Here is a 249,270-nt window from a genome sequence, read left to right as displayed (position 1 = left end):
GCCTAACGCGCCGTTATTGGCGATTTGTTGTTTTGTTTTTGTGTTTGTAACAGCCACTCAGCTTCAGCAGCACATCCATGTGTTACGCACGCACTCATTTTGCGCTCACTGCGCTCTCAGCAGTCAGTTAAGAGAGTTTCGCTAAGTAATCATGTAGGTAATTAAATACATTCTAAGCACCCATTTGTTTGTCGATTTCTTCGTTTCTTGCATTTTTCGCATTTTTTGCATTGTTGCTTTGTGTGCTTGCGCGGGGAACACAAATACTAGTACAAGTACCGTTATAAATACATTAAACATGTATATATGTATATATCAATGTGTGTGTATCTCTATATGTTTGTAGGCGTCTATGTATTTATGTGACACGTAGGTAATTGTAATTGTAATAATCATGCATAGTGTTGCCAGCTTGTCTAACACACGCTATTTTGTATTATTATTTTATTATTTTTTGCAATTTGCTTTTGTATTTGTTTTTCGCTTATTACGTTTTGCGTTTTGCTTTTGAACATTTAAGAGAAACATGAAACTAGTTTGTAAGTATGTTTATGCGAGTAAATCATAGTTGATAGTGAATGTTTTGTTAAATCGCATGCGTTGCTTTTGTTACATAAGTTTTCTACTACAAATTTGTTCAAATTGTTTTTATAAATATTTTTTTATTTTTATTTTTGTTTTTACGTTAATTTTCTCTCTTATTTTTAATGTAAATTTTTTCATATAATTTATTTTTTTTTTGTTTCTGCGCGCAAAATTGCTGGTTTCATAAATATGCACGCCACTGTAGCGCAGCGCACATTTTACGGCTCTTCCAATTTTGCGCTCTCTCATTACGCGCTCTCAGCGCTTAGCTCTTACACATACGAGTACATAAACTCAAATCATAAACTCGATTCGCTCTTATCTCTAATGATCTCAAATTTTTGCTGTGGTGTTTTTTTACATTTAATACGGTATATATGTATATGTATATATATATTTATGCGTAAAAATTTACTAAGTATATATATATGAAAAATCAGTGATTTTTATTCGGAAAATGGTTGCTTACACGTTTATATATATATATATATATATATAGATGTATGTATATTTTTTAATTTCTTTTAATTTTTCAAAAAAATTGCTGGTATCTAACCAAGCTAACGGTATAGTTTTTGTATGCTTTTTTACCGCATCACTACCACATTTACTGTTATATAATGTTATATTTGCTTAATTTTTCGATTTGCTGATTTTTTCTTATAAACTTTGCTTTTGCTAATATTAAACACTTACTTGTCTAGTATCTTAAAAATTTTGGAAGCTGATTTCATTTTTGGATTTACGACGACAATTTCGTGTATTTTCATGCATTCTATAACATTTCAAAATTTTTCGATTTTCACTAGTTTCTTTGCGGCTTTTTCGCTTTACTTTTTACGTTTTTTTTCCACTATATAAATTCTGAAATTCTGCTACGCTTTATGGGTTGCTAAGTACTGTTCGTAAAATAGTAGTAGGTTAGTAGTATTTTATGTCATTTGTTTGCATTTATTTTTAACTATTTTTTCGGCTTTTCGCTTTGACAGTTTCAGTACGAGTGTGAATTTTTGCTAAGTGGGATTTTTTGGTGTCGTTTTCAGTACAGTTATTTTATGTTTTATTTTATGGTACGGTATATTTTACGGGATTTTGAAATGCTTTAGTACTTAGTTTTCATATACAAACATGTATGTATGTGCTTGGTTTGCTGGCGCTTGGCTTGCACACGCTTTGGCCGCACACAGTGTACACATAAATATTGGCGCCACTGTGTTTTGAATAAATGCATTTTTCGTGGCCTGGCGCCCCTTTCTGCCTGCTAGTTTGCAGTTTAACATCAATAACTTTTACTTTTTGCTTATGTTATGTGTTTTTGCATGTTAAAATATGAATTTTTACTTAAAATCTTTTATGTTTATTAAAGTTTTTCTATGCTTATTTTAAAAAATTTGCGCTAACTGCTTCAGATCGCCTGACGCTTGTGTGTTCAATGTTAGTGGTTGCACATTGTGGTTAGTAGAAGGTGGTGTGGGTCTAGGGCGCTTGCGCTGAATGTGTGGTGTGTGTCTTGGCTAAGGTAAAATTTTTTAAAATGCTATACAAAAGCAAGCGGTTGACAGCTAACATCATCCTACTGCTTGCTTAGTCCACAAAAAGTTGTATAAATCGAAGCTCTATTGCAAAATAGCATTTTAGCGCTCCCCTAAGGGTTTGCAACTAGGCTAACTAATTATAAGAAGGAGAGAAAGAAAGAGAGCGAGAGCGCGCACGCGTAACCCATTCAACTAGCAAAGTCTTGCAGCTTTCCTGTTTATCCTTCACTCTTCTACACAGTTTCTCTACTAACACATTGTTTTTTTTTTTTCAATTTTTCCTGCTCTTCAACGCAGTTGGCCAGAAGCTCCTTTGATTTCGTTGTTTGCTTGTTTTTATTTTTAAGTAAATGCGCTTTTTTATATATACTAAGTTAGCCAACTGTTTTTTGAAGCAGCTCAAACGTTGTTTACTAGTTGAAAAACCACACTGAAACCTTTCGCGTTGACTAATACTTTTCAATTTGGTAAAGGAAGGGAATGCCATCTATTTTAAGAATTTATTTTCTATAATCTTCGCACTGACACTATTTTTCCTCCCATTTTCACACAGTATCCCTCCTTACCACTTGACTTCACTAGATAAGCTCTTACGCTCTTATGCAGCTCATTTCCTCTAACTCTATTCTCTGCCCTTCCCTACTCTTCTCATGTCTTAGCTTATCTTCTGCACTCTTCTTTTTTTCTCATCTCTTCTTTTCTTCTCTTCTCCTCTCTTCCCTTCTCTTCTCTCCTTTTCTCATCTCTCCTTTACTTCTCTTCTCTTCTCTTCTCTCCTATTCTCTTCTCTTCTCTTCTTTTCTCTTCTCATAACTTCTCTTCTCTTTCACCCCACATACATGTCATTGTATTCTAGCTCACCACTTATCTACTAATTGTCTCTGCTCTAACTATTCCTTTAATATCGCATATCGCCATTTTTATATTTTCAATCCCCATCACCTCTTTCAAATTTTGCAACGCTCACCTTCTTTAGTTATTATTTCTCAAATCTCATCTTTCCGTTACTGTTTTTGGCTTCTCCACAAATTTGTAGGAAACTAAAGCTTATTGCCATTATTTTTTCAACAATCTCTGCATTTTCTTTTAATACATTTGTTTCACCAATAATCTCTGTCCTGCCAGTTTCACTCCTGCCATTCCTTCAACACTTACGTTCATATAGCAAACACCCTTAAACTAACTTGTCTCAAATACGATCTCAATTTCTGCCAACTTACAGAAACTCTGTCTTCCTTATTAACCTTTCCTCAACCATCTACTCTCTAAGCTTTAACTTGTCTCTTTACATATCCTTATTTTTTTGCTATTTTACAACCGCTTTTTCGCTAAATTATTTCTCTCTCTCAACTTCTACGCTATTTTTCATTCCCCTCCACCTTTGTCTCATCAGTTACACTCCTCATTTCCTCTTTATCTGCCTCACACTCTCTCGCTCTCTCAACTACCTTAGCCAATACACCTACCCGCTCACATTTATTCGCTATCCTGGACACACACCTTATTTTATTGGTTATTTTTGCGTGTGCGTTTGTTTACAGTTATGCATAACAGTTATTTATATTTTTTCATGCTACTGATTGGTTAAACACACGTTATATGTATATGTATCTGACATGGGAAAAACATTTTATATAAGCTGACACTCAATACACTCACGCATATAGCGGTTCTCGTCTAGTCTACATATGTTTCTGCTTGTCTACAGTGGCGCATATTGAGTTTTAACAATAGTGATTTAGTAAATGATTAGTTTGAGTTTACGATTTCTCTTCTCTCGCAGCAATAATGAGCACATCAAATTTTTATGACATTTATACGAATGTGTGTAATAAGTTTTGAATAATTTTTAATCGGTATGCGATCCAAGTCCGATGCTATGATTAACATTTTTTAGTTGCTTATGTGCATGAGGGTGATTTTTATTATTATTTTTACGCGCTTTCGCTTATTTTTATTTGTAAACAATTAAATATCAATCATATTGACCGTTATATATAGTATGTATTGTTGTTTTTATTGTTGATATACACGCAAAAATATGATCGATCTCGATTCGTTACTGTCTCAACATTGATTACATAAAATACATGCATGTAAATGTGTGATAATTTTCGATATAATATATACTATGTAGATGAATGTATGATTAGTGAGCTTTTTAAAAACACATTTTCGATTAGCACCTACATGAGCGCATTGCCTACACATTACACAAGCGTGATATAAAGCTAAGTATGCGTGTACTTGTTGATATATATTTGTGGCTATCGTTTTTTCGGCAGAATTGGGGTGAGCGGTTGAGTGGCATGCGCCGATCGGCTGTTGTGTAATAAGCTGACCGAGACGTACGCCGTTTCATCGCTAGTCGAGTAACACACCATATTTTTTCTTATAAAATGTCTCTCCATCACTCGTACTCTCTCTTGGTATATGCTACGCTCACCTATTCATATCAGCTTGCTCACTTTCTTCAACATATGAACTCTCCTTCTACACTTGCTAACCATTTTTTGCACTTCAATATAAAAATACCCTACCTGACATTTTCTCCTCTCAACTGTGCGCTCTGCCTGCTCACCTACAACAGCCGCAGCACACTCTATACCAACTCACCTTTGTTGTTAATTGTTTCTGCTTTTAAACTCTTTTTTTGATGGTTTGTATGTTGTTGCGCCATTGCCACTTTTCAGTTAAAATTACTGTAATGCGCTGTTGCCACTTTTCAGTTAATACTGTATAATGCGCTGTTGTCACATTTCAGGCATTGCTGCTATACACTCATGCTTCGCTATTAGCGCGCCTGCACTTATAAAATTTGGCTTATTGTATGCATTTGCATTTAAATACTCGTATTATGTACTGTGTTTCCATGTACTAGTACTTTTCGTTTTGCTTATGCATGGATTTGTGCTACTAAATGCCTCAACCTCCGAAAATATTGCCATTAGTTGTTGATTTTCGTTTTTAATTTTTTGCTATCTTAATATTTTGTTATTGCAATCGCCCGCCTGCTTTCAACCGCATTTTTACAACTCACTCTACTTTCACTGTACTGCGCTTCTCTTCCGCACTCTTTCCGGCTCGATACTCTAACATTCTTTCCCTACGATTCTCTCTTCTAGCTATTTTTTTTTATAAAAAATGTCATATTCTAAATACGTTTTAGCCAATTTTCTGTTTTTATTTTAAATGCCTTTCACATTTCACGCCCCTTTAATTAGAAATGCACGTTTTAACTTTTCAGTTCTTTGCTTAACAGCTTCACACCATACTCAGCGGTTAGCTACCTACAATTCGGTATGCTCTCTTAATCTTGCTGTTACCTCGTCACTCTTACTAACCGCTGGTTTTGACTTTACTTTGCTTGCTCTTTATAAGATCTCCGCGTACTCTTCTTACTTTTACTTTTCTTTCTCGCTTCTACTTCTTAAAATGTCCTTTCTTTCTCTACTCTTCATTTATAAGCGTACTCTCACTCCAATAACAGCTTTCAGCGCTCTTTTCATTTTTTTGTGAATTTTGTTCATATTTTTTTTATTAAATTTCACTATATAAGTACTTTTTAAAAAAACTTTTTATAATATTCAAAGTTGGTGTTTTAGTTTTGACTTCCTTACGGCTTCGTCCTAATACTTCACGTTATGATTTTATTTTCATATTTCACTTAATAATGCTAATTCATAATTTATACTCACTTATTGGAACGAATAATTTAAATTAATTTTAGCTCTTAGTTTTTCTTTGGTGCTCTTAGAAGTTCTTTCATATTTGATATAACATTGATTTGTTTAATAATAATTTCTAATATAAAATTTTTTATGCTCATTTTTTGTAACTTTTTTCATACACATTTCTACTACTTAATTTTCATTAGTAAGCGTGAAGTGACAACTAAAAGAATCTATAGTTTACGAAAACATTCATACATATTATTTTTTCTTTGACTATTTATTTATATTAATTTTAATATTTTATTTTAATAAAAATTTGCTGGTTATTTTTTTAAAACATTGATCGCATTTGATTAACTATAAATAGTTGTGATTCATATTTAGTGTAGAGTGAGAGAAGTAAAGTGTGTAAATAATGAAAGCTCTCAAACAGCACTAAACCCAAAAGATGATCTCTAAGCTAAAACACGCAGCCTCACATTAGGGCGAGAGAGAGAGAGAGAGAGAGAAGCGCCAATGAAAGCGCGAACGAAAGCGCGCCAAAAAACGCGACAGATCTCAACAAAAAGCGACAAATGGGCGGAAACACGAAAGCTTTTGCCAGTAACAGCAACACTTTGGTGCATTCTGCATTTGCTAACGTAACAGCTGATCGTTTTTGTAGAGTTCTGCGTACAGTTTTGTTCAGCTGCTGGGTGTGAAACTTTACTGAATCATTACACAAAATATATTCTCCAGCTTTCCTGATTTTACTGCCCGGATTTCGCCAATATTGTTTTGCTCTTACCTGTTTCAGTACACTTCGCACTCAAATCACTCGCACTCGCTTGAAAATGTTTTATTCACGCCACAACAATTGCTGCGTGCACTTCAGGTGCAATTTGCTTCACTATCACCGCCTTGCTATTACTAGCTTTTACATGCCACTGCACCAGCTTTCCAAACTCTCAATCAGCACTCTCAGCGTCTATATTGTGCAGCTGTTATATTTATTTAAGCAAAGCTCTGCTCTCATTGCTTTTTATCACGATCAAACTGCTGCGCTTTCTGTTTATTTCTGTTGCATTCTAACGCCTCATGTTCCTCTCTTTTACTTTCACTACAACTTCTTTCTTCTTCTCTCCTTTGCACTTTAACTCCTGCCAACACTGTAGCTCTCTCTCGTTCTCTCGCTCTTTTCGCTCACCACTTCTGCTTTTCTTCTCCTCTCTCTTTCTATCTTTTTCCTTCTACCACCTTGCGTTCTGTTTCTCTCACTCTCGCTTTCGTTCTGCCTCTCACTCTCGCCACACTCTTGCTGCTTCCCTCCTCTATCCGCTATGCTAATCGCTCACACTCCACAATTGCTATAGCCAATCAGTGTTGCGCACGTGGCGCGTGGTTGCCATCTAGATGTAATTTGCACTCGGTTTTAAAATTTCAAATAATTCACACATTTATTTAGTTAATTTCATGGCAATATCAATTAATAAATTTATAATAATAATAATAATTAATTTAATAATAGCAAATAGCTTGTTTTTTTTTGTATTTTATTTTATTTATGTATTGTATGTATATTTTTATTTGTTTGGTTTTTTGTTTTTGTTTTGATACTGTTATTATATAAATATTTTATGCTGTAAAATATGCGTATCGGTTGCTTTACTTTGTGTGTGTGTATGTCTGTTTATTATGTTTTATTTTATTTTTTCGCTCATTATTTATGTTTCATGCAATAATTAATATATGAATTTATAATAATTAGATTTTTAAGTATTTTTTCTCAGCATTTTTTTGTTTTTGTTTTGAAACTACGAAATTAATAAATTAATTAATTACGAAAATTCATAAATTTATATATATATATATATGTGTGTTTATGTATATATATAATATGATAGACAAATACAAATACAAATACAATTTAATTAAGTACAATTAAGTAATTAGTTTAAAAAGTGGGTTTACAAGTGTGACTAAGTATTTTGTTTAAATAAATTTTGCTTAAATATTTTCCACATAATAATTTTAAGTTATTTAATTATAATAGTTAATAATAAGTAATAAATATATATTTATATATATGCATAAGTAGTTATACGATGAGTTTGAGAATTATTTGTTGCTTTATTTTTATTTTCATATTATTTTTATGTCCCTTTCTTTAGGTTTTGAGAATTTCCATTTTTCTTTTGAATATTTTCAGGGTTGATTTTTGTGTTAAACTATTTGTGCCAGTGTTGATTGGGTGTTGCCATGCAAAGCTTTTGCTTCATACCAATTAACAGCGTCGCTGTGCTCTTTCATTGCTCACGCTGGTTTATTTTCTGCGCTCTTTTAACCCTTTTGGCCGCTCACTATTTATGGCGAAGCTTTTGCACTTGCTGCTGCTGTTATCTCGCGCTCACGCTCAACTACTTTCGGCTCGCTTGAACACACAAAAAAATATTGCTAGAAAGCATTGCGTTGTGCAGACAATTTCACGCTTTCCCTACTCCCTTTTGCCATATGCCGTTCTCTGCTCCGTTTTTCGTATTTTTCTCTTACATTTTTTGCTAACAAATTTTCGAATTTCAATAAATACTACAAAACTAAATTTAATTTTGCACAACTTATAATTTTTACTAATTTTCTTCAATGAAAAATATTTTTGTTTTTGTTTTTTTTAATTTTTTGTGTGACTAGTGGTAAATCTCAATTTCATTTTCAACACTTTTTGTATAGTTAATATTTTTCAACTGTCTCTCCTGCACACATAACTACAGCTTCATATATAATATGTGTATATAATTTATGTAAATTTTTTATATATTTTTTTTTGCATGTTTTTAACTTTTTTGCTGTCGTTTAGTTGAACTGCGGTGTTTACTGGTTGTTGCTTACACTTCATGCTTATACATCCTGCTTTCCTTTCGCTAATTTCACGGTCTCAACTTCAGCTCTTTTTCTCACATATTTTTGCGCTCACGTAAGCGCGCGCGTCAACAAAAGCTTTGCTTGCGCTTACGCTCTATTTCTCTTTCATCAACACTTTGCTTGCGCTTGCGCTCCCGTTCTCTTTCACTACCGCCGTTTTGCCTTCTCTTTCATTTTCCTTCACATTCTTGCTGTTTTTCTTATAGTTGCTGTTGTTTTGCTTCTTCTTCTTAACACCACTCAAGCTCACTTAAGCGGTTTTGGTTTTATTTGTCTTAAAGCTAACTTGCAACACCCTGTTGCCGAGTGTATAACCGTTGAGTGATTGTATTGCCACAACCGCTTCGTCGTAATTCGTCATGGTCACGAAGCCGAAACCCTTGCATTTGCTCGTCTGTAAATCACGTATAACCTTGACCGATTGGACGGCACCGAATGGGCCGAACAGCTGCCACAAGACATTCTCCTCCGTTTCGGGTGCGAGGTTGTAAACGAATATGCACCAGCCGGAGCCGGTCATTGCATTGCCGGGCAAAATGGAATTGGCCAAGAGATCACCAGCCAATGGTGAGTATCTAAATCCGAAAAAAAAATTGTGAGAAAGAGAGAGAGAGGGAGAGTACAAGATCAGTATAATATATTGAGAGTTAGCTAGTTTATGTTCAGAACAAATGAGCGCGCGTGTTTTAAATACATTACGCAGTGAGCGCTTTTGAGTTTTTCACTTTATAGACTACGAGAAAAATACATAAATAATTTGTTTTTATTTTTTTTTTTAGTTTTTCTTATGCTGAGTTCGTTGAGAGAAAGTTGATACTCTGCGTAAATAAAGATTAATATAAATATTTTGGTATAAAACAACTGAATATGAGATTAAGAATGAGTGAAAACATGAGTGGTAAGCTTTGGAGTGTTCAACCTTCTAAATTAGAAAAGAGAGCAACTATAATAGAATATGAACAAATTGGTCATAAGGTAATAAAAGGAGATATAAGAAAATAAAAAGTAAAGAAGGTAATAAAAATAATTACATTTGGCATATTTAATTAATATTTAGCATTTCAGTGAGCAGAAAATTCAAATGAGTATTAGTGAGCAAACTAATAATAAATCTAAGAGCTTTTAGGTGAACTTGGAAAACATGTGGTGGGAGCGCAAAAAGGCGACGGTAGCGCAAATTATATGGAGTTGATAAAGCGTAGATAGAGAGTCAGTCAAGAGACATATTTATTAAGAGAGAAGCAGCCAGCAAAGTAGATTGCTGCACTCATTTGAAGCTCACTAGTGCTTGGAGAGCAATTCGTTAGTTCAATATATGACAGATAGAGCGACTTAAAAGCACTACTGAAAATATAGTTCGCGCGCTCAAATTTTTAATATTAATCTTTAACTTTTCACTGATAAAAATCTATTTTCAATTATGAAGGATTTGTTCAGAGCCATTCGTAAGTGCTCGATTTCAGCGCTTTTACGCTCTATTCTTTCTTTTCTCTATCTCTATTTTATCTCTTCGTTTTTCTTTTCTATTTTTGTAATCGAAAAGCCGAAAATTGAAATTTTTGTGTAATGAAAAGCCGAGTAGAATTTTGCTCAAGCTTGAATTTATATTTAAAACGGCACTCTCTTGAGATTTTCGTAGAGAAAAATGGGTTTAAGAGTTATTCCTGAGTATTTAGCAGAAAAAATATGTAATTTTTTGAATTTTTACAAGAATTGCTACTTTTATTAATTTCTCATTTTCTATTAATATTTCTTTATCCCTCTCTCTCTCTCTCTTTATACAGTATTTGCTCTTAACTGGATAGTTTTCTCACATAATACGTTTCTTTGACAGGTTTTCCAATAATTGAAATTAGATTTTTGTATACATTTTTTTAAATTAAAATAAATAATTTAAATAAAAAAAATAGTTTTTAATAAAAAAAAAATTAACAAATAATATAAAAAATAAATAAATAATATAAAAACTAGATAAATATAATATAAATAGCTGAGCATCGTCGTGCGCTGTTTCCAAAAAGTTGACGCTCTCTTATAGATTGTTCTCTTTAAACATAAAAATACTCTCTTTAATTGATTTTTTAGATATACTATATACTATGCAACCCTGCCGAGCGGTTCTATTATTTAAAATAAATGAAATATTTAAACATTTTTTAAATAAATTACAATTTCTTAAATCACACAAATCTTTTCATGCCTTTCTTTTAATAATTTATTATAAATTAAATGCAATTAGTGAGTGTAAACAGTTAAAACAACAAGTACATACAGCAACAGTGTTAAAAATTGTCGAAAAAAGAGATATAACACTTTTATTTTTAAAAAATATTTTTGAATTAAAATTAAAAAAAAAATTATAACGTTTTTCTTAATTCATAAATATTATTTAAACATTTTAATTCAAAAATATTTTTTAAAAATAAAAAAATATTAAAAACATAATTTTTTAAAATAAAAAAATAATAAAAACATAATTTTATTAACTTAATTAATTTCTGTTTAAATACAAAAACAAAAAACCAAATTTAGAAAAAAAAAAAACAAAAAATAAAATTAATACAAAAAAAAGTGTAAATATGCTATTATACAAGATGAAAATGTGTTTTTAAGAAGAAAATTTTGTAAAGTCCTACGTTTTCAAAATACTTTGTATGAGAGCGAAATGCAAAACTTTAACTAAAAAAAACCACCCAGAAACCGAAAAGAACACACATTTAGTATAATACAGTGTAATTATTGAAAGGCAGGAACGCAAAATTTAAGGTTATAGAGCGGTGACAGTCGAAAGCCAAGGGGAAAAGTTAATTACTAGTACAATTATAGCAAATTAAATTCAATTTCTCAGAGCTAATGATACACTGACAAAAATTTAAGGGCAAAATTTACTGCATTAACATTGAAAGCAAGCACATCTGCAAAATGTTTTGGTAGTTCTTTGATGTCAAATTTACTGTTTTATTCAGATTAGAGTTACCTCTTAAGAAAAAAATCTGTCAAAGCTTTAATTTTAAATAATATGTTTAATACAATTTTCGTCATATTTACTTTTTTTTTAGATAAGAGTTACCATATCAGAAAAAATATGTAAAAGCTTTAATTTTTTTTTTTAAATTAGAGTTACCATATCAAAAAATATGTAAAAGCTTTAATTTTTTCAAACTTTTTGAATATTTACTTTTTTAAATTAAAGTTACCATAACAGAAAAAAATGTAAAAGCTTTAATTTTTTTTAAATTAGAGTTACCATATCCGAAAAAATATGTAAAAGCCTTAATTTTTTTAAACTTTTTTAATATTTACTTTTTTAAATTAAAGTTACCATATCAGAAAAAAATGTAAAAGCTTTAATTTTTTTTAAATTAGAGTTACCATATCAGAAAAAATATGTAAAAGCCTTAATTTTTTTAAACTTTTTTAATATTTACTTTTTTTAAATCAGAGTTAACATATCAGAAAAAAAAATATGTAAAAGCTTTAATTTTTTTTTAAATTAGAGTTACCATATCAGAAAAAATATGTAAAAGCTTAAATTTTTTTAAACTTTTTTAATATTTACTTTTTTTAAATCAGAGTTAACATATCAGAAAAAAAAATATGTAAAAGCTTTAATTTTTTTTAACTTTTTTAATATTTACTTTTTTAAATTAAAGTTACCATATCAGAAAAAATATGTAAAAGCTTTACTTTTTTTTAATTAGAGTTACCATATCAGAAAAAATATGTAAAAGCTTTAATTTTTTTAAACTTTTTTAATATTTACTTTTTTTAAATTAGAGTTACCATATCAGAAAAAATATGTAAAAGCTTAAATTTTTTTAAAACATTTTTTAAAAAATTTTTCGTCACATTTACTTTGTTTTTAGATTAAAGTTACCACAATAAGTCTTCAAATTTAAAACTTTTTAGTGTGTCAAATAAAATTGGAAATTGAAAACCTTTTAGTGTGTCAAATAACATAGAAAAATTAAAAATAAAAATTAAACTGCCTTTGAAATTTTAAATTTAACTTTCTATTTTCATAATTTTTATAAAAAAAAAAATATTTTTTTTTCACACAAATCTCGTTTTTGTTTTTACTTTTCTACACACAGTTGCAATTTGTTGAAACAAAGGTTCATAAAAATATAAATATTTTAATAATAACAAAAATTATTCACCTTTGTAAACCCTTGTTAATGGCTAACATCGGGCTTTTTCCAATGCTAAAAACGAAATCGGTAGTTTTTCGGTCAATATTATTATTTTTTTTCCACAAAATTAGAAGAAAAAGAAAAACATAAAGAAGGAAAAATTAAATGAGTACGGTTTTAGTAAAAACAATAGTAGCGAAAAAAAGTTGCGGTTAGTATGACTGCTGAGATCGTTTCAATTTCGTAAAGGTCGCAAACTTTTCTTTTTTTGTTTGAAAAAAAAATTATTAAATAATTCTAATTTCTGATTTTTTTTTTTAATTGAAAAATGTGTTTGGAAGTACTTTTTGTATGGTTTTGTTCACATTTCCAGAAATAATATACAGCTAGACTCTGTGAGGAAAATACGGAATCAAAAACTATATGAAAAAATAAACAATAGTGAGCTTGATATTTGAAGCTATTCTTTATTTAAAATAATATATGTTTGAGTGAAATTAAAATTTGAAGTACCAAATTAGAAGTTTCGATTTAACCGGTTATTTGAGGTTATAAAAAGGGCTTTAAAGTTGCAAAAAACGCTTTGGTGCTTGACTTGGCTAAACTAGCGCTTTACTAAGAAAGTAATTTAAATGAAATAAATTGGCGCTTATCGCTATTTTCCATAGAAAAAATTGCGCTGCTAACTCATAGCAGTAATTTTTTCACACTTTGTAGCTTTTACTACGCTCAGCTGCACTTAAAAGCTCGCGCACGCGCAACTAACTGGTACGCGCACCTTGTCATACTATGTATTTACGCTTGCACAAAGTTTTTCACATTGTCTACAATAAATTTCGAACTTTCCTAAGCTTTCGCTTGTTGACACTTACCTTATACGTCCAGCCGATGGCAGTGCGCCAGCGAGACGACGCGTTGCGGCAGCCGCTTGTGGTGTCAGATAAGCGGCCAATGGTGGTGGGAGTTGAGCTTTGGCGCTATTGCTGGGATTATTGGCAAATTTAACAGTTATTGGTTCGGTGTAACCTTTGGGCGTTTTACCATTTAATTCCTGTATAGCGCGCTCGGCTTCGTTGCGTTGGTCGAAACGTATAAAACCGACACCTTTCGATAGACCTATGCAAGGCAAAACGGAATTTTAATTATGTTTTACTGTGAAAAAAATACAGCAGAGTTGGCAGAGAGCGTTTAAAGTGACAGCAACGGTAGGTGTCTAAGTTAAAACAGCGCATGGTTGATGACTGCACTGTCTTGAGCGCCATAAAATGGTGTGTGTATCAACTTAAGTATATAAAAGCTCTCACAGTGCTCTGCTGTCTAACTTACTTGTGTATATTAAAGGCTTTACTCACCAGAAATATTATCACAGAGTATACGAGATGTAATTATCTTGCCATATGATGCGAATAGTGCCTCCAAGTCTGGTTGTGATAGATTTTTGGGAAGACCCGATACATACAAATTAGCACCCTTTATTGATTCCGAACTTGGACGGGCGTATGATACTTTAATCACTTTATTCTGCAAACGCAAGCCATTCAATGTATTGACGGCCTTCTCAGCATCCTCGGCGCGTACATAGTTAACAAAACCGTAGCCCAAGCTTTGGCCGACTGCAGCGGAGAGAGAGAGAGAGATAGTGAGAGACGTTAAAAGGATTGAAATATAATTCTATAGGCTTGAGCTTATCAAATGTTGCCGAATTAAAGCGGTAGCTTACCTTGCTGCAATGCCGGATTGAGTGCGGTCAACGAAGCTGGCAACACTGTAAAAATTATTAAATAACAAATTTAAATTAATATTTTTACGCTACAAATTACGAACTAGTTAATTTTTAGAAGAAAAGTTAATAAATCTTTTCGAAGTTTGACAAAAGTAGCTAATTTTTTTTTACTTAAGTTTAACAAAAGTAACATTGAATTAAGTACATAAATAATATATCCTCTACTGTACTCAAATAAAATTTACTTAAGTACTCAAGCAAAGCTTAAATTTCGATTAAATTAAGGAAAGAAAAAAGAAAACTCAATTAAGTACTTAAGTTTTGTTTACGAAACGTTTAAGTTTCACTTAAGTACTTGATTGTAATTGTTTTTTTTTTTGTTGAAGGTAATGAAAGAAAACTTACTTAAGTGCGTAAGTTTTGGCTAAGTAAAACTTAAGTTTCACTGGACTATTTTATTTTAATTTTTAAAGCTTAAGTTTCGTTTAAATTAAGGAACGAAAAAAGTAAACTTATTTAAGTACTTAAGTTTTCGTTAAGTACGGCTTAAGTTTCACGTAAGTCCTTAATTTTATAATATATGTTTTTTTTTTGCTGAAATTAATGAAAGAAAACTCAAATTGAACTTACTTGAGTGCTTAAGTTTTGGTTAAATAAAGCTTAAGTTTCACTTGAGTATTTAATTGTATTTGTTTTTTTTTCTGCTGAAGCTAATGAAGGAAAACTTAAATTAAACTTACTTAAGTGCTTAAGTTTTTGTTAAGTAAAAGTTTAAGTTTCACATAAGTATTTATTTGGTTTTTTTTTTTTGAAGCTAATGAAAAAAAATTTAAACTGAACTTACTTGAGTGCTTAAGTTTTGGTTAAATAAAGCTTAAGTTTCCCTGAATTAGTTTAAATTTGAACTATAAATGAATGAACAAAAAACTAGAAATTTGTAACTCAAGCACCCAAGTTACGTTAATACTAAATAGCTAAGTATTACTTAAGTTGCGCTTGAATATATGAAATCTAGATAAACTTAGCTTAAGCACAATTTGTGTGTTACGCGGATTTTACGCCGGTTTCTACATTTGCTGCCGCTAGTGATTACACAACTTGTGTTAAAGCTTCACTTAAGCGCAACTTAAGTGCTTTTACTTACAGAATAATTAGTGTGAAAAAAGTTGCATATTTACCCAAATTACCTGAGGCTTTGTCGCGCACAAGCTTGCAACTCTCCAATTCGCCAATGCTCGAGAAGAGCGAACGCATCTCCTCTTGCGTCATTGTCTGTGGCAAATAGTTCACAATCAAGTTGGTGCGCGACTCATCCGAGCTGCCATCGACGGAGCCATTGGCGCTGCCATTCTTCACGATATCCATGGCGTTGGTCATTTTCTTGCCGGTGCTTGCTTGTGGCGTTTGCTTTTTATTAACGGCTGTTGTTGTTGCTGCTGCTGCTGCTGTTGTTGCGGCGCTTGCTTGCTTTTGGGGCGTAATTTTGAAGTTCGCTCTCAACGGTTGTGTGCGCTCGAACGCGTGCTCTCTCTCTCTCTTACTCGTTTAACTTCCTTGCTGTTAGCGCACGATCTATGATCTGCCTACACACGCACTTTCTCGCTTTCGAACTATGCACTTGCGTTCGCCTGGCTATCTAACTGTACTGTTTGCTTAGCGCTTTGTTGCTTTATTTGTATGAATGATTTGTTGTTGCTTAGTAATTAGTCTCACTGCTTGTTTAAATGTCGCTTAAATTTAATTTAATTTAATTTAAATATTTCTTTTATAAGAGCTTTGATTGCGCTTTGCACAAGTCCCGTTGGAAATTAAGTATGTAAGTAAGTAAGTAAGTATGTAAGTTAGTTTAAGTAAGCTTTCGCTAAAAATTATCTTTACACAAATTGCAAATAGTTTTAGCTTTGCTTATTTATTTACTTTTTTGCTTGTTTTTTTTTTTTTTTGTTTTTGACTAGAAGACTTTACACTGTGTTGTTGGCGTGGAGCTTTCGCTTGTGGCCACTTTGAGCTTTCGTGCGTTTTTGGTAGCTTTCGCTCTGCGTTGCTGCTTGGTGTATGGGTTTTAGATCAACTACGATCGTTTTACGCGCGTTTCTTTGTATGTGTGTTTATGAGTTTCTTTCGCTAAAATTTTTCTTTTTAGTAAAATTGATTTTTCAATGATTTTTTCTTTTTGGTTTTTCTTTAGTTAGTTGTTGTTGTTTAAGTTAAAAGAGTAAATTTTGCTAATGATTCTTTATGTTCGTTAAGTGTGTATCTCTGCTTCTCAAAGGATTGTTCGTGTATTGATTCGCCTTTGTAAGTATATATATATATATATATATTATAATATTTGCTTTTTTATTATTTGTTTTTGTTTTTTATAAAATTGCAAAAATGCAAAAAGACAGCAATATTTATATTTTTATATAATTTATATTCTCCGCTCACTAAGATTTTATTTAAAAATTTGCTTTTATGTTGTATTAAGTTCTCGCTTTACTCTCTCTTTTTCTCTCTTAACTGCTGCTGCTGCTGCTGTTGGTGCTGTTGCTCTCTTGATCTGCTGGTGCTTTATGGAACATTGGTATTTGTATGTCACGTTTTTATATTTATATATAGATATATATATATATATTGTTGTTGTTATAAACTGTTGGTTTTATATTCTCTTTTGTATAAATTTAATATGATTATTCGTTAGCTCCTTTTTATGGATATTTGTTTTGCTCTGCTACTATTCTCTTTAGTTTAGTATAGTTGGTTTTATTTGGTGGTGTAGATTTGCAAGATTCTCTTGGATCTCGATTTACTTCGCCGCTCTCTTGATTTTGCTAACTCACAGAGTTTCTACTCCCTTTTTGACAACTGCACGATTGCGCTCACGTTGAAATAATCAATCTGTAAAGAGAATAGAATAAAATTAGCTGCGAACTAAATATTTTTTTCTGTTTTAAGCAAGAAGTGGCACCCTACAGTATTAGTAATTGCCTTAGCAATGGTAATTATTATTGTAATGGTATTTGTAATTGCCTTAGCAATGGTAATTATTATTGTAATGGTGTTTGTAATAGCCTTAGTAATGGTATTTGTTTATAATGGTAATTACATTATTGGTATTAACCATAATTTTAGTAATGATAATTATAATGTGCAGTAATATTGGTTTGAGTATTTGTATTTAAGTAGTAATTCTACCCTTATAAGGACAAAAGAAGAGAGTATATACATTTAATTTAGGCAGAAGGTGGCAATAACTAAATACCGCATCGAAGCTATTAATAATTGTCTCAGTAATGGTAATCATTATTGTAATGATATTGGTAATCATTTTGGTAATGATAATTAAACGTGTTGTGATATTGGTAAAACTATTTGCGCTCCTTTTAATAATTGCCTAAGTAATGGTAATTATAATAGTAATAAAATATTTGCGCTCCTTTTAATAATTGCCTAAGTAATGGTAATTATAATGTATGTGAACTTTAGCACTTCTGAAAGATTTACACAGTAATGGTAATGTAATGAAAATAATAACGGTACTTATAATAATAAAATATAATTTTTGCAAATCTTCTTTAATGTTGAAGTCAAAAAAGGTATGCAATAAAAGTGTTGCTTATAGTAATGGTAATGTAATGAAAAGTAATAAATGAGCATTTTTCTCATAGTAATGGTAATGTAATGAAAAGTTTAGCAGTAATTATAACAAAAAATTATCGTAAATTCGTTAAATATTCGAATACTATCAAATATTTGCAATAACATCGGAAATAATAATATTTGAAGTAATTCTATTGGGTTTTACAAAGTAATTTAAAAAGTAATGGTATGTAATTGTTAATTGCAGTAAGAGTATTGTTAAATATTTATTTCGAATCTAGAAAATTACTGCAATGTTGTATTATTATGCAAAAAGTAAACAAAAAATATGTTACTTAAGGTAATGGTATTGTAATGGAAACTCTAGCGGTAATTATAACAATAACTTACTGCAAAATCGTAAAATTTTCAAACACAACGTAATAGTTTTGTTTAAAAAAAGTAAATTTAGGTCATTTTAATGATATTTTCAAGTAATTCAAAAAGTAATCATACTTCTAGTGAGAGTACCGTAAAATAGTTGTCTCAAATAAATTAATTTCTTGCGATTTTGTATTACCACAAGTCCAATGTAGGCCCCTAACACCAACCTCCGCTAATCTACCTACCCACAAACACACATGTAAGTACACATGTGTAATTACTGTTTTTAATATAATTAACAATTGATCAAATTGTTTGCCAACATTGAAGTGGAAATAAACGTTCCATCATGACTTTCAAGAAGTGCTCAATCAGAAAATATATGCACTTGGACAAGTATACACATACACCAACACACCGTAAGTACACAGGCATAAGCATATTTAATCAACAACAACAGCATCGGCAAGTGTAATGCAATACGGGCTATCAGGGCGCAAAGCAGACTGCGTAGAGCCCAGTGGGAGATCCCGCGGCAAAAGATGTAATTAAATGAGTGGAGGAGCGAACGGTGGTGGGGGGTATGCACTGACATATGCGTTTGGGCGATATTAGTGCCCACATGGGTATTAATCAACTTTTTATGCTTCATATATGTGTGTATGTGTGCAGCAAGTTGTTCGGGTTAAATAACAACCCTTAAAAATCACCGACTGCGCGACCGCGTAGAAACCCTCTTTTATTTATTTATCATTTTTTTGCTGTTGTTTTTTTGTTTTCGATTTTTTTTGTTTTTGTTTTAAGCATATGCGGATTATGACTTTAGCGCCAGCGCTGGCACACAATGCCAACAGTGTGCGCTTTTGTCTCTTTTGTTTTTGTTTTTTTTGTGTGTTTTGTTTTTGTGCCACAAATGCAGTTAGTTGCAAGTCTTCCCATTGTTTGTGGTTGTTGGCGATATATTTTTTTCTTTCCGTGTATTTTGTGACTCTGGCAGCGCAGTATATTTGTGCAATTGTCGGGAAGTAATTCACTAATTCACAGATAGATTTCATTTCATTTGCTTTGTTGGCATTTTTTCCGGTTTAACTGTTTTTCTTTTGTTCCTCGGCTTTTGAAACACAAGTGCTTGGAAAACAGGCGGTTTTTAATTAAATTTGTTGCATTTTTAGCACAGCAGGGAAGGATATTATGTAGAGAGAGTTAATTGATTCTGATAGAAGTCAAAAATTTTATTCGAATTTTTCGTAGAATGCATTTATTTTGCCAAGCAGCATTTACATATAGACTTAAATGCGCCCATTAAATTTTCCAAAAACAATTTTTGCTACAAATTAAACACATAAATATCACACCATTTGTGCAGAATTTAAAAAAAAAAATTTGTTAAGCACTTAAGTTTTTGTTAAGTATTTGCTTAAGTTTTTTTTTTTGAATTTTGATGGCTTAGTTCTAATTTATTGTGAAGCATGATTTACGCAGAATTTTAAAATTTTTTGTTAAGCACTTAATTTTTTGTTAAGTATTGAATTAAGTTTAAGTTAAAAAGTAAAGTAAAAGGAATTAAAAAAAATGTGTTAAGTATTTAATTACATTTCTTCGAATTTTGATGGTTAATTCCAACTTTTTGTTAAGCACTTATATAAGTTTTTGATAAGTATTAGATAAGTGTAAAATAAAAAACTACGAAAAACATAATTTTTTAGTTTTGTGAAGTATTCCTTCAAGTTTTCCTCGATTCTTTTGATGCTTAGTTTTCAATAATTTACAAGCTCTTAAGTGTTTTTTCATGAAAGAATGATTAATTGCTAACAAATAGTAAGAATTCGGGCTAGTTTTTTTTTAAATTAAAGTAAAATTAAAATTTACTATCAATAGCCTCATGTAATTGGCTCCATTTTAATCAATTTTTTATTAAGTGCTTAAGTTTTGCTTAAGTTTAACTTAAGTTTTTATTAAGTATTACATATTTTTTCATCAAATTTGATTTTTTCGTAGAGCTGGTGTATTTTAAAAGACTTTCAGCGTATTATTTCGTTAAGTTTTACTCAAGTTTCTGCATTTTAAAATTGCAAAATACTAGCTTTTCAAACCTTTTAAGTTCTAAAATAGATTTTTTAATATTTTTCAACAAAATACTAATAATTTTATGTAATAATAAATAATTTCGTCTTCACTTCGCCTCAACTACTTGCCACAAGGCCTTACACAGCTGCTCCTTTTCCGATTCGAATAATTTCCTTTGTTTTTCATTATAATTTTCCACTTCAGCTGATTTACGTTCATATTTTCAACATAGTTTACAACATATCATGCATATACACACGCACACATACAGCCATATCCGATTTCTAATCAGAATTGCTGTGTGGCATGCAACTAGCCTGCCAAACCCGCTTGCTTAGCTGCTGCGTTGTTGGACTGCTCGTTAACAGCGCCTAGAGCAGCACTGTTGTCCTTTATGCAGGATGAACCTAACTGCTTTGGTGTAAGCGTGTGTATGAGCGAAGGGTTGCATGCAACATGAGTTCAAATGCACACACACATACACGTACACATACAAATCCAGTGATATATGATACAATAGCGTGCTATGCTTTGTTGCTAAGCTAAGTTTTGTCTATTCTCTGACTGCCCCTTCGCGCTGTTGTTGTTGCTATTGTTTTTGCCATCGAAATAGTCAAAATACCTGGCTAGAGTCCTTGCACATTTGATTGCTCGCTTTACACGACAACTTTGACTCGCTCACACTCGCATATGCAGCGCCTTTGGTCGTTGCATTTATGCCTCCTCCCTCTCGCTCCATCTCCCTCTCACACTCATTGCAACGCTCGTATTGCATTTGCTATGCTACAACAATCCTACCACAGCAACAACGACAGCTGTGACTTCATAGACAAAACTTCACACACACACACGTACACATATGTATGTACATGCGCTCACGCTAGCAGTTGAACAAAAATGCATAACTGCAGTTGAGCTGTGTCTAGGCGCGGAGTTCAATGACCTCACCACATCTACTTTGTCCGTGTTTTGATGCAGTGACTTTCGCGGCTGCCGGCACAACGACCAAACAAACAAACAAACGAGCGCACACACATACATACATACAAGTGTATATATAGATATGTATATTTGATCGTTATCCTGATTGAGATATCCTTGCATGCACATTATTGCCGTTGCTTAGAGAAATTAAATAAATTTCTTGCGCCGCAGACTGACAGACCTTTGCATACATACATATGTATATATTTACATATTTATGTTCCTTTGTAGTATATGCTTAAAGATGCTTAAAGATGTGTAAATATAGTTTCTATTTGTTTGGTTATGTAATCGGTTGTAATCGTAAGAAATACGAGCAGAATAGCGATTATAAATCATAGATATGTATTTACAAGCTTATAAATATACATATATATATATATACATATTTATTTATATAGTGTCAACTTTTAAAAATTAGTAGAACATATACAGCGCCTGCGGATAGACTTCAAAATCACTTTTTTGACCATAAAGTAGGTTTCTTCTAGCAAATTTAAAAAAAAAAATCAGAATTTTTAAAATTTTGTTGATTCAGCTATTTAGAAATTATTATATATTGAAAGTACATAAACAATTTTTCATTTATTTTAAAATTTTTAATTTCTTTTAAATTTTTTTATGAGAAAAAATAGTTTAAAAAATATGAAAAAATACAAAAACACTACAGTTAATAATTAGTTTACAATTTTAGGGTTATTTTCCGTTAAAAGATATTGCATTAATTTTTTTTTTTAATATTTTTCAATTTAAAATTTTTAAAAATTGTTTTAAATGAAAAAATATTTTTTATTAATATTTATACTTTAAAGAAATTTTGATGATTTATTACCAGAAGTAATATTTAAATTTTTGTTTTCATATTTTTCATTTCAAAAAATTTTCAAAATTTGTTTAAAGGAAATTTTATTTTTTATTAATATTAAAACTTTAAGGAAAATTTGATGATTTTGATTTTTTTATTTTTTTTTTATTTCAGAAACTTTTTTTTTAATTTTTTTCATTTAAAAATTTTTTTCAAATTTTTTTAAATGAAAAAATATTTTAAATTAATATTTAAACTTTAAACAAATTTTTATAGCATATTACCAGATAAATATCATTTCATTCAAATACTCGTACTCTCAAACAGTTTTGCGCGCTGGAAGCAGTATAGCTCCTGCGGATAGGCTTCATAAGCTTCATAAATGTTTTAATTTAACAAAAGCAAGTCGCCGTACCCATATATGAGCTAAAAACTAATTGCTGAGCTGATTTATAACTTGCCAAAGCATGACTTAATGTGCATACAGTATGTATAATAAGTGTGCGTACGAACAACCAACACTATGTACATAGCAATAAATTCAATTTTAATGTTAATGACTTTGTATTTAGCAGACAGTTTAGCAGGGAGACAGAAGGTTGCTTGCGAAGAATGGAAAAATTCATATGTATGCATATATGAAGATAGATAATGACAATAATATCCCTTCACCTCTATGCCCTCCAGCACCCACTCACACCCTAATTTATTTATTTAAATGAGTTTATGAAAAAAACTCGCATTATTTGCAGCTGCTTATGTCATTATCTACTAACAGCAGAGCAACCTTAAATTATGGCACAAAGAAAAAACACATTTCATAACTGTAACAACTTCTGCTTTGTCCGATTTCTATCGCATGCGATTTTCATGCAGATAAATCAGCCGAAAACGAGGGTTGCTTTTGTTGTTTATAATAGTTTTTTAAGCTAATTACCACAAAAAAAGCATAAGCGAATAGCACTGAGTACTATATAGAGCTGATAAGAGTTGATTTTTTCTTTTTCATTTTTTAAAATGTCACTATGTGACTAGCAAAAGGAAGTAGAACGAAAGTCTGGCTCTAAAAAAAAATTATCTCGTTTTGATAAATTTGCGAGGGTGCGAGAGTGAAGCTGCTTATCGCATTTTATGCGCGTGATTTGTTGATTTAAGGGCTGTTCAGCTGCGAGCTTACAAGCAATCAAGCAGACAGACAGACATACATACGTACAACATATTTCATATAAACAGCGTGTGTCGGTGGCACTTGATACATCGAGCCAAGTGTGGTTATCGTGTGCAATTAAAACTTTCATACCCCCAGTTCACCTTAGTCCTCTCTAAGAACCATTTATTTGTAGTGCTTTTGCCAATGTTTCGTCGCCGCTGGCAGTGTTTTGAGTGTGCTATGAATTCGTATGCCAAAACAGCAGCTTTGAAAACAAATCTTTAATAAACATAAATGAAAAAAGTAGTTTGAAAACATCTGGTGATCGGTTTTCACTACAAATCTATCAAAAGCTTTGATAAGCTTAAAGCTTATTTTTTTATTTAAGAGCAAATCTTAATAAAAACACAACTTTTTCCAAATTTCAAAAGGAAAAAATTAATTAATCTTAAATACTAAAAAAAATTTTATTTTTTTAAATTTTCAAACAAAAAATTTTTTATTAAAAACTAATTTAAATTTAAAAAAATTAAATTTTAATTAATTCTCTTTTCTACTTTTAATTTTTTTAAAATTAATTTAATTTTTTTAATTAATTTTTAATTTTTTAATTAATTTTTTTTTTAATTTTTTTAATTAATTTTTTTTTTTTAATTTTAAAATTAAATTTGAAATTAAACAAAAAATTTTATTTAAAAAAAAATAAAAATTTTATTTTCAAACAAAATTAAAAACTAATTTAAAAAATTAATTTTTCTTTTTCAATTTATTTTAAAATTTAATTTTTAAATTTTCAAAAACAAAAATAATTTTTAATTTTATTTATATTTTTTAAATATATTTTTAATTAATTTTAATTTTTTTTAATAAATTTTTAATTTTTCCAAATTTTCGAAAAAAATATAATTTTTTAATAGTAGTAGTAATATGTAATTTTAAAAATAATATATCTTTATTACTACCGTTTCCGAATCACCTTTTTGAAAAATTATTTTAATTTATTTGTAAAAAAATATATTCTCAATTGAACTCAATTTTAGAACAGAGGGTTTCACTTTGAAAAAAGGTGTAAAAGATTTAGAATCTAAATTTAAAATTTAGAATCTAAATCTTTTTTAGACTCAAACAGTTTCAAGAAATAAGAAATTTGCTAAGCTTCTATAAGAACAATATATAATTTTTACAAAAGTTTCGTATAATTCCTTATAAATGCAATATTTTGAAGCAAATAACTTTTAATATTAAAACAGCAAAGGTTATCTTTTCATACTGAATGATCAGTGAAAAGGACCATATAAAACTAAAAGCACTTTTGTCAGTAAAATTTTTATTAGGCTTAAATTTTAAACACAAAATTTAAAAAGTTTTTCTTGTTTTGATTGTCTAGTCCCTAAGATTGCAAACTGTTTCTTTCACTCTCAAGTATTGCTTCGACGTGAGATCACATACAAAGGAGCAGAATTAAAAAAATATAAAAACAAAATTTAGCTTAAAATTGGCAGCATAGCCTAAAACAACATCAAGTTCCTCACAAAAGACAGAAAAATTGCACATAAACCAAAAGCGCTCACAGAAAAAACCGCACAAAGGTGTTGCATAAAAATGAGGTCAAACACAACACGCGGTCTAAAGTGTCAATTACAAAGCCCACCGCCCCACATGCACAACGCCAAGCCAGCATTTTCTATGGCACAGCAAAGTGACGCCACATTTAAGACTTTTTGCTTTGCTCTTTACACATTTTCCTTGTTTCTTTTTGCGCGACTGCTGTCTCCTGCGCTGACTTCATTTTATTTTTACTGCAATTATGTGGCCGCCTTTGGGCTGTTTTGCTAAAAATGTAGCACCTTGTTGCAATTTCAACTCAGTCCAACACGCGTTTACCCCTTTTCTGATATCTGCTAGCGTTAAGTCAACAAATATGCTGTTCTGCATTTTGTTTTCTTTTTCGTTAATATTTTTATGTGTCACTTCAGCTTTTGTGTTTGATTTTTCACACTTCTTTGGAGCGCACATCCTTTCTTTGTCGCTATTAACTGACTTCTTTTAGCCTTTCAATTTTTTTATCTCGAATTTCTTTTACTGCGCTTTATTCATTTTGCATTCTGCCGTTAGATCCCCTTGTTGTGCTTATCTTCCCTGCGACGTGTCATCATCTTTTGTGTTGTTTGTTTACACCCGTCGCTTGCCATGTTTACGTTCGCGTTACACACACGGCGTTTACTTCGCTGTTGTTGTTGGCGTCAACTCTACTGCCATGCACTTCATTTGTTCGCCGCTTTGCTTCTTGGTATTGCCGCAATTCTATTCACTTATTAATTGTGACTTTCTCGCATATGTTCTCAAGGATCGTTTCATCCTCCTGACATACCATTGGTGCAAGAATTATGTGTTTTCCACAGAACTTCTTGTTTTTCACCTTTTCCTTACACGCGCGCTGCCTTTATGTGCCTAACGTATTTTTCATTTCTTTTATTTATTCCTTTTCGCATATCCTTCGGAGTTTTCCCCTCACTATTGTTTTGCTTCCCCGCTTGCGTTCATTGACCTCACACACTGCCCGAGTGTTTTATGCTGCCGCAGCAAGTCTGCAACTTTGTTGCGCATTCTGCCGTCGTCTCTTCGCTAGCATTGCAACTGTGTCGTCGTCTGGTGGGATAGCAGTGGCTCTTCGGAATATGCTCTGTCAAGGTGGTGGTTTTACAGTGGCATGCTTACAGACACTTGAACGTGGTACCAGCTGTTTCAGCGACTTTAATATGAGCTAATGATTCGCTAATCGACGCGTGCATTGTTTAACGAAATGGAAGACCTTTGAAGGAAGCAAAGTTATGTGGTTTTAAAAGTTCTAAGATTCTTGTCTTAATTGAAAAATTAAGAAATTTTGAGAGTATGTTTTACTAGTGCCATTCGCCTCAAATTACAACAGTAGTGTACTTAAGACTCCTCTAAGGCTTACGGAACACTCTAAAGGCAGTTATTGTTTGAGTTTTCAATAAATATTTGTTATATAATTATATAAAAGAAACGCTTAGAAATAGGCAACGATTTAAGGGTTTTTGCATAGAACCAGTATATAATACATACAGTTGCACATAAATTTTTAAATTAAAGCACCTTCAGCTTTTTATATTAAATGGCGCCTTAGGCTAGGCTTTAATCTAGCACTTTTCGCATAGAAAATCAGTTCAAGACAGTAAGTAGTTGAGAAAATTAAACTATCGGAAGGTTCAAAAACTTCACAAGAAAATTGGCACAAAAAATTGTGAAAAGCAAGCACTTATAGCTTTTAAGCAAGATTTTTCCGCAAGAAAACCAGCGCTGTTGCCAAGATAATAAGCCTCTTTATACACAGTACAGATAAGAAACCGGCACGCCACCAAAAACGTCAATAAAGTCAACTAATACGCATTCAACCTAACCTCAAAATTACTAAACTCATATTTTCCGCGTTTGCTAACATTTTCCTTAAATGTTTTATTGATATTTTAATTTTACGAAATTTTTCTTCGACTAATATGCCAAAGTAAGCATATTTTTAATGCTTTCTGCACATTTGCAATAAACACAAATTTTTATATTTTCAGCTCACGTGTGAACGGGGCATTATATCCTATGTGAATGCCATAAAAATACACATCAACCAACTGATACATTTCTACTACCTTTTTCCAAGCACATTTGCTTTGCTTTGCCAAGATTTTTCCACACATACATTCACATGCAATGCCAGTACGTCCTTAGTGCAGGATATTTATAGCTTTTCAAATGGCTATAATGCAGCCTTATAACAACAAACACACACACATGCTGAGTGGATACAATGTAAAAATATTTCATCACATGTATTTATACACAGTGAGCGATCAATAATACTGAATAATTAAATGGCAGACAAAAAAGTATATACAAAAGCAGAAAATTACGCTAAAGGAAGTGAGGTTATTTATAGAAAGGCTGTGCATAAGCAGAGATCTGCAGAAAATTTAAGGTGCTGAGAAAAAATTTAAATTCTTAAGAATAATGTATATCTTCTTCTTCTTTACGATCTTAGAAACCTCTTACGATGTTATAGCCGAGTTTTATATTTAAAGATTTGGAAGTTTAAAAGTCAGTTGTTGTAACAAAATATTGAAAAAGTATTGAGCTTGGTTGGAGACAGGTTTAAAAAAGTTAAAAAAAATGAAAAAATAATGAAGGATTTTCTGTTTTAAAGATCAGCTTTAGAAGATCATCTATAAAGTAAGAAATCAAACTAGATAGATAGATAGATAGATATGTTATTTGAGGTAATGCACCGCGACCTAGGGTCTATTGTGCCCTCTCCTATATCACATGACCTTCCAGAGCCCCAGTAGCCTGAACAGTTCCAGGAGTTTGCCGTGCGCTAGTGAGGTGATGTGATCCCTGCTGATATAAACGGAATCCAGGGCCTTAAGCCTTTTTCCACAGACTGCTGTGCAATCCAGGATTAGGTTTGCTGGTGTTTCCTGTTCCAGGTCGCAAAACCGGCAGTTAGCACAGGAGACCATGCTCATGTTGGACAGGTGTTTCCTGAGCTTACAGTGCCCTGTGTAGATTGCGACGAGGAGACGGAATTTTTCACGGGGGAAGTGAATTAGTTCCTTAAATCAAGACTAAAATTAATTTGAAAAATATTTGAAATCGAGTTGAGAAAACTTTGAAACTAAGATAATAAGGATTTCATATCTTCTTGAAAAAGTTATTGCGAATTAAAATTGTTGTTAATGTTTGGGGAAAAGTCAAAATTATAGGACGTTGCTTTGAAAATGGTATGAGAACGTTTGGTACTCAATTGACAAAGCCTTGAGAAACAGTTTAAGAAAGTTATTGAGAACAAGAATAGCTATTTTTCGAAAAAATATTGCAGCTTATTGCTAAATTTTGATATTAACGTTGTTGAAAAGTCGAAAGATATGGTATATATGGTTTGAAAATAGTTTGAGAACCTCTGAGACTCATTGAGAAAAGAAAGTTATTGAGAACAAGAATAGCTATTTTTCGAAAAAATATTGCAGCTTATTGCTAATTGTTGATAGTAATGTAGGTAAAAAGTCGAAAAAATATAGTAAATATGGTTGGTAAATAGTTTCAGAGCCACTGCGGCTCAATTGAAAAAAACCTTGAGAAATCATTAAGAGAGTTATTAAGCCCGAGACTTAATAGAGCAAGATTTCACATTGAGTGAGACGTCAGTTTGACGTATTTTTGCTGAAAAGACATTACGTAACAAGGAAAAAAAGAAATCTATAATAAAAAATAAACATTATTCGGCTGGAGACGACTTTAAAGAGACTTGAGACTCATTTTAAAAACTGTTGAGTATGCAAATTGTGTTTTGACACACCTTCTATAACGATTTATATGTAGAACAAATGCGCCTAAAACTATGCTCATACAAAATCAAGTTTGTTTTTTACAGCAAGTAGTAAACGCAAAACAAGTAGCAAACAGAAGAATAAAGAATTTTCCAGAAATTTATAGGCGTGCCTGCCTTTCTCAGCGCTACAACGCCACCGCCAACGCACGCAAACAATGAAATATGACAACATTATCACAAAGTAGTTGCTGCCATGACAAGTCGCTCTTTTTGCACGTAATTCAAAAAGCAAAAATTTAATACAAAAACAAAAATAAAGCGAGCATGCCGAGCATGACAAAGCAGGCTGAAGGCACGCGGCCGGCCAACGCCTGACAGGCTGCTTTAATATTTAATAGTAATTTGCGAGTTGTTGCTGTTGTTGTAAAGCGGTGACAGCGTTTATTTGCACATTTTATTGTAATTTATTCTTGCTGCCGGCGTTGTTTTTGCACTTTGATTTTCTGCCATTTTTATAGCGCCGCAAAAAGTAGCCAACATGTTGTCATAATTTATTGTTGTTTTTGTGAAAAGCACTTTTTTTTGCTGGGTTTTGGCAACTACTAACGGTAAAACTTTTTCGACTGCCTCTCCCTGCTATATATGCTATATTTTTATTCTACTTTTTGTGCACATTTCTTTCTATTGCTGCCTTGAATGCTAACGTTTTCTGCACACACACACACAAACACACAAATACAAGTAGATATACACACACAAGCTCGCGCAAAAAATTTGTATTTTTCCTAGGCAACAAAAAGCATTTCCATTTCTGTTTTTGTTCTCGTCATTGTTGTTGTTGCTGCTGTTTGCTTTGCTTTTTCCCCGGCAGACAGATAGTTTCCTTGTCGCCGCGAGCGCAAACAGGCTGAAAGCAACCCGCACCCACCACTACCCAGCAGCCCACACCACGCCGCAAGTCTAAGCTTCAAATTCACCACCCACTCCCCCAACCGCCGGCACATTATGCCACAACTAAATATGTGTATACTCGCTACTGCGGCCTTCCCCCCCACTCCCGCCGCCTTGTCGACGCTTTTGCTATTTCTATTTTCGGGGTTGAATTTTATTCGCCCGCAGCTTTCCACTTTGCTGTCTGTTGTTATGGTTCATATTGATTATATTTTCACCAGCAGCAGTGTGGGCGGGCGGCCACCGTTGGCGAGCTGGTGTGAGTTGAGTGGCTCGCCATCCAACTATACATGTGTGCGCTTCTGTGTATGTGTATGGAAACCGGTCTACGTGTTTTCGGCGTTGCGCTAGTTGGTGGCTCTTCCAGTAAGCTATAGTCCGTAAGTGTGTGTGTGGGTGTGCTATCGTACTTGTTTGTGGCGAAATTGTTGTTATTACTCGTTGAATAGTGTATAAGTATTGCAAGCATGGAAATGGGTGGCTTTGCATATCACACAAATAAATGTGTGAGTGTCTGTGTTTGTGTGGTTTGGTGTACTGATTTTGTTGGCGTTGCTTTGCGGCTGCTTGGGCGTATAGTTGAAGGTATATGGCGAATATAAAAAATTAGAAATGCGAAAATAACAGGAAAGTGGATGAAAGCCAAAAGATAGGCTCAAATAACTATTTGCAGAACTTTTTTTATATTACAAATAATTTAAAAAAAATCCAAAATATTCAAATATCTAAAATAAAAGCAAATTTTCGGTAAAAATTTATAATTTTTTAATTGTAATATATATAAAAAATATCAAGAAGTTTACAAATTTAAAAATATTTTTAAAAATTTCAAAATTTTTTTCAAAAATTTGAAAAAATTGAAAACATTGAAAGTATATAAAAAATATCAAGAAATTTAAAAATTTTAAAATATTAAAAAAAAATTAAATAGTTTTTCAAAAATTTCACAATACAATACTTTAAAAAATTTCAAAATATTATAAAAATATATGAAAAAATATCGGGAAGTTTAAAATATTTAAAGCATTTAAAAAATTTCAATACTTTTTCCAAAAAATTTCAATCTTTTTTTTTTCAAAATTTTCACAATGCAATAATTTAATAAATTTCTAAATATTTAAAAAAATTTCAATACTTTTTCCAAAAAATTTCAATCTTTTTTCAAAAATTTCACAATACAATAGTTTAAAAAATTTAAAAATGTTAAAAAATATATAAAAAAAAAATATCAAGAAGTTTAAAACTTTTAAAAATATTAAAAAAAAATGTCAATACTTTTATCAAAAAATTAAAGAGTTTGAAAAAAATTCAAAATATTAAAAAAAAAAATTTTAATTTTTTATTTATTTAAAAATTTCAAAATATAGAAACACAAATCAAAATAGTTTTCAAAAAAATTCAATATATTAAAATATAATTTTAAAAACTGTTGATTTAGTTCAAAATTTCAAAATTTTAAAAATGTTTTTTTTTTTTGTTTAACCACGTTCACATTGCATTTTAATGGATTTTGAGTAATTAATTCAGTTTATATTCCGCCACATCATTCCAACCAGTATTAGAACCTCAACCGACTTTACACCTACACCAGCACGGCTAACTCTATCGCTTGTCGGCTATAAACCGCATGTGTTATTACTCACATTTATGTCTGTGCTCCACGACGCCTACAAATATGCAATCGCTTTGAGTGTTGGACAAAGATTAATTGCATTTTAAATAGAGAGTGTCTGAAGGCTTTTTTACAGCTATTGCATAGCACTAATGGGTGGCAATACAGGCGGGGGGTCTGGCGCCTTAATTGCGATGACTTTAAAGGGTGTGTTGTGGTTAATAGTGGTTTGAAGTATGATTTTTTAAAATAAGATATGCCTTTTTTAAGAAAGAAAATAATCTAAATTTTTAAGCAATTAATTTTAATTTTTTAATTAAAGTATTATATTTAGAAATATTTTTTTTTAAATAAAAATTTCAAATTTATTTTTTGTAATTTTTGAAATTTCTATTTTATTTAAATTTTAATATTTTGAACAACTTTTTAATAAAAAAAGAAAAATTTTAAAATTTTCAAATACATTTTTTTCAATTTTCAAATAAATTTTTTTTTAAATTTTGAAATAAAATTTTTTTGAAATTTTCAAATAAAATTTTTTTAAATGTTCAATTTTCTTTTTTTTAATTTCCAAATAAATTTTTTAAATTTTTTTTTCCTAAGTATTTAATTTTTTGCTTTAGTTTTTATATGTAGACTTAATTTTCAATTAATTTTATCAATTAAAAATCAAAATATAATCAATTAAATATCAAAAATATGACCATTTTCTATTTTAATTTTTTTTTGAAAATTTTTTAATTAAATTTTTCAGCTTCGATATGTTTTTTCTCAGTTGTTCTGGGTTCATACGCATTCATATTCAAACCAAAACACTCAAGCAAGGCTATTGTAAATTTTTCAAATATTTTTCTTTTTTTAGAATAACCGGTTAAGGTAGCCAAGCGTGGCACAATGCTTTCACACACGCCCAAAATGTCAGCCACAGATTTATGTATATCCTTTCTGGTGCGTAAAACTTTGCAATTAACCCAAATGTATTCGCAGGACACTGGGCGCTGGGCGCTTCACTTGCAATGCGTGCAGTATACTTAGTACTTTACGTGTATGTGTGTGTGTGTGCGGGTGTTAAAGGTGTGGGTGTGCCATTTTGTTATACTAGACAAAAATTTTCAGACACATATACATATATAGGTACTTACAATGTTGAAAACCGAGCTTTGTACACAAACTATTCGAAACTATTCGAAAAAACTAAGAAAAGTTTCAAATAACACAAAATATTGAAAGTTTCTTTTTTGTTCAGATATTATATTATATTTGAAATATATATATATGAGAATATATTGTTTTTTTTTGTTTTGCAGGTGCAGGAGTCAAAAAATCATAAATGAATGTTCTCGAAAAACGAACCAACGAACTAACGAACGAACGAACGAAAGCAACGAACGAACACGCACGACTGACAACAACGATGATCCTTATGGTTTGCCGATTACTGACGATATGCCACAAGCTGGCGCAAGGATCTAGTCGCCAACGTCCTGAACGCCTAGACAAGCGTCCAATTTGCAAAGCAGCAGAGAAATTAGCATAGCAAGTGCTGAGCGACCGGTCATGCGTGAGCGCCAGTGCTGTGAGAGTCGCCGCTATACGCTAGTCGCACTACTCGCACTAATGACTCTGCTAGGCAGGTGAGCTAACAGCCAGCAATCAACCCCTGTGACGCACTCAAGCAATAAAGGAGCTGCCAAGCGAGAGAGAGAACCGCTGCCTGGGTGAGCATGCAAGTCATGTCAGGCATAACAGCAGTGCTTTTATTCTCTTCCTCAACATAACAGCGCAGCAACAGTAGATGAGTGGCGCTACATGCCAATTGGCGAGTAAAAGTGTCTTTACAGCAGCAAGTAGCTCTCCCTGCCAGTAACACGCGCTTGCGTCAGTTTTGATAAGCGCAAATCTAGTTGGAAAAAAGGACACGTCGATATGCAGATGACACTATTTGGAGAATAAAGGCAGTGAAGGTGTACGGAAAGTGTTGCGAGTTGAATAGAGCGCTGTAGAGCAGAGAATGGTATATACATATGTATGTATATGTACTGGGAAAACTTACATAGAAGCTATGTAAGTGAGTATGTAGCTGCAAAAGGGTTCAATAATTGGTTAGCAGGAAATGTTTAGGAAACTGATTTGATGCAAAGGATACTAAAATTTAATAGTGAATATAAAAAATTTTAATTTTATCAGTCTTTTTGAATGGTGGGAGGAATCTCATGAAGATATCTTGTCAAATAAAAAAAAAGGTTTTTATCAAGAACTTTATTTGGATTAGACTGTTTAGCCACCAGTTATATGCTACAGTGGTTCGATAATAATGATTCCGAAAAACGAACAGCTTCTTGGCGTAAAAAGGACTTGTGCAAAACTTCATAACGATATCTGCTAAACTGAAGGACTAGTTCGTGGATATACAAAAGGTCACAAGGCAGACGAATTTGCCTAAATCAACTTAGCTCGTCTCGCTGATCAATTATATACTAATAATTTATAGAGTGTTGCAAACTTCGTGGCAAACCCAATATACTCTGTTCAGCGTATAAAAAATTATAGTTCAAAATTTTCGATCAGCCTAAAGTCCCCAAAAGTAAACTGTTAACTGCGAGCGCCTGTGAACGAACAGACTCTGTCGCTCTTTGACTAACATGCGCTCTCAGAACACACTGTATCTATCTCTCTATATGTAAATATCTTTAACTCTCCACGCCGTTATGTATTCTCCTATAAAGAGTATATATTATTCAAGCGGCGCACCCAAAACTAACCCTCAATTAGATGCCGTGCCAGTGAGCGTCTGAAACGGAGCTTGTATGCCATTACATGGGATTACAAGGACTCAACGACAGCTAGCGGTGACTGCAAAGCGTGCCTGGATGTAACTATATAGTATGTAGAGACACACAAATGGCTACTTATGTGTGTATAGAGTATGGCTGTGAGCTTCGGTTGCAGGCAGCAACCGGCAAAGCCAACTTAAACCGGCTGCAGAGCACAGCAGGAGCGGCGAGGAAGACAGTAACGCAAAGGGATATAAAATACATTAGGATTGATGTAACAAAGTGGGCAAACCGGATGCGGAACCAGCAAAACCAAAGGCGTAAGGGGTGGAGGACAACTGGAGCTTATAGACTACACGGCAGCAGAGTGATAGAAAGGATGATATGAAGAAAACGGACAGTGTAGAGTAAGGGAGTTGCAGCTTAGTGAGAGCAGCAAGGCAGAGCGCAGTAAGCGTGTACGCGAGGTGTATGGCGAGTTTTAGAGGCAGTAGCTGCAAAGAAGCGCAGCGAACTGGGGTCTCGTGTGGTCAGCAAAAGCTGCAAGCAGGTAAAGCAGCGCAGCCGGCTTAGCTGATGGACCGCAGCAGCGGACGAGCAGCGAACGCACTGGCCGAACTTTAAACGACAACAATGGAGCAAAGTGCCAGCGAAAGCACGCTGCGGTCGGCAGTTCAGAGCGAAGATTAATTGTAGCTGCTATGATTGTTGTTGCACATTGCTGTATGCTGTTGTGCGACTGCTGCTGCCACTGACAAGCACTGGGCTTCTTCGGTGGCTGCGCTCGACTGCATTTTATGCTTCATGAGCCAGCTGCGCTTGGCTGACTGTCACTGGCACAACCGAATACGCTTGAATAATTTCGTCCAATGGATTCTCAAGTGTTTGCCACAAATGCTGGTAATGCGTATGCCGTGCAACAACAGCCACAACAACAATGTATATACCGAAATGCAGAAAAAAACTTTGGATACCAACACAATACCGCCAGCAAGGATATCTCAGCGCTTTGTAATTACAAACAGCCTACTGCCCCAAACCTCCCTCTACCCTTTACACTTTCTAAATTTCTCCTCAACCGTCATCTTTGTATGGCTTTAGAGCCATAGCTACCACACTACCGGCAATGCGCACATCAAAGGTGTCCAGCATTCGCGGAATTGCAACCTTATTTCCTTTATCCATCAAGCATACGGACCCACAAGGCTGGAAGGCAAAATTTTTATCCCCCTTTCTTCGCACTATTTTCGTTATTAGTGCCTTGGGTGCCTTTATTGAGGTAAAAAATGCAAAACTGCAACAAAAATAGCAGCAACAACCACGAGGCGAGAAGTTTTCGTTTAAAAATAAATGAGCGCTGAAAATATTGATTCATTGTGTAGCGAAAAAGTGATGTATGATTGAAGTCATGTGGTGTTGGTGGAGGTACAAAGTTCACCGTGCGCCGAAAAACGAAGGGAGCGGCAAAGTTTCGACATAATTTTATTAATAGTTGCGAATATTTCCGAGTAAGCGCATATAGAAGCACTTTAAAAGGCAAAAGTCATTAACTTTTGGTCTACTTTTGGGCGCAGTTGAGGGGATTTTGCATCATCATTGCAATTGGTTGTAGGTTTTATGGTTTTTGTATTGAATATGTTCAAAGTAAATTGAAACAGAATATAAAGAAGTTTCCCATACAACAACTTGATTTAGATAGCTCAATTTGTATAACAGCTATACGCTATAGTGGTCTGATTTGAACAATTTGTTCGAAGATTGTCCCATTACCTTAGACAATAATTTTAGCCAAATTTGATGAAGATCACTTGTCAAACTAAAAGGCTTTCCATATGAGAACTTGATTTTAATCGGTCAACTTATTGGGTAGTCAAAAAGTCTTTTCGTATTTTGTCAATTGATGTCGTTGCAGTCGTATACCTCCAGTGCTACCAATCACATATAGTGTTGGAACGGTGAGATTTTAGGCTTCATTTAACCAAAATTAAATTCGAAGAAGAAAAAAAGTGTTGTTAGAGCTGTTCATTAATGAGTGAAAATAAAAAAAATGATTTCAATTTTGATTAGAAATACGAAAAGATTATTTCGACTATCCAATATAACGAATTATAATGACAAAACTCAAATCATCACATTTTTTATGGCACTACTCTTCTTTTACTCTCTCCCTACTTGAATTTCAAATATTTTACGATTTTCTCTTCGCGCTTTGAAACGTCAAACGCTGACACATTAATGCATATGATTTTTTATCAGCGAAATTGAATAAATTTCACGCCACGGCTTACCGGCGCGATGGAATTGCATAAATGTTTGCAAAATATTTGTCGGTGTTGCATATGACAACTGATTACAAATGACAGTGACAGCATGTGGGCAGATGTGACAGCTTCATTAGCATTTAATGTCAAACAGGAAGCCAGTTGCGAGACACCAAGAGAGAAAGAGAGCGAGAAAGAGAGAGGAAAGGCAAGCAGTTAAGCCGCGAATTTTAATGGGATTAACCTTTCGGCAGCGCCATCAACCGTCTCGAAATAATATCAAAGTAATATGTAAGCTTTGGAAAATATCAGATTACCTGCTGCACGTTTGGGCGATTAAATGAAGATGCGGAAAACATGTCTGGGAAAACTCGTTTCTCAGCCTAATTATATGCTAGAACAACCCTTTGCTGCGCCAGCTTGGCTGGGCTAGTCGATTTTCTTCAATTCTTCAGCGCGTTCTTTTTTGTTTGTTGTCATGAAAATGCCGCCATATGTCTTCATTAGTGCGGCAGCGCAACATTTTCACTGTCACGCATGACAAATGTCAAAATAATTTTTTTATGAAAACTTTTGATTGTTTGAAAAAACTGGATTTATTTCGCATTGGGGAGCAGTAAAAATGGAAATTAGGGAAAGCAAATGTTCGCTCGTATTCTTGGTCGCTTCGAAACTAGTTTCGCTGGCGGTGAAATGCACTGGGTCGCTGTAGCTGCAGTTGAGCCGATCATAACACGACTAGCTTTCAACACGGTAAACAATGGGCATGTTGCACAACTACTGGCTTAGAGAAATGGCTTTATAATTGAATGTGGAAAATCTATTTAATTCTGAAAGCTCTGAAGATCGCATAAGCGTAAGCTAAACCAAGCGTTAGAGCGCGAAAGATGATGCGTCATTCTCTTTACATACCTGTATCGCTTTGATATTTTACGAAGAGAGATTGTAATATGAAGTTCAGGTGAGTTGAAACTTAGGACGGTAACCTGGTTAACCTGCTTTAGAGGTTAGGAAAGCCTATGCATCTCTAGTAATATTTAGTAGCTGACCCCATGAAAGAACTCTATCGGAAGTGAAACGTCTTTAGCGCTTTATTAACAATCCGAAAGATTTTTGCAAGGTTCATAGTTAGCTTAATATGTGCTAACGGCGTAGATGACGCGTGTTCTTCATCAAAAGTAAGTCGCCTTGAGAAAGCTTCTGTCTTTAATATATGATTGCCATCCTCAAAGAGAGAATATAAATGTTAGAAAATATTCCATAAACACCTTAATATAAGAAGGATCGTCTATTTTCGGTGCTTTATCATTTGTTAGTACTTTGTAGATAGCTTGCTTACAAAACAACCCTGACAATAGCGACACACCCCTCTTTTTCAGACACTATGTGCATAAGGTATTTACTCACAAATATTTGGCGATGTGACAAGTAAGCATACGTGAAAGTAGGGATGTATAATGTTTGGCTTTATAAGTAGTTTGCTAAATAAATATGTATGCGTTTTTGTTTTTGTACTCTATAGTGACAGACGTTGAATGATCTATTTGATACCGAACATGACAATTTTTTTACTGCTAAAGTTGCTTATAAACATTAGCATATATTAGATAGAATTCGGGATACCGAAAACGTATTTTAATATAAGTTACCTTAGAAAGCGTTGAAAACAAAAATACGAGATTTTTCCAGTCCCGAAATTTCGGAATTAATTTAAAATTTACGCCGAAATATTTTTCTACAGACAAATATGCAGAAAAAGTATTGAAAAATGTTATAGTGAAAATTTTTAGTACCGAAATTTCGGGACTTTTGCAAATAACTACCGATTTACTTCAAAAATTCTATTAAAAAATAAGTTTTAATGTAAGTTAGAAAGTGTTGAAAACAAGAATGCGAGAAATTGTTCGGTCCCGAAATTTCGGGATTAATTTAAAATGTACGACGAAATATTTTTTATAGTCAAATATGCCGAAAAAGTATTGAACATTGATTCAAGGAGAATTTTGAGTACCGAAATTTCGGGACTTTTGTAAATAATTCCCGATTAACTTCAAAAATTCTATTAATAAATTTTAATATTTTAATTTAAGTTGCATTAGAAAGTGTTGAGAACAAAAATGTGAGAAATTTTCCAGTCCCGTAATTTCGGGATTAATTTAAAATGTACGACGAAATATTTTTTATAGTCAAATATGCCGAAAAAGTATTGGAAATGGTTTCAACGAAAATGTTTAATACCGAAAATTCGGGACTTTTGCAAATAACTTTCGATTTACTATAAAAATTTAAAAATTTTTAACGTAAGTTGCCTTAGAAAATGTTGAGAAAAAAATGCGACAAATTTTCCATTTCCAAATTAATAAATTTTAATGTGAGTTGTATAAGAAATGTTGACAACACAAACACAAAAAAAATTCCAGTCCCGTAATTTCGGGATTGATTTGAAATTTCCCGCTGAAAATTTTTCTAAAAAAAATTAATAATAAAAATTATGAACATCTATTTAATCAAAATTTTCAGTACCGAAATTTCGGTACTTTTTCAAATAAATCCCGACTTTTCAGCACAGTTGTATGTTGTACACAAAATTTAACTGTTTTATACTCAGTGTTATAACATGTTTGCGTTCATTTTAATCGGCTTGCAGAAAACGTCGTTGTTGTTGCAGTGTGAGAACAAAACGAGCAAAATTGAAATACAACAACAAGCAATGACAGGCGGTTGCCTACACTTAGGCGCTTAAGTTACTAAATTACCTTGCATGGCCCGCCATTACAATCGTTCACTAATCCTATCTATTCTGTACTCTTCTGTGCACTTTCCACTGCCTGCACTTCGCGAAAATGCAACACAACAATAACAATAGCAACAACATAGCTGCAACGTGCCATATTTACAGCGAAATTTATGACCGTAACGACTTATTGACAACGACTTATGCTTAGTTCTTTTATATGTCGGCTTACCTATGCACTGTTGCTGTTATAGGCGTTGTTGTTGGTGATTTTTGCGCGGCGGCAGAGTTCATTGAACCCGCTGGCGCGGATATGGCGGTATTTTTGTGTGATTTTTTTTTTGGTTTTTTGATTTTCCGCAAAAGACACTTGGCTCACATATGACGGTTTGTATATATATAAATGTGTGTGTACGTGTGGCATGCAACAAAATGCAGTTAATTAAGTGCGCAACCGGCAAAGCGAAAACAAATGATAAACAAAGCATTTTTTTTTAACGTTTTGTGACTTCTGCCCTAAAATGCCCGAATGCAGTGTGAAATAAAATGACATTTGACAGTCGCTAGGCGGTTGAATATATGTATATGTGTGTGTGTCTGACTTGCATGCATTCGTTATGTGGCAAAAACAAAAGGCAATACAACAACATGGCAGTGACATGGTGTGTGTGTGCCGCAGGCAGGCGTACCGGTAACAAAAACAATCACAGCCACCACAACAACAACAGCAAAGGAAAATTCGCACAATAGACAGTTTAGTCGCGTGTCGCCTCCTTTTTGTTGTTGCCGCTGCAGCATTCAAGTCTCAATGGTCTGTTTTCATCATATGCTTTTATATGCTTTTTTAACATTTTTTTAAATCTTTTTCACTATTATTATTTTTTTTTTTTGCTACGGAGTAACAGCAGATGACAACATGTGATTTTTGCCCTAAATTTTAGGAAACGTCAAACTTCTTTTCATATTTTTCTCTAACTAAAAATTTTAATTTTTTTTTTATTTTTTTACCAGCATTCAAAATGTTCTATTTTTTCATACCCGTGACTACTAAAACCCTCAGCGCTGTCATTCTTCGAAGCCGCAAGCATTTTGTCACACCCCTTATCGTTTGACGTGCCTTTGTTGTTGGAAAGTGGCGAAAAAAATATCGCCGAAGGGTTATTTGAAAAATGGGCACTCATTAATTGCAGCAGCAAGAGACCACGCCCGAACAAATGTAGGTAAGCTTTCCAAGAATACGGAAAAAAGAAACCGAAAATTAGGGCAATACAAACAAACAATCAAAAATTGAGTACACATGCCCATAAATTGTTACTTTTATGAAAATAAACGAATGTCTTTCAGAAAAAAGTCACAACCGCAAGTCAGCTGGGTTCCGCCTCCTTCAAAGACCTTGAAGTGCTTACGTCCCATGGCCTGTCGAACTACCCGAATATATACCATCCATCATTAATAATTCTCCTCTTGTTCTCTCATGGAACCGTGATTTTGTCCCTTCATTAAACCCGTCAAAACTAGTCTTCTTGTATACCCAGTTTGGCTCTTACATTCATTCATAACACTATAACTTGGCTTGAGTAATTTCCATACGATATCATATCACTCCAGTGACTGGTGACTGTTTGCGAATCCGTTCCTTATCAATCACCTCAGCTAAGCCATTTCTTGATCCATTTACCATATCTAACGGCTGTTATGTTCCATACGCAACCATGCAAACAGAAGTTCTAATTCCATATTTACTCTTTCGATCACTTAATTATCCACCCCTGCCGTATTCGTTCTCAATCTTCGCAGTATTCTACGTACATCACACATATCTCTCTTACATTTTATACCAACCAGGTGAGAGTATCTGTGTACAACGTGTGTTTTGTCTGTCACTTTTTATACTTTTCAACTGAGAGCGTCTGATTTTAGTGTGAGGCTTGTCGTCCTTGATTATGTTAGTAGTTTTTAACGTTGGTCCACCGTGATCGTTAGCTTTCTTACTGTCATACTTTCACTTCACAATCGGTTTACAGAGTTATTCCTTTCATCTTTTATAACAATACCTTTTCTTTCACTCTTTCTTCCGTTCTCCTTGTCTTTATTTCTTCCATCTCTAATGAGATCCTTCTTCCTTTCCCATTCCGTTCATCCTTTGTCATCAGTATTTTAGTTCCTTCATTCCACTGTTTCCACTAATAGAGATAAACCCAAAAAACTCACATACTCATACCATAATTCGTAATACTGATGCAGATCTCATGAAGCAATGGACTTAATTTGGTAATTTTTTGATAGATTCCGCGAAACGGAAGATAATTGACCGTCGCAACTCGGCTTCCTTCTTATAAATTCCAAAAATCAAAAAGGCTCTGATAAAATATTGGAATAACTAAGATATCTTTCGCTTTAGATTCACGATACCCACTTAATTTTAAAGAAATACTGCCGAGTTGCCACTTTTTGACTGTTTCGGTTATGCAGACCCGACTGTCGTGAGAACGTCAGAGTTTACAGATCGAGTAGTTAGTTAAGATTCAGCTTTTTAAAGGAAGCTTGAGGAGACGGCAGACGGAAATCCGTAGCTTCTTCCATTGCTTGGCTCTCCGTCGTACCTGATGAAACAGAAGCCAGAGTTCAGAACTTTGAATTCACAAACTTGGAGGAATTAGAGCGAGTTTTGTCTGACTGACTTTAAACTGAATCAGCTGAAAGAGACCTAAAGAATATATAGAGTTCTATCGTAACTTCAGGTTCTGAGCAATTCGCAAAGTGGTGCCAATTGAAGATTCCAAGCGAGGCCAGGTCCTTCTCCACCTGGTCTTTCCAACAGAGTGGAGATCAACCCCTTCCTGATTAAGAGAATTATTACGGTAAATATATTTAAGCCTTAGTACGTGGACAAACTACTTCACGCGTATAATATTTGGGGTTTCGAAACAAAAACAACTAAAAACGTAGTAATAATGCTGATTAATTACGCGAGGGCTGCAAATAACTCTCAGACGCACCCACTGCGGGGCGATGAGAAGAAGACGAATGCAAAGCAAAGGGCAAATTTCATATCAAAATATGTAATAAACGCAATCGAACACGTATTATAGCTACGTTAGTTACGTATGTATTGCACGCACACGCAACCGAAGAATTTTCGTCCACCTCTTGCTTATCTGTTTAAAGCGATCGCAATGACACCTTTCTTTCGACGCACACACGCGTGTTTGTCATTTGTCTTATCCTTAGCATGTGTTGTCCAGTGCGCTAACTGATTATGTTTACATTGACGTGTAAGAGTATAGGGGGTGTGTGCCCATGCAATGCCTCAAATATTGTTGTCGTAAATGCGACGGTAAATGAGCCGCACGCGTAAGTAATCGAGATAAGCGCCGAAGGTTCGGAAAATGCAGAAACATACTATTATGGTTTATGGTGTGTGTGTGATTGTTGTAGCAGTTGGTGGCCGATCAGAAAGGAAAAGTAGAGGTCAATGAACAGTAGAGTGCGTTTTAAAGTGTCGCTTAGTCAAAACCGACAGTGCTTATGTAATTTGAAACCAAAAAAGTGCCGACGAAACGAATTTGAAACTCGAAAGACGTGGCCAGATGGCCTACAAAGGTGCTGTCTCTACAAAAACAGACCGCATTATGACATGCTACTTTATATTTTCTAAATTGTGCGTTATAATCCCACTCGAATCTCCAACTGTAGGCTGCAAAGCTTCCATGCAGGACGCAAAAAATGGGACGGAACTCATCAGCAGTGTATCCGAAAGTAAATTCTGTGGAAAGAATTTCGCTGCGGAGAATTCAAGCAATCCACACCCTTACTCATCTTAGCAGCTTGGCACTCCTGCACTAACGGAGTACCGGATCTAAAGCCAAAGATTATATTTTTTATATTAAAGACAGTTCGAACGACTAGCGGATGATCTCTTGAAACGAACTCAGAAGCTCTGCTGTTCAGTATTACTTTGAAGGCAGACATCATCTCACTCAGTAGTCAGTTTCCAGACTTCAAAATTGTTGAAGCTGGAGCTACGAATTTATATCCACCCAACTACTTCAACTCGTAAAGAGTTCAAATTTTCTTATAAGCAACTCTCAAGGCTTTCAGTTGCCTAATCACACCCTCTAACTTAGTATCTTGCTTTACAGAACAGATCCTTATACTCGCCTCATCTATCCTCATAAGCATATGCGGTAGGTCCTACGGTAGTCCAAGGATACCGAAAACCGGAATACACTTTTGAGTGCTGTATTTATGCATTTTCTAAGATTTATTCGAGATTCCTACATGACCTTCGTAGCTTTGGAAGCTGCGAAATAATCAACGAGGATCCAGGCTTATATTCCTTTTAGCTACATAGATAGTTGAATGAAGTAGAGTCCACTCTGCTCTTTCCACAACTTCTCCCATCACATCTCGCTTCCATTCCGGGCACTTACTTGCACATCGCTACCACCACAGCAGCTGTGCGCAATCACTAACCTCATTTGCGCCTGGAAATATGTGTCGAATTGGCAAATTTCGAATGCGGACACATGTACGCCCACCTATTCCACGACTCTAGACATCTAGCTCGTACGCAATAGAGTGCGGTACAACGGACACGCGGCCAAGCTGCAAAACTACGTGTTCCCAATTCGCACAAACATTTTTCTGCAGCAACGGCACAGCGCTCCCATTAAGGCATATGTCGCGGAGAAAGGGAAAAAACTCGCTGAACTAGTTTGCCGCAGAAAGATGGTAATTTGACTAGCACTGCATGAACTAGTTGATTGCTCTCCCAGCGGATTTAGAGCATGTGTCACATATATTAATATTAATTATTGGTACACCCTTCACTGGGGCCGACTAAGTTGGATTAAGCATGAATAGCACAGTTTTTGCATGACTGAGGAGCATAAGCTTAGAACTAGTAAAATTCATATACAAAGGATCGACTTCGGGATCCATTTATTAGCCGATCGAGGGAGAATTGGTCGTAGATGCTTCTTCCTGTGAGAGTTCTAGCTTTATTACTTCTCATCTTTTAACTAAAATGAGAATGCGTCACTTGCTGAATAAGAAGATTGACTTCAGATGGAAACCAAAGCAAATAATCTTACTTAACGCAAACAGTGAAACATAGCGTCTTCAACAGAAGCGGTATAACATCGATAGAATAAAGTAAGAAGCCCAAAAAACGATATGGAAACTCAACTAAGTAGAGCGACAAAGGACAAAGTAAGAGAAGCTCTGAAACCGACCAATAAAGCTCAAAATTTGTGGAAAGGGTAGCTGATACCGTCCCCTGGCTCTTATCCGTCTGTAGCACAACAATTTTTATATGATCCAAACTTCACTTCATGATCAACACTTCACGCTGGCTAAGTCATGTTGTCCGAATGGAGGAAAACACTCCAGCTCTGGAAGTATTCGAAGCAGTACCCGCCGGGGGGAGCAGAGGAAGTTGTGGACCTCCACTCCGTTGGAGGGACAAGGTGGAGAAGGACCTGGCTTCGCTTGGAATCTCCATTTGGCGCCACCTTGCGAAAAGAAGAAACGACTGGCGCGCTGTTGTTAACTCGGCTATAACCGCGTAAGTGTTTTCTATGACAGTAAACAAAGAGAATCTTTATGAAGTTACTTAACCTTATAAGGCATTTCGCATTCGACTAGTTCTTCCTAACTCTCTGCATCGTATATATTATCTTATTCTTTGTGTTCCCCACTTTCTTCACTTTGTTGATTTGGATTTCTCCTCCTTCTTTTTATGCGTGGCACGTATTTTTTGCTCAGTCGAAGTTTCGTCAGCCTCTTTTTAGTGCGTGCCACTTTTTCATGGAAAATTGTTCAACCCCCCTGGTGCCGCGAGTCTTTGTGTGCAGAAGAAAAAGCGCATGTTAATCAAGTTGTGGTGCCGCTGCTGTTTTCCGAACGCTTACCGCTTAGTTTTCATCTTGCGTTCCGCACGTACTCTGGATTCCTTTTTTGCCTGCTTTTGCCTGCATCTGATGAGATTTCAACTTTTTTGGTTTCGGTTTTTGTGCTGATGCTGTATTAACTGGAAAGCTGCTCATGTTCTTCCTTAGACCGGCATGTGTGTAGCTGTCAACCCCGCGAGTCTTCAACCACAGTTGGTTACCTTGTTATCCTAGCACACACTTCACGTTTCGCTGCCTAGAAATAATATGTGCCACATATAGCGGTATAAAGTTACGCATAAAAAATGGGAAATGCTTGTATAGCTAACAAGATGGCCGCATTTCCAAAACAGCTGACTCGTCTATTTCATTTTCCTTGATTTACTGCAGCTCTTCATGCCCATTCATTAATCTAGCCACGCGTTAATGCGTGCCATAATTTTGTTTTTTTTTTGTTCACCTCCCCCCTCTGCAGTAATCATTCATGCGCTCTAACCTTCTCCGGATTCACAGCTTTGTTCAGTTCCAACAGCTTTCATTCATGCACTGGCTTCAGGCTTTCATTATTTGCGCGTTGCCTGGGTTCGCCTGCAACCACCACCAAACTTTTGCCACCTTCAGCCCTCGCGGCCGAACAGCTCGAACTTGTCGCTCGCTTTGTTACCTCTGCAAGCAGTTTCGTGAAAAGTGCGTGCGACACACTCACGTAGCTCGTTCTAAACGAACGACACCCCAGCCCTCCTCAGCTTTCGTGTCCATACGTGGTACCTTGGTGTCTGCTGACGGTTTTCCGTGACAAGCTGTGCCACAAGCGCGGCAAAAAGAAAAACAGCAACCACACGTTTGCATTTGAATAAGTTTTCTTTGTTCAACGTTTTCTTCACCTTCGTACCACCCTCCTTTGTTCGTCATCGAGCCACAATCTTCTGTGCCTTCACACAATTCCATTTTCTTTAATTTGTGCATGATTAAATGAGAAAAGTTTTTGGGAAATCACTAAGCAAAGCATTGGCGCTAATGAGAGCTGATCTTACAGTGCAAAATGTCTTGTATACTCAGTGACGCAATTATATTTATCTAAATTTGTGCTTCTAACTAACTTCGACGTTGACTTTCGAACTTTATTAAGTGCCAAGCAAACCGCTTTTGCAACTTTCCAACAACTTAACATTGGAAAATTTGAAGAATTTCAGGCAGAGACATCAAGTGTCGAAAGCAAACAAAACTCGTAACAATGGTTGACATTGTGGAATAGATGTGAAGAACTGCGAACAAGAGAGAAAAGGAAGGAATGTTAAAATAAGAGAGAGAGGAATTTTCTGCGCTTCTTCATCCATACATCGGTGGATCGTTCAAAGCTAAGAACAAAAAACTTCGGCAGTCAGGTCCTTTTGCACTGGCGTACTCTTCTTAGACTCATGGGCACTCTTGCTTTCGATGTCAACCTCGGTCTCGAATCGAAGGAGCTTTTCACTGGAGCGTCGTCTTCTATCCCTACGACATGGCCTAACCAACGTTTAGCTTTATCCAGGTCGCCGCAGAGCTCATTCTTTTTGGTACTCATGGTTCCCTCAGACGGTTCCTAAGATCTTGCAAAAAACAGTTCTCTCAAATAATCCAATTGCTTTTTCATCTCGGAGAGAGAGAGAGAGAAATTAAAAAGTCGTATACTCAGTGCTGGAGCTCCAAGACAATAAGAAAGACAGTTAAAGATATTTTTGCATTATCGACCTTCGAAGGAACACTATAAAGGGATCAGCTAGAGTTCACGGTTTTAATGCAACAAAAAACATACACTTGATCAGTTTCCGAACTGTATCAGAGTAATAGATTATGCGACTAAAGTAATCACCGACAAGCTTAAGACTCTAAAGTTCCGATTTCGAGGTCGATGCAAGTTTTTATATGGCGGTGGGCTTAACCCAGTTCACCAAACTTCTTAGATCTTTTGACTTCAATCGAATCGAGTCAGCGTTAAAACAGCAACAAAAATACAGTCATCGGGTCATTATTTATGATCTTTAGCACCCGAAATCAAGTGCTATATCAACACATCTTGTGAAACTCGGCGGAAGGGTTCCAAAAAAAACTAGACTACTCGAACGCTAAAAGGCAATACATGAGAACCATGATCTTTTATAGAACGCATGAACTGTAAACAAGTTAAAGAACTGGTAACCAGCAAGACCAGTTAAAATTCCCAACCCACTTGAGTCCTGTGAGACCCGTAGAGTTTTCAAAACTGAATTTTGCTACAATCTCGAGCTACAGATCGGCAAAACCAAAGGAAAATATGTCAATAAAAAGTATTTGTCAGCATTTGTTCCTGTGGCTATATTTCTTGAAACAAAATAAGTCTGGAAAGATTCAGCATAAACATGGTTGTCTTAAAAATCAGAATCCGGACGTAATCTTATATTTTTTTTTTAGTTCTGAAAAGTCTCTGAAACCTAGAGCCCCAGAAAATTATCTAAACATCCAGCCTTCAGAAGAGCTAACCTAACCTGTGCCCCAGAAGTATAACGCTGTAACAAAGAGGGAACAAAATCAAATAATCCCAAAATAAATAGACAAAGTAAACAAAAATCTGACAGCACACTAATGATTCTAATTGGATGCGAAATTGTGAAAATGTAACTTTGCAACTAACTCGAAGCACTCCTAAGCAAGTAAGAGTTTAATGAACGCTAAAAGCGCAATTAAAACGCCATTAGAATGCCACAGCTGTCATTTGTGCAACAAACGACTCGTTGACACACATATTGCACACACAGTTAACGGTGCAGGGCACTGGCAATAGCAACATACACATGTTTAAATAAGTTTTTTTTTAAGTGTGGCTTGCTAGCGCTGCAATGCGCACACTAATGAGCGTGCTGCCAGTGCCAAAGGCTTTTTTGGTAATACAAATTATTAAAAAGTAACAAAAAAAAAGTTCGAATAAATGAAATAACAAAGGGCTGAAGAGAATTGGAAAGTGGAGAGTGAAGAGTGAATAATGATTATGCAGATAACAACAGCATATAACATGCATAAATTAAGCGCTAGCGCGTTGATTTAAGTGCACATCATAGCATACATCTAGGCGTTAACATTAAGTATGCGAGTATTTGCATTTAAATAGGTATGGCACAATATTCGAATGCTTGTTTTAGGTAAATTAACAGTGCTTGCTCTGCGATACATTGGGAAAACGCTGATTAATGCTCTACCAAATGTTACGAGTTACGAGCCAGAAAGGGCAAAAATATACATTTGTGGAGTATATACATATATACATATATATTTTTTTTTATATGCTAATATCATTCATTTTACATATATGTATATATATATATACTCGCTCATGCAATTAAATTTCTGAGTAGTTCTATTTACACGCATCCACCACCCTTGGCTGTCAAACTAAAGCTTCCATTAGAAAATGCTGACAAATGCATTCCAAGACCCACCACGCCTACCACAGATGCTTTATTTGAATTTTGATTTTTACAACGGATAAAGAATTTGTCTCAATTTCTGTATTTCTAACCAAATTTTGTGCACGGAACCATTGCGAACGTTTCAATTTCATCAAAAACACAAGCCCACGAGTGGTACAGAGCCTTCAAAGACGGTCGAGTTATCGTTGAAAACATGCCTCATTCTGGACGACCATCGACCTCTTCAGCTGATGAAAATATTAAAAAAAAGTCAATCAATGGTGATTGATAACGGCAAGGGAGTATCTCTCGCGAGTCAGTTCGAACGAGTTTGGTTGATATTTTGGGTATGAAATGCATTCTTACTCGACTCCTGTCGATAAAGCTGAGTTTTTGTCAAAAAAGTACCGTAAACAGGTCTCTTTGGACAAGCTTGATCGTGCCAATCCCGATCTCACATTCATGGAGAACATTATAACTGTCGATGAGACATGGGTTTATGATTTTCTCATGCAAATAAGTCAACAATCCTTGGAAAGGAACTCATTTTCATTGGATCGAATAGATAGAACAAAATCGCTGGAGGAGCTGACGGCCATCCATAACACTTTAGCACTGGGGATCGCAGTAACAAAAGGTAGCGTAGACTAAAAAAAGTGGGCGTGGCTCTGCGCACCAATTGGAAATGGAAGTATGAGGAAAATTGTTCAAAGCCAAGAAAAACTGTTCAAGCCCCAAAGTAAATATTTGGACCCCCAGTACCAATAGTCGACTTTTTACGGCAAATATCGGTCAATGTGTGAGATATATGTCCATATAATTGAAATTCAGAGATAACCTTCTCCTGACAATGGTATGTCTTTGAGTCAAAAAATTTTCTGCATATCCTTGGAAATTTATACAATATATTATTTTTCCATAATTTCAATTTTTTTTAATTAACATAAATTTTTTTAATTTACATTAATTTAATTAATTTTAATTTAATTAACATAATTTTTTTTAATTTACATTAATTTAATTAATTTTAATTTAATTTATATTAAATTTTTTTAATTTATGTAGGTATATTTTTTGTAATTTTTATTATTTTTTTTAAATTTATGTAAATTTTTTGGATTTAATTTTATATGTTTTTAATCGACAAAAATAATTTTTAAAATTTCTGTTTATAATTTTTTTTTTCAAATATATTTTTTTTTTTTATTTATTCTGAAAATTAATTAAAATTTAATTAAGCATTTATTTTTGCACAAATTATATATATTCACAATTTTCCATTGTTTCATTATTGATTAGTTATTTCCCCCTTTTTTCGCACACAAAACATTCAACATTGTCAAGTTTTTCAGCGTTAGAGCGATTCCTCTGAGCTTCCTGTGTGCAGCAATGCACATCCTGCAGCCATTTATGTCGCATCCTTTTTTGCTTAAGAATTTTCCGTGCAGCATAAGCTGAAGCCGCTTGTTTATGCTATTTATGTGTGTTTAACTTTAGTCTCTTTTGAGTGTGTTTACGTGAGTGTATGTGTGTTTACGTGAGTATATGTATGTGTGTGGCGTGCTTGCACTTTAGCCTGCATTCCGGAAAATTATCGCTGTCACCTGATTTTTTGCTCCGTTTTTATATTTTCCCGGTTTATAACTACTCCACAACAACAACAACAACAAGGCATGTAGTAGATAAACATTTGTTGCATAGTTGTTGCTGTTGTATGTGTATCTGTGCGCTAATGTTTACACGCCCTCATGTACCCCAATGAACTCGGTTCCTGCGAAATCCCGCTTGTTTATTTACCTCCTGTAGGATATTGAACTTTTCCCAACACACACACACATACACTTGAAAGCATAAATACATGTATATATACATACTACATATGTATGTATATATAAATATTTAATGCGCTATGCTCAACTGCGCTCCAACATTAAAGCTTTTCAGTGCAACAAGGCCCCAGCCCGGCTCTGCCGAAACCGGTTTAGCAAGCTGCACTGCATTCGAGGAAATAAGGTTGCACGCTTTGCCATCATTATTCAATATACCGTTATTTATCTTTGCAACTTTGCGACCGGCACGCACTCCCGCGCGCTCATTCTCTCTGTCGTTGTGCTCATTTGCCTCACATTCCGCCCTCGCTTGCCACTGTGTATACCGGCCGGTCGAGCGGGGTTTGCTTTGGCGTCTCTCGTAAATTGCAATTTCATGCGAGTTTTGTTGCTTTCACAGCTCCCAAGCGCTCATTTGGGGTTGGGGCGTTGCTCCAAACAGTTAGAACAGATACACAATGTCATAAATGCAAAAACAACAAGCAAGGAAATCTCATAATAATAAGCAGTAGAGCGTTCTTCCTGTTCCGCAACGGTTAGATTGCGCAATATTGTAATTAGAGAGTAATTCTATGTTGTTTTTGTAGTTTTCGCTCACTCTCTCGTTGTGGTGGTTGCGAAAAGCATATGCTTTAGTTAAGTCGTGAAACGCAGAGAGCAGGATTCCCTGAAGTAATAAGCTGTATAAAGCTGTGGTAGGAGAGCAAGAGCAAAAAATGAGAGCAAGAGCAAAACTGAGAGCAACAGCAAACACGTAATCTGCACAAATTTCGAGAGGAACAGCAATTTGACTTCTGCTGCGCATTAAAGTGCGAGGAGTTGAGTATAGCAACAGAGAGGATACCATAAAACGTTGTATGTGTAAGCAGCACCACTGCAGGGTTGAATAAGTTACGGTAAAAAGCACAAAACAACAACGGAGAAAGAAATTATTTTGAGAAAGCTTGATTGAAAGTTGATCTCAACATCGGACCATGGAAATATGTATTTTGCGATATATACATAGATACATTTTCCAGTTAGAGTGTAAAATTTAGGGAAAATCTAACACAGAATTGCTTTACGCGCTCTTTCTCCCTCTCATCGCAAAATAAAAGCAATCTCATAACAGCTAGAGTAGCAAGTATAGAGTCTAGCATGTATATACACCTCTTTTTCTCGCAAATCTTGCTATAACTATCTCATTTATCAAGCGACTTTTTGAATTTTTATTTCAATGAAAACTATTTTTCTCACTGGCAGTATTTTACTCACCCACCCAGCTATATTAACGCTCATTTTTAAGTTGGCCTGATTTCTGTCATTTCCTTTAGGGAGCAAAAGTCTTTAATTAGAGCCGGGATGCTGAATAATGTATAAAATGAAAAGTTTTTGCTCTCCGAACTTTAAATTGAGGTTAAGAGTTAGAAGCTAGTAAATTTGTAAGTTAGTTTTTACAGGCTTATACTTTTTTAAGTTTTTGTGAAAGCTTTATCAACATAAAAGGAATAAAGAACTGAATTACAATGGTAATAATACCAGATAATGTTAGAAAATGGAACTTCAGTTATAAAAAATACTTTATACTAATAGTATATTACTTCGGAAGCGAGAAAGTTATCGCTAAGCCTTAATACAATAGTTATTTAGAGAAAATTATATAAATATGCCAAAAGATATAAATTATTAGCATACAAAGACCGCATTTTTCCGTTTAGCGCCGCAATCAGTATAAACCTCTTCGATTTATACTCATGACCGCTTCGGTAAAATAGCTTTAGTACGCACTGTAGTTGTCGTAGTTGACAGCTTCTGTAGCAATTAGTTTTGCTGCTCAATTCTGTGCTCTCTCATAAGTTTGAAATCAATCTCACGTTATTTACTGAAGCTTTGAGTTTGCTGAGCTGGGCAGCGACTTTTTTCCTAGCAGAATTTTTGAAAAAAAGCAGCACAGCGGCACACCCAAAAGTTGTCACAGATATTTTGCTTGGGAATATATACTTATATGTACCTAGTATAGTATGTTAGTATGAAAAATACATGAAATGGAGCTTGCGGTATGAATGTATACCGGGTAGGTAAGTGATTATGTATAGAAAGCGCTGTAAAGAATACTATTTATCTTTTAAACCTTTAAATAATAAATTATGCCAGAAATTATTGGAATATTATTCAAAACTAATTAAGTTAATAATTTGAAGTAAATAATTTATCGAATTTTCAGATTTTTTAAAATCGAAAGTTTTGAATTTACATCTGTACATTTGACAGAACAGCCGATATCGGACTGCAACATATGTATACCTGCCATACAAACTGACCGATCTAACACAAGTCCTCGTATGGAAAACTTCTTCATTTGACAAGATATTTTCACAAGATTGGGTATGGATTATTGTCGAAGCCAACGGTGTAATCTGCAAAGAAATTGTTTAGATCGGAGCACTATATCATATAGCTGTCATACAAACTGATGAATCGAACTCAAGTCCCTCGTATGGAAAACTCTCTAATTTGGCAAGGTATCTTTACAAAATTTGGTGTGGATTATTATCTAAGCCAGCGCTAAAATCTCTGAAGAAATTGTTCCGATCGAACTACTATATCATATAGCTGTCATACGAACTGACCGGTCAAACACAAGTCCTTATATGGAAAACTTTTTTATTTGACAAGGTATCTTTACAAAATTTGGTGTGGATTATTATCTAAGCCAGCGCTAAAATCTCTGAAGAAATTATTCAGATCGGACGACGATAGCATATAGCTGTCGTACGAACTGACCGGTCAAACGTTAGTCTTTGTATGAAAAACTTTTTTATTTGACAAGGTATCTTTACAAAATTTGTCATGAATTTTTCACTAAGGCATCGTTACAATCTGCAAAGAAATTGCTCAGATCGGTCTACTATAGCATATAGCTCCCATATGACTACCATTTTATGCTATAAAAGCCTGTGGAGAGTATTATAGCTTCGGTGCAGCCGCAGTTAACGTTTTTATTTGCTAAATATTTATTTTTTGATATTTGTTTGCTATTGTTTTTGTTAATAACATTTATCATTATTTATGAGTTAAAATTTTTATAATATTTTACTTAATTTTATTAGACATTTCTATTTAAAAATATTTTTTATTATACTTTTTTTATGTTTTATTTTATTTTTTATTATTTTTGTTTATTGTATTTTTTTATTTTTATTTGTTTATTTTTTATTATTTTTGTTTATTGTATTTTTTTATTTTTATTTGTTTTTATTTAATTTAATTTTATTTTTTAATTTTTATTTAAAATTTTTTGTTTTTATTTTTTTCATTTTATTTTCTTATTTTTATTTATTTTTATTTTTTTTTTTAATTTTAATTTTAATTTTAATTTTAATTTTTTAAAATTTTTTATCTTATTTATTATTATTTTTTTAATTAAACTTTCAAATTTAAACTTCTATTTTAAATGTATATATTTGAACTGTTCAAAAACATTAAACAAATAATTTGAAAAATATTTGAAATTTTAAAATTAGACACTTGTGATTTTATAATTTTTATTTGAAATTTAAATTTAATTTAATAAAATAATATTTTTTTGAATATTATAAATTTTTTTATTTTAATTTTTTTTTGTTATTTGAGTGCCTTTAATTTTTGATCACAGCTTTTCAGTATTTTTCGCAGCTTTAAGCCGCCTACAGAAAAAATTTTCATTTCACTTTTTACTTATTAACCTCCAAAAGTCCACACTTCACTCGCATTAAAGCACAATACCGAGCACTCCCGCCCTTAACAACTTAACAATAAAACAACAACAACAAATACACAAAAATATACACAAAAAATATACAAGCCACCCACACTTGCCACACCAACACAAGCACACACACACACACGGCTGTGCATTCTCCAAAACTTAATTAATGCAGCACAAGTGCACTTAAAAGCCTCGCTGACAGCCCATTTTTGCAATAACTCTTTGAAAAGCCAGCGAGAAAAAAGCAAACATTTCGAGATAGAAATAAAAATGATGCATTCAAGCCGAAAATGGGGGTTGTCCAAAAATGTCCGTTGCAATTTGTTGTTCCCGTTTTTGTTTGTCAATGTAAAAAGTTGAAATTCTTGTTTTTTTTGTTTGTTTTTTGGAAAAATATGCTGCAAAAAAATTCAAAAAATTTCGAGTGCTTTTATGCGCGCATTTCGAGCATTTCAGGTTTTCTATTTTTCGGACAAATGTTAATTGAAATGGACGACTGGTCAGTGGTGGAGCCGCACCACAACAAACACTGACGGCGGTTTGAGGCCGCAGTGGCATGAGGCACCCTGTTGTTTTTGTTTGGCTGTTGCAGCGCTCGAGTGCCGACTGCCGCTGCAGAGCACCCAACCGCCCACTCGACGTTCGTTGGACAAACAGATTGCATTTTAATCAAGCCACTGTATGTGTGTGCGCAAGGATTAAGTGCGGAGTAGGAGGAGGAGGGAGAACAGAGCGCAGAAAAACACGAAATGGGCCTGTCAGCGGCACCGGTCGCAAATAACACGGTAAAAGCCGCTTGTAAAGGCGCGGTGGAGCTTATGCAAACATAGCTACAATAAAACGATTATTATCCTACAAGTTTGGGGGGGTGTAAGTGTATATGCTGTGGGGAGTTATATATAGTAAAATTTTTTTGAACGGTCACTTCACGCTTGTTGTCTGATTTCATGTATTTTTGTAGTGTCACAAGCGTGGAGTTGTTTTATTGTTGTTGTTTTTATCTGAAAAGTTGTTTGAGAAAAACATTTGAAGAGCCTAAGTTCACATTTTCCATTAACCGATTCATCTTCAGTATGTAAGTTTCCATTGTAAAAGACTAAATATATAACCGATGAACAAGTTACCCAACTAGCTCTCAATTGTTCCCAAAGAGACAAATGCGACAGTGTTACAAAACGTTCTCTGAACGCTGAGGCATAGTACCACCAGTGGCTGAGGTCCTAGGAAGTTAAGGTGTCGTTGAACTTCATGTAATATATTGAAGAATCAGGACCCTGAAATTACATTTGGTCCATATATTCACGCATTAAGACACTAATTTTGCATTTTGTCTTCTTTCACAGTTTTATATCTTTATCGTGAGATATACATACATAGTTAGAACCCGAATGATTCCATTTCTTTTCTTTCGAATTACAAACTTAAAACCAATTTAAATGAATCTCTAACGTTCCCACGATAGACAAATCTACGGATTAGATAAGTAGTCAGATCCCAGAACAAATTTTTCCAACAGATCTCTCTTCAAAACATATTAGTTTATTTATCTCCTCCTTTCAAACAAGTCTTCCGCTCAACTCTTTCCTCACATTACTTTGTTCATTGCGGCCTTTCAGTTTTTATTTCTTTCAATTTTTTATTTGTATTTTTTAACTTGTTTACTGCTCGTGTTATACAGTTATTTTCGCGCAGAAATTATACGACTTTCTGCTGCTTTGTCTCTGTTACTTTTGTTGTAGAGAATTGGCTGTTGATTGTTTTTTACTGTTATTTGTATTTCCACCGTTATTTGTATTTATGTCGTTGTTTTTACTTCACTCTTTCTGTTTTTCAACTGTAATTTCTTGTTTTATGTGTCTTCATCTATACTAATGAATGTTGTTAATAATTCACAAATTGTTTTCGGTCGCTTGAGCATTGAAGTATTTTATTTGTTGTTCTCATACGCTTTGACCCTTTGATGAGGACACTTTCAGCATATGGAAGTGAGTGTTTTGTGACCGCTTATTTGATTTATAGACCACAAAAGGATATGAAATTAATTGGGAGCTATTTCAAGGCGTTTGTATTTTAAAAATTGTTTTGGGGGGCTCACATGGAAGGGGTACTATATCGTTGTCTAAGGTATGGGTTCTATAGAGGTTAAACTGAAGTTCATGAAGTGTGGTTCTCTGCGAATAAAATTCATTTTTTTATTACTTTTACCTGAGAGGATTGAAACGACACTTATAAATCTTTTACTCTGTCAGACTATTGCGAAAATTTTAAATGTAGCCTAATCTCTACTTCCAATAACATAACCTCCTAAAACCACAAAAATTCTAATTTCAATCAAGTTGTGAGTACACATTCGCTCTAACTCTAAGTCAACATCAATTACAACTCCGTTATGTGACTACCATTTCGTTACATTCATTTTAATTTCATGTTTACAATTTTCCTAGACTTGCCGTCACTCCCAAAGAGCACACATAACGAGTCGAGGAAACTAAAATGGCTGCTTTAATTTATTGTTGTAGGCCATTAAGAGTTAATGGAGCAATAGGAAAATATTTAGTTTTGTCAGAAGTTTGCCATTCACACATACATATATACAATGAGAGAGAGAAAGAAGTACATTGTTACATTTATTTGCCAACTCAGCAGTTAAGAAACCATTTGAAAGACAGAAGAACTACGAAAGAAAATAATAAATTGTTTAAAAGCAGAAGGGTAGTCCAAAGCAATTGTTGTTTTATGTGTCCTTAGATAAACTTTTCGAAGACACTGTATGAGAGCTACAGAAAAGTGTATATACCGAATAGATTTATGCGAAAATAAAAAGAGAGTGACGCAACTCAATTGGCCATAAAAAAATGTTCTATTTTTAGTAAAAAGTTACAAGGAAATATAGCTAAATGTCATATTTAATATATTAAAATTTTCTTTACCAGAAAATATTTCGAGAAGAATTCGAAGAAATGTTAACTCATAAGATGATAATATGAGCTTTTTGAAGCTTTTTTAAAAGCACAAATTTTTTAAAAGCTTTAGAAAATCTTTATCTCAGTCTATTTTCAGAAACAATTTTACTCGCAGCATTGCAATGGAATTATATATTACTTCTACCACAATGAAAGAGCTTTTATGCACAGCTTTTGGCGTTGTTTTAGATTAAATCAAAAACTATAGCTCAAACTACAAACGAAGATAAAAAATTATGTGAAATTTGATACCGATTGCACAAAAATAGCAAAAACGCTTTTAAGAGCTTTTGTAAAAAAATGCTTTAAAAGCTCAGCTTAAAATTAAACATGGTAAATTAAAAAAAAAAAACTTCATATTCACTGTAATTTTTACTTTCAAGTAAGTCTCAAAAGAGTTAGACATATCGCTCGACTTTTGAGGTTATAATGTAGAATTTTTTAAAGACTTCAGTGTAAGAAACTTCTATAGTAGAAAGCAACTAACTAGTTGCTTAAAAAGAAATCACAAATCGCATATTTGAAATCTTTGCAGTGAGCTTTAAGCTTTCTAAGTGTTTTAAGCTGTTTTCGATCTTTCAGCTATTTAAGGCGCAAATATAATATTAATGTAGTCGCAGAAGCTTTGTTTGAGAGCTTTTAAAAATTTTAGAAACTTTTGAGAGCTTTTTTGGTATCTTTTCATTTAAATTTCGAGACTTTTGACTGAGATACAAGTCATATTAATTTTTAATAAGCTAATTAAAAAATATGTATAAGAAGTTAGCTAAAGTAAGAAAAGCTCTTAAAGACTTTATAATGTATTTTAGTCACTAAAATAATGAGATTGATGCTTAAGGTATTTAAGGTGCATTTATAATCAAATGTAGTCGCAGAAGCTTTGTTTGAGAGCTTTTAAAAATGTTGCAAGCTTTGGAGAGCTTTTTTGCTAACCCTTAATTTAAACTTCGAGATTTTTAACCTATATATACAAGTAATATAGACCAAATCAATCAAAAATATTTATATGGAGTTAGTTAAAGTAAGGAAAGCTTTAAAAAGCTTTTAAAGGCTTTATAATGTATTTTAGTCACTAAAATAATAATATTTTTCATTGCTAAGATCTAAGGTATCATGTTGTAAAATGTTGCGGAAAAATTTGTTCATTATAGCTTTTAAAAAATGTTGAAGCTTTTGAGAGCTTTTAAGAGGTTTTGATATTTTTTGTTTTCATTTATTATTTATTCGTTCATATTAAAAATCAAATTATGTATAGCGAAATCGGGTTCTTTCAAAGGTTTCGGAAGCTTTCGAGAGCTTTTTTGATAAGTTTTAAATTTAGCTTTTAACTTCCACTTAATTCAAAGATAATGAAAATCAAATATATAACAAAATCAGAATTTAAAAATTACTGGGTGAGAAAATATACATACATACATACGAACCCGAAGCTACCACCGAAGTTTGCTTACCCATATTTTTGCTTAATAACTTAATGATATTGTTTGCGAAAGTTCAAAGCGCAGTCATAATTACAATGATAATTATGGAAATATAAAATTAAAGAAGGAAATCATTGAAAACTTTTTCAATCAACTTTGACACCCACGCGCGCGCCGAAATAAAGTTAATTGCGGTAAAACAAATAAAGTTTGGGAAACTCAAAAAATTTCTTAAATAAACTAATAAACAACCCTTTCGAAGAGCCACTCAAGACCTAATGGCCACCGAATTTGTGGCAAAATAAAACAACAAAAAGTGGTCATTAAGCGACGAGCAGCAACTTTTCGGGGCTGCATTGCAGCTTCTTCACTTTCGGGCCTATACTCAATGGCAAATCAAATTAAGTTTCGCATACAAAGCAGGCAAAATTGCGTAAAATTGAATTGTGTACACACACACACAAACAAATATATGTATATATATGTGTATATGAATACATAAGTACAGTAATAATAGATACTAAAGTGTGGGTGTGGTTGTGGTCGGATGCAGAAGCAGGCCAACAACCAAATGGAGTACTACGATGAGCAACTAACAACCGTTAAGGGCTGTTGCTGCTGCAGCTGTGAGCACACAGTACACGCTGCAGCGCTCTCCGGCGCTCTTCTTGCAATTTGCGCTCCAATAGCTTTTTATTGTTGCTACTGATTCGATTTGAATTGTTCGTTATGAATTTTCCTTGAGCATGCAAGCCGCTTGCCTGACTTGCTTGGAACTGGCGCTTCTTCAGTGGAAAGGGCCGATTCATTTGTTTGGCTTTGTTTTTGCATGCTGGTCGTGCACCCGAATTTTCCCGAATTTCCGGCTAAAGCGCACGCGTCATATTGATTTTTCCACGAATACAACAAATTTTACAATAACAACGTACATGAATTTCGACAATTTATTTGCCGAAAAATATATATAGGTTGATTGCGAGCTCGCGCTGGAGCTGAAGCCGGCAGCTGTAAGTTTTGTTGCCGGTTTTCGCAAGCTACGTTGCAGTAACCGACTCGAATGAGGAAGCAAGGTGGGAGGCAGGTATGGGAAAAACTTTTTAAACAGCAGTAAAATGCAATGCGGAAAGCACATTAGTTGGGGTAAACATTGCGTCGACTGCGCAGCTTCCGTCCCTGGTCTGCCAGATGTTCTCGCGCTGCAGGAAAAACTTAGAAGCTTCGTACGTGACAGTGCGCTTCACTTACTGCAGCTACTATTCACAGATACATACAAACACAGCATGGGTGGGGCGCTTACAAAGCCGCATATATTATCCTTACTGTCATTGCGGACCGGTAGTACCGATTCGCACACCAGCTGGTCGGTTACATGCCACACGTGGCGAGGCTACAAGGTGCACAGATGATTTTTGAGTGTCGTACACTAGGAAAGTTGTGCCAATAGAGTCCAGAAATTTATATAACTGGACAAAAAATGAACCTGATAGGTTGGAAACTTAGCTAATTTTCTGTAACGAGAGAAAAGTCGTTATTAGTTCCGTATTGTGAAGAGCCAAAGTTACTGAAGTAAAAACTGAGAAAATATAGCACAGATAACAGGTCTCTTAGGTTTTGAGAAAAGTCCAGAAATTTGTATAACTAGACAGAAAACGAACCTGAGTAGGTTTGAAGCTTAGCTAACTTTCTGTCATGAGAGAAAAGTGGACATTAGTTCAGTATAAAGAGCCAAATTTACTGCAGTAAAAATTTAGCACAGCATGGACAAATCTACTGGACTCAAGACTCTTAAAAAAATATCAAGAATTAAAAAATGCTCAAGCAGAGACAAGACGGCGAAAAATGTCATGCGAGAAACTGAGGTAAAAGTTAGTAATTTTATATTTTTGGCATACAAATTCAAAATACCTTATAACAACAAAAAACAATTGTTCATAAAAAATCGCATGACACTTTCAACTAATATCTCGCATGATATTTTAATAAAAATTTATGTTCTATATTTTTCATTATTTTACGATTAAAAAGATACGTGATTATTAAATTCAAAACAAAAAAATTTAAATATGTCATGCTACATTTTTTTGGTTAAATTTTTTTGCCTATATTTTGCAAAAATTTTTAAGTTTTCAAGAAATAAATCATTGCTATTAAATTTAAAACAAAAAAAGTAGATATATTATGCTACATTTTTTTAAATTTAAATAAATTTATCAAAATTTCAACACATATGTGCATTAAAGTTCCTCCACAATACAATATTATAATAAGTGTTTTTCTTCAACCAGTCTTACATACCATAGCTATGCTTATTATACATCTATTAGCATAAAAAAGTGATCCTAATTGGCCAAAAAGTCGCACGCATCGCCCAACGCTTTATTAGCGTCACACCGAAACGACATTTTCCCATTTTCTCACTAAGCTTCGCTTATTACTTTTATTTCCTACGTTTATTTCAGCAACGCCTTATTTTCATTTCCATTTGTATTTCAGCTGCCGGACGTTTTTTTCGCACGCGCACTCTCATATGTACATATGTACATACACAAGCAGCATAGAAATTATGCTGCTAAAAAGGAGCTTCTAAAAGGAGAAGAAGCAAATAAGAAGAAAAATCACACTTCGGCCTAATGCTCAGCGTAAAATCACGTAATTTGCTTTAAGTGCAGTCCCAGAAATTTATGCGCAATCAGGATGTGCAGGCTTAGTGCGGCAAATACTTAGTGCGAGCACTTAAAACGAATGACCAATAAAGAGGCGGACACATATGTATGTGTGAGTATGGTATGTATGAATACACTATATATTAAAAAATCATAAAAATGTTATGTTTAAATTCTATTTGAATTAATCCTTATCTTAAAATTTTTTCAAAACTTTAAATTTAAATCGAAAAAAAAAAATTCAAAAACAAGTGATTTAAAAACTTCTTGATATACTTTATAAATTTTAATTTTTGAAAATTTGAAAAAATCTGCAAAGAGTGTTAAAAAAAAAATAAAATTTAAAAAAATTTAAAAAAAATTAAAAAAAAATTAAAAAAAAATTAAAAAAAAATTTTAAAAAAATTTAAAAAAAATTAAAAACAAAAATTTAAAAAAAATAAAATTTAAAAAAATTAAATAAAACTAACTTTTTAAACAAAAAATTTTTGAATAAATATTTTTTGAATAAAATTTTTTTTATAATTTAAATTTACTTTTGCAGTCGAAATATGATCCAAAAATTTGTATTTAATTTATTTCTCTTTTAATTTGAATTCCAAATTTTTTTTATAAAATAATTTTTAATTAACAAAATTATTATTTATTTAACTTTACTTTCGCAGTCAAAATATGATCCAAAATATTTTATAGAAGAATAAGTTACTTTTCTCATAATTTGAATGCCAAACATATTTTTATAAAATAATTTTTAATTTAAAAAAAATTTAAAAAAATGTATAATTTATTTAACTTCACTTTCGCAGTCAAAATATGTTCCAAAAAAATATATTTAATTAATTTTTCTTTTAATTTGAATTTGAATAAAATTTTAATAGCTCGGAACTCATATAAGAAAAAGGACTTATTAGCATTTAATAATTCATGATTTTCTTAATTTTAGTTCTTATTTGGATTTGCAAAACTTTTCATAAAAAATTTACCCATAAAAGTAAAAAAAATTAAAATTTTTATTCTAAAATTTCTTCAAAATTAAAAAAAATCGAAAATAGAAAATTTTCAATTATTAATTATTTATTAAAATTTAATTAAAAAATTAAATAATTTTATTTCGCAAAAATCTTAAGATTTTCAAAAAAAATTTCGAATATTGAAAAAATATATTAAAAACTTGAAAAAAAATTATTTTATTCAAAAAAAATCGGAAATTGAAAATTTGGAAGTTATGTAACTTTAATTTCACACTTTGTTAAAAAATATTTAATTTAAGTTTAAGAGATATTTAGTTTTTTTTTTATTCCATATGGGTTAAAAATTTTTCAATAATTTAATATTTAAATTTAAAAAAATTAAAAAAAAAAATTTAAATAAAAAATTTATAAAAATCAAAAAAAAATTTCAAAAATAAAAAAATCAAAAAAAAATTTTAATTATTCATTTTATTTAATTTTAATTAAATTTATTTTAATTTATTTATTTATAAATTTATTTTTTTTTTTAATTTGATTTATTTGAAATTTTATTTTTAATCGTTCGCAGTTGTTTTAAATATGTATATTAAATAGAATAAATTAAAAAAATAGAAATATGAGACGAAAATTTTCAGAATTTAAGAGATTTTGGATTTTTTTGTATTCTTTATAAATTGAAAAAGATAATTTTTTCATAATTTATCTGACATTTTTTTTAATAAACTTTTTAATACTATAAATAATACTACTTTTTAATAATTTTCTGAGTTTTAAAAAATTTTAGAATTTGCTTTAAGTTAGTTTTTAATTAAAGTTAGTACAAAAAAAGTATTTTCAAAAAAAAAAGTTATAAAAAATAGTATTTTCCAGCGCCTAGAGCAACTCTCTTCGTGTCCTTCGGCCTACATTATTGATCAAAAGGCTTGCAATCACATCAATCAGCAAGTTGCTTAGGGCATGACAGCCCTTGTCACCTGCTACCAATCACCAGCAAACACATATGCACATTTGGCTCAACACAAAAAGAACTTTTACGAACCTAGCTAAGCATACAAATACTCCAACAACGAAATGTAAGAGCAAATTTGCAAAACAATCTGCCTCTGAGGCAATACAAACAGCATTTGCATATGCCAAATAAGCAGCTTTGCACACATATGTATTTACAACAGTTACATATGTATACATGTGTACATATGATCCTTGTGTCATAAATTTATGCGTGTATGTATGTATATTCTAAGCACTCAAGCAAATTATTAAAGGCAGCAAACAATAAACAAATAAATCAGCGTAAATAAATAGAAACTTACACATTTGCCAATACAGTCATATTTGCATATGCATATGTTTGCCTGTTTGTGTGTGCCAGGAACTCCTTGCGGCGCTTGTATTGACAGACAATATGGCGTTGCAAATATTAATAGATATATACATAATATCAATAGTAGTTCGACATTAAAGGTTACCCAGTAAGTGGTTGGAGTTGTGGTGGCAGACTGACTTTTTAACCAGTGGTTAACTACAAAACTACTTCGCTCAATTGTTAAGAAAATTTAATTTTGGGTTATTTACTATATATTTAAGATGGATTTTAAGTTTTTTAATTTAACCACTGGCTCGCTCGCTTTCGTTCTGGAAATTTCGATGTGAAAGCTACACCTCGCTCTGGTCGATCTATCGTTGAAAAAGTCGATGAAATTATAGAAAAGATTGACCAGGACCGTCACATAAGTAGGCATGACATCGCTAAGGAACTTAACATTCATCATTAAACGGTTTTAAATCATTTAAAAAAGGGCTGACTACAAAAAGAAGCTCGATGTTTGGGTACCACATGAATTGTCTGTGAAAAATTTAATGGACCGAATTAACATTTGTGATTCTTTGCTGAAACGAAATGAAATCGAATAATTTCTGAAGCGAATGATAACAGGAGTGGATCAAATACGACAATAATGTGCAAAAAAGATCATGGTCCAAGCGTGGTGAAGCTCAACAAATGGTCGCAAAGCCAGTATTGACGCCTCGAAAGGTTATGCTGAGTGTTTGGTGGGATTGGAAAGGAATCATCCACTATGAGCTGCTCCAGCCTGATCGAACGATTGATTCTACATTTTACTGTCAACAACTGATGAGATTGAAGCAAGCAATCGAAAAAAAACGGCCAGAACTGATCAACAGAAAGGGCTCGACTTCCATCAGGACAACGCTAGACCACACACAACTTTGATGATTCAGCAAAAACTGGGAGTGATTGACTGGGAAGTTTTGATGCATTCACCATATAGCTTCAGCCTTGCACCATCGGACTACTATTTGTTTCGGTCAATGCAACACTCTCTTAATGGAGTAAAGTTGGCTTCAAGAGAAGCCTGTGAAAATTACTTCTCGTAGTTTTTCACTGAGTTTTACAAAGTTTTACACTGATGAAATAATGTCTCTAGCGAAAAAGTGGCAAAAAGTAGTCGACCAAAATGGTATATATGTGGTTCATTAAAGTTCACTATAAATATAAAAAAATAAGTTGAAGTTTGATTAGAAATACGAAAAGACTTTTTCGACTACCCAATTTTATGTTTTTTTAGGAAATCTCAACAAAGTATGGGAGGCAGTTTGATTTAATAACTTTAGGCTCAAGACTGATATGACTTAGCAGGACTAATTTACTTACGAATGCTTCGAAAATTCAGCAAAATATGACTTCAGGCGAAATATTATAAAGGAGTATGTCAAGAATTTGGTAATGATACCTTGAGAATTAGACAAAAATGCCTTCTATTTACCACTTGGGTAAGATTATTTGAATAACGTAGATTTATATATTCACTATGACAATATAAATTTGCATACACACACATACACTGACATAATATTTACATAAACATGAGCATAATCATATTTATAGCGAAAACTTTTCGAGCACAAAATTAGAAAATTAGACCTCGCAGTTGGGTGGAAGGAACAAAAGTGCAAAAAATTTGTCTGCCAGAGCGTTGCCATATGCTATAGTAGGTTTATGGTTGTATTATCTAATATTGTCTACACAAACACACACACACACTTGCTGCTATAAAAGTTGTCTTATTTGCATAAACTCTGTATTTTCGTGTAGTTAAATCTGCGCTTGTATTGTTTGTACTGTTTGATATCTGATATTTTACATGGAAATTGTATGCTATATACATATGTGTGTGTGTGTGCACATGCATGTGCGTGGCTTTGTATTTGTCTATTTGCGTTGCTTTGTTTTGTTGCTGTCAAAAACTTTGATTTACAAACTTAATAGCGCAGACAATGTAAGCGTTAGCTGACACACTAACACAACTACATACATATATACATACATTCATGTATACGTATGCCACACACACATTTATACACGCACACTTGTATACAATGTGGAAAAAGCAATTCATTTACAGTGGCTTTAGGTTGACATATCCGGCAATAAAGTAGATGGAATTTGGCAGGCAGATAAAAGTTGAAGCGAAGTTGCTTAGTTAACCGTAATTGGCTTTGTATATATACATATATACACAGGTATATACATTTTATAAATCTATTTTATATTTAAATCGATTTACAGATTTGTAAAGTGCGATAAAAGTCCAGGCAGGAAGTGGAAAGTACTATACAGTGCAGAAAAAAGTGTAAAAATTAAAAAAAAATACAAAAGTACAGGTATTTTTAATAATTTCGATTCATTTTTTTATAAAATACTTTGAAAGATTGCTTAAAAATTTATTTTACCTGCCAAATTTCATGTGTTCATTTGTTTTTGATCAACCAAGAAGCGAATTATATTAAAAGTAGTTATTTGTCAGCTGTCATTTGTCACTTTACCGTTGTCATAAGTCTAAGAAAAAATTGTGAGGTCACCTCAAACATAAAACTGAACAGAAAATACTTTAAATTATTGAATTCGATATGTTTTTAGTCAGTCAACGAGCGTACTATATAATAAACAGAATTTGTCAACTGTCAACTGTCACTTTACCGTTGTCACTTGCCCTCTCATATTTCTAAGATTGCTAAAACTTAAAATTCAATATAATTTATTTTAATTTTAACTGTTTTTGGTCAACCAGCGAGCAAATTATATTATAAGCGTTTATTTCTCAACTGTCATTTGTCACTTTTCCGTTCTCACTTCGCTGTCATATTTTTAAGGTCATGTGTAATATGCAAAATCAATAAAATATACTTGAAATAATTTAATTTTATCTTTTTTAAGTCTATCAATGAGAGAATTATATAATAAACATCTATTTGTCAACTGTCATTTGTCACTTTTTTGTTGTCACTTGGCTTGTCATATTTTCAAGGTCACGTCAAAATCAACATGACATTCTTGAAGTCATTTAATTTTAGTTGTTTGGGGTTAACCAAGGAGCAAATTATATTATATATATATATTTCTCAACTGTCATTTGTCACTCTTCAGTTGTCACTTGCCCTTCTAATTTCTGAATTTCATATAAAAAAATCAACACATTATATTTGAAAATATTTATTTCTATCTTTTATGGTCTACCAACGACAGAATTATATATTAAACATTTATTTGTCAACTGTCATTTGTCACTTTTCCATTATCACTTGTTCTGTCTTATTTCTTAAGTCATATCAAATATAAAAATCAACACACTATACTTTAAATCATTTAATTCAATCTTTTTTTCCTCTATCAACGAGAGAATGATATATAAACATTTATTTGTCAATTGTCATCTGTCACTTTTCCTTTGTCATTTGCCCTGTCCTAATTTTAAGAATATGTTACACGTAAAAATCAACACAATATACTTAAAATCATTTAGTTATTAATCAGCTGGGATCCCTGAACTGGGTGTGTTAATTAAATACAAAGATTTGCCGTTTATAGCTGTCATTTGTCATGTCATACTTCAATGATGCTCTAAAATATTAAAGTCTACAAAATTTCTATACAATTTTTTGAAGTTATTTATTGAACACCCATTGAAGCTAGTATTATATTTATAATTTCTTGTCATTTGTCATGTCATAACTCGGCTGTCACTTATTTTAGAGAAAAGTCCATAGAAGTTTTTGCACATTATTCCTTTAACCCATTTGTTTTACATATAATAATTGAATATTATTTATTAATATAAATTTCTGTCGTATATTGCATGTCACTTGTCATGTCATGTCAAAGCTGTCAGTTATTGTACCGAAAAGTCAATGGATATTTTCTGACAAAATTTAGTTTTTATCTAAATTTTTATTTAATAGAAACTTCTCTTTTCAACTTTTTCGGTTGACTGTTCACGCTAAACTATTTTAGACATCTGTCTAAACTGTTAAGTAATACATTGGCTGTCAGTTACTTTACAGAAGTATTTATTTAAATTTTTAGACTTATCTCTTTTAACTATTTTGTGTTTAGATTTTTTCATTTTGTAGAAGTTTCTATCTTTATTTTCGGAAAAAATTTGTCTCTAACTATTTTAGTCACATGTCATGTCATAAGCCAGCTGTCAGCTACTATTTAGTAAAGTCAATTAAATAATTTGTATAGCATTCATTGAGCTCATGCCACCAAATGCTGGCCGAATTTTATCTTTATGCCTGTAATAACATTTTTTTTTTAATTTTTGTCGTTTAAAAAAGTTATTTGCTGTAAATGTGTAGCTGTCAAAGGCTTGTTATTTGTCACGTTTGTTGTGCACTGTTATGATCATATTGCTATTATTTTTAACTGTCAATAAGTATATAAAATATTATTGTGCGTCATAAACGACTTGCTATTTATTTTTTTACCTAAATTGCTGTAATTAAAAAAAAATTATTTTAATTTTAGTGCATGTTGTCATTTGTCATTTATGCTATCAAGTGTTTGGTGCTTATATTCTTAATACATTTATCTATAAAAAAGTTTTTAAAAGTCTATAAACTCATATAACTCCTTGCTACTTGTAGCTTTGCTTGTCGGCTGTCAAGTGTCATGCGTCATTTGCTTGTCAAAACAGCTGTACTACCGCTTTTTTATCCAAGCACTTCACTAATGGAACTAGCGACTGCGATCAAGTTGGATATCAGTTACCTTAGGGACAAAAAAAAGCTCCAATTGCTCCCTGACTCGCTTTAAAAACATTTAACCACGGCGCGTTTAAAAGCTGCCGCCGTATATTTTTCAGCGAATTCCACACCTAGGCGCTGAGTAATTCTCCCATTAAATGTGGCAATTTGGTGCACATAAAGGAAGTGACGAAAAAAGCTTGTAAATAAAATAAAAATGTTCAAAATTGGCGAGAATTTTCCGAGTAAAAGGAATTTCAATGAGGGGGGCACAGATTTAATAACAATGTAAGTGGGAAGCGCACTTAAAGGAGGAAGCATTAAGAGCGCGCCACAGCAGCAGCAGCCACTCATTGAAGGCGAGTAAGAATATGCGCTGCTAAGGGCAAGCAGGGGTGTTGCTTCGAGTGGGCGTTGAGGGTATAAGTCAGCACTGATAGCGGTTGATTGAGTGAGTTACCGCGCCTGTATGCGGCTAAGTTTGAGTGCTGCGCATTAAGTACACACACATAGCGCGGGCACTGAAGTGCGGCCTCTAAGATTTGTGGTGTTTTTGTGACAGCGTGCTTCAGGAGGCGGCACGAAACTTTTCTATTTATTTGTACGAAGCGCGAAACTGGAGACTGTGCGCGCACAAAGTGTGTGAGTAAATTGAAAAAAAGCAAGACTAAGCAAGGCAAAGCGCCGCGCCGCGCGACAGCATAAATAAAACATGAGCGGCGCGCGCGGTAGACAACGCGCGGTAGCCATTGGAGCCGCGCACAAAGCGCATTGTAAATGTGAAACTTTGAAATTCAATTTCTCGACTTAATTTTATTTGCTTTGCTTGCACGAGTGTACGTCAGGCGTGGCGTGGGCGACAGTTGATTCTCGCATACACGCACATGGAACTATTTTGCACCCTTTCTCGTGAAAAAATTTTCACTTTACTTTGGGCGCTTGGCTATTTGAGTTTGTAGTTGCTGTTGTCGTAACGGTAAAGGACATTCTCGAGATGCGCAAAAACAAAAATTTACTGCCAGCAGAAAAATATTTTGTTGGCATGCGTCCGACAGGCGCTTAACGGGCGCTGAAGTGACGATGGCAGGCGAGTTGGCAACGCCGTGCGGAAGCTGCTTGTTGGCAGCGTTTCCTAGCTACGCATGTGGGAATTAAAAAAGTTATTACTACAACAAAAGCAACATGTTTTTCACTTACACACTCCCCCGTTTGGGCAACAATGCACAGGTGTATTGAATTTTTTGCCCGAAGAATAACAAAATTTTGGTTGCTTTGCAGCAGCGCAGAGGCTCAAGCAACGAGCGGAAAGCTGCAGCTCGACAGCAAACACGATTGCAATCCATTTTTATGATTATTTGCCTTTGTTGTTGTAGCTGCTTTGTCACAAGAGGCAAATAAAGTGAGTGTGTGTATGTGGCGTCGCTAGGGCTTACTACGCTATGTTTTGCTTGCTATTGCATGCTTAAATAACTTGCCGCTGTGCGATCTGTGTGTGTTGGTGAGCATACTCGTGCTTTTAACAAGATAAAGCACTAAAATAAATTGTTATTTTTCAGACGAAATTCGATTAGAAATGCAATGTGGGAGTTTGATCTTGCAGGTGACTAGAATTTAAGCTAAAAAAATTTCATAATATTTTTTAAGATTTTTTATGAAAAAAAAGTAAATATAGTTTTCTGAAACTTATAAATTTTATGAAGATTTGTTATTATTTGTTAGCTTTCTCAAGCTTTCTCAAATTTTATAAATTTTTCAAAAATTTGTTATGAAAATATGTATAGCTTCCTGAAGCCTGTTTTCTATAAATTTGATTTTCGATAGTTTGAACTTTAAGCTGTTTTTTTTTAGAAAAATTAACAAAAAAAAATTTTTTAATTTTAGTTTTATTTTTTCAGAAATCATTTTTTATTTTATTTTATTTTATTTTTATTTTAATTATTTTTTATTTTTTGAAAATAATAATAATAATTAACCTTTTTCTTATTTTTTTTTTATATTAAATTCTTACCCAACTATTGATATCAAAAATAAGCGCCTGTTGGTATGCTATATATAACACAAGTATACCAAAAGACTTCTAAAAACACAGTGCAACCTTTTTCGTAGCTCTTTAAATTAGATAATCATAAAAAACAAGTTTAATTTGATTCAAAATTTTGCAATATTCAAAAAAATAAAGTAAAAAACAGCAAGTTGAAACCAATAATACCTCTTCTTCATATTAAATTATTGTACTTTCCCATAAACTTGTAATTTTATTAAGCTATTTAAGCATTAAATTGCAAATATACAAAATATTACACATATTTTCATCAGAAAACTGAAGTTGTTAGCAATTAAATATGTTGCCCCTGTAGTTATGCTTAGATTTTTGGAAAAACTCAATTTTTTATATTTTTTAGCTGACTTTTGAACTAATAATTTAACTTAGTATAGAATTTTATAAATAGCAGCATCGTTACAAATCAAGATTAAATTAAATTTTTTTTTTGCAAAAATTAAAAATTTTTTACAAAATTTTAATATTAGATTTTCAAGCATTAAACTACACTGGTATATGCAGATATGTATACTATATATATACCAAATAACACACATATGCAATAAAATAGCAACTTTGCTATCAATAACATATACCGCGCCTGTGGATATGCTTCATTTTTATGAAAAACTATTTTTTTTTTATATTTCTCACTTGTTTATGGACCTGATAGTTTAACTTAAGTGTTTCAGTATACATTTTCATAAATATAAGTAACAAAATTGCAAAAATAAATTTTGAAAATATTTCCGAAAACTTGAAATTTTTTTTAAAAATTTTAATTTTTTATTTTTTTCATATTTCATTGCCGTAATCAGTTTTATAGCTAGATATTAAGACGAATTTTCCATATTTGTATGTTGAAAGTCATTAAAATCAAAGTTACTGCTTTTTGAGCGCAAAGTAACCGCATTTTTATGATTATTTTTTATTATTTTAGCAAAGTTTTTATCTTTATCGCGTAAAATATGTATAGTAAATTTATTACACATTGCAAGCAATAAAAATTTTCTGTCATATTGCGAAAACACGCAAAGGTACTGTCATAAAATCAGAAGCGCGCCTGGTGGTAGGCTACCTTACAACGTAAAATTTCGCCATACAAGAGATTTGAATGGTTTTGGTGGTTTGAAAAGTTTCAGTAGCAAATATCAAGCTTTTACGTAGAATATTTAGTGTGGTTGCGAGCTCATTAGACAATAAAAAAAGAAAATGATTGTCAATAGTTAAATGAATTTAAAAAAAATTTGAATAACTATCTATAAATATCAAGTTTTAGCATTAATTTCTTATAAAAAAAATTATTTTTAATACATTTTTGAGTTAAAGTCGATTAAAGCGAACAAGCGCCTGTGGATAGGCTTTAAAGTTTGTAATTATCGCTAAATATGCTTTTAAAAGCAGAGCAAGTTTAGCGAAATGCATTGGAATGCATTATTTTATATATACACTATATTCATAAAGGTAAATGGCAGCTTTTTATTTAAATAAATTCAAATTTAAAAATTTTTGAAAAGTCAGTTAATTTTTTTTTCTTTTAAATTTGGTGATATGCATACCCATAACTTATATATTGAAGGCTACAAAAGTTGTTGAACTTGTTTTATTTACTCTAACACTTTTTTCTACACTTAAAGTGAAGTGTACGCCTGCGGATATGCTAAATTTTCAACTATTTCGTCAAATTAAATAAATTCAACTATTTCAACGTGCTGTACAGCAGCCACAAACAACAAGCAACCATACAAAAATTGATTAAAATCAAGTTGAGCAAATATAGTGCATACACACACATATGTACATACAAAAGCAATACATACGGTATATACATATATACTGCTGAGCATGTGTGCACAGTTGTTTACATTAGAGCGTTTGCACTTTGAACTTTTCAAACCAAACCGAAATTAAATTACAAATTGCAAGTGGAAGTGCGACTTTTTTTTACACATTTTAAACACGCATACATGTAACTGTAGTTATATATGTAGCGCTTGTGTTCGTATATACATATGTATGTGCAGCGCAACCCGCATGCTAACCGACCATTGCGGCTTGGTCAAGTAGAGATACAGTCAGAAGCACACATTTAGTGAATCAAAGGACATATATATGAACACATACACACACATACGTGTTCATACACACGCTCGGCAAAGCAGAAAGCTAACCACACCTACAACAAAGTAACTGCAGCACAATATTTCACATGCAGCACGCAGCCACAAGGCTTCGCTGTGCACTGCGCTGCCACCACTATACCACCACTCGCCTCCACTGTGCCCCTCTTGGGCTGCTAACTGTTCTCGCTTCACTGCAGCATTCTCGTTATTCCCGGCTATTGCATTTCCGCCCAGCGCTCAGCCGCTTCAACCCTCTTTCCACTGTTCCATTTTGAAATCTGCTTCCACTTCTGCACCATTTCCAATTTTCAGCTGCTCTATCCAACGCTGCGCGTTCGTTGCTGCCCTCTGCATCGCCTGGCCCTTTCGCCTGCTTTCCTTCCCAGTTAGCCTTGCCAATCGATTTTCAACTTCCGCTCGTTTTTCCAGTTTGGCAAAATGGCGTTTCCGTATTTTCAGCTTCCCGCCCCGCACTCAGCAGCTGGCATCTTCCCTGACCCATCGCAGTTTATTGACGACAGTGTTTCGTTGTTCTAGCTGGCACTGGCAACCTCCACTTCATCCAGCTACATTTTGTATTTTCCATTTATTATTGCATTTTTATCTTATTACATGCATGTTATTGCTGTTATTGTTGTTTTCAACTTTTTTATTTCATATTTCGCTTTTGTTGCCCGTATATCTGTGATCTCTGACTGACCATTATTGCATTGCCGGTACAACAACAATAGCAATGTACATTTTATATTTATAGAGAGGAGTGAATAAGAGCTACCCAGTAGGAAAAATTACACAAAAAATCTTAACTCACGTCTATCTCTCAGTTTTTGAGTTATCAGTCTGAAATTTTGAAAACGTACTTTTCTAGCACTGATATTGGATTACTATAACATATAGTTGCCATACAAACTGAAAAATCAAAGTCAAGTTCTTGTATCGAAAACTTTTTTAACTGACGAGATATCTTCACAAAATTTTACGTGGATTATTTTCCAAGGCCTCCCTAAAATCTGAGAATATATTGTTCAGATCGGGTTACTATAGCATTTGGCTGCCATACAAACTGACCAATCAAAATCATGCTTTTGTATGGAAAACTTTTTCAACTGACAAGATGTCATGACGAAATGTGGCATGGCTTATTATACAAGGCATCCCTAAAATCTGAGAATATATTGTTCAGATCGGATTACTATAGCATATAGCTGTCATACAAACTGACCGATCAAAATCAAATTCCTGTATGGAAAATCTTTTCAACTGACAAGATATTGTGACGAATTTTTGCATAGATTATTATCCAAGGCATCCCTATAATCTGTGAATATATCGTTCAGATCGGATTACTATAGCGTTTAGCTGTCATACAAACTGACCAATCAAAATCAAGTTCCTGTATGGAAAACCTTTTCAACTGACAAGATATCTTGACAAAATTTGGCATAGATTATTATCCAAGGCATCCCTACAATCTGAGAATAAATTGTTCAGATCGGATTACTACAGCATATAGCTGCCATACAAACTGACCTATAAAATTCAAGCTCTTGTATGGAGAACTTTTTTAATTGACGTGATATCTTCACAAAATCTCACATAAATTATTGCCCATTGCAACTCTACAATCTTCGGAAGCATTATTCAGATTGGACTACTCTAACATATAGCTGCCATACAAACTGACCAATCTAGTTCTCATTTTTAGCCTTGCCGCCACCGGCTTTGCCACTTCCACTCCGTTTTGTGTCCACATTGGCCGCTGTCACTGCCTCACATTACACTTTAGCTCATGCTCTCCGGCATCTTGTGTGCAAATCAATTATAATTATTTTACCTACAAACACTACAGAAGAGCTCTAACATATACACACACACATGCACGAAAAGCGTTTCTCTGGGTAAGCAATCAGCTAGGCAACCAACCCATGCAACTCAGGCAACGGCCAGCCGCACATCCTGTTTGACAAACAACAGCGCTACTTACTTAGCACATGCACATACTATACAGAACTGTTTGTATGTGTGTAATTTTGCATGAGAGCAAATGAAAAGCGCTCTTATATCGCTTTGGTATAAATAAATGCATGTATAAGTGTGTATGCGTTTGCTTGTGTGCTATCGAAGCCCGCTTATGTCATTTAATGCATTTCCATTGTCCTTTCATGCACGAATTCGTCACTGCTGCCCCGCGTTGCGCGCGTCCAACGCCACAGCAGTGTTGACATATGCAAATTATACACTTTCACCACACGGCGGTGGCAGCGGCAACGGCGACGGCAGGCGCGCTGCAGACGTTTGCGGACGTGGGTAATCATATTATATAATTGTTGTTGTTGTAATCATATTATATTAACGTTGTTGTTGTTGCTCTTGTTCTACAGCTTGCTTGGTTGCTGTAGCAGTGGCTCTGCCTTGTGCAAGTTTGCTTTGCGCTGCCGCGCCTCATTTTACCTTCGTGGCAGCGTCCGTCCGCCGCTGGCAGCGTGTTAATTGCATTTTTATGTCATTATCTTTTTTTAATTAATTATATATCCTTTGCTGGTTTGCGCCGCCTGCTGGTCAATGCTTTTAAGTAATCAACTTCTTTCATAGTGTTCGCGTTTGCTAAGAATCTTAGTCTGCTTTCGGGCGTTTCCACTGCACTTTGTGTGTGTTTGCCTTACCTTCAATCAATAAATTTGCACATTTTTTGCTTGCATACATTTAAGTGAGCAATAAGTCCTCGACTGCTCGCCTAATGTGTAGCCACACACTCCCCTATAGACACACAAACACACACACTCACACTCAGCAGCGCATTTTGCATCTTCTGTCTTTTCATACTTTCCGTTTTGCGCTTTTTTCGTACGCTTTTGATGCTTGCTAGCTCTTTTGAACTGCTTGAGAACTTGAGCGCTCGAGAGGTGTAAATATTTTGCCTTTTCAAGCATGCGACAACAACAACAAAGGAAATCAACAAACACAGCCGCGTTTGCAGCGCTGGAAACAGGCCAATTTCTTTTTAGCCTCGCACGAATTTACCGTCTTTATTGCCATTGCTTGGCTACAATTACACCCACAGCATTGCCAGCAGCGTTAGCTATTGTTAAGCGCCTAAAATTATATTAGGTTCTTTCACTTTGCATTTATACGCTCTTCCATGTTGTTTTCGTTACATGTTGCATGTGCAGAAGTCAAGCAGGCAGGCAAGTAGTCAAGGCTCGTTTGCCCTCACAGACCAACACGCACACATCCGCACCCGCAGCTATTCATAAACACACACGCGTGTGTATAACTGAAAAGGCCAAGAAAGAAATGGTTTGTGCTCACACCGTGGCAAAAAGCCGGCGACGCCTTAAACAACCGGAAATGTTCGGAATACAAGCTTATAAATGCTTTTGCTTAACGGAATGCATTTACAGTTATACATACACGCGTAGGTGAAGCTTTCAGAGGGGCCTTCGTTTGAGATTGTTATATATTTGTTTCTTTATAAATATAGACACATACACATCTTCTGTTCTGTATTGTCTAGTTTGTGCAAAATTGTACTTTTTGTTGAAAATTTATTGAATATTAAGTAAAGTGAGGTCAGATGAACTCAAAAATACATTAAATAACATCATTCAAATATAAACTTTACTTATAAAAATTTAAGTCAATGCACTTCGATAAAGTTCGAGGTTAGGTTAGACTATATGAAAACCTTTACTTAACAACCTTAGACATCTCTTCTCTAAATATTTAATTTTGGAACCTAACAGTTAGCAACATATGTAATAGCTGGCGTTATGAAACATATACTTCGAATATTCATTTACAAAAGCTCCCAGGAAAATAACCTACAATGCCGTAAAGTTTCAGTAGAAAATGTTCAAGTTTCAGAAGAGTCAGTTATGCCTTTATTCCATAGTTATTCCGAAAATTATTAGAAAGGCTGGATAATTCATAAAGATAATTTTAAAATGAAATTTGGCAACATAGCACAGCGCATACTAGCCCTTTTTAAAAAGAACGATGCTGAGATAACACATAACAAAAATATTATTCTTCGAACAATTGCATACAGTTGCACCAAAGTAACGAAGACTTGTTTCTCTAACTGCACTGACATAAAATGATCATACGACCTTGTAGAAAGAAGTTTGGCAACAAAGCCTATTAGAAGCTATACTTTTATTCTTTCAACAGTTAACTTACTGTCGTACGTTTATGCGAATGTACAAAAAGAAAAGTTCCGAAAAAATATTTCACTCCCCCAACTCTTATATCTTCCTTTCCCTCTTCCTATTTGATTAAGTAATCAAGTCTTTTTCGTTCTAGTATTTTCTACAAACTTCTTCAGCACCTTCTAATTTACTGCAATTTTCAGTAACTATGCGCGTTTTTTCTTACTGACAAACGCCCGCTACAAACGACGTTGCATTTGCGTGGGCGTTTAAAATATTCCGCCAACAAATGCGTTTGACAGCTGCAGCTTTGGCCAGCACATTTGTTACGTTAATTTATACGCTTAGGAAATGAAATTCCAACTCAATTTTTCTTGTTGCGGGCATGCAGTGGCGCTAAGCTCATGTTCCTTAGTATATAATGCAAAAATGAAATGCTGTTAATAGCAAAATTATGCGCATAAGATTTGTAGAAGATTGTGAGCAAATAGGAGAGAAAGATATTAGCAGTTTTCTTACGAAACGTATGTAGATGGATAAGGGGGAGGATTAAGTTGTGTTTGGATAAAAGAAAACAAATATCAAAGTTGAACACCAGATGACACTGAGGTCTTTTAAATATTAGATATAAAGGAGTATGTCTTATGTGATTTATACAGGAAAATATAGCAGAAACAATAAAGAATATATTTAATATCTGTTAATAAAAAGTATGACTAATTTGCACTTACCCCAATATTTTTTTCACGTCGATTGCTGCACTTTTGCTGCTTTGCTTCAGTTGTTTTGTTGTGTTGCTATTTATTAGTAAATAAGTTCATTTATTTGTATAGTTGGTATATAAAATCACTTTACAGGCTGTTCAGTTGCAATTTTGCTCACCACTCTCTCTCTCTCCCTACGTTGCCAATTTTCACACAACAAACTCGCTTGCTTTAATTAGCTTACTCCTCGGCTCCTCTCAAAAGTTTCTATACACACTGTTGCCGTTTTTGTATAGCGTGCTTGCACACCACTTGCTATGTTGCCAATTTTCACTGTAAGTTTATTTTCCGTGTTTGCATGCAATTTTCATTTAGGTTTTTAGTAAGCTTAAAGCATATATTTTAAAAATATTATTTTCGTCTATTTACGTACTTGTTGCAGTCAATTACTTGTTGGCGTAAATTTGACGTAATTTTTGAAAAAGTTTAAAATATTTTAAATCATTAAAAATGTTCACTCATACGCTGAAATCACTTCTTGCTATTTAATGTGCGATAATCACTTGTCGCATTGGCGGTTTGCGTTACACGACGACTTCTTTTTGTAAATATTATTCGTTTAAAAAGTTTAAATTTGGCCTTTTTAAGCTGCTAATGTTAACCGATTTATTTGCGCGCACTCACACACAGTAATAACGTGGCTGTATTCGTCGTCTTTTGTAGTCGTTGGAAGTACGCTTGTTTTCGAAAAGTTTTCACTTTCGTCTAAAATCTTGTTTACAACACTTTTGGTGTTTAAAATATGGTTTCTTTTTTTAATTTTCTAGTATTCGTTTATATATTTTAGTCTTTTTTCTAGTATAACTGTTATTACATATATATATGTATATATAAAATCAGTTCCGTTTTTATGCCATTAAAATCTTAGACATCCATACAATGATTTTCCCTTTTGTTTTTGTAATATTTTTTGTATTTTTTATAGAAAACTTGTACACCTATTTGACTTACGAGACATTCAACGCTTTCGTTGCGTACTTTTCGTGGAATAAATTCTTTAATGTTCAAATATGCTATGTACTGTAGTATATTTTTAGGCGCTATGAAAAGTACAAACATACACAAACACCGAAAAAATCGTTACAAATTTTTATTATTTATTATTAATTACTTTCTGGTATTTTAATATTTACGTAATAATACTGCAAACACTGTACGTGGTCAGTTCGTGTATAGCTTGCGCTTGAAATGCAACGCTGCGCCTGCACCGACTATTTACGGGCGGCACGCAAGCTTGCTTGCTTTTGGTAGTAGAAATAGTAGTAGAGTAGTAGTAGTAGTAGTAGTAGTGATAGTAGTATATTTGCTATGTAAATGTTTTTATTTTTAAATTATTTTAATTTTTTTTGTTGTTGTTCTTATTGTTACTGTTTTAATGATACCGTACTAAATTGCTTTTCTATTGCGTTGATAATGACTGCCGTTATAATTTCACTCTTATTTTATGGGCGCAAATCACTCTATAGCTTTTAAGCTTGGCAGCTTTTTATTGAGCTTTCGCTGGTGCGCTTTGTCTTTTGGCGAACAAATAATATATATTTTTTTAATTTTCGCTTCGCTTTTTCTATAAATTTAAATCACTTTGAATTCACAACTAGGAAACGCGGTCGCTATTTTGTTGTAACCTTTATAAACTCTCGCCTTTGTGCACTCTCTCTTTTCGCTCTTGCTCGCGTATGTATTCGGAATGCTCACTTTTAATGTCAGTGCTTTTTATTCGCTTGACGCTTGGCTGTTACGAGAAATCATATAAGAACAACCGAAGATGTTTGACTTCTAGGAAAATATCGTAAAATATTTTGAAATGTTTAATTATCGATATATATGAAAATGTATCGATTGGTAATGCCTTTTTAAAAGTATTTGTGCAAAAATGTTCACGAATTGTTCATTTGCTTTATGATTGTTTTGATATTCGTAGATATATCACTTGCGCTTAATGATTGCTTTTTTCTCTTTCGTTTGCTCTTTAGCTTTTTGCTGTTGATAGCTCAGTGGATCGTATACTCAAGCAGCTGAAAGAGAGCGAGAGAGTTACAAAGTGTGTGTGTGAGCTTTTGAAATAAGTAGAATAATGAATGAAATATTGACGAAGACGAAAAGCTATATTTAAATGTATTAAATAATAAAAATATAGAATGAAAATATATTCGAAATCAAAAAAAATATATAACAAATATTTAAAAAATATAAAATAGTGGAAGTCAGATTACAAATATAGAGAGAATAACTTCAAGAGTAGAGTTTATAATTGTATAATGTAATATACGTCGAAAGGAAGAAAAAGGTAAACGACTAAAGAGCATACTGACAAAAAACTTAAGGGCCGTTTTTTCAATGTCTGCCATGCGTCACTTAAGTTCTGGTTAACTTGGCCAAGACTCCTTTTAACGGTAGAGAACCTTTTCTGGTTACTTGGCCAAGACTTCCTTCGTTAGAGAACCGTTTTTGAAACCAGAGCTTAACTGACAAATGGTTGCTAATCAGATATTGAGAAAACGGCCCTGAGTTCCATTAAAATTGCAAAACTGATTCTCTAATGAAGTTTTTTCAATAAAGCAAAAATTCGTCTAAGGAAAGAAAAATTTTCGTCTTTCGTTGTTTTGTCCCCTAAAATGCAAAATAATGTAACAGCAATTTTCATAACTTTACAAGAGAAGGAAAAACGATATAATAGAAGACACCCATATTGAAACAAATTTTGAGTTTCGGTTATAGAATGGTTATGATAAATGGTTATATATTGGTTATATCTTATAGCAAAAGCTTAAAATGTGATGCATACATACATATATATAATATGATGTAGTGGATCGTAAGTAATAAAAACTCAGTTTCGATTTTGTAGGCGATATTTTATGAAACGACCACAAAAACTCTTCACAATCATTTTTTGTTGAGGGAAATAAATCTTATAAAATGGAAAAGAAAACGAAGGGAGAAATAAGATAAAATAATTTATAATTAACACGATATGCTTTCGAAAGCTTTTAGAGACGATTTTGAACAAAATACTATAAAATCTGCACTAAAAAGTGTATGTGAATCAAAAAACGTATTTAAAATTACGCACTTACCTATATATACATCAACAAAAAATACAATTTTCAGCTGTTTTCAAGATATTTTTCGAAAGCATGATTTTTTTGAGAAAAAAATACATTTTATAATATGAAAAGAATGAATCTAATAATATGAAGAAATTGTAAGAAAAATTTGTAAAGGCGAAAAATAATAATAAAAAATAAAAAAAAAATAGTGCCTTCATCGAACGGAAAGAATGTTTTACTTCGGATATTGATAAAATGGTGAACATTACTAACTGCACTGGAGAGAATTAGAAAATGTCACACAATCGACGGAGAAGCGAGCATCGAAGTAAAAATTATTCATAGAAAGATTTTTTTTACAAAAAAACGAAAATTCGATCAAAACATAATTTAGAAAGCATATCAACGAAAGGACGAATTGACAGCTTAAGCTAAATTTATAAAAAAAAAATATTAAAAAAAAATTACAAAAATCCAAAAATTTGTTAAAAATTATTTAAAAAAAAATATTCATAGAAAGGACGAATGTATATAAGAAACAATAATTTTATACGAAAAGTCCTTAAAAACTTAAAATCAATATGATATTTAAAAATAAAAAAAAATAAAAAAAAAATATTATATTAAAAAATATGGTATTTTAAAGAACAAAAGATGCTAAAACTCATTATGATTAAAATAATAACAAAATAATTTTCAAAAATATTAAAAAAAAATTAAAAAAACTCGAAAACACGTATAAGTAAATTTTATTTTTACGTTAAAAACCTAAAAATGCTAAAATTCGATAAAGAAGTTAAAAAAAATTTAATTATACAAAAAAAAATTTAAAAAAATTTAAAAAAAATTTAAAAAAATTTAAAAAAATAATTTTTTAAAAATTTAAAAGAAAAAATTAAAAAAAAAAATTTAAAGAAAAATAAAAAAAAATGTTTAAAAAAATTTAGAAAAAAAAAGCATTAAAAGAAAATTAATTTAAAAAAGGGAAGAACCATTTTTATTTTTTTTTTTTAATTTAATTTTTTTTTTTCATTTTTTTACATAAAAATTTTTTTTAACTTAAAAAAAAAAATAAAAAGATGTAAAACATTAAACTATGCAAAATATTAAAAAAAATATATTTAAAAAATATAAAAAAATATTAATAGAAAGAATTTTGATATTCGATATTTTTTTACGATAAATCTGAGAATGCTAAAATTAAATGAGATGATCAAAAAAAATATTAGAAAAAAAAGACGATAGATTGATCAACGGAAATAAAAACTTAAAACTCTATTGCCTTCCAATATAGTATTTAAAAAGGAAAACATTTTTATAAATTATTCATTGATATTCATTGAAGGCACATATTAACGCACAGAAGACAGAAATCTAACATCAAAATAATTTCTGTTAAAAACAAATAAAAGTTTGAACTATTTTTCAATGGGATAGTAACTTCATTCTGCATACACACACAAGTATATATATAATTTGTTGTATACATAGTGCCACACCCCACACCACAAAGTCACATGCAAGCCGCTAGCACTTACCCTGTTTAAAGCCGTTGTTGGCAAAAGTGTAAGCTGAACAGCTGTTCGACGATGAAATCTTCCCGCTGGAATCCTCAGATGGCTTTACGCGAATTACGCTTTATTGATGCTTCAATACTGACGCTGTGTTGCTGTTGTTGTTTTGAAAAATTTCGGCGTTTCAGCCGAGATATGCATGCAATGGTGGAAGGCCAACTGAGATGCCGTTAAAGCGCAACAAATTTTTCCAAAAAACTTTGAAAAGTTGCCAAATTAAGTTTGGAGCTTTTGTTTGTAATGACTCAAAACTTGAAGAATTGTGAAGATTGCATGAATGATTTTGACAACTTGGAAGTGTGGCTGCTGCGACGCTGAAACGTAATGTTGCTTCAAACTAACGATTGTTGTTGGTTTGCTTACTGTTTTGCACACACCCGCCTGATCCTGATCGTGGTATGCCGTTCAGCCACCGGCTATTGGATTTTGAATTTTTTTGGAATACTTGAAATTTTTGCGCAAAATGAAAATCTTGCCGACAATAGAAGAATTGCTTATACGATTCACTTGGCTGCACCGGCTGCTGCGCTTGCTGCTGCTGCTGCTGTCGTTTCAGTAACCTTTGCTGGCTGTTGTTTACCGTTATTCTTGTTTGTTTGTTTGTTGTTGTTGTTCTACGAAACAAGGAGAAATCATATAGCGACGCAAATTATAAATTATATGAGTAGAATAATACAAAACGCGCTTAAAAAAGAGCCGCGTTTGCTTTTGGATACGTCGAAGACCGCACTCGTACTCGTACTGAAGGAGCTGTTTGTGCCAACGGCTAGCTGCCACAACATGTCATTTGTTGAGGAACCGAAAATTTCGAATTCGCAATCGTAGGCGAAGACGAAGGCTGCTCAGCGACGAGCGCCAGCAAGCCCGACGAGTGTTGTAACGAATCGCGACGAATTGCAAAGCAAGCGGCAGCGCAGCCTAATGCAGTCGGCGGTGTCGGCATCAGCCGATTGTTGTTGCAGTAGTCTTTTGCCAGGTTCCAGGCAACTGTTTTGCGTGTTTATGGGTGTGTGTGTGTGTGTGGCGCGCCGTAAAGTATGCAATTCTGCTTGCTGCACAAAGCGGACTGCAAATGGTCGACGCCGCTAGAAATTAGGCGAAAGCACGCAAAAGCTCAGGAGCTTTTTCCTGCAGCCAGGCAGCCAGCAGCCGGCCAGGTAGCTTGTCAGCGCAACAATAGCAGCAGTGCAGGAGCCATATGCATTGTCGGGTCACTGGTGCAGCAGTCGGGACTGGCTCAGACCGGGAAAGCCGGCCGGGTTGCAAGTAGCAGCGTTGCGGTGAGGGTGGTGGCAGAGCAGTGTGGCGGTAAATGCAGAACATTTTCGTAAATAGAAAACAATAGTATGTATGCATGCATTTGTAGATAGGAATTTATAGCTGCAAGCGTACATAAATACAGAGTATGTAATACGATTGTATGAGTAGTTACAAAAAAAAATTGAAGAGAATTCGTTTGTGGCAAAAAAGTAAAGTTTGTATTGCAAATTGGTCCTTAAAAAACTATGTCTTCAAGTTTACATATACATTTTATATGATTCTAATGTTTTTCCACAAACAAGCATTGCGTCAATCACAATATATTCGAGTAATTCGAGATTTAGAACAATAATTTGTGTGAAGCAGTTATATGTTTTGAAATCGAGGAATATTTTTCAGAATACAATCGAATTTAAAAGCAATATGAGCATTCAATCATAGCATCAATCATTTATATGATAACAAAAAATCAAAAAAGTTTCCCCACATTGAGCTAAAAACTTAAAATATAGCATTAGAAATGATTTGCTTGCATTTATTAATAGAATATGGGTCTTCAATCAAAACATCAATCATTTATATGATTACACAAAATCAAAAAAGTCTTTCAAATTGCACTAAGAGCTTAAACAATAGCATTAGAACTGATTTGCTTGCATTTATTAATAGAGTATGGGTCTTCAATCAAAACATCAATCATTCATATGATTACAAAAAATCAAAAAAGTCTTTCAAATTGCGCTAAGAGCTTAAACTATTGATTGGAACTTTTGTTTTTGGTTAATTATTAGCTTTTTAACAATCAATCATGGCAACAAGCACTACCTTATAGTTAATAAACATTGTGGACCAGTACTTTTAACAAATCAAATATTTATATTTATATGCAGTTGGATTTTTATTTTCAAAAACAAAAAACATTCAATCTTGATTGAAAAGCGCTATCAAGCATGGCAGCAATCAGTCAGCCAATTTTGCATATTCAAGCAACAAGCTTTGAATACTTTTGTAAAAAAAAGTAACGTTTATACAAAGATTTTAACTTCAATCAAGGCTTCAATCATTGTTTTACACAACTTACAATTTAAGCATAACGATGTAACGTTATTTGACATAACAGCAATGAATTTTGCGTATTCAAGCAACAAGCATTGAATAATTTTTTAATGAAAAATAGCGTTTATACAAAAAGTTCAGCTTCAAGCATGGCTTCAATCATTATTTTACACATCTTATAATTCAAGCATAACGATGTAACGTTATTTGACGCAACTGAACTAGACTCACAAACAGTAAAAACTAAAAATACATTTCAACAAAGGCTCAATCATTGCTTTAATAGTCTGTTGTTCAACAGCAATCATTATTTTTAGTTAGTTTGGTGATTTTTTTTTTGTTTAATATTCAAGGTATATAACTTTTTAGTTATTAAAAAATTCGCATACGTCAATCAATCAAAGCGCTCAATCAGCTCAATCTGCTTTTCAAATAAAATCCAATCGATTGCCTTAATTATTTTTAAAATCAGCTGTCAAGCATAACGAATTCAAACGTTTAATAAAACGTTTCCAATGCCTGCATAAAATTATTTCACACACTCCACCCTACCACTACTAACGGTACACTCTGGATATGCATCCCTTAAAAGCACACTCGCGCTCACTCCCTCCATTGGAGCTCACCTACTTTTCTAGCCCATTATACACTTCAAGCTTTTGCAATAAATCACATTTTCAAATCAACTACGACGACAAGCATTACAGCATCAACTCGACTACATATCTAATCTATAGTACCGTTTGCTCTCCTTTGCGTCTGCTTTTGATGCTCATCCTTTCCATTTAGCCTATTTATGTTGGAGGATTTTTCTACATTTTACACGCTTATCTATAAATCCGAGAACTTTGGACGGCCACAGTAAATATTGCTTAATATCTAAATCCTCCACATCATTAACAAAATCCACGCGTCGTCAGCGCCTTCGTTGAGGAGCGAGTTAAAGAGCGGGCGGGTGGGTAGGCGCCGGATACGGAGCAATGCAGCGGCATCCCAATCGCATTATATAACGGTATATTTATATATATTTACAGCTATATTAAGTACAATCCTGTTCCATTTATTACGTGTACCTAGAAAACGTAATTTTATTTCGAGAGAAAAAAAGTCCTGCAAAGTGCAGCATGCACCTATATTATCGATTTTGCATTTGAGGAGTACGCAGTATTGAGAGAGAGAGAGAGAGAGAGAGAGAGAAAATACCACAGAGTGAAAATAGGAGAGAGCAAATAAAACGATATGAAAAGTAACTGCATTGCCGGTGCGTGTATTGCTGAGCTTGAAAACAGAGCGAGGAAGTTATTGGATACATTTAGTAGTAATGTAATTAGGGATGCCAAAAGTCGGAAAAGATATATGTATATTAGGTATAAAAACTATATAGTACTAAGAGCGCTGATTTTTGGTATATGTTTAGGTTCTTGAATGTAGAAAAGTAGCCCATGTACTATTTAATATCCACACCAAAGAGTCTACAACTTCTCGGTTAGACTGTAGCCCAACATTTAGTTCGCTTACCACCACTACCCTGGACACTAGCTTTGAATCCTAGAACCAAGCTTTACATCACGACTCAGTTGGAGAAATCTAATAGCTCGCAGTGAACTGGTCTGAAACCCTGTTCGATGACGAAAAAATTCTTACAAGGCTCTTTCAAGACCCTCTGATATTATAGATGAAAAAAAATTGAAAATTAATTTGGATTGGATTTGAAAAAGGCTTGGTAGACATCGAACACAACACGAATCTTGCGAGGCTGAGAGAAACTAGGTTGAAGTATACTGGGGTTCAGGTATGCTGCGGTCGGAAAGTAGAAGTTTCGATTGTAAAAAAAAATCTCGCACTGGCTACAACGTCCCGATTTTGAGAATCGAACTAATGTAACACAAGCGAGAGAGGCAACAACTTTGAAGAAGGCTTGCAGGATATTGAACTTGCTTGGAACGCTACTTCAGACGCGTAAGAGTTTAGACAGAGGGATACCAAGTGGAAGGATGCGGAATGGAATCTGGGTTTTACAGTCGGAAAATAATAGTTTCGATTATACCGAATGCCAACCAACGATATATTAGCATAGCAAGGAAAGAATCAACCATCAGCTTTCGTAATCAAAGTTCTCCGAAGCTTTTCACGAGGCATTTTGTTGACCTGTTCATCACTTTCAATCAGCTAATCAGTCATCATTTAGAAATCTGGATATTGTTTGTCTAAACTTTAGCATGATTTAAAGATACTGAAGAGACAAGTTAGGGTCTTATCCGCATTTTCCGTAGAATCAACATCTTCAGCAATATTTTTTTAAAAGGAAGCCGGTAATGTACCAATTCACGCCCAGTTGGCAACTCTGACTGTAGGTGACCCAGCAAGCAAGCACTCAGAGCCAAAGCGAGCGAAGTCGCACACGAGAGCGCAATCACAGCGCGACGAGAGTACACGCGCCAACGCCTACAACTACCGTTAAGCACACTTACACACGAACTTTGCACTACCGTTGATTGCAACAAAACAGCAGCAACAGCTATTTGAAGTAAATAATGAAGACCTGGCATTTGCCAACCGAGCGCCCTCCCAAAGCCCCCCTCACATCACATAGTGCATACATAGTTGCCATAGTGGCAACAACAAATGAAAAGAGAGCTTCGGAAAAATGCCGTGTGAGCGCAAAGGCACGCACATACGTATAGCCGGCGTAAAATGAATAACAAATGCAACAACAACAAAAGAAACATACAGTGTAAACCGTTAAGGCAAACGGAAATCTACGGGAAAAATATGGAGCAAATGCGTCAACAAGCAATTGGTAAGTGTACTCGTATATAATGAAGTTGAAAATGGGCGGTTTTCGGTTTGCAGCAAACTCACACACACACACACATACATACAAGTGCGGTTGGAAAACTATGTCTCTGGCTCTGTAATTGTTCAATGCGCTTATGGGCGATTCTGGGTTCGTTTTATAAAGGATAAGCCGCTTGAGCGCTTGCAATCTGTGGCTCTGTGTGTGTGTGTATTTGCTGGGAGCCCACAAAATATGATTTAACTGTGCCAATTGCTAAATCGGCTAGAAATGTAAATCGCATGTACAAATTTTTGATTTAAAGAAAGTGCACGAAGAGGGTTGAAAATAATGGATTTCAAGGAACAAAATAGATTTAATGGTCTTTAAGACTTTGCTATCGATGGCACACAATCTATATGTATGTTTATAAAGTGAGGTTAGGCTCGCTTAAGCTTCTAAAAAAATTGAAGATGCACATAATGGGTCCTATAACGTCGGAGAACACCAGTGTCAAGGCTGAATTAGAACAGAGTTCTAAAGTCTTTATATCGTTAGCTTATAAATTGAAGTTCAAGACGACGACTTCCATACTTTTGAACCTCTATAGAAAGGGAGAATACCTCTAACCGCAGCGATAAGTGACTAAGATAAGAGATAAGTAAGTTGAAAACGTTCCATATTTAAGACAATCTAGGTCACAAATACACTTCTCCAACCTACTGAATGGCAGTGAAGGCATAACATCAGGAGATGGCGAACCCGATTCCCCAATCGATGACGATGGAGCCGACGTTCCATTGCCCGACTATGAAGAAGTTCAAATAGCAATTACCGTCTGAAGAACAACAAAGCAGCGGGGGCGTTTGAATTGGCGGCCGAGCTATTCGAACACGGTAGCGAAGAACTGATAAAGCGCATGCATCAGCGTCTTTGTAAAATATGGTCCGACGAAAGCATGCCCGACGTTTGGAATTCAAGTGCGCTTTAGCGAATCCACAAAAAGGGAGACCCCACAATTTGCGTCAACTACCGTGGGATAAGCCTCTTCAACATCGCACATAAGGGTCTATCGAGCGTACTGTAAAATGTTAAAGCCCACCCAACAAACTGATAAGATCTTATCAGTGTGACTTTAGACCTGGAAAATCAACAACCGACCAGATCAGCATGCGCAAAATTTTGGAAAAGACCTGTGAAAAGAGAATCGACACTCACCACCTATTCGTCGATTTCAAAGCTGCTTTCGACAGCACGTAAAGTAGCTACATTTGTGCCGCTATGTCTGAATTTGGTATTCCTGCAAAACTGATACTATGGCGTTAAGAACCACCAAAAGCTCCGTTAGGTTTGGACAGGACCTCTCCGAGCTGTTCGATACCAAACGAGATTTCAGTCCAGGCGACTTCTTCAATCTACTCTTGCGGAAGATGGTCGACATTGACATGGCTACGCAGGTTAGGTCATGTCGTCCGAATGGACGAAAACATTCCAGCTCTGAAAGTATTCGATGCAGTACCGGGGAAGCAGAGGAAGAGCAAGGCCTCCACTCCGTTGGAACACCAGGTGGAGAAGGAACTGGCGCCACATTGCGAAAGAAGGTCACAAATAGTTGGAATTGATACTTTACTAAGAGGTCAAGGTAAAATTTATAAACGATTTTCGGTACTAGGACCTCCATTGAAATTATGAACACAAGAAAAATCCTAACTCAGAAACCTACCGAGAATAAATGGGACGAAACTTGTGAATTTGTTGGCATTATGCATTCAAGACAGCTTGAGAGATATCTTAACCGAACGTGAGGAACTTTGATCAAAGCGACGACTACAGAATCTAGTAACTATTTTTTCTGTATCGAGCTCAGTAAGGAAAGATCAGAGTATTTGTGAATTTTTGACCAGAAATTCCTTTTTCAGAGGTAAGAAAAGGGAAGGATTGTATGGAGGTACTAAGTTTCTTAGAAAGTGGCTTCTAATTATTAGGAATAGAGCTTCTCGAGCCTTAAGAAAACTGAAGAGAATATTTACCTTCATTTGTAATTTGTACCTGTATTGCATGTAAGACCTTTTTTGGTCAACCGCCGAGTATGACCTCATTTGGACCGCCTCATCACAGCGCTTTTCTTTTTCAAATTCCCCATTTTCTTACACCCTTTGCTTAATCTGCAATAAGTACACTCTTCAACGTCACTATGAGTTGCCTAATTACAACAATATGCCTCGAGCTGTCAGCTGGAGAGCGCACACATGTTCCTTTGCCAAATATTTATGAAATTCTGTGCATGAGAACCGCCCTTTTCTGCAGCACAAAGCATTTAAGGTATTCTTGTTTGTATTTCATTTTGGCATTTTTTTGCACTCAACTCAAGCCTCAAGCCACTTTAAGTGCAAAAATTTCTTTACTTGCAAAAAAATAAAAGCTAAACATACGCTCCAATCAACCCTGGCGTTGCAGCGAACGGGTGGTGGGGAAGTAGCGAAAAAAAATGTGGCATAATTGCTTTGAGTGATGGCGGCGTAAGCTAATTTGTCGCACCAAAAAGTGGCACAGCTTCCAGAGCAAATTTCCGTTAGACGAGCGTACCCCCCGACATGTGTTTGGTTTTGGGCAAAGAAGTGGTTTCCGTTTCCGTTCGCTTAAAAGGGACTTAGAAGTTGAAAAATCAAAATAAAAGGGTCTAAAGGGACAAAAAGAGTGTTAAATAAAAAATTAAATGGGAAATAAAATCACAGAAAGAAAATTGGAGCAAGCGAAAGGTGCACAAGACGCATATGGATGTGTGCGTGTGGGTCGGTGCAAAAAGTGGAGCGCATACATAGGCGAGGGCTAGAAGTGATTGTGAATGATTGAGTGCGACGAATGGCGAGGAAAAAGTTAAGCAAATGAAAGATTGGCAGGAAGTGTGGGGAAACGGGAATTTTAGTTGAAAAATTAATAGAACACGATACTACGCACGGCACAGCAATCAGTTAGACTTATTTTTATATGAATTTTGGCGCTTTTAATATTTTTTAAGTACGGATTTTTGAAATAATTTTTATTAATTTTTTCATATTATTTTATGTCAGATTTTTTTTTATTATTTTTTTCTGTTTTTTATTATTTTTTTATCTATGATTTTTTTATTATTTCATTCTTGATTTTCCATAATTTTTTTCTTAAGATTTTCTATATTATCCCTGCTTGCCTCATTATTTTTCTACTTTTTCAAATTATTTATTTTTTAACTAAATTTACTATTATACTTAAGCTTAAGATTAAGCTTTCTGATATATTTATAAACATTTCATTTAATTACTTATGTTTTATTCCTTGTTTGTTATTTGTAAAAAAAAATATAATTTGAGTTTTTATTGTTTTTTCTTTATTTTTATTTATTTTAAAACTTATATATATACATATGTATGTATATAAATTTATTTTTTTATTTTTTTTAGTTTTTCTAATATATGTATTAGTATGGTATTATTTAATTTACAACAAGTTTTTAGTCATATTTACATATTTTTATATTTAAATATTTTAAATTATCATTATTACTATTATTATTGTATACTTTATTTTATATATATTATTATATTTATAATTTTTTTTAATATTTATATTTTAATTTTATATTTTTTTTTTAATATTTTAAAAGATCTGATTATTATTTATTAAATAAAACAAATGTCATACATTTTTATTTTTTATATATTTTAAATTTATTTTTACTTTGTCTTTATTTTTGTAATATATTTAATAATTTTTATTTTTAATATTTATATTTTCGAAACAACATTTTTCTAAAATTAAAAGCTCAATTATTTTTTTACTATTAAAAAAACATTTTTAATATTTTTTTTATATATTTTATATTCTAAATTAATTTTTGTTATTTAAAATTTTTTTAATTGTTATATTTAATATTTTAAATTTATTTTTAATTGGTTTTTATTATTTTTAATATATTTAATAATTTTTATTTTTAATTTTCTAAACAACTTTAATATGGTAAATTGGGTAAATTGGCTTTATTCTATAAGCTTGCTATTAAATTTTATTGATTACACTATTAAAGTATTTATTTTTAATGATTTTTTATTTATAAAAAAATATTTTTAAACATTTGCATTAATTTTTATTTTTTATCTTATATTATATTTTTTTTTATTTTTGTTTTTAATTGTTAATATTAAAAAAAATTGTATTCTTTATATTTTCTATTTAACTTTCTTTCAGCTTCAATAAATTCCATTTTTATTCTTTTTACTCAACTTAAAACTTCTTACTCTAACTTATTTTGGTCTCCAATTTAATTTTACATTTATTTATTGTTCTTGCGCCCACATAAATTACACCCTATGGGTCACTAAGCTGCTGTGCGCAAAATAAGAAATTAATTCCGTATTTTTGGCCCTGACAAAAGCTGAAAAGCTAAGTAAATAGTCTTAGGCGCCCAAAATTTGAAATGCTAATTTTAGAAGCAAAAGAAAAGGCGAAGAGTTTAGAATACACAAGAAGGTATTGGTTTGGAAATTTTGCGTATTATTTAAAGGATCAATAAAAAAGTTTGTGTAGCAACTTAAAATTTGCAAATTTTTTATGAAATCATATTTTTGGATCATATTTGGAAATTTCAAAGAGATTAATATTTTTTCTAAAGAAAATGATGTAAATAAAAATTTTTTTAATACGAACTTTTTTCATAAATTTTAAAATTTTAAAGTCATAAAGCACATACCCTCACATAAAAGCACACAATAACTATTTTCCAAAAAAAACTTATAAATTTCACGATTTCAAGTGGAAATCACAAATGTATGGGAGTATTCCCGCAGCAAATTTTTTGCATACAAATTTAAGCAGCTTTTCAGATATTTAAATTTAATAGGCATTACTTTAAGCTCATATACCTTCATGTATGCTCTAAACACAAGTATACACATATATGTATGTACATTTGTATGCCTGTGCGTTTCAGCTATCAATCGTTCGACGATTTCCACCCATCCAATCACCAAAAATAAATAGAATTCTATTAATCAAACACATTCAAATACTGCCCCACAGACGCCTCAACGAAATTCACCAATTTATACAAGTATATCTACATACATACATATGTGTAAGATTTTCGCAAAATTCCAACTACACACCACAACCGCCGCGCTCCCCCGCCCACAAAGTCAATTCAATGCAAATGGCTTTGGGGTTGCACGCCTGGTTGGTCCTATTTTTGGGGCGAAGTGTTCGCCTGTGCGAGCTTTGCTGAATTTCTTTCTTTTTATTTTCACAAAAACCACATATGTATGTATGCACATATGTATATGCAAAGGACATATGCAGGTATGTATGTGTGAACCCCAGCTACGGTTTTTAATATTCAACGTTTGTAGCTGAAATCTGCTTGGCATTCAATGAAGGTGTCTACTCGCTGTGCGCACCGCCCGACGGAGAGGTAATATGAAAATCTGCATTCGGTTTTGGATAATTTCTGCATCATACAAATACACATACGAGTACATACCTACATTTATACATAAATATGTGTGCACATATAACGTTATTCGAATGTTGCTGAGGACAGGGATGCTCGTTTCGAATTTCATATATGCAAACGGAACTCATTTGGGATACTCGACGATTTATATTATTATATATGTATATTATGGCTGTGGCAATAGGGTGCTCCTATCCGATAATCTCTGGCATGCACAATAACCAAGAGCTTTGATGCTAGGACTGTGCCGTTCCCACGTAACCGGAACGGACCCGGATTTTTATCCGGCCAAGGACTGTGAACTCGGCTGAATTCTGCCGCTACAATAACAACAACAACATCCTAGGACTGTTCGCACAACAATCGATTCTACGTAAACGGAACGGATTCGGATATTTAAGGTAGCTTGGATCCTAAGAGCGTTGGCATGTCTGTCGGATCTACGAAGACGGAGCGGATTCGGATACTGATCGAACCATTACTGTGGTTCTTGTAGCGGTAGAAAACATTCCTGAAATATTTTGGAGGAATGCTACGCAGTTAACAGTTCTTGACCGTATAAAAATCAGTATTCGTTCCAGTTTCATGAACCCGTGACATGACCTTTGCTCAGTCTAACTGTTTCATATAATAGTGATTCGATCTTGTTGGTGATACATTGATCGTCCGGTCCATTGGTCCGTCGGTTAGAGCTGTTACATCGGTATCTGTATGAATTCCATAAAAATGCTGCCGCTAGAAATGAACTTGCTTGGGTTACCAAGAAAACCAAGGACGGCCACGAGATGGATTGATGTTACCCTTTGTGGCTGAAGTCAAAACAGTTTAAAAAACAAAGCATTTGTTGTGGAGTTAACGATTTTGAAGGTTTACTGATTTGAGTGAAAGTGTCAGTTTAAGTCCTCGCTGCTGGATAACGGAACGACCTACTGATGACCAAACTGGAGCTAAAACTCGAAGTTTTTCTCTTAGAAGATGAAGTCAGCGATCGATTTAGAGGTGTGGTTGTGTGAATTTCTCGGACTTTCGGTTGTTACATGAGATAAAATTAAAATCTCCTCGAGACTATTTTGACACAACCTTTCCTCAGGCGATATTACAAGGACGTCAAAGTCCCGTTTTTCATCAAATTAAGACGTCATAACGGCTTTTTGTGCAATACTTTTCTAATCGTTCCTAAGTGAAATATTTACTTGAAGTGAGGTTAAGCTTAGCTTGAACGACAGGCCTTTTCGAGAATAATATTCTTTATATAATTTCAGTGCCACTTTGATATCGCAACATGTCCGATTTGACAAATTCAGCAATTTATTAGCATTTTCACTTAACCCTGTTCGCCCCCCCAGCGTCGTAATAGCTTGTAGATTAAAGAATTTTCCATGCATGCATAAGCGAGCGCCAAAGCAGAGGCAGAAGCAGAAGTATTTATGCCCTCAAGAAAATTTCGTATGCAAATCAAAGGCACTCACACATGCAAACATAAAGAGCATAAAGGTATGCGATGAAACTTCGTCAATTTACCTAGAAAAAATGGGGTGTAAATACGAATTGAAGTAAGGACTGCAGGCGAAATGATTTACTGCATAAGAGAGTGCTAAATTGAGTACTTAATTAAGAGTGATACGCGTACTTATGGTAAATATGCGTGATTCTTGTGAGTTATGTGTGCATAAACGCTTATATAGAAAAAAATTGTATATGTGAGTAGGCAAACGCATGAGAAAAGGAGGCAGAAAAGTATAAAGAAAGTTTGCTAATTTAATTGGAGACTCGAGAAAAATATCAAAGAATTAAGTTTTGCTAATTTGTTTTTTTTATTTTTTTTTTTTTTTTTTATTTTAAAATTTTTTTAATTTTTTTTTATTATTATTTTTTTTTAATATTTTTTATTTTTTTTTAATTTTTTTTTAATTTTTTTTTTTATTTTTATTTTATTGGAGACTCGAGGAAAACATCAAAAAATTACAAATATTGCAAGTTTATAATTAATATTTTGGCTTCAACTTCTTGATGTTTTTAATTTTTGTTTTAATATTTATTTCTTTCTTAATTATTTTTATTTTTTTAATTTTCTTATTTTTGGTTTTTGTAATTTTTTTCTTATTTCCAATAACATTTATACATACATACGTATGCTCGTTGTACATACAAGCGTTTTTCATACGCATATTCAACATCTGGCCACACTACATCACATGCATTGTTTATATTGTTGACATTTGCAATGCTTGGACAGCTGGCAGGCAATTTTTCAGAGCGCACATGTTTATTTTTTATTATTATTATTAAAAATAGAGTAAGCAACAAAACTAGAAAGCAGGCAGCGTAAAAACAACAACATTCATATTTAAAATAAACAGAAATAAAAAGAAAAAAACAATAGAGCGTACCAAATGGACCAATGGATGTGGGCAAGTCAGCAGTGAGGATGCGCTGGTCCAAAAGGCCGTAAGTGGCACGCATTGATTGTATGGCAAACGGAAACCGGAAAACGGCCTGCGGCAATAGAATCGAAATTAAAAGCAGCTCGACTGCATTGGGCGTGGCAGTGGTGACGATGGCAGTGGTCACAGCAATAACAAAGCGACGGACAAGTAAAGCGGCGGAAATGCAAATGTTGGACAAACAACAACAAAATGTGCATAGCGAAAAATATTTTACAAAAACAAGAAGAAAACAAATTTTAGAAACTTTTACACAAGTGATACGCCACCCACTGTTGCAGCTTGCAAGCGCGCATTGCAGCATTTATAGCGTAAACTTGCGCAAGTGCGTGTGTGTGTGTGTGCGCTGCTGTTAGACGAAGTTTTATTATGCTTGATAAGCCTGTCTTGTAATTTTGTGGCATGCAAAAGGGATGAGATTTGCATACCAAACAAGGGTGATGCAGACAAATATATATGTACATGTACATGTGTATATACATATGTATATGAAAGCATGTGCCTGTATAGCAGCCGAAAACGTAACAGCAATTGTATGTAGCAGCGCAAAAGCACAGTTAAATGTAGCTGCAACGCAACGCGCATTTGCATATGCAAAGCAGTTGTGGCAGCGCGGCATGAAGGGTATGAAAAAGTAGCTATAAAAAAGGCGCAGCGTTTACAAAGCAATATTTGCTCATACCAAAACGAAAGCAACAACAGTACCACCACGCCGTATAGCAAACGGCAAACAGCCATCAGCGGCATTAACTTTCATAGCAACGCCGGCAACTGCTGCGCCGCTGTAACCACCACCGGCAGCGGCGCGTGTCAGCGGTCCATCAACTTGCTGCTGCTCCTGCCATCGCCATTCATTTGTCAAGTTGTAAAATTTTCTAAAGTTTCAATGCTTTTTACCACACAACCAACAACAAACTCTAGTTGGCATGGCGCGTCAACCGCCTGGGCGGCCAGCGTCTGTTGTGCCAGTTGGCAGCGCGTAGCTTTAAAGCCTTCTTGTCTCAGTAGTCACCTCACTCCGAGTGAGCTGATTGGCTTTTCTTACTCGGCAGCCGTTTTGCTTGCTGCTTGCTGATGTGCGCCTGGTAAAATTTGTAATTTGAATAATTTCTGTTGCGGCTGCCGAAGTGGTGAGCAAAAAAAAAAAAAATAGCTTATAAATAAATGAGCGTATGCTGCTTGCTTGTTGGTTTGCCTGCCTGGCTGGCGGGCTGCGTTTGGCGTTTGTGGTAGCGTTGATGCGCGTGTTGGGCGCAGCTTTTTTCTTCTATGTTTTTTCTTCTTTTGAATCATTGAAGAAGGATGTAGAAGGCGTAAGGAGGAAGAAGAGAATATTGAGATTTAGAAACAGTTTCTTTTTCTTGAGGAGGAGAGGTCCGCAATGCTTAGTCCTCCGCGCCTCTTGCTGCCTTTTGGGTACCACTCAAGCGTTTTACTCCAAGTATTAGCCAGTCGTTTTGGCTTATACAAAGAGTACCTTGATTAAAGTCTTATGCCGAGCTTATATGAATTTAGAGCCAGAACTCTGGATCATCTCAATCATTACGACGGTAGAATGACAGACAATAATTTTAATGGAAATTTAGCCATTTATAGGACTAAGATTTAAAATCCTGTTATTGTATACTGTTGTAGCGGCAGAATTACACCTAGTTGGCAGTGCTTGACCGTATAAAACATCCGGTTCCGTTCCGGTTTTGTAGAACCGACTGTCGTGGGAACGAATGCAGTCTACTCATCTCCTGCGGTACACTATATACCCAAAATCAGTATTTTTTTGTGTTTAATTTCGAAGCCACGATCAACTAAGAATGGCCGCGCGTTCAATATACTGAGCTAAGGAGGTACAGATGTCGATATTCATGGACTTTAGGACCCTATATGTTAGTGATTTACTGAGGTTGCTGTTGTTGTAGTAGAGGCAGGATTCTGCCAGGATGACCGGATAGAAAATGCGCGTCCGTTCCGGTTTTGTAGACCCGACTATCGTGGGAACGGATTTACTGAGGTTCTTGACTACCGGTTATGTAGACCAAAATACGTTTTGAAAACGATACGAAGTCTTATTTTATGGTTGTAGTGTAATTGTAGTTGTAGACATGCACTGCGCAATTATCATGAATATATACATATTTTCGGGGACTTTCGATACATAACCCAATGTTTACAGTTTTCTCTATTATTTTTATTATAGTTCATCTTTGTTTTATTTTTTTCTCTTTTATTATTATTATTATTTTAATTATTTTTTTATTATTATGATTTTTTCTTTATTATTATTTTATTATTATTATTTTTTTTTATTATTATATTTTTTTCTTTATTATTATTTTTTTTAGTCATATTCTGTAAATTTTTTTTCGTTTTTATATTTTTATATCTTTTAACGCCGCAAATCCTTTAACTGTCCCACTGTTCGTACCAACCTTCGTAACAGCCCAAGCGAATTTTCATTTTCACACCCAATTTTAATCAGCCAAGTGGAAACTTGTTCCAACCCCACTGCGGATCAAATAATAACAACAACAACAATACCCTTCGGCACAAACAAAAGCGCTTTTCCAGCAAGTGAGCGCTTTTTCCAAACAATGTCAACAAAACTCGCTGCTGCTCAGTAGGATGCGCATGCATTCGTCAACAAACAAAATAAAGTCAACGGGAAAAGCACAGAATGGAAAAGGTGAAAGAAGGAAAAGTCAAACACGTGCAAGGAAAGGGCTGCGCATGCGTAGCAGAACACTTTTTAAAAGAGAAGGGTTGTTAGCTTGAAAGGAAAAGGTGCTGCGAAAAAAAAAATAAAAAACTGAACTATTTAAGTTTCGATGTGTGCTTATGGATTTGGGGTTGATTTGAAAGGCTTTTATTGTGTCGCACTTTAATATGACTATTGTAGTCTTGCAACAGCGAAAGCAGCACAATGCAAACTAGTTTAGCTGCACCACATTGCAAAAAATAATTTTTTTTTAATTTAAATTGAACTTCAGAGCGCTGAAGCGTTGTCAATGTAAATGAAATGAGTGACAGTTGCTAAGGAAACCGTTTCCTTGCGTTGCTTTCGATGTTGCAAGCTACAAGTGAAGCGAAAGTGTACGTGTTTTGTTAAAATTAAAAAAAAAGAGTTGATGTAGGGCAAAAGGACACGTGCAATGACACGCGTTGTGCAAATGAATGAATGAATATGTAAATTTAAATGAATTCATGCTGAACATATGAAGCCACATAATGCCGCTTAACTTAATTAGATAAAATCTTAAACGTAAAAACGCATAAGCGTATTAACAAACAAAAGCAAAGCTAAATATTACACTTAAATATTTATATATAATAGATTCAAAGTGAATATCAAACATTTAGCATTTTTTGTGTATATTTGTATGCCCATTTATTTAACCACGACTTGGCATAGCTTTATATTTAAATTAAATTTAAGTAATTACAATGGAATATGTTGGCATGTAAATAATTATATAGTAATAACAATATTATTTTATTATTATGTATTACAAATTAAATTGAAAGTGTCAATTTGTGGCCGTAGCAAATCATAAATCGACAATTTCTAAAAAAATTTTAAATTTAAATAAAAATTCTTACTTTTCTAGGAAAAACAAAATTTATTTAAGTAATATTTACTCAACGTGTGCCATTGAGCGGTACAATATTGCCAGCAACGGCTGGCGGGGTGACTACATGTTTCACAGCCTGTGTAACCGCCTCCAAGGCGGCCGGAACTGGCACATTTGCTACGACATTGCTGGGCACATGAAAGAAATACAACATGAAACCAGCAGCGAGTAGAAAATGTGCAGCCAATATGCCGATTATGAGGAATAACGACAACTTAGAGTTACGCAGCGCAGGAGTGAGCACGAAAATCAGCACGGAGCCCGAGAGTAGAGCGGCGGTAATGACTAGTAGCCATTGTAGCAAGCTAATCTGTAGCGCGAGAGATGCAAAATACATATTGTAGAAATATTAAAGGTTGATAGTTGCAGTAGACGTGTATTACCCACCTGTATAACCCACAATACGGAGACAGGTATGTAAATAAATAGCGAATAGCCGTAAATGCACATTAGTGACAGGAGGGAGGGCGAGTAGTCGGCCTGTGGACGCAAAGGATTATAAAGAACAATATACATACATACATCTATATATAATATAAAATTATTAAAAGACAAACGCTTAAGGACTTACGCTTTCAGTTTCCACATCATCGGTAATGGGTTTGAGACTATACTTAAAGAGCGCCCACAAGGCGATGGGGAAAAGATTGGCATAGATGAAAATACAAGTGGCGGCATAGGAGACTAAATGGAAATTATAACGCCAGTGGTAGTTGTCATTGGCGTGCTGTAAATAACTTGCGATATTGCCACTTATGGCAATCGAAAAAATCTGAGAAATTTTTTTCGTGTCATACAAATATAGGTATAAATATATAGAAAAAAAATCACAGGGTACTCACCAGCGTTACTGTAATCCAAAACGGTCCGTACAAGTCAGGATTTTGGCCAATGCTCGAACGCAAATAGTTGCCACCAGCACGCTTTGGTATCATCGAATTAGCAATGCGCTCTATCACCACATAAGTATCCACATTAAAGAATTGCTGATAGTATTCAAGTGTAAGAAATGACACCTTGTTGCCGGCGCCAGTATCAGCGTCACCACCAGCGCCGCCACCGCCTGCTGGGATATTATTCATATTTCCAGCACCACCTGCGTTGTTGCTGCCACTTAAGATGCCTGCAGAATTGCTCATGTCATAAATCAAATCGTTGAGTGCATTACTGCCGCGCGTTGCACCTGCAGAACCGCTAGAATGGGTGGGCGAGTTCACATTTATTTGTGCCGGTGGGCTACTCATGCTGGGTGTGCTATTATAATCACGAAACTGTAGTAGATCATCTGCACCACTAGTTTGCATTTTTAATCGCACTAATTTCGTATGAAAAGCTTAATTTATATAAAAATTAATTTATTTGTGAACGACACGTAAATGACAATCAGTATTATTTGTTTGCTGAACTACGTTGACGAATCATATGTTGTTGCGTTGCCAACTACTTTGCGTATACTTTTTGTAAACACAGGGTTGCATACATTAAGAAACAGATTTTATCTGACCAAAAAATTGAAACAAGTTTTCGATTAAGTTTTGATGAAATAATCGATAAATTAAGAGTACTATCGAGATATTGTCATCACCAAATTAATTTTGAAATTGAGTGACGGATTTTACTGTAAATTTTCCTAACAATTCGTAAAAATCAAAAACGTGTTAGTTTTATAAATTTTATTAGACTATACAAAATGTTTTATTATTGTTTTTGTACGTTTTTAAGCTTTTATTATAATAACTTAATTTTATGTGTATATATAAGCAATGCCTTTACAACCGGAAATAACCTGATGTACTTCCGAAAGCGCAAAAAAATCAATAGCTGACTTTAAGGTAGATTAGATAAGTAAATGAAGGTTGCACCGCGACCTAGGGTCTATTGTGCCTTGACCTTACAATAACAAAATGGGTTGATTAAAAGCAGTAAAGCAGTATTTATGCCTTTTGACCGCACGATATACTTTATTCAAAATCTAATTCATAGTTTTGCAGTGATGCACTTTATTCAGACTCTTAATTAAATAATAAAAATATCGACACTATATTCTCAGTAATTTATACTCATTGCCTGAACATCAAATTGAAACCATGCAGCGACTTTAGCACCATTTGCGACTGCAGCACCAACTCTTCATGTGGATCGCGCAAGTTTACCTCAAAATTGCACAAAATCTGCACCGTCAACATTTTCATAATAAGTAATGCATAATTACGACCTATACAAATGTGTGGGCCACCCGAGAATGGCATATAAACATATGGCGGCAAGTGCTCCTTCTGTGTTTGCGCGAAACGCAACGGTTGAAACTCATCCGGCTTATCGAAATATTGCGCATCATGTGCAAGTCCATACAAATCAATCCAAAGTGTTATACCAGCACAGTAGCGCCGCCCACCGATCACCGTATCGCTAGTAGTCTGGCGTCCCGTGAGCGGCACTACAGTGTAGTAACGTAAGACCTCTTTGACGAAAAGATCCAAATATGTCAAACGATTGAGTGCTTCGGCAGTGAGTTCCGCACCAAGGGAGAGCTGTTCTTCAATTTCTGTCAACAATTTATGCTGTTCCGCCGGATATTTACCTAGACTGTAGAGCACAAAACACATCGCTGCTGTGGTGGTGTCAACACCCTGTATGATATGCAGTTATTTAATAGTATTTCTGTGGTTTCATGTGCATGAAAATTACTCACCGCAAACACAAACGTATTCACCTCGTCACAAATTTCGCTGCGTGTCAACCCTTCCCCGCCTATTTGAGTGGTTAACAGTGTGTCCAGCAACGTACGACGCTGCTTGCGTATGCCTTCCTCGGCTGGTGCCGTAATAACGCCAGAAATCAACGACTCCTCTTGTTTAAGTGCCGCGATGCGCTCATCAATCACAGTAGCCATCAGCTGATGTATCACTGCGACAGAGGCGCTCAGCTCGCGATACATATTTGTGTGTTGAAATATGAAATCCAGCGCCAATAGTGGATTCGTCATGCGTTTGAAGAGCAGTTCACTGGTTCTGTGGTGTTGTAAAGACATTTGTGTTTAACAAAAGAAAATTTTGAAAAATTCTCACAAATTACCGACTTGTGAAAAGCATGCGCATAGCTATTATGTGGATCCGTGAGCGAGTTCAGCTGTTTGCCCATAGAGGTTTCTAAAAATTGCAAAGCGGTGAGGTCTAAAAATATTTACGGCTATTAATTAATATCCTTCACCTACCTACTATCGCATCCAGTACACAAGCGAAGAGATAATCACTAACTTCTACTGAGCTGCCCTCGGTCGCACGCAGTTTTCGCACCAACTCCTCGCCATGCTGCGCTATCACGGGTGCAAAAGTATTTAGTATATTTGCATGAAAGGCGGGACTTAGTGCGCGTCGATGAGTTTCCCATTGTTTGCCTGGCGCAAAACAATGAAAAAAAGTTTCGTTATTATTTTCTAATTTATTTAAATAATTTTTGCAGCTTACCATGACTTATCAGCAGTCCATTACCGATTAATACGCTTAGTTGTTGAAATGCCACCGGTCTCGTTAATGTCGTGTCATGCAAAGCTTCACGCGTCTCCGCTGGACTATGCAGAAAGACCCATAACTCCGGCCCGAGCCATAAACGATAAGTTCCACGGTATTTAGCGCGAAACTCTGCGACGATTTTGAATAAAGCTGTGCGAGTGTGTAAGTTTAGAGAACTTTATTTAAAAGCTTAAAAGATTTAATTTTTTAAATACACTCCTCCAAACAATATCTATATTTTTTTTTGGTTTTTAAAAACAAAATTCTTAAAACACTCACATTCCGGCTTCAATTTGCTGATCATTTGCACATTACCGACCAACGGCAAGGCCCATGGTCCGCGTATACGTCTACCGACAGTAAAAACCGGCCATTTAGCGCGTATAAAATAGCACGCCGCAAAGGTTAAAAATATAACTAGCACCAACGACATGTTTTTAGTTACATAGAGATGTGTAATTTTTTATTGTTCAGTTTTCTGTTATTGGGAATTTTTTTTTAATTTATTTTTGTATATGCTTTTTTAAAAATTTATTGAATTAATATTTTATTTTTTATATATGGTATATTTTTTGTATTATTTTTTTATTATTTATGATCTTTTTGTTTAATATTTTTGAAAATTTATTTCCTATGCATTTATTGCATTAAAATTTTATTATTCAAAATTTTCTGGATATTTTTATTTATATTTTTTTATTAAAATAGTTTTTGCTTTTAACTACGATAATTTGTTGTTTAATTAATTTTATTTTATTATTTATTTTTTTAATTTTTTTTTATTTTTTTGAAATTTATTTTATTTTTTTTTAAATTATTCAATTTTTTTTTATAATATAATAATTTTATTTAATTTCGTTAAGTAAATTTGTATTTTTTTATTGTCTTTCTTTAAAAAATTTTTAAATTTATTTACAGTTTAATTATCGTTTGCGTACTTTTTTTACTCACACACACATACTTTACTAATACCGTTCAATATGGTTTTTAATTTTTGCTGTATTTTAACCAGTTAGAGCGGCAATAAAGATTTACGTGTGCACCAAGCGATAAGCTGCGCTAAACTGATCGACTTAGCTGCAGAAAAGCAATATTTTTTAAAATCTATATACATACATACATATACACATATACATACATATGTGCTTATCCACGCTTGTATGCACCAAAAAGCTACCTTGAACTCTTTTAATTACTGTTATTGCGTAAACAAGAATTTGTGTGTCTAAGCTAAAGAATTATTTAAAAGCCGGCTTTTGATATACTTTTATTTTTGTAAATTATGTTCATCTATGATTTTGATTAATACCATTATATTATCAATTTTTTAAATTTTTTTATTTTTTTATATACATACATACATGTACATTTTTTTTTTTTTTTTTTTAATATTTATTTTTATTTTATAATATTTTCAATGTTTTTTTTTATTTTTTTTTTATTTTTGAAATTTTATTTTTTTTATTATTTTTTTTTTAGTTTAATTTTTTTTGTTTTATTTTTTGTAATTTGAATTTGTTATATTTTTCCATTGCCCTTTTAGACGTCTTCTATTTTTACTATGCCGCATCGCAGCAATCATAAATCAATCGATACAATTGACGGCACAACAATTTATTTATTGGCACAATAATACGTTCAAAACAAAAAAAATTGTTGCTTGGTTTGCACTACTGTGCATAGACTAATAGATTACGTACAGATAAACTGCAATTAAAGTAAATTTCTTAATCAGGTGGTATTTATTTATAGCCCTTGAAGAATAATCGCTTACAGTGCATGGTTGCATATACAAATGTAATCAGAAAAAAAAATTATCAGCTTTCAGGCCCACAGTACAGTATTGAACTAATAGAAAGTTAATAATGACTAATTGAGGAAAAAAGGAAATATTAATACAAAAATAAATATCTAGCTAATTGCTTCTAAATTAAAAAAAAAAATAATTTTTTATATATATTATTTTTTAATTAAAACAATTTTATAAATGAAAAATAATTATTTTTTATCTAAAAAATATAAAAAAAATATTTTTTTTTTATCTAATATCTAAAAAAAAATATTTCTATCTAAAATTTATCTAAAAAAATATTTTTTCTTAAATTTTTTTAATTATAATGTTATTAAAAAACGAAATTTTAATTAACAAAAATTTAAGAATTTTTTTTTAGATACAATTTTTAATTTTTTTTTTAATAAAAAATTCTTTTTTAATAACATTATCATTAAAATAATTTATATTTCCTTTTTTGTTTTTAATTTTGTATTTAAAAATTTTATTATACATATACATATATTATATTATATTATTTTTTATCTAAAAAAGTATTTTTTCGTACATTTTTTTAATTATGTTATTGAAAAAATAAATTTTAATAAAAAAAATAAAAAGTAATTTTTTTATCTAAAAAAATTTTTTTCTTAAATTAAATTAATTTTTTTCTTAAATTTTTTTGCTTAAATTAAAATGTTTCTTAAATTTTCTTGTTTAAATTAAAAAAAAAATTGTTTCTTAAAAAAAAATGTTTTAAAGTATAAAAAAAATAGATTTTTTAAATTGATTTTTTAATTATTTTTTTTTACTTAAACTTTCTTTTTATTAATAACATTAACTCTAAATAATTTATATGTATTTACTTTTTTTGTTTTTAATTATTTTTTTGAGTGAAAAATTAGAAATATAAACCTCATTTTGCACTCAAAAAAAATTCAAATACCTTCCTTCTATTGAAGCCCTCATACCTGTCATCACACAAAAAATCAGCGTTTTCATTTTCATAAAGTTTTTTATTTCTCCCATTTTTGTGGCAATATATTGATTACTTTCATAAATTTTTATTTTTTATTTCTTTTTATTTGGCTCGTTTCTTTCTGTGTTTTGGTTATCTTTATGATATAACATTACATATTTCTATTTTACACATAACCAATTCTTTTAAATATTTATATATTTTTTCTTCTGATATTTCTGTTTGATTTTAAAGCATGTACAGGGTACCAACTAGAGCACATTTAAAGCGTACGAATAAATGCTACAGTTAACAGCTGTCACTTGTCACATGTGAGCTCAAAAATTGTAAATTTCATGCATAGCCTGTCAGCTGTCAGTTGCCGGTTGTCAAATGTCACCTATCAACCGTCAAAATGTAAAATACGCCACAAAAAGCCACTGTTGTCGATATTACGCATTCTCAATATTTTTCAATGCTGTCAGTTGTCAACTATCAACTGTCAAAATGTTGCTGTTTTCATTTATTTCTGCTCTACTCCATTTTGTTTAACTATTTTCATTTAAAAATACAATTTTTTGCTGGTTTTCTTTGTGTTCTTTTGATTTGTATATATTTATATATGTTTAACTACTCATTTGTATGTTTCTATCTGGTTTCTTGCGTTTCAAATACTTGTTGTTATTATTACTTTAAGTTGTTTACCTTTTTACTCTTATAACTGCTCGTTGGTTTTCGTTCACATTAAATACTTGGATTTTGCATATTTTTCAAGATGTTCTTTACATAGTTATAATACTCTGTTAATATATCTACATACAATATTAAACATTAATTTATATTATCTCTGCTTAAAAATCATTTTTCTGTTTGAAGCTTTTTTTTTAATGTTAATAATGTCTTTTATATATTTGAATATGTTTATTATAATTTTTTATCCAACACTGTTGTTGTAAATCATACATAAAATCAATTCAACTCACTTGTTTTCGAAACTCTCCACAGTTGCACATTCTCTCACTCTCTCTCGCTCGCTCGCTCGAAAAATCAATTTTGTTTCATCTATTCATCTCTTTTTAACTTATTTTTTGAGTTATCGTTCTTTCACTCGCTCTTTCCAGTTCTTATTCTGTCTCTTTCACTCTCACACTCTCCCATTTTTTGCGCATTCTTATTTTTAATAATGTTCTAACTGCTTAACTTCTTACGCTCTTCAGATTCCACACTCTTTTTTTCTCTGTATATACATATAACGCTCATTTCTTTATTCAATTTTGAAATTATTCGCAAAGCTTTTTCTCTCTCAACAAAAATCACTCAGAGTAGCTTTTTAAGCCTGTTTTTGATTGTTGTTTTGTGTTAAAATCCGTAATCTCTTCTGCAAATAAAAAATTAAAATATAAAAAAAATTAAACTAAAATGTTTTTTTTTTGCTGAAAAATAATTTTGACAATTTTTTAAATTTAATTTTTTGAAAAATTATAAATTAAATTTGGAAAATTTATAAATTATTTTTTTTTTACAGTTTTGAAATTTTAATGTAAAGAAAATTCGTAATATGTTAAAAAATTTTTTTAAAATTTATAAATAATTTTTTTTTACATTTTTATGTTTTAATTTTTATTAAAAAAAATAAAAATTTAATGTGAAAGAAATTGAGTTAAATTAAAATTACAAATTAAGAAAAAAATATATATACATATATGTATACATATGCATATAAAAATATTAAAAACAGATAATCAAACATTTAAATGTGCATATAATTTATAAAAAGAAAGAAAAAAATTAAAAATATTGTACAAAATTTTATATAAATATTAAAAACAGATAATCAAACATTTAAATGTGCATATAATTTATAAAAAGAAAGAAAAAAATTAAAAATATTGTACAAAAATACATTTTTTAAACAAATTTCGCTTCAATAAAATATAAATAACAAAACAGCAACTCATTAAAAAAATTCATATCATTTAAAATCTTTTTTCATTTATTTATTTTCTTTTCATGCACTTATCAACTTATGTAACTAAGTGTAAATATATATATTTATGTGTTTATTATTTTTAATTCGTTGAGAACTTAACTGTTTTATTATTGTTGTTTTTTTCTTTCGTCTTTGCTATATCTATTACTTAACGCAAAGCGAGAGTCATACAAAACTTACGCAAACAAAATGTTTTTTTAATAAACTTTTAGTTTTCTCTTGCGCACTCATTACATAATTGTGTGGTGCGTCATTTTACAAAAATACAAAAATTCATAGTAATTATTTAATTATTTTAAAAATATATAAATATTTGCCATATATGTATGTAGTATGTTTGTATGTAAATGTGTGTATTTATATTTATTTGTATATATGTTTGCTTGTATTTTATAAATTTATGCATATGCTTTAGGTTTATAAATATATATGTGTATGTGTGTTATGTAATATATTGGTATACCTTTATGTGTACATATACAGTTTGTATGCGTGTGTATTTGTATGTTTATTTACAAAGCTTTTTTCTGTATATACTGTTTTTAGAAAAAAAAACATTTTGAAAAATAAAATAGTTTTCTTTATTTCTAGTGCGCTTGCATGTTTCATAACACGCACAAGCGCGACACTGAGTCGATTTTTTTTTTTTTTATTAATTCACTCACCACTTTTCATATTTGGTGGAAAGCATTTTGGAAAAATAACAAATTCTGCCTTTTTAACAATTTATATATTTAAATTTACTTTTTTATAACTATTTTAACAGCGCATTGTGAAAATGATATCGAGTGTACAAATAAAAAAAATATTTATTAAAAAAAAAAATAAAAAACAATTTTTTTTAAATTTCAAAAAATTAAAAAAAAAAATTTAAAAAAAATTTTAAAAAAAAAATAATTATAATTAATATTTAATTTAAATTTTTTTAATTTAAAATTAATATTTAATTTAATTTAATTTTTTTTTTATTTAAAAATAATATTTAAATAATTTTTTTTTCTTTTTAAATTAATATTTAATTTACATCTTTTTTTTAATTTTTCCAAACCAGAATTTTTAAATAAATTTTTTGTTTTCTTGTTTTAGAAAATTTCAATAAATTGAAAGCACATATGTATACTCGTACTTTGTATAACTTTTTTTAATTTTTATGCTAAGCTTAAGTGAGAATATAAAAAAATTACTTTAAAACATTCTTAAATAAATTTTATTTCGAAAGCATTACTAAAACAGTTACTTGTAAAAAGCGATTTTATTTTTTTATTACTAACTAAATTGTAATATTTTTTGTTTGACTTTTTTCGATAACTAAATTTATTTGTTTTTGTATAAAATAAAACAAGTATTTATAATTTTTGCTTTTCTACGGCTAATTGACAATAACAATACACAAAATTCGAGGTTAAGATCTAAACAAATTGAATTTGGTTAATTTAATATTTTATTATAGAAAATGTTTTTAAAACAAATCTAACAAAAGCTTAGTTTTACAATTTTAAAAATTACAGTGAAAGCACTATTAAATAATATAATAATAATTAAATTACAATTTTACAAAAATTAACAAATTTTGAAAAAATTTTCTATGAACTATTTATTATTTGTTTACTATTTTTGCGGAAAATATGCAAATGAGGTTCAAGAAATTTTATTTTAATAAAAAAATGTGAAAGAGTTGAAAAATAAATCGGAATTGTAAAAATAAATATAACATAGACATTAAAATTAATAAAAAAGACCTTATCAAAAATATTATATGGTATAAAAAAATTAGAAAAGAAATTAAATAAAAAAATCAGAAAAAAAATTAAATTAAAAAAACTTAAATTAAAAAAAATCTAAAAAAATGCAATAATTAGTGTGTAATATTTTATGAAAAAATGTTTACGTTTTATTAAAAAAAAATATATATTTAATTAATTCTGAAAATTTCTAAAATAATTAATGAAAAAATTTTATATTTTATTATTACAAGAAAAAATATTTTATAAAAAAATTATTTTATTTTTAAAATTATATATTTCCCAGTTTTTTTTTTAATTTTCACAAACTATTTATTTGTATTAAACATATTTTTTTTGTTAAATTATTACTTAATTTTTACCAAGCTCGCTATTATTCCGCAAAAATTATAGACAAACGAAATCTTCATAAAAAATATGGAAGGCCTAATGCGTAACGGAGTTCAAAGTTTATTAAGCATTATTTTTTTCGAATTTAATACAATTTTTTTTAATTTGCTTTAAGCTTAATCATAAAAACTTACATACAAAAAATATAAAAAATTATTAAAATATAAAAAAATTAATTACAAAATATATAAAAAATAAAAAAAAATACAAACAAACTAATTTAATGTGACGATAATTTAAGCAAAAAATTTAAAATAAATATTCGAAATATCAAATGCAACAAATTTTTGGGTTTGCTAATTGCTAAAAAAAAACAAAAATGTGAAACAAATTTCAATACAAACGAAATATTTTGCAAGCAATACTTTTTATTTATTATTTCTTTTTTGCAAAAACATATTAAAATCGCGCTGCAACATAAAAAAATAAATTTAAATATTTTTTTGGAAATAAAAGGCAACACAAAAACACGCAGCAGAAGTGCAGATAAAAAATTTAAATATAAAACAATTTAAAATTTTCGTTTAAAATTAGTAAATTTATTAAAATTAATTATTACAAATATGTATATATACGTAATTACACAGCAATAATGATATTAAAATAGCTATAACAATAATTTTAGCAATTTCCACAATTACAAAATACAAAAAACTAAATTAAATTAAATTAAATATTTATATGTATTTATACAATTACAGCGTTACAAATTAGCGACTACTTTAAATATTTTATGAAAACATAATTTTTCTTCTGTGTTTTTTGTCGGTTCCAAGCCAACAGCGTAAATTATTTGTTGTGTGTATTTATGTAGATGAAAATAAATGTTGCGTTGTTTTTGAAGTGTGTTAGATTTTTCAGCAAAAATGGCAACTAGAAATCGTGAAAATTATATTTTTTCGGCATTTTTTTTTTGGACTATTTAACATAATTTAAGATTTTTAAAGGAAAATAAGCAAAAAATAAAAATTTTAAAAATATAAATTTAACGAAAATAATATTTTTATATAAATTTAAGATTTTTTTTTCGATACAGATATTGTTTTTTTGTATAAATTTTTGCGAAACAAGGAGTCATTGACATTTTGTATATTTTTTAACTGAATTTTGAAATTCCTTTTAAATAATTTTTTTGAAAAATATTAAGTTTTTATAGTATGTAAAAGTATTTTTTTATTTTTCAGGCCTCATCTTTTCAAAAATATTATAAAAGGTGCATTTGTGATTTAAAATAAAACAAAAATTAATTGAAAATATATATTTTTTTGCTTCAAAAATATTGAAAAAAAACTTTAAACATAATGATTTAAACGAACAAACATTTTTTTTCGAAAAAACGAACTTTTCATAAACAAATTCTCAACTAATTTTACAAAAAATTAAACAAAAAAAATACTTTTCACGATTTCGCATATTTAAGCTGATTTTTTAACAATTTTTAAATATTTAATTAACACTTATTTTGCCTTGCAAATTATTTTGATGTTTCTACAAAGCTTTTTGAACTCAACGCTAATTTCTTCAATTTTTTTATGCACTCTAGCAATATTTAAAATATTTTTTTGCTTAATGTTGCCAATTTTTTTTTTTTCAATTTAATATTTCTATTTTTGATTTTTTGATTTTTGGTGACGCATTCTTGCTAAGCATAACGTTTAAATGGCTTTACATTTTTTACCTTTTAACTTTTATATTTTTTACTTTTTAATGCATCAATACAGATCACAATCAACGCTTTTATCATATTTATATAAATAATTATTATTTTTTTTTTATTTTTTAATCATAATTTTACGTTTGCTTTAACGCTACGCTACTAAGCAGCGATGCTGCTACACAACTACAACTACAACAAAAATATAAAAAACAGCAACAGCCACAGCAGCAACAAACTACGTACACTACCAGTACAATAACAACAATAACAATTATTATTACGGTTTTTCGCTTAAAAAACGGAAACGAGCAAAGAAGTAGGCATAAAGTGGGCATAAAGTGGGCGTGGTGGTAGTGGGAAATGTAATTGGGTTGGGGTAACAATTAAAAAAAATTAACTGCAGAAAATATTATGGAAAAAACTACGAAATTAACGAACAGCAAGCGGCGCTTGGCAGATTGTTAACAAGCAACGCTATGAAAGTTTTCAAAAAATAATAAAACAATTTAAACTAAAATTAAAATAAAATAAAATGTATGCCAAAAAGCAAAAAAATTAACGAAATAGTAATATTACAAAGTCCTTAAAGGGTCAATAGAATAATTAAAAAAAGCTACGAATAACAGTTTATGTAAAAAATAGTTTTCAGCGCTTTTTGGCGCATATTTAAAGTATAAAAAATAATTCGAGTGAAAATCGGCAAAGGTGTGGGATTTTTTCTTTTTTTTGCAAATTCGTGGAGTTGCCACTACAACACGTGGTACGCAACACGTCTTTTTTTATACTTGATTAGAGTTCGTTGTGCTTCCTAAAGCGCGACGCGTACATTTAAGCGAACGGCAGCATTTGAAGTCACGTTCATAGTGCCCGTGCTGGCATAATGAGAGAAGGAGGGGTAGAAGCAGAAGAATTTCTAACAAAGACATTAGGTTTTGTGTCGCTTCGGTGTTTTTAAAACCTTAACTGTCATGTATAGCTAGAGCGCGGCGGTGTCGGCGGCGCTGACTGTTGCCGATGCTGTTGTTGTTGCTGCTGCTGAGCGCTGCCTGAGCGCATGCTCATGTCTTTGGGAATGTTTTCGTTGGCTGTAAAGCGATGGGAGTCAACGATTTGAAAATACTAAGCCGTGTGAATACCTGCTTACCTGCCGCAGCAGCACTGCCGCCGCCGCTCGCATTCGGCGTGCTTGGCATAGCGGCTGTTGACTGCTGCTGCGGTTGCATAGCGCTTTGTTGTTGCTGCTGCTGCTGCATACTGCTATCACCCACTTTCGTTGCTAATGCCATGCCGCCGAGCGCACTGGCCGGCATTGGTGGCAGCGGCGCTTGTTTGCTTTTCGTAGCTAACGGTGGTGGAGCTGCTGTCACTGTGCCATACAACTGTGTCGATTTGTTGGCGTTTGTAGAGCCAATGCTGGCATAGTGATTCATACTCTCGGCGGCGTTGCTGGTCGCATTGCTGTTAATGCTGATGCTGCTGCTGGCCACTGATTGGTTTTTACTTGCTAAACTTACGCTAGAAATTGCTGATGGTAGCGGAGATCTTTGTGTGTCACTGCTGCTTTCGCCTGTGTACCTGCATTTGGTAGAAGAGTGCGTTAGTTTACATGAATAACGGTATTTTGTCAGCATAAAGTGTTAAAATGTCAATTCAGCGCGTTTAAATGTTGCTGAATTGGTTATTTTATACGAAAACTCTATCGTAATTGCCAGGCTTGTAATATTTATGTATAAAACTATATTTTATATTATTAAACATTGAATACCATAAAGAATTTCGAAGTATTTTGCGGAAGTAAATTATTTATTTTGGCATTATATGATTTAAACCCGTTTACTTAAGCCATTTCCTATGATTTTTAAATTAAAAATCTAAGTGCCTAAAAAAATAATAATTCAGCGCACTAATATGTTATTCAGCTTCGTTGAAACAATGCTGATTTATATAAAAATTTTACATAGTAAGCTTTCGCGCTTAAAACAACTAAAAAAAACTAATCAAATTAAGAAAAATATATATAAAAAATACATTCAGCGCATGCAGCGCATGGTTGGGCCTATAAAAATATTAATTCAGCGCACTAATATGTTATTCAGCTTTGTTGAAACAATGCTGATTTATATAATAATTTTACATAGTAAGCATGCAGCGCATGGTTAGTAAATTTACAATGCATTTTCTCAGTTAAATTTTTGCAAATTTACTTTACTTTACTTATATAAATTAGTGTAGCATATAATACAGCCATAAATTTAAATTCAGCATAGCTGAATGTCAAAACAAAGTCGCCTACTATAATTTTAAGCGTAATACAAGACAATAATACCAAAATTATAATTTGCGATAACAGCAAACGCTATTCAGCACTGTTCAAAAAACCCCTAACTATAAACTACCAATAACTTTAGGTATTTTAATAGTCAATTTTCGAATTAGTGTTTCATCACGACTTGCTTTTGGTTGACTGAACGTGGGTACTCACTTTATATTTGTATATTCACGTCCGACTTGTAAGCTTTGCTCTTCGGCACGTTTGCGCTGTATTAGCGTTTGTATGTAATGCTGCACAGCATAATAAACAAATTTATATTGTGCTTCAGTTTGTACTAAACCAGAACGTTGGGAGCGTAACATTTGTATTGTGCGCTGTATATCGATTTCGGTGCCCAGACCTGTAGGTAACGGAATGAAACAATTAAAATACTCGACACATTCAGCAGCTGCTTCGCAATACTTACCGTATCTATCGATTTGATCGAGAATCATGTCAATCACAATGAAAGTGCCCGTGCGACCAATACCCGCTGAACAGTGCACACAAATTGGACCCTAAAATTATTGAAAATAATTAAATGAAAATTGAAAATATATCTAAAAAAAAAAGACTTTTCTTCACTTACCGGATTCTCGCCCGTCATTGTTAGCTGACTTTGCCTGGAGTTCACGTCTTGCAGGAAATTCAGCACACAACCCGGATCCGTGGGCACACCATGATCGGGCCACACTTGAAAGTGATAGTGATAGATACGGCGATCGGGCTTATCACGCCAAGAGAATAGAAACTCACGCAGCGTATAATCATTAGTTTTGTTTTCTGTGAGACATTGTATTTTCGCTGGTCCAAATTGTCGGCATTGACCCTCATCCGGCCAGTATTTGGCACATTTACTGCGGTCTGCAAAAAAAACAATGGAACATATTTGTAAATGTCAATGAAGGTATATAAAACTAGTTCAACTAAAAATCTGCTGAATTATAGTCAGCATTTTTAATGCAGTACCAAAAATAGATGTGCTCTCCCGCAATTAGTTAATTAAAGCGCGCTGAATTGAATTAACCTCCTTTTTTGCCAACAAAAAATAGCTTCTATGCTTAAAATAGATATGCTCTCGCGCAATTTGGTAATTAAAGAGCGCTGAATTGAAGTTAAGCACTTTTTTCTGAACCAAAAATAGCTTCAATGCTTTAAAGGAACCAATATAAGTATGAGCTCATATAAAAATCAGCTGCATCAAGTTATAGTTTTATTATTATAAACTTAGTCCCAAAAATTAATGCTTCCCTCTTTTTATTGGCTGCGCTGAATAACATTAAAGTGATTGGTAACTATTAAAAGCAAAGCTCTTTGCAACACATTGCACTCAAAACATTTATTTTCAATCTATTAGCGCTGAATTGAATATTTTAACAAATTCCGCAAACTTTTTCTCAACTTAAATACTAAAAATGTAAATTTCAGTGCGCTGAATACGATAAGAATCTAGCGAATTTAACTAAATTGCTCCACAAATAAAGTATTTAAAAACTTATGATATTTTGATTGCAAAATACTGAGCTGAATACACTTAGTTTCAATCTAAAAGCGCTGAATTGAATATTATAATAGTTTCAGCAAGCTTTTTCTCGTTAGAATACTAAAAATGTGGATTTCACTGCGCTGAATATGATTAAAATCCCGCGAGTTTAAATTAATTGTTCTACAAGAGAAGTATTTACAAATTTAAACATTTTACTTGCAAAATACTGAGCTGAATACACTTATTTTCAATCTCAAAGCGCTGAATTGAATATCACTATAATGATTACTAATCAAATTTCATTCACACACTTACTTCTCTCAATCTCTTTGGTTGTCATCACAATCACGCGCGTATTCTCCTGCCAGATCATGTTCCAGAAATCGACAATCGTGGTCTGCAAACAACCCTGCGTCGCAATGTACACCTTGAACATATCACGTTCTGCCAACTCATTGTTGCACTTCTTCAACAAACCACCCGCACTGGAAGCCGCACGTGAACTGCAACTAGCAATGCTGTAAGCGGTCGCCGTTGAGGCCGATGAATCGCTGCGCTTATGCTTATTAATCGTATCCGATTTTTTATTACACGTTATACAATTGCTCAACGGCAGCACAGATGTTTTGACAGCACACTGCACACATGTCTTGTTCAGCTTCTGACAGTTGGTACAGTTCTTCTGTATTTGAGCGGCGCTGCAGGCGGGACAAGAGGCCACCATGCCAGTGGCATTCAAACTCTCCGACGATGAGCTCATGCTATTCAAATCGCCATCGGTGGGTAGGCGAATATAATTCGCATTTATATATTCAGCGCCGGGCACACTCTTGTCCACATCCAATAGTTTAACGCGGGTATGATCATCTACAGGCGGCGACAGCGGGTATGCGAGCGAAAACGGAAAAAAATATGAAAATCTATTAACTAAAAAAAAAAGAAACAAAATCGACAAGCAAAGTGGGGGCGAGTGGAAATAAAAATAAGCATTTTCACACGTGCGAACCCCACACACTTCAAGCGAGTGTATGTATGTACGTATGCTGGTTGGTGGCTATTTGTGACTTACAGGGCAGTATATTGCGATAGCGATTTTTGCTGCGATTCTCCGGCTTGTAGCCTTCAATGCGACAAAACATATTGCGATTGTCTTGCTGCAGCGATTCGAATTCCTCCCAGAAGCCGCCCTTAAAAGTGTAAACGTATTATTAGTACACAGAAAAGGTTACTCATACGCCATATTGTTTTAGGCACCATAGCTTAACTTACCTTGGCCAGTTGATTCACTCGTTCATTGATGCCGCCGGCTGTGATGCGCGTCGCATTAAATGGCTGACGCAAATGCACCACTGTGCCGTATGTCTCCACCATCGGGTTGCGTTTGTAATGTTCGATGAGTTCAGACAACGTGTCGAAGGGTTCACCACCGCCAACGTCGTATTTTTTGTCCTGCAAAGGAGCGGAGAGAAATAAAACAATGAGTTTGTAGAAAAAACAGTTAAATTAAGTAAAATAACTAATAACAAATTTAATAGTATTTACAAATAATTTGTTGAATAAAATTTATCGGCAAATAAAAAAGTACATAAAAATCTTATATGTATATACAATATATTTCTTGTGTGCTTGTGTATGTCACTAAACTCCTCTTAAACGGCTGGACCGATTTTGATGAAATTTTTTTTTGCGTGTTCTAGGAGATTCGAGGATGGTTTAGATTCACAATAAGGTCCAATTTGTTAGCTAAATACTAACGCAAGTACGGTTCTGTCTAACCTATTGTCGACGAGTGTAAGTACATATCTACAAATAGTGTGATAACTCAGGGCACCGTTATTTTCGTGTGAGCCACCGCAAAATAAAATAAAAATTAAGAAAAAACTAAAGCAAATACAATTTTAATAAAAAATATTATCAAAAAATCAATACAGATATAAAAAATAAAAGTTAGCCACTTGATATAGTTCCAAAAAAAATAAAAAAAATTTTCCTTGATAAATTCGGACAGTCTTTTATCAATTGTCATAAATTGTAAAACCTTTTGCCAAACTCTACAAAAATGTATTTTTCAACTAAAAGTACAACAAAAAAATATAAATAAACCAAAAAAACAACCCCAGAACATAGCGCTTTTATTATTGTTTTTGTTATTACTTTTCCGCTTTTTAGCTTAAGCAATTTAAAACAGTTTTTCCGCAACCAACTAATTTATTACTTCAAAACTTTGTCAATATTTGTTATTGTTTCCTTTTTATGGCGCTGCAAAATCGCAATGTTTATTGTGGCGTGTTTTTATTGTTGTTGTTATGGTAAATGTTTCTACTTTCATAATATAACATGCATATATTTGCATATTCGCGTTTGTTACTATTTCTATCGCAATTTTTATCGTGTCTAAGCAATGCTTTTACTGTTGCTATATTTTTTACTTGCTGTTTTTGCTGTTGTTGTGACCGTTAAAGATCACTAGCTTTTGGTTTTTTGTCTAAGCAGTAATTTAACACCTTTTTTGTTGTTGTTATATATTTTTTATATATTTTTACATATTCTCACTATTTTCTAAGTAATTGACTTGCTGGCAACAACAGCAACAGCAACAATCACAAAAACCAAAACAAAATACGAATATTTTTGCATTTGTTGTTATTGTTGCATTTGGCGCAAGTCATTTGCTTGACTGCCACTGACATTACAATGATTTTTGTTATTGTTGTTATTGCTGTATTAGTTGGCTGCAAGTTACGTTGCTATGTACGAAAATTTCAAGGTCGAACGTTTCGAGGAAAAACATTGAAGTAATGGAAATTGTATTTTTTATACATATTTTCGCAGCAAATTTTGGATGAGTGAGTCACAAAACATAGAATTTCATGAAACGTACATATAAAAAATATTACAGAGTAGAAAGAAGAAAATAATTATGTATTAAAAAAATACTAATAAAGATTGAGAAAAAATGTAGGAAGACACACTACGACATGTCTAAGCTTTGAAAAAACTTATTTCGTTGGAATTTCAAAAAGTCTCCAAACTCTCCACTTCGGAAATTAAGTGCAAATTTTACATTTTTATATTTGACTGAAAATATTTATTGCTACAAAAATTTTTAAACAGCTTGTTACTATTTGGATAGTTTTTTTTATCAAAATTCTATGTAACTCTACGCATTTTTTGTTATTTATGTTAAATTTGTGACTACATTTACCAGTATTTAGAACATTTCGTGCATTATTCTCATTAAAAATTATAATATAAAGCAATTTTAGGTATTGTAAAGCTAATTTATACAAAACTCACCTGCCGCCATCGGATCATGACGTGCGTCACTTTATCATCTGTACGCACTGAAAGCACAAAATCACCAGGTTTACTTTGAGATTCACGCACCAGAAATGAACCATTCTTTCCACGTTCTAGTATCAATTTTTCAGCTTCCTTGCCCGAAAGATTGCCATGAAACCATCTAGAAAAAGATAAAGAAAAAATATTGATGGAAATAAATTAAAAATAATTTAAATTAAAGTAAATACCGTAAATACATATAGTGGAATAATATTTATTACATAAGATTATTATAAAAGTCGTAGAAATACAGTTAAAATGTTTGGCAGCAAAATCAATAAAGTTTTGCAGCCGTCATTATTTGTAAATTTTTAACGTTTTATAAAGTTCTAGCATACAAAAACTTATTTTAAATCATTGTTTGCAAGTCTCCACGTTTGCTTCATCACTTTAAATGTAAATTTTATACGCAAAACATTATAATCTCACTGAAAAACAAAATTTCAACAAAATTTAGAAAAGTCTCCAAACTCTCCACTTTCGAAGTTAAGTTTAAATTTTGCATTTTAATGCTTAAGGAACATATTTTACTGATGTTAAGCCTTTTCGAAAATATGTTTATCTTTGGAGAGTTTTCTTTGTATTGCAAATTGCTGCGAACGTCTTTATTTCAATATTTTCGTGCTCCCTACGCGTTACTTTCGTTTGTTTACAATACGCTTAGCCAAATATGAAGTTTTAACTTTGCTTATAATTGTTGAAATATATTTTTTATATAGTTTTTAATGCATTGTTTGCTAACAATTTATAAAAAATAAACACAACTCTTCCCTTACCTTAAATGGCAACTTTTTCAGACAGAAAAATACCTTTATTTTTGAAGTTTTTTATATTTTTAAACTAAAATTGTTCTTTCTAATTATTTATATTTAAATTTAAATCTTTTTTATTTTGTTAATCTCAAGAAATTGTTTTGCCTGTTATTAGTAATTAGCACACAAAGGAGGATCTATTTACAGATTTTTCTTTATTAACTTAAATTACATTTTTTTTTACGACTTTTTTATTACATTTTCTGCTATTTCATTGTTAATTTTGGTTTCTACATTTTTTTTACTAACTTTTAATTATTATTGTTTATTTTTTTTTTAGTTGTTATTTTTAATTTATTAATATTTTTTTTTCAATTATGTATATTTTTTTTTAAAACATATATTTTTTTTTAATTTTTAATATATTTTTTTTTAATTTTTTTTTCAAAACTTTCTTTAATGCTTATTTTCTTATGCGTACAGAAATCTCCAAAATTTCAACAAACATTCAACAGAAAAAACTCAATTGCCGAGCTCACGTAATTCAATCCATCTGAAGGTGAATATTCTATACCAAAATGACGAATGAATTTAAACAAGTAGAGTTCTAATATTCACAATTCTCGTTGTAGTAAATGACACCGTTTCGCTTCGCAATGCAATTGCGTACTACAAAGCGCAAAAAACGGTGCGATGCACAAAAGCCAGTTCAAGCGCTCGTACTATAAGCTTTGTAGACTGTGTGCGTGTGTGTGTGATGTGTGGATAGATGGACATGACGACAAACCAGCGACATAATATATGAATTTAAAGCAAACATACATACATATATTTGTGTAGATATGTAAGTGAATATATATGAGAGCGCGCAATTCTATATGGTGTCATATAAGTCGAGTCCAAATACACGCCGCCGTCACACTACAACCCTCAACACACATCCAGAATAGGCGACCCTAAGCAGCTAGTCAGCCAGTCACCGTAAGCGTAAACCCCCAAGCACGAATCGAACTAGAGAAGTACGTAGTGGAATCAAAACAAAAGAGCGCGCACTGCTGGCGAGCGTGTAACGACGTCCGGCCAGCTCGTCAAATAGACTGCCGACAATCGAGCCGTGAGCTTGCCCGCCAGCCAAACGCTCGATTCCCCACTTGTCGGGCTGCGAGCAGCTTGATTTGCGGCCAACACAAGACAATAAATGGCAAAAACAACATTCAACCAACAAGAGCAACAACAGCTGTTAGCATTTGAGCACAAAGCAAATGTTAACACACAAACACATATGTATGTATATACACAAGCGCTGCGCGTATGTGTGAGTGCAAGCTTGCACATTTGGTTTATGGCTAAGTTGCATTGTTGCTGCAGTTTTCGCCAACGAAAAAGGCAACTTGCACTTGGCCCGGAACAGCTGAGCGCGCTCTCACTCAACGCTGAGCATGCTCGCTGCGCATTCACATGCATAAATACACATATTTACATATATGCCGACTAATAAATGTGCGTTCTAGCACGCTGCATGCGCTATATAGGTTGTTGCATCACGCATACATAAATATCTACAGACACATGCACATGCAAACAAATGCAAATATATTTAACAATATTTAAGGGGGTAAGTTGACCTTATATTCGCTACTTCCTCTGCCTATTTATTTCACAATTTCGCAAGTTACCGCGAAGGCCATGTCGGAAGGAATCGCATGCTCATTGTTATTGCTTACTTTTTTGTATTTATCGCTTTGTTCTACTAAATTTTTAAGTGAAAAACACTTCGTGGCAACAATTTCAAGGAAACTTGTAGCTAGCGGCATGTAATTGCCAATGGCGATAAAGAGTCATGCCGTTATGGTATGACATAGCAGCGGAACTTTGGTGGGAGTTGGAGCAGGTGCATCACCAAATGAAGGTCAGTGGCCTGCATATACGGATATGTGTGTCAGTTGAAATGTACAACGTTGAATAATGGTGGGTTCTACGAGGTTGAATTAGTAATTAAATTGATATTTTTAAACCTTAAAGTAGGTTGAGTAGCACAAAGTTACAATCTCGCTTAAAAAAAAAAACAAATTTATCTTCAAAATATCGTTAGATATAATAGATAATTTTAATATTGTGTCATTTTAGAAATATAATAATGGTAAATGTAAGAAAAACTAATTTTAGATATTTTTACGCAGTTTCTGCACTTAATGTTTTAATATTGCGTAATTTTAGAAAAAGTCTCCAAACTCTACACACGTCAAAATGCAATAATAATAATGCTAAATGTAAGAAAAACTAATTTTAGAACATTTTTACGCAGTTTCTACGTTTTTCCGAAAAGTCTCCACTAGTAAAAAATGTTGCAAATTTGTAAAGCGAATATCAGTTATTACTAAAATGCATGCCAAATAGTTTTAAATTATAACAAGAGCCTATATTGACAAAAAATCTTGAAAACAAGCCATCAGAACGCTCAAAATTTATATATTGAATAAAATATTTGTATCTGTATATGTACATACAATGTATGTTCTTTACAACCGCTATTAATTTGAAAAACTGTCACATCTATAAAAAGAAAATTTGTAATGAAATATATGCTCATCGAATACTAATTACAAAATTAGAATTTCAATTTGTATTGATTTTTGAAAGTCTACATTAGCAATTAAAAACATACGACGATAGTTGTGTAATTGTGATGTAAATGCGAAAATTCCACATCTTATGAAACAAACTATTACTTTTGCATGAAAGTAGCATTTCTAATTTAAAAAACCATTGATTAGTTCATTAATTATTTCAGCTCCGATGCACATACATACATAGTACGTTAGATCAAATATTTTAGCTGCTCTCACTTATTTTAGCGCGTAAATAATTCATGTAATCTAATTACATAGCAATTGTTTAATTAATTAAAAGGAATCACTAAAGGCATATATTAAGAGCTTAATTGTTCTAATTATTATTATGAATATGTAGCTAATTAAAAAAATTCTAACCATTTGGCCTTGTAATACTTTGAGCGAGTTCATTGATACTGTAATTCGAAGCAATTACATACAATATTAAAAGTAAGTAGCTTTTTGTAGTTTCATTCTAAAAATAACCACTTTTAAGACAATAATGTTTTAAATGAAGCTTTAATATTGACAAAATGATATAAACAACGTATTCTAACAAGTTCTTCAAAAGTTTGAGAAAGTCTCCAAACTCTCCACTTTTTTAATTTTTCTAATTCTTTATTTATTTTTAATGAATGAATGATTTTAATTTTATTGTACACAATTTTGAGCAATTTTAAAACTCTACACTCACTGAAACTCGTTCTTTTGTGTCACTAGGCATGAATTTAGCTTGCGAAATTTTCTATAAGGTTCACTTGCTTGCAAGAACTACATATAATAATCTTATTGGACATTGTTTTGCTTAATTTTGAAACTCTACACTAACTGAAAATTGTTATTTTGACTCACGTCGCATGAATTTCACATAATTATGAATAAAAGTTTTTTTATTACTTTTACAGTAAGTTTCCAAACTCTCCACTAAGCGCAGATTCAATGTGTTAGAAATGAAATGAAATACTATACACATTTTTCTGTGCTTAGTAGATATATTTATTGAAGTTTAACATATCTGACAGTCAGATACAATATTTGCAAATTTATCTGTGTCTATGTATTGAAGTAAATATTTGCATATACCATATACTACATAGTACATAAGTATGCCAGTTAAGTGTTTATAGAAGTTTTCAAAGAATTTACTCTGCCTAATTTTAAATAAATTAAAGTGTATGCTTAGCATAATGAACTTTCATAAAGTCATGTGAGTTTTTGAACACATCAAGTATATTGACAAATTAAAAACAAAATATACAAACATACAGTACATACAGTACATATCTACCTACGTACATAACATATATTCACATACCAGCATGTGGGTTTGAGTAAATAAAAAAAATTATATTCTAAAACCGCAAAAATGGCAATTATTAAATAAATAAGAAAATATTCCATTAATAAAAGATTATGAAGCAAACAAAGGCAAGAGAGAGTGAAAAAAGAGTGTGAAAGAGGCAGACATTTTTCTCATTCGCAAATGCAAATTTATGCCAACGGAAAAATAGAATAAATAATAAAGTATAATAAATATAAACAAAATAAAGATGTAAATAAACAAATGCGTTTTATGTGCGTTTCTCATTCTAGAGGAATATAGGTATGCAAATAAAGCAACAAAAGAGCGCACAAGGTCGGTCATATTATGCTATGTATAATTAATATACGCATGTAAATTGCTCATACGCCGTGGCGCCTATGGACGACAGTTCAGCGACATTACAATGTTGTAAAGCAATAAACTTAATAAAAATGGACTCATTCATGAGGTTTAAAGAGCTACTTATTGCGCTAAGCACGATTACTGGAAGTGATGGTTGTAACTACAAAGCCTTTTTAAAGCATAAATTGTAAAATTAGCGACAAACCTTGAGCAAAAACTCATTAGCACTATGAGTATAATTTAAAATAAAAACTTGCTGGATTGTGTATGTATGTTTATAAGCATGTACAAAGAAAATAGAAATACGTGCCTGTTTAGTATTTCGATACAGGTAAAAGTAGAAAATAGCATATGGCTTGTGATCGGAAACTAGTTTAAACCGCTAAGAAATGTATACTGAAGGATATAGCAACTAAACTTATTGGCTTAACAGCAACCTTTAACAGAATTTTGGTAAACTTGGCAAACACTGAAGCTGGTTTACTACCAAAATATGCAATATAAAATAAATTAAAAAAAAATTCCATTTACTACACTTAAATACCAGATTTTTAAAAACTCTACAAACTCTACATTAACAAAACTTTGTATAGCACAACATACGAACACGCACAAACAATTAAATTTTCAATTAGTTTGCCAAAAATACTATTTTCAAAAACTCTCCACTTTTTATAAACAGCAAATAAGGCGCTAATTAGTATAATACAACACGCAAAAACATACAAACAATTAAATTTTAATTTAATTTGCCAAAAATAGAATTTTCAAAAACTCTCCACTTTTTAAAAACAGCAAATAAGGCGCTTAAAAGCACTCACATAAAATTTAGTACACTTGAGTTAATTTTTTGCATACTTGGAAAAAGTTTTGAAACTCTCCACGATCAAAAAAGTCATGCAAAAGTGCGTAAACTCGTCATGAAAACGTACCTTGAGCAAACGATTAACACCATTTAAATTTGTAACGAAATGCAGATATTTTTAAATTTGTTGTCGAAATTTGTATCAAGTTCAAATATCGAACTGCACGCATTATTTTGCAGCACGTGACTAAAGTCACGCACCAAAACTATTTATAAAAATAAAGCCTGCTGTCAGCTTTATACACTAATGCGGTTATTTACACAAGCGCACTTCCTAATTTCTTACAAACTATTTATATTGCATTTTAATGGGAATGTAAATGAATAAGACACACATGTATGTAAAAGAGGAAACAAAACAAATGGCACGTAAAACATAGACGCAAGACACCCACCCGGTTTACTAAGCCGGTTAGCTACCCAAAGCGCTTGGCTGGCTATTTTACAGTAAATTAAATTAGTTGTTGACGCTAACGAAACCAGTTCAGCCATCTAGCTGGTAGACGTTTAAGTAAATTTGTAGACGTGCAGCTTTAGTCAATGACCTTTCGATTTGTACACATACAAATATAGAGTAAAAAAAAAAAATATGCAAAACAAAGCTAATATTTAGTTTTTTTGGTACATAGATTAGTATTTTTTTGTTTTTTTTGTAAATAATTTGTATTCCAATAATGCCGTAATTTGTATAAGAGTCATTAAAGCTGATTTAGAAATAAATAAAACCACTGACAAATTGTTAAAATGTGTTGAAATGTTTTATTAAAAGTTGAATGACTTTTGATAACTTAAATTGTTCGGGGCGTATGAGTAATATTGAAAGGAGTTCGCAAAAAGTAACTGTTAAATTTGCTAAGAAACATATTTTCATTTGTACTTGCAGATATTTAATTTTTTTCTTTTGAAAAATAAGTTTTTCAAAAGTCTCCAAACTTTCGTACGCAAAAATTAACTGTTTAATTTGCAAAAAAAAACTTGTTTTATTTCTATATGCATATATTTTCTTTTTTTCTTCAAAATTAAATTTTTACAAAAGTCTCCAAACTCTCCACATTGCAAAAGTACGCGCATTCTATTATTAGTTATATATAGAGTAATTTTAAAGATTTGCGGCAGCTTTTGAACAGATTTTCGAAGTCTCCAAAGTCTCCAATTGCGAAAAATATTTTTAAAAATTGCTTACAGGATATTTCCATCATATGAACAGAAGATAAATTCAACAACAAAATATTAAAACAGTTTTTTTACTCCTCATAAATTGGGGCGCTGCATAACACGCGGAGACTTCACAAAAAAGCAGACCATTATTTAACTTTAATTAAAAGCTGTTTATTTATGTAATTTTTATTAATTTCGATTAAGCCTTAACCCATATTTACTTTCAATAAAGGTATTGCACAACAATTCCATTCAGGTTACTAAAAGCTTTATAGAAATTGCGGGGAATTTTGCTGTTAAAAAAAACGAGAAAACACTAAAAGGCATTGATTAGCAGTTGCATGCTAGTAACGTTGGCTGGTACCTTAAACAGGAATTATTGACCATACGATTTAATAAGTAAATAATATATTATTAACAGATTAATTACTAAAGAAAAAGTTTTCTTTAATTTTTTACTTTTTTTATAAATAATTTTATTTTATTTTTTTAGCTAATTTTTCGAAAATTAAATAATTTGCAGCTGGACCAGGAAGCATAAAATTATATATTGCTTAGAAATTTAATTGTAAAAAATTATTTATTAAAAGATAATAAAAGAAATTAATTTAACTCGCATGACGTTTCAACACTGGCATTATTAAATCGTTTTGACGCGATTAAGGTCAACGGCAACCACGATGTAAACAAACCATTTAATAGGCGCTGCTGTTTCGTAGAGCAGTTTGTATTGAATGAAAGCGGGCAAAACTGGTCCGTCAACAGCGGCAGCTGGTTGCTTGTGGGCGCAAAAGATTGCGAAAAAATTTAATTTTTATTTTATTTTCACGCGTGAAAAATGGTGTAATTAACAGTAAATTTATGGCTTTTAAAAACGTGGTGGCGCTATAAATTGAAAAAAAATGTACATATGTACTTATATATCGAACAATTGGGTTATTGTGAAGGAAACTAAATTTAAATTTTCTTGAAAAAAAAACTTAAAAAGATTCAATTTTAAAATGTTTACTTTTCAGAAGCCCGCATTTGCCTATTTAATGTTTATAATAATTATATTACATTATAATATATATATAATTATTTATAATTTTTTGTTAGACTGCTTTAATTTTCAGTTCATTGAATTTTGTGAACAAATCTACCAGAAAAAAATTTTCAAAAACTCTCCACTTTTCAAAAACACTAATTATCACACTAAAAAGTAATCTTACATGATTTAATTCCTTTCAATTTAGAGTTATATATTTTTAAAAAAGATTTGAAACTCTCCAAAATACCTACCATTTATTGTTTTGAAACTACTAATTGTTACATTTCACACTTTTTATTTTTTTAGCCGGTAAAATGGTCTGTTTTGATCAGTTTTCATTCTTTTCGACAAGTTTTTTGAAACTCTACACACTATATTGCATAATGGGAACAGTAGATATAATCGCACATCACATTACGAAAAATTTTTAAAAGTCTACACTTTATTCATGTAAATTTCAAAAACTCTCCAAAAAGTTTTTTTCCTGTATTTATAGCCTAATTACGTTCAAAATAAACTAAACATCATTCCTAAATTTTTCATTAAAATTTCTGCCATTTTTGGTTTTCTAGTTTTTCAAATACACGCCAATTACTTGAAATTAAATCATTTATTGTTTACTTCTATTTATAAATGTCATTACGTCAACTAATTGTTAAGTAATTTCTAACAGCAGCACTTCTTTGCCGCAATAGCATATCATTTGAACGCCTAAATGCAAATATTAGCAAACACCACGGGGCGTATGATTAACGTAATTGCCGCACATTTGCGGTTTGTGCGCATATGTGTTAGTCGCAATTGCTACAATTACAGAAAATCAGTTGACACTTGCGAAAAATGCACACAGCACTGATTGCGCCCATTAAATATAGGCAATGTGAATGCCTTGCGCACATTAAGCGCTGGAGACGGCGCAGAAATGTCGTCGAAATAGCGAAATTTTTCGAATTAACTAACAAACTACCTTGTAATGCGAAGTTTTGACTTAATTTCAAAACAAATCAAAAAAAAAAGACATTGAAATAATAGAAGATTAGTTAATCGTTTGAAGGAAGTAGAAGTAAGCAAAAGCGGCAGCGCAACGCCAAATCACAATTATTTATAATCGTCAATGAAATTGCTATAATTTTTATGGAGAAATGTAAATAATTATGTAAGTGTTGTGTGAGAAAAAAATGTGCTGACTATAAAGTAGCACTCAAATGCTAAACAAATAAAAATAAATTGAGAAGAGAAAAGCAAATACAAAAACAAAATCATCAAAGCTGTCACAACATCAGTTAAACGCACGTGCGTTCACCTACCCATATTTATAGAGATATGTGTATACATACTTGTATGTATGTGTATGTATGCGAGTACGTTTTTTAACTTGCATGGGCGTCGCTCTTTTCACTTCTTTTTTTCGCTAAAACAATGTTGTAGAAGGGTCAGTGCTGAGAGGTAGTCACAATATAATAATAAGAAAACACGTTGGGAATTTTATGACACTTTATATAATACAAGAAAATATCGTAAGTAGTCACGTGTAGCACAATTCTGTGGTTGGGTAAAACGTAAAGTGCTAGAGAGTGATTTTAATAATTTAGCGACAAGCTCGTAAACTAAAACTTGTATGACAATAGGATAGTTGTGATTGGAAAATAAGTTAAAGCAAATATACATAAATAATTACATAATAAAAATGCTGAGTAAATCTAGCAAAAATACTCGATTTCCTATTTTGTAGGAAACTCAACTCTATTAACACTACACAGCCTACGCGAACATTAAAAGCGTAAAAATAGTATTAAGTGGTTTTCTATATACTTCGAAATAAATTTTTTGTTTTTGTATAAGCTTTTGTTAAACTCTACAAATTGTAGACTTCGTTAAAAGTCATTATTGAAAACGACAAACATGTTTGGAAGCTATTTTTATCACCCAAACAATGCTTTAGTATTTTAATAACCCATTGCTAAACTCTACAAATTGTAGACTTCGTTAAATGTCATTGGAGAAAAAGATAAACATGGTAGGAAGCTATTTTTAACACTAAATTATGCTTTATACAAATTTTTAAAAAGTCTCCAAACTCTACACACCAACAAAAACATTTCAAAATTAGTTTGCGTTACTTGTTATGGCTTAAAAATAGTAAAATAAGAATTTTTGAAAAATTTTAAACTTTCAACGATAAGCAAATATTGAAGTTATGGCTTAAAAATAGTAAAATAAGAATTTTTGAAAAATTTTAAACTTTCAACGATAAGCAAATATTGAAATTATATATATTTTTTGCGCAAACTCCATAATAAATTCATCTTAATATTTTCTGTAAATTTATGACCACCTCTCTTCATCGTCCACCAAAAAAACAAATAACGAACCTGCAAAAAAATGTCATGTGAGTAAATTCAATTCATCCAACTCGCTAATTATCTGTACCGACACTAGTGCCACGCATTTTCAATCAGCATCGCAATTAAATTGAATGAGAAGAAGAAAAAACAAACAAGCGTCGCCACACAATGCAAAACACTGTGTTGTTGTTATTATTATTCTGCGATGCGCGTTGGTGTCGTTACTTTTTATTATTATTACTCGGCCACCGCATTTTAAGCCCTTTTTATTAAGTATAACATACCGATATTGTATACATTTGTATGTGTGTAGCTGTGTGGACTTGTTAAACGTGAGCGCAAATAATTTATTTTTAACATTTGCGCAGAAAATATTACAAAACATTGTCCACCACGCACATGTAAACATACAGACCTTTAAAAATATACGCAGTCTGGTAAGCTCAAAGCCTGTACGTATGTATGAATGTGCTGGTATGTTAATTTCTGAGTCGTTTGCGAAATAAGTTATTAAAGTGTAACATATTTTTGGCAACTTAACGATTTGTGTGACCTCTGCTTGTAACGGTTACCCACTCAATGCGCTCCATGTAAATCACTTACGTCAATGAGCGTGAAAATTAAATATAAATTACCGTTATAGGTGGTGTGTGGCTTAAAAAGAAGAGGCAGAACAATCAAAGCGATGATAATTTTAAATAAAGTCAGCACAGTGATGCGCTTTCGTGTATATAATTAGGCTACAGCGTCATGTAAGCGGAAAGGAAAAGAGTGTGACGGATTCTCCGAAGTAAGACGATGTGTATTGTATTGTAATTGCTTTTGACGGGGATTTTGTGAAAGTTATATTTTTAAATAAAATGCTGTTAGGAAAACTACAAAAGTAGAAAGGAAGTTTTTTGAACCCACACAGGAAAGTATACAGTTTTTATTAAGAAAAATAAAAAAAATAGCAAAGTGATGAAATGAAATAATTTGCGTTGTATTTCGCATACATTTTAAAAAGTCTCCAAATGGTATATTCAGCGTATATAACTAATGAACACTACATAATACTAAATTAGCGATCAATAAATAGTTTGAAAGTGAAAGTATACACATTTTAGAAAAGTCTCCAAACTCTCCACTTGGCTCTTCAGCGAATATATATAAATAATATTTAAAAAAATAAGTTATCAACGCTAAAAAATTAATTAATGAAAGTATGCACATTTTGGAAAAGTCTCCAAACTCTCCACTTGGCTCTTCAGCGAAAATATATAATTAATACACTAGAAAAATAAGTTAACACCTCTAAAAGGATAATTAGTGAAAGTGTACACATTTTACAAAAGTCTACAAAATAGCCACTTTACCAAAAAAAAAAATTAAGAAATTTAGGGAGTTTCAAACACACTGTAACCAAACACTACACAAAAATTAGAAAATATTAACTAGAATATCACCAGAATATCTACAAAAATATTATATTATACGAATTTATAATATACAAATAGCTAAAAAAAATACCCACGGAAAGTGCAGCATCTTGCAGTATATCCCTGCCAGCTCCTTCGACAAACGCAGCGATGGCGGACGGCTGTGAAACCGCGGCGGCGACGTCGACAGCGAGGTAGGCGTCGAAGCAGCCGACATCGACGAGCACGGGCTGCAGGCGCCAGCCAACGACTCGGTCGACAGCGAAGTTGTATACGACGAGGCGGGTGAAGGATTCAGCGATGAGAGTGGCGTACGATAGATATCGCCCTCATAGTAATGCACCGCTGTTGGCAACAGATCGCCAGCATCCACTTCACGCGTTTGCAAATCAATCTGCAAATCTGTGGTGGTTATGCGTAAGGCGGGTATATCTTTGGCGTTGAGGCGCATGCACGAGGATTCAGGCACCTTTAAGTAGTTACCACTGTGGCTATGACTTTTATTTTCATTGCTGTTGTTGTGATGATGAGAGTTGCTGCCACTGCTGCCGCTTTTGCTGCTATTGCAGCTGCTGCTGTTGCTCTTGCTGTTATTTATCGTGGCCAATTCATCGTTGCTTAGAAAATCACGATGGTGTTGGTGTTGCTGTTGTTGGCTTTTATTCGGTTTCTTCTTTTTGGACGCAACATATTGCTTCTCATAATGATGATAGTGGCCACCATTAATGTAAGAAGCTGCCATGGCCTTTTCGTATTCAATGTTGCGCGTGTTGTTGTAATCGTTGATGTGTAGATTTGGTTTCGGTTGTGGCTGCTTGGCGGTGGAGGTGCCGCCAAAGGAGTTGGAGAGTTTTTCGATGTATTTGTTGAAGATCATTTTGGTGTTTTTGTTTTTGTTTTTAGGTGAAGGAGACTTTTTAGTAGACTTCTAATACTTAATACTGTTTGCGTATATTTTGTGTTTTGTGGCACAAAAATTTAAAATTTTCTTGTTTTTATTTTTGGTATTTTGGAAATTTTAGAAATTTTAGAGTTTTCGAAAAAAATTTTCAAAAAAATTTTTGAGCTGGTTTTGCTTATTGTTGTAAATTAAAATTGATATATATTGATATATATAACTGGATTTTAATTTTCAGTTTCTTAATTTATTTATTTCTTTATTATTATTTATTTTTTTGCTTTGAAAATTACAGCAAAATTATGTTTTTGCTTTTGCGTTAAGTCAACCGTTAAATCTCTGTTAATTACAGTTACAGTTATTAGCACATCTGCTTGCCAGTTAAATATTGTTTTGAGCTTTGTTTTTATTTGTTCTACAATATTCAGCAAAAATAGGCTCGCTTTGCTAAAATCGCTTATGCAATTATTTATCACAGTTTACAGTTATTTTTCTCCACTAATTTCCACACTTATTGTCACACACAATATATTTCCTGTTTCTCACACCTTTTCACTACACTTTCAGTTTTAACAAAATAATTTTATTGAAGTTTTACTAGCTCAAACACTCTATTGAACTTGTGGAACACTTTGCACACAAACTAAAATTGTACTTTTCACACGTTTTTTTCGCTAAAAAAAATAACGTTTTGTTCGTTTTCTCTAGCACAACTTCCTTAACTTTCACTTTTCAGTGTCGTTCTTTGTTCTCGGCTAGTCTCGGCTCGCTTATACACTGGCGTGTAGTCCTTCACTTGATGAACTTTTTCAAAGCAAGCAGCAATTTCTTTTCAATCGGTTTATGCGCTTTCACGCAAAGTTGCGTATTCTTTGCCGCCACAACGGACACTGGCGTACTGTTACGTTCGGTGTTGTGGTCAAGACCGGTGCTCGTTTGTGCATCAAATAAATGCTCGTTAAGATATAATGAATGCATTTTTCATGTAGTATGTCGCTGCCGCAGCTTACACGAACTTACAATTTACAATTTTATTTGCGATGTTTGTAGTTGGAGTCATTCGGCGTTCGCTGATTTTGTTGCTGTTTATTACTTAGTTATTTATTTTTTATTATTAGCTGTGTGATTACTTTAAGCACAGTTGTGCATAAAATTAAGGAACTTTTAAGTGTTGTGCGTGCGCAAATTATTTGAGAGAATTACAGAATACATATATGTAGATATATTTTTATAAAAAAAAAACAACTGTAAGTATGTCTGTATGTTTATAAACCTGTTCAACTTCGAGTGGACGCCGTTTTTGGTTTTCCAACGATATTAAATGTACGTTGAAAAATGTTGAAAAATTCCAATTTCCAATTCCGATCACATAAACACACGCTCAACGCTCGCACGATCAGTCAATCAATAGCGATCTTCGATCGATCTCTTTTTACGGCTCGTACCTTTTATGGCAAGACACATATATTCAATGAATATATATACATGAGATTTCAAAACTTTTAGAAGCTTACGAACCGCACAAATTGTGCATTTCCAACGTTTTTGAAAATTTATACACTTCCAAAAAATAAAACGATCAACAAACGATATTATATAGACACACACACACTTGTGACACGTACGACGCGATCTCGTTGTCTGTTTTGTTTATACGGAATTTTATGGCTTATTTTTACAGAGTGTACGTTCTGTACGAACGCGCTGTCTTAACGCAAATGAAACGTACGCCGTTGTATTCTATACTTTTTAAGCAAATGCCGCGCCGCGCCATGCAAGGCGATCGACGCGCTGCGATAAGCGAACGGCTTTGTTGTTGATGGCGTTCTTGAGACTTGCAGAATTGGTGAAGCGCGCGTACCGAGGTGTTACTGATGAGCGTTAACGGAGGTGATGAGCGGCTGGCAGCTCGATATATGTATAGCTTTGTTTTGTTTGAGACGCTTTTTGCTGTGCGCTTGGTGTATGCGCGTTCGTTTGCCGGCTGGCGTTTGTGTTAGCGCTCTACTAACACATGAGTTGGTATGCGCTCAACAAATGAGTGCGGTGAGTCAACAAATTATGAAGCATATCATGGACGTGATTTGGAACTTTTGAGTAAACAAGTGCAGGTGAGCGCGCGCATTGCGCTCTCAGCAACGCGCCTTCACTCGAACGCTGAGCGCCCACCCACAAGGGTTAGCTGCAAATGCAGAAGAGCGCGCTGCGCTACGCTCTCGCCACGAAATGTGCTGAGCGCATTCACCAGGTGGGCGTGCGTGATCGCGTTGACAGATCGCATGATCCGTAGATTTCAGATTTAATTGAAGCCACAGTAAGCGCGTAATTTCTTTGCGCATTACTCATAAGTGGTGTTGTTTTTATTTTAATTTAGTAGTTGTGTGGCCTGCTTGTTTACAAACTGCGAACGCGCCAATTTGGTGCGATCAGTTACCGCGCGCGCCTGCACCGCTGTCGCAGCAAATGACGCGTTTCAAGTGCGCAAGTGTGTTGCACGCATGCGTTCATCAATTTTAATGGCAAATAAGATTATATATATCTATATGAGTAGAGTCATTAAAGGCGGTCAGCCAAAATTGATTCGCTGGAAATTTATTTAAATTTACTGCACTCTAATATGATATGTAAGCAATTAAGCCGGTCACATGAAACCGCAAAAACTTCTGACAAATAATTCTATATGCATATACTAACGCTTATACACACATACATATGTATTTGTATGTACGTACATATATACAATCGAAAATACAAAAGCAGTCCTTTATATAAAAAAGCAAGTCACATAATGACTTAACTGAGTGACTCTTTGAAAAACAAGCAAGTTGCTGAAAATGAGTGCAATGCAAAAAAATTCCAGGGAATAAGTTTATGCAACAAAAGTGAATTGCAGCGGTAAGCCTAGACAGTTTCCAGGAATGCGCCAACAAGTTGCAACAAGCTGCAATGCTTGCTACAGCATTTTTGCATCTGCTTTTAAATTGAAAGTATAAATAGCAACTAGCACGCGTACATATTGCCAGAAACGAAAATTCTGAGAATACTGGCAGCTGCATATGCACTAGAATTTCAGCTTTATGCGGCACGAAGTATTTTATACACACCAGCAAAAACAAAATTGTGCTTTAAATTAATTTTTTAGCAACTCTACACTTTGTAAAACAACTCTAAAACAAACAGCTTTCTTATTTGTAACCATCGCCTACAAAAGAACTTGAATTTGACGCATTTCGACATAAAAAATGTTTTATAAGCGATTTTATGCACTTCTCACCAAAAAAAGAGTTTTAATATGACAGATTTCGAAAACTCTCCAAACTCTTTACATACAAAAATGTTTTATAAGCGATTTTATACACTCCTCACATAAAAAAGGAAGTTGAAATGTGTGATTTTCGAAAACTCTCCAAACTCTCCACATAAAAAAATGTTTGGTAAGTGAAATTTTATGCACTCCACAGCATTATATCATATTTTTTTAACAACAACGCAGCTTAAAATAAAGATTTCAAACTCTACACTACGCAAAAACACATCTCAGTCAAATATTATGCATTAGGCAGGACTTGTGAAACAATGTGAACGAAAAACTAAATTCTCCATAAAAGTCTCCAAACTCTCCAATAGTAAAAAGATGTTGCAAGCTAATTTTCAACCACTTAAACACAATTTTGGGCCACAATTAAAAACAATAAGACAAATTTTAACTGAAAATTATTAGTTTCCGAAAACACAGTCAAACAGACTTCAATCTCGATTGTAACTTTAGGTATAAAGCATTGGTATTTTTAAAGATGATGCAATACTTATACATTTTTTAAAGATTACAACAATGACATGTGACACAATTCTTACATTAGTGCAAACAAACATACATATGTACGTACATACGTAAATATGTATTGTTCATACATACATACATATGTATGTAAAATAAGGTATGTGACACAATTGACTCATTTGTGTGGCTCTATAGAAGTTAAACAAATAAACCGCTTTATTTACTAAGCAAATATCAAGTGGAAGATGGACTACTGCGCTTAACTGGCTGATTCTAATATAATCATGGATCTGCGCAAAAAATGTGATAAATTGACTGAGAATGTGAGAATATGTACCCACCCATATATCTTGCAGTACATATACGAGTACAAAGAAAGGCAAATGTAAATTTATTTTATCTGCAATTTCTTACAATTTATATCTTTCTGCTTTTCACGTGTCATTATATATACGCGAGCTTTTATTTTTGGATTTACTATGAAGTGACTTAATTGTTTATTCCGCAGATCGATAGGAGGCGATAAAAATTCTGAACCAGAGTATGCTATAAAACTGAGACACAAAGCAGTTCATTAAGAGTTCTGGACAAGTGCAAGTAAAAAATAAAAATAAAAGTTTTAGTAAGTGAAAGTATGCAAAATATGTATAAGAAACTACATTAATATCCTAGCTTCTCCAACAACTATACTATGGTGTAGAGAATTCTAAATACGAAAAGGCAAACGGTTAGAAATATTCGGTACTTGAATTTCAGCACATTTTTAAAAAGTCTCCAAACTCTACAATAAACTAAAGAAGTGCGAAAATGATATAAATACTAACACAGTGTGTATAAAAACAGTTATACTTCCATTTTTGCGCATTTTAAAAAAGTCTACAAACTCTACAGTAAACAAAATATGTGTGAAAATGACATAAATACAATCACAGTGTGTATAAAAACAGTTATACTTCCATTTTTGCGCATTTTAAAAAGTCTACAAACTCTACAAATTCGTATAAAGTGCGCAAGTGAGAAAACTACAATCACATTGTGCATAAAAACATTTATACTTCCATTTTTGTGCATTTTAAAAAAGTCTACAAACTCTACACTGCTCACAAATAATATACAACCCTTTATTTGCTACTCTTCAAAAACATGTTTATTGTTTTAAACTAATTATATATAGTGGAAATAAAGAAGTTTTTGAGTACACTTCAGTAAATTTGGCTGTGTCAGATAACAACTACAAAAGTATTCGGCGGCTGAGTAGTACGTCAATAATTATGCAAATTCTGGCTTTCTGCACAAAATTATTTACAAGTGCTTGCCAATTAGCCACTTTATGAGGTGCGATATTTATTTGTATACGAAATGAATGAATAACAACAACCGCAAACTGTTCAATATTTTATGGCATAGCTAATTTTGCTAATTGTATAGTACAAGGCAGGTGATTTCGTTGTAGCTAGAATCGGTTTACATTAATTAAATAATAATTAAATATCAGTTCGTAGAAAATGAGACATGCTTTGGGCGTTTGAAACTAGTTAAGAAGCAGTGAACTAGTTTAGGGAATCCTTTGAACTGAATGCAGGGACCCCCTTTACCATTTACGGCTTTTGTATCTGCAAATAACGAGAAGCGAGAAACAGTCAGGTGTGTGACTTATCTGAAAACAACCAAATCAAATGAGCAATTCATTGTAATTATAACGCAATAACCACCACGAAATATTTGTCAGATTACTAAATTAACGTACGTAAATATTATTAAGAAATTTATATTCATTCATACACAAAACGTAGATTCTAAGAAGTCAAAGCTGACGCAGCCGCACAATCATCAAGCGGCTTAGAAGTCTTTAATACCTACACATAAAGCCAAGGCTTGTAATCGAATAGCCATTAGCGACTATATGAATGAATGAATAAATGATGGGATGAATAAGAGGAAGATAAAAACAAATGTGTGGGTGTACAAAATGCGTGATAGAAAACAGGAGGGACACGGCAAATGATGCCCATTTAAATAGAAAAAAGATGTGCGATCAGTTGTGAATGGACTACAGTGTGTTAAAAAACAACGTCGGCTTTAGCTAAGCTAAGAGACTCAACAGCCAAACTTTGCAAAGCTTAGACAAGCTCAACAACTATTAATCTTCCCAGTGGATGCCTAATGGAAAAAACTATTTTTAAAAGAAAAAACTATCCAGAGAAGACGGCTTGAACTCATCTATCAGTAAGATAACTTTGTGTGTCGGCTAAAACGATCATACCGTCCAATTTCTGAATCCACATCAACGCATGAATTACTTTCCACAAGTAGAAAAACTTAAAAAATCCACTGTATGTAAATTTTTTATTACACATTTTGTTATTCATAAAGTATTATGTGTTATTTATGAACAAAAAAAAAATAGTTATTATTATTGTTTTGTTTACATTCGCCCTTTTTTGACATTTAATGTGTTTATTTAGAAATATTTAAGTGTCAGTGGAAAAACAATGGCTGTAAACAAAATAAGCCGGCGATGACAAGTTCAGCAACATACCAAAGGCAATATATGTATATAGAATAGCTTCGCAGAATTCAAGTTAGCAAAAAACATAAGACAACAAACAAACTTGGTCCATTTAAACCACAAACAAAAACCTGTTGAAACGACGCCAACGAAGTAAATAAGAACGGGCGCAGCAAGAAGAAATACGCAAGAAAACAGAGCAGTTACACTGCAAAGCGCTCGCGGCGGCTTTTAGACGGAAGTAGAGAGTGCGACCGCTCTCTCGTAGCTCATGGCTTACCGCTCTTTCACTCAGTACATGAACTAAGCGTCTCTCTCACTCTCTGCACGCTCAACGTCACGATTTTTGAGTCGGGGCTTTTTGAGCGCACAAAACCAGAACTGCAGTTGTAAATGCAACGGTTTTTACGCCACAACGTCGAGCTGTGGCGTGATTTCTCAACTTGGACTTCCCGCCATTTAAGGCGTGCCATTTCTAACGGTCTTTTTGCAAGGTTTTGGTGCAACTGCATAACTTCTTGCAACTGTAGGTGACTCATTTGTGACAGTACATATTGTAGAAATGTGGCACAAAGCATCGGGATCCCGAAATTATTTCGAAGATTTTTTTAAAAGCTATGTTTGATGGTATAAATATTGAATTAGTAATATTTGTTAATTTAATATAATTTTTTAAGCGATAGCAGCCCAATCAACTATGTAGGCATATGAGAGCTTGCCCATCAATTCAAGTTAAACTACTTAAAACTTAACTTTATTGCATAAAAATGCGTTAAAAGAAGTTCGGTATTCCGACTTTCGTCGTTTTCCAGTCCCGAAATTTTCGGGACTATGCACAAATTTCTTTTTTTACGCCTCAAATCAATAAAACAACAAAAATGTGTTTAAAAAAATTCGGGATCCCGACTTTCTTCTTTTTCCAGTCCCGAAATTTCGGGATTCGTAATTTAATTCAGCTTTTCGCGCCTACGTTCATATGTAGTTTTGTTTGCTGTATTTTTATTTTATTTTACGTTCAACTTAATTCGCCTCTAAAAAACATAAATTCAGCAAAACAAAAAAAAAGTACCAAAAAATGCCAAACCCAAGTCGTGTGAACTTTTTTATACATAAAAGCAATAATATAAATGTGTAACAGTTTTTTGCGAATTTGCCGCCAATTAATTAAGCATTTTATTGCACTGTCAAGGGGTTATATAGCAAATAAACATACAAAGAGGAGCGTAACAAAGAATTATAATAGCGATTAAATTTAAAGGCAACAAAAAAAATTATCTGCAAACATCTAAATGTGTACCAGCATACTCAGTTTTTGTTCGAATGGTTTGCGCAATGCAACGCCGCAGCTGCGCGCTTTCGAGGCGTATGCGCCGTGCCGTTTTTGGGCATTCAACTCGAAGAAAAGTGAAAGAAAAAATTTCACTCAAAGCTTAGCGTGTTATTTTTAAAGGCAGTTCAAGCCGCGTAGGCAGGCGCAACAACTCATAATAACCGATATTTCTATATAAGTCAGGCCTAAAATGAATAAAAATAAAAGGATATTATGAATTGATGCATTTTAAACTGTTAATTTTCGCCGAAAGTATACAATTTAATTAGCATCAGCCAACGAAATTAGGGTGTGACTAAGTAAGCGCGCTTAAATTACCACAGACAGACGATGATTATTGCCTTATTGTGGTCTTAATTATTATGTAGTCTTGTTTATTTTCTTCTTTTTGTGGTATTCTTCAGCTCACGCCTTTCCGGAATATTTAACTTAATTAAACTACGCCTTTTTTTACTTAAGTCACATGTGCTAAAACCAAATGCTGTTTATGAAAGAAAGCGAAAATGAATGCATGGAAATCTTTTTAAGTCCAAAGACAAAGCGCAAATCCTCGGCTCGGTTGATTTTGCAGCCGAAATATTCGAAAAATGCACAAAGTAAAGGCGTAAGTGTCGAAGTTTTGGGGAGTATGTGCAAATAAATATTGGGTAGTCGAAAAAGTCTTTTCGTATTTTGTCAATAGATGTCGGACTAAGACACTAAGGGAACTGGCTACTCAGGCCTTCGTCACAAGAAAGTTTTTTTTGTTTGGCAAATTATCTTCAAGAAATTTTGCACGAGCACGAACTTATCAGTTGATTATAGATCTAACCTATAAGAAATACCTTAGACTATATCAAAGAACGTCCCAATTTTTTCTGAAATAATTTTGTATAGCAAGCTCTGTTAATATTATTTTATATACATACTTTTATTTCAACCACTTTTCACATTTATTAATAAATAAATCGCCTCATCCAATTTAGCAGCTAATAACTGTAAACAAGCATTATGCTTAAGTGATATATTCAGTGAAAAATATTATTTAAAGCGCATTGATACAATATTAATCAGTCTCAATGGCAATAACTGTATTGAAAATAGCAGGAACTAATTGCTTTTATCTACGCTAATCCATTTGAAGTTATCCGCCAACAATTTGACAAAGGAAACGACAACAAAAACGAAGGAAATGCTGGCCGGTCAGCTGATACGCACTTCCGCAGCCACTATAAAGGTGTAACGAAATATTAACTGATATTGCTGCGCACACGCTTTCACCCGCCCAACGCCTGCTAGTCAAATTCAACGCCCCATAGAGTCCACTTTTTATTATGGAAGTTTTATTGAAATTATTTTTATGCAAATTTTTATTCAATGTTGCTTTTCAAAACGAGTGCAGCAGCTGTGGGCGCGCTTACAACAACAGAGAACAAATTGCTGTTTATTGTTGCTTGTTATTGTGCCATAATATTTATATAGAATAATTACAACAAATATAATAAGGCCTAACCTTCACACACGGCTTATTTGTGAGGCGAAAAAAAAAAATAAAAATAAAAAAAATATATTAAAAAAATAGTAAAAAATAAAAAAACATAAAATTGAAATCAATAAAGCTTAGTTGTGCGCTTAAAATATTAGTGTCACATTGCTTTTCATATTTCATTTGCAGCAAGTGAAATGAAATCAAGTGACAAATGAAGAATGTGAGAGCGTCCGCAGCAGCTCAACGCAACACATACACACACACACGCTTATGAACATATGCATAAATATTAGCAATTTAAATAGCGAATTCTTAAGTCGCACACAATTGACGGCATTAAAATTACGCGCTTGTGTTGATTGATTAAAATTGTATAAATCACAAAGCCGTAGAAATCTATGACGGCGCGAAGAAGAAAAAAATTTTTTTTGCACAGGTGCAATTATACTTTCATTGGTGTGATTAATGATGGCGCGGTCACTTTTGCTAGCACGCATTTTAAGCCACAGATATTGGTAAATTAAATCCCGGTATTAGAATTTCGGGATGGGGATTGAATATTTTTTCAAAAGATTTTAAAATGTGTTACAGGAAATAATCGAAAATAATTTCAATCAGTTTTATAATCCCGAAAAACAAGATTCGAATTTCGGGATCGGGATTGATATTTTTTCAAAAGATTTTAAAATGCAATAAAAAAAATAATCACAAATAATTTCAAACAATTTTATAATCCCGAAAAAACGGGATTCGAACTTCGGCATCGGGATTGATATTTTTCAAAAAGATTTTAAAATGCAATAAAAAATAATCACAAATCATTTCAATCAATTTTACGAAATTTTGTAGTCCCGAAAATACGTAATATAGGATAGGGGTTGCATACATACTATAAGTAGAGATAAGTAGCATCAAACGTAATCAAAAAATATTTTCAGCGAATTCTAAACAAGATTTGCATTTAATTCGAACATTCGACATTGAAAAATAGAATCCCAAAAAATTAGAATTCCGGGATCGGGATTTACCAATTCTTACTAAAAAATAAACATTTAAAAAAAGTTAAATGCAATATTTCCGTAATTTTTATTTATTTCCGAACACTTAAAAAGTTCTGAAAAAACATAAAATACAGTTTTCGAATCACCGAGTAAAGAGTTTTCGAAATATAATAAAAAATGTTTTCAATCAATTTTTTATTGTAATTAAAATATTTAATGGTATCACGGAAAAGCATAGTTTTGAAAATTAAAACGGGATCCCGAATTTTGAATTTACAATACCGAATTTTCGGGATTCACAAAATTACCCACTATGTTGTTAAGCTTTCTATAAAAATCTATAATAATAATTTTATTATTGTTTACAGTTAGTTTCTAACACCTGTTTTATTTACGAACGCACACTAACATATATACATATGTACATACATACATAACATAATTTACATTGTATGTACATATGTAAAGGGTGATTTTTTAAGAGCTTGATAACTTTTTAAAAAAAAAAAAACGCATAAAATTTGCAAAATCTCATCGGTTCTTTATTTGAAACGTTAGATTGGTTCATGACATTTACTTTTTGAAGATAATTTCATTTAAATGTTGACCGCGGCTGCGTCTTAGGTGGTCCATTCGGAAAGTCCAATTTTGGGCAACTTTTTCGAGCATTTCGGCCGGAATAGCCCGAATTTCTTCGGAAATGTTGTCTTCCAAAGCTGGAATAGTTGCTGGCTTATTTCTGTAGACTTTAGACTTGACGTAGCCCCACAAAAAATAGTCTAAAGGCGTTAAATCGCATGATCTTGGTGGCCAACTTACGGGTCCATTTCTTGAGATGAATTGTTGTCCGAAGTTTTCCCTCAAAATGGCCATAGAATCGCGAGCTGTGTGGCATGTAGCGCCATCTTGTTGAAACCACATGTCAACCAAGTTCAGTTCTTCCATTTTTGGCAACAAAAAGTTTGTTAGCATCGAACGATAGCGATCGCCATTCACCGTAACGTTGCGTCCAACAGCATCTTTGAAAAAATACGGTCCAATGATTCCACCAGCGTACAAACCACACCAAACAGTGCATTTTTCGGGATGCATGGGCAGTTCTTGAACGGCTTCTGGTTGCTCTTCACCCCAAATGCGGCAATTTTGCTTATTTACGTAGCCATTCAACCAGAAATGAGCCTCATCGCTGAACAAAATTTGTCGATAAACACATTTCGAACCGAACACTGATTTTGGTAATAAAATTCAATGATTTGCAAGCGTTGCTCGTTAGTAAGTCTATTCATGATGAAATGTCAAAGCATACTGAGCATCTTTCTCTTTGACACCATGTCTGAAATCCCACGTGATCTGTCAAATACTAATGCATGAAAATCCTAACCTCAAAAAAATCACCCTTTACAACATAACATTCTTCTGTTACATTTTGTCGCCAAATGCCAACAAATGGATTAGAAAGTTTGCCTTCCCAAGCGATTTGTACACACGGCTGGCTGCACACATAGATACTGATACAGCCAGACAGATGTCTGACACTTTTTTCGTTGATATTTCCTCATTTGCGCGCTTTGGGATTTTTCTATTTATAATCAAGTGTAAGTATAACGAGTGAAGTAAATAAAATCAGTCATAGAAAAAAGTTGTGAAATATGTTACAATTATATTAAACACTTTCAGCAGGCGACAGCTGTGTGAAAACCCCAATGCAACAGAAATGGAACAACAACAAACACATTCTAATACACATATTTGAAGTTTCAAAGCCGTTTAGTCAATTAGTTACATTTGCTATGGAATTAATTGCATTTATTTTAAACACTTTTACTATTACTTTCATGCACACACACACACATACACATGCAAGAATTCTGCTTATGAAATCGTTCAATGTTTCAAATTTAGAACACTTTTCTCAATTCGGCGAATATCAATAATGAAATTCATGATGAAATTCTCAATTTTGTTTGCTAATAAAAACTTTATGCGGCACTCATGTGGAATTTGTAGTAAAATCCGATATATTATTTAAAAATATAACCACATCAAATCGTAGTGCAATATGTTTACGAGCAGCACAAAATGAAAAACGAAAGTTTTTAAATAAAAAAAATCAATAAAAACGCTAACTTCGGTGGCCGTTCAGGCAAGTGTTGCTGAAGAGCGTAATTTGTCGATTCCAAAACGTTCTCAAGAGTTAGGACTGTCCCAACCCACAACCTGGCGGGTTTTGAGAACTGATTTGGACTTGCATCCGTATGAAATTGTTCTCACTCAAGAACTGCATCCATTGGACCACCGTAAACGAAGTAAATTGGGTGATTTTGCTTCGGAACAACTTGCAAACAATAACGATTTTTTTTAATCATCTTATCCTCAGAGACCCACTTTCATCTAAGTGGTTGCGGTAAATAAACAAAACTGTGGATTATGTTGCGAAGAAAATCCACAAATTATTCATGAACAACCATTGCATTTACCTAAATTGACAGTTTTGTGGGTTTTTGGTCTGGTGGAATCATCGATCCCTACTTCTTTCGAAATGAAGCTGGTGACACCATTACTGTCAATGGAGAACGGTATAGAAAGATGATAACCAATGTTTTATGGCCGCAATTGGAAGAAGTTGTTCTAGGAAACGTCTGGTTCCAACAATACGAGGCTACATGCCACACAGCACGTACAACAACCAAATTGTTGCGAGGCATGTTTGAAGATTCGATTATTTTAAAAAATTGTGACATTGAATGGCCTCCAAAAAGTTGTGATTTAACACCATTAGACTACTTCTTGTGGGGTTATTTGAAGTCATTGGTCTTTAGCAATAAGCCAGATTTTCTGCAAGCTTTAGAAGTCGATATTGAATGGGCTATTCATGACATACGCCTTGATTTTGTGGAAAAAAGTGCTCGAAAAACCTTATATTGGGTAGTCGAAAAAGTCTTTTCGTATTTCTAATCAAACTTCAACTAATTTTTTTTTATATTTTTGTCGACCAGTTTTTGCCATTTTTCCGCTAGAGACATTATTCCATCATTGTAAATCGAAATTTCGAAATTTCCAGAACAGAAGCGGGTGAACCTTGGTGCTATATGAACTGATACAGCATCGTCTCCGTAAACTTCACAAATTTCATTGGTGGCTTGCGTGGCAGTCTTCCCTTTTTCATAAAAAAAATTCAAAATATAGCGATTTTCACTCATTTTTGAATAGCTCTAACTTTTTTTCAACTTCTCTGAATTTAATTTTTTGGTTAAATGAAGCTTAAAATCTCACCTTTCCAACACCATATAGTATGACGAAATGTGATTGGTAGCACAGGAGATATACGACTGCAGCCACATTTATTAACAAAATACGAAAAGACTTTTTCGACTACCCTATATATGAGTTAGCATTACATTTACTTATATAGAATACACCTATAATAAAAAAAAAAAACAAAAAAAACTAAAAATAATTTCATATAGTTACAATAAAATAAAAATTATATGGGCAAAATTAAATTTTCCAAAGCAATAATATAACAACAATAAAAAGGTAGGGCAAATGCTAAGGGCAGCGCGCGACACGCTTCAATAACAAACAAGGCTAAGTGCGCTCATTACGATGCTTAGCGATATTCTAAGATTTCGAAAGGTATATATTGATCTATGTGTATGTATGTATCTGTATTCAAGTATAGGTAATTATATGCATTACATCGTTTATGTAAGGCGCGTTGAAGCGTTGAAAGGGCGCAAAAATGGAAATAAGTAGGCTGCGGAATATAGTCTAATAAGCAGTTGACACACCCTAGTTTCTAGCAAAGATTTACTGATATGACAACTAGGCTTATTTTTGTACATTTATACATAGCAATATGCTGATGAACGTGCATATCTAATGTGAAATATCTTAATAGAATTGTTTACTACAATTTATAATAACAAAAAAAGATAATTCGTTCTAGAAAATTAAAAAAAATAATACATTTTTGAAAGGAGAATGCTAACCTTATAGCATTGGCAACTTTGATTGATGTTGAACCGAAATTATACTTCTTTTGTGGTTTACCTCTATAAATTAAGGGTCTAATAACAACTTTCAGAACTCATTGAAGTGTTGATGATATTTTTATGAAATGTTTTTCATATAAAAAATGCGTTCTAAGCTACCGTATTGCAAGTCCAAGAGTCACGGACCTGTACACCAGCCCACAATTTGGCTACCTCACTTGGATTATAAATAAACGTTATTTAAAAATTCATAGAATCTTTTAGCGAGCAATAAGAATATCAATAAACCGATTTTATACCAGATATTGCAAAATCTGTAGAGAAGTAAATATGAAAATGTCAGAGTATCTATCCTACTTTGAGGCTAGAATATCAATGCAAAACGAATGTGGATAAAATATGCCTTATCTCACAAAAGTATCCAAGACCAAAAGAGTTGTAAGCGCTGGCGAGGTCAGCAATGAAAAACTATACATTTAACCGATCCTAAGACATGTTGGCGGGTCTTTAGTAATTAAGATCAGCTGAATAGGTCATATTACTATTTTTTGAGATGCGCGGTCGATTTTCTCGAGATAATTATTGCTTGGGCGAAACCAATGAATAATTTGCTATAACCACAAAATCCATAAGCACTTTTTTTGACCTTGGAAATATAATTTTAGCCACTTTTCTTTGGGAAAGTCTTCGATACATCGGCATCGCTGAAATTTCAAGTTTTTGGAATACTTGATCGATAAAGCTCTAGATCATTACTTTCCTCAAACACTTATCTGAAACTATCCGCATTTAAACTAGAGCTTCTCTGCGTGACTTCTAAACTTCAGTGATATTGAAATTTTCAAAACATTAGTACTGATTTCGGACCAATTTTAGAACAATTAAAATTCTGTGAAACGAAAAAGACATGAAAACTTCTTCGAAAAACAAGTCAAACAATTTAAAAAGAATCGTTTAAAAAACACGATTATAGAAAGTAGAAGAAAGCTTCATGTATGTACATATGTACAATGTAGATTTATGAGTAAGTAGGTATGTAGGCTAATCACATTTTTACTCATTTCAAATTCAGCGAAATCAATAGGAAATAAAATTGACAACACGGTGATTTGTGTGCCAATTGAAAAGAAGTCAACCCACATGACGATATGTGCAAAAGACAAACAAATAAGCTCAATTCGGGTCTTAAAGTGGCGTAGACATATTTAGCAAATTGAGCGATTTTCGTGCGAATCGTGATGCGATCATAAAGCAGAAGTGCTACAAGCATAAGAGAACATGAGAACACGACAGGCAATCGTTACCCCGGCTTAAGAGGTCACTGGAAAACATTATTTTAGAAAACATTTGGAAAAAGTAAAAAATTCTTAAAAATGTAAACATTTAAGATAAATTAAAAAACTTAAAATAATAAATAATTTAAAAATAAAAGTGAAGTACATATTTTTAATATAGAAATATAGTATGATATTTGATGAAATAATTAAATAATTTAGAAAAAACACGAATTAAAAATATAAAATATTAAAAAAAAAAAAAAATATTAAAAAAATATAAAAAAAATTAAAAAGTTAAAAAGTTTAAATTAAAAAATAATGAAATTAGAATTTAAAAATATGAAAAAAATTAAGAAAAAGGAAAGTTGGATAGATAAACCAATAATAAAAAAAGTGCTGAATAAGGTCCTTATAATCTTTCAAGCCTCTGCCTGGCCAGTGGTCTTGATAATGCCGCGATGTCATGTAGCTTAACAGTCACATGGTGATTTCGCGGTAAGCTGGCTGCCAGTTGGCGCTATAAAAGAAACGCAGGCACAGTGCCTGGCCAGTGCTTCGCTGACTGTGGCGCCGCGATGTCATGTAGCTTAACAGTCACATGGTGATTTCGCGGTAAGCTGGCTGCCAGTTGGCGCTATAAAAGAAACGCAGGCACAGTGCCTGGCCAGTGCTTCGCTGACTGTGGCGCCGCGATGTCATGTAGCTTAACAGTCACATGGTGATTTCGCGGGAAGCTGGTGGCCAGTTGGCGCTATAAAAGAAACGCAGGCACAGTGCCTGGCCAGTGCTTCACTGACTGTGGCGCCGCGATGTCATGTAGCTTAACAGTCACATGGTGACTTCGCGGTAAGCTGGCTGCCAGTTGGCGCTATAAAAGAAACGCAGGCATAGTGCCTTGCCAGAGCTTCACTGACTGTGGCGCCGCGATGTCATGTAGCTTAACAGTCACATGGTGACTTCGCGGTAAGCTGGCTGCCAGTTGGCGCTATAAAAGAAACGCAGGCACAGTGCCTGGCCAGTGCTTCGCTGACTGTGGCGCCGCGATGTCATGTAGCTTAACAGTCACATGGTGATTTCGCGGGAAGCTGGCTGCCAGTTGGCGCTATAAAAGAAACGCAGGCACAGTGCCTGGCCAGTGCTTCGCTGACTGTGGCGCCGCGATGTCATGTAGCTTAACAGTCACATGGTGATTTCGCGGGAAGCTGGCTGCCAGTTGGCGCTATAAAAGAAACGCAGGCACAGTGCCTGGCCAGTGCTTCGCTGACTGTGGCGCCGCGATGTCATGTAGCCTAACAGTCACATGGTGATTTCGCGGGAAGCTGGCTGCCAGTTGGCGCTATAAAAGAAACGCAGGCACAGTGCCTGGCCAGTGCTTCGCTGACTGTGGCGCCGCGATGTCATGTAGCTTAACAGTCACATGGTGATTTCGCGGGAAGCTGGCTGCCAGTTGGCGCTATAAAAGAAACGCAGGCACAGTGCCTGGCCAGTGCTTCGCTGACTGTGGCGCCGCGATGTCATGTAGCTTAACAGTCACATGGTGATTTCGCGGGAAGCTGGCTGCCAGTTGGCGCTATAAAAGAAACGCAGGCACAGTGCCTGGCCAGTGCTTTGCTGACTGTGGCGCCGCGATGTCATGTAGCTTAACAGTCACATGGTGATTTCGCGGGAAGCTGGCTGCCAGTTGGCGCTATAAAAGAAACGCAGGCACAGTGCCTGGCCAGTGCTTCGCTGACTGTGGCGCCGCGATGTCATGTAGCTTAGCAGTCGCGAAGTGATTTCGTGGAAAGCTGGTGGCCAGTTGGCATTATGAAAGAAACGCAGGCACAGTGCCTGGCCAGTGCTTCGCTGACTGTAGCGCCGCGATGTGATTGGCTTTGGAAGTAATGGCAAGCTGGCCGACAGCCGGCTGATTTAATTTTGGGTTTTTTATTAAGAAAATATATAATTGAAAATATAGATAACATACATATATCTATACAGAAAAATTATATCTTAAGACATAATCTTATATATATATTTATTTTTTTTATAGCCACAGGTAATAAACAGCCGACGCGCAAGCGCAGAGCACTCGCTGTACGCACGCAAATCCACTTAATTAGAATGCAATGCACATTAATAAATCGCAGCGACTACACTGGCATAGCAATACTGACAAATATATAAACTTAATAAACCGTAAATTAAATTGAATTATTAAATTAAAGTTCAGTGTTACGCACAGTGGCGAAAAAAATCGAAAATGGGCATGCACGGTGTCAGCCACAACAGCACATGTCGCCGAGCAATGCAAATTGAAATTGTTAAAAGTTATTTTAAAAATCATAAATCTCCACAACGGAAGACATTCCACGTGTAATTGTCAATACTTTAGCAAAATCGCATTTCGACAACCTTCATAAATGTCAGCGGAGCAACGTGATCAATTTGGCGGAAAAAATCGTCAACTAAAAAATCATAAAATTGATTAATTACGGGCACGTTGTGGGAAGTCGGCAATGCACATGTAATGGCTGGTGACACGGTGAGGCGACTGCGGGTCAAAGTACTCACATTTAATTGAGCGTATAAAAAATATTAAGAGCAAGGGAATGAAGCAGAGTTGATTGGTTAAAAGGACGCAAAAATAACAGAGTTGATATAAGAAAAATAGGAAAGAAGCTATGAATAAGCTTTTGACAGTTTGAAACTTTCACACTTTTTACGGAATTGAGATAGAGCTTACTAGTAACCGTTTAAGCTTTGAAGCTTTTTAGCAAGCTTTGAGATTTTGAAGCTTTCGGGCGTTTTACGTGCAATGAATTGGGGGTAGGGCTTTATAGTAATATTTTAAGATTTTGAAACTGTTTTAGCAAACTTTTGAAACTTATATAGCTTTCACGATTTTTACGCGCGATTGAGAGTAAAGCTTTTTAGCAAACTTTGGATATTTTGAAGCTTGCGAGCATCTTACGTGCAATGAATTGAGGGTATTGAGGGTAGGGCTATAAGGAAGCTTTTAAGATTTTGAAGCTTTTTTAGAAACTTTTTGAAACTTTGTAGCTTTCACGCTTTTTACGAGTGATTGAATTGAGAGCAAAGCTGTATATAATATTATAAGACTTTTAAGCTTTCATTGGCATATAAATTATTTTTTTCAGCATAAAAACATTAACACAGCCATAGGAAACCGAGTCTCCAAGAATGAGAAGCTCTTCTAAACATCAAACAAAGTGTTCTCGCGGCCTCTTTTGGAACGGATGAGAACTATGATTTGTCTGCTAACCATAGCTCTTAGTCGTTCCTGTACTTGACCTAGACGGGAGACATTTGCTGTACTTAATTTGAGCAGCTCGATTCTGATGAAATAGCATCATAATCTCACCATAGATAATACTCAGACGCCCCTCCTTATCAATGACCAGACTCAAATAATCCATTACACTTTTTTTAGTTCAACAGAAGAGCTCCTGGGTGATCACCATGAACTGCATTAATCGCACATTTTGACGTTTTTTTTAAATTTCTTCATTTCCTGTTCTTTAAGCAAAAATTGTAAAAACTTGTATATGCCAAAAGGTCCAAGCGGAGTTTTCTTTTATGTTATATTCGGACCACAAATATATATATTGTATACTATGGCCTCGCGAGGAGGAAAGGCCCATCGGACTATAAATATAGAGACATCTTAATGCGAAGGATACTGCCTTATTTCATGTAAGCTGAAAAAACTCTCTCGTTTTTGTCGATTTGTTTGTTTTTCCCTTTCTAGTTTTTGGAATTCAGACATAGTTTTATTGCAAGCGTTCAAGTTGGCCTTGATAACACCTTCTTTCGGTTTTCTCACTTCTAAATTATGAAAATTTGATTGATATTGCCCAAGCTAGACGATAGATGATGAGACACCATAAACTCTTAGACGACTATCAAGCAATATTTAGTTAGACAGAATTAACTATTTGATTTAATCGCAAATTGATTTACTTCCATTGGCTGTCAAATACAGTTACTAAAAAAAAAAAATAAATAAATAAAAAATTGTTTGTACCAAAAAGGCTTTTTAGTTGCAATTAAAATTCTTAACAGTTTTTTCATTGTTGTGGCGACTAAGCTATGTACACATTGCCTAAATATGCACAACGCAGGTTTCGGCTGATATGGGTATCACCCGCAGCTATGAGTTATTGTAATTTAAAATTTAATTACATTTTCGTTTTTTTTTTGCGCTTTGTGGCCTGTAAATTATCAACGGCCATTTTACAGTGACAAAATTGCACGTAACGCACGGCTTGGGGCAACGAATGCATGCACTCGTATGTGGAAACGTTCTGTTTAGGCCGGCGCATGACGACAGGAGCATGCGCCCCGTTGCCGCGAAGCATGTAATTACGCGTATTATTGACGCGCCGCGCTGACAGCGGCCAACTAATGTGTTAATGACGTTAGGGTCATAAATATTTCCGCCTTTCCGCTTGACAATTGCCAAAACATACCGCGAACAGTTGACAAACGACAGATACGCAATCGGTGACTAAGTGAGCCGAACGCGTCGGCAGAGTGTGTGAACTGAGCGCTCGACTGGGTAATTTGTATGTATGTAGTTATGTAGCGCGTGGCGTCGTTGGCTAAAATGAATTTTTTCCCAAGAAAAATAAAAGTAAATAGATAACTAAAGCAAAGTTATTTAAATTAAAACAAGTGAATTCGCGAAGAAACATTCGCGGACTGCGCATGACTAGGCGATGAGTCAGCAGTAGGCGAAGTGTGGGAGTTTTTGAATTTCATAAGTTACATGCGATTTTTTAATATAGACGCATAAATTATTTATTTTCGAAAAATCACATAAATAATAGTGGAAAACTGGGGATATTTTTTGAACCAATCGATCACCACTGTGATAAACAAGTAAGCATTCTCTCGAATACGACGGCAGAACGATACCACTGGCCATATCTTCAAAAGACTCACGCTTAGCAACGATCACCTTCAACATTATCGGAATACACCCGGATCTTATCCGACTATTTTTTTCAATCTAACGCTGTTCGGATCGATGAGTAGTAACAGTAGGTGTGGCCTCTTGATTCATATTGAACGCGTGCAAATTGCAATTAGTTAAAACCTTCAGTAAGATACTTAAACCGCAGTTTTCTCGCAATAAATGCAATATACTAATGTATTCCTGGAGCAACAGTTTCTAGTGTCAATGCTTACAATTAAAGCTGCACGCTCAGAAAATAAGCGCCAGCAGCAATGGATGAGCTCACAAGTTTTTATAAAACTGATTTACATCGACTGATTAACGATCGAATGTATATCAATAACAACTATTTATCTTTACCTGTGGATCTTAATGTAATACCGACTGACGTCAAGCTATTGCGCAACGTGATAGAGTGGGTAATATCATAAATTTATTTAATGCTATAAATAACATTTTTGCAGTAGAGATTCACACTTGTGCTGAATTTGAATTTCTTAGCGTGAAGTTGACTCTTCCAGAATTTTGTGCTGAGCGTATAAATATTTTTGAGCAAAAAAAAATCTTTAAAATATTGCAATAATTCATATAAATCAAAAAAAAAAAAATTGGAGACTTTTTAAAAATCTTATATGTATATGTCATTATAAAATTTAAATTGATAACTGCTATGCAAATAATAATAATTCACATACATTTTGCAGAAACTAAAATTTGGAGACTTTTTAAAAATCTTACATTGGTCATTATAGAATTTAAATTAATAACTGCTATACAAATAATAATAATTCATATACATTTTGGAGAAATAAAAATTTGGAGACTTTTTAAAAATCTCTCAAGTGTGATTACAGGATTTAAATTAATAACTGGCATCCAAATAATGATAATTCATACACAATTTTTTGAGAAAAAATTTTGGAGACTTTTTAAAAATTTTGCATAATTAGTAAGATGTGTACCAAAACCTAAACAAACCTATTTTTCTAAATTTATCTTTGATTCCATTAGTTACAAGCAGCACAATTCGCTTACAACCTGGTCTCCAAATTAGTTAAATAGAAAAAATAATATTTGAACACTCGCTAAAAAAACAGCAGAGCGTGTAAATATTTTTGAGCCAAAGACCTTAAAAATTTTGCAATAACCGCTTGAAAAAAGTGTGAAAAATATAAAAATTAAATTCGTTTAAGAGAAAAGTTTAAACACAGTGCAAATCACCACTTGAGCAGCGTCTAAACTTCATTCAAAGCTTTCGTTCACTGTTAGCTGCTGTTGACTGACGCCATCCCCTTCCAAGCACCTCGCGCTGTTGGATTTATGTAGATTTTTTCATTAACTTTTTTCTTTGAAATTTTCATGTCCAAAAGCATCAGGAAGTCCATGCACGTACGGATGCCATAACGCAGGCTGTGACAACAGTTCCCCCGAAGCGAGCGTCAAATATCTTCATACATATAAACACGAATACAGCAGTATTACACAGAGCACAACAACACTTGTAGATATAGTACAACCGATACAATACGTCAGCAGTACGCGCAATAGAGGCGACAGCTCTGAATCGGCAATAATTTATCGCAAATATCTAAAACTTACACGTAAACTGTGGCAGTTAAGAACCAATAAATCTCGCCCGACAAATAAGATACAAACAAATCTATGCAATGACAGGCCGATGAGAGCGTGCTGCATGTCACATACGCCCGAGGGAATACAATGCAACGACGCAATTTGGAAGCGAAATGCAAAGTGCAAAAAAGTACCAAGAAAAAAGTTCAGAACCCCGCATGCAGTGTTATTTTCTTCTTCTCAATCTCCATAGTAGATTAATTCGGCGTTTTACAAGTCCAACAAGTTATTTTATCAACCACAGGGAGGGGTGTTCCACAAGTTCAACCAAGTGAAATCGAATCTAGAACCAAGAAAAAAGTTCAGAACTCCTCACGTAGTGGCAACGAATGCAACACTGTCTATTTTCAACTGTTAATTTTTTCTTCTTAACCTTCATAGAAGTTTTATGCGGCGCTCCACAAGTCCAATAAGTTATGTTGTCAACCACAGAGATGAAATTGTGTTCCACAAGTTCAACCAAGTAAAATCGAATTTTTTTCGCTTGATGTTTCTATGGAGAAGGCGAAGTTGCGATTAAAGTTCGGGTATTTTTTCGGATTCTTAGCCGACTAAATTGATAATCGTTAACAAGCTTCGTCATCACAGCTTACAAATCGATGACGATTTTTAGAGTTAGTTCTGACTTTTACTTCCTAGATAGATCTTTTAGACTTTACAATGAGTTTCTATTTTTGAGATCAAGTCACAAGTGATAATTAAATTTCTTGAGGAACTTCCTAGAAGGAGAAATAGAAGTTAAAGATGAACTTGAAAGCAGAAATGACAGTTCTTAACCAAAAAAAATTTGCGTCAAAAAGTTCAGAACGGATATTGAAAAAAACGGACGACACTGTGTTTCCAAACAATACAGGACTATTTTGATCGAATGAAGAGTTTACTAAAGAACCTATCGATGGTATTTTTCCTACCTACAGTAAATTTAAGAACCCTTTACGAGAAAAACTGATAAGACTGAATGAACTGTGTGTCCGCCCTTTTGATGGCTGTAACTCGAAACCTATTTGAGACATCCATTTGAAGTTTTAGTATGTTATTTCTAAAGGTATTAACTAAAAAACAAAATTTCCCACTAAGTTCCCCGCCCCTTAAACCCTCTAGGATTTTATTTTTCTACGCAAAATTACACATACATTAAAAATCAAACTTTTCTGACCACTTGCTAACCAAATTGTTCGGCTTCTTACGTAGTACACATGGCAGGATTTCCATACAAATTACAACAGAAGCTGGGAAGCACATAAAATCACAGGTATTCCAAAATAATTAAATTCAAACACGCATTGCTTGGCGCCGTTGCGAAAAAATGCAAAACAGTAGCAAGCAATCAACGACAATTAGGTGAGACGCAAAGAACGACGTACGAAGGATTCGGAAATAGGGAAAAAAGGAAATAAAAAATTAAAAAAATAAAAAGCATTCGCCAATCAGCAGAGACTAATTAGCGACGCAGCCGCAGACCACAGGAACTGCGAGTTATTATGAGAAAAAGCGAAACATAAAACTCAGCAAGTAAATCATTGACTCCAAACCAATGAAAGTGAGAAAAAGACTCAAACAAAAACGGAGCATTGAAACATTCAAGCAATTTAAGAATCAGAGCACGCTACATAACCGCAAATTGAATGCCACAAACGATAATAAGACGCAACATAACAAGATTACTATAATTACGGTGAAATAAAAAACATATATACGAGCACTGGGAATACCCAGTCAGAAGGAAACGTGACCACAATGGCGAGACAGCAAAACATATTTATGCGACTGACTGCTGTTCGTGGGAATCAAGCGCGTAGGGGTAAGGAAGCGTTGGTACAGACATAACCAAGAAGGGAAGTGCTGTAGATATGAATTTTCTAGAGATTGCTGCAAACAGACTGAAGCTCAAAAATTAAGAAATTTGAACAAGAATGGCAAATGGCACGTTTGATAGATCCATAGACAATCTAACCCCACTTTAATCGTAGTTATGTTTTGACAACGAGCTCAGCTAAAGTTCGAAATGCCTAGAAGCGACCTGATAAATAGGAGTAGTTAGGATGGGATGCTGCGAAGAATTGTCTACGATAAATGCATTGGATATGACTGTGTCTAGCCTAGCTGGATTTTTATTTTACTTCTAAGCCTCATTTTTATCGCAAAAAAAAGTTGTTTTTGGCATTTCCGATTGAACCTCGGCTTTGGTTCAAGTAAGGCATCGGAGTTATATAAATATACTATAAAAAGCCTGAACTAAATTAATCAGTGCTTAGAACTTCCAAACAATTTATTGAGAAAATTGATTTACAACTGATTTTATAACACGATCATTAAACGTTTTAATTTTGACACATTAATTACCACTAATTGTTGTTTTCGCTAACAAGGCGAACAGTGACAGTCTTCTGAAGAACAAAACAATTTTAATAATTGTTTAAACACTTCCTATAAGTCTGATTAAAGTGAGAGAAATAAGAGAAAGAAGTGCGAAGATTGCGAAATTATATTTTTTCCATACAAAACTGATTTATTATTGATAATATGTGGCCTTTACTATATTTGTTTTTTCATCTTACGAAATTATTCGTGATCCTGAATTGCCGACGTTCATGCTACGAAACTATGTTACTTCGTGGTTTCAAATTGATCAACTTCAATTACATAAGTTTTAGTTCAGTAAAGTTGGAAAACATCCACAAACATTTAAATTAATAACTGCCATACAAATAATAATATACATATGTATGTACATTTTAGGAGTGACAAAAATTTTGGAGACTTTTTAAAAATGTTTCATGTGTTATTACAGTATTTAAATTAATAACTGACATACAAAAAAAGATAACATATATAAATTTTTAGAAAAAAAAATTGGGAGACTTTTCAAAAATCTTTCAATTGTGATTACAGTATTTAAATTAACAACTACTATACAAACAAGCATAATTCGTACAAATTTTTAGAAAAAAAAAAATTGGAGACTTTTTAAAAAATTTTCAAATGTAATTACAGTATTCAAATTAGTAACTAATATCCAAATAATGATAATTCATATACATTTTGGGAGTAACAAAAATTTGGAGACTTTTTAAAAATTGTTCAACTATCATGATAGTGTTTAAATTAATAACTGCTATACAAATAATGATAATTTATATACATTTTAGAGAAAAAAAAAATTTGGAGACTTTTTAAAATTTTTGAAAAAATTGTAAGTTGTGTACCAAAAACTAAACAAAACTATTTTTCTAAATTTATATTTGATTCTATTAGTTACAAGCAACACAATTTGCTTACAAACTTGCTAAATAGAATAAAAAATATCTGAAAATTTGCTAAATTTTGCAGGAAACTGCAATACCTAGATTTATAAAAGTACGTCTAACCACAATTTGTATGTGAAATTCTACTTAGTACTAACATAGCAACCACTGCGCTGCTTGAGAACATTTTCAGGTGATCGCCATCACGACACCCAATTTACATTTCCATTTCGTCGGCGATTTTATAAATTTAATTGGCGTCTGTAATTATATTTGTTACAAATTTCAACGTGTAAATCAACACGCCTTCTTAGTTCAACTGAATAAAAAAGATACCCTTTTTAAGGTAGCGAGTGAGTTCTACTTGTTTTGCGCATCGCAGAGGCCTAAGTACCTATACACACACATGCATACTTATACATATACACATCTATAAACATATGTACATATGTAATATGTATATGCTTATGTAAATTGTTTATAAAAACGTGACTGGAATTAGTAAAATTGAAAAAATGCTCCATTAAATAAACTAAATTGAAAATTAGCAAAGTTAAACAGTTTTGACAGGCAGATAAACGTAACGATCGCTAGATAATCAAACGCATAACATTTCAAGGGCGAACGTTTAGCGCTTAGCGGCGCTGATGCCACAGGGCTACAGTACAACTGAAAGACGGCTCGTTAGCAATTCGTTGCGCGCTAAAACAGTGGAGACAAGCTTTGCGCCTTTCAAGCTGATAGCGCATTGACAACCACGTTGAATGAACGGTTATCTAAGCATCGGCGAGTGATAAATCATTTGGCGAAATTTAACGAAATTATTTTTTTTACCGCAAATGTAAACGTGACTAAGCTAAAAAGGAATCAATTCATCAATCACTAAAACTCAGCAGTAGTGAGTATATTAAATTGTTATGTAAACTAGTTTAAATTAACGGGCACATTTTGCGGGAAATATACAATAATTAATTATCAGCAGGTGTGTAGAGTTTGTAGGCATTGTGAAAATTAATTGCAAATCATTAAAAACGTTTATAAATTACTTTTACTGTGTATTATTAAAGACAATAAAAATTGTGTAGAGTTTGGAGACATACAAAAAACAGTAAAACGAGCCAATTTGTTTGGGTTTATAGCCTATTCATAAGTGTTTAACGGTATTTATTATGGTAAATGTGTTATGTAGAGTTTGCAGACTTAATGAGAATGATAAAATTAGTAATTTTTTAATTTTTATTGCCTATTGATAAGTGTTTAGGGTAAAGACTTTTTAAATTTTCAAAGGTATTAAACGAGTATCATTTGTTTTATACCAGCTTAAAGTTATTTAGCTAAATTCATATATGTTTAACGCATTTACAAAGTTTGGAGACTTTTGAAAAATGGCTTACAAGCCAACCAATATTTTTATATGAATTCTATTAAGTGTTTAAGCATTTTCTTCAGCTAAAAAAAGAAGTGGAGAGTTTGGAGACTTTCTAAAACAGTATAAAACATTTTTTTTAACTTATTTTTTGTTCTAACACTTCAGACCATATTGAAATAAACCAGAAAAAAATAATCAATCAGCTATCTATAAATCGATCCTTAAATAAACAAGAGTGTGAAAAATATTTGCAAAAAAAGTTAATCACCTTTCATTTTAGGAACTTTATCATTTTATCCATAATTTTTATTCTTTTAAGAGACGATGCCAAAATAAATGAATGGATATTTCATTTTAAGAAAGCCATCATCCACTAATAAGGAAAAGTAATTACGCGATTAAGTGCCTTAAAAGCGCATAGAAATGACAGCCAAATGTTTGTGCTTTTACCTTGATTATCACTCTGTATTTTAGGTACTTCTTTTCATCAACGTTTTTCATTCATTTTTCGTTGAAGATTTTATGCCAAACAGAGCTGACAATGGACTGTGTAAAGCGTTTGCGTGCATCACTTCAAAGTTCAACAAATTTTCGCGTATGCCAAATATGTGGGCCGTAAAATATGGAACAATAAATGGAACAAAGAATTTCTATACACACACACATGCATTTACATACACAATATTTTTTCTGCTCCGCATAAAATTACGTTGGCGTTAACTCCAATAACGAGTGTCAATAAAATAAAATAAATAATTTCTGAAGACATATGTACATTATAGCAGTAAAAATACAACAGAAGAAAGATAATTTTTCTAGAAATAAAAAGGCACGCTATTTGCTATGTTTGTGATTTTTTTCGTTTTTGGGAAGAAAAAAATTTGGAGTTTACAGAAGCTGATCCGAAATGTAAATTCTAAGCTTTTTTTTAATTAGTTTATAGATTTTTATATCTAATATTTTTATATTAATAAGGAGGCCGCGACAAATATTTATTGTTTAAAGTATTTAAGTACATGTTATAGTACTTAAGTACTGTGTTTTGTAGACTTAACAGACTTTAGAAAATGTATTTATATACTCATACATGTTTAAGTCAGCAAAGAATCCAATAGATTCTCTAACATATTTTTGTTAAATTTATCTGTTATGTTATTTGAATATAGCTGAAAGCTATACTAAAAGTAACGCGCAAGCTTTTTAAATAAAAAATGAATCAATGCAGCCTACATTTAGGCGCTATGTATTAGCATGTACGTTCTTAGATGATGTCAAACGTTTTTTATAAAGTTTTGCTTAAAAACATTTTAATTTAACACATGTTTATCCAAATTAATTAATTTTTATGAATAATCATATAATAGTGTATATAAAAAATGCACTATAACACATTTTTTAAGGTATATTTTGTGCTTCGTACACTGCCACTTTATCAACGCTGAAGAAGCGACTTGTACATTTGTATATACAATACTTATTTAACTTATGAGCTTATCAAACAATAATTCGATAGCTCAATACTTTGTAATACACGTTTCACACGTATATAGGTATGTATGTATGTATATATATATAGCATATATGTAAGTATGTATTTCGCCACTTTGCGATTAGTGAATGCATTTTCGAAATCCAAACTGAATTACTCATACGCCACCTACGCCCACACTTGTATATGCATACATATCTACGTACATTAATATTAATAAGTACATGTACATGATTGTTATATTCTTAAAACAACATTTAATAAACAAATGATAAAAAGCAACAACCACTGTTGCTACCGAACATTTTTGCTTTGTTTTCTCCCTTTTTCACTATTTTAATAATCGCTTAGTAGCACTTGTACTATTGCTCACTTTTACACATTTTTCACGCATTATATACGAAAAATCAATTAGATATGTTTTTTGGCCACTTACCTCTCGGTTGTGGGTTCAGCACAGATCAATGGCTGTTTTAGTTCTATAATTTGTCCATTTTTTTCCTTCAGCTCACCATTTTCCATGTAGTATTGTACCAATTCAGGAAGTGTTGCGAATTTTTCACCTGAAACCAATATACAATTGCAAATTAAAGTTGATTTTCATATTAATATTAGTGATGCAATGCCGCTTACCGCCATACAGATCAAAGAAGTCACCATTGTTTTGTATCTTTATATGCGTCACCTCTTGACCACGGCGTACCGATAACGTGAAAGCGCCAGGATTTGAGGATGAGAGGCGTGCTAAAAACGAGCCATCGAAGCCTTTTTCACGCAGCAGATTCTCAGCTTCTATACCACTTATCGTTGGGTGAAACCATCTACACAAGTGGAAGAAAAAATTTTCATTAATAAAGTAGTTGTGATCACAAGTTTAAGTTGCAATGACTTTTTTCGACGTAGTAGCTCAAAACGTTTCTCTGCCTGCAAATTCACATAGGAATCAGTATTTTCCATTTTTATGGCTTAATTTCTGTAAAAAAAATCCTGGAGCTGTATTAATAAGCGTGCTTTAGTTTACTTCTTTTGTATGTATGCTTTATCGCTTGCGTATGCGTGTGTGTGTATGTGTAGCAATAATTTTGGTCGTCTCGTCAGCTGTGTGCACAGGACACGAGTGTGAAGCCGGTCGTGTGCAGCTGCTATTGACAGTCTGCAGGTGGGAGTTTGGGTGGCACGGACATTCTATGTTGTAAGAGTAACCTTTGACAACGTTTGACAAGCGATTTTATCTGATTTCAACGAAAACGTGAGGAAGGCCATGTCGCAGCACAGCTGGTATCATAGTTTTTAGATGTGTTTGAAGCATTCTTATCTTCTAATTTCTCTATTGATACAATGCTCATCACACTACATTTATATCAAATTTGGTACCGTCGGTTTGCTACTAAGCGGCAAAAGCGTAATCTTCTAATGGGGTTATATACGCGTTTAAGTGGGGGCGGGTGGTGGTGGTAATGACGACAGTAGCGTTTTAAAACGCATACACACACATGTCTATTATATGCATGCACCCACACATATAAGCACGCACGTAAACGATTGACAGCATGCACTCAGCAACAACGCATAGCATCAGCAGGGCAGTCAGCAACAACAATAGCAACAGAAGGCCATAGCAGCAACGCAACACATTGCTAGACAATCAGGCAGGCCGTCCGATAGCCAGCCAGCCAGCTGCAGTGGCTTTGGTCTCAGCCGCGACCGCACTCGCACATCAGCGTACACACAAAGTAATCGCGTATAGCAGTATATATGTCAACCGAGTACAATGCCAATTTGCAAAATTTCACTTTTTGTACACATTTGAAACGTGTTTTTAGACTAAATATCAGCGCCATATTTGTCAACTAGCATAAACCAAGTGCACTTTATAATCTAATTACCTTCGCGAGGACATTTTCTGATGAATTTTAGCTCAATATCGAAGAAAATTTTTTCTCCCAACACACTTTTGTTCCAGCTTTTATCTTTGTGTGGTTTCGTTTCCCTTTTCAACCTCAATTCTGCTACTGGCTGCTTTCTTGATATTTCTTCTTTGGAGCTGGCATTCGCCCCCCTTAGTTCGAGAATGTAGATTTATAGAGAATGTTCAATTGCGGACTAGCGTGTGAAGCGTCAAAACTTAATAAAACACGAAGAGTGGATTTCACCACTGTTAGCGCCGAAGGTGAAATTTTAAAACATTGTATGAAATGTGGTATGTTGGCATTTCGCTCATATTTTTTATAGTATAAAGCTGGAATTAGTTCCGTTTAAATAATAGTAGACGTTGGAACAATTTATTGGAATTTTTAATACACAAGAAAATTAGTTTCTAATACATATGCAGCAAATAAGGTTTGGTGTATTTCTATAGAAACTTTCGAGGTGAACTCTTGCAGGCTTTCTACTCGCTAGTTAGCGTCGTTGTGTTTCCACTTATTTTCGCTGTCATCTCTAAAAATTTGAACAGCTGTTAAGTTATGTCAAAACGCTGCTTTCAGCGACGCATGTGTTTTTCCCCCAAGTAGTCAGCAGCACGGTAGGTAACACCGTGTTGATTATTTATTTCATCAAAAACTATTCTGCAAAATCATCAACAAAAACCCCATATTTACAGGTAAACGCTTATGTTGTTCAACAGCACTTTGCGACGTAGCTTTGCACGTGTCAAAACTTTACAATTCACGCAAGTAAACACATTCCTGCACATGGAATCTCCAATAGCACCCAGCACAACTGTGACACAGTTGGGGGAAACACAAGCAGACATGGTACAGCAGAAAAATACCGATGATTATAAAATTGAAAATAAATGTGCAAGCAAAGATGCGCTTAACTCTGTACTTTCTAAAGTAACTGTTAGCACGCGGCAACCTAAGCCAGCACCACCACAGCTTCGCCGGGAGAAGCAGCTACAAGCCGCCAAAAAGAAAACAACGCCCTATATACCAGGTATTGTGAATTTACAAGTGCTCGGTGCCGGTGCCAATGGTTCACCAAGTGCCATCTATCTGTTTACCGATCAGGCACGTTATTTGTTCAACTGTGGTGAAGGGACACAGCGTTTAGCACATGAGCACAAAACAAAGTTAGCGCGTTTAGAACATATTTTCGTGACGCGCAATACTTGGCCGGTAGTGGGTGGATTCCCAGGCTTAGCTTTAACTGTACAGGACGCAGGTGTAAAGGAAATGGCGCTGCATGGGCCCCCACATTTAGACAGCATATTGCACAGCATGAAACGCTTTGTCGTACTGAAAACACTGAAGGTATGTACATATGTGTACCATATTTTCTGTACTCGTTTACAAATATATTTTGTTTATAGGTAAATACCTGTGATTGCACACAATCGACAGACTTTGAAGACGCCGTGATGAGCGTCAAGTATGTGCCGCTTTATAAACAGCCATTGGTCACCACGTCAAATGCCACGCAAATGATAGACGCCAACAATCAAATGGTGGTTGCTTATATATGCAAGCTAAAACCACGACCGGGTGCGCTTAACTTGGTCAAATGTGTTGAACGTGGTGTGCCACCTGGTCCGCTGTTGGGTCAACTGAAGAATGGCTTCGATGTTACATTGCCCGACGGTACCGTGGTGCATTCCAAGGACGTGAGTGAACCCAGTGAAACAGCGCTCTCCTTCGTGTTCTTAGATATACCGACAGCGGAGTATTTGCCGGCACTACAAGCGCAAGCGGATGTATTCCGCAATCTACAACAGGACATGGAAAATGAAGTTGCGCTGGTGGTGCACTTTACGCCGGCCGAAATATTGGAAAACAATTGTTATCGCGATTTCATGGAGAATTTCACGCCACGAACACAGCATTTATATTTGAATTCGCCACATAACAACTTTTCTGGTTATGTAGCTGCGCATCGCATACAATATCAACTAAATCAATTGAATACACGTACATTTCCACTGCTCACCGAGGCAAAAGACGCCTGCAGCAGTTTGCATATTAGCAATAAATTGAAGCGTACTAAATTAGGCGAAACGGAGAAGGTGACAGAAGGCACACAGAAGGCAGTAGGTGACGCTAATGAAACGCAGCTAACAAATATAAACTCGCTTACAAACTTCCATTTGCGTCCCCGGAAGGGTAACTTTTTATATTTTACATCACTGTACGTTTTTAATTTAGACTTTTTTGTAGGTCTTGATCGCAGCGCGGAGGCTCAACTCAATCCCAGTGAATATATTAGCGAAACACAGGCACTCGCTGACTTTCCGACATTACTCAGCAAACTAAAAGATATTCAACAAACGCTACCTGCACCGAATTGTACAGCTAAATACCCCAAAATCACTTTTCTCGGCACCGGCTCCTGCATACCGAATAAAACACGCAATGTGAGCGCCATTATGATACAACCAGCCGAAAATTCCTTTATGCTGCTCGATTGTGGTGAAGGTACACTCGGCCAAATTGTGCGCTTCTATGGCAAAACACGTGCTGAAAGCGTTGTGCGTAATCTGAAAGCGATTTATATCTCGCATTTGCATGCGGATCATCATATCGGGCTGATTGGCTTGTTAAATGAGCGTCAGCGCCTGCTGCAGGAGGCGGATGTGCCACAGGCAGAGCAAAAAGTATTGCTCTTTGCACCCATACAAATACAACCTTGGCTGAACTTCTACAATGAGCGCATTGAGAATATTGCACAAACCTACACGCTCATCGGCAATGCCGAACTGTTGGAGCAACCAATGCTTTTGCATGAAACACGCGCTGATCTCGCCATTGAGGCAATCGGCACATGCCTGGTGCGTCATTGTCCGCACTCCTTTGGTGTTTGTCTCCGACTGCCAGCGCCAACAGATGGCAGTGAACCAATAACAATCACTTATAGTGGCGATTCAATGCCCTGTCGCGATCTTGTCGAGCTTGGACGCAACTCAACGGTGCTCATACATGAAGCCACCATGGAAGATGACTTAATCGAAGAGGCGAAAGTAAAAATGCATAGCACTATTTCGCAGGCCATCGCACAGGGCCGCGAAATGCAAGCACAACATATAATACTCACGCATTTCTCACAACGCTACGCGAAATTGCCACGCATGCAGCAACTAGTGGGCGGCGACGAAGCGCAGCCACAGTTGAATAATGTATCTATAGCCTTTGATAATATGCAAGTGACGTTGGGTGATTTGGAGCAATTTCATTACATGTACCCGGCGTTGCATGCGCTTTTTGCCGAGCATGCCGAGGAATTGGAACAGAAGGCGTTGAAACGGGAAATGAAATTGGAACGGAAACGGAAATTGTTGAATGCAGACTGAGGAGAAGTGAATATTTGGTATAAATTCGTGAACAATGTTATTAGATTTTATCTCGTTATGCTTGTAAATTCTAAATTTATTTGTTAGCTATCTAGACGCACTGACGTCGCAAAAATTAGTACGTACGTACACAAATATATAAAGCTTATGTGTATAAAATTGTTAAAAAAAAGTATTAATTATTGACTGGCCATTATTGTTGTTGTTATAGCAGAGTTGACAGTACTTGGCTGAATAAAATCCGTTCCAGTTATGTAAGTTCAATTGTCGTGGAAATGGTCAAGTCAAGCCATTGTCGCATTTGGCTTTGTAGGAAAAGTAAGCATTGTGGGAGTAATCGAAAATCGATTGTTTATCGCAATATTTACTAAATTTTGTACAATTTTTTAAAATTTTTATAAATAAATAGGCGCATAGTATTTTTTTATTAAAAATCTTTATTTTATGTTGAAAATTCAAAATTTTACACAAACAAGAACCGTTATAATCGCGCACTTCATGGCGTTAGTGTCGATATTAAGCTATGCAATTGATTTATAAATGTATGTTTGTAAGTGCTTTTGTGGCACTTAATGATAGCCGCCATAGTAACCACCATGATAAGGAAAGTAGCCATGTCCACCGTAGATTGGACCACCGTGGAAACCATAACCACCGCCATAATGTGGATAACCACCGTAATGGCCAAAGCCACCACCGTAACCGCCACCGTAGCCGCCATAGCCGCCATAATAACCGTGACCATAGCCGTGTCCGTAACCGAAGCCGAAGATACCACGTTTATTGTTTTTTTTATCCTCCAAGGCACTAGCATCCTCTGGTTCGGCAACCGCTGATAGGCATGCCGCCACACAAATGATGACGAGGAAGAAAATTTGCTGAAAAAATTCAGTTAGTCTAATGTTTGTGTAGCTAATTATCCTGTGGCTCGTCCAACTCACCAGATATTTCATTTTTATGGTTTGCGACGCTAACACTGATGCTGCACTAACTGTTGCTGCTGTTACTTTGATGTATTCTCGTTGGCTGTGGCAGCTATTTATATCGAAAAATTCGAATTAACGGCAACGGTAAGCTTGCAACGCGCTTTGCGTAACTTAGTGGCACAACAATGAGGCAACAGCAGCAACAGAAAGCGCATAGGTAAAGTTAGAAACCGTTTGCCGATGTGAACCCTTTGATAGAAGTTTAAAACGTCTGCTGTTGCGCACATTGATCATGTTACACTACTCTCAAGCATTGATAATATTTATGTAGGTGCGTAATGCAAGGAAATCATTTAGTACCTATTGTGGTAATACAATCTAGGCCTAATTTAATTGAAATTGGCTGTTAAATTATGCATGCGTTCATTTAACACCGGTATTAATCACAAGAATGTGGTTGAGAAAATTTAACAACTATTCAGCGGATTAGGTTAGGTAAATCTCATAAATTATTGCATATTTGAATATAAATATGACGTATTTGAAAAACGTATTAAAAAAAGTTTAATTGTAGTTTTAGCAGAATTGGGTTAGAGAATTTTCAATAAAGTTTTGAATACTTGAATAAAAACAACATATTTGAAAAGTATTTAAAAATACAACAACAAAAAAGTGTGAATAAAAAATAAAATATTTGATTAAAAAAGTTCAAAGAAATTAAATTTTTGAAAATAAAAAATAAATGAAAATATAAGAATAGTTCGTAATAATAGATAAAACATTTAAATAAAAAATAAATAAAGTTTTTGAATATCTATGAAAAGTACTCCCCTCACATGCAGGCGCTTCTATTCATTTACAAACAACCACAGATTAGCTTGTAATTGATATCAGCACTTGACTTGGTTTGCCCTATTTGCCGCCTTTGATTGGGAGAGTACACTTTTGGTTGTTGTCATATGCAAATGTACTTTCACTAATATAACACTAGCAATTATTGTAATATAATATTTTGAACGGGTACCGATGGATATTTATTTTCCATGCCGCCTTTCAAATCATTTAAGGCCTATGCGACAACTGCTGATGACGCAAAAATATCCAATTACCCCTGCCAAGCTGAGTGACATAATAAACTGTGCAAAAATAAAAACAAAAATTAACCAGAAGCTGGGCTTATTACATTTGAAGGCTGACTGACACATATTTTTATATTAAAATGTGAAATATTATTATTATTATTATGGTTTCAAGTAACGGTTTCTAACATTTGAATTTTCGTTTAACGGTTACAAGCTGTCATGTAAACCGTTTATTTTCATTGGTCATTTTCAACAAGCAAAAAATAGTTCGTGCTGGCTAACTGCTACCAGCCATCAATTAATTGTTGTATCGCTCATAAATTGCTTTACTAAGCTAAGATAACGGTTTACAATGCAATTGACCTTACATTTTGCCTAAAGCTATAATTATTATATACCATCGTTTTGTTGCAACAATGAACATATTTTTATTGTTGTAATATTTATTGATTGCTATTGTTGATTGAATATTTGCGTGATTTATATTATTCTAAATCGTTTGTTGCAAGCTGATATGAAGAAATCGTTAAATGATACGCCTACCGGCGAGCCATTAGACCGGGTAATAATAAATGAACTGACCAATTTCAAACGTACATACATATATATACGTATGTATGTACATTTTTGCAACTTTGTAATGACATAAACCACCCACTGTTGCCACGGACCACTACTGCCTGGTATGGCAGCTGGTTTTCCTGTAACTCATCTGTTGGTCGTACGACCTTGACCTCAGTGTGCTTGCAAAGCGAATTTTGTCAGTGTTGTTGCAATAGTTGATGCTATAATGCCAATGCAGCAGCGCTTTTATGCATTTTGTGCGCTTAACGCTTAACGCTTGGTAATTTCGTTATTTTTCTTTCTTTAATATTTTTATTGCTCCGCACGTTTTAACTCTCCGTTGGGTTACCACCCACTTGTGCATCAATCGCCTACCCTAGCGCAACAACAACGCTTAGCGTTTGATGCAATGCGGAGCATTAAACATGAAGTTGTATGGGAAATTATCCGCTTGCTGTGTGGCAATCATGCACATTTTGACTCACAACTTGTTTCTGTTATTGTTGTTATTATACAGTGGCAGCAAATTATGAGATTTCGCAAAATAAAAAAATCTTTAAGGTCTGCGCACAAATTCAAATGCAATTATTGGAAAATTCAATTTATTATACTCAACAGCCCTCTGTCAGCAACACAAATGCACACTTTGCTACTTTGTGTAGCATTCTTGAGCTGCAAGCGGTGTTGTGAACATGCAAAGGGGCGTTGCAAGAAGTTGTGATTGTCTTCTACTCTGAGCGCAGTCAGACGCAAACAATTACATGTTTTTTTTTGTTGCTATGCATTTAAAACTTCCGTGAACGCTAATCACGACATAAATATGCACATATAAAAATAAAATTAAAAATCGTTTCGTGCAACAATAATTATTTTAAAATTGAAATTCTAAATAAACATCAAAACAGTATTTACCTTTTCTCCCGATTTACAACTGCATATATTTTTATAATAATGGCGAATAAATAACACAGCTTTTTTTCCTTCTTGCACGCAGCATACAAATATATTTAAATATTTCACTAACATTTCTATGTTCCATCCATCATTGTTAAACCTTTGCTTTATTTCTGCGCGCACTTACTTTCCTTTACTCTCTGCCGCGACCAAAATTATGTGATTACAAATTTAAAACTATTTTTAATTGATGTTTTGTTTACATTTAATTTGTTGGCAGGAAAGTCAATTTCTCGTTCAATTGTAATTGTGTTTTGATCAATTGTGACAATGTAATAACCATTAACAGGTCACGTACGTTGGCGTTGAACATCTGTGTGAATTGTTCGTGTGACATGTGTGGAACGGAATTTATGAGGTCGAGCAACTGACGTCCCACAGCATTATCTGGCGGTTGCTTATGTGCAATGACATCCTCTACATACTTGAGAATGAGTTCGAGTAAGCCCTGCAATTTGTTGGATGCCTCAGAGATTTGTGCCAAGTCCAGCATTGGTGAGACAGTTTTTGGGCGATGTGGTGGTGCTACACCAACGGTTTTCTGCAACAGTTTTAAACCAAAAGTTTCTGGTTCGTAGCAGGTCACTTCAACGGGTATGGGTGTGAACATGCAACCTGTTTTGCCACCGGGTACACCCAGTTGTATACAAACATAAGCGCGCAAACCCATACGACCGCCTTGTAACGATGTATCGACTGTCAAATGTACTGGATTGTTACACTCGCGCGCATAATATTCGTGTATTACCGAGCTGTGGTTGGTGACTTCATTGCCAGTGGCCCACCAACCTGTATAATTAAGGAATAGAGAAAACGTCAGCATCGACTATTTAGAAACTAGGAAAGTGAGGTTAGGTTTTAAATACATACCGACTACATTTTCATTGGGATTCACTTTGCGGTTTAGATCATACAAATCTAATGCATAACTAAGCTCAGCCTCTACTTGATCGTCGTGTTCCTTGTGTGGCACACAGAAACAATTTGTGACCTCAACGACGCCCTTATCTACGGAACCTGTAAAAGTAGTGAGTGACGACGTCACAATCAAACGTGGTTAGTTCAACCATTTTTCAACATATTTATACAACTTACCAAGTAATGTGCCAATAACACGATGTGAGTCTGCATTGCGACGCTCATAAGCGTCCACAACTTGGAAAAGCACCACAGGATGCACACGTACGGTTAAATTTAAGCCCGACATTTTCGCAACGATGCCAATTTATGCGTCAATGAAATGCGAAAGAAAGTAAAAAGTGGACAGCAGCGAAAAAGAACCTTGTGAACGAATCAAGCAGAAAGTGACAAATGTCAAAGTGCGAATGTCAGGCACAAAGGAAACCTAAGCTGTCAAATTTTTGCTGAATACAGTGTTGGCTGCTGATCTAATCTATTACATTAAGCAACGTTTTTCGAATCGAATGTTTTTAAACATTTAAAACTATTTAGACCCCTTATTACAATCAATTTAATGATAAGTAAAGGAGATTTATTTGTCTGATGAAGAATTATTTAGTAATTGAATTTCTGCACGCATTTAGAATTAACCGGGTTATTACATCATCAAAACCCGAATACTATTGTCAAATATTTATCAGCACTATATCTGTCAATGATATGGTTTTTGGGACTGGAATAACTCTTTACAACATTTATTTAACAAATACAACTATTAGCATTTTATAAACTTATTTAAAGATAATTCTATGTTGTTATGGTTTTAGCTTTATCAAGGCCTTCCTCTTCAATCATCTTTAGTTGCTCCGCCTGCCTCTGGGGCCGTACAACAGTAAGGTATCGATGCACACGCATTCCTAGTAGAAATGTTCCATAGAGTGTAACACCGATACAGGTATAAACTACACCGCGATGCAATTTATCCAATATATTATTTACACGGACTCGTTTCTTTTGCATTTTTATTACAATTAGTTTAGCTACCGGCGATTAATAACTCGTTTTATTAAACAATTGTTCTCAGCTGTTTTCGCTGTCAATGCACATTTGTGGGGTTGCCAACATTTTTTCTTTTAAGAAAAATAGTTGAATGACAGTATCAAATAAAATCAGCAAAAGTAGCAGAAGAGGTTAGCACAAACCAATCCTTAATCGTTTCGGCACCACTTTTCCAAAATTCAACGTTAATATGGAGGGTAAATAGCTACATTAGCATAGTGGCACATAATTCATTACATTATAGTATATATAGCTATTCCTGATCAGAAACACTACAACCTAACGCATTATCAACAACGTTTCAATTGGGATTGCGGCATTTCCTGCATCATCATGATCCTGTCGACATCACAACGCGAAGTATTATTACACGATTTTGACAAAATATGTGCGGAGGAAGGCTTTGGTTCCAGTACCTGGACAATAGATTTGTGCTTCCTGCTACAACGCTTCCAAGTGCGCCACGAATACTACACAAAAACGCTTGGTATCGATCCAAGCTACAGTGAACATAGTTACTATACGAAAATTATCAATAAGGACGAAAAACGCGTTACGCGCAAGTTTCAAGAAGCGCGTCTACATGGGGTACGCGTCGAGCAACGTACAATAGATATGGAACAGCTGCTGCAGCATTTAGGTAGACGTGGGCCTGTGATATTATTGACCAACGCATCATTACTGACGTGTGAAATTTGTAAAAAGAATGTATTAGAGAAATTCGGGTAAGTGGAGTGGGAGTGATATTAGTAAAGTCAAGATTTTTTGTGCAGAAATTGCAATATTTTTTACATAATGAAAATTTAATTTGATTTTAATTCCTGCTTTGCACCCTTTAATGCTTAACAGTTGTTTAGTTTTGCACACAATTTGAATGCATTTATTTCTTCTTATCACTCATTTGAAGTTGTTTCCAACTCTCTTGTATCGTTAACAATACACGCACACCCCAAAGTTATGCAGGACACTATATTGTGCTATGTGGCTATGATTTGAAATCTCAATTGGTTTTCTATCACAACCCGGAAGTGCAGGACGAACGTAAGTGCTTACCTTCATTTATAAAATTTAAAGCAGTAAGTCAAACACTTGTTTTTTTTTTTAATTCTAGACGTCTGTCGTTGCACTGTAGCGGCAATGGATGTAGCGCGGAAAGCTTATGGAACAGATGAGGATGTCATACTTATTTTTCGGAATTGAGGACAATCATTAACACTAATACTTGTTAAATTTATTTACAGTTTCCGCTATCATATTTATTCAGAGGGACGTCTTGCTTTAAAAATTTATTATATTGCTTACTTGTTACACAGCATTTACAATGTTTTAACCAACGCATTTATTTTTAACGGCTTAAAAGCAGTTTTTGGTCTTTAATGACTAGTTTTATTGACTGTGTGTCCCTCTAGTATTTTCTGCGTAATGGTTTCTTGGCTTTGCTCATTTGAAACAGCAAAAGTAGCAAAACAATAACTCATTTCACCTCCTGTTCAAGTATTAGAAGCCTACCGAAGACACTTTCAACTTCAAATTTACAGAAAGCGTAAATTGTATTTGTCAAGGGTGGCGAGCTAAATATTGTGATAAAATAAGTGCAAATAATGTGTAATTGCTGAAACCAAGTATGTGCGTGTTTATAGTCTAAAAAGTTAAAAAAAGTAACGTCTTAAAGGGCAACACAGTATAAAGAGTTGCATATTTTCAAAACAAAGTAAACAACATAATATACATTTATATAATTATAAAAATAGAAAGGAATGACAAGTTGCTAATTTTAAAGCATTTACTATAATTGGAAAACGCTCAAAAAAAAAACTAAAAAAAAAAAATGTTAGGGAATTTTAATGCAACATTAAAAAATAACAATTGTTGAAGTTAATGATATAAAAATTATTTTGATTGTGCCAAAAAATGTGCAAAATTTCAAAGCTCTTAACTTAAGCAAACAACGCATTGGATAACTATTTATTTATTTTTATTACAAACAAATATTTTATTATTTATATGTATGTTGTTCTGCATAGCAACGTATTTTTCAAAAATGTATAAATTATCTGTTACCAGATATTTAAAGTATTTTAAGCGGTATTCAATATTTGTTATTTTATTCATAACACATTTTTATGGTAACAATTATTATTTAGATATTTGCAGTCTGCACGCTGCATACAATTGTACCTACGCATTTGTACGAAATCTCATGCACTTACATATATTTAAACATATATTTGTATGTCTTTATCGTTTAATAGTATAATTTATATCTTTATTTTAATACATCCGTACTTCCAGCTAGAAAAGTAGAAACATCGCGCATACAAAATTCTTTTATTGTCGCGGCTATAAAGTATTTATTGCAACATTTAACCAGTGCGTATGTATTTATTGTATTAAAAATTTTAGAAAATAATATTTTTCGTATATTTTAATAAATATATATATGTATACCTGTATGTATATGAAAGTATATTTAATTATAGCTTACATGCTTGGCTTTTGCACTAAAGTTGGTTAATAAATAATTTACATACTAATAAATATGCGATTATGGCAATAAAAATGTGTTTCTTATAAATAATTGTCTGCGCCATTAATATACACTTATTTTAATGCGGTCTATTAGTATAAATAACTGCGTTGTTGTAGTGGTTTTACTCTATTGTTGACACATTATTTATAACTTTAAACTATAGCTCTAAATTTTTTTCTACACATATTCGTGGAATACTGTGTCGTCGATTAAGTTAGATGTGAAAAACAGTAAAAACGTATCCTAAAACGTTGATTTTAGTTAATTATATTATGTTATTTTTTTATTAATATTATTTCTGTTTAAATCTTTTTGTATTATATACTTTTGTATTAATTTTATTTTACTTTAAACTCATTTGGGTTTTCTTACCTGTCTCTGCACCTTATTCCAAGAGTTTGTATAGCAGCTGCAATTTAATGTGCGGTGCCTCCACCAACAATATTGGCTTACCAAATTCATCTGTATACTTATCATAGTAGAATTCGCTCAGTACCTTGAAACCGTTTGATTTCAGAATTTTTTGTGAGAAAATTCCTGTTGCATCGGCTTTCATGAGCTGCAAAAAAAAAATTTTATTATATAAATTCATACATACATATGTAGGTATGTATATAAAATAAATTTTTGAACACAATTTTTTTAATATTTAAGAATAATAATTAAAAAAAATTCCAAATGTTATATAAAAAAATATTCAAAATATTATAAAACAATGCTCAGTTCTTAAAAATATATATTTATATGCATATATGCTTAAAAATAATATTAGAAAAATTAATTAATTGTTGAATTTGCAATTTTTCAGTCACCTTAAATTCAAAATCCCTTGCAATTGTCTCGCTACGCCGCACCAGCTCTTTAGCAATACCCTGTCCGCGAAAGCGCCCATCCACCGAGAGCATACGCACCTCAAAGGCACGTGCTACATTGAAATTTCCAAATATATTTGCACGTAGATTATGTTCATTTAATAAACGAAATATTTTCTTAAAGCGTTCATCATCACTGAGTTCGATACGCTCGTGAGCCTGCAGAATATCTTGCGGATAGACAACACCATTGAGCAGCACACCAGCGATCTATGAATATAGAGTTTACATTATTTTTTATACTAAATGTTATTTTAACCATTTTTTTATTTTTGTGTGTTTCAATTTTTATTTTTTAATTATTTATTTTTTTATATTTATTATTTTTTTATTTTGTTATTATTTTTTATTTTATATTTTTATTATATTTATTTTATTTATTTACTACTATTATTATTTTGTTTTTGCACTTCTATAGCTTTTTCACTCACATCGTTATTTTCGTTCACAGCCATTAAACTCAAATTATCCTTAAGTGTCTCATAGCAAAGCTGCTCCAATTCTCGATGACCCTCCCCGCGTCGACATAGACCCGCCGCCTTATTCAACGGCTCATCGGCGAAGAAATTGGTACTTAAATGTGCAACGACATCGTCGAAACGGTCTTCAGTTATCAATTTGTATTCCATAATGCTTAGCGGAATAATGAGTTTCTGTGTGCTAGACGATAGAGGCGGTTTATTGTGGCGACGCACGTGAAGGCGCTGTGGCACTTTGTGTCGGCAAATGAGAACTGCAATCGAAAGTGAATTAAATGTGTGAATTACTAACGACCACGTGCATACATACATACATACATATATGTCATGTATGTATTTGTGTATTAAACACTTCATTGGCGTTGGTATTATTCGCGTAATTATTTGCAATTAAATTGGGTTATATAAATAGCGCCTGGCGAATAAGTGTTAATTACTATTTATTAGATATGCATAGATCTCTATATGCACATATCGACAAACATATGATTATTGCACATACGTATGATACTTATATGTATTATATGTATATTTGTATGACAATATGCGTTAATCATCGTCTGCCGTTGTAGTCTGTGTCTGCGTCGGCAATACTGTGTTGATGGTATTCAATTAAAATTGTCGCAATAAAATCTTCAATTTACAAACGAACACATTAAGAAATTATAATGTGCAGACAAAGCGGCGACCGAATGAAGATACATAAATACATACATACAAATGTGCAAAAACACCATTCATAGGGTAAGGAAAGCAAAAGAATATAAGAAATAATTAAGAAAAAATATATGCACATTTGTATGCATATATGTACATACATATGTATGTATATGAAAAAAATTAAAAGTTACAATACCTTACGCAGTTAGCATTTCTTACCGCTCAAAATGTATTTTATTAAATAATAATGTAATATAATTAAATTATTTTTCTATTATCAAAAATTAGCTTATTTGTATATTTTATATAGAGATTATGTTATTTAAGCTAGTTTATCTTGGCTATTTCAGTTATTTTAATTTTGATGGTTTTTATTTTATTATTTAATTCTCTTTACTTTAATTTTTATTTTTTTTTTTGGACCTACATACATATGTACATATATAGAGAGCAAGAAGTTCATTGTCGGCGAATCGACGAATTTACCCATATCAAACAACAAACACAACAACAAAAAAAATTTATGCAACAGCCATAGCAAGACAGACCTGTACATAAATAAAGTCCGGATTCAACCGTTGATATAAGTATGTACATATGTACATACATATGCGTGTGTGTTTGTGAAAATAAAGCAGCGTGCTTACGCTTTGACAGCATATGTGCTTTGTTCCATAAGTGCATGCTGCTCGTGGCATACTTTATTCCACTAAAACCATCAATCAAATGCATAATGTGTGTAGAGTATGCAGGATACGCGGCGCATTCTCGCAATTGAGCGGCGAGAGGCGCCCATTATCGGCATTAATTCGATTGCAAAATCGAAAGAAAATTGCAAAATATATTATACATGACATCCCAGGCAGCTGATGAGTATAGGCTTGAAGTAAAAGTCGAAAAAAGCTGAAAAACTGCAGCTTTCAAAACTTGCTACATGTTCGCACAAAATGTTGCGTATACGCCATGTCGTGCGCTCCAACTTTTCCCCCACTTCATTAAAATACTGGCTCTTTAACATTTGCGCTTGCACATATAAGTGATGGCTACTTGTATGCGTTAGCATACAACAACAATAACTAAAGGGTGATTTTTTAAGAGCTTGATAACTTTTTTTAAAAAAAAACGCATAAAATTTGCAAAATCTCATCGGTTCTTTATTTGAAACGTTAGATTGGTTCATGACATTTACTTTTTGAAGATAATTTCATTTAAATGTTGACCGCGGCTGCGTCTTAGGTGGTCCATTCGGAAAGTCCAATTTTGGGCAACTTTTTCGAGCATTTCGGCCGGAATAGCCCGAATTTCTTCGGAAATGTTGTCTTCCAAAGCTGGAATAGTTGCTGGCTTATTTCTGTAGACTTTAGACTTGACGTAGCCCCACAAAAAATAGTCTAAAGGCGTTAAATCGCATGATCTTGGTGGCCAACTTACGGGTCCATTTCTTGAGATGAATTGTTGTCCGAAGTTTTCCCTCAAAATGGCCATAGAATCGCGAGCTGTGTGGCATGTAGCGCCATCTTGTTGAAACCACATGTCAACCAAGTTCAGTTCTTCCATTTTTGGCAACAAAAAGTTTGTTAGCATCGAACGATAGCGATCGCCATTCACCGTAACGTTGCGTCCAACAGCATCTTTGAAAAAATACGGTCCAATGATTCCACCAGCGTACAAACCACACCAAACAGTGCATTTTTCGGGATGCATGGGCAGTTCTTGAACGGCTTCTGGTTGCTCTTCACCCCAAATGCGGCAATTTTGCTTATTTACGTAGCCATTCAACCAGAAATGAGCCTCATCGCTGAACAAAATTTGTCGCGAAACACATTTCGAACCGAACACTGATTTTGGTAATAAAATTCAATGATTTGCAAGCGTTGCTCGTTAGTAAGTCTATTCATGATGAAATGTCAAAGCATACTGAGCATCTTTCTCTTTGACACCATGTCTGAAATCCCACGTGATCTGTCAAATACTAATGCATGAAAATCCTAACCTCAAAAAAATCACCCGTTATAATAAATTCGACAACAACAACAAAACTAGTATCACTAGTATACAAAGTTAAAATATGCATGTGCAAGTAAAGTAATTGAAATAAAATGCTAAGTGCTGAGTGAGTAGCTCAAACACCAAAATGCCAGCAAAATTAATTGAGTGTCAAGTGCTGACCTCCCCAATTGTTGGTGTTGCATAAAAAAGGAGAAATCACAGAAAAAGTCGGTTGTGGTCGGTGTGTAGCGGCTGCCGACTTGTTGGTGTTTACATTTGCATGACACTCTAAGGATATTTGAAAGGACTTGAACATACAAATATATACATATATGTACTGATATGTAAAACGTAGCATATATTTTATCGCCTAATAGAAATTTTTTCAATTTTTCTGCTGTTTAGCTTTTAGAGGTCTCGAGCACGGTTGTAAGTGATATGCCCGAAAACTAATAGCCACTTGAGGGCGTCAAAGCACAAACGGAAAAAATGCATACTCGCATACATACATACATACATATGTATGTATATCTATATATTTATAAAACGATGGATAAGTGGAAGTGCTCAAATAAAGTTGGCTGAGAGTGCTATTATCATAGTCGAGTAGATTTTAATTAGATGTTGTGGAATGGGGAGCTGTGTACAAATGTGTGTGCGTCTAAATTGTGTATTTATTTTCACTTTAATACAAGAGTACTTCAAATAAGCGATAAAAACGCGATTTTTTTGGAAGTGTTCGAAGTGCCAGAATGAAAATCTCCAGCACATCACAAGCAAAGCCAACAACTTCAAAGGCAGATAAATTTGTGAAAGTTTTAAATTTTTATAAAAACAAGAAAAAGTTTTTCATGCAACAATTTGATTTGGATCGGTCAGTTTGTATGACAGCGATAAGTTATAGTAGGCGGATATCGGCGGTCCAACAAATAAGCAGTTTCTTGGACAAAACTTTCAGATTGACATCTCAAAAATTGAGGACTCCTATACATGAATGAATGAGTTGAAAAAATTTAATGAACCGAATTAACATCTGCTTTTATTTGGTGAAACGAAATGAAGTCGTACCATTTCTGAAGCGAATGGTAACAGGAGACGAAAATTGGATCAAATACTACAATAATGTGTGAAAAAGATCATGGTCCAAGCGTGGTGAAACTCAACGAATGGGCGCAAAGCCAGGTTTGACACCTCGAAAGATTATGCTGAGTGTTTGGTGGGATTGGAAAGGAATCAACCGCTATGAGCTGCTCCAGCCTGGTCGAATATTTTACTGTCAACAACTGATGAGATTGAAGCAAGCAATCGAAAAAACGGCCAGAACTGATCAACAGAAAGGGCTTCGTCTTCCATCAGCACAGCGCTAGACTACACACATCTTTGCTGACTCGACAAAAACTGGGAGAGCTTGGCTGGGAAGTTTTGATGCATCCACCATATAGCCCTGACCTTGCACCATCGGACTACCATTTGTTTCGGTCAATGCAGAACTCCCTCAATGGAGCAAAGTTGGCTTCGAGAGAAGTCTGTGAAAATTACTTGTCGCAATTTTCGTCGAGAAACTAGAAAAGTTTTACACTGATGGAATAATGTCTCTAGCGAAAAAATAACGAAAAGTGATGGACCAAAATGGTACATATTTGGTTCATTAAAGTTCATTATATATATAAAAAAATAAGTTCAAGTTTGATCAGAAATACGAAAAGACTTTTTCGACTACCCAATATACATATGTATGTACATATATATTGTCATACATATATATTTTTTGAACTTCCCACATTAAAATTTCTTTGTTTTGTTCTAATACATACACATGCTCATACCATTCAGTTTTTATCTAAATATTTTCATTTTTCCAAAACACACATAAATGCAGCATTCACAGCTTTGAAGATTTGCCTTGTATCTACCGTCTAAATGTTAAATTATGCGTATTCCGAAAATTGCTCTTAACCTGCATACAAAATACACTTACATATACACAAAATCGCATACATAGGCACCTACGAACAAGCAATGTCTAAAACTTAAAGGGCAGCAGCGAAAACGCTTGCACTGAGCGCTTGAATATATGAAAATAGTCAACAGTTTTACTTGTTGATTGCCAATACTTTAATGGAAAGTAGAAAATTTAATAAAAATCATGCACTCACTTGCTTTTTTAAACTTTTCTATGACTTTTGCGCCAGCTCGCTTGATTGTGTACTTTCTCTAACTTTGTTTTTTCTCCAATAAAATGTATTTGAATAGAAAATCTTAGATATTTTTTCGAGAAAAATGCGATTGCGTCCCTATGGATTCCAAAAGTGTACTAACTCACTACAATCATTGGTGACAGGCAGCAGTGCTGATGGCTGATAGTTACAGTTGAAGGCCGCGAAGCTGCGCAGCAAATGCAAATACACACATATACATACATACAGGCAGGCACACTCATATGTGTGATTTTACTCTACTTAATGATGCTTACACACGAGCCATGATTTTTGCTATTTTTCATTCTTGTTGTATTTTTCTATTTTGGGGGTGTGTTCTTGTAGTAAAACGCACAACCAAAAAAAAACGAAAAGAAATTCGAAAAGTCACTCAAATACGCTTTGTTTACAAACGTTATATGCCAAAGTCATGCTCGTCGCATTTAACGTCGTCGGCGCCGTATTGTACGTGACCCGTACCAACAACTTTGCGCCTTTAAACGTAAAAACAATAACAACAGTAAGGAATTGCTCTAGTAGCTTTATCAGTGATTTCGCTTTCACTTGACTTCGTGCAGTTGGTCGGCAAGACAACAAGAAAAATAAAATGGTATTACACATACACAAAGCAAATTACAACAACATTACACAGCAATTTGTTCGTTTGCCAACAAACCAAAAAACAATGCCGAAGCACAAAAGTCATACGACGAACGCAGTTCCGACAGCCACACAACTGTTGATTTCCGCTGTTGACGCTGCGGTCGACGTCGCTGCGCATACTTTTTATTGTTTGTGCTGCTATTACACATTTTGCACTTCGTGCTAGTGCTTGGTGGCGAAATTCGTTGTTGTCGTTGTAGTTATTGCTGGTTTTTGTTCTTTGTCGTAATTGGGTAAACTTTTATGATACAAGTGGTGTTGTTGACACGTTTGGAGAAATATGTAGATATACATGGCGTATGAGTAATTATTGTGTTTATTTTAATATGCAATGTACAGAGATATCTTTTTTCAATATACATACATATATATGTACATACATTTAATACATAGACGCTTGCCGTAAACATCTTAATTTTTCGTATTTCAATTTTTTGTGCGCATATATTCTTATACAAAGTTAAAATTATTATCAAAAGAAATTATTACTTTTTATTTAAAAATTGTTTGTAATCATGCACACCAACGTTTGCTACAAGCGTCTCATACAAACTCCACCGCTAGAGTTCACTGTGCAAAGTCGAATTTCTTGTTTGCCGTTAGATGGCGCACGCGTATTGGTCATATGACATTTCTGCTGACATTTGTCAGCTGACCAAACGATTTGTCTTGTATTTGGTGCTGCGTGTGTGCACAAATTTTTTCTGTGAAATTGTATTGGAAAATCAGTTGAAAAAGTATAAAAAATGTCAGGCAAAGACAGACTACCGATTTTCCCATCTCGTGGGTGAGTCAGTTTATCATATGAAAAACAGCTTGTCCATTAAAGTACACTATAAAACTGATTTATAAGCCAATGAAGAAAGTCATATTTTTCGCTACAAAATCTTGTTTTTTCTCAACTCTTCCATTTCAGTGCACAGATGTTGATGAAAGCACGTCTGGCTGGTGCACAAAAGGGTCATGGTTTGCTCAAGAAAAAGGCTGATGCCCTGCAAATGCGTTTCCGTATGATTTTGGGTAAAATTATTGAGGTGAGTTGCAATAATGGGAAAGCCACCCCCACCCATTTTACACATGACCGTGATAAGTTTATAAAAATGTGTGTGTTTGTGTATGTGTCCACGCACTATTCTAAAATTTCTTAATATGTTTGATTTCACTTTCGTGCTACAGACCAAAACTCTTATGGGAGATGTTATGAAGGAGGCTGCCTTCTCACTTGCCGAAGCCAAGTTCACCACTGGCGATTTCAATCAAGTTGTATTGCAGAATGTGACCAAAGCACAAATCAAGATCCGTACAAAGAAAGACAACGTCGCTGGTGTAACGTTGCCCGTATTCGAATCATATCAGGATGGCGCTGACACATACGAATTGGCTGGTCTGGCTCGTGGTGGTCAACAATTGGCCAAATTGAAGAAGAATTATCAGAGCGCAGTGAAACTCTTGGTCGAATTGGCATCGCTACAGACATCTTTCGTCACACTGGATGAGGTTATTAAGATCACAAACAGAAGAGTTAACGCTATTGAGCATGGTGAGTAAAATTTATCAATGAGAAAAAGTATTGCTGACAAAAAATTCATTTTAGTCATCATTCCACGCATCGACCGTACACTCGCTTACATCATCTCCGAATTGGATGAGTTGGAGCGTGAGGAGTTCTACCGTTTGAAGAAGATTCAAGATAAGAAGCGCATTGCGCGTAAGAAGGCCGAGGCAATCAAAGCGGAATTGCTACAACAAGGCATAGATGTGCGTCAACAGGCCAATATTTTGGACGAAGGCGATGATGATGTGCTCTTCTAAGCCATATATAAACATATAGAGCCAGTCATCCAAATGCGTAAAGCAAAATATATATATATCTTAGCGTTCGTAAACGAGTGCAACGCATTATTTAATGTGTATATATTTGCTATTTTGTTTTTTGTTTTGAAAACTACTAACTATTTAGCTAAAATGTATACAAAAATAAATTAAATGTTACAGTTTCAACAGTATTCATGCAACTTTATAAATACAAAAAAAAAAACAAAAATGGCAAACAAGTTTTTCGCCACTACATAAACAATACTGTTCAACACATACACACACAAACAAACAAAAGCAGCGTTTTATAATTTTTTGCGTTATTAAGACAACAACAAAAGGCGCATATGTAAATGTATTCCATTTATAAATATTCATCAGCTATACTAATGTTAATATTGTTTGTATTGTACCAAATTTGATGTTTTATGTAATTATCTTGTTATTAAATGTGATTCTTTTAATTTCTACAAATTTAGTTAAACAAAAATAAAAAAGTAACAACAACGTTAACACGTTGAAATGCAATAAAATGTCTGCTAAAGGTGTAAGCGTGTTAAAAATGCGCCAAAAATTTAGACGGTGTAATAAATAAATCGCAATAATTGCTTTAAAATTTATTTAAATCGTTCTATATATGAAAGCAGGTTGGGATACGAAATTAAATTGAAAGTTAACGAAGCGAAATAAAGAATCGGAATAAAAAGACTTCAAATAATGATTAAAAGTGGTGACTCAAAACAACAACAGCAATAAAAATCGCTATATAATTTCAATTACATGAATTTCTTTTATTTCAATTTAATTATGACAATTAAAAATGTAATTATTTATTATAAATTGTATTTCGTTGAAAGTAACCTTTAAATATATTTTAATATATAAGCTAGGCAATTAAAATTTACCCCACACCATTAAATTAGATATGTTTCTTATGGAAAACAAGTTCTTTGGGTGCTTCGTCAAAAAAAGTTACGGTAAATGTAAACGAATTTCTTTTAGCTTTGACAAAAACAAAAATGTAAAAGTTTTTTGTCAGCAGAAATTGGAGAAATATGATTTCTAAGAAAGGTGTTTACATTTTAAAAAGATTTTTTAACGCAAATATAAAACTTTTAATAAATTTAAAAAAATATATATATATATATATGTTTATATGTACATATATACATATACATATATCTCAGAGTTGAAATAAAAAAAAATCCGATATGTTATATAAATTTTGATATTACATACGATTATAGTATAAATTTTTTTGCATGTTTCTCAAAAATGCATTTTAAAAATGGTTAGGGTGATAAGTTTCTTTTTTGATTGTGATTAAAATAATAAATTAAAACTTAATATGTTACTTTTTCACTAAAATACAATATTAATTATTGTTGTTGTTGTTGTGACGGCAGAACACGTATCTGAAGTAACTTTGAGTAATGCTGCCTCGTTGAGAGTCCTTGGCCGAATCAAAGACCGGTCTGTTTGGATTACGTAGACCCAATTGTCGTGGAAATTTTATATCTAAGCGTGCACTTATACTACTTTTTAAACAAATATTATATTCGATCGATACGAAATTAAAAAAATTTAGGTTATACATTTTTTAATAAACTCAATTTAAATTAAATTTAAGCAATAACTACGCTACCATGCTAAGCAACTAATACGACTTAAACAATTATTTAGAAAGAAAAGTCAAAAAACATTTTCTACATACACTAATACTAAGGTTTTTCAAAAACGTTTTCGAATTTCTTTCGCAATGAGTAAACTTTACTTATTATATAAATGAAGTAGTAGCTATTAGAGTATTACATTTTTTGTAAAAATGAAATTTTCACAATTATTGCTATTATTTTTTTGTTTTGCGTTCGTTGAGAAAAACAACAAAAATCAGTCTTTAGATGATGAGTGAAATGTGAAGCTTAGACAGTAATCAAAACAGTAATTCAAAAACTACAACTAAAACATGCATTATTAGACAGAAGGTCGAACCTTGCATTGGCTTAGTAAACGCGTCCATAGGGTAATGTATTTGGATAGTAGGGCATAAGTAGTTTGCTGCCAAAACGCGCCGATTGCGCTGATTCGCTGCTGCAAAGTAAACAGAAAAATAAAATTATTATTAAATATTAATAAATTCTTGAACACTCACCTCGATGAGAACATGGACGTGCAAAGCTCCGCGCGTTGCATATGCCCCGTGCCGCTGCTGGGCGGCGTCAATGCGCAGGTGCTGCCTGTGGTGCGGCGACGTGCGCGTATCAGCGAGTAAATTGCCACAATAACTGCGAGCAGAAAGATAAGGCCTAGCACGCAGAAGGAGATAGCCAGCTTGGAGACGGAGAGACACAGCGTGCCGTCGCTGTGGATGTGACGGATATGCGGTGGATACTCTTCAGCTAGAGAAAGAGTGAGGAAACCGAATATTGAATGTAAAAATATTTAATAAATTAAATTAAATTAAAGCCAAAAAAGCTTATTTCGGCAGCACCGAAGCTAAAATAATTTTCACGCGTACTCAGCTTACGAAGTTAAATTGCTCTTAGTGGAGAAGTGTATAGGAAGGTTGAACCGCCCATCAGTTTGAAACCGCGTACACCTGATCTGGGTGCCGGGACATAAAGTGGTAGCCGGCAATGAGTTAGCCGACTAACAAGCCCGCTCTGGGGGCGCTTACAGGATGATGGTACCAGAATCATGCAAGGCGTTGGGGCGAGAACGCCACTGGCAGCAGGTAACAGGAATGCGCCACGTCACGAAGTTATTGGGGGTTATAACATAGCAAGGTTAAGAGATATTATCAAAATCCCCCGAGACAAATTCCGTCTCATTGTCGCGCTGTATATTGGACACTACAGGCTCAAGAAACACTTGCCGAATATGGGCATAGCCTGTTATTTAAACTGCCGGTCTTGCGACTTGGAACCGGAAACTTTAGAACACTTGATTGTAAATTGCCCAGCAAGTTGTAGAAGCAGGCTCAAGGGCCTCGGAAAGATCTACGTGGACAGCAATCAAATCACCTCCAACGCGCCCAGTAAGCTTCTGGAATTATTCAGAGTGCTGGACTTTTGTAACCATATGAGATTTAGGAGAGGGCACAGTAGACCATAGGTCCCACTGCAAAACATCAATTAATGGCAGCTATATGATATAGTAGTCCGATCTGGACCATTAGTTTAGGGATTGTTGAGTTGTCTTGGACAATAATCCAAAAGTTTTCCATACAAAAATTTGATTTTGAACATCAGGTGGAATGCAGCCGAACATTCACTCTGTTAAAGGATTGACGGGTGGACTGACCGGCGAAAATTAGCTTAACTCATTATACATATTAGGATGGAGTCCTGTGTAGAAGTTCACGCAAGTGAAGAAAGTTCTCTGATTGCCATTCACCTGGGTAGCCAAAGAACCTCCGTTTGAAGGTGAGCTAAAGTAAAGAGGCGAAACATCCCCTCCACAGGGTTGTGAGCTGGGTTTGGTACCCGCCACGTAAAAAAAGGCCCCCAATGGGAAGGAACAAAAATTCTCGCAATCTCTTATTAAATACCGTATAAACCACAGTTAAGTTTTATATATTGCTGCTTATTTGCTGTTTTAGTTTGCATCATCACTTACCGCTCATATTATAGCGTCGATCGTAGCGTAATCGGTCCACCTCAATTTGCGGTGCCGTCACCGCCAGCGAATTGAAGACTTCGATGCGTGCTAAGTGCTTGTCAGCGCTCAGCTGTAACGGTTCCGAGCCGCGACAATTCACCTAACATGAAAAAAAATTAATAAAAATAAAATATTTTTGGAAAAAATGTGCATGCTAGTACAAATGAGTATTGCAAAAATTCGAAATGAAATCGAAATTTGCAGTAAAGAGGCACGAATGCTAGTAATAATTAAAAAATAATAAATTAAATGTTTTTGTTTAAATTTTCAGCATTTGCAACAAGTTAATTGGCCGCGAGTTGCGCTGCCATGACAGTATCGCTTAGTTGCGGGCATTAACAAGTAGCAAACATTGCAGCAGCAAACAGAAATAAAAACAAAAACAATAACAATAAAGCGCGCATCAGCTGCTACAAATGCGAAAATAACATTGGATTAATGCTGAGTCTCACTATGCGCGGCTTCTCTGCATTGTGCGCCCACTCGCGCGCTTCGTCGCGCCGTTTGTGCAATGCGCATGCGTGCACAACGCCAACGCTGTGCCTGCTGCCGAATTGTGTAGCAGTTAAATTACTCAAATTTACGAATTTTTGTATGTACATATGTTACATATGATATGTATGTATGTGCAAGCAAAAAGTAAACGCAATGACTTTGCAGCGTGTAAATGCCCGCAAAGCGCTTGGAGCTTACGCCAGATTGTCAAAATAAAACAATGTGTAACGATTTGTTGCTCGTACCACCCTGTCAAGTGGTCATTCTACCCATATAGTCTTCACAATTGTTGCTGCAAGAGCGTAATGTGTTCAAAAGTGCGACTCATTCAACTCGCGCCAAACTCGTGGCAGTCATACATATGTACATACATACATACATACATGCATATATGCATTACAAAATATTTATCTAGATATTAACACACAAATACATGCACATTTTCATGCGTGTACTAAAATATGTATGTATATAAATATTTTTTTTTTTTTGTAAAATGCGTGCAAATCATTGCGAAATTAATATTTTGTTATGTTATAAATGTTTTATGGCCGTTTGTTGGTAAGCATTCGCTAATTTACTGTTAAAACAATGACTGGCCGGAATTCGTCGTAAAATTTTTTTTTTTTTTTTAATTTTAATTTTTATTTTTTTATGGGCCGTTAACATTGAATTATTATTAAAACCAACATAAAATTTCATTAGCGACTAATTGTCTTTCTTTTGGCAAAATTAGACACACGCATTCTCTAACAAAGCAAAATATAACTGCTGTTCTCCAAAAAAATTGTTTGAGGTTAGGTTTTGCATAAACATGTATTGACATTTCCATGCCTTAATGTGAGTATTTATGTTTATGTGGGCCTGTACGCTTATATTTTCACAATATTCTATAAATCTAATAAAAATTCGGTAAGTTCGTTGAATAAACTATTAACAAAAAAATAAGGTTATGTTTTGACAATGAAGTTCGATAGATAAGAAAGTGCTGAATAAGTTCCTGACAATCTTTAAGTCGACTCTGAGTAGCTGAAGTGTACTTTTTCTTGTCAGAAGACCAGCATAGGGTTCTGACGACCAATTTGGGAGACTTAACTCTCTTTTTATTCCTTTAAGTCGCGTTTTAATCTTAACTGACTTAAAAACAGAATGTCTATTGCATTGGTTTAGCTTGGAAATTGTATTAACAAGAAAAAAGTTGACTTCGGCTGTACCATTAGTTATAATATCCTTCACAGATATATTTCTTATAGTATAAAAAGCATTTAACAGTCACGAAATGACTTCAAAGGCTGGTTACCGCTGGCTTTATATAAGAAAAACAGGCACCGTGGCTGGCCAGTGCTCAGGTAACTCTCACGTCTTAATGTGATTTAAAAATTATGAGGTGACCTCATGGGAAGCTGACTGCCATCTGACTTTATATAAGAAGCATACATGATGGGATTCAAAAGTCACAAAGTGATCTCACGGGAAGTTTGCTATCACTTGGCTCGCGTGTAGATGTGATATTATTCAAAAGTGATGAGATGACCTCACGGGAAGCATACTCTATATAAGTAAAGTAGGCACCGTGCCTGGCCAGTGCTTTGGGACTCTTACTCCGCTATGTAATAGGCATATAACTTTTTACAATTTTTGCAAATACGAAAAACGGCATACCATAGTCGGATAGAGAATAAAAAAGTATGAACCCCATTATTTTTTTTTTTTGCGAAATTGCAAAAAAGTTTCCGCGCAAAACGAAATTACTTTTTTATCAGAACTGCTGAAAAAAACAAAAAAATTTTTGTACACTGTACACGTTTTTCTTCATAATAATAGATATTTATTTAACTAATAATCTTCCTATTATTCCAAACGCCTTTTAATGGACCTAAGGGAAGTGCCCCACCCACCCCATATTAATTTTTCTTCAAAATAAAAATATTAAAAAAAATTAAAAAAAAAATTTTGACTTTTTTTAGAAATCCATTTTTGCGCGGAACGTTTTTGAACCGAAATCGCCTAAAAAAGTGATATTCATTACTTGTACAATATTTGCCACCACGTGGTGGTATGCCAAATTTTTCGTCAAAATTTGTTATATGCCTAGTGCATAGTTGCTTACAAACAGTCAGTTCAGTTCGCTTAAATTGTTGATAAAAAACAAGAAAAAATTTTAAATTCTGTTGCACCGTAGCAATAATACCCTACACAAATACAAAAGATTCTAAACAAGAACTTGATTTTGATCAAGCTATAGTGGTAAGCTATAGTGGTCCGAATACAATATAATTTTTGGCGCTTATTTTATTATACAAAAAAGTCTACACACCGGTTACAAATATTATTTTTGTAATCGAAATCGTTACTCACATTCGGACACTTGCCCTTGCAAAGCTGCACGCCACAACTCACATGCAAGCGCTCGCGATCGGGAAATTTGAAGGCTGGAAATGTGGCCGTGAATGTTTTCTCCATTAAATCGTCCGGCTGTTGCTTCGACCAACCCTCGTCCAACGGTTTGAAGTGCTTATTCAACGGCGGCATGACCTGGAATTATAGCGAAATCGTGTTAATACGGTGACTCTGTCTTAAAAAGTGGAAGATTTGCATAAAAGCACTTGGATGGTAAAACAAAAATATAAATGTTTAAATAACATTAGCCTCTTTTAATTTCTAACGGCACATGCAAACGTAAGTCTAGCTGTTGTTGTAAAATCGAACTTTTTTTTGAATTCGCGCGCATAACTCAGAAATGTCTTTATTACTGTGCTTTGGATAGCGCAACATTGCTTTTTTCTTGTATTTGTATATCTTTATTTATTTTACGAGTTGCATTATATGAAGCGTAACGTAACATCCAACGGTATGAGAGATGTGTTAACAGGTTTAATGAACTTACGTTTTCGCGCATTGTAACGGTGTTTGCTGTACATAGCTAAGTATTAATTAACGTTACAGTGCTTTTCCATGTACTTAATCTCTTGTTGTGCGGAAAAATATTCGATCGTTCAGATCAAAAACGAGGTTCACGTGTCTGGAGCGGATCCTACCAAGAGCTTTAAGCTGCACCGCCTTCCAGAAATCCGAAGAGTTATTTTTGAAATGTTATCTATAGCCACAACAACAACAATATCACAACTCTGTGAGACGACAGAAGAGATCCAAGAAGTATGCACCTCGGCTCTCAAGGCTACTCCGGAGAATGCCTTCCGTGACGCCTTCAATGCTTGGAAGTTGCGCTGGCACTGCTGCGTCGACGCAGAAGGAGCATATTTTAAAAGTTTTTAAAGAATTGTAACGATTAGTTTAATAAACTTTTTTTTAAAACGACTCAGTCTTATTACTTTCTCGACAAGCCCGATTTAGATTTACGGGGAAGCAAGCACCGCTTTTAGACTTTCAGAATATTGACGGCATTACCGTCTGAATTTTGGTTCTGGGTCATCTAGCGTCGAATTGATTGCAGTTCCGAAATCGACTGTCAAATTACATGTCATTTTCATTTCATAACCTATAAAGAACTTGTGTCTGCAGCGTTCGGAACTTTATTACAGAATTACCAGAGATTTCTGTAATATAATATGCATTGCAACAGTGCAACTCTTTCCGGTTAGGCACTTGGGCACTTTGCTCCACAGGTATATGAAGCTTACGCCAGCGTCTACGTAATCTAATATGTGCATACGTCAATGCCCTATCAAATATCGTAACGTCAACAATGACAATTGCCTACGTAGATGTCCGTAACAATGTCAATGCGAGTAAATACGACAACAAAAGAGTTTAGGCGCGTACACAGACGAGACGCAGACGCCGCATGCATTTGCGGCAAATGCAGACATGTGTCAAGTTCAATGTTTCTTCCATAAAAGACGGATAATCATAAGGCGGGTGTAAATTACACGCACACAAAAGCATATATTACTACGCTGCAGTTGGCAACGCTTTAGTTTGTCAAGCGTAATAGATGTGTGAAAAATGCACGCTTTACAATGAGATAAAAGTGTGAAAAAGCGCAAAAATGCCAAACAAAAGCACGCCATGGAGTGGTAACAACAACGCGCGGGGCAGCTCCACTTACGTATGTACGTACGTTCAAATATTGACGGAAATGGAAGCAACGAGGGGTCGGAAAAAACTATGATTTAATAATAAGAAATGCAATCCGCACTGCTGAAAGAGACTTCAATAGCGTATCACGACAGCGCCGAAAACGGAAGTTCATGCAGAGTTCAGTTCCATATTTATGGCTTTAGTTTGGTTCGAAGCTTCACTTACTGGATTTCTTACTACACATAAGGGGGGAGCTTGGCAAAAAACGTGTCGTCCTCTTCTTAATCCCACACTGAAGTCACCTACAGCTTGAATTTGGAAGACAAGACAAGTTCTACCATGTAGCGTCTTCTCGAACAACATCTGCTTTCATTCAGAGCTGGAGATTTTGCGTCGGTGCTATCTTATTTCACAACCCTAAATCGGAAATTAGGAGAGACCTCATTTACTATACCGTTGTATTAAAAAGATAGCGATACCAGTTCGGCTCGTTTCTTTAACCATTTAATGGTGGAATTGAGACAGTTTACAGCTCATACATAGACAAGGCTTACATAGTATTCGAGATCCGATCCACTGCTAGAGCCAGCATTTCTAATGAAGACTAGAAACTTGAACTGGCTAGCACAGTATGAAATGGAACCAATTGGCAAGCGAGTTATAGCACGAGCAGGTTTGCTTTTTCGAAACTCACCTAATTTGGATAAGCTAGAGACCTCACATATCTAAAATTTGTATAAAACCGGATCAGGAGGATTAGGAATTTTGTATAAAGGCTAGTAACTTGAACCAACCAACGTCGAGTTCTCCGAATCAAAGACTTATACTGAATATGGTCAAGTACAACTCCAATGAATATTAGTAACAACATAACATAGGTATAACTTCGGATTTTCGATTTCTGTCAGCCACAGAAGGATCATTCAAATTGTATTGGCACCAAAAGAATAAGTTTGCTACACAACAATAAGACGAACCAGCGGATAGGAAAGAAAGGGGAATAAAAGAAATACGCTCAGAACAGAAACCGTTAAATATCGGTACAAAAAATACTAGCACGAATATCTTTAAGATTTGGCAGACGGGCAGAGAGGTCGAACATTTCAAGAAAAGTTGTGGCCTGTTGTTAGAGTAGAGGTACGCGATTAAATTCTGCGTGAAACTCGGTAAATCTGCAAATCAAAGGCGTTGTCCGTTTGTTCCTCCTGGACAAACGCCAAGTTTTACGTGGAAGTCCTCAAGAGACTCAAGCGAGGGGGCAATCGGGCCCAACAAGACATCGCAGCCGAATGGAAGTTGCACCACGACAACGCCCCGGCTCACACCGCCTTACTTATGAATAGCTACCTAACCAAGGGTCTTACAGCTCATATGTGGCCCTATGGACTTTTTTTGTTTCCTTGCCTGAAAAGGCCGATGAAGGGCAAGCATTTTGAGACGACAGAGAGGATCAAAGCAGCATGCACCTCGGCTTTCAGGGCTCTTCCAGAGAATGCCTTCCGTTTCCTGATATGCAAATGATCAGCGTGACGAGCTGAGTCGATTTAGCTATGGTCTAATACACAGACCTTCTGAATTTACGCGATCTACACCCTCAGTATGTGAGGTATCGATCTAAACTTTTGCACACGTCCTTTTCTCCCCAAGAAGCTGTTCATCGCTGTTCCGATACATCGTCAGACTATTATGGGATATAGCTGCCATACAAACTGATTGTTCAAAATTAAGATAAGAAATGTACCTGTGAAGGGTATTGTAGCTCCTGTGCAAAAACTTCTTCTTTCTGTTTTTCCTGCTCTTTACTTTATTTCTTTCATGATAACTTTTTCTTGCACTAATGGACTAATAAATCTTGCTTAAAGGTCAACACTTTTCCACAGCTGTGCAAATTAAATGACATTTTGACACTTGAAAGTGGCGTAAATAAATAGGGAAGTACCTTTGCGGCAATTTGTCGTGCGAAACTTGAGCGAAAGACATATAAACAGAATTAATTGAGATGAATAAGCATAAATGCAGAAACATACATACAATATAAACACATCTATGTATAGTATGTGTGTGTGAATGAAGGCGAGTAGTGATAAATTAACGGCACCACTGACATCACTGACCTCCTAACCAAAATGAAAACGAAATGAAAATGAAAATCAAAACAATGAAAATCTATTTGAAACATATTAAACGCGTTGTGCGCCGAGAATGAGAATGGGAATGAGAAATCACTCGCTGCGTGCGCCATTCGCCACAACTTGACGGCTATTCTTCGTATAATAATTTATGTGCTACACACACACTGGACGAACTGCTCAACTTGTACTTTTATGCTATGAACACCACACAACGGGCGCTTGCTGCGCGATCTGGCTTGGCGCAGCAATGGAAATGCAAATGCGCGCGCGCGCAGTAGCGCATCAAGAAACAATTAAAGCCAGCTCATAGCTACTGGGTCACATAGCTGCCACGCTTTAGGCCGGCGTTTACCACATTCAACCAGTTGCCATGGCATGACAATGGCAGAACCTTCTTCGCTGGCCCATTTCATGCGTTGAGACACAATGCCAGCGGGATGATACTATGCTGCTGTGTGCGCATTTGTATGTGTCTGTGTGTGTGTCTGGAGAATTCGTGCCAAATATGCTAATGGGAAATATTTCACTCATGGCTAATTATTGTGACCTCTTAATCTACTCAACTATGCGAAGCGCTGCAAGGAAAAAAAAAAAAAAAAAACAATAACAAACAACTGTTTTTCCGGCGCTTTCTTGCCCGCACTAAGCCAACAACTTCCCAAAATCTTAACAACACAAAGCTATGTACATACAACAAACGTAAAAACATCTACACAAGCGCATAGAACAAGTGTAGTGTAATGCGCAGGCGTGAGGCAGCCGTTAGGCAAAAACAATTTTAACCAAAGCGTTGAATAATTTAATTGCTTTGTAACCGCATACCCAGCCAAAAACAATAACAATAACAGCGTAATGTGTCTGTTATGTAGGGGAAAAAATTGAAAAATAAAGATAATGGACAAACTGTTCTAACATTTAGCATAATTAGACGAAAGCGTTGTAACAGCAAAGAGGCGTGTGGACGGACGGACGTACAGCTTAGTGGGCTAGTGCCACAGGCAGGCATAACCGCAAGCATAAAATAGCGTGGAAGCGTTAGTTACAACCCATTTACCTAGCACTTTACAGAAATAATAATAATGTGTGCCTTTTATACAACGTTTAGCGGTCGTGTGGTTAGAAAATTGTTGAAATGAATGAAGCAATTTTTGGTTTAAATACACCGCAAGACGTTTAGAAATAATTGTGTGACGAATTTTGGTCCAGATAAAGTTTTCAGCTTTTTGAAATATATAGCATACATAAAGGGTAGTTTTTTAGCGATATAGATGGTACAGGGCTCGTTCGGAATGTAATTGGACTGAGTCGATTTAAAAAAATTTATAGAACCAATTGTTACGATTCTTTAAAAACTTTCAAAATAGGCTCCTTCTGCGTCGATGCAGCGCTGCTAGCACGATTTCCTTGAGCCTTGAGAGCCGAGATGCATGCTGCTTGGATTCCCTCTGTCGTCGCAAAATGCTTGCCTTTAATCGGCGTAAACAAAGACTAGATTTTAATAGATCAAAATGTATAACAGCTAAATGCTATAGTAGTCAGTTTCGACAAATGGGCAGCTTCTTAAGAAGATCTCTAAAATCTGAGAACGGATCATGACAGAGGTACATGGCTAAATCGTCTCGTCACACGGGTCAATTTTATTTTATATATTTTTTTATAAAGCCTAATATTACATTGTATTAAATTTTTAACAATTTCACACTTTCTCTGAATAACACTTTCCTATAAGCAGCATTCTAACATACCTTTATGTTAGGCAACATAATAAAATAATCAACAGCACTGTCGTCATTTACATAGTTCTCAAATGTAAATTTGTCATTAACATATAAATAACATACTGAAAACTTAACTCATTAACATAACTGAAACTGTAACAAAAGCAAGCAAAAGTGAAGATTTAGGATTGATTCACCGCTCAATTATGAACTTGGAAATCGAAGCAATTTCAAATTGATAAACTAATAATGAGCTGATAGATCAGTTAATCAGAAGCAGATTCAATAATCAACAGCGTTCGATGGCAAAAAAGAAGAGATAGCCGCAAATTTGAATCTATAAACTAAATTTCATGCGAATTCGCTTGTTGGCTATAAAAATAGCGGTACTATAGAGATTTAGGTACAACAAAAATATATTACATAGCATAAGAACGAAAGATACAAATGCTATGGAAGGGAAAAATTAATCAAAAGAAAGAAAGAAGCGTCCATCAAGTTTATATTAAAAATGAAAGTTGTTTCTTTTTACTATTTCTTCCGCAGTGCTCGTTTTCATAATGGTCACCACTCTGGGTAATCACCAAATCGTTAGCTACGCTAATCGTGCTAATTTATCAAAGAGCCCAAATATCTTTCTTACCACAATCATAACGGTTGCTTTATTAAGACAAAAGGCAACAAAAACTTAGGCAGTACAGATTAGGTTGTTAAAGAAAAATATGAAAAGAAGGTAAAAAATTAGAAAAAAAGAAAACGTCAACACAACAGCATGCAGAGACAAAGCAGACATGTAATTTACATGAATGTAGGTTAAATGCCTAGAATACTTAACAATGAATATTGAGAGCCACGCGGGTTATATGAAAATTATTAAATTGATTAAGTAAGCGCGAGTTTGCTGATTTTTGTTTCGGGTGTACATGAAGACGAATAAACATGTGTATCAAATCCGTCTTACACAGCGTCAAACTGAAATACGCTTGCGCGACGCAGCACACTGTTTTTGTAACGGCCAACAGTGCGGTCAGTAAAGATGCCTAACTCATTAAGCATTGAATAAATATTTGCAAGAGATTGTAAATCATTAAAGAAATCTTTAAACCAGTTATCCCTGAGCTGCGTTGGGCGTGTGGTATTAACCCACGAATCAAGGGTGCAACTATACGCTTTCAAACGCCGGATAAATCCTCATATTCAACGTTTACGCTTACTAAACGAGGCATGAAAACTATTAGAAACTGTTTATACGCGCATCATCCCACTTTTGTTGAACGGCAGCGGCTAGCAAAGCGCTCATTAACAAATGCGTTACTAGATAACCTTGCCACTCTATGCCAATAAAATATTTCGCCTATTCGCTTATTAATTATTTATAATGCGTTTGCCGCCGCCCACTCACCTGCTCATCTATTGTGCAGCCACGTTCGTCCAACAGCTGCTGCTTCGATTCACCTAGTCCGTCGAGCGCTGCGCAATCCACCACGCGCACACCCATGTTGCCGGGCACTATGGCGCGCACAGTTAACGTTGTGGCTTGGCCCACTTCTACCGCGCCGGTGCCGTCAAGGCCGCCCAATTCAAGCCAAATGCGCACACGCGGTGTGGCGTTACTATTGGCCGCACTAGTTGAAGCACCACCATCACCAGCGCCCCCGCTGACGTCGTCGCTGCCGCTCGCGTGCTTTGCTGTTGGTTCAGACGTTTTGGCGGTCGCGGCGATTTCTTGTTCTTTTTCTGCATTATCACCCTGTTGTTCTTTCAATGTTTGCGTTTCAACATTAAACGCTTCCGCTTGCGACGCGTCGGTGAAATCTTCATTACCTAGTGCGGCGGCGGCAGCTGCTGCATGATTATTATGCTTTTGCGCCACGTTGAGTGTGCGCATGCGTCCGTTTCTGTTGTAAACGTTATGAGCCGTTATTAGCAGGCAAGTAACTTTTACAACAACTCAACTTACCTGTAATTCGATGTCACTTTCCACTGTTGTCCTGCTTTTATCCTAGCCCTTTTGCTCGCCATGCCCGCAATCGGTCCCACCATCATGCCCATCGCTGTCGGCGGCAGCTTACAACGCACCGTACGCAATATATCGGAGCTCTGGCGCAGCTTTTGCTCCATTTGCAGCATCACACGTACAGACAATTCCATAACACCATCTGCGCGCGGCTCAGCGCGCACACCGCAACCGGATGTGGGTAGCCGCAAAGTGACATTTTGATGTGCATTGCCGCGCGCGCTACATTCTAACGGAAAGTCCTTGGCGTAGACAAGGCCGCGGAAGTCGCGATTCAAATCGATGCGCATCGTGAAGAGGTCACGCGTACAATTTGTATGCACGGCCAGCACTTTATAGCGCTTCTTTGGCAGATTACCAACATTGCGTCCAATTTTACTGGCAGTGGACGCTTTGACTGTGGTAGCCGTCGCATGTGGCTGTACAGACTCCACATCCGCTACTTCATCATCGTAGCGATGACGTGCGCGCGCCTGTCTAGCATACGCAGCTGAGGATGCCGCTGTTGTGGTTGTCGGAAATAGACGCTGCGTGGTTAGAAGCGTGGCTTCCGATGACGAAACCAAAGGTGCAACCAACGACGGTGCGGCTGTTGGGGGCGCGACAGCTTTTAAAGCTGCCGACGCGTTTGCCGTTCTGTTTGCCCAGACACCGTGACACATTAACAGCAGTGACAATGCCAGTGGCAGCTGCAATACGCTGAGTGACATGCGCAGACGTTGCAAGAGCATGAGTGCTTCGATTTATATACCGCTAAGCAAATAATATAACAGCAAGAACTACAACAGCAACTGTAGTTGTGGTTTATGGTTTGTGATTAGTATGTACGTTGCAACAGCTGAGTTGAGCGTGTTCCTGCGTGGTTGTTGTTGTCATGCGTTGTTGTCGTTGCTGCTTATGTCAATTTTCTTTCAGATTAGCAGTATTCTTTAGGTTTTTTCTGCATTTATGTTGCCCTCCTACGTCGCTCACACTGCTCACTTACAAATAACGGCGCTTTTTTCAGAGCTTCGTTTTGCTGTTGGCTAACTCGTTCACTTCGACACGGCGTATCAGGCGCCTGATGTTCTTACGCTTGGCTGCCAGTAATGGCTAAATGCAGACGCTCTTTTAAATCAGCTTCTGTGGTTTTATGGATTAACGGTCAAAATTAAAAATTCTGCAAATGAAGAAAACATAATTCTGATCAGAAAATTAAATAAAATCTGTGAATGGGCAAAAAAGCGAAAATGCAGTTTATATACATACATATATACATACATATATGTACATATGTATATCGATGAAGTAAATATGGCATATTTGGGTATCAAAAACCCAAAAGAGATATGAGACCGAAAGACGTTAAGATACAAATGCAGAACCTAAGGCATAAAAACATCATGCTCGAACTAGAAGAACCAAGAGCACTGCAGTCTAAAGAAATAGTCGCAGCATGTCAATATTTAAAATATTAATTGAAAACAATTTTTGTTTTAAATTTTTCACGCTCAACTTGGAGCGTTCATTTCACATATAATTAAATACAAATTAAATATTTAGACGCTAAAAAATTAAGTTGACTATTTTTTTGCTGTTTTTTGCATTTTTTAGCACACACATAGCCCATAGCTAACTGCATTCACACGTCTTGTCACCGGAACCGGTTATTATGCGTACGACATACCAGATATATACATATATGCGTTCGCATTAGTTGTCGTCAACACTAATTGGTATGTATTATTACATTTGTTGCTGTTTTTTTTGGTTTTTTTGTTAATGTTTCCGTCTGTTTTGTGCACTACCACTTCATTTCAAGCGCCAATTCATCATAATGCAAATGCTCCAATTTAAAATTAGCAGCAACGTTTAAAAATCCCAGCGACATGCAAATCCCAGCGTGACAAAAAGTGGCTGGGAAACAGCAGCATTGTGGCTGCAACAAAAACATTATGGACCGACAGCAGTAACGGGCAGCGTTTCAGAGATGGCTTTTTAGCGCAGTAAATGCCGCGTGGATGCCCTAAATTTCCGCACAAAAGACGTTGGATCTACAGATATTGTATGTGTGCAAATAACTATGTAAGTAAGTAAATACAAATACATATGTAGTTACTTTGTACTAATACATTTAAGGCGCTTTATTCAAAAATTTCAAAATCTCAACTAAGCCATTGCCAGGCACTTAATTACAAATGCAAATTGTCTGTATCGCCCAATGGGGCGGCATAATAAACAAACACTCAAACAACTGACAGCTGGACTTTGTGGTGTGTATGTTTTACTCAAAAATGTCAATTGACAGCAGCAGCACAAACAATGCGAGCATAACCATCATTTATTTAAGCCGCCACAGTCAGTGGCAACACAAAGGTGACTTAGCTGAAGGTTATTTTGAAAAAAAAAATAATAATAATAATAGAAGTAAATGATAAATTATTAAGAGAAACACCGAAAGTTATTTAGTATTGTCGTTTAGTATAAATTACAAGTATTCAAAGTTTACCATAATAATTTAAAATGCTTGAAAAATTTTTATTGTCATTTTAACGCGTCTTAACCTTTTCTATTTAGACAAAAAAAAATTATAATAACAATAAAGTTTCGATTTTACATTGATTTCAGTGCAGCTGCGCAGCTTTTAGAAGATAGAAATTTTTCCATCATTAAATTAATAAAATAATTCGGGCTTTACGAGCATGCTACCAGTATATATGTATATACATATATATATATATATATATGTATGTATAATATATTATACTCAGCAGTACATATGCGGCTGAAAACTTTGCTAAATACTAAATCGAGCTTCTTTTCGAATTTGTGCAGAACATCTAGGCTGTAGGGCGGCTGGGGAAACGTTGGGATGCCGGCCATGGTTAGGTACTTGTTCACAAGAAAGTCAGTGTGAGTCGGGGCGTTGTCGTGATGCAACTTCCAATCGGCTGCGATGACTTGTCGGACCCAATTGACCCTTCATTTCAGACTCTTGGACTCTGGTTTGTCCAGAAGGAACAAATTCATGGCGGATGATGCCTTTGATGTCGAAAAGGACAATGAGCATCGTTTTCACTTTGGATTTGCTCATTCTTTCTGCCTTCATCAGCGACCTCTTCCCGGCCTTCCAAAAAGGCCTAGTATACACCGAAACACACCTTTTCTTGTTAAAGCAACATCTGGGTAAGCCTGCGTGATCGTATAAAAAGTCTTTGTCGCAGATTTACCGAGTTTCACACAGAATTTAATCGTGTACCTCTGCACAAACGGACGCTGCATTTTCGGCTTGCACCATACTCAGAAACACGTCGCACGAAAATGTTTGTACTGTCTCTGCAGGTAACCAGACGCTCGTTCGTTAGTAAGGAACACCCTCTACCGAATCCTGTCGGTGCGCACACGCTCCGAAATATAGTCGCGGCGCCAGTCCTATTACTTTCCAGACAAACCCTGTAAGCTTGCTGTTGCTTGTAAAAGTATAGTACGGCAGACGGTCAATACTTTCTACACCCGACATTCCCCGACATTAAAATAATGCAATGTATACATTTACATATATTACGTAGATCCGCAGAAATAAAATATTTTTTTTTTTTTAATTTTAGATTATGTCTAGACTCAGACTCATTAAGTGGTAGTTCCGTTATGACTGAAGGTACTTTTAATAAAGTGTTAAAATATTAAACATGAAATTTTATTGAACGTAACCATAATTTTGTATATACTTTGATGCCTTGAAAGATATCAGTATGTCATGTTTCGAATGCACTATATGTGTAATCGCTTTTCTAGAATAAAATTAACCCAAAACCTTGCCCACCTTTCGGTAAAGCATCATTTGACACGGCCAGTTATGTACGAGCCTTTGACAAATATTGCGACAAAAAGCCACTAAAAGTTCAAATCGCAAAATACCAACGCGCAGAGTTATTTAGGTAAATACTTAAATATTTATTTTATCCAAGCACTAACTTGAGTGGAACCTTCAACAAAAAAGCAAAAATAAATATCGCCAAAGATAAATGCATATATAATATTTTTATAACACTTTAGGGTACACTGTTAGCTAAACATAAAATTACGAAACAGCGAAAAAAAGACACGCTAAAGAAAAAATAGTCACCACTGCGTTTGTTGTTCAATAGTTTGCTGATTAAGTAATATCTATTGATTTTGGCGTATGCGTTCGTTTTTCGAGATGAATGCAAAATTCAAATTGATGAGCTAAATTAATGAAGAAATCGCACAAGTGTGGAAAAAAGAGGCGTCAACAACAATATGTAATGAATATAGTTGGCCTGAAGGTATATAACGTAATTAACGCAACTATCTTTAAAGCATCACCAGACATGTAAGTAATGCTATATACGGCTATATGTTTGCGTGTATATTGTCAGTTAAACCTTTGATCAATCATGCGCATACAACCGTTATACAAAGTCAAGCAATCATTTTATCCCGATTTTTGTTTATCATTACTTTATTTTATTATTCTTTCTTGCCTGATCATCTTCACCAACAAGCGAGACAACATCGGTCAATGTTCACTACTGACATAATAATTTGTTTTCAATTTTTTTAAGTAACTTTATTTTATTAGCTGTATTTTTTTTTAAATGGCCTCTAGCAAGAGCACAAATTGAAATGTGCAGTTATACGAATTGCAATATGCGCAATGATTCGGCATGACGTAGCGCTTTTCGTAATTATTGGCGCATCATAGCGCATTCTATTAGGCCCTTTACATTGCGTTTGTTGCTGTCAATGGAGTAAATATGCCACGGGCAGTTAATTAAATTCAATATCATCGCGCAGTGGCAGATGGCGTGAGAAAAAAGCTATTGTCATGGACTTTTTGCTGTACTTTCTATGTACATATATACAATATAGAAGTCGATTTAGCCATGTCTGTATGTCCCTCAATTATTGAGATATCTTTCTAAAATTTTGTACACGTTTCTCCCCAAGAACTTGCAAAATCCAAAACCAAAACCAAGTTCTTATTAAAAAAAATTCTTCATTTCATAATATAGCGTAAATAATTGAATTATTTTCTAAGCGAGCGCTACAATCTGCGATTTTTTTTAGATCGGACCACTATAGCATATAACTGTCATACAAACTGACCGATCAAAATCAAGTCCTTGTGTGGAATCTTTTTTATTTGACAAAATATTTTCTAAAAATTGCCATAGATTATTTTCCAAAAGAGCAGTACAATCTCCGAACAATCTTTTCAGATCGAAACATACCGCTCCAAATCAGGATAAATATCTCTTTATAGGTTTTTTTTTGCACCTGCAAAGGGCATTATAGCCTCGGTGCAGCCGAAGTTAGCATTTTTTCTTGTTTTGTTTATTTACCTTCCTAATTTTTGATAATGTACTTTTCTAATTTTGTTAAATTAATCTGCCGTTATTTTTTTTTTAGCTTTTGCAAATCGTACTCACCACAATACATTTTATAATTACACCAATTGTTAAATTGTTTTAACTTTTGTTAACATTTTCATCAGTATTTATGTTTGATGCACTATTCTATCTCAATCATTTATGAACTCATTTATTTTTATTGTTTAACAGTTATTGTCGCACTTCGATAACAATATATTTGCTAAAACAAATCATTTAACGACACACGTGGTATATAAGAAACCAATATTTATTTAAAAAATATTACGTAAAATTAATAAATAAACGAAACAACACCGGAGTGCTATTACAAAATTGCATGTACCGGCGCTCGAACGGAAGCAACTGACGTCTTAAGTCGTGATATATTCGCAAGAAGTTAAGCACAAAATACCAAATGCAAAAGTTATTATAACGCGCTTTTCAAATCGTAGCAGACTCAAACGCTAACGCGCGCAACAAACGACCAAACGCCGCCAAGTGTGAAAATATAATAAGCGAAGCCAGACCAACAAGTGGCTTTGAAGAAATGCAGATGTTGCTCGTGTGGTGATGGAAAAGTTACCAGCAACAGCAGTAGCAGTGGTAGCAGCAGCGATAAAACAAGCAACAGACACCGCGAATAAAAAGCAAACAACCCATTCAAAGAAAACGAAATAAGTTAACAGCAGTGCTAAAATTACATTTCATAGCTTGCTGGTTACATGCCCTGCAAATATCATGAATGAATGAATCACAGGCTAATGTACACACATACATACACAATGTGTATGTGTATTACACATGTATGCATAGTGGCGTTATAGTACGCCAGCCTTAAAACCATAGTTGCGGCACTTGCCACCCATTTTGGTTGGATCTTATTAGTGCACACTTCCGAAAACACTTAGCGCTTCATCAATAATTATAGAAGCATAAGTAAAGGCAGTCATTAAGTTCGGCTTAAAGCTGGTACTAGACGAAACATGCATGCAAATGTATTTATATACACACATACATATGTGTAATAATAAAATACCAAGTTGGTTTTAATGCGTTCATTGCACGCAGGCACCGCATTGGGTGTCACAGTAAAATCACTATTATAAATCAGTATACAAGTGCATACATACAAAGCGCGTCTGATCGTGTGTTGCGAGCATGTAAAATGTATGAAATGTGTAACACAAGTCAAGAACTTGTACCATAACTGTTAAGTACGTAACACGTAGCGCACCAAGAGTATTGCGCATTCTTACTCATATGAAATAATAGTGGAAAGGTCGTGAGAATTGAAGCTAATATAAATCAGCGCAAAACAAGAAAGCCCACTACGCTTTAGCGTCGACTTTCAGGTAAACGGTGATTTGTTTTAGTGACACATTCTCACATACACGTAAGAACATGCAGATACGGGAACTTATGCATATGCTTGGATTATTGGCGTAGCAAATATATTATATAATAATTTCTTTATTCGGTCCAAAACTGCTAAGTTTTGAGCATACACCTGCAACAAATCGTGACTACATACTTAATACATATATACTACATACATATATATAAAATCTCTTCTTAACTCTCACTTATTCATCGCCTGTTTGAGTGCGCAATCCAGTTATTTAGTAGTTAAGTCGTTGTTTGCCATATAGATATCAAAACAATTAACAAATTGTGCACTAAGCCGATATAATTTAAAGGAAATAATTGACAGGAAATCCTGTATAATTTTATTCACTTCATATTCACAATATTTTCTGAAAACAGCTGGCTCAGCATTCACAATAGCTTATTTTGGCGCGCTTGTAGAGGCTTGCGTGTTTACTATTGCCTCAGGCAAAACAAAACTTTTGTAACGATATTTTTAAATTGATCACTATTAATCTTAGCATAAAAAACCCAATACAGAAATGAAAGATAAGTTTTCATACACTTATGAAATATATTCGTGCTTAATATAACAATGTTGAAATCGATGTTTTTAATTGAAAATTTTTGTGATTATTTTCCTAATACACGCTCTAACTTAATATAATCGAAGGATATTAAAAAATAAAAGCACGTATACAGTTAGAAAGCATAAAAATATTTTTAAAACTTAATTTCATTTGCAAAACATACTATTCTATACACCTCTGATCTAATAACATTGACACTGCACGGAGAATTTACAAATTATTCACAATTAATTCATTTTGACATTGTAGTATAACGTCATATTTGTCAATTGTGAATAAAACAGGCAGTGACGCATTAAAAGTATTTTAGTGCTTCTATTAGCCATCTCACCGTTTCCCTACAATCCTGGAATCAACTCTTCGAAGGCGGGATTTTTAAGTACTTATTTTTGTCAACAAATAATAAGGGCATATGTAAATGTTGTGAATTTATTATAAACAATTAAATAACTAATAAACGGTGATTGGCACTGCCTACGAATACTCATAAATAACAAGTAACCGGATTGCGTACAGTATCATTAACATTTTTCATTGCATCACTTTCACACGCTTTTGCTGACGCTGTTAAAGAATTTATGAGATATTTTGCTTATAATAAAGTGGACTTAGGATAACGTGATAAGAAAACAAAATAATTAAATAAAATGTGCGACGAAGTGGAAGAAATAGACGAGTTTATCGAGTTTGAGTTGACTAAGGATTGCGACTCTGTAGAAGAGGAAACCTTTATATATGAAGAGGAAGACGGGGTGGAGGTGGAACAGCTGGAAGATGTATCAATCAAGCCGGAATCAATTATAATGGAGGTAATCGACGAGGACGACACTGAGCAGGGATACGAGATAGCCGATAGTCTAGTCGAGGTTGTATCAGATATATTGCCAACTAATGTCGAATGTATTAAAGAAGAAATTGTGCCGAAAACAGAAATAGAACATTCACCCACTAACTCACATAAAGGCCCAAAACGTTACCTGCTCTTTGACGAACTTGTTGCCAACATTGTCGACTATGATGTTGATGATACCCCTATTGTTGAATTCTCCTTGTCGAATACTGAAACCGATGAAAAGTTACCTGTCGAATGTGGTATATGCCCTGATGTGATGCATAAATCAAAGCTTTCTGCCCACCTTAAAACACATTTGGTTCCCGGTACGAACCGATATGCTTGTATTTATTGCGACAAATCATACAAGGATCACAGTTACTTGGCAGGTCACTCTCGGCGGCACATGGGAATTCGGCCGTATGTTTGCGAACCATGTAAATTATATTTCTCCACAAAACAAGATCTACGGGTACACAATCAACGACGACATCAGGAAAAAGAACATATATGTGAAATTTGTGGAAAAACGTTTTCACAAAATACAATGTTAAAGCGGCATCGTGAGTCTACGCATGAAAAAATGAGACGCTTTCAATGTGAGCATTGTCCCAAAGCGTACTACAAGAATTTCTCACTACAGGAACATGTACGCAATGTACATATGGGTAATAGACGTATGCTCGTTTGTCCTTTTTGTGGCATGCAGTGTCGAGATGCGCATAAAATGGCGCGACATCGTAAGCTATTGCATCTTAATCAAAGCCATTTTCATTGTGATATTTGCCAAGAGGAATTCACGGATATAAGTTATTTCGATGCACATAAACGTTCGATACAGTGTCGCAATAACACGCAAAGAAAATTGGAAGAAGAGCAATTGCTGCAACAACACGAAGAGGAGGAAGAATTATTACTACAACCACAACCCGAAAATGAGGATCAACCTGAAGAAGTAGAAGATCAAAAGCAATACCATTTTGTAACACACCAAACGGATCAAATTCAATTGCAACCACATGCAGATGATCTATGTTTTGAAATTACGGTAATGAATAGTGACAATTAGAAAAAACAAACCAGCGATGTATTACATACATATTTAACACAATAAGAGCCTTCAACACTTTCCATAACTTGAGTATGCTATAATAAATTTATACGAAAGTAAAATGAGTTTGAAGAAATTGTATGCTGACCTTGTTTCTTTAGTTAATAAAGAATTCATAATTTATACAATAACAAATAAAGCTAAACCAACAAAGTATAGTCTTGACATATAAACCCAAATAGTTTCCGAGGATACCGCTGAGTTGGCAGTCGTAGTTTGTTAATTAGTTACATAAAAGTGGCATCTTTTTCTGCAGTGCTGTTTTTCCAATAATTTAATATTTACAATTGTTTGTTTTTTTTATTGACTACATTACCGGCATCTTATTGTATTCACTTATAAATAGTAACACTTAAATCACTAAATACACTCGACGTATTCACTATCTGTTTCTTCGAAAGTTTCCAACGACGCTATGGCTTCTACGGCGTGCTCATCATTTTGGTGCTTTAAAAATGAATCATTATCCTCAAACTCAGTAGTACAACACGTATACCTATATTCTGTATCCCCGTTATCGGATAATTCGTTAGATAGGTTTGTAACAGTGATGTTACTAGATGCAGCTGCACCTCGCACAACGGCATGTTTGCTTTTTTCGTGCCATATCAATGTAGGTTTCTGATTGAATCTCATTTTACATACTTTACATGTATACCGCAAAGCATTTTCATGCAATTTCATATGCATTCGCAAAGTTGTAGGTCTTGAAAACTTTGCTTGGCATTGATCACACGTGTAATTACGTTCTTTTGTATGTACTACACTGTGGTTTCGCAAGTCGGTTGCTCCATAGAATCTTTTTTCACAATGATCGCATTTAAATTTTCGTTCACCAAGATGTCGTTTTTCGTGGTAACTTAACGCACCGCACGTTGTATAGCTATTGCCACAAAAGGAACATACAAAAGGCCGTTCGCCGGTGTGCCACCTTATGTGTGTATTTAACTCGGTGAGTGAAAAAAATCTTTTAGGACACTTTGTGCAACTAAAAGGTCTATTATTCGAATGTCGCTGTTCATGCTTGCGTAAAATGCACGTTTTCTCAAAAGTTTGATCACAAAATCTGCATTTAAGCTTGCGCTCTTTTTCATCAATAATCTTCCGAAATTTAAGGACCGGGCGGAAATATGAATCGCTTGAAGCGGAATTTGGCTCAATAGTTTCCTAGAAGTGGTTTAAATGTTTGCTTATTATATTCACATGTCAATATTAAAAATATGTCTTACAGTCTGTTCTGCATCATTATTGGCTTGTTTGTCTACTTTTGTATTGCCAATCGATATTTCCGTAGATACATTTGCATTTCTCACATAGCCAGATTCATTTCCTCCATTAGTAAATGTGTTTTCCAGAGATTGACTATTCTCATTTAATTCAGCGGTAGTGTTTTCTATGATCTCTTTGAGAACATTGCAATGTTGATGTTGTTGTAGCGTGTCTTCGTTGATGTCATTGCAATCGTTGTCAGCAGCATATTCGCTATCCTCCAAAGCTTTTAAAACCTCCATATCATCAAATTCGAGGGTTTCATTTGTGGAATCCTTATTATCAATATCATCAAAGTGATCATCAAAGATGTGATTCAGAAAACTATCATAAGCAGTAAATTGTTTATTACAATACTTGCACTCCAGCGTCACACGGTAGTTGTTATTAGAAACATACACTTCACCGCAGTGATATTTCTGTTGTGCCATAGCAGTCATTTCATTTATATGTTGTGTGAAATTCTTATTAATATTTATTAACTTTATTTTTGCAAAGTTAGCAGCAATTTTAATGCAAATATCTTGTGTTTAGTATTTTTTATGACAAGCATTCTTGTTCTTTTGGCGAAGAGTGTTCACAATGGATGTTTACAATTCAAATAACAGCACGAAAATATAGGGCTCAAAACCCTTTGTTGACGTTTGGACTAGTCCACAACCTACGGTTACCTTTGGGATCACAGACACCTTTGTTTACATTTAGAGGTCAATGACGCATTTGTTCACTTTTTTCCACCCATTGAACCTTTGTTTACATATTATAAGGTCAATGAACTCCTTGTTTACATTTAGCTAATACAACAACCTTTGTTTACATTTGGGGTCATTGACCTTTTTTTACATTTTATGGGGTCAATAAACTTTGCTTACATTTTACGAGGCCAATGACCCTTTTGTTTGCTTTTTGCCGAGGTCATTGATCCGTTTGTATACATTTTATGGGGTCAATCAACTTTTTGTTTTACATTTAGCCAAGTTAACAACCTTTGGTTACATTTATCAAGACAACATATCTTTACATTTGGGATCATTGATCTTTCTGCTTGGGGTTACTCACCCCTTCGTTTATATTTGATGAGATTAATGATCCCCCCGGACAACAACTATTGCTTACATTTGAAGACAATTATAACGCTATTGTTCAGTTTAGTTTCTATGACAGATTAATGTTATAGTCGCCCGATGTCGGCGGTTCCGTGTAGAACTTCTTGAAAAGAGAGCGAAGTCTACAAAATTTCAACTCCAACGTTTACTTCTGAGTGTTACAAACGTTTACAAACTGCCTTTGTATAATATACTTTTAATGTTTGGTTTTAAGTGTGTCTAATTTTTAATAAAATGTATTATTATTAGAATAGGAAAGATATATACATACATATATTTCAACTGTTAACATTGAATTCACTAGAGATTTTTCCTTCCGAATCCTCTCGCAATACATTATGCTTGTTTTTTATATGCCACAATAGTGTAGGTCGCTGGTTAAAACGCATGTGACATATGATGCATTCATATGCCAGTGCATTGTCGTGCAGCTTCATATGCGTCTGTAGAGTTTTCTTCCGTGTAAACTTTGCCTGACACTTCTCACAAGAAAAGTTACGCTCCTGGGTATGCACCACGGCGTGTTGCCTTAGCTGGTATGCATTGTTAAACCTTTTTTCACATTGATCACATTTATGGGGGCGCTCGTCTACGTGTTGTTTTTCATGCTTATTTAAAGTACCAGTAGTTATAAAACATTTGCCACAATAAGTACATACATATGGCTTTTCTCCGTTGTGTCGTCTAGTATGAATTTTTAATTCTGTACTCGTGTAAAATGCTTTGTTGCACTTTAGGCAGGTGAAAGGCTTAATATTACTGTGGCGCTGTTCATGACCACGTAAATTATATATTCCAGCAACAGCGAATCCACATATTTTGCACTTATATTTTCGTTCCGCGTCATTCTTTAATTGTTTTGCTGGGAAAACTCGTACTGGTCGAACACTCAGTATTGAAGCCTTGGTAAGCTGTTCTTTTCCCTGCAAAATGTTTATACATTAATATAGGAATTGATAATTTTGTATCTCACAATTATATCATCTTCCACATCCGTTATGTCATTTTCCAATGGTTCTAATATTTCGGTTATTAAATCCTCGTCACCTTCGTATGCCAATTCATTTGAGGTTTTGGATTCAATTGTAATACGTTCGTTCCCTTCTGTTGGAAGCAAAACTTGCTCGCTTAACTTTTCGTTTGGATTGGTACATTTCTTTCGTTCATTTTTGGACTTTTCAGTTGCCGCCCAATCGTCAAAGTGTTTTTCAAATATATGATCCAGAAAAGTAGAATAAACTCCAAATTCCTCGTTACAGCATTTGCACTCAAGTATCATACAGTATGTGTTCGTAATGAATACCTCACCGCAATAAAATTTTTGCACAGTTGTGGTAGACATTTTTCTTGATGTAAAAGTAATTGTCTTTAAAAATCTTAGCAAATTATTTCCTTCTGAAGAAAATGTGTCCAGTTGATGATAAAGTTATGAGCAGTTTTATATACATACATAGATTTGTTTTGTTTAGACAAACGTCGATTTTTTTTCAAGTGAAACGATAATCGATATATTGATCATTTTAAACGCATGAACGATAAATAAACGTCGATACTACTGCCTCCGGCATTATATTTCACTATTCAATGCAGTCTGCCAACTTTAGTATTTTGAAATCACGATTTAAATGTATTACAAAGTAGGCTCCGAAAAGGAAACCATGGCAACCATTAATTTGTTCGTTGTTGTTGTTAATACAAAATAGCGGTAGTGTCCTTTCGTCAAATAACCAGCATTTATTTCCGCTTCCTTTAATATTTTTTAGTATTTTATTGGTGAAAATTATAAAAAGTGTTTGGTTTTGTTCAAATTAAAAAAAAGAAAAGTTAATGTAGCTCATTGCTCGATATATTTGAGCAGAGTTCAAAAGTTGCAAAATTACCGCCATGATTGGTATATTGCAATTTTGTTGTAAAAGCAATGACTTGCATACATAACCTAAAAGAAGCAGTTACAACTCCAGCAACATCCACTCATAGAAGTAAGAAAATATAAGAATTAGCACCACCCCAGGTAAAAAAAGAATATATTTTTTTATATTACCTTTATTAGATTTAGTATTTCTATTATTATTATTGGTATAATGACATACATATGTATATATATTGTAATTATAGAGCAATAAATTGGGACTTAGATTCAGTTATATTTTGTTAATGCTAATGCCGAAACTAAAATAACTACAACGTACACATATTCATGTTGCAGGAAAGTCAACCGTTACGGACAAAATATTAAAAATAAAAACACAAATAAGGTTTATTTAATAAATGATTTCACTTAACAAATAAATATTTAAAATTAAAGATTTGCTTAATTAAGACAATTGTTGCTTACTACATTAAAAGAAAACAATAATGGCAACGCGCTGCATTGGTGTTAAGTTTTGCTTATGTATGTTATACACAATTCTAGCGCATTCGGCCATAGCAAGTAAAAATATGCATGCATTGATTTAAATTTTTGCTAAGGTTTACTTTTTTGGTACTATGGAGCATTCTGATAATTTTTCTGCCGATAAAACGAAAACTGCAAATATTGTAGTTAAAATTATAAGCATATAAAATATATGGCAGTTTAATTATTTGACTTTGACTTGCAATGTAATTTGGCAATTGATGGCCATAACGTGGAATCACAGTGTGTTTTAATATTTATATGTAATTTATTTATGTATATGTGTACGTAAGTACATAGTAAAGTTTATTGCAGCTGCTTTCACAATTACTGACTAAATATATAGCAGCTCTCGTTTTAAACGGCTAAGTGTTCTCAAATACATTTCGGATACAATATTTTAAACGAAAATACAAGTATGTATAAATAATAAGAAAGGGTATAATCGTCAATAATGTAAAGTATACATTATACATTGCATTTAGTGCAAAAATGTATAGTTTAAAATTTTAAAGCAAAAGCACTGATTTTAATTTGGTACACGATAAAATTATAGTGACATAAAGTAAAAACATGTCAAGACATCAATTATTTTAACGCATATCTAAAGCACGGCACATACTTAAAACATAGTTAATTTTACCATATAGCGGAGACAATTTTATTTAAATAATATAATAACATTTACACTAATAATTCCAGCTTTTAGCTATTTTTTCTCAATTATTACAATTTACTTACAAAATGCTTATCGAATTTCAATTCTCCATAATTTGATTATATAAATATCCCAATCGTTCTGTGTATCATGTTATTTGTTTGAATATATGTATAATTATTGTGTACAGGACACATGTTATAAGTGTGTAAACAGTACAAAATCTATTGTTAAAACATTAAAATCTAAAAGCTCTTTTTGTTTGTATTTCCTTAGTTGCTTACGTTCAAGAGTATTGCTACTTGAAAACATTTGTCGTTAATATGTATGTATATAATATGTACTATATTGTGTATTAGTTGAAATTGTCCTTCGAGTTGATTACAAAATGTCCCCATACACATCTTAAACATCGAGAATGCTTCCAAAAATCTTCGTTTTCTTTTGTATTTGTAATATTTATTTAAATATAAATCGCAAGTATTTTTTCTACTTTAATTATACATACTATTAATGTTTTACACAAGTATTATTATTTTATGTAACTTTATATGCACACATGCATATTTATAATTTACTTTTCTGGCTTCAGTATTATCGCATATTTTATGCCTGCAACAGAATTAGCACATTTCTTAATCGTAGGTTGTGCATATTCAATAATTAATAGCTAATCACTAGTGGTGTGGTTATTATAAAAGAAACTTTATTATTATTTGAGTATTTTAAGACTTTAAAAGCTTAAAATACCTTTTAAATTCTATAAAATATCTAAAACGCCAATTTCAGTTTCCTGTGTTCCCGCAATATATTTAGTATGGGTACACAAATATATTAATATTTTAACGCTTTACGCGAAGTCGAAATCATCAAGAAGGAGTTAAACAAACATAACTTGAAAAATATCTATCATTTCTTTTGCTAGTTCGAAAAAACAACTGATATACTTTAAGCAATCATACCTGCACGTCTGCATCTAACTTTCTTCTTTTTGTGCTTAAGACATGGAGCTGCATGGCAGACGTGGTGAGCCCATCTGCGTTAGCACACGGTCCAACCATTGTAGTGGTCCATTCAAATGCAATTCAATCCAACATGGTGTCGATGTAACCGTTTGCCGGCGATATTCGGCACCCCAACCCTTCACAAACGACATACGTATGGTGCACATGCGTGTTAATTGATATACGGCCTCAAAACCTTGTGAAACAGATTGCGAAAGCAATGCAGCAAATTCTTGATTATTAAAGATTTTCAAATTACAACCGGGTGGTATTTTACAGACAGTGGCTGGATGCCACCCGTAGCGTTGATTGCAATTCGGACTCTGTACAAATATTGACGAATCACTGAGGCATTCGGCGAATACTTCGCCACCGATATAGTAGAGACGTACACCTTTGCCAATGTGACGACGTGTCTGTTCAACTACCTCATTGCGATTTACATTGGATAGTAAGCCGAGACAGAAACGCTCCGAATTGGACGGATCAGTGAAACCATCAACTGTAATGGATGGTTGAGAAGCATGAAAGGTTTCACCGACACGTGTATTTAGCTCATAGTACGAAATTGAGCACCAAAAAGCGGGCTCATGATACATTACGGGACTAGCATCAACTGGCGGTGTCAACCTGGACATATTCATATTGTCATTTGGATCGATCGGGTCACCATCTTCGCTCATGTAACCAGGCGGCGGTGTACCCGTATTAGGAATGCTGCTACCCACGCTTAATACACTTGACTGTGAGTCCATGTTGCAAGCGCCTGATCCTACAAGTGAGCCATTCATTTGCTGCTGCTGCTGTTGTGCGGCACTCATACCTAAACCAACAAGACTCCCGGGCGAATGCTGCTGCTGTTGATGATGATGACTTGATAGCTCCATGTACTGTGGTGGACTCAGCGAAGCACTGCGTATTGTTGTGGCATTATATTCCGTATTATTGGGTATTTGATGGGTATGATTATCCAATGGATAATCGGTGATGGAATCTGGCGGTGTCGGCAATGATTTTGGCACCAAAATTGATAACTCAATCTTTTTGTAGTGATATGGATTAATACAAATTTCGTCTTTACGCAAATGAAATGCGTATTCGCAATGATCCAAAGCTTTTAATTCATTTTGTGATTGTAAATCCGGCCAGCGCCATACACGGCAATATATTACATGTGGTTGACCTTTACGTAAATTTTCGCCAGAAGCACCTGGCTTGCTACGCGGTACTGTGACGCAGCGTGTATTGCAATTCTGCGTGGATATGGCACGTTCTAACTCCTCAAGCTGTATATTCTTTTTAACTTTTTTAACAAGATTTTTTACTGCTTTTTCCGACCACTTTCCCTCAACCGTGTCTTCGTTGCCCTTCTTGAGTGCTAACAAACGTTTAACTACTTGTGGGGTGAATGGCAACATCGCACGTGGCAAAAAAGATTGCGCTGGTCGACAAGTAGTCAACAAATGATCCAATTACAGTTGATCGCAAATTAAACGCAAGCACAAAGCTTCAGTTTTTAAGCTTCAAAATATTTAATATATGCTGTGCTCAAACTTTATTTAAGAGTGTCTCGAAGATGAAATATAATACATATATTGCCGCCTGCTGTTGAACTTTGCGGCAACTGAAAATTACAAGGACAACAAAAGCAGCACTCCTGGAAAGAACAATTCGGAACTACATATATATTTTTCCATATATTTATATTAAAGAAATGTTCGACCATAGTAACAGTAATAAACTAAATTTATTTACCTTTGTTCACTAGCTTTGCCAATCCTTGATTAATCCTTCCTTTAGCTGATTATATTGAATTTCTAATTATTACAATTAGATCTCTGATAAAGTGTTTTCTTAGTCCGACAGTAATTTCCAATATTACTTCTAATAATAATGCATTTAAAATAGCATAAATTTGTTTATTTTTTTTTTTAATTTGCCGATTTGATTTTACGTTGTACTTATGTATGAAATATGTATTTACGAGATTTGCTTACTGGCTGAGTATACTATTTTGCACGATTTCTTTATTTGCTGCCTCCTCTTCGTCTGTCTGCTGACCTTTCACACTTTTTTGTGCTTTCCGTTCTGCAACAGAGTCGTCGCCGTCTGATGGATACTTTTCTTGCCTCTTCCTTTAGTTGGCTAGATATGTTTTTTTGTTTCCTTTAGACGTTTAATGCACCGCCTCACACTATGGTTATTGACGTTGTTGTCGTTATTGACGTCGTACCCGTTGCCTCAATGTCTTATTCATGCATTCACTAAAGTTCTCACTCCAAGTATTTGTTCGGTTTTGGATATCTTTCTTCCCTTTTTGACCGTGTCTGTTTTACACAACTACTCTTATGTGTCGTTTTTTCAATTGAGCACTTACTTTTCACTGTACTCTTCCTCTTCCTCCGTGCACTTCCTTCCACTTCACTTAATCTATCGTTTTTGCCTTTGACCAGACGACCCAGACAACTAATGATAGCAATTTGCTGACGGCTTTCACAATCCTTTTATATTATCTTAAAACAGAATTCAATGTGTATAATTCACTTAGGACATAAATTTTAACTTTTCACTGTAATCTTTTGCAAATATAAAACCTCAAAAAAGTGTAAAATTATCGGAAATGAAAATGAAAATAAACTCGCCTCCGCACAAAGCAAAATTTACAATCGTCTCATTCATTTCATCGTCATTTGACAAAAGTGTTACCAGAAAGAAGTTTTACAACTTTTTGACATGTACTCCCTATTGCATAAAAAAGTGATAATTTAAACAAAATGCAATAGAATGGCGTCAGCTAAATTAAACTTAGGTAAATAATATTTTTTAAAAACGATTTTATGTTACTAAATCAATAGGAACAGTTATATATATATTTTCTAATCGTCGCGCCCATTTGAAATGCGGATATAAGTTTTTTGTGGCATTAACAACACTGTGCAAATTTTTCCCCAATCAGCTGGTGTATTGTTTACTACCACATTAATCGGAGAAAAATTTAGCTAATTTGATTACAGAGTTTGTAGAATGGACTGCTCTAGACAGCTGGAATTATTGTATAAAACTACTATAAGTAGAATAATCCGCATAATTGTAGGTCTTTGTTATCTGTATATTTGTATCCTCACTGGAAACTTCTTACACTTATTTGTATTGGTCATTTCATCTGCAATTGTGTCAAAGAATTACAATACCAAGATATTTTAATTTGTTTACTTTTTATTTTATTTAATAATGGTTATCAATGGAGTAGTATTTACAGTTTGATTCGCATTTGCAGCACACGCTCATTTTAAGCGATTTTTTTCATATTAAAAATACGATTACATAAGTATTAATAATTTATATTACTATTCTATTATTTCTAAGTTTTCAATGAATCTCAATTTTGTGTTACAAGGAAGTTAAATCAAAAACAAGTTTATACTCAGAGGTTTATTTAAATTAAAACATCATGGGGGTTAACTTGGTTGAAAAAGTTGAAACTTCATATTTGTCTGTTCTTTATTTCGACTGTGACAATGACTTTACCACAAGTTACTAATGTTACTTTTGTTTTAAGGCGCTAAGGCTTAGTAAATTAAATGTGTAATAACAATTGGTTGAACAATCTCGCTTTTATAAATTTAATTGGACTAATAATCAGAAATTTCTTGAAAGATAATTCGTTAATTATAGAACTTTTGAAATTGAAATTTTGAAAAATTTAATATACAATACTTTAAATTTTTGATGTTTTAACATTTTTTTATAATATGTTGTAACATATTTCATTTGATTATTTTCAAATTTATCTTGTCTTTTGTGTTTTATTTTTCTAAACTCATTAGTAATTGAAAACTGAATCATAAAAAATATATAATATTTTAAATATTTTTCGCTTAAATTCACTATAAATTTACAATAAAGTTATATCTAATAATTTCAAAACTGCACGTGATTTATGAATTTTAAATTTAAAAATAATAACAAACTCCGAAGTGCTTACTACTCGCAGCAGTATTCACTAAGGCATGAACAAGAGATACACTTAAAATTATTATTTTTTAACTTAAAGTATAGTTCAAATTGTTCACAAATTAAATGAATTACAATTTTTACACACTTTTGGTGATATTACAATACACAATGATTGAGTACATAATGGAGTTTTACAATAACATTTGGGCAGTCACTGATTTATTTATTTAGTAAAAAATTCCCTAAATCTGCAATATTTCGGGCAACGCTATTTTATGAAATTGTAAATAACTTTAAGGCCTTGTCAAGGCTTCATTGTACATATATATATGTATGTGCATATACATATATGCATACGAGTATAAATGTGCTCATTAAAGTTTCAACAATCATCAGTTCTGTTACACTTCTATTTTCATAATGGTTATGTGATGGCTTATATGGAAGAATACTGTTTGTTATAACTAAAACATAGGAGCTTACAATGTGTGCGCATTTTTAGAAATCTGTGCGAAAAATGAGTAGTACGAATAAGCATGCATGGAACATTAAAAATAAATCAGTTACACATTTTTCTATTTTCTTTGGATAAAGAAGCGTTTACGCAAAATAGTATATATGATAGCATGTATGTATGTATTTAGTAAGCTTAAATATTTGAGTATTTTTTTTCCAAATACGTATGTATGTACGTATATGAAGCCTAAATTTGGTGCTAAAATTTTTAGCTGATTTCCATAACATGTTAATGGTTTTCAGTTCCTATTGGTTTACTGTTAATGTTATTAACCACTTCAATTAAACAACTTAAAGGGTTGCATAAAATTTAAGTTAAATACAAAATAATTGCAGTACAAACGGTTTGAAGTTAGACTAGATTTCTTTAGGAAAGACGGTAGTTTGTAATATTCGTACAGGCATTGTTAAAGCATGCCTTAAAGTCTGTGGTCACCTGATAATGATTGATAAATTAGGAGAACAAAATTATGTGCTTAAAATTATTGATTAATTTCTTAGCAATACAATTAACTTTTTAAACGCTTTTGCGCCGTACTTTACTTTTTAAAACTATTTTTTTTATAAGTCTGTGCATATTTATGTCTAAAATACCGCTGCACTTATTTATAACTGTCGTATCGTACAGTTTACTTAAATATTTAAATAAGAATTGGATATCAATGCTTTAACACGTACGTTTTTTACTAGCAATGCTTATGCCGCATGTGATAGTTTAGCCCACTGGGGTGCGAATAGCTGCGAGAACAAATTTTGCATACATAACGCTTTAGGCCGACGCCACTAGTACCGCCAACGCCACCACCAACAACACCATAAGTGCCGAGTGTCTGTCCACCGCCACCAGTACCAGCGCCATTCTCATAGCCATTTTCTTCCTCGACATCATCTTCATCATCGTCCTCGTCTTGCTCAGCAGCTCTACTTGAGACATTCTCATTATCGTCATCATCTTCATCCATTGGTGTGCCTTGTGGCACATTATCATCATCATCGTCGTCGTCGTCATCCATTTCTCCATCTTCATCTTCACCCTCACCTTCGGAATCTGTTACCATCTGTGCAAATTCATTACCTTGCTGTTGTCCAGGTATTACTGTTTCAAATATTTCCAATGGGTTTATGTTGTTACTTGTAGCTGCACGTCCTACTTTCGCGCTTGCGGTATTTGCCGCATCCTGCTGCGCTTCAGGCAAATTAACGCAGCCCGGACAAGCGTAAGGTTTTCGCAAGTATATAGCGCTGGTGAATATCTCTTTGCAATAATCACAACGATATTTACGATGCATCTTCAAATGATTCGATAAATGATGTCGCAACCGGAAGAGCTTGTTACAATAGTCGCAACGGAAGGGTCGTTCCTCTTTATGATTGGCCATATGAAGGTCACGCTCCTTACTACTGCTCAACACTTGGCCGCAAACCATACATGGAAACGCAGTGGCGCTTTCGTGTGTCATAATATGTGCAATGAAATGATTCTCGGTACCATACGAAGCGCTACAAACGGTACATTTGAATTGCTTCTCCTTTTGATGTGTATTCATATGATAGCGTATGGCTTGTTTTGATTTAAAACCTTTCTTGCAAATGGGACACTTAAACGGTGTTTCATTCGAATGCTTTATCATATGATTTCGATATAATGAGTAATATTGGAAGGTCTTATTGCACAATGCACAATAGGCAGTGCCGCGTATTTGTCGACGCTTAGCCTTCATTTCACCACCACCACTAATATCAGTGCCGCCCCCCAGTATGCTGGCATCCAATGAGTCGGTTGGTGCAATAAATAGCTGATTATCATAATCTTCTTCGTCATCATTTTCAAAGGCGCCGGTTGTGTCAAAGTCGTCCTTGCCCGCAGTAAAATCAGCTGTAGTATCGTAGGCACTAGAATTACCATTTGCAGTGTTTTTCAATTTGACATCGGGCGTTGAAGATTTCAAAGTGTATTTATTTGCATATGATTGGAAACTGGCTGGATCGGCACGCCACTGTGCTGCCGATTCTTTAGCTTTACTAAATGCAGTTTCATTTTCGCAATCGTTTGTATCGTGTTCTGCATCATTGTATTTATTCTTTTTATTTGGATCTGTTTGTTTATTGTGCTCAGCTTGCTTAGGTCCTGATCCAGCAGATACAGCTTGACGTTGGGGTGGATTGTGAATACCTGTATGTCGGTAGGCTGTCGAATGATCTTGTCCATTTAAACTGTAGTCCTCAGACTCAGTGTGCACATTTACGTCTAAGTAGTTTCCGCAATCAAAATACTAATTTAAAATAGTGGAGTATGATCATTATTAAGTATAGTAATATAAATCTTACAACCACACATTTGAACATACATACATATTTCCAATATATCTGTATTAAAATATAACAATGATTAACTAAAACACATTCCATACACAGGTATTTAAAAAAACAACTGATCGGTCAGTTTTTATGGCAGTTATTGGGGAGAAGAGGATTGATATTTAAAAAAGTGATTCGCATATACTCGTATACAGAAAGTTTGGCATCGCATTTTCAATAATTATTTAAAATAATAACTGCCACCCTATTAATAAAAAGTTATGCACTATGGCGTCTGCAATGCATCTGCATTGTTAAAAATTAAAGGCTGACAAAACCAAAAACATACTTAAAGAAGTCGAAACCGGTTAATTTCAACCCCTTACGGCTGTAACAACGCATCCTCGATCTACTACCGATTTTTATATGTACATTTTTTAAAAGCCACTGCTATAACGTATATGCTACACATATATGTATGTATGGTGACGGACACGGGTATCAGAATGCATAAAAGGATGAAAAGTATACATGCATGTAGAAATACATATACGAATAAGGCCAGCTGTAAGTGGTCTGTTCTATTTTAAAGAAAAAAAATCGATACGTATAAACGCGTTTGTAATAAAGAATCATTGAGCAGCAATATTATAAATGGAAATTGTGTACCTATGCAATATGCCATGGGAAACAGCTTAAATACTTTCAATAATATTTCAGGGCGTTTTTTGGTATACATAAACTGTACGATATTTTTTAAAATAATTAATAAATACATATGTATGTATGTATTCCTACAAATCTGCTAGACTAACAAATAATCCCCATTAAATATATATTGAGAATAAATTGTTTGCTTACATCTTGATCCTGTTCATAGAAATTAGACTGCTGATTTCCTTCGTATTCACCATCATCTGTTTCATCGCCGTCGTCGACAAAGCCACCCAAATGTTTAATTTTTATATGGCATATAAATTCGCCAATGTCACGTGTACTTTTGTTACAATAGGTGCAAATAAATGTCCACTGCCGTGCATTATTGGATACAAAGACTTCACCGCACCGCGATTTGGGTAGTGCAACTTTTCTGTTGCAAATTATCTCATTGCTGGGGTTTAGACCGCTGCCATTGTCAGTTGCACTGTTTTTAGTTGAAACATTAGGTTGCGCTTGGTTTTGTTGTAGCTGGCGCATCGATATGTTTGTGTCCCGTCCCACTTCTAAGTGTTTTTTACCTGCCTCTATTAAATTACTCACATCCGTCGACGATGCAACTTTTCCATGGCTGTGATCACCAACACCATCCTCAACTGCTACATTACTTTCAATGCCAATCTCCTCCTGCTGCTCTTCATCCAGCTTCTCTGTTTTGATTGCAACTTTCGACATATTTGACACCAAAGCAGACAATAGAATTTACACTATATTATTTTATTTACTACTTTTACATTGTTTCGGGTGAAATGAACACTTTTTGCAAACCCTTTCGCAGACGGCAATGTATAAAACTTTTCACTAGAATTCGTAAATTGTTTTTATTATTTTGTCAAATGCGTGTGAAAAGTGTGTGAAAAAGGGAGAAAGAGAGCGCGTGTTGAACTGGGTGGAAAGAGTAAGAGAACGGGTGCGCGCTTGAAGAAAATTGACATATAGCGTTGCCAGTGTAACCAATAACATTTTTAATATAAAAAATTATTGCTAATGCAAGTTTTAAAGTTTTTATTGAACACTTACTACAATCTCATAAAACAATAATAGCTATTAAACATTGAATTTCATAATTAGAATATGCATAAAATTTCCACTATACTAGTGAATTTCAAAATTTATAATTTTTAAGTTCCCTGCTAATATCATTATATACAAAAATTCAAAATGTCAGTTAACATTAATTGTGTCATACCTCCATCATGTTAACAGAGTCAAGTTTGCTCTCTGTTAAATGAAGTGTTATAATAGTGATATTAAAATTTAGCTCTATAGAGATTCGTATTGAACGGTATTTAAATCATTAAATCTAAATTACAACTTTATTCCCTGAAACTAGTTACATTTATTGCAGTTCACACTAACATTTAAAATGAATATTTCTGCGTGTCTAGGAACAATAGTTCCATAATAATGCAAGCTTTAACAAAAAGGCAGGCAAACTGAGTCAAAAAGCTTCTTTAAGAATCCCAATCTTCGAATGAATTAAAATATCACAACTTGTATTCATAATTCTAATTTAGTTTTTTGTACAATATTTTAATGTCACAAACGTCAATTCTTATAATGGGTACAAGTTTCAAAATATTTAGTAGACTGCAAAGCCGCCTTCGTCAGTATTGCCGATGATATTTATTTAATGTGGCCAATACAATATCATCTGGCGATTTAGTATCGAAATGAAAACGATGTATTTTATGTTTTACTTTAAAAACGTGACTAATTTCCGGAAATCGATGTGTTCGTTTATATTTTAGACAGATAATGCGTCCACACGATGATGGCGTAGCCAATTTTTTGTGAGCTGTAGAGATGTCTCTGTTTGGCTGGAAGTAATTGTTAATGACAGGCAATAGAATAGGCTTCTCTTTACGATCACACTCTATAAATGGTATATGAAAGTCTTCGGCGGGTGGAGATACCGTTTTTTTATTTTGCACAATAATTCCTGTAACAGTGCTTAATGCGGCAGTTAGATCTATGGCATGGTTTGATTGTTCTACTTTTTTCTCGGTTCTGGAGTCATTCACTTGAAGGTTGTTGACGCCATTACTAATTTCTCCAATGCCATCAATAATTTTCTTATCGTTTTTTGGCGTCTGTGAAATTATCAAAGATGATAATTTGACATTACACACAGTGGTATTAGTTGTTTGTGAAAATTTCAATGGTGGAATAACGAAGTTACCAGCTTTCGAATTACCCATTTGTAGCTTAGGTAACACGAATCCATTAGGCGATGCGACTTCACAACTAGAACCCTGCTTCTCTTTCAATTGTCCCAAGATGAATTGGTTTAGCAATGATGTCGCAGCCGCATCCTTTCCAGAATCAGGTATCTTGTTTTCTTGCCCAAAACCCGTATCCATTTAAAAATATACGTGTAAATTATACTTTTGGAGCAAAAACATAAATATATGTACAATTTGTTGACAATTTTGCAAATGCATATAATAGAAGACAACAAAAATAATGACAGCTGATGCTTATGACTATGGCGACATCTATAGACTATTTAAACTTCTGCAACGTTGTCGGAGTTTACACACGTAAACTTTTGTTGTTCATTTATCATATATTTAGTCAAAAATTTTCTCATTTATTAAATAAATAAATTTTTAATTAAATATTTGATTTCATATTTTTGATGATATTAAAAGAGAAAAAAATCTATATAGGTATTTAACATAAATGAACGGAATAAAAAGAACTGTTTTTAACAACTTTTTTTTTATTAAATTATATAATTATACATTCAAACGTTTTCATGTTTTTTTCACATCACTCAAAAAAATTGTATTTACTTATCCAAACGACAAATTGGACCCTCTTCAACCATTTTCAAGTCAACTTTAGGTCCGATCAAGTCTCGAATATTATTGATGCCATATTTTATCATTGTTGGCCGTTCCAATGACAGACCCCAAGCAATTACGTTAACATTTTCTGGCAAACCCATAGGTAACAAAAGTTCTGGTCTAAAAACTCCTGAATTTCCAACCTCAATCCATTTATTAAGTCCTGGATGAAAGCAGAAGATTTCCATGCTGGGTTCGGTATAGGGGTTATAAGCAGGTTTGAATTCCAGCTTTTCAATTCCAAGTTTACGGAAGAATTCATATAATGTGCCAATTAAGTCTCCCAGTGTTAGACCAACATCTGCAACTACACCCTCTACTTGATGGAACTCTGCAAGATGTGTTGCATCCAATGTTTCATTTCGGAACACTTTATCAATACTAAAATATTTTACTGGTCGAAAACCCTCCGCTTGATTTGCCAATTTATATAACATACGTGCACTTACTGCGGTAGTGTGAGTGCGCAGCGTATTCCTTTGAGCTTCTTCCAATTTCCAATCATACACATAACCAGTTGAACCATAACCACCGCGTGAATGTACTTCCTGTACACGTTGCATATATTCTTGAGGAAACTTATAACTTTTTGCCGGATTGCTTATAAAGAATGTGTCTTGAGCGTCTCGCGCCGGATGCTGTTGTGGCACAAAGAGCGCATCAAAATTCCAGAAAGACGACTCAATGTAGTTGTTAGTGGGCATTTCTGAAAAGCCCATTTCCAAAAATATCTGACGGAATTCGGTACGCACTTTTTGTAGAGGATGCAAGTGACCTCTCATAGGAGCAGCACCCAAGGCATCGAAATTATACGATTTAAACTTAAGGTCTTTCCACAAACCACTAGCTAGCATGTCCACTGTTAAATCTGTCTCCAGCTTCGTTAACGTCGTTGCGAATTCCGCTCCTTTACTTAAAATAAAGCTTTTCGTTGTAATCTCTTGCAACAACTTTCGCTTTTTAAATTCCTTAATAACATGTGGTGGAAGATCAGTTTTGTTTTTCGATATCTCTTCCAAAGATTTCTTCACTGTATCTTCGATTTTGTCCACTTTTCTTTTAACGAGCGGTGGACTCACAGATTTGTCTAAAAATATCCAACCAAGAGACATCGCTTTACTGTAGCCAATCTTAGCATTTGGACCACTCTTCATAAGTTCGTCTTGAGGAACTCCTTCCAATGGCACAGTACCATATAAATTTGCTTCATGGCTACCATTCGTCATTACAGCCTGTCCCTCCTCCGTCAATTCCAAACTCTTTACTAAGATTACTTCTGCTTTTAACAAATCTCCATGAGCTTCGATACTTTTCAATGCACCCACAATTTTCTGATGATCTACATCAAACAATGTTGCCAATTCAATGGTGCTAACTTTGTCGGTGCCTTCTAAATGCTGCAAAATACGCTCAGTAAGATCTGGATGCATTTTTATAGAATTTAAAACAAATGCAACTAAATAATTATAGCGTGTTATTTGCCGATGCCAACAAATTAAAAAGGTTTTTTGCTATTAGTGAGCCGATATGACAATTTTGACGTACGGTAAGAGTTGCCACTTAAATAGTGACGGTACGAGCAATTTATACATCCAAATCAAATATTGAACTAATACCGTTATTGTATCCTACTTTTCAGGATTAATCGGATTTTGATCCATCGGGACAATTTTATTTAAATTTGATATTTATTTATTTATATATTTTTTTAGAATCATTATTCTACCAACAAATACAAAATATTTCTACATATTAATTTGTAAATATTACACCTTTTATGAGTTTTCTTCATTTACAATGCTATTTACAGCCGAAATCGTTTCCTCACGTGCTATTGGTGGCCCAGAATCCATCGAACTATTAAAATTTTCCGGAAAAAATGAAGTATATGTCGCATTTTGTATAAGTTCGACGATAACTCGTTTTGCCTCTTCCTCTTTTTGTATGATTTCTTCAGAGTTTTCTGTAATTTCTACTTCTTCTTTCAATTCCACTAATCCTGTTTTGACATCCTCTTGATCAGTTGGTATTTGAGCTTCGTTTTCTTGATTTAGTTTCGTAGGAGATTTCTGTAGTTTATGCATTACTTTGTAATGGTGACTCAAACCTGAACTGAAATTGAAAACTTTGCCACATGCCTTGCAACTTAGTATCCTTTTCGGTCTCGGAGCATGAATTTTCATATGCTGTGTTATACGCAATGTCATCTTTCCGCAAACCACGCAACATTGAGGAATTTGCTCCTTGTGTCTACGCAGATGTTGCTTAAGTATGCATTCTGTACTGTATTTTCGTCCACATATGTGACATCGGTATGGTTGACCGGATACATGCGCTTTAACATGCTCCTCAAACCGATCGCGGGTGTCGAAGTTCTTTCGACAAATTTCACAATTAAATGGTCTCGAAAGATGCACTTTTCTCATGTGGGTCTCCAATAGGGTGAGACTTGTAAGTTTTTTATTGCATATTTTGCATATAAATCCATCAGGATAATGAACTTGTTGAATATGATCTTTTAAATCCGGAATTTTATTAAACAACTGATCGCAGTCCGAGCATTTGTGAGCCAATTTTACATTACTGTCCGATTCGAGATAGTGTGTCCGCTTATGAATTGTAAGGCTAAAGGCACTCCTGAATTTCCTTCCACAAGCAGGACAAGTTGTCTTATCATCGGTGTTGTCTTGTCTGTTTATGTTATTTATCATTGGCACTACATTGCCGCTGAATTTGGATAGTTCAACTTTCGATTCAGTTTGTGGCAGCAGAGTAATAACCGTTTCGCCTATTATATGGCGGACAGGTTCTGTACTTTCCTCAACGGACGTTTCATTTTTTTCGGCAACATTATTTTCCTCATCCATAGGTACATCGCAAGATTCAGGATTTGTGGTATTAATTCGAGACCGGCGCTCTTCTTCAAGCTTAATACGTTCATAAAGCTCCGCTACTCTATTTTTCAAAGCAATCACCTTTACTGTAGTTACCCGTTTTTTCTTTTTAGAATTTTTAAATTGTATTATTTTATCGTGTCCTTTTGAAGTTTTTCTAAAGTCGGTGGTGGACTTCTGTACCTCTTTTTGAGTTTCCGTTTTCAAATGATTTTCATTAGTTTGTACGTAACCAAAGAAGTCTTCTGGGCAACTATTTTCATCATTTGCATACATTTGGACGCCTTCTAATTCTTGACGCATTTCAGCTTCCACTTCTGCAGCTATTTCCTCCGCTTCATCCAATTCCTCTACAACCATTTTCGATTCATCAAAACCAGCTAAATCGCATGGTAGTAGAGATTGATTTGATACAGCTCCGTAAACTACCGCCTCGCGTGTTGCTGTTGCGTCGTCGTCCATAGAACCTTCAGGCATAATGCCAGCATTGAATTCTTGGGGCAAGATTTCTTTTTCATCATCGTTTATATGTTCACTTAAATGCTGACAAAAGTAATTTATATTTTCGCTAACTTTTTCACAATAAGTGCAACAAAACTTCAGAACTCTTGTTGCCTCACTGAAAAATATAAGCCCACACTGAATATCGTCCTCGATTAGATTTGTGGTTGGATCACTAACAATAGAGTCTTCAAGAACAGAAAAGTCATTTATGTTCTGATTATCAGACGAATTCATTCTTGAATAAATAGTTACCAATAATGCATACTTTTAGAAAATTGCAATTAGTTCTTCAAATGATAACAATAATAAAAATCAACATTTTCACATTTCTCTTCTTCTTTACCAAAGCTACGTGTTGCAATTGAAAAATAATAAGACCATTCACAATAGAAACTTGTTATTTTAATGGCGCAATCCTGTTATAACTATTAAAACTCCCGAATTTCATACAATTTTTAATTATTAATAAAATGTAAACATTTTCAAATCATAGGTCAATCAATAGAAAGATATTTGATGAGTGATGATATTTCAACGACAAAAATACAAAGGAATTAAAAGAATTGATATTATTTACTAAATGTATCAATTTGTTAAGAATTATGTTTAAGAGTTGGTTTGTGTATAGTTTTATGAACCTCTAATTGAGCTTCATCAATGAACTTTTTGTCACATTGCTCACAAAATATTTTTGCTGTTTTATAGTGTTTTTTCAACTTATGTGTACTTAACATAGAGGCACTGCGATAGCGATTTGTGCACAAATTACATTGAAATGGTAAGGATGCATCATCCGTCATATGATGAACTTTTCGTTTATGTGTATCCATTTGATTAACCGTGTAGAATAGCTTTTCACACTCGTTGCATGGTATGCGTCGCTCTTGTGTGTGCCGCAATTCGTGGCTTAACATTGCTGCGCGCCGGGAAAAAGACTTCGAACAAAACTTACAGCAGAAATCGGAGCGATTTTGGTGGGTATTGCGATGGCGAGCTAATGTTGTCACTGCACGAAATTGACGTCCGCAAATCTCACATTGGTGTGGTTTGGAACCAGTGTGTATATTTAAATGCGTATCCAGTTGCAGACGGCGTCGAAATGTTTTACCACAATATGTGCACATATTTGGCGTATTACGTGCTTTGTAAGGACGTTTGCCACTATTTTTTAACAAATTTGGTTGGTAGGATTTCGTCCAATCAATACTTTCATTTACCTTACTTTCTGTGTGGTTTAAATCTGTATGATCACTTTCGCTTTCACTGGGGTGTTCATGATCTGAAGTCCTTTTATAAGTTGAACAATGTACCAAATTTGTTTTAGTAGATTTCGTGTTCACCTATATTTTAAAAAGTATAATAATTAACTTCTAATCTTAGCAAATATTTGTTAAACTTACGCCGGTATCTTCCTCTTTTATTTTGTTTTTCACAATATTCTTATCATATTGTAATCCCACAAATACTGGTTTGTGCCGAAACAACTGACTAACAGTAAGACTTTCATCGTTTTTATTTTGTATTTTATTTATTGCACCTTGATTGGCTGTTCCAAGAATGTTTAATCCCACATCCGAATCATTTGTGATATCTGCGGCTTCTAATTTCAATGGATCGTGCTTGCAATTGGAATTTGTCGTACTGTTACTTTCAATATTAATAGTCAATACTTCTGTGTCAGACAATTCGTTCGTGAATTCTTCACAATGTTTTTTAAAATGTTCACAGAATTCAGAAAACGCAAGCGTTTTCAAACCACAGAAAATGCATAAAATCGAAAATGTTGAAGATTGATAATGAATTTCGGCACATTTAGACTTTGACTGATTATAACCGAATTTATTTGCAGCATTAACGATTTTAAGCATTTTTGCGTGCAATCTCCACTACTAAAAAACTAATTTTAGATTTGTTTACAAACGACAAAACCAGTGGCGAACAGCTGTTTTTCTCTGTTGACATAAAACAAATATCTATACTAAAATTGTAATAGTATACATATGTATCTGGATATTAAAAACAATTTATGTAGTAAATTAAGGATACGATTTTAAATGTAATTTTCAAATTGTTTTATAAAATAATGGACTTTAGAACGACTGCGTCCAACTATTATGAAACTAATCAAATTTTACTCAAAATCATTTTCATATGAAAATTGTTTTTTTTTTTAACACTAATATCGAAATTTATTTTAAAAATATAAATACATTTTAAGAAAACTTAATATTGTGAATAGCACAACAAATTAAATTTATTGCAATTCAATTACAACTTGATGTTTAACAGTTATCCGCTTTATGTTGCCGCATGTGACCAGCAAGCCCAGCCATTTGTGCAAAGGCACGGCCACAGAGTTTACACACAAATTTCTTTATGCCCAAATGAAGATGTTTATGATGATACAGTGCTTTTGGTCGCGCAAACGTTCGTCCACAGACATCGCACACATGTGGTCGCTCATTTGAATGTGATGGTTCATGCTCACATAAAAGCGATTTAGAAGCAAATGCCTTGCCGCACAATTTACAAACGAATGGCCTTTCTCCAGTGTGTGAACGCTTGTGCACAATTAGAGCAGGTTGACCTTTTGTGCGAAATCCACATACTTCACATACAAAATTTTTTTCAAGCCGATGGACATAACGTGTGTGCATCGATAGCTGCTTTGGATTAAAAAAAGATTTGCCACAGCCATCTATACTACAATGGAATCCTCGCACACCAGTGTGCTTGTATTGGTGAATATTTAATGCTTCTTTACTAGAATATACCTTCTCGCATTCTCCACATGGAAATCCGGAATGTTTTTTTCGCAGGTGTGCGTTTAGTAATCGCTCATCCTTAAAATTCTGTTTACAACGTACACATGTATATTGTAATTCTTCACTATGACATTTTTTTATATGACGTTCTAAGTTTTTTGCGAATTTATAACTTTTAGAACATTCCTTGCATATGAATTCCGCTGTTGTTAAACTCTTTTTTGGCTCAGGTTTGAGTATCTACTGAAATTAACAATTTAGTATATGTACATATATGTTTGTAAGTGGATAGTTTTACACTACATACCCTTGGTATATATTCAGAACCCTGATTGCTTAGTTCTTCATCACTTTTAACTGTTTCTTCATCATTTAGCCATTCATTATGCTCATCTAAGTCATCAGAGGTTATTTTGTCATTGACAACAAAAGGGGAGGATAAATTGGTTGAATTAGAAAAAGGCACTTCCTGTAATTCTGTAAGAGTATTAAACTCGTTATCCGAAATTGCTTCGAAGTCTTTGCCGTCTTCGATTTTTATTTCCACTGTTTCAATATTTGTATTACTTTGTAATGAATTGTTTGTTGCAAGATGCACATTTTTGAAATGCAGTAAATACTCCTCGAAACTGAAAGTTTTTAATTCGCAATGTGTGCATATTATTGTAAAACAATTCTCTTTGCGAAAAAATATTTCAGCACACTTTTTATCAATCAACTGTACGAACGTTTGAGATCTGTTTAACGCTTTAAGCATATTGATTAAATTTTCTAGAAAAATTTTGATTTCACCAAAATACCAGTGTGAGATATATATTTTTTTTTATTCCACAAGTGCAATAAAAAGTCTTAATCAGCTGATCGTCAACAAATAAGCATTCCAAATACCATTGTGAATGTAATTCGTAATTAAGAGGTAAAAAGAATGAAAAGAAGTGGATAAAAAATTGAATTTGTTTACAATAGCATTCAACAAAATTTTAAATAAATATCGACATGCTCAAATTATTACCAAGCAAAGCATTTGACAAAAGTGAAAATGCAAAATGTGGTGAAATTTTTTGTCACAGTTCAACAGAATTTACCATTATTTGTACACTGTGCGAACTCAAAGCATTCGACTACCAGGATTTCTTGCTTCACTGCAAGAACGAACACCTCGAAAAGGACTTCTTGAAAACAGAAGAAATATTTGTTGAAGAAGCACCATACCTGGCGTCAAATGTGAAGGATGAACCAATTTTTGAGGATACTGTTGCTGAAGCTGAATTTCTAGATGAGCACGACTTTATCATTCCGGATGAGGAAAAGTCAGGGTTACGTATAAGTCAATGGAGTGAGAATAAGTCGTTATCTGATGGTTCAGACAGTAATACTGAAAATAATTTTGAATCTAATGTTGATGACAAAGATTATGTACCACCTGTGCATCAACGAAAGGTATTCTTAGAGAAATTTTAAGTGTACCAATTATTTATTTATAAACCCGAGTTTTTCACATTCCAGCGAAACAAAAAGCGTGAACATCAAACAGAGTCATACAAATGTGAAATATGTTCCCGTGTCTATAAAAGCTCCAATTATCTGCGTTCACATTTGGCAAAAATTCATAATTTTAAAAGTGAGGAAATAGTGACTATTCAACTTCAAAAATGTGATGAATGCACAGAAGAATTTAAAACATTACGAAGTTTAGAGAAGCATTGCCTTTCGGAACATGGTGGTATGAAATGTATGCATTGTGATAAACGATGTACATCGCGAACAAATCTGTTACGACATATGGAAACTCATTCCCATGGAACGGACCGACGGTTCGTCTGCGATTATGAGAACTGTAATAAAAGTTTCTTTACACGCCGTCAGTACCAAGCTCACAAACGCACCCATACAAAAGGAAAGAATTTCATATGTGACATATGTGGCTACTCGTGTCGAATACCGGAAATGCTTAAAGTGCATTATCGTTCACATACAGGTGAGAAACCGTATGCTTGTGATGAATGCGGCAAATGTTTTGTATCTAAATCGGCTGTTAGGGAGCATAAAGCATCGCATGGCACAGAGCGACCACATGAATGTAAAGTATGTGGACGCTCATTTGCAAGAGCTAAATCGCTATACCATCATAATTTTTTGCATCTCGAAGAAAAGAAGTTTAAATGCAAATTGTGTGGACAAGCGTATGCGCAGCTTGCGGGTTTAGCTGGTCATATGAGACGACACCGGGAGCAGGGTCATTGTTGATAAATTTTTGACACAGCTGAATATTTAAACGATGCTATGTTGTTATTTGAACATTCAAACAGTTACTAATTTTTATTTATTGTATATAAATAGGGCATTATTACTATTAAAAATGTTTTGTTAATTGACAGCTATTTTTTGCTTTAATATACATTTATATAGATTTAAGCTATTCGTTGTAAATAATTATAACGAATAAAAAAATATTTTTTATTTTCTAAAATAATGTATTTATGACGAATTATTTAGGAATCTAAGCGCAAAAACAACAAAATGCTTCAAACCTCACGTCATATGGTAAGAATTTCTGTGCGCACTGTTTTCTTACCAATTTTTTGTTTAGTACTGTACACATTCTTTTTCGGAAGTTAGATTTGCAATTCAGTTAAAACGGTTTGACAGATGTAGCGGAAATGTTTTTCGAAGAGGTATTTGCATAATATTAAATATTGTAAAAAACTTAATGGTATTTTTTTTTTCAGATAGAGATTAGTAATATACTCAACTGTGCGCATGTGAAATTACATTTCAAACAAACGCAAAGTACAGTTTACGTTGTAAAAGGCAGTAACGACTGCCCACTCCGCCTTACAGTGAGTACTGCTATTAAATTAATTTGTAGTGGCCAATATGCAAATATTGAATCGTTAACTCAATTCAAAAACCTGCATGAGGGCTTTGTTCGTATAGTGTTGCTCATTTCAAAAGGAGCTTGTGAAACAACTTCATTGGAGAACGACAACACTAATTTTGAAAGTGATAGTGATAGCGATGCACCATGTACATCTCAATGGGCACTAAATCGCGAACAGCGACGTAAACAACGTCAGCTACGTAACTCGCATTTATTACAAAGGCAGCAGCAACTATTCCATAGGGTGGAGGCACTCCGCGATTTCCGGTATAGTCCGGAATCGATCGAATACACTATTGATTCAGGTGCAAAGAAAAAAAGTAGTGTTTACGAATTCCAGGTGAAATTTCACACGAACATCGATTACATCTTGCGTCAGCCCGAAATATCCCGAGACGGATTTACCGGAAATTGGATGGAGTTTATAACAACGAAATTGAATGGTGCTATGAATCGAGAGTAAGTATATGATTACTTATAGATGATGCATGTATTATAAAGTTTTGCATCTCATTGTAAGGGAAGAAATTTCAAAGTTATTTGGTTATTTTGTGCAACTATTTTTAAAAAATCGTTACAATGAGTGTGATTTATTGCCCAAATTAACTACCTGCTGCATTATTGGACACACTGCCTTAGATGTTATGATTGCGGACGACGCCTTAAGGATTTTCAATGACGTACGCATTACTTTTGAGTTTATTACATGTATGGAATATACAGTATGGTTTCTAATCCCATACAAAGGACGTTATGTATCAGTGCAAGAATTGGTAATATTTCTTTTATTCTGTTTATTATTCATTATATATAATATTCTTAATCTATGTTAGAGTGTTGAAAACTTTCAATTTAAAAACGTATATACATGCATAAAACTAAAAAGGATGAGTCAAGATCTATGCAGAGAATATATATGGTCAGACGCAGATCACGCAATCCAAGATCTCTTATTTATCGCATTCCAGTTGGTCATGTGTTTTCACCTCAAGCGAGGTGTTGTCTACTTACAAGAAGAATTGAATAATGTAAGTGCTAACATTTAATTTTTTTGTAGCTTAAATGTCTTTAATAATTCATGGTTTAGGTTAAAGATTATCAGACAATGCAATTCGTAGTAACGGCTTATTTACAGGAGGTTGGAAATGATCAAAAGGTATGATATTCACATTTTGTATTTATAGATAATTGTTTTATGTATACAATTATAAAATTCTATAAATAGGTTTGGCCACAAAAATATTATTTACAACAAATTTTAAAAGCTTGTAATAAAATGCGAATAACTGCTATTATTGACTATCCTGGCGGCTTGCCAGTTACGCCCCTATCTGGAAATTTAATCAAATGCTACAAAGATGAATGTAGTGATAGATGGAAATTAAAAGTGGAGGAACGCGAGAGTTCCTGCAGTAGTGAGCGATTCATCAGTGAATTGCAAGCAGGCTTACGAAGTTACTCATTTTCATAGGTTGTGAACCAAAATATTTATAAAAAATTTGCGGTAAGTAAATATACTTCAGCAAACTTGTACTATGTATGTAGATATAGAACGCGCACAATTTATTTATATAAGCAAAACAGTTAAACCATTAAGACAACTTATCCATGAATTTAAAAAGTTTTGTTACATCAGAGAACGTATGTAGTATAATTTACGATCTCTGCATATACATTATATATGTGTCAAGTGTGTTTTCGGAAAATACACACAATACAAATTTGGCAGCACTGCTAGTTGTTTCTCAGGTGTGCAAATAAATAAACAATTGCTTATCAATATCGTATAGCAGTAAATGTTTTAGTTTTTGTGTTTGAAAAATGATGCGGAATTGCACATTACCAACAAGTTATGAACAAAATAGAACCAGTATACGTTGTGGCGAAATAATTTGTTATGATAACGCGAATTTCACTATAATTTGTGTTCTTTGCAAAATGAAACTGTTCGAGTTTGACGATTTTATGTTACATTACCAAAATGTACACCTTCGAGGCAATATACACGACAGTGATAGTGATAACGACGCGGACGGTGAATTGGAAGAATGTATTAAAGATGAGGAGTTTGAAAATGTTGAATACCTAGCTGAATTGGATGAATGTGGTGCAAAAGTGGAAACTGCCGTGCAACATGCACGTGTTTTGGAACAAGTCGTTTCCAACGACAAACAAAATTTACCCATCAAAGCAGAAATGATAGAAACGGCTGATAATGATACGATCAGCGAATATGGTGAAGTTTTGCTTGTTGATAATGTTAAACCGAACGAGATCGAAAATGAAGAATTTGATGGTGATGAATGGGCAGATAGTCAAGGAGGGGATGATGATAACCACATTTTAAAAAAGGTAATTGGGTGCATTGCTGTAGTAAAGGGTTTCTTTCAAGTAATACATTTTTTTTAGCCTAGGAAGCCCAAAGAGTACTCATGTGCACATTGCCAAAAACGTTATACCACAGAACGTATATTGAAGCTGCATATAAACATGAAACACCTGCGACCAAAAAACTTCAAATGCGACCAATGCCAAGAAGAATTTGTAGAGCAACGTTCCTTAGATTCACATGTGCGGAAAGAACACATAGGTTTTCAGTGTTCACAATGCGAGCGTGCTTATAAAAACTCTCGTTCACTGCGCATACATATGAAAGCACACAAGGGTATAAAGGAATTTATATGTGATTTTGAAAATTGTGGCAAAGCATTTATTACTTCATCACGTCTGAAAGTGCACCAAAAAATTCATACTGATGAACGAAACTACATATGCGAAATTTGTGGTTATCGTACACGACAAAAGGATGCTTTGGTTGTACACAAGCGCACACACACCGGAGAAAAACCTTTTGAGTGTTCTATTTGTAGTCGACGTTTTATCTCTGCCTCATTGTTAAACGAGCACAAGCCTATGCATTCTACTGAGCGTCCACATAAATGTGATGTATGCGGTGCATCATTTTCACGGAGCAAAGCGCTCTACCATCACAAACATTTGCACCTGGGTATTAAAAAGTTTGTTTGCAAATTATGTGGTCGTGCCTATGCGCAGATGGCAGGACTAGCGGGGCATATGCGACAACACAAAGCAGAGGAACAAAGTTTACTTAGTTAATTTTTAAACAATGTTTATTGAGAATTCGCTACATGTGACATTAGAGTTTTTCCATTAAATATATTAAGCAACATTAAGTCAATAACATTTAAGAAAATAATACTCGTAACAACGTTGTTTACAATCAAAGCGCAACAAATAAATATAAATTTCCAAACATATATAACAAAATACTCAACATTGTATATATTTACTTATGCCCATACGCGTATGGTGTAATCCCAACTGCCAGTGGATAATGCAGTGCCGTCTGGTGACACCTGCACACAGGATACCTTATTTTCATGACCATATAAAAGACAAATACGTTCCGATTTAAGCGTATCCCAAAGATTCACTGTGTAATCATTATAGCCGGCAAATAGTAAACGGCCGCTTACTGAGAAGTCCACTGAGTTAATACCAAAAATTATGCTCTCCTTAGCGAACACAGCTACTTCCCTATCGGCACGCATATCGAATAAACGACAGCTACTATCGTCTGAGCCTGTTGCTATAGCGTCTCCACTAGGATGAAATTTGACAGTATTAACGTCTGACTGATGTCCTTCAAACGATTGCACAACATGCCCTGAACGCATGTCCCATATAAAGGCCATACGATCACAACTGCCAGAAACGAATGTATTTCCGGTTTCATTTGGCGCTAAATCAATCGCCATAACATCACCAGAATGCCCATGAAAACTCTGAAGTAATTGTCCGCTTTCTACATCCCACAAAGCACATGTAGAATCACCACTTCCCGTGAGGATTTGCTGGTCGGAATTTGGATAAATACAGCAGGACATGTAGCTAGTGTGTGTACCAACTGTTCTCTTTTTTGCAGCCATCTCATCATCTGACGTTATAGGATACACTGTAACTTTATTGTCTAAACCACCACAAGCAACAAAATTGCCTGATGGAGAATATGCACATGCCATAATCCAAGTGGTTGGCATGGTAATGAAGTGTTCTTTGTTTGTAGTGAAGGCGTCCCAGATGATGAGACGCCCGTCCTGAGATGAGGAAATTATGTGACGCTTATCTGGACTCCAATCTGTACAAAGAACCTTTGCTTGATGACCTTTGAGTACTTTACGTGGTTTTATATTAACAAAAGCAATTGGCTCGAGCCGTTCTGCAACAGTCCATAAATTAATATCATTCAATTTAGCACGTTCTTCCTCAAGTTTAATTTTCAAATTTTCCGCCTCCTTCAACAAGCTGGCCATCTTATCACTGGCATTAGGTGTTGGAGCACAATCTGCCATTATTCATCAAAATATTGCTAAATGTAGATAGTCCAGCAATAGAAATAATTTTTATAGGAAACGCTCGGAATTTTGCTGCAAATCCTATGTATACAACTTTGAATACACAAAAATCAATATTTGTTTACAAAAACAATATTCTAATCAGAATACACTGAATTGGCCGCACTCGATTTATACCGTAATTAATAATGAGCTTAATTGTATAAGCTGTATGTTTAATTCCCATTATATTGGAACACATTCAAATAATTATTACATATATTTAGAAACTTTAGACACAAAAATAAAGAGGAATATACATAAAAACTCTGGAAAACTTTTCAAAACAGTTTAGCTAAAAAAAATAATAATTATGAAACTTGGCACCACGCAGAAAGTTACGGTATGAGACTAGGAAACACTGCATAATATTTCTGACATTTGCTAATAAAACAAGTAATTTTTTTGTTGTCGTGGATTTTAATATTTCTCAAAATAGTGCCATTTATTGGACTTAAAGAAACTAATTCTCATCAATATTAAACACGAAAATGTTAAAACTTTTGCCACCGGATACGAGCAAATTTCATAATTTTAAATGTGGAGAAATATTTTGTCTCAGCTCCAATAACTACAATGTGGCGTGCTGTTTATGCGGAGCGAACGTAGCGTTTGAACAATTTCCACAACATTTTCAAGAAGAACATTTAACGCCCAAACCCGAAAAAGTGGAAAAACCCACCTTAGATACAAGTACAAGTGACAGCATTAAAATTGATGTAGATCCCATCAAAAGCGAAGAAGAATATCTTAGTGACCACGGTGAAGGTTCAGTCGGTTATGAAGCTCCAGATTCGGAACCCGAAGAAGTAGTTGATGAAAAGCCTTTCCACTTTGTCGACTTACAAAATCTAGGAGTAAACATAGTTGAACCAGAAAACAAACGTAAAAAGAAAAAAGTTGAAGATGTTGACGACATCAGTGACACTAAGTCGTCGGAGGATAAGAGTGATGTCGAAGATGAAGATTGGCGACCTCAAGATTCGTCGGGCGACGAGGTAAGTTTAATACATCTAAATAACGAGGAATTGATGATTTTTTTGTAAATATTCTTTTTAACTGAATCGTAGAAGCCAAAACCGCAAGATGATATTGATTCACTTCCATATCCATGTCCAGACTGTATGCGTTCGTATAAAACCAAACGCAGCATGCTAACGCATCATCGACAAACACATAATCCAAAAATAAAAAAACCGAAAGAACCAAAGTTGAATTTCAAATGCGATGAATGTGGCGAATGTTTTAAAGCTGAAAGAAATCTACGTGCCCACAAGTGGAAGCATACTGGCATAATATGTGATATTTGTGGAAAAAAATTCTCTCAAACTGGTAACCTGCAACGACATAAAATACGTCACACCGGCATAAAGGCGCACAAATGTCAGGAGTGCGGCAATGACTTCTTCACTGATAAAGAGCTAAAAGCACACATGTTGCGACATACCGGCGAGAGGCCGGTTGTTTGTGAGATATGCGGAAAACGGTGTCGTGATCATGGCGTATACAAAGCGCATATGCGACGACACACAGGTGAACGACCAGCAAAATGCGACGTTTGCGGTAAAGCTTTTTACAGTTTCCACGATTTAAATGTGCACGCGGTGACACACAGTAGTGCACGCCCATTTGCATGTGACATGTGTGGCTCAACGTTCCAGCGAAAGAAATCACTACGCGTACACAAAAAATTACATTCTAAAGATCGGAAGCATGAATGCAAAGTTTGCGGTAAAACATTCGCACAATCCGGTGGTTTGAATGCGCATATGCGAACCCACGATGCCGCATTAAGTAGGAGCATTGTAGGCAATACCTCCGCCAGTATTAGCGCTATACCTGGCCCTATAGTTGCAGATGGTGTTGGTGTCGGTGTCGGTGTGAATGTTGGTGGCACTACTGTCAATATGGGCCTTGCTAGCGGTGTTGGTGTGGCACTTGGTACGGTAGTCGATCCAGTTAACTCAATAGGGGAGGCATTGTTAGGTGTGACTGGTGTGCTGAGTGGGACCGGCTCAACAGTAGATACTGTCAACAATTAGATTTATGAAAATTAACTACAATAACACTGGTACACACATATATATTTGTGTATGTTTTGGGTATAATTTTAAAATTTACATTTTTATGCTAGTGTAAGACTATCCCCCTATAAGAAATGCGTGTGCAATTAACTGTAACGCGGGTCCGTTTAAAATAAATCAAGTATTCTGACATACATACATTAATATGTAAAACGTTTATTTACTTTAGTATAAATAGCTTTCCCACAGCTGGCGCAGTCTCTACATAGTCTACACTTTATTTTTGTAAACTTCTATCACCCAAAATGCCGAAAGGCGATTCATCATTAGTTGTAAAGTAATATATGCCCGCCTTTTGTATAATTTGCAATGGATCCCCAACTTGCACATCTCTTCTAATTGTATCGCAACCAGCTTTAGCGGTTATGTCATCATAGCTTGAACACTCGTACAGCGGTGTAAAAACGTAACCTCTCAAGGCTTCGGCATATAACGTTATACTACGTCCGTGTGAGCAGGTGCCACTTAAATCAGCACCGCAACCGGGTTGTTTAAGTCCCCAATTCGGATAGAACGCTGCTGATCCAATCGGTTGTGGAAATCCCTTGAAGCTACCATTCGTCTGTATGCTCAGCACAAATTTGGCATCGTCAGTGGATAAACGCGTGCTAGGGTCATTATAGTTGTAAAGCGGAAATGCTGGATCTAATCCAACAATGCCAGCAATCTTACCATGTTTCACAATCTTACCGCAGTAACCTGCAACATGTGCGCCCAAACTGTGACCCACCAGAACTACTTTGTCATAACTCAAGTTAAATTGCTCATTCAAAAAATCCAATAGATCTGCAATATCTTCACCCACAACGGGCACTTTTGCACGCGATGATATATAATTCAGCGCGGCATCAGTACTCCAATCGACGGAGATTATATTGTAATCTTCTTGTGTTAAATACGCATGCCGTACTTCTTCATTTGGTTTAGTTAAATAGGACCCAGTCCAGCCGTGAATTATAATTCTACATTATGTTGGGACTATTGAGCAAATTTCATTAATTAGCAAGGCACTAACTTACTTTGTATGACGACTTTTGTCGAAGTAGGAGTTTTTCACCGAATCAGCATCGTTAATACGAATTTCTTGCGGTTCCTCAGGATTTGAAGCGGTGTAGAGATAAAAACGCGTACCGGCGATGATTGTATCCAGTGAGCTCTCGCGCAATGGGAGTGCTATTGTGGTAGCTTTTAAATACAATATCGATATTATTTTAAAGATATGCTATATGGAGGATGTTTAGATAGATAGAAAGTATTGGAAATTCCGAAAGGATTTTAAATAACCAATTATTAATTTCTGATTTATATTTACCTAAAAAGGTGCAAAGCAATACCAGCAAGGCCTTCATGGTTAACTGATCACGAAGATCGGCATACGGCAACAGTCCACTCACAATTTGTGCGAGAAGAGGCCTTATATATAGTCAGAAAAGATTCTTTGAAAATCTAATCTGATAATCGATCAAAACAGTTGAACAAGTACAATTGATTAGATTTCCAATACAATTCAAAACAACGGACATATGTATGTATCTAGCGGACCACCTTTTACTTTTAGTAATTTATGGATTTCTTGATTCCATCACGTGCACGTGTTAAACATTCATTTATAAAGTTCGTGATTTTTGCCAACAATTTATGGGCTATTAGAAACAAATATTTGCAAGTATACTGATAAACATACATATGATATTTTAGATTTCGCACACATTTCACAAGGGGCATAACCAACGGACCTTTATTTATTGATGATTTATAAAGCTTCTGATTCCATTACTCTTGTATATGTATGTGTTAGTTAAACTTTCATTTATAAAATTCGTGATTTTTGTCGACAATTTATGGGCTATTAGAAACAAATATGTTTAATCATGCATGCATACATATATGTACATGTTTAGATGGGTTTGTGTAGATATCGATAATTTATTTATACAATTATAATAAGAGTATTTGATTTTATTACTACCAAAAATACGCTTGTACTTCTTGTTGGTTGAGTAACGTGATTCAGCAAATAGTAAGTCCTTTAATTCCATAATTGTGTAATTGCTTTCGATTTGTCAACGTAAATCCAGTGAAAGCATTTCCACCGATGCCTACTTCCGATTTTTCTTTTCGATTCCGGCGGGTATTGTCAAAAATGTACAGTAGAGTTATTTTTGTAGTGTTGTGCGTTGGGTGTGTACATTTATGTTTTAGTATTGACAATAATATATGATACGCTAAATCTGTTTAATTACACCATTAATTTCCTCATTTTTATTAAATTTGGTATTGAATTATTTTTTATAATGTACGTATATATGTTTAAGTTAAATGTAACACCGCCTAATCAATAGAAACATTTAAATTTTATAATTTAACACGCTTCACAACACTGCTTTTTTGTGTGCCATTTGACACTTCGCGCGTTAATTTTTTTAAGTGCGCGTATTTTAATTTTTTCTCATCTAAAACAGTAATTTAATATTTATAAATCATTTAAAAAACTGGCAAAATTGAAAGTAATACTTAAAAATTGTAACGCCAAATGCAGCTATTTCGGAAGTTTAATTTCTTTGGGTAAAGACACTAATTCAACAGAGGCATTCAAATCTTGATATGTATTATACTTCTTAAAATTTTTAATATTAGTCGAAGCCCGAAAGGATCTCAGGTAATAGTTTTAATAATGTTATATTAAAAAGTATTTTAATATCGGATATTTCATGCTGAAAATCTTATAATTAGTGAAAACGTTACTTTGGATAAGGATTAACTATTTTAGCACATATGTATGTACATACATCTATAAATCACTGAATAAAAATTTTATACAAGAAAGTGTCCAATTCTAAAGGCTGACTTGTTAAACGCATAAAATTATAAAATTGTTACTATTTTTTGTTAGGCCCCCATTAATTATAATTCTACAAGGTCAATTGGAATCGTATTATTTATTAAGTAAAAACAGTCTAAATAATATCTGCAACGTACCCTGCCATATTAGTTAATTAACCAAATATTTTTCGTGTACTCATGAAGTGACTTGACTGACTATCGACTGTCCCGACTATGTTTGTTGAGAATAATACAATTAAAATATATTTAAATTTATATTTTTTTTTATAATTTTAATATTTATTCATATGTATATTTTATAATATGGTACATAAAATACGTTCAGTATTGCATTTCTACTTTAGCTTTTGTATATAATTTGGAGTGATTTAAGTTGCCGTACAAAAACCCAAAAAGGGCAACATACCGTCTAAAAATGTGTTACAACTATGTATTTTATGTATGTATAAATATTTTCTGGATGTATTAAATAATTGTAACAAAAAATTAGTATAAAATATAATATAAAAAAGACATACTACCTAATAATTAATAACACAACACCATAGACAAAAATTTACGAACTTCTTACATAAAATACATTATAATATTACATACATAGTATATTTTTTCAAAATAATTTTTGGCTTATACAAATTAGTGGGTTAACTACGATCGTGCCATACTTTTTTAAGTATATAGTGCCAAATAATTGTATCTCACTTCACTTTAATATTTGCTTTTGTTAAATTCTCACTTTATACTCGTATATGTAATATATGAGTTGTATACTTGTTAAATGCGTTTAAGCTCCAAAAGTTTTTTTTTAATATTACATCCTTTTTCAAAATATTATATAAATAATGATTTGTGGTTTACCATATTGAATATTTGAAAATAGTGTGTTGACTGGGGAATGTAAAAAGTAACTTTCAAATAATAAACTTCTATTTATCCTATTTTTAATACATTCAGTGTGTAGTCGTTCTACAGATCCGCGTTAAACTTCGCTCATAATTTGTAGTGTACACAGTTGCTTTGCCATAATATTCTCTCACTAAGCTTACACTATATTAATTTGTATTTTGATTACCAGCTTGTCATCGTCACAGAAGCCTTTATGCATGACATCCCCTATCTTAGCATATTCGACAAAACCAAATCCACGCGTACTTATGTGCTCCCGAGGCTTATGAAAGGCCATCACTTCGGGCTTTGTCATAATTGTATCATGTTGGGAAAGACTGGCATCTGTTGGATGTATCATGCACAGTTTGATGCGTCCATTAAATGGCCAATCCAAGTGGTAATCGTTTTCTGACTGCATTAAATGCACATGTAAACTAAGTAAGTTTAAGTGTCGAGGCTGTATATTGACACGAGCACAAAACCGATAGCCATGCGGGGAGGTGTAAAAATCTCGTGAGTAAAGCAGATTATTGGCATCGGCACGCAATTGCTCCACAACGTTGCGGAAATTCGTTATTTCCCATACAATTGTGCCGTTACTATAGCGTGGGTCAATTTGTTGACGACTAGCCAATTGCTTTGTAAGATTTTCCAATTTTACATCTTGCTCGCGTACGCGTTGCTCCAGCACCACAATGCGCTGGTACATCGTTTGTATGAGTTGCTCGTCTGCTTCGTTTGCGTATTGTGGTGGTGGCGGTGGTAGCACACCATTTACTTTCGCGCCACTCGCAGTTGTTGGTTTTTGTGGATTCCAAGTGGAAATGGCTGTTTGTTGGAAAGCTTGCAACATTAGTTGCATATGGTGTGGCATGTCTTCTTTGAGATGCTCTTCGAGTGCATTGGTTTCAGGACGCCCAACAAAATCGCATTTTATGCTGGCAAATGGGCACTTTTCTTCAGCGTTCTCTAGTCTTCTGTATGGACAGGTCGGCAGATGTCGATCCACTTCTATGGGAGATGCCACTACCGCACAGCCCAATGGCGAGTTGGGGCATTTGTGTTTGATTTGATCTATTTCACGTCTAGTGAAATTATCAGGAAAAATACGGTCAATAGAAAGCTCGGTATTGTCTAATGGACACTGATTATGATTGTCAAGCCATTTCGTTATGCAAGATTTGCAAAAGCGATGACCGCAAGTGGTAATCACGGGTTCATTAAGCCAATGTATACAAATAGCACATTCATAACGTGCATCCGATTCATGAAAGTCGGTGTCGTCCGAGGTCGTGGAAGCTGGTGCGGGCACATATGACTTGGAGATCGCTAACGAATTGGGCGGTATAGACGATGGTGATTTGTTGTTTTCTGTATAATGGTGATGATGATGCGAGTGACCCTGCTGATAGGGCTGCTGCTGTTGCTGTCTGGCCTGCCTACCTGTATTAGTTTGTGAATTTTGCATCTTGCAACATTAGAAAAAACACAGGAAGTGTAAAAAAAAGACACACACTAGTACTTCATTAGCGAGTGAACAAATTAATTGCGAAAAAGTGCAAACATAAAAGATCTGTAAATAGACTAAAGGAATGTTTATGAGTACCTAACGATTTTCTTATGTGCACCACTTTGACAGTTGCTTGTCTCGATTTTTGTTAAGAAGACATGGTTGTATTTTAGTGGGTTATCAGTGGACTAGAGTGTCAGGTTATTGAGTATGCTATAAAAGATATTAAGCCGAAAATTTTATAGATACCAAAAAGTTAAAGAGTGCGAAACCAAGCGTTCGGCTCTCAGGAGAAAACAGCTCCAGCTCTTATTCTTTTTTTCTGCTTTTTAGCCATGGTTGCCAGACTATTGACAGGTCTTTCCAATTTTTTTTTAAGTCCAATGATTTCCTCCAAATATACTGTAAAGACGTCTTCCAAGTTTAAATACAGCTTTTTCGGTATCGCAAACAACATGATGGATATACAGCTTCTCTAATTCAAGAAATGTGTATATGTCAAAATTGGCACAAGAAAAGACAAGAAAAAATAGATTATGCCGCCTTTCTATATTTTTTTATATTAGTTTTCAAAATCATCTCTGTGCACTCGAAATGTTCGTATTCAAAAAGGGAAATTCCGATTTCGGAGTGCGTAGTGCGGAAATTGTTAACATTTATTGAAATCACTTAACATTGTCACAAATCTAAAACTATCATTAACATAAAAGCTTTTTCAGAATTGCTGAAATTTTCCTAAAGGGCTCCTCATCCACTCTTTTGTTCAGCTTCATTGTATCTCTTCATGTTTTTCGTTCTCACACATTGTATACCCTCACTTCTCTAGACTCTTCATTAAATTAGCGAATTTTGCCGTCCGCGACGAGCCCCACCAGCAACACTTGTTCTAGTGGTATATAAACGCATGATTGGCCAAGGGGCGGCTAGTCATTTAGTCAGTGTCATTTGTGTTGTTAAAAGTCGCATATACGGCTAGAAAGTGCTAGAAGCTTTGATCGGAAACAAAAATTGTGTATATGTATATGCATACATATATCGGAAACATTAATTTTAACAAGCGGAACAGGAACTAAAAAGAAAAAAAGACATTTGTTCACTATTTTCGATTTTTTTGTGGCAATAAATAAGAGACATTACAAACAAGTGAAACATTATGAAAAAATATCACAAGCTGTGTCTATACGTTGTGTTTTTGTTGTTGTCCTGCTGGAGCTCACAGACATGGTCAGCATATTTGCCAGTGAATGAGGAACTTAACCTTAATCAATTGCAAGGGTTACAAAAGCAACAATCTCAGCGGTATTTATATACACAACTTCCAGCAGACCAAAGGCAGATCAGCAACAAGGGCGAAAAACGAAGCGCGGGTGAAACGACCGCAACAGCAGACACAAGTAATGCCGCAATACCAGCACGGTATAGCGATACAGACGAAGATACCGCTGCTGCGTCGGGTAATTGGCAATTATTACCTCATGGATCATACGATAAAAACGATGACGTAGTGGCTGGCAATGCGCCAACACATGCGGTGGCGTGGTCTGATCGCGCGTATGAAAATAGCTATGTGTACGATGCATTTGACAGCGACGGCGACACCGAATTCGACAACGTTGAAACCGGCGAAGAGTTAACCAACGCACAAAGTGTATTGAGTCGCAAGCGACGCGGTTTCGATGATTGGCTCATAGCGCCGCATACACGTTGGTGTGGGCGTGGCAATAATGCTAACAACAATTACAATCAGCTTGGTGGCGCTTCAGACGCGGACAGATGTTGCCGGCGACATGATCATTGTCCCGTTTTTATATCGGCATTCAGTAATCGGTACGAAATTTTCAACTATCGGCCATACACATTGTCGCATTGCAGTTGCGATCGACGTTTCCGTGCCTGCCTGAAAATGAACAACGACGAGCCGTCGAACACCATCGGACAGCTCTTCTTTAATATGGTGCCATCACAATGTTTTATACTACGTAATGAAAAGCATTGTTTGGAACGTGATGCGAAAGGTAACTGCGTAAAGGAGACAACGCGAAAACATGCCTATGTGCGAGAAAATGAAAAGTACTAAATATTACGTGCATTCACATAAATCTGGATGCATGTATGCAGCGACGAAGAAGTTGTCCCAAAAGGCATGCAGAAATGAGACTGGACAGTTTTGTCGAGCGTAATTGGGCTTACGAAGCCTTACGAAGCTAATGCAGGTGTAAAAGAAATATCGAGAAAATGAAATTAAAACAAAATTCAGACACAAAGACGATTTAAACATTTTGTTTGGTAGGCGTGTTATGTGTGTACGTGCAGCGCTAGCTAATAGAAGCCGTTAAATGCGTACCTATGTATGTAAGAAGTGTACGCGCTTTAAATTCAAATGGCTTACCGCAAAAGCGCAGCTGACTGTACATTTCAGTCACCATATGTCTGCTATAATTGGATGATTTGTTTGCAAACAGCAAAAATGTAAATAAAATAAGTTACGACGTTGTGCCAATATTTTCTTAATGATATTATGTGCATTTCTGTTGTCTATTAAGATTAAGCATACATAATTTTACTCATTATTTACTATAGTATTCCAAAAAACTTATGCAGAACATAACGGCTGTAATACGGAAAACTTGATCCAAATGTCTCGATGTTGTATTGTACCAATACATACGCTTAAAAATATACTTTAGAGCAATAAGAAATGAAAGAAGTAAACACATACATACGTATACATAAGTTAATATTAAATAAATAGAAAAAAAGTATAAAAAATTAAAGAGTTGAACACTGCAAAGCAATACTATTTCATAGGATTGTGCTTAGTAATTAGAAAAAAAAACTGAAAAAGTAGATATTACATTGTTACATTGATTGTACGCTTAAGTTTGCATATAGAATTACACCTATGTATACACGTATAGTATTTATGTATTTTTGCACTGTGAAAATATGTATCATCATTAAACACTATCGCATACAAATAAAAATATGAACAAATTGAAAAATAAACGTATTTTTACCATTTTAAACAAAATTTTTTTAGCAATAAAGACGTTACTTTCGTGGTTGATATATGAAATAAATGATAAAGGTAAAATACCTTTCACAGGTGCATTTCTTATAGCATAAAAAGGGTTAAAAAAGTATCTATCTTGATTATGAGCGGCCAATTTGTATGAGAACTTTATGCTATAGTGGTCCAAGTAGATCAATATGTTCGGAGATTGTGTCAAATGTCGATATGTTGTCAAATAAAAAAGTTTTTCAAAGAAGAACTTATTATTAATAGTTCGAACCGTATGTACAATGTACATATGTATGAACTTTGAATTTGAATTGTCTTGCTAAAATCTTCATACGTATTGCATTAAAAAAGGCATATTAATATGAATTCATGAGTAAAAATGCACACCATGCACATGCATACATACATATGTACATATATACTATTTACATGCAAAATTTAACGAGGGACCCGTCTGCTAATTTGAGCTTATCAAGTTAATATTTGGAAGGAGGAAAACGCCACAGATACGCTTAAATCGCCAGCATGCTTGAATATTTAAATATATACATACATATGTACATATATTTATATATGTATGCACATACATATTTACTAATGACTATTAAACGCGTTGTATTTGTTTCACGTAGCTTACGAATAACAGTTCTGAGCTTTCTTTATGGCCTTGAGAATATTTTTTTGTTCAAGCATATATATTTAAAAATATTTATTAATTGTTTACTAAGCTCACTCTATTGCCGGCAGCGTTATTTGTATACGAAAAAATTTACTATTTATTTATATAAATATGTATATGTATGTATGTATATTTAGAATAATAAAAAATTTCGAACTAATAATGCATTCGGTATTCTTTATCATTATCGAAATATATTTAGTTCATAATCAGTACACAAAAATCCATATGCATACATATATGTATGCATTAGAGCGAGCCGATTCCTTCTATAAACATTCTGAACAAACTTCCATCTTTCTGACCAATTTCGAAAAATGATCGAAAGAATATAAAAATGCATCTAAGTATATATTAAATTTCATTCGGTTATCTCAAAAACCGACGATAAAATTGTTATTATCCCTAAAAACTGTGCCTTAAAACTCGCTGAGTCGAAACCGTTTTTGGGCCAGTAGTCTTTTAGCTGTGCAAAATGATCCTTAGTATATTTCCCGCATAAGCGATTTTTCCATTTTTTTTTGGTTCTCTGTAAATCAATATGCATATAAAGTAACTGTGCGTTATTGCTCTGCTATACGTTGAAAATTCAAAAATTTTTTAAAACAAAGTTCAGATTTTTTAATACACATTCCTCATATAAACAAATATTTTCCTGCAAATTTTACAAAAGTGGAAATAACCCTCGGACTGATTAGATTTATATTTAATTAAAATATAAATTCCGGGAACTAAGGTCAAAACATGCCTCTTTATTTAAAGAAATATTTGTTATGCATCATCAATTTTAATAAGAAAAAGAAATGCTTAACAAATAATGAATTTGTGTCTCCCGACTGTCAAAGAGAGTAATATTTTAGACATATTGATGCATAATTTGCAGTTTTTAATATGAAAATCAATTATTGTACTTCGAAATATGCTGGAAACATTGTTACTGTAATTTAAAGCATTTAATATGATTAAAATCAATTCGCCGAAATCTGTCTCTTCCCGACTCATAGCTCATAATCATTTAAACGGCACTTAATATTTATGTACACGACTTAATTTATAAATATGTACACACATAGATACATTTACATATATTGTATTATATGTAGTACACATGTGCTGTGACGTAAATGCAAATGTCCGAAAAATTGACTGATAAGAATAGCAGTCAGTGTCAAAGTACAAAATACGTTATTATTGGTATATTTACAAGCGCTCTCGTAAAATGCGTTGAGCTGTGAAAACACATTTCAAAATTGTTTAAATATTGTTACACGTGTTTTTACTAATCAGCACTATAATTTGTAATTAAGAAATTGCCTTATGACCTTGTAGCTATAAAATATTATGTAAAAATCTGTATCACCCTGCAATGAAAATCATTTGTTTACTTTTGTTGGCTGCACGCAATTTACAGGTGTTAAATACAGTTAAGTTTTCAAAGTGCATTTTTTCTGTGCGTGTTAACAAAAGTTTGCATTTTATATTTATTGTTTGTCAAATTCGTGCTATAAATTGTAATAATTACGAAAGGTGCATTAAAATCCTTACACACATACATATGTAAGTTGAGTCTCTTATACATATTTTGTTTTAATTTACATAGTGAGAAATAGTGAACATTCGGTTTAAATTATCCAAAGAAGATAATCTAAAAGAAGTATTGTTCAAATCCTATCTCTTATACAAAAATAGGGACTAGAATGAAAGCATCCACCGCTGTGCCTCGTTGGTTTGTGTGCGCGACGCAGTAAAATATAAATTAAATTAAATCTTTTTCACACAGTGTTAGTTCTCAACAAGGTGTATCCCGCCTTTGAGTTTGTTTCCGGCACAAACATATTGCTGTAAGAATGTTCATGCAACATCTTTGGCTAGCTTGTACAGCTCCAATTAATTTTTTGCGGAAAATGGCACTCTACAATTTGCACTCTACTTTATATTTAGAATTAAAAATTCCAGTGAAATACCATAAATACATTTTTAATAATTAGGCGTACAATAGCACTAATTGAACTCGCTGAACAACATTATCACATATGCCGGTTAATTGTAAAAAATATATCAATAGCTTAACAAAGTTCAAGTTTATACTGCAGGCAATTTCTACGTCGTTACTCATGCAATACGCATAATTATAAAATGTAAACAAAAACAAAAATATTGCATAAAACGTTAGAGATCATTGAGATCAATTGCATACATATGTTGTTGTTTACTAGAATTTGTTATTAATTTTACTCGATAGAAAACAGCAATTTCGCTTCGTCAATTCGGTGAATTCTTGGTGACGCATTGTTTGCTTGCGATTAAAGTCTAAAAGCTCAGAGGAATTTGGAATAGATGTACGAAAATGTATGTTATTTACATTTTATATTTTTTATAGATAAGATAAGAGGCTTGACCGAAGTCCTAAAAATATGTAGTACAAAAATTAAAATATTACAAATTTAGGATGTTAATTCGGTTGATAAAATATATTACGAAATTATTTTATATTAATTGACCGTAAGACGTAGTGGAATTATTTATACGTATGTATGTATACATAAAATTCCATATAAAATCAAAACAAAAAAACTTCAGTTGTAAGAAAATAAACGAGTGTCCTAGATTCTGTACCACAATTTGAAACTTGTCCCAATTACATTTGATTGCTAGCCTACAACACGAGTCATAACTGGCTTTGGCAACCCAGTTTCTATTTCTTCATGTCATATCATGTTCGTGCTCGAGTAAGCACAAATCTAAATGGCTTATATTTCGAAGATATTGAAAAGTGATTAGACAATTAATAGGAACACGAAGACTGCAAATTATTGTTTTATATTATTTTATCAGCAAACCGAAAGTTAAAGAAATCAAACAGCCAGCTTTCCGCGAATTTACCGCGTGACTTTCAAATCACATAATATTGCGTCGCGAAAGTCACCTAAGCACTGGCCAGGCACCGTTCCTGTGTTTCTTTTATAGCGCCAGCTGGAAGCCAGCTTTCCGCGAAATCACCATGTAACTCTTAGGCTACATGACATCGCGGCGCGACAGTCAGCGAAGCACTGGCCAGGCACCGAGCCTGCGTTTCTTTTATAGCGCCAGCTGGAAGCCAGCTTCCCGCGAAATCACCATGTGACTGTTAGGCTACATGACATCGCGGCGCGACAGTCAGCGAAGCACTGGCCAGGCACCGAGCCTGCGTTTCTTTTATAGCGCCAGCTGGCTGCCAGTTTCCCGCGAAGTCACCATGTGACTGTTAGGCTACATGACATCGCGGCGCGACAGTCAGCGAAACACTGGCCAGGCACCGTGCCTGCGTTTCTTTTATAGCGCCAGCTGGCAGCCAGCTTCCCGCGAAATCACCATGTGACTGTTAGGCTACATGACATCGCGGCGCGACAGTCAGCGAAGCACTGACTAGGCACGGTGCCTGCGTTTCTTTTATAGCGCCAGCAGGAAGCCAGCTTTCCGCGAAATCACCATGTAACTGTTAGGCTACATGACATCGCGGCGCGACAGTCAGCGAAGCACTGGCCAGGCACCGAGCCTGCGTTTCTTTTATAGCGCCAGCTGGAAGCCAGCTTCCCGCGAAATCACCATGTGACTGTTAGGCTACATGACATCGCGGCGCGACAGTCAGCGAAGCACTGACTAGGCACGGTGCCTGCGTTTCTTTTATAGCGCCAGTTGGAAGCCAGCTTCCCGCGAAATCACCATGTGACTGTTAGGCTACATGACATCGCGGCGCGACAGTCAGCGAAACACTGGCCAGGCACCGTGCCTGCGTTTCTTTTATAGCGCCAGCTGGCTGCCAGCTTCCCGCGAAGTCACCATGTGACTGTTAGGCTACATGATATCGCGTCAGTCAGCGAAACACTGGCCAGGCACGGTGCCTGCATTTCTTTTATAGCGCCAGCAGGAAGCCAGCTTTCCGCGAAATCACCATGTAACTGTTAGGCTACATGACATCGCGGCGCGACAGTCAGCGAAACACTGGCCAGGCACCGTGCCTGCGTTTCTTTTATAGCGCCAGCAGGAAGCCAGCTTTCCGCGAAATCACCATGTAACTGTTAGGCTACATGACATCGCGGCGCGACAGTCAGCGAAGCACTGACTAGGCACGGTGCCTGCGTTTCTTTTATAGCGCCAGCTGCCAGCTTCCCGCGAAATCACCATGTGACTGTTAGGCTATATGACATCGCGGCGCGACAGTCAGCGTAGCACTGGCCAGGCACCGAGCCTGCGTTTCTTTTATAGCGCCAGCTGGCTGCCAGTTTCCCGCGAAGTCACCATGTGACTG

At 34.2% G+C, this 249,270-nt stretch overlaps 27 protein-coding genes across 45 annotated transcripts; 7 read left to right on the top strand and 20 right to left on the bottom strand.

The window, feature by feature from the left end:
• Window positions 1–6,085: 6,085 nt before the first annotated feature.
• LOC105232053 (ELAV-like protein 2) lies at window positions 6,086–82,551 on the bottom strand. Of its 5 annotated transcripts, XM_049456477.1 has the most exons (8): window positions 81,772–82,551; window positions 77,151–79,198; window positions 15,727–17,428; window positions 14,546–14,590; window positions 14,178–14,438; window positions 13,698–13,941; window positions 12,853–12,897; window positions 6,086–9,267 (listed from the first exon to the last, which is right to left on the bottom strand). In XM_049456477.1, exons 3-8 carry the CDS (start codon window positions 15,923–15,925, stop codon window positions 8,943–8,945), a joined length of 1,119 nt encoding a protein of 372 aa, XP_049312434.1. In that variant the 5' UTR covers window positions 15,926–17,428; window positions 77,151–79,198; window positions 81,772–82,551; the 3' UTR covers window positions 6,086–8,942. The 5 variants fall into 5 exon arrangements, with proteins under 5 accessions (XP_049312434.1, XP_049312433.1, XP_049312435.1 ...); XM_049456476.1 differs by lacking the exons at window positions 77,151–79,198; window positions 81,772–82,551 and adding an exon at window positions 32,546–32,859; XM_049456478.1 differs by lacking the exons at window positions 77,151–79,198; window positions 81,772–82,551 and adding an exon at window positions 32,546–32,859 and having other exon boundaries at window positions 15,736–17,428.
• Window positions 82,552–98,184: 15,633 nt separating this feature from the next.
• On the bottom strand, window positions 98,185–99,902 carry LOC105232052 (protein YIPF1). Its single transcript, XM_011213628.4, has 4 exons — window positions 99,297–99,902; window positions 99,026–99,226; window positions 98,842–98,934; window positions 98,185–98,764 (listed from the first exon to the last, which is right to left on the bottom strand). Exons 1-4 carry the CDS (start codon window positions 99,756–99,758, stop codon window positions 98,462–98,464), a joined length of 1,059 nt encoding a protein of 352 aa, XP_011211930.2. The 5' UTR covers window positions 99,759–99,902; the 3' UTR covers window positions 98,185–98,461.
• A 532-nt stretch (window positions 99,903–100,434) lies between these two features.
• LOC105232227 (probable cytochrome P450 311a1) lies at window positions 100,435–103,266 on the bottom strand. The gene is made up of 6 exons (XM_011213857.4): window positions 102,246–103,266; window positions 101,922–102,116; window positions 101,669–101,851; window positions 101,534–101,603; window positions 101,147–101,465; window positions 100,435–101,084 (listed from the first exon to the last, which is right to left on the bottom strand). The coding sequence occupies exons 1-6, from the start codon at window positions 102,397–102,399 to the stop codon at window positions 100,515–100,517; spliced, it is 1,491 nt and encodes a 496-aa protein (XP_011212159.3). The 5' UTR covers window positions 102,400–103,266; the 3' UTR covers window positions 100,435–100,514.
• A 6,068-nt stretch (window positions 103,267–109,334) lies between these two features.
• Window positions 109,335–160,457, bottom strand: LOC105232048 (tyrosine-protein phosphatase corkscrew). Of its 6 annotated transcripts, none has more exons than XM_029552727.2 (12): window positions 160,300–160,457; window positions 159,047–159,234; window positions 158,850–158,976; window positions 117,569–117,734; window positions 115,541–115,720; window positions 115,341–115,458; window positions 114,587–115,138; window positions 113,375–113,649; window positions 113,213–113,303; window positions 112,957–113,146; window positions 111,611–112,049; window positions 110,424–111,559 (listed from the first exon to the last, which is right to left on the bottom strand). In XM_029552727.2, the coding sequence occupies exons 1-12, from the start codon at window positions 160,311–160,313 to the stop codon at window positions 111,533–111,535; spliced, it is 2,367 nt and encodes a 788-aa protein (XP_029408587.2). In that variant the 5' UTR covers window positions 160,314–160,457; the 3' UTR covers window positions 110,424–111,532. The 6 variants fall into 6 exon arrangements, with proteins under 6 accessions (XP_011211921.2, XP_011211922.2, XP_029408587.2 ...); XM_029552725.2 differs by having other exon boundaries at window positions 111,619–112,049; XM_049454946.1 differs by lacking the exon at window positions 160,300–160,457 and adding an exon at window positions 159,303–159,726 and having other exon boundaries at window positions 111,619–112,049.
• Window positions 160,458–160,785: 328 nt separating this feature from the next.
• On the top strand, window positions 160,786–163,961 carry LOC105232049 (ribonuclease Z, mitochondrial). 2 transcript variants are annotated; one of them, XM_011213623.4, is made up of 4 exons: window positions 160,786–160,937; window positions 161,016–161,667; window positions 161,727–162,513; window positions 162,568–163,961. In XM_011213623.4, exons 2-4 carry the CDS (start codon window positions 161,026–161,028, stop codon window positions 163,695–163,697), a joined length of 2,559 nt encoding a protein of 852 aa, XP_011211925.2. In that variant the 5' UTR covers window positions 160,786–160,937; window positions 161,016–161,025; the 3' UTR covers window positions 163,698–163,961.
• A 153-nt stretch (window positions 163,962–164,114) lies between these two features.
• Window positions 164,115–164,914, bottom strand: LOC105232050 (neuropeptide-like protein 31). Its single transcript, XM_011213626.4, has 2 exons — window positions 164,639–164,914; window positions 164,115–164,575 (listed from the first exon to the last, which is right to left on the bottom strand). The coding sequence occupies exons 1-2, from the start codon at window positions 164,648–164,650 to the stop codon at window positions 164,267–164,269; spliced, it is 321 nt and encodes a 106-aa protein (XP_011211928.2). The 5' UTR covers window positions 164,651–164,914; the 3' UTR covers window positions 164,115–164,266.
• A 2,393-nt stretch (window positions 164,915–167,307) lies between these two features.
• Window positions 167,308–169,064, bottom strand: LOC105232051 (eukaryotic translation initiation factor 3 subunit F-1). Its single transcript, XM_011213627.4, has 3 exons — window positions 168,319–169,064; window positions 168,094–168,240; window positions 167,308–168,012 (listed from the first exon to the last, which is right to left on the bottom strand). The coding sequence occupies exons 1-3, from the start codon at window positions 168,428–168,430 to the stop codon at window positions 167,429–167,431; spliced, it is 843 nt and encodes a 280-aa protein (XP_011211929.1). The 5' UTR covers window positions 168,431–169,064; the 3' UTR covers window positions 167,308–167,428.
• Window positions 168,863–169,143, bottom strand: LOC105232046 (uncharacterized). The gene has a single exon (XM_011213618.4). The coding sequence runs from the start codon at window positions 169,141–169,143 to the stop codon at window positions 168,931–168,933; it is 213 nt and encodes a 70-aa protein (XP_011211920.1). The 3' UTR covers window positions 168,863–168,930.
• Window positions 169,144–169,237: 94 nt separating this feature from the next.
• Window positions 169,238–170,821, top strand: LOC105232045 (protein GUCD1). 4 transcript variants are annotated; one of them, XM_011213616.4, is made up of 4 exons: window positions 169,238–169,379; window positions 169,436–169,907; window positions 170,090–170,223; window positions 170,294–170,821. In XM_011213616.4, exons 1-4 carry the CDS (start codon window positions 169,373–169,375, stop codon window positions 170,380–170,382), a joined length of 702 nt encoding a protein of 233 aa, XP_011211918.1. In that variant the 5' UTR covers window positions 169,238–169,372; the 3' UTR covers window positions 170,383–170,821. The 4 variants fall into 4 exon arrangements, with proteins under 4 accessions (XP_011211918.1, XP_029408584.1, XP_029408583.1 ...); XM_029552724.2 differs by having other exon boundaries at window positions 169,240–169,379; window positions 169,427–169,907; window positions 170,138–170,223; XM_029552723.2 differs by having other exon boundaries at window positions 169,240–169,379; window positions 169,427–169,907.
• An 814-nt stretch (window positions 170,822–171,635) lies between these two features.
• LOC115066553 (arylalkylamine N-acetyltransferase 1) lies at window positions 171,636–173,213 on the bottom strand. The gene is made up of 3 exons (XM_049454950.1): window positions 173,016–173,213; window positions 172,525–172,794; window positions 171,636–172,271 (listed from the first exon to the last, which is right to left on the bottom strand). Exons 1-3 carry the CDS (start codon window positions 173,211–173,213, stop codon window positions 172,098–172,100), a joined length of 642 nt encoding a protein of 213 aa, XP_049310907.1. The 3' UTR covers window positions 171,636–172,097.
• LOC105232226 (uncharacterized) lies at window positions 173,193–200,351 on the bottom strand. 3 transcript variants are annotated; one of them, XM_049454949.1, is made up of 8 exons: window positions 199,884–200,351; window positions 194,395–195,610; window positions 193,837–194,332; window positions 186,902–187,078; window positions 184,007–184,148; window positions 182,541–182,787; window positions 182,381–182,479; window positions 173,193–173,317 (listed from the first exon to the last, which is right to left on the bottom strand). In XM_049454949.1, exons 2-7 carry the CDS (start codon window positions 195,180–195,182, stop codon window positions 182,392–182,394), a joined length of 1,938 nt encoding a protein of 645 aa, XP_049310906.1. In that variant the 5' UTR covers window positions 195,183–195,610; window positions 199,884–200,351; the 3' UTR covers window positions 173,193–173,317; window positions 182,381–182,391. The 3 variants fall into 3 exon arrangements, with proteins under 3 accessions (XP_049310906.1, XP_049310904.1, XP_049310905.1); XM_049454947.1 differs by lacking the exon at window positions 173,193–173,317 and having other exon boundaries at window positions 182,251–182,479; XM_049454948.1 differs by lacking the exon at window positions 173,193–173,317 and having other exon boundaries at window positions 182,251–182,479; window positions 200,170–200,351.
• On the top strand, window positions 179,201–181,008 carry LOC105232044 (V-type proton ATPase subunit D 1). The gene is made up of 4 exons (XM_011213615.4): window positions 179,201–179,360; window positions 179,490–179,607; window positions 179,750–180,113; window positions 180,168–181,008. Exons 1-4 carry the CDS (start codon window positions 179,320–179,322, stop codon window positions 180,383–180,385), a joined length of 741 nt encoding a protein of 246 aa, XP_011211917.1. The 5' UTR covers window positions 179,201–179,319; the 3' UTR covers window positions 180,386–181,008.
• A 1,702-nt stretch (window positions 200,352–202,053) lies between the features above and the next one.
• Window positions 202,054–203,800, top strand: LOC105232043 (zinc finger protein 567). The gene has a single exon (XM_011213614.4). It carries the CDS (start codon window positions 202,429–202,431, stop codon window positions 203,680–203,682), a length of 1,254 nt encoding a protein of 417 aa, XP_011211916.2. The 5' UTR covers window positions 202,054–202,428; the 3' UTR covers window positions 203,683–203,800.
• Window positions 203,801–204,011: 211 nt separating this feature from the next.
• Window positions 204,012–206,177, bottom strand: LOC105232225 (gastrula zinc finger protein XlCGF17.1). Of its 2 annotated transcripts, XM_049454944.1 has the most exons (3): window positions 205,346–206,177; window positions 204,954–205,268; window positions 204,012–204,891 (listed from the first exon to the last, which is right to left on the bottom strand). In XM_049454944.1, exons 2-3 carry the CDS (start codon window positions 205,233–205,235, stop codon window positions 204,085–204,087), a joined length of 1,089 nt encoding a protein of 362 aa, XP_049310901.1. In that variant the 5' UTR covers window positions 205,236–205,268; window positions 205,346–206,177; the 3' UTR covers window positions 204,012–204,084. The 2 variants fall into 2 exon arrangements, with proteins under 2 accessions (XP_049310901.1, XP_019847918.2); XM_019992359.3 differs by having other exon boundaries at window positions 204,954–206,177.
• Window positions 206,178–206,319: 142 nt separating this feature from the next.
• Window positions 206,320–207,441, bottom strand: LOC109579950 (zinc finger protein 596). Its single transcript, XM_019992361.3, has 2 exons — window positions 207,073–207,441; window positions 206,320–207,022 (listed from the first exon to the last, which is right to left on the bottom strand). Exons 1-2 carry the CDS (start codon window positions 207,439–207,441, stop codon window positions 206,378–206,380), a joined length of 1,014 nt encoding a protein of 337 aa, XP_019847920.2. The 3' UTR covers window positions 206,320–206,377.
• A 282-nt stretch (window positions 207,442–207,723) lies between these two features.
• On the top strand, window positions 207,724–231,012 carry LOC105232035 (protein ORD). Of its 2 annotated transcripts, XM_019992355.3 has the most exons (8): window positions 207,724–208,110; window positions 229,156–229,203; window positions 229,279–229,334; window positions 229,389–229,999; window positions 230,061–230,313; window positions 230,374–230,568; window positions 230,628–230,696; window positions 230,766–231,012. In XM_019992355.3, the coding sequence occupies exons 3-8, from the start codon at window positions 229,320–229,322 to the stop codon at window positions 231,009–231,011; spliced, it is 1,389 nt and encodes a 462-aa protein (XP_019847914.2). In that variant the 5' UTR covers window positions 207,724–208,110; window positions 229,156–229,203; window positions 229,279–229,319; the 3' UTR covers window position 231,012. The 2 variants fall into 2 exon arrangements, with proteins under 2 accessions (XP_019847914.2, XP_011211900.2); XM_011213598.3 differs by lacking the exons at window positions 229,156–229,203; window positions 229,279–229,334 and having other exon boundaries at window positions 207,730–208,110; window positions 229,389–229,499; window positions 229,597–229,999.
• On the bottom strand, window positions 208,125–212,839 carry LOC105232021 (mothers against decapentaplegic homolog 3). The gene is made up of 2 exons (XM_011213581.4): window positions 211,912–212,839; window positions 208,125–211,813 (listed from the first exon to the last, which is right to left on the bottom strand). Exon 2 carries the CDS (start codon window positions 211,572–211,574, stop codon window positions 210,150–210,152), a length of 1,425 nt encoding a protein of 474 aa, XP_011211883.1. The 5' UTR covers window positions 211,575–211,813; window positions 211,912–212,839; the 3' UTR covers window positions 208,125–210,149.
• Window positions 213,355–218,546, bottom strand: LOC105232022 (zinc finger and BTB domain-containing protein 24). Its single transcript, XM_011213584.4, has 2 exons — window positions 217,789–218,546; window positions 213,355–216,902 (listed from the first exon to the last, which is right to left on the bottom strand). Exons 1-2 carry the CDS (start codon window positions 218,317–218,319, stop codon window positions 215,316–215,318), a joined length of 2,118 nt encoding a protein of 705 aa, XP_011211886.2. The 5' UTR covers window positions 218,320–218,546; the 3' UTR covers window positions 213,355–215,315.
• LOC125778246 (uncharacterized) lies at window positions 219,139–220,084 on the bottom strand. Its single transcript, XM_049454945.1, has 2 exons — window positions 219,827–220,084; window positions 219,139–219,737 (listed from the first exon to the last, which is right to left on the bottom strand). Exons 1-2 carry the CDS (start codon window positions 219,869–219,871, stop codon window positions 219,252–219,254), a joined length of 531 nt encoding a protein of 176 aa, XP_049310902.1. The 5' UTR covers window positions 219,872–220,084; the 3' UTR covers window positions 219,139–219,251.
• Window positions 220,350–222,128, bottom strand: LOC105232023 (phenylalanine--tRNA ligase alpha subunit). Its single transcript, XM_011213585.4, has one exon. The coding sequence runs from the start codon at window positions 221,924–221,926 to the stop codon at window positions 220,439–220,441; it is 1,488 nt and encodes a 495-aa protein (XP_011211887.1). The 5' UTR covers window positions 221,927–222,128; the 3' UTR covers window positions 220,350–220,438.
• Window positions 222,166–224,128, bottom strand: LOC125775332 (zinc finger protein 391-like). The gene has a single exon (XM_049454943.1). It carries the CDS (start codon window positions 224,126–224,128, stop codon window positions 222,272–222,274), a length of 1,857 nt encoding a protein of 618 aa, XP_049310900.1. The 3' UTR covers window positions 222,166–222,271.
• Window positions 224,320–227,556, bottom strand: LOC105232025 (zinc finger protein 595). Its single transcript, XM_049454847.1, has 4 exons — window positions 226,967–227,556; window positions 226,180–226,899; window positions 225,295–225,780; window positions 224,320–225,234 (listed from the first exon to the last, which is right to left on the bottom strand). Exons 1-4 carry the CDS (start codon window positions 227,414–227,416, stop codon window positions 224,488–224,490), a joined length of 2,403 nt encoding a protein of 800 aa, XP_049310804.1. The 5' UTR covers window positions 227,417–227,556; the 3' UTR covers window positions 224,320–224,487.
• Window positions 227,508–236,192, top strand: LOC105232030 (uncharacterized). Its single transcript, XM_049454846.1, has 11 exons — window positions 227,508–228,099; window positions 228,166–228,903; window positions 229,389–229,999; window positions 230,427–230,568; window positions 230,628–230,696; window positions 230,766–230,955; window positions 231,360–231,892; window positions 231,950–232,655; window positions 233,487–233,602; window positions 234,426–234,953; window positions 235,026–236,192. Exons 1-11 carry the CDS (start codon window positions 227,656–227,658, stop codon window positions 235,995–235,997), a joined length of 5,049 nt encoding a protein of 1,682 aa, XP_049310803.1. The 5' UTR covers window positions 227,508–227,655; the 3' UTR covers window positions 235,998–236,192.
• On the bottom strand, window positions 232,645–234,265 carry LOC105232029 (guanine nucleotide-binding protein subunit beta-5). The gene has a single exon (XM_011213591.4). It carries the CDS (start codon window positions 233,911–233,913, stop codon window positions 232,852–232,854), a length of 1,062 nt encoding a protein of 353 aa, XP_011211893.1. The 5' UTR covers window positions 233,914–234,265; the 3' UTR covers window positions 232,645–232,851.
• LOC105232032 (pancreatic lipase-related protein 2) lies at window positions 236,169–238,142 on the bottom strand. 2 transcript variants are annotated; one of them, XM_011213594.3, is made up of 3 exons: window positions 237,352–237,990; window positions 237,059–237,224; window positions 236,169–237,001 (listed from the first exon to the last, which is right to left on the bottom strand). In XM_011213594.3, exons 1-3 carry the CDS (start codon window positions 237,386–237,388, stop codon window positions 236,257–236,259), a joined length of 948 nt encoding a protein of 315 aa, XP_011211896.1. In that variant the 5' UTR covers window positions 237,389–237,990; the 3' UTR covers window positions 236,169–236,256. The 2 variants fall into 2 exon arrangements, with proteins under 2 accessions (XP_011211896.1, XP_011211895.1); XM_011213593.4 differs by lacking the exon at window positions 237,352–237,990 and adding an exon at window positions 238,009–238,142 and having other exon boundaries at window positions 236,256–237,001.
• A 996-nt stretch (window positions 238,143–239,138) lies between these two features.
• LOC105232033 (TNF receptor-associated factor 6) lies at window positions 239,139–241,533 on the bottom strand. The gene has a single exon (XM_011213595.4). It carries the CDS (start codon window positions 241,237–241,239, stop codon window positions 239,926–239,928), a length of 1,314 nt encoding a protein of 437 aa, XP_011211897.1. The 5' UTR covers window positions 241,240–241,533; the 3' UTR covers window positions 239,139–239,925.
• Window positions 241,534–242,193: 660 nt separating this feature from the next.
• On the top strand, window positions 242,194–244,287 carry LOC105232034 (uncharacterized). The gene has a single exon (XM_011213597.4). It carries the CDS (start codon window positions 242,435–242,437, stop codon window positions 243,356–243,358), a length of 924 nt encoding a protein of 307 aa, XP_011211899.1. The 5' UTR covers window positions 242,194–242,434; the 3' UTR covers window positions 243,359–244,287.
• The last annotated feature ends 4,983 nt before the right edge of the window (window positions 244,288–249,270 follow it).

This window comes from Bactrocera dorsalis, chromosome 4 (genome assembly GCF_023373825.1).
Source record: "Bactrocera dorsalis isolate Fly_Bdor chromosome 4, ASM2337382v1, whole genome shotgun sequence".
NCBI classification, from domain to species: domain Eukaryota; kingdom Metazoa; phylum Arthropoda; class Insecta; order Diptera; family Tephritidae; genus Bactrocera; species Bactrocera dorsalis.
The sequence above is the reverse complement of the archived record's forward strand: the minus strand, read 5'-3'. Positions and strand labels throughout refer to the sequence as shown.

Bases quoted from the DNA above. Each gene is read 5' to 3' on its own strand.
- LOC105232226 (XM_049454949.1), bottom strand. From the start codon at position 195,182: ATGCTCTTGCAACGTCTGCGCATGTCACTCAGCGTATTGCAGCTGCCA. The intron at 184,149-186,901 runs GTGAGTAACGAT...TTTTCATGTTAG, and splicing joins GCAAGGGCAAGTGTCCGAAT to GTGAATTGTCGCGGCTCGGA. The intron at 182,480-182,540 runs GTGAGTGTTCAA...TTTACTTTGCAG, and splicing joins ACGTCCATGTTCTCATCGAG to CAGCGAATCAGCGCAATCGG.
- LOC109579950 (XM_019992361.3), bottom strand. From the start codon at position 207,441: ATGTCTACCACAACTGTGCAAAAATTTTATTGCGGTGAGGTATTCATT. The intron at 207,023-207,072 runs GTGAGATACAAA...AACATTTTGCAG, and splicing joins ATGTGGAAGATGATATAATT to GGAAAAGAACAGCTTACCAA.
- LOC125775332 (XM_049454943.1), bottom strand. From the start codon at position 224,128: ATGAATTCGTCTGATAATCAGAACATAAATGACTTTTCTGTTCTTGAA.
- LOC105232045 (XM_029552723.2), top strand. The intron at 169,908-170,089 runs GTAAGTGGAGTG...ACTCATTTGAAG, and splicing joins AATGTATTAGAGAAATTCGG to TTGTTTCCAACTCTCTTGTA. The intron at 170,224-170,293 runs GTAAGTGCTTAC...TTTTAATTCTAG, and splicing joins CCCGGAAGTGCAGGACGAAC to ACGTCTGTCGTTGCACTGTA.
- LOC105232033 (XM_011213595.4), bottom strand. From the start codon at position 241,239: ATGCAAAATTCACAAACTAATACAGGTAGGCAGGCCAGACAGCAACAG.
- LOC105232029 (XM_011213591.4), bottom strand. From the start codon at position 233,913: ATGGCAGATTGTGCTCCAACACCTAATGCCAGTGATAAGATGGCCAGC.
- LOC105232021 (XM_011213581.4), bottom strand. From the start codon at position 211,574: ATGTTGCCATTCACCCCACAAGTAGTTAAACGTTTGTTAGCACTCAAG.
- LOC115066553 (XM_049454950.1), bottom strand. From the start codon at position 173,213: ATGGAATACAAATTGATAACTGAAGACCGTTTCGACGATGTCGTTGCA. The intron at 172,795-173,015 runs GTGAGTGAAAAA...CTATATTCATAG, and splicing joins CTGTGAACGAAAATAACGAT to ATCGCTGGTGTGCTGCTCAA. The intron at 172,272-172,524 runs GTGACTGAAAAA...TTTTTTTTGCAG, and splicing joins CAAGGGATTTTGAATTTAAG to CTCATGAAAGCCGATGCAAC.
- LOC105232023 (XM_011213585.4), bottom strand. From the start codon at position 221,926: ATGCATCCAGATCTTACTGAGCGTATTTTGCAGCATTTAGAAGGCACC.
- LOC105232048 (XM_011213619.4), bottom strand. From the start codon at position 130,336: ATGATCTTCAACAAATACATCGAAAAACTCTCCAACTCCTTTGGCGGC. The intron at 115,459-115,540 runs GTAAGTTAAGCT...TACACTTTTAAG, and splicing joins GAGTGAATCAACTGGCCAAG to GGCGGCTTCTGGGAGGAATT. The intron at 111,560-111,618 runs GTAAGCAGGTAT...ATCGCTTTACAG, and splicing joins CGGCAGTGCTGCTGCGGCAG to CCAACGAAAACATTCCCAAA.
- LOC105232051 (XM_011213627.4), bottom strand. From the start codon at position 168,430: ATGTCGGGCTTAAATTTAACCGTACGTGTGCATCCTGTGGTGCTTTTC. The intron at 168,241-168,318 runs GTAAGTTGTATA...CTACTTTTACAG, and splicing joins TGTTATTGGCACATTACTTG to GTTCCGTAGATAAGGGCGTC. The intron at 168,013-168,093 runs GTATGTATTTAA...TTAATTATACAG, and splicing joins TCCCAATGAAAATGTAGTCG to GTTGGTGGGCCACTGGCAAT.
- LOC105232225 (XM_019992359.3), bottom strand. From the start codon at position 205,433: ATGACTGCTATGGCACAACAGAAATATCACTGCGGTGAAGTGTATGTT. The intron at 204,892-204,953 runs GTAAGACATATT...AACCACTTCTAG, and splicing joins ATAATGATGCAGAACAGACT to GAAACTATTGAGCCAAATTC.
- LOC105232025 (XM_049454847.1), bottom strand. From the start codon at position 227,416: ATGCTTAAAGCGTTAAACAGATCTCAAACGTTCGTACAGTTGATTGAT. The intron at 226,900-226,966 runs GTATGTAGTGTA...TAATTTCAGTAG, and splicing joins GTTCTGAATATATACCAAGG to ATACTCAAACCTGAGCCAAA. The intron at 225,235-225,294 runs GTAAGTTTAACA...TTTAAAATATAG, and splicing joins TAAAAGAGGAAGATACCGGC to GTGAACACGAAATCTACTAA.
- LOC105232049 (XM_011213623.4), top strand. From the start codon at position 161,026: ATGTTGTTCAACAGCACTTTGCGACGTAGCTTTGCACGTGTCAAAACT. The intron at 161,668-161,726 runs GTATGTACATAT...TTTTGTTTATAG, and splicing joins TCGTACTGAAAACACTGAAG to GTAAATACCTGTGATTGCAC. The intron at 162,514-162,567 runs GTAACTTTTTAT...ACTTTTTTGTAG, and splicing joins CCATTTGCGTCCCCGGAAGG to GTCTTGATCGCAGCGCGGAG.
- LOC105232043 (XM_011213614.4), top strand. From the start codon at position 202,429: ATGTGCGACGAAGTGGAAGAAATAGACGAGTTTATCGAGTTTGAGTTG.
- LOC105232053 (XM_049456477.1), bottom strand. From the start codon at position 15,925: ATGACCAACGCCATGGATATCGTGAAGAATGGCAGCGCCAATGGCTCC. The intron at 14,439-14,545 runs GTAAGCTACCGC...TCTCCGCTGCAG, and splicing joins CAATCCGGCATTGCAGCAAG to TCGGCCAAAGCTTGGGCTAC. The intron at 12,898-13,697 runs GTAAGTGTCAAC...TTTCGTTTTTAG, and splicing joins CCATCGGCTGGACGTATAAG to CATTGGAAAAAGCCCGATGT.
- LOC105232030 (XM_049454846.1), top strand. From the start codon at position 227,656: ATGCTCAAATTATTACCAAGCAAAGCATTTGACAAAAGTGAAAATGCA. The intron at 228,100-228,165 runs GTATTCTTAGAG...TTCACATTCCAG, and splicing joins CACCTGTGCATCAACGAAAG to CGAAACAAAAAGCGTGAACA. The intron at 230,000-230,426 runs GTAAGTATATGA...AAAACTAAAAAG, and splicing joins AATGGTGCTATGAATCGAGA to GATGAGTCAAGATCTATGCA.
- LOC125778246 (XM_049454945.1), bottom strand. From the start codon at position 219,871: ATGGATTCGTGTTACCTAAGCTACAAATGGGTAATTCGAAAGCTG. The intron at 219,738-219,826 runs GTAACTTCGTTA...ATAATTTCACAG, and splicing joins AATGGGTAATTCGAAAGCTG to ACGCCAAAAAACGATAAGAA.
- LOC105232046 (XM_011213618.4), bottom strand. From the start codon at position 169,143: ATGCAAAAGAAACGAGTCCGTGTAAATAATATATTGGATAAATTGCAT.
- LOC105232034 (XM_011213597.4), top strand. From the start codon at position 242,435: ATGAAAAAATATCACAAGCTGTGTCTATACGTTGTGTTTTTGTTGTTG.
- LOC105232044 (XM_011213615.4), top strand. From the start codon at position 179,320: ATGTCAGGCAAAGACAGACTACCGATTTTCCCATCTCGTGG. The intron at 179,608-179,749 runs GTGAGTTGCAAT...TTCGTGCTACAG, and splicing joins TTTTGGGTAAAATTATTGAG to ACCAAAACTCTTATGGGAGA. The intron at 180,114-180,167 runs GTGAGTAAAATT...AATTCATTTTAG, and splicing joins AGTTAACGCTATTGAGCATG to TCATCATTCCACGCATCGAC.
- LOC105232035 (XM_019992355.3), top strand. The intron at 230,000-230,060 runs GTAAGTATATGA...TCTCATTGTAAG, and splicing joins AATGGTGCTATGAATCGAGA to GGAAGAAATTTCAAAGTTAT. The intron at 230,697-230,765 runs GTATGATATTCA...TTCTATAAATAG, and splicing joins AGGTTGGAAATGATCAAAAG to GTTTGGCCACAAAAATATTA.
- LOC105232022 (XM_011213584.4), bottom strand. From the start codon at position 218,319: ATGTCGAAAGTTGCAATCAAAACAGAGAAGCTGGATGAAGAGCAGCAG. The intron at 216,903-217,788 runs GTAAGCAAACAA...ATTTTAAATTAG, and splicing joins TCTATGAACAGGATCAAGAT to TATTTTGATTGCGGAAACTA.
- LOC105232052 (XM_011213628.4), bottom strand. From the start codon at position 99,758: ATGCAAACTAGTGGTGCAGATGATCTACTACAGTTTCGTGATTATAAT. The intron at 99,227-99,296 runs GTGAGTACCCTG...AAAATTTCTCAG, and splicing joins TTTGGATTACAGTAACGCTG to ATTTTTTCGATTGCCATAAG. The intron at 98,935-99,025 runs GTAAGTCCTTAA...TTGCGTCCACAG, and splicing joins ATGATGTGGAAACTGAAAGC to GCCGACTACTCGCCCTCCCT.
- LOC105232227 (XM_011213857.4), bottom strand. From the start codon at position 102,399: ATGTCGTTGGTGCTAGTTATATTTTTAACCTTTGCGGCGTGCTATTTT. The intron at 101,604-101,668 runs GTAGGTGAAGGA...TGCAATTTTTAG, and splicing joins TGTACTGGATGCGATAGTAG to AAACCTCTATGGGCAAACAG. The intron at 101,466-101,533 runs GTCGGTAATTTG...ACAACACCACAG, and splicing joins TATGCGCATGCTTTTCACAA to AACCAGTGAACTGCTCTTCA.
- LOC105232032 (XM_011213593.4), bottom strand. From the start codon at position 238,078: ATGGAATTAAAGGACTTACTATTTGCTGAATCACGTTACTCAACCAAC. The intron at 237,225-238,008 runs GTAGTAATAAAA...TGTATTTAAAAG, and splicing joins GAAGTACAAGCGTATTTTTG to CTACCACAATAGCACTCCCA. The intron at 237,002-237,058 runs GTAAGTTAGTGC...AACATAATGTAG, and splicing joins GACAAAAGTCGTCATACAAA to AATTATAATTCACGGCTGGA.